The 288,358-nt window shown below is 37.7% G+C and overlaps 1 protein-coding gene and 2 pseudogenes across 4 annotated transcripts; 2 read left to right on the top strand and 1 right to left on the bottom strand.

The window, feature by feature from the left end:
• The first annotated feature begins 69,300 nt into the window (after positions 1-69,300).
• Positions 69,301-208,190, top strand: SNX13 (sorting nexin 13). Of its 4 annotated transcripts, none has more exons than XM_061165028.1 (26): positions 69,301-69,522; positions 115,060-115,172; positions 117,536-117,638; positions 121,264-121,353; positions 122,411-122,532; positions 138,632-138,753; positions 138,847-138,948; positions 140,192-140,280; positions 147,187-147,270; positions 152,057-152,195; positions 152,576-152,664; positions 157,805-157,904; positions 158,789-158,982; positions 165,374-165,478; positions 166,090-166,222; positions 176,004-176,041; positions 180,114-180,183; positions 183,785-183,924; positions 188,517-188,624; positions 190,274-190,384; positions 194,922-195,083; positions 196,544-196,615; positions 199,141-199,286; positions 199,557-199,625; positions 201,238-201,350; positions 204,684-208,190. In XM_061165028.1, exons 1-26 carry the CDS (start codon positions 69,511-69,513, stop codon positions 204,929-204,931), a joined length of 2,874 nt encoding a protein of 957 aa, XP_061021011.1. In that variant the 5' UTR covers positions 69,301-69,510; the 3' UTR covers positions 204,932-208,190. The 4 variants fall into 4 exon arrangements, with proteins under 4 accessions (XP_061021011.1, XP_061021010.1, XP_061021013.1 ...); XM_061165027.1 differs by having other exon boundaries at positions 183,752-183,924; XM_061165029.1 differs by lacking the exon at positions 69,301-69,522 and adding an exon at positions 71,612-71,631 and having other exon boundaries at positions 183,752-183,924.
• LOC133072766 (mesoderm-specific transcript homolog protein-like) lies at positions 110,514-112,177 on the top strand (annotated as a pseudogene).
• LOC133072693 (phosphoglycerate mutase 1-like) lies at positions 123,003-124,540 on the bottom strand (annotated as a pseudogene).
• Positions 208,191-288,358: the final 80,168 nt, after the last annotated feature.

Raw genomic sequence — 288,358 nt, 5'->3', positions numbered from 1 at the left:
AAATCAAAGCAGACAGAGACAGGATAAAATAAGTGCTGTCACTGGGGCTATTATTCAACCCACCACATTGCATATTTTCCCTTCTCTAATTATCTTTTTTGGATCCCCTATTAAAAGGTATGTTCTTTTCTGGATAGATCTTCCCTATCTCCTAACTTCCTCATATTTTTCATCACTTATTCTTCATCAGTGGGTTAATGGTTAATTCTTTAATTTGATCCACTAGTTTAATTCAGTCAGTTCTGTTACTAATTAATTCTATGATTCATCCCATCTATTAATGAGATGGGATGAGATTTCCTTTCACCATCAACAATCATGCTTTTAACTTTCGCATACTTTTTGTTTTTCACAGCAGCCTCTCTTTTTCGTGGTTGATATCATTGATATTTTTCATTTTATGGAATATAGTATCTTAGTTCTACAATTATGTTTAAACTTTAATTCTATTTCCCAATATTAGCTGTTTTATTGAGGATGTACAGTAATGGAGAAAAAGAAAAATAGCAGGCAGCCTATCCTTTGTGGTGGATATTTTGACTTCTGGCTTCAAAGATTTCCTAGCTATTGGGATGACCATAACTTACTTTGGATATTGCGCTTTTCAAGCCTAAAAGTCCTCTGTGAAATTATTCCCTCTTGCTTCTAAGAACCAGACTCACAAATTGTCTCTTGTGGCAAAATGCTGAAGTCCACTGTTATAAAAGTTGGAGACAGTCACTACCATTTCACTGCTCTTTATTTTTTATATATAATTTTATTTATTTATTCAATGTCTGCTCTGAGTCTTCATTGCTTTGCACAGGCTTTCTCTTTCTCGAGCAGGTGCTACTCTTCGTTGCGGTACTGAGTCTTCTCCTTGCGCTGGCTTCTCTTCTTGCAGAGCACAGGCTCTAGGGTGTGAGGGCTTCAGTAGTTGCAGCATACAGGGCTAGTAGTTGGGGCACTTGCACTTCCTTGCTCTTCAGAATGTGGAATAATCCCGGATCGGGGCTAGAACCTATGTCTGCTGCATTGGCAGGTGGATTCCTATCCACTGTGACGCCAGAGAAGTTCTCCACTGCTCTTTAATGTAGTGATGTGTGTTAGTCCCTCAGTTGTGTCAGACTCTTTGCAACCCCATGGACTGTAGCTCGCCAGGCTCCTCTGTCCTTGGAATTCTCCAGGCAAGAATACTGGAGTGGGATGCCATTCCCTTCTCCAGGAGATCTTCCCAACCCAGGGATCAAACCTGGGGCTCCTGCACTGCAGGCAGATTCCTTACTGTCTGAGCCACAAGGGAAGCCCTTTAATGTATTAATTTGATTTAATAAACTGTTCATAGACCCTTCCATTTCTCAGTACCTGATAACTCTTTGAGAATTAATCTAGAAATTTGTTACACAACTTCCTTTTGGGGGATTATTTTATCTTTATGAACATTAATTCTTCTTCTTTTTTTTAATATTTATTTATTTATTTGGCTGTGCCAGTCTTAGTTGTGGCATATGGGATCTAGTTTCCTGACCAGGGATTGAACCTGGACCCCCCAGCATTGGGAGGATGGGGTGTTAGCCACTGGACCACCAGGGAAGTCCCTGAACTTTAATTCTTTAGTTCCATTAGGATTTGTTGGCAGTTGGTTTCCATATACTTTGTATCAACTGGGACTTGTTTATTTTTCTTCTCTTTTGATGACTTCCCTTGAGGCTAAGTATTTATTTATTTTTATTGCCCTTTCTCCTTCTCTTTGATATTTCTAAAAACTATTATAAGATGTATAACTATTTTCTTATCCAGGTGTCTTCTTCACTTCACTTTTTATAACACTATAGTACAGAGACTTTCCTCCCAACTCTTGGTCTTCTCAAACTTCTTCCCTATCATCCCAGTGATACAGCTCATTTCAGCTTCTGTGGGCCAATCTGAAGTGTGGAGGCCTTGTCATAGACTAGTATCTTAGGTAAACACGCTTACCGTAATGTGGTCCTCCACATTCCCTATGTGCTTCTGCCGGACTTAGTCCTAAAATGGTACTTTTGTTACTTTAATCCCATGATCAAATTTTTCATTTTTTTCATTATTTACCCAAAAATCCACCCTTTATTTTGATATATAGCCACCAAAATCTGGCCAACTACTCGCACTATAAACACTCCACTGTGACTTCCCTGGTCGTCCGGTAGTTGAGAATCTTCCCTGCAATGCACGGGAAGTGGGTTTGATCCCTGGTCAGGAAGCCAAGATCCCACATGCTGAGCGCCACATGTGCAGCAACGAAAGATCCCACATGACACAAGGCAGGTCCCACGTGCTGCAGCCAAGACTTGATGCAGCCAAATAAACAAATAAATGTAAAAAATAAACTCTCCAACCCATTCTTAATAGTCTATTCATAGACCCAGAAAATATATGCAAATCTCTGCCATAATTCCTCTGTACCATTCACCTAACTCCAATAGCCTCTCTGTTATCCTCCACTTGACTAAATGTTACTTTCCATTTCTTTTACAAACATCTCAATATTTGATCTCCTTCTGTCTCCCATAAACTCTTACTATTTTCATTATTCTCTACAATGTTGCCTTCTCTTCTGAGATTAATTTGGGTAGTCATTAAGAGTTGCAAATATTTCATATATTTTTTTGTATCTTCAAGATGTTTCATATAATGTTTAATACTAAGCAGTCAGGTATTATGGTTTGGTTGATTTTTTTTTTGTTAAGATATAAACAGTACCTAATGATGGGTAAACCTACAAATATATAAGTAAGTGTTTTAAATAACAACCTAAATATTTTTATTTATTTAAAAAGCAATAGGAAACTATGGTGGCTTTTTAGGTATGTTTTCAGTATATGATTGTTGTACTGAAAATAGTACATTAGGAGAATGTCCTTGCATTGTGCAAAGTGGACTGGACTAGAAAACCTATGCAACTGGGAGAACAAATGTGTCCAGGTGGGTTCCATTTTTAAAAATTAGGCCAACATAATATATTTTTTTTTTTATTTGCAGTAACAAAGAAGCCCTCACTTTCTCAATGCCTAATGCACACATGAGTTGTTTACTGGAATTCAGTCTGAGTATAAATTTCTAAATGTAACACTGACAGTATCTCTTATCAGATGACATGATTAATGATGTTTTCTTCAGAGTGGCTTCAGTTAGTGTTTATTAAGATGCTTCCCAATTCCTAATGCTATTTCAAAGATACAGTCAGATGATTATACTTATGAGCACCCTGAAGAATCGGAAAAGATAAGGCAGTGATTGAATGGTTTTAAATAATACATTTTACCCAGATTTAATTATTATGCAACTAGTGGCTCTCTTCTCTGTTTTTATACTTGTCATTGTTTCCTTGTTCTCTCGGAAAGTCATTACTTTCTTTACCCTGATTTCATTGCAGATGCTATGCAATGATTGGTGTAACTCATTGCTTAGAGCAAAGAAAGAGCCAGGAGCCTCCCTTTTACAAAATGGAAATGATTGGTTGTCAGATAGGCAATGAATCTGCTTCACACATTTAAAATCGTGCTTTTCTTCTTCCTCTTTGCTTACCATTTGGGTTTTTCACTTAACAGCCCTACCACTTGAAAGAGAATTAAGGACACCAGCCCTGTGAGGGTCTCCAGGAATGATATACCATGCAAGGGAACAGCAAAGGCAAAGACTTTGAGGTGAGAACATGTACATGTTAGAACAGAAAAAAGACCAGTTTGGCTGGAGTAGAATGAACAAGAGGAAAACCTCTGCTGAATGAGGTTAAAAGTCAGTAAGCTGAACAAAGCAAGCTGGATAAAGGAAGCTATCACATGCTCTGAATTCCTCTAATCACTAGTCACCATCAAATTGATTTATGGTTTGCCCCTGGCCTATAAATGCTCAAGTCTCTACTGGGAAGATTTTGTCTTAAATTATTACTGCTTAATAAGTTAATGTTTGCCTTCACAGGGACTTTCTGAATGCAAAAGCAATTCAAATATTCCCAAACTTGCCAAATCATAAAATTCCTGACTTCCTACTCTTAGCCTCCTTAATCTCCAGAGAGGAGGCCTGGCAAACAATATTTTTAAACAATTAAACTAGATGATTCTTATAATCAGGCAAACTTAGGAAACACAAACCCCCAAAGTGAGATAAATAGAACTTTGAATGTCAAAGGCAATTTTGAGCAGTAGCATCCCAAATTACATACTGCTTTACAAATATTTGTGGCAGTTCTAGCCAACTCAAGGTACATGAGTTGCCATTTTCCTCTCCCATGACCATGGTCCTCATCTCTGATGAGTCCCAAGGCACTTCCTTGACTCTAGAGATAACTTCAGATTTCTGCTCCATGCAGGAATCCAAAGCCACTACCAAGGGATAAGATCTGACATAGGAAATGAAACTTACATGACATCCCTCTTATAGGGTTATCTCTAGACCAAGCAGATATCTCAGGTGATTTTTATTTTGAGCAATATTGAATTAATACATAAAAAATGTATTTGTGTTTGGGGATTGATCTGTAAGGATAATTTTGTTTTTTTGACTCAGAAATACATTGACACAGACTTTATTGCTTCAGAATCTGAAAAAAAAATGGATTTTGAAATTTCTTTTATAAAAGTTTACACATACAGACATATTTCTGAAGCACGGGGCAATAAAAATAAAAATTAGCTTTAGAATTAGATAAACCTTAATTTCCATTCCTGCGTATACTGCTTACCAACTATATTACCACCCAGTTAATACATGTCTTTGAATCTCTGATTCCTCATCTCCATAATGGAGACAAAATATCTTACACAATCGCTGTGATTCAAGATGAACATGTGTGAAACAGCTAGAACAGTTTTGGTCACATGGTGTGTACATGAAATAAAGCCTAGATTTCCTCCTTTCCTTTGCTTGAAACAGAAATCTCCTTCTATTAATAGACTTGCTTAGGAGACTGTTTCCTGTGTTCCTCTATTTGGTAACAGAATTTGGATAGTATAATGTGGAAATCTTAAGAAATACTCTAAAATGTTATTTATTCAAAGTTTGATAACTTACACATATTCAAACAAGCAAAATCCTCAGTTAACCTTTTTAGTGTATAGGTATATGCCCTAGACTTGTAAGGAAACCATGGAATCACACTCCCTTAGAATTAAATAGGACCCCCAACATCATTAGTAGAATATACTGAATTCCTACAAGCGAATGATAAAAAAGATAAGCTCAAATTGGGGCCTCATTTACAAGAATATGGGCCCTGGAGTTAATAAAGAATTGTCCAAAACTATGCTTTCTGCTTCTTCAGGAAAGAATAATGGCTGAATTCTTTGCAATCTCCAATTTTTAAAGTAATATTATGTTGTGTGTGCTCTACTACCATGAAGAGTCAGAAAAGTTAAATGAACCTAAAAAATATATATATAAGAATAAATATAAAAATAAATATAAATATAAAAATATAATGTAAGAAGAATATAACAAATAAGTATAAGAAGTCCAGAAAAATTTCCTAAATGAATCTAAATGAATCAGAAGAATACAATCTCTGAATATAATAGTTATTCAACATTTTACTGAAGTTGAATGCAAATACCTCTGAAATTTTTCCAACTTCTCTGCTTCCTCTGCCCCTCAAGCATGTATACTTCTTCAAAATATGGATCATTTGGTTAAAATTTCAGAAAGTTAAATGATTGGCTCTTACTACCTGTCTTTCCTATTTGCTTTGTATATTTCATTAGTCCTGGCTAATGAACTTCTCTGATCACTAGAAATTCAGTGAATTTCCTAAGAAATTTGAAAGGATTCTGTGAGAAATGACCATTGTATCCCTTACAGTGCTTAAGACAGTAATAGGAGGCATGAAACAGACTAAAAAGAAAAGACAAGAAGCAAGTTCACTTGGTATAAAAAGTGCCCTCTGGCAGATCCATTTCCACTGAAAACACACCTGTCACTAAGTTGTGATTGAGTTGTGCATGATACAGTGATTCAATCATGTGATCCTTTCCTCTGTCAAAGCCATTTGAGTACCAGGGAAAACATAAGGTGGCTCCGCCTTGGTAAAGAAGAAACAGGTGTTAGAACTGTGGACACCTGTCTGGAAGGGAATGAATATAAAGGTTCTTCTTCTATGAATCAGTGAAGAGTTTAATCCAAAAAGACATGGTAGGAGAGCCATGCCTAGAGACGCTGACCTGGATTATAAACAGTGGGATGCTGGTAAAGGTTTAACAACCAGCTTTCTGGAAAACTTAATGGCTTGGTCCCTGCCTCAGTATTATAAACTGTCTTTTCTTTTTCTTTTGATAGAGGCCCTCGAAGATTCTTATGAGAAGTATTTGGGTTTTTGTTTTTGTTTTTTGTTTTTCCTCAATAGTAATCTGTGTTAATCAGTTTAGGCTGTAAAACAACATACTATAAATTGGGTGGCTTAAACAACAAATGTTTTTCACAGTCCTGGAGGCTAGAGAGTCTAAGATCAAGGTGCTGGCCAACATGATGTCTGATGAACACATCCTTCTTAGCTTGCAGCCTTCTTACCACATCCTCACAACATGGAGAGTTTGTGTCTCCCCCTCTTTTTATCAGGATGTTAATCTCATCATGAAGGTCCCAACCTCACATCCTAATCTAAGCCTAATTACCTCCCAAAGGCCCCACCTTCTACCACCACTGGGGATTAGGACTGGGGGGTTAGTACTTCAACATTTGAGTTTGGGGGAGATGCAAACATTCACTCTACAAGCACAGTTACTTTCATATAACAACAGAAACAGAGGATGAGGGGCTGTGGCCAGAGCTGAGGGCAGGAGGAAGCAGAGGACAGGTAAACTACAGCAGGAAGCCTGATACAGAGTTCGGCTTAACTAAAACAAACAAAAAAATGTTTTCTTCCACTTGGACCAACTGGGACTAAGGTAGGTCCTATAGTAGTTGTAGAGAAGTACAGGAAAGAAGGGCTTCCCTGGTAGCTCAGCTGGTAAAGAATGCACCTGCAATGCAGGAGATCTGGGTTCAATCCCTGGGTTGAAAAGATCCCCTGGAGAAGGGCATGGCAACCCACTCCAGTGTTCTTGCCTGGAGAATCCCATGGACAGAGGAGCCTGGCAGGCTACAGTCCACGGGGTCACAAAGAGTCTGACACAACTGAGCAACTAACCACAGCGCAGGTAAGAAACCGTTTGGAATTAGTTGACCGAAAAGTAAGCAACCTGATCTAGCTAAAAGGTTACAAAAATAAATGGGTATTAGAGTCATCTGTACAAAATAAGTGTGGACAACTTTGATTTATTTAAATGAATAAAAACAAAATGTTAATTTATGGACATAATTCGGTAGGCTAATTAGTCATGCAGTACAGCATTGCCCTTCGACAGTTTATTTCCATCAGCAGAATTAATCACAGCAGAGCAGATGTAGTAGGGACAATCCAAGGTTAAAACAAAATGATACAAAATAATGAACTAGAGTACAAGATGATAACCTGGAGAAAGTAATGATTTATTATTCTGCCAGAGCCTTCTGTGGATTGTGCGACCACTTTATGCAAGCCTGTCTCCCTTTTAACCAGATATCTCTGATTCTAGTGATCTTTTACTTTGCATTAATTTTATCTGCCTTTGAAGGTAATGCAACTGTGATAAGAGCCAATTAGTTTTGCACCAGCGAGAAGAATAATGAAATGTGACTTAAGAAAACAAAGATAAAATTAACTGTCTAAATGAGACTACCCGGCAATCTCATCTTTGCTATTTTCTTATAGGGCTAGAGCACCATACGTTCAGCATCATAAACTGAAGGACAAGTATAAGGATATTTGAGTTGGTTCAAAGACATGCTGTACTGAACACAATGCTCTCAGAGTTACATTAACCAGTAATTTAATGCTAACTTTCCACAGGACTTGATATCTGTATCTACATCTAAGGATTACATTACAGACAAACACAGGCATCAGGGTAGCACTATGGGGAACCAAATTCCTTTTAAGCTCTTCTTGGAATTTTGACTATGAAACAATATGAGCAAGAGAGTCTTCAGTTGAATATCATGTAGCTTCATTATACCATCACTCTTGTTTTCCTATTGCCTCAGTATACCCAGGAATATTTGAAAGTTTCAGTTGCTGAGCTGTTGTGAAAACGGAGCACTTTTTGGAGGTAAACTTTTACATGTCTCTTGTGTTTAGTCACTTATGCTTCTGGTAAGAGATGGATGCAAATAATGGCTGAATAATACAAATCTGTTATATTTTTCAGATCTCATTTATTTATCATATAAAACAATCAATATCAGTTTCAATAAGTTTTTTTCCGAGGGTTAGAAAAATTGTCAATGAAGGACTGTATTTCTTAAGCCAAGAAACTGGCACACATAGATCATGGAACAGACCAGAGAGCCCAGAACTCACACTCACATGGCCAATTAATCTACAACAAAGGAAGCAAAAATATACAATGGAGAAAGGACAGTCTTTTCAATAAAGAGTGCTAGGAAAACTGGACAGTCACATGCAACAGAATTAAACTAGACTATTCTATCATCATACACACAAATTAACCTAAAATAGGTAAAATACTTAAAAGTGAGAGGAAACCATAAAGCTGTTAGAAGAAAATGTAGGTGATAAACTCCTTTATATCAGTCTTAGCAATGTTTTATTGAATCTGACTCTGAAAGCAAAGACAACAAAAACAAAAATAAACAAGTGGGACTGCATTAAAATGAAAAGCTTCTGCACAGCAAAAGAAATCATCAATGAAATTAAAAGGCAACCTACAGAATGAAAGAAAAATTTGCAAATCATACATCTGATAAGGGGTTAATATCCAAAATATATAAAGGACTCATAGACCTCAATATAATAATTTTTATTAAAAAATACACAGAAAATTTGTGTAGGCATTTTTTTAAAGAGAGCATACAGATATCCACTAGGCATATGAAAAAATGCTCAACTTCACTAACCTTCAGGAAAATGCAAATCAAAACCACAGTGAGATGTCACCTCACACCTGTTAGAGTGTATGTGTGTGTGTGTGTGTTTGTGTGCACTTAGTCGCTCAGTCGTGTCCAATGCTTTGCAACCCCATGGACTGTAGCCTGCCAGTATCCTCTGTCCGTAAGGTTATCCAGGCAAGAACACTGGAGTGGGTGTCTACTTCCTTCTCCAGGGGATCTTCCTGACCAAGGGATCGAACCCAGGTCCCTGCATTGCAGGCAGATTCTTTACTGTTTGAGCCACAAGGGAAGCCACTGTTAGAGTGGTTATTAGTCAAAAGACAAGAACCAAGAAGTGTTGGCAAGAATGTGGAGAAATGAGAACCCTTGTGCATTATTGATGGAAATGTAAATTGGAGCATCTGCTAAGGAAAACAGTATGAAAGGTCTTCAAAAAATTAGAAGTGGAACTACCATATGATCCAGCAATTCCACTCTGAGTATTTATCCAAAGAAAATGAAAACACTAATTCAAAAAAATGTATGTACCCCTGTGTTCATTGTAGCATTATTTACAACAACTAAGATACGGAAACAACCTAAGTGTCCATCAGTGGATAAATAAAATGGTGTACACCCACCCACACACACACACACACATACATACACACTGAAATACTATCCAGCCTTTAAAAAGAATGATTTTTTTCCATTTTCAAAAATGTGAACAGACCTTGAGGGCATTATGTTAAGGGAAATAAGTCAGACAGAAAGATAAATACTGTATGATATCATATGATACCATAGTTTTATGTGAAATCTAAAAAGCAAAACAAACTAATAAAGTAAACAAAAACCCAAGCTAACAGATACAGAGAACAGAATGGTGGTAGCCAGACGTGGGCAAAATAGGTGAAGGGAATCAGTACAAAAGGTACAAACTTCAAGTTATAAATAAATGGTATAAAGATGTAGTATACGGCATGGTGCACACGTGCATGCTAAGTCACTTCAGTCATGTCCAATTCTTTGCAACCCTGTGGATACACCAGGCTCCTCTGTCCATGGGATTCTCTAAGCAAGAATACTGCAGTGGGTTATCATGCCCTCCCTCCAGGGAGTCTTCCCCACCCAGGGATTGAACCTACATCTCTTGTCTCCTGCATTTGCAGGCAAGCTCTTTACCACTAGTGCCACCTGGGAAGTCGGTACAGCATGGTAGCTGTACTTAGTAATATCATATTGCATATTTGAAACTTGTTGAGAGAGTGAATCTAAAAAACCTTCATCACAAGAAAAAAAAAAGAAAAAGAAAAAAATTGAAACTATTCAGGTGGTAGTGGTAACTAGATGTCGTGATGATCATTTCACAAAATGTACAAATGTCAAATCGTTGTATTGTGCACCTGAAACCTAATCTAATGTTATATGTCAATTATACCAACACATTAGAAAAGAAACTAGTACTGAAAACAGAAAAATTTTTTAAAAATTGAATTATTTAACCTCATAGAAATCTATATGGCAAAGCAACAATGAAAGCAAACAACAATCTTGAATATATTCATTGTATATATGACAAATGATCTATAGCTTTAATGTGTAAAGAGAAATAAATGAATCCGAGAAATGATGATCATCTCAGAAAAAAATGAACAAAAACAAGTATGAATAATTCACAGAAGGAAAACAAGGGCAAAATAGATTGAGAATGGGATGGAATTTAAGCTTCCTAGTAATGTAAGAAAGAAAATTAAAATAAAAATAGTTTTTTTTTTACTTCCAAATAGAAAAAACTAATAATTAAATACTCAATACTATGTGGGCTTCCCTTATAGTTCAATCGGTAAAGATTCTGCCTGCAATGCAGGAGACCTGGGTTCGATTCCTGGGTCAGTAAGATCCTCTGGAGAAGGAAATGGCAACCCACTACAGAAGTTTCGCCTGGAGAATCCCATGGATAGAGGAGCCTGGCAGGCTACAGTCCATGGGATCCACGACTTAGCAACTAAACCGCCACCACAATATTATTTGGGCTTAGCATGAGTGTGTGCATGCTCAGTCGCTCAGTCCTGTCTGATCCTTTGCAACCCCATGGACTGAAGCCCACCGGGCTGCTCTATGGAATTTTCCAGGTAAGAATACTGGAGTGGGTTGTCATTTCTTCCTCCAGGGGATCTTCCTGACCCAGGGATTGAACCCGCATCTCCTGCATCTTCTGCATTGGCAGGCAGATTATCACTGAGCCACCTGGTTTAGGCAAATATATTAATGCATACGTTGTTTGCAAAAGTATAAATTTGTGGATTTTTTGAGGTCTGTTTTGAATTGTTGATGCCTTTTGATTCAATAATTCCAGTAGTTAAGACTGTGTCCTAGGACAGTAACCACATATGTGCTCAGAAATTTTGCTAAGAGGATATTTTTGTTAGTGTTGCTTAAGGTAGTGAAGACTTAATGACAACCTTAAAATATATCTACTGAGAAAAAGTTTATTAAATAAGTTAAAGTGCATCCACTCAAGGACACTGTGGATCCACAGTTCCTTGGTTCATGAAATTGCCTGCAATTCAGAATCATCTGAAGATACTTTAAAAATTCCAAAGCCTGGGTCACTTTTCAAAAATCATTATTTCTGAGAGTGAGTCTGAGGCATCATTATTTCTTAAGCTCCCAGTTGCAGTGTACAATGTTGTTTGGAAACTACTATATTAAGGTGATATCACAAAAATGTATTTTCATGAAGGAATGTTTACAATATATTGCTTTGTCAAAAAGACAAGACGCAAAATAGTATTACTGAGGATATAGCGGTGTTCTTTAGAGTCCTAACGGGTGTTCTGTGTGCAAGGTGAATCGTTACTGAAGGGGCAGTCTCAAGCCTTTGATGACACCATCCACCTTTACAAAATCAAATTAGGCAGCCAGTCTGTGAGCTGGCCATAAGCTCAGGGTATCTTGGCATCAAAATCTCTGACCAGCTTTACATCCATCCACATGCAGTAGCACTGACATACATACACTACCACGTGTAAAACAGCTAGCTAGCAGGAAGCTTCTGTATTGCACGGGGAGCTCAGCTCAGTGCTCTGTGATGACCTTGAGTGGTGGGATGGGGTGGGAAGGAGACTCAAGAGGGAGGGGATACGTGTATACATGTAGCTGATTCACTTCGCTCTACAGCAGAAATTAACACAACATTGTAAAGCAATTATACTCCAATTAAAAAAAAAAAATCTCTGACCAAGTGGAGTAAGCTGTGTCAATCAGAATCTTGCTCTAAGGAAACTGCAACTGTGAATTTTGAAGGGATCAGGCAGTGAGACTGAAGCTGAAAGGATGTACAAAGAAAAGTCTTAAGGCAGAGAAGGGGCCAGGAAAAAAGTAAAGTAATAAACAAGAAGACAGCATTAGTTAGCGAAAGCTGTGAAACAGTCAGAGACTAATGGGTGAGCAAGAGACTGGTGGGAGAGACAAGTTAGAAAAGACATGCAAAATAGGGAACCACCAAGAGAGTATCTGAAATGTGGTATTAACGCAGATCCACAAACACTTGTTTGGAGTGTTGGAATGTCCTCTTTCTGACTAACCATCTTAAAAACAATTGTGTTTTAATATTAATCACTTGTCAATATATTTAGGCAAATGTTTTAGTTTTAAAGACCTAGCACACCAATGATACTCAACCCAAGGTTTAGTATCTTTGAGGATATTTGAAGACACTCAAATGGAACTTAAGTATTGACAGTATATGTAAGAAAATCAATTTTCAGATCTTTGTTTTTTAAAATGAATTTTTTATGGAATCTCCCTATGGTCAAAATATCATGTCTATTTTCCTTCCTTAGCTTCACTTTCCCTAATGCCTTTGTCTATTTTACTATAAAAATAACCCGCATCTCTCACCCATTCTGAATTTACGAACTGCAATGTATAAAGATTCAGTTCAGTTCAGTCCAGTCACTCCGTCATGTCTAACTCTTTGCGACATCATGGACTGCAGCATGCCAGGCCTCCCTGTCCATCACCAACTCCTGGAGTTTACTCAAACTTAGGTCCATCGAGTTGGTGATGCCATCCAACCATCTCATCCTCTGTCGTCCCCTTCTCCTCCCGCGTTCAATCTTCCCCAGCATCAGGGTCTTTTCCAATGAGTCAGTTCTTCACATCAGGTGGCCAAAGTTTTGTATAAAGTATACAAAGTATTGTATAAAGATTATGAGGCGCCAAACAACAGTTCAAAATTTTGGCGTCTGGAAGCCTTCTTTAATCAAGACACTGTGGGTCTCTGTTATATTTTTTAAAAAAATGATTTCAAGAAGGAGGTAGTGAAATATAATACATATATATAATATATGTTGTATATTTTTTTTTTACTTCTTATGACCATCTCAAGTTTTGGTTAAATAAAAAAAAAAGTGGTGGAGGTAGCTTAATGGGTTTCAGAGTCCTTTTAACATACACTCAGACTCATACAACATATATTTTCAGTAACATTTGCTAAAATATAATAGATACAAATTGTACATTTGTATTTGTCTTTTCTTTGGGTAGGTCTCCTGTTCACCATCACATGTCAACTATTTCTCTATGTATTTTTTTATTCCTGCCACATACTTATTCAAATTTAGGCTAACTTAGAGGAAATGTGCTATGATTTCTTTCATAAACAATCACTTAGAAACAACAATAAAAAAAATTTGTAAGCCATATGGTTACAAGTGGGCTTTACAATGCAGGAGACCTGGGTTCGATCCCTGGGTTGGGAAGATCCCCTGGAGGAGGGCATGGCAACGCACTCCAGTATTCTTGCGTGGAGAATCCCCATGGACAGAGGAGCCTGCAGGCTACAGCCCATGAAGTAGCAAAGAGTTGGACACAATTGAGCAACTAAACACAGTATAGCACATACTTACAAGTGAATGTTCAATTACCAAAATTTGTCTCATTTTGGGAATAGGGCATACTCACCTGTGGATATGACTTTTATTGAAAAAAAAATTATCCATTTTATTAAGAAACATATTTCCAACAAAACCTTACTTTAATATTTAATAATAAATTATAAAAATGCAATTCATTTATCTACCATTGATCATTTAATATTAAATATAATTATAACACAATACAAAAAAGAATTTTCAAAAAATGGTAGTAGATAATAAGTGAATTTTCAAATGTCATTTTATATGTATATTTTGCTTCAGAGTGGTATAAAAATGTAATCAATAAATCTTTTCAAAACATAAATACTTCAAAAGTAAAAATAGATTCTATTAGGACAAGAAAAATCTGTGGGGGTAAATGTAATGGAAATATGATTATAACAAGGAAAAGGGATAATGTATACTGTCTGACAAAAACATCTTGATATATTTTTCAAATGTATGACTGTGGACACCAAATCACTATGACATTAGATTCTATTAGCTATACTTAAGGGCTCTGTAGCAGTTTTAAGCTAAAATGTTAATATTTTAATATTACAGATATGGCACATTTGTTAGCTATTAAACCCATGATTTAAAATGTAAATATTTACTTAAAATGAGCAATTGGGTATCTGAATTTTTCAAAACAGTTTTAGGGAATAATAAAAACAATTGAAGATTCACATATGGGACACTTTATATTTAGTCTATAATATTTTCTTACCATCATAATTGAGTTTTTTGAAGACATGGAAAAACATTAAAAATATATTGCTTATTAAGTGACTGTCATAATGTGATACATTGCAATTTTTTAAATCTAGAATGAAATGTTAAAAATCTAATAGTATTATCAAATTTAGCCTATTATGTCAATTATTTAAAAAGTGTTCATCAGATTATATATAATATTGAATGCTAAAATATTAACAATGATTATCTCTGAGAGGTAAAATTATGTGTGAATTATTTTCATTTTTGTTTATCTCTGTCTTTAATTTGTATTAAAGACATATGCAATATTACTTACATTGTAACAAAAATTTTAAAATAAAACAACAAAGTGTACTCTTTGATCTGGACATCGACAACTTTTCTAAGCAAAAACAATAACAACAACAAAATTTCCTGCAGAATTAGACCTTTTCATAGTAATCCTTAAGGTTTAGCCATGACAAATGCTAAAATAAAACCTTGTTTCTTTATCCTAAATTCAGCTGTCTTTATCTAGGATTCTCAGGACATGTATTCTGAATAAGGAGTGCAGAATCAGAACCCCTAATAGCAACGGTACTATCTCACTAAAAATACGCTGCGACCGTCTTTGTAAAAAGGCCAATCAGCAGAAAACATATTCTACAAAGGCACCTCCTGCGTGGTCCTGAAGTATAACTTGCCTTAACTAAAAAATATAGGAACTAAAGAACACAGAAATAGTAGTCCGCTTACATTCTACATTAAGTGTGAATTATTATTCTTCAAGGAGTTCTGAGGCTGTTCAGTGTGTATTAAATCTTGAACAAGTTACAGGATTTTGGAACTGAACAGTAATTGGTTTGTAAAACTGGCTTCGGCATTTCCATCTGCACACAGAAAACTTTGATTAATTTTCTTTCGTGCAATGTGGTGAGGCATAACAATGTATTTTGACATTGAGATCTTATCCACATTTAGAGGACTGAAAGGTCATTATACTTGCACTCTCTGTAAAGACATTTCTTGATAATAATAGACCGTACAAAAATAGTACCAGGTGATCCTTGGCTCCCAGTCAAATGGAGCTCTGCTTTGTCTGTACCTACAGTTTTCAAAGGACTCAATTCCACAAACATTGGACTGAACACTGACTGTGTTAGTTTCATCCTGCATATTTTGGAAATATCCTGACTAGAGGCTCTCCTGATCATCCTATGTCTGTTTGTGTCTCTTTCTTCTACTCTGTAATTTCCCCTTGACTCAAAATATAGAAAACAAAGTTTGACAGGGAATGTAAATAAATATAATAAGCAATATTAAAACAAAAATAAAATATTCTAATGAGGAAAGATGGAATTTTACTTAATCTAGCTCAGTGGGTTAGTGAAATAGAACTTTGAATGTCAAACAGAACATAAAGGCAAGACCATCATGTTTTGAACCTACAAGTATTTCAAATGTACAGGTTATGGGATTCTGTGGGTTATATCTAAGCACGTAAGGAAGAGAGCACTTGGATTTCATGTGGAGACAGGAGACATTATTCCCCTTAGAAGTGGGACTCTGAAATAGAAGCAGCTTAAAATAAAATACAGTGATGAACAATTCAAATGCCCTTTGATTTGAATGAGGCCTCATAGAGAGGATAAACTGCACCAAGTTCGAACTGCCCTCCAAACGAATCCTCATCCACAAAAAGATTCTATTTTTCATTTTAATATGTGATTTATTGTCCAAAGGTAGCTGGTAAAGGATCCACCTGCAATGCCTGAGACCCTAGTTCGATCCCTGGAGCAGGGATAGGCTAACCCACTCCAGTATTCTTGGGATTCTCTGGTGGCTCAGCCGTAAAGGAATCTGCTTGAAATGTGGGAGAACTGGGTTCAATGCCTCTGTTGGGAAGATGCCTTGGAGGAGTGCATGGCAACCCAATCCAGTATTCTTGCCTGGAGAATCCCCATGGACAGAGGAGCCTGGTGGGCCTCAGTCCATGAGGTCACAAAGAGTCCAAAGAGCCGGACACAATTGAGTGACTAAGCACTGCAGAGCACATTGCTATTATTTATTAACACAAAAAAATCTTCATAAAAGCAGATTTTTGTGCTAGATTTTGCTAGCTCTTCTATGGTTCTCCATCACGATCTCACACTTAAATTGTTCACACATACCCCCCAAAACTTTCTTAGTTTATCTGGAGATTGACAGTGATTATCATAATTCCACAGTTGCTTCTGATGAAGTGTTAGGAACAATAGACTTGAACACCAGAATTTGAACCCCAGTGCTAATACTGACAATGTTTGACATTTGATAAGGTACTTAACATCCAAACCTTTGTTTCATCATCCTTTACGTGGAATTGGTAACATCTGCCTCATGCTGGTGCAAGGGAAAAAATGAGGTAACAGGAAAAGATCTTCCATTGTTTGTAATACATAATAGTTCCTCAAGAAGTGTTCCATGGCACTCTGTCCTTCTGTACCACCTATTTTAATAATTTTAATTAGGCAACCTTATTTTAATAATTTTAATTTTTAAAAATCAGCCATGGGAGAATCTCTGTAGCACCAGTAACTATGTGAAAAGAATACTCCACTCATCCAAAGTTCATTGAATTCAGTCAGAAATCAATCTATATTAGACTGAATTCCAGCTTGTAATTGATTTGTTCATGCTCTGTATTATCCTTAACATGCTCCACTGTACTTACCTTATTGGTGCATTTGTTTAATGAATGTCCTTAATAATTCTGTCAATGTCAATGCTATTTATTCTAAACTTTTTAATTGCCTTTGGACTTCAGTTTGCACAGAGTTGTTACATTAAAAAGTAGAATATAAGCTTAAGAACTTAAATGCTAAACAAATGTGATTTGATTTGGCTAAAAATCCAAAGGCAAATGGTGACAAAAGAATCTGAAGCTATGGATAGGTTTACTTTTAGTGAAGATCAAATTATTGAAGGCTTACTGCAAGGGAAAGTGTATTAATAAAAATCTTCCTGCAAATGTAGGATTAACCACAAAGCAATTAATGAAAAGCTGTGTCACTCATTCATATGTGAATAAAATATTAAATAGTCATTTCCATGCTGTTGTGACCTTTGTTTCCCTGGGCAATGACAACTTTAGAAGCAATCAAAGCTTAGTGAGTGATCACATTAGTGACTGGGTCTAGTTGCTATATAGATTTTTTCTTGGGACTTCAAATTCTCTTTTCCTTGCGGGACTGTTAAAAAAAATATTAAGAGTGCTAGTCAGTTATCCCAAGAAATGCTGCTCTGGAAATTTCCATGGGTATGGTAAAGGGCAAGTTAATTAGAATAAAAAGAAACAATTCCTGGTTTTCTTCATCAGCTTCCATCTGTTGTTTAGAAATCAAAATTACAACATACTTTCACTAATAAAAAGTCAGACACCTAACATAAGGGAGATTTACAATCCCTTCTCTTACTGGAAAAAGGTTCTAGCTCAGTTGCCCTATAACTGGAACATTGAGTAGATAAAAGCTCAGTGTAGTAAAATCTCTACTTTTGCAATTCAGCATCACCATGGAAACATCTCCCCCTCAGTGAAATAATGAGATGGTAATGAAAACAGCTGCCACATAATGAGCCTAGGCACAAGCAGGGGCCGAGTTCTTCATGCCAAAAAGTGAGTGACAGGAGGGTCGACTAGATGGGGGTGGGATGAGCAAGGAGTAAGAAGAAAGCCATCAATGGGTATTGTGGGAAAGGGTAGGAATAACTCCATAAAATTCTAATATCAAAGTGCTCAGGTTTTGATTTTTGCAAATTTTGGTACTGAGTTTGTGGCATTCCCAGGGCAGAGACAAATGTGGTATACAAATTGAGTTTTGATTATCTGAGTTCAACCTAACATTTTACACATTTAACATTTCAAACCATGTAGCTTGACCATTCAGGGTTCTACATTCTGCTGGGTCCTCAGGAACTTGTGTAAAATGGTAACAACATCAGGATGCCAGCAAGATAGTTATAATTGGGGGACATGAAAGGATATCATGTCATCCCTTAGAGCACCCCCAAGTGAATAGAAACTACACCTGCCTCCTCCAATGAACCTGGGCCCTCTGATATGAAGATTATGAGCAGAAATTGGTAGGAACGAAATATATACATTTGTTATTATTTAGTTGCTAAGGTGTATCCAACTCTTTGTGACCCCATAGACTGTAGCCTGTCAGGCTCCTCTGTCCATGGGATTTCCCAGGCAAGAATACTGGAGTGGGTTGTCATTTCCTCCTCCAGGGGATCTTCCCAACCCAGGGATCAGATCGAACCCACATCTCCTGCATATATATACATACACAGACACACATCACATGTATACATATGTGTATGTGTGTGTATCTGAATCACTTTGCTGTACATCTAAAACTAATGCAACATTGTAAATAAAATACTTCAATAAAAAATTAAAAATAATTTAGCAAAATAATTAAAAATAATTTTTTCTAAAAAAAAGAGTAGCCTGTTGAGAAGTGTGCAGAGCTGCATAGTGTTTAAAATGTAGTGTTCTGAAATCAGAGAGGAATTGATTTGAACTCTGGCACTTTCATATACCAATTGTGACCAGGAGCAAATGTCTCTAATTCTAAATTTCTTCACCTGTAAGATGAAGGTCAGTAATATTACTTGCCACGAGTGGTTGTGAAAATCAAATGAGCTAATGCTTGTACAATACCAGTCACAACGAGTGTTCAAATGTTCAGTTTAGTTCAGTGCAGTCGCTCAGTCTCGTCCAACTCTTTTCGACCCCATGGACTGCAGCACGCCAGGCCTCCCTGTCCATCACCAACTCCTGGAGTTTACTCAAACTCATGTCCATTGAGTCAGCGATGCTGACTAACCATGTCATCCTCTGTTGTCCCATTCTCCTCCTGCCCTCAATCGTTCCCAGCATCAGGGTCTTTTCCAATGAGTCAGTTCTTCGAATCAAGTGGCCAAAGTATTGGAGTTTCAGCTTCGGCATCAGTCCTTCCAATGAATATTCAGGACTGATTTCCTTTAGGATGGACTGGTTGGATCTCCTTGCAGTCCAAGGGACTCTCAACAGTCTTCTCCAACACCACAGTTCAAAAGCATCAATTCTTCGGTGCTCAGCTTTCTTTATAGTCCAACTCTCACATCCATACATGACCACTGGAAAAACCATAGCCTTGACTAGACGGACCTTTGTTGGCAAAGTAATGTCTCTGCTCTTTAATATGCTGTCTAAGTTGGTCATAACTTTTCTTCCAAGAAGTAAGCGTCTTTTAATTTCATGGCTGCAATCATCATCTGCAGTGATTTTGGAACCCAAAAACATAAAGACAGCCACTGTTTCCACTATTTCTCCATCTATTTCCAGATGGGACCAGATCCCATAATCTTAGTTTTCTGAATGTTGAGTTTTAAGTCAACTTTTTCATTCTCCTCTTTCACTTTCATCAAGGGGCTCTTTAATTCTTCACTTTCTGCCATGAGGGTGGTGCCATCTGCATATCTGAGGTTATTGATATTTCTCCCGGGAATCTTGATTCCAGCTTGTGCTTCCTCCAGCCCAGCGTTTCTCATGATGTACTCTGCATATAAGTTAAATGAGCAGGGTGACAATATATAGCCTTGACATACTCCTTTTCCTATTTGGAACCAGTCTGTTGTTCCATGTCCAATTCTAACTGTTGTTTCCTCACCTGCATACAGATTTCTCAAGAGGAAGGTCAGGTGGTCTGGTATTCCCATCTCTTGAAGAATTTTCCACAGTTTGTAGTTCAGATATTAATTACTATTTATTTTATTACAAGTAAACAGGCTGACGGATGGCAAGAGCTTTGGGGAGACTGTATACTACATTTTTTAAAAAGATGTTCATATAGTATTAAAAGACCAACTGAGATTGGGTGGCCCATGTTTGGAATTGGCCCCATTCTATATATTAATATTTTATAACCATGTTTCACAGCCTAGATATAACAGAGGGGAAAAAAAGACAAACTATAGAACTTATACAGAGTTAAAATTTCTCAGGAAGGGTTGACCAAAAGGTTTAAGGGTGCTAGTGAGAGATGTCACATTACTGTGAGGTATACTGTCTAAAGAAAATCAAGTGTCATGGCCAGATACAAGGGAGGGCTGTAATAGAATGCAGATATCCTTGAAGTAGAAAAGAAATAGAAAGGAGGCTAGAATGAGGCATCTGAATGTTGAGGAAACAAAAGCAGTTATTCGTGAGAGTTCCATGTCCAAGGGCAGTGTGCCTTCGAGGGCAGGTGGGGCTGGTTGAGAGTACAAAGTACAGTCAACAAAACCCACTTCAAGAGGTCAATATCCCAGCTACCCTGGCCAGGTCAGCTTATTTGTACTACCTGTTTCCTACTCCACTGGATTTGACTGGCTTTCTCAGATGACTCAGAGTACTTCTCCTTCACTATCCAGTAGTGAACCCTATTCTCTCTCCCCATTGTTGGGTTCCCATGCAGTAAGGGGTTCTGCAAGCGTCCTCTTTTGGGATCCTGCCCAAGCCATGACCCTGCTCGCTGGTATTGGCCAAACCCTTCCTTTCAGGTCAATCCTGTAGCCCAGGGTTGTTCTTGATGAATAGCGTCTCAACGTATTAACCTTTCTGCTCTCCCCTCGCTCAATCTGGCTGCTGAAATGCTCCTAGCTGTCTCAAGAGATCACCATCAATGGCTGGTTCAATGTCTTCTCCCTCTGACTGGTTTTAGTTGAGGTAGAAGGAAGAATGCTAAAACTTTCATCTTTACATGTATAATCAGAAAACCTCTGCTGATGACAGAGGGATGATGAGAGACTTTCACCGTTAAATAATATATCACTTTGGCAGTTGTGTTTGGTGATGGTTTAGTCACTAAGTCATGTCTGACTCTTGCTGTAGCCTACAAGGCTCCTCTGTCCGTGGGATTTTTCAGAAAAGAATAATGGAGTGGGTTGCCGTTTCCTTCTCCAAGAGATCTTCCCGACACAGAAATCAAACCTGAATCTCTTGCTTTGCAGGTGGATTCTTTACCGACTGAGCCACCAGGGGAAATGTGCAGTCATTACTCAAATGCACAGAAATGGTGGTGAAAATCTCATATTTTTGTCATTTCAATGTCTTAAACTCGGTATCATTAAAATTTGAAGTCTTTGAGACAAACAGTAAGAAGAAAATTTCCCTTCTCCTTTTCTTCCTCCTGTTCAGTCTTCCTTGTTCTCCCCTAAGTGAACTAAGTTCCGTGGGGATCTATATATCAGCTTGGTGTATCTCTGGGTTGAAGATGAGTGTGGGGGAGAGCTGTAGTCTGGTTAGCTGTCTCTTGTCACACCTGGCCTTCAGGCGTCAAGGCCTGACACCTGCTCTCTATCTGGCTAATTCTAGCCTTTGAAATCATGAGCTGCCATCTGCTGCTGATAGCCAAGATATGGTGCTGGTTTAGTACCTGGTTGGGCTTCCCTGGTGGCTCAGATGGTAAAGAATCTGCCTACAATGTGGGAGACTTGGATTCAATCCCTGGGTTGGGAAGATCCCCTGGAGAAGGTAACGGTTACCCACTCCTGTATTCTGGCCTTGAGAATTCCATGGACTGTATAGTCCACGGGATCTCAAAGAGTCGGACACAACTCAGTGACTTTCACTTCACTTAGAACCTGGTCATGCAATCTCGTGCATTTGGAGCTTTTCTCACCCTAACTTCAGCCGTTTGCTGGTCCTCCAGATTTTCAACTCTTCTATATACATCTTGAGAGTTCCAGAGCACCCAAGTCTGTCCCCGCCTCCCATGCTGGAATGTGTGTTCGCCTCTATGAGACCTTCAGTCTCTGCTGCCCAGACTCTTCCTCCAGACACAGACATCAAAGTCCTACACGTGGAGGTTCTTGCAGAGCTTCTGTAAGGAGTCTTTGTTTTTCTTTCTTTTCCTTGAATTCCCTCTAAATCTATTGGGGTTTTCTAGATTAGGTGGGATCTAAATCTTTGTCATGCGCCTCTCATCTTGACAGCTAGCTGAAATTTTATCATTTTTCTCAGTGGTGAAAAAGATGCCCTAACATTAAATAGTAGATTCTTTCCATTTTGGGATTTGTAATGTAAATCAGATTTTCAAACCATAAAAATAAATGAATTTTTCTTAAAATTAAATAGACTCAAACCAAACAGAAAATACTACTCTATCACATAATAAAAATAATTACTGTTTCATAAAACTTCTGTTTTACTTCTCTGTGTATTGTATGTTGGATATGTATTTGTTTCTGTGAATTACTATCAAAAAAACTTTGAAAGACTTTGGTATCAACTATGCTCAGTTCTCCAAAAGTTGACTTTTGGGAACCTAAATATTTGCCTCTTTCTAGTTGGTTTGACTCTAGCAAATCAAAATGCTTTACTCTATTATTTGTCATTGATCTAAATTTTCAGAAATAACTATCAGTGCTTTATTCCATATTCTATGGGCTGGCCAAAAACTCATTTGGATTTTCCCATAAGATGTTACCAATTTTTTGGTCAACCCAACATCTTGTCTTCTTCCAAGGCAATGAATAGTACTGGATGCTTGGGTAAAGATGCTTATGACAAGAAGACAAGGAAGAAAAAAAGAAACCTGGGACTGAAATCTTCATATATTTTTCTATTAAATGATCTCAGAATGTATACCAACAGTTAACTCCCCAAGAAGGTGAAAATAAAAGGATTTACATAGTTCCATATAAAAGAATCCCTGATCCTTTTATGCAATAACTATATATAACATTTATTGAATAATTAACATATGCCAGAAATAGGAACACATAGATAGATAAGAAATTTCTGTTCACATCCCAACTGGGTAGACACACATAAATAATGAATAATTCAGTAATTGCTAGTAATGTAACTCAGTGCAAAGAGCTAAAGATCCAAAGAAAAAGAATGTCAAATTTTAGAATTTTAGAATGACTACTCTATTCAAATGTTTCCCAGGCAGAGAGTGGGAGGAATGGTACTTCAGGTAGAAAGAATAGCAAACTTGGAAAAAGTACACATATGCACAGTGCGTGTTCAGAGTGTCTAGACAGAAGGTAGAAGGCATGAATGTAGTGAGACAAGGCAAACACAAAGACTGAGGACAGTCTAAAAAATGGGAGGTTCTTAACCTGGTCCTGGCAATCATACACATGATCAATTTTATTGTTATATGCCATGCTTAGGAATTTGTACTTTTGTAGGAGATGAAAGCCAGGAAGTTTTAAACAAATGTGTGATGCTTCAGTGTATTTTAGAAAGATAAGTGCAGTGGAGAAATATTGCTAAGTGAAAAATAAAATTGGCAGAATCAAAAAGAACATGGTGACCAAGCTGAAAGTAGGGATTAAGGGAGCCAAGAACATTCCCAATTCTCCTAGCTTAGGTAAACGTGTAGATGGATAGTTGTACCTGAGAGGTGGCCCATAAAAGAAAGAGCCAACTTGAGAAGTGCAGAATCTTAAGAGCAATTTGGCATAAAAATAGAACTAGGGGAAGAAACTACAATCAAAAGTGTAGGGGAATTTAGTGTGAGCTTCCAGGGAGGGAAGACTGACAAGAAAATGTGTGTCAATCATTAAGACATTCCTTCTCACAGGTTTGATGAGATTTTCTGGCTGCATCAGAATCAGGCAGAGTGAGCTTCTCACCTTCTGAGATGGCCCACACTTGGTCTGAGGAGTGTGTTTCTCCCAAGGCCTTTCTCGTCTTTTGAGATGGACTGCTTTCCAGGTGGCGATAGTGGTAAAGAACCTGCCTGCCAATGCAGGAGACTCAGGAGACGTGGATTCAATCCCTGGGTTGGGAACATTCCCTCGGCCCAGCAACGCACTTCAGTATTCCTGCCTGGAGAATCCTGTGGACAGGGGAGCCTGGCAGGTTACAGTCCATAGGGTTGCAAACAGTTGGACATGACTGAAGGGACCTAGCACAAGCACACTTTCTACCTACAGAATGTGTATCTGTCTAAACACATTCACTGCTTACCTATGGCTTTCTCTCTCACTGAGTTCTTTCTGTGATGAGACTTAAAGAACCTAAGCTTCATTATATTGTTCATACTGTGCATGGGTTTTGGAAGGGCTGATGCTGAAGCTGAAACTCCAATACTTTGGTCACCTGATGCGAAGAGCTGACTCATTTGAAAAGACCCTGATGCTGGGAAAGATTGAACGCGGGAGGAGAAGGGGACAACAGAGGATGAGATGGGATGGCATCACCAACTCAATGGACATGCGTTTGAGTAAACTCTGTGAGTTGGTGATGGACAGGGAGGCTTGGTGTGCTGCAGTCCATGGGATCGCAAAGAGTCGGACACGACTGAGCGACTGAACTGAACTGAACTGAACTGAAGCTTCGTTAAGTCCTGAGACCAGCTAGACTAACTTCCCTCTCATCACTGACACTGTGGGGGACACTGTCTATAACATGCCTTTGTGACAACTTTTTAGGCACTACCACCTGTCTGGGAGACTATCTTGGAAGGGATAGCATCTAAAATCACTAGCTTTAATGACCATATTAGATAGAATATCTAAGATTTGTGACCATGTAGGATCGAAGCTGACGGAGAAGATTCTTCTCAACATTTCTCCTGATTGGCTCAACAGTTACAGCCCCCCCCTCAGGCGTGACCTAAGGCCTAGTCACCACGAACCTGCTCCAGGCCTTGCGCTGGGGCAGCGGGCAACCCTGTGTCCTGAAGGCGCAGGGTCTCTTTGTGTTAGACAAGAATCGTACCGACTACAAGAGGCTTTCTCTCTTCTGGATTTTTACCTTGATGACCAATGTGAAGAACAGACCCCTTGTCCTTCTCTGAGACCAGAGGAAGAAACTGCAGGCACTTCAAGGGAGAACACTGAAATGACTGGATTTCAAAATGAATGACAGGGCTTCTTTTTTTTTTTGCTCAGGGTTTTAAAATAAGTATATTTTATAAAGAGAATTGTGCTAAATATATCAATTAAAGCTTTTTTCCCCTAAAAAAATAATGAGACAGAGTGGGAGAATATATAACCTGAATATAATACCAGGATGGGGCCTGGGGTGACAAATACAGTTGAAGGCTGAGGTAGTCTGTGGCCCCTGGAATGGATAGAGACAGGCAGTAGATGGTGGTAGAGGTAAATCCCCTGTAAGGGGGAAATCTGTTGTGAACTGAGAGGCTTCCCTGGTGGCTCAGAGGTAAAAAATCTGCCTGCAATGCAGGAGACCCGGGTATGATCCCTGGGTCAGGAAGATCCCCTGGAGAAGGAACTGGCTACCCACTCCAGTATTCTTGCCTGGCCTATGTCCATAATCTCGCAAAGAGTTGGACACAGCTGAGCGACTAACACATATATACACACATGTGTACATACACTACACACACATTGTCATCTGAGGAAAGTGTCCAGTGTGCAACAACAATACAGAATTCAGAGAAGGGTATTATTTAGGAATCCCAGCAGGCAAACAACTATCACGGGGTATATCTAGCAAGAGACCTGTTTATTGGGTGGGGTCTTGGGAGAGAATTCTAGTGCCTGAAAGGGAAACAAACAACAACAAAAAAAGGATTTACAGATCTATGGGAAATGGAATACTTTGTGGGTTAAGTAGGGACCTAGGTAGGGAAACTGACAGAGGAGCCTGGTGGGCTACAGTCCATGGGGTCGCAAAGAGTCAACATGACTGAAATGACTTAACACGAACTCACGCACCTGGTAGGTAACCCCTAGATACACGTGGCTATTAAGGCACATGAAATGCTTCTAGTCTGAATCGAGATGTGCTGTAAGTATAAAATACACACTGGAGTTCAAAGACTCACTATTAAAATAATAATGTATAACATTCATTAATAATTTAATACTGGTTATATGTTTCAATGCTAGTATTTTAGATATGTTGGGTTAAATTAAATTTACTCTTTTTACTTTTAAAAATATGGCTACTAGAACATTCTAAATTACATATGTGACTGATTATATTTCCACTGGACATATTGACTCATTATGTTTCCAGCCCCAAGTCCCAGTTGGTCCTAAAGAACTGCAGTAAGCTGAGCCTGGGGTAGACCCAGGAAACAGTTCCAGAGGAGGGAAAATGGCCTGTGGCCAAAATTCTCTGTCCCTTGAACAATCCCTTATTTCTGCCCCTTAAACAACCCCTATTTCGTCATAAAATTGAAGCACAAGGGGGTTAAAGGGAGCATTAAAAGTCATCTTTCATCTTATTATAAGAAATATATATTTTACTTTACTTCATTGTCCTGAATGAAATTCTTCCCATTCGCCATTCTTATTAGGTAACAAGCCTTCTCCTTTAGTAAAGTGAATAACTTGAGACTAAAGAAACTATTACTCACTGACACAGAATTCAAACTAATTCAATCAGCTTGCTTTCCTCATAGTACTTAATGGAAGGCTGTGAGGGAGGAATCTGGACTCCAGGGCTGGAGATGAGATGACTGGGAACAGTGAGTGCTCTGAGAATAGAACGGCCTCAGAGAGGTCTTACAAAAGGCACTCAGGGTAGAAAGAAGACACTGTGAATACGGACCAGGAGGAGATAGTGGGGAGAAAGAAAAGGACACTAAAAGGGAATCAAGAAGCTTTTTCATTTCAACATCTTGCCTGTTTCCAAGGAAACAAGGGAAAGAAAACTAGACTTCCTTTCTAGCAGTTCCCAGAAATCTGACTAATACCAAAGTATTAAAGTTTAGGGATACTGAAAGTTAAAGAGCCTTTCAAGAATTAAGAATTGCCCATGCAGAACACTAATTGCTAAATGGAAAATTCCTCACAAAAGTTAGCTACAAACAGCACCCAAACTTTCTAAATGGTAACACGTGGAGTATATGTGGACAAAACTAAGCATATAATATGCTCAGGGGGTGGTAGCTTTACAACTTGAAGTTTTTTGCACTTTTGATGGCTAATATCCTAGAGATGGATACTTCATACAAGAAAGAAAGTGTTCATTTCCCTTCTGTGTACCAGAGTCTGCCCTAATGGGCAGTTTCAGAGTGAACAACAAGAGACTGGGCCCAGGAGTCTAAATCTGATTGGTAACTTTTTGATAGCCAATAATTACTTTAAAAAGTTATGCTCCATGTTCCTTGAGGAAAGTTTCTGTCTCTCCTAATCACTTCCTCATACGAGTTTGTGTATCATTTCAACCAATTTTCAATGTACAACATGTAGCAAATGCAAGATTCTTCTTTAAGCTGAGGCATTCTGCTCTGGGGTACAAGAGAACTTCAGGACAGCAAGAAGAAGAATCTCTAGCCAAGCAAAGGAAGGCATAAGAAGAAATAATTTTGAATTGACCAGTTAAGTTCAGTTCAGTTGCTCAGGCATGTCCAACTCTTTGAGACCTCATGGACTGCAGCACGCCAGGCCTCCCTGTTCATCACCAACTCCTGGACTTTACTCAAACTCATGTCCATTGAGTCGGTGATGCCATCCAGCCATCTCATCCTCTGTCATCCCATTCTACTCTGGCCTTCAATCTTTCCCAGAATCAGGGTCTTTTCCAGTAAGTCAGTTCTTCGAATCAGGTGGCCAAAGTATTGGAGTTTCAGCTTCAGCATCAGTCCTTCCAATGAACACCTGGGACTGATCTCCTTTAAGATGGACTGGTTGGATCTCCTTGCAGTCCAAGGGACTCTCAACAGTCTTCTCCAACACCACAGTTCAAAAGCATCAATTCTTTTGCACTCAGCTTTCTTTATAGTCCAACTCTCACATCCATACATAACCACTGGAACAACCAGAGCCTTGACTAGACAGACCTTTGTTGGCAAAGTCATGTCTCTGTTCTTTAATTGCTGTCTAGGTTGGTCATAACTTTCCTTCCAAGGAGTAAGTGTCTTTTAATTTCATGGCTGCAATCACCATCTGCAGTGATTTTGGAGCCCAGAAAAATAAAATCAGCTGCTGTTTCCACTGTTTCCCCATCTATTTGCCATGAAGTGATAGGACCGGACGCCATGATCTTAGTTTTCTGAATGTTGAGCTTTAAGCCAACTTTTTCACTCTCCTGTTTCACTTTCATCAAGAGTCTCTTTAGTTCCTCTTCACTTTCTGCCATAAGGGTGGTGTCATCTGCATATCTGAGGTTATTGATATTTCTCCCGGCAATCTTGATTCCAGCTTGTGCTTCCTCCAGCCCAGAGTTTCTCATGATGTACTCTGCTGCTGCTGCTAAGTCACTTCAGTCGTGTCCAACCCTGTGCGACACCATAGACAGCAGACCATCAGGCTCCTCTGTCCCCGGGATTCTCCAGGCAAGAACACTGGAGTGGGTTGCCATTTCCTTCTCCAATTCATGAAAGTGAAAAGTGAAAGTGAAGTCACTCAGTCATGTCCAACTCTTCGCGACCACATGGACTGTAGCCTACCAGGCTCCTCCATCCATGGGATTTTCCAGGCAAGAGTACTGGAGTGGGTTGCCATTTCCTTCTCTAAGAGCGACCTGGGAAGCCCCCAGATGCATTACTGGTTCATAAAAAAAAAAAAGCAAGCAACCAAACAAAAGTCTCACATAATCTTTGTGAGAATGCCCAAATTTGACTGAAAATTTTAACAAGAGAAAATTCTAAGATTTTCTTTGATTACAAGACTACAAGAGCAATGTGTTTGGTCAATAAGCTTATGAATGCTTAGATCCTTACTGTATCCTTACTGTATCTTGAGGGGCTTTATTTTTCCCACTTTATAAACCAAGATCCACTGCCCGGAACTTTGAGCATCAAGCTGTTTGCTGACTGAGTCTCAGAAATATCTCTTCATCTAATGTGGTTCATTTTAAACCCTAAGACTTTATTCATCTATCTTTCTCAACCCGATAGCAAATGGTTCTGATTCGACTGAGTATATAGTTGATACCTCTTTACAAAAAGAGATACTTTATTGCCACCAAATTATAGGTCTGTGAATTTTAACAGATTTTTCTTCTCAAACGTGAACTGATTTCTTTCTTGATTAAAAATCAAGTCTGTGAGTTCTCAGACTTTACTAGGAACTTGAGTTAAAGCATAGAAAAGCAACTGTGAGAGGAGTCAAAGAGGCTCTTGTAGCCACACTAAGCCTCACAAACTCTCTAGGAAAATGTGGCCGTTATGGAATTGGTTGTGTACCAAATTCCTAGCAGGGCTTTTATAGTTCCTTCTTTATAAGACATAATTACTGTTTAAAATTTTTATAACTCATACACATCTAACTTAGAATAACATTGGTCCAAATGGACTAGCATGTCATACTAATCCATAGCATTTCTAAATAGTTTTTGTTAGAACAATATCATTTTTCCTTGTGATTATTAATGGAACTCCTGCTTCTTAACTTAGTACATCATCACCCAGAATAAAGACTACATTTCTCAGCTGCCCAGGTAGCTATGTGTGGGTACTAAATAAGTTCTATTAAATAGGATAGAAGTGGAAGTGACAAGAACAACTTTTAAGAAGCTCTCTTAAAGTGAGAGGAGTTAGTGGGTTAAATCATAACTCGCTGAAAGATATAGCTACCTGAAAACTGTAAATGTGAGCTTAATTGGTAAAAGGGTCTTTGCAGGTGTAATTCAGTGAAGGATCATGAGACAAGATCATCCTGGATTTAGTGTGGGCCCTGAATCCCACGACAGTGTCCTTAGACAAGAAAGGCAGAGGGATATTTGAGACCCTGAGACATCCAAGGCAGATGGCAATGTGAGGACAGAGCAGAACGTGGAGCTATGCAGCCCCAAATCAAGGAATATCTAGAGCAGTCAGATGCTAGAAGAGGCAAAGAAGTGTTCTCTGGTAAGAATTTTGGAGGGAGTACAGCCTTGTCTACACCTTGATTTCAAATTTCTGACCTCCAAAACCGTAAGAGAATATTTTTTTTGTTTTAGACCACCACTTTTGTAACCGTGTATTTCAGCAGCCTTAGGAAGCTAATGCAAAAGCTACGCATTCTTCTTTCCCTTCCCCTTTCCCGCTGACTGGTAATGAAAGATGCAACTCCCAAAGCAGCATGGGACCATGAAGGAGGCTTGGAAATGCAAGGAGGGCACAGCAGAGTAACCCTGCCACCACTGTTTATTGTTGGAATTGACCACCTTGAGAGTTCTTAAAATGGATAAGAAATATATTCTTTAAACCACTGTTGTTTTGAGTTTTCCTATTTCTCACATCTAAACCATGAAATTAAAAGATGCTTACTCCTTGAAGGAAAGTTATGACCGACCTAGATAGCATATTAAAAAGCAGAGACTTCACTTTGCCAACAAAGGTCCGTCTGGTCAAGGCTATGGTTTTTCCAGTGGTCATGTATGGATGTGAGAGTTGGACTGTGAAGAAAGCTGAGAGCCGAAGAATTGATGCTTTTGAACTGTGGTGTTGGAGAAGACTGTTGAGAGTCCCTTGGACTGCAAGGAGATCCAACCAGTCCATCCTAAAGGAGATCAGTCCTGTGTGTTCATTGGAAGGACTGATGTTGAAGCTGAAACTCCAATACTTTGGCCACCTCATGTGAATAGTTGGCTCATTGGAAAAGACCCTGATGCTGGGAGAGATTGGGGGCAGGAGGAGAAGGGGACGACAGAGGATGAGATGGCTGGATGGCGCCACCAACTCGATGAATGTGAGTTTGAGGTAAAGTCCAGGAGTTGGTGATGAACAGGGAGACCTGGCGTGCTGCAATTCATGGGGTCACAAAGAGTCGGACATGACTGAGCGACTGAACTGAACTGAAACCTAATGCTGACCAAAACCTCTTACATGATGCTTACTTTCCATGGTTAGTTTGTCATCTTTCTGAGAGCCAACCTGATATAGGATTCATCTCTGTATTCATTTTAGATGTTGATATTTGCACCTTACATAGTATGGCCACTCAAATACTTGTTGAATGGATGGATGGATTGAATTTTAAATCTTTCTGTCTGCTTACAGAAGATTAAGTTTCTGATCTTAATCAAAACCCAATAAATCCTGAATTTTAACAATAAAGTCTACTCCGTGGTGACAGGCACAAAAAAAGAAGTCAAAGGAAATTAGGAGATTTTAGCTATTTTTAAGAGAATGTAAGACAGAGGTATAAATTATTTTTAAGTTCCTGTAGTTTTTAGTTTCTACGCCCCTATTCTTCCTGTTCTTGCCCAAATGAAAGGTCCTTTTGTCACAATAATGTGTTTGTGTGTTGTTAAGGAAATGTTGTAAAACTTCATGTAAAACATGATGAAGAGTTCCAGAGTCTAATAATGACACATAGAAAAAGAACTAGAAAGTGAACTTCAATAGTCTTCTACCAAAATCATGATCTAAGAAAGAAGCTAGGTACATTAAATTATAAAGTACAGTGTGGGGCGGGGGGGACTTTTATAGGGATATACTTTAACTTCTCCAAAGCCAATATCTTCCACTGATGAAGGTGGGGAGGGGTAAATTTAAGAAAACTTCTTCAAGTCTGAGTAGCTACTAGTGACAGAGTGACACAACTTGTCAATGGCCTCAGAGAAAAAGGAACAAGGGGAGTGAATCACAGTTCTTCTTTTAATGTGTAGTGTGACAATCCCAATGTTTCCAATAATCAGGAAAGGGCCTTGATTTGTCATTTTACCTGTGTTCATGCAGGTAGTTGGAGTAGAGCAATGACAATAGGTTTGCCAATAGTGATATTCACATTTGGTGTTAACACTAGTCTAAGGCACATGATTTCCAGATTCCCATTATACACATGTCCAGAGTGATCTCTTTTCATTTTGCTTCCCTACATTTAAATATCACTTGGTTCTCAATGTCCCATAGTCATGCATGTATATTAAAATAAAATCAACTCCATATATTCAAATTCAGTATTCAATACCACTTGAAGTAATGGAGTCAATAAAAGAATAGATGACTAATATCCCCATGTCTTACTCTTATGTACACATGTATTCATTCAATATTTAGTGTGTGTGTGTGTGTGTGTATATATATATATATATATATAAAGATACTCTTCCTGATTCCAGGATTACAAGGTTAAATCAAATACAGGTCTGTCCTTCAAAAAGTTTATACTTCTCATAGATGAATGAAGCAGAAATTAGTAGCTTTCCCTATATCATCTTCTCTTTTTCATCTAGTAATATAACCTCAACTGAAAAAAAATTAGGAATATGGCCAGTGGAATAAAGACTGCCTTTTCAGCTGACCTGGTTGCTAGATGTGTACGTGTGATTCAATCCCAGATAACAAAATACAGGTATAAGTGGGGTACATAACTTTCAGAAAGAGTTCTTAAAATGCAAACATAATGCTCTTCCTTTATCTTCAGCTGGTTAGATTCCTGACATAGTCAGCCCCAGCCAAGCCCCAGCTTGACCAACCATCTTGGACCAAGCAGCTGGAACCGTGTGCCAGATGAGGGCAGAGCAAAGACAGAAAAGAATCTAGATTGGTGACACTGTGGAGCGCTGCAATGGCTCTCAGCTGCCTCCTTCTGGACTTCAGATGATTGAGAAAACAAAATCATCTGTCTAAGCTCTTATTATTTTGGATTATTAGGGTAATTTTTAGCTACATGGAGCTGAGCTTAATCCTACTGAAAACTAGGGTATATGATGAATATAGAACATGAGAACAGTCATAAAGAGAGCAAAGTAAAATGCCAAGGGTACTTGGAAAATTGAGGGATTAGTTCTAGTTTAAGAAGGCTATGTAGAGACAGTTGAATTTGAATCACATAGGGTTTAGGTATGTGGAAATGAGATGACATTCCAGTGTAAGGTATGGAAAGATATTGATGGGAAACAGACCTGGAAGGGAAGCCAGGAGCCAGACAGTGTAAAGGCTTGAATGCTACCCTAAGAAGTTTGGGTTTTGCTCAATAAGCAATGGGACGTCATTTAAAGCTTTCGTAGATGATTAGTACTCTTTTGGGGGAAGATTATTGAGAGGTCATATAATTGTGGACCATATCCAGCCCTTGATAATGAGAATACCTGATGATGCTAGGATAGTTCTTTCCAATCTTTTCACATAAGAGCATACATAGAAGTAATATTTGTGTAACACCCTGGGTTAAATGGATGAGGTCAACTGGCTCCATGCTGAGCTGTTTCAGGCCCCACCTGGGAGCCCTAACACCTCGGAGGATCAATACGACAGCATTCCTATTATCTATCTCTTTGGGATACTGCAGTTAGGAATGTCTGCCACAGGGATGTTTTAGGTAGACATATTTATGTGAATGATATAGAAATGGAACTTGAGTGAAATAAAAGATTCCATTCTACTATTAGAGTTAATATCTTTGATTTCTATATAAACCCTGAAGAGTATCATTCGATAAAATGAGAGTACAGATGATGATATTACAATGCATATCTCTCCATCCACACATATTATAAATATATGTGTATATATACACATACACACACACACACACACACACACACACCGCTATATAGAGACATATACATATATCAAGGAGAAATGCAGAAACCCAGGTTTACCAAGTATAATTTCAGATTCACTTTTATAAACAATTAGACACATTTTGGAAATTGTTCACCTTCTCACTTCAGTGATTAATATTCTCACCCCCTACACCCATGCCATATGGCTTTTTCCTATGTTCCTTTTAATTGTAGGAGAGCATGGAGACGGTGATGGGCCCTGGGGAGTCAGAGTCACGCAACTGTATAAATAAAAACTTTTCATGAGTTTGTCATATTGACCAGTCTCTTGAGGTTCTAGTTGATACATTTTATTAATTTTTACAAAGAGGTTAGTAAGAATAACTAATATAGAATATTTGTTGCCAGTCACTGTACAAACATAATCTTTTTTTCAAGCTTGCAACAATATAGATATTCAAGTAGATAATAATAAAGTAGATATTATTACTACCCCCACTTTAAAGGAAAACTAATTTGAGGACAATTTAAATCCATATCAATTTTTCTCTTGTTAGAACTAAAAAAATGAAAGAACTCTGAAGTGGCAAGTTATTTGAGTGGTAAATGCGTGGAGTTATTCTGTATAACCCATTTTAGCATCCTTATGAATGTAAGGCAAAACAAAATACCTATGCAGAGTGGCTTAGGGGAAGCATCATTTTTTTTCTGGGCAGTCTGATGAGGATTTTGGTCTTTGATGACCCTAAAAAACATTAGCTTTGGCTATTTCCATCAATGAGATGCAGAGAGAAACTCAGATATGAGTCATTTTCCTTTTGATGTATACTTCTTCTTCAACTAAGTTAATATCATTTTTTTAAAAAAAATTTCAGAAAATTCAATGTCTTGAATTCAACATCCTTGATATTTCTGGAAATTAGTGTTTTCAGGAAAAATTATTCATCCTAAATTCTATTCTGCATGATAGAAACACAACTTTGACACAGAATGGTTGCCATGATTTGAAGATTATATTTCTAAAAAAAAAAAAACGGTTAAAATGTTCATCTTTATTCTTTTTTGCTTCATTTCATCAACTTAATGAAATCAAGAATGACAAGATACATGGAAAACCTGCATCTCAAGCCATGATTTTATTCCTAAAATCAAACCTATTTTTAACAGCAACTGAGAGCCAGAGACTAATTTTTACACAAAATTATGCATTCATGGAAAAACTGTGAATGAAGCTACTGCTTGTTAAATGAACATAAGTAAGTGATGGAGTAAACTGCCACCTAGAGTTGAAATTTTACTTCAGTTCAAAATATAATATAAAAATGATCCTAACAATATGAGATGGTTTAATGCCCCAATATTTACATGAACATAGAAGTCCTTTACTTCTGAAACTTAATGGCTCTATATATTTGAAAGTTCTTCCCTAAAAAACTAATATTTTTATGAGGAAAACAAAAAATTACTAGAAGTAAAATATGTTGATATTTATTGACTATACTTATAAAAACGAGTCTTGGGGAAAACATATTTAATATATTAACATATGTCTGTACTCCAAAAAGATCAAAGTATTTAGGATACCTTATGCTATAAATTCCTAGGACAAAAATATATTCAGGCCGACTCTTGCAATCATAGCCTATTTGTTTTCCTGCTTCTCTTATAGCCTCACTAGGGGGGCCAAAGTCTTTTATTGCCCACCAGGATCACTGTCAAAATCTGGATGAACTATTCAGAGTTAAATATGACAGTTACTTGTTCTAAGGTCTGAAAAGCTGAATTTACACTTCCTTAACTAGGTTGTTCTAAAATCACACCATTGTCAGAAACTCTGAAATTAATATAGTAGCCATAATAGAACCCACTCAGCTGAATACATGGTGAACAGCTCATTCTCTTTATATGTTTGCACCTACATGCAAGCGTGAAAAGGATTGCTACATCTTAGCCACTCACATGCAGCACAAATCAAGCTGTATTCTGTGTGTGTCATACTGTGAATATGGATTTTCTGGGTCAAGCAAAGAAAGCCTATGCGGTGAAGGTTTAGAAGTAAGCCATGTAACGCTGCATCAGCAGAATTCTCTGATTGTATGTTTATCACCTGAATACCCTCACCTTTCAATCCTGACCATGTACCTGATTTATCTTTATGTCTCTCGGTGCGTGGAAAATAAGCTGCAGACTCCTTTCTGCCTCCTATAATGTCCTAATTTCTCCTATTCCAGTATTTCCTCATTCTTATTTTCCCCACCCACTTTTCCAGCCCCAAATCATTATCCTCATTCTTTTACATAAAATTCTCTTTCAACAATCCTTTTCCCCTAATTTCCATTCCTCTCCTTGTGACCGCGGGACCCAAACCCCTGAGGGTGTACTTATGCCTAATCCTGTCTGTTTTTCATAACTTCCTTCTCCTTTGGGTTCTCTGTAGGTATCTTTGCCTCCCTTAATCTAACCAGAGATCAAATAGCCAACATCCGCTGGATCATTGAAAAAGCAAGAGAGTTCCAGAAAAACAATATTTCTGCTTTATTGACTATGCCAAAGCCTTTGACTGTATGGATCACAATAAACTGTGGAAAATTCTGAAAAAGATGGGAATACCAGACCACCTGACCTGCCTCCTGAGAAATCTGTATGCAGGTCAGGAAGCAACAGTTAGAACTGGACATGGAACAACAGATTGATTCCAAATAGGAAAAGGAGTACGTCAAGGCTGTATATTGTCACCCTGCTTATTTAACTTATATGCAGGGTACATCCGGAGAAAGCAATGGCACCCCACTCCAGTGTTCCTGCCTGGAGAATCCCAGGGATGGTGGTGGCTGGTGGGCTGCCGTCTATGGGATCGCACAGAGTTGGACACGACTGAAGTGACTTAGCAGCAGCAGCAGCAGAGTACATCGTGAGAAACGCTGGGCTGGAGGAAGCATAAGCTGGAATCAAGATTGCCGAGAGAAATATCAATAACCTCAGATATGCAGATGACACCACCCTTAGGGCAGAAAGTGAAGAAGAACTAAAGAGCCTCTTGATGAAAGTGAAACAGGAGAGTGAAAAAGCTGGTTTAAATTCAGAAAACAAAGATCCTGGCATCTGGTCCCATCACTTCATGGCAAATAGATGGGGAAACAGTGGAAACAGTGGCTGACTTTATTTTTCTGGGCTCCAAAATTACTGAAGATGGTGATTGCAGCCATGAAATTAAAAGATGCTTACTCCTTGGAAGGAAAGTTATGACCAATCTAGACAGCATATTAAAAAGCAGAGACATTACTTTGCCAACAAAGGTCTGTCTAGTCAAGGCTATGATTGTTCCAGTGGTCATGTATGGATGTGAGAGTTGGACTATAAAGAAAGCTGAGTGCAGAAGAATTGATGCTTTTGAACTGTGGTGTTGGAGAAGACTGTTGAGAGTCCCTTGGACTGCAAGGAGATCCAACCAGTCCATCCTAAAGGAGATCAGTCCTGTGTGTTCATTGGAAGGACTGATGTTGAAGCTGAAACTCCAATACTTTGGCCACCTGATGCCAAATACTCCAATACTTTGGCTACCAGTTCCATCACTCAGTTGTGTCCGACTCTTTGCAACCCCATGAACCACAACACACCAGGCCTCCCTGTCCATCACCAACTCCCGGAGTCTACCGAAACCCATGTCCATCGAGATGGTGATGCCACCCAGCCATCTCATCCTCTGTTGTCCCCTTCTCCTCCTGCCCCCAATCCTTCCCAGCATCAGGGTCTTTTCCAATGAGTCTTCGCATGAGGTGGCCAAAGAATTAGAGTTTCAGCCTCAACATCAGGTTTCCTCCTCAGTCCTTAGCAATTTCTGTATTGTTAAATTGTACTTTACTTCTCAGTATTTGATACTTGCACCCTATTCTTTTGATTCAACTTGCTTAGAAGTCCCTCTGCGCTTTCTCTTTCCTTTCTTCTCCCACTTCCACTAAGCCATTTCTGTCTATTCTAGAGGATTACAATCCTTAGTCTTCATTACCTTCTCGGTTTCTACCTCCATGTCCAACCATAACATTAGTGTCTTGCTGTTTATGTTGAATATCTTGCAACATGCACTGAACACTCCTGTGTGAAATGCATTATTTTCTGTGCTCTGCAATATTTATCACTTCATGCTTTTAAAAAGCCTCCATGAACTGCATACTATTATTGCCTCCAATTTGCAGATAAGGAAACTCATGTATGAACATTTTAAGTAATTGGGCCAAGGAAACACAGGTAGTAAGTAGTAAAGCTGGAATTTGAACACCACAAGATTAGGCTCCAGAGTTCATAGACTAGTCACTAGGCTCCATGGCTTCCATGCTCAGCACGTCTTTAAACTTTTCTTCCTAATTAGTTCTACTGTACATGAGTGTTGAATCTCAAAAGACATCAGACCACCTAGATCTAGGTTTCTTTGAAAAGAGGCTGGGAAAGTCAGCTCACTTAGTCTATTGCAATAAAAAAGGTGGACTTCCCTGGTGGGAAGTCCCAGTGATTAAGACACCACCCTTCCACTGCAAGGGACACAGTTTAATCCCCATCAGGGAACTAAGATCCCACAAGCAGCATGGCAAAGGGGAAATAAAAGGGGCACCAAAGGTACCATGAGTTTAGGAAGCACTACTGTAAACAGAAAAATGGTAGCAATTATTTGGAATCAGACAAACTGGGATTTCATTCCCGGATCTACCACCTGTGTGACTTCGTGTGATTGTTTGATGTTTCTAGTTCCTCTTGTGTGAAATGGAAATTGGTATTTGTCTTTAGCCTATGTTATGATTCTAATGCAAAGTTAATGTTCTAACTTTTTTCTTCCCATTTCTGCTCCCAGTTGTGTCTCTCCCAATCTAATACTGTCTTTTGGCTGCTGCTATCTGAACTGATAAAGAGCTGGAGCCCCAGACCTTATCCTTTCCCCTCTAATCTTCCCTAATTGTTCCCTCTGGTAATTTTTGAGTCTTGTCAACATCTGGAAATGACAGCCTACTTTTTTTTTTTAATCAAACTTTCTAGAAGTAATAAGTAAGCCCCTAGAGAGTAAAGGATATTTTCTATAGAAAATAAGTGACAAACGGGAAAACCATATGTCAATGCAGGGTGATTAGAAGAATTTTCACAGCTGTCATAAAAATCATATCATTTAGATACCTGTTTAGTTTATGTGGGATGGGAAAGTTAGGCATATACATTTACAAGTTAGACAAATTTACACATACATGTATCAATTAGTATACACAGTATATATGATATAAGTCAAGGTTTTTGAGGAGATACTAGATGAGATAATGCACATCAAATTGTTATCAACTCTCTCAAGTTGGGGCTCAACAAGGGTCTTCTTCTCTGGTGTCACTTGCATTAATGGAATGAGACCGAGTTCATTTCAGAAGCAAAGGGAAGGTTTATTCTTTCACTGGAGAATGGAGGGAGGCTCGTGAGCTGGATCTCCAGAGAACATGTTCTCCTAGACAGGCCATGGAGAGAGCTACTTTATAGGGTCTCTGCAGTGAGGCAGGAGGGGGTTTTCTCCTCAGTCTGTTGCAGCAGGGCTGGGCTGGCTCCATATCGCATTGCTGGGCACAGCAGTCTCTCAGCACATGGCCAGCAGCTGCCATCTTGAATCGAGGTGTCCTGGGCAGAGCTACAGCAGGTGACCCGCAGAACTGAGGTGTCAGACAATGCAATTCTGTGGTGAGACCGCTAATCCTACGTGGGACCTCTAATCCTACCACACATCCCCCAGTTGGCAAGTGAAACCTGACTGTGCACAAAAGAAAAAGGAAGACCTTATCGCCTGGATTCCATCTTATTTTTCCAGAAGATTCCCATGGGCTTTGCCAGTAACAAAATGCAGATACACAGTAAGTGCTCAATAAATATTAGTTACTGTTTTATTTGCCACTCTATGAATCTATCACGTGACTATTCAGTTCAGTCTCTCAGTCATGTCCGTCTCTTTGTGACCCAACAGACTGCAGCACACCAGGTTCCCCTGTCCATCACCAACTCCTGGAGCTTGCTCAAACTCACGTCCATAGCGTCGGTGATGCCATCCAACCATCTCATCCTCTGTCACTCCCCTTCTCCTCCTGCCTGCAATCTTTCCCAGCATCAGGGTCTTCTCTAATGAGTCAACTCGTACAGAATGAAAACTATGTGACTATTCAAAATGTGACTAATGTTCCATACAAACAAAAACAACAGAACATGCCCACTTGAGAATAGAACTTTGCTCTCATAATTATATCTTTTCAGATTGATGTAATGAGTTATATTACTCATACATCACCAATTTTAATTTTTATCTGTATTAGGCTTTTTAAAATGCTGTAGAATGAATAGGGCTCTCAGGGATATCCTATAACTGGGAATTTTGTTGTTGTATGTTGCTAAGTTGTGTGCTAAGGTGCTTCAGTTATGTTCAACTCTTTGTGACCCCATGGGCTGTAGCCCACCAGGCTCCCTGTCCACAGGGATTCTCCAGGCAGGAATACTGGTGTGGGTTGCCATGCCCTCCTCCAGGGGATCTTCCCAACCCAGGGATCTAACCTGTGTCTCCACGTCTCCCGCATTGCAAGCGGATACTTTATCACCTGAGCCACAAGGGAAGCCCAATGAAAGTGAAAGTCACTCAGTCGTGTCTGACTCTTTGTGACTCCATGGACTATACAGCCCATGGAATTCTCTAGGCCAGAATACTGGAGTGGGTAGCCTTTCCCTTCTCCAGGGGATCTTCCCAATGCAGGGATCAAACCCAGGTGTCCCACATTGCAGGTGTATTTTTTACCCGGTAAGCTACCAGGGAAGCATATTTTCTTCTTTACATTTAGTCTAGTCCAAAGATTTAAAAATCATGCCTTTTTATCAACACAACTCCCAAAGAAATTGTGCTAGTTCTTTACATTTGAGAAGGGCTTGGTATTTTCAAAGCAACTTCAAATATTATCCAAACAACATCCTTGTGAAGCAGGTCAGTAACCACCTTTATCTTTCAGAGGAGGCAAACAGGATACAGTGAGGTAACATAGTGATTTGCCTTAGGTCATGAACTAGCTCATCATTTGAATTGACTTCCTATCAGTTAACCGGTCTGTGGTTCAATCTGATAGGTTAAACTACAGCAAACAAAATATCAAAATACTAATTTGTGTATCATTGTATTTTGTGAGTCATTGGTGTATCCTGACCCGTGCATCATGAATCTGAGCTTTACATCTAATATTCTCATTACCTGAAGTGACCGTCTTTCCTTAGTCTCTTTGTTTTTCCAGCTAATTTCTACTCATGCTTTATAATTTGTTTGTAACCTCCTCTTAGAAGTCTTCCCTAACTTGCTGTCTGATTTAGAATCTACTATTCATTGTTCATACAGCCGTCTGGATTCCACACTATATCTCTATTATGGTACTGACTATATTCTATTGTGACAAAATGGGCTTTCTGAGTGGGAAAAAAACTATTCTATCTTTATATTCTCGAACACAATACCTAGCAGATGGTATTTGCTTAAAACTATTTTTGAATGAAGAATGCATAAATGATACACATATTAGTCAGGATAGGAGAGGATATGCCATAATAACAAACCCAGCCTAAGTCTATTTTTCACTTAGTAAGTAGAAGTGTCCAGAGAAAATAGCCTCCAGGAAGGAGGCTCTGCTCCAATAACTTGAGGACACAGGCTGACAAGACTGTACCACCTTGTGGTGCTGGATTGCCTGAAGCAGGTAAGCTTCTAAGTTGCCAAGACAAGAGAATAAAATGCTGGAGGACTGCACATTCGAAATTAAATTCACCAGTGATAGTCATTTCCAGTGTTTCCATCATTGGCCAGAAGTACTCATGTAACACTCAAGGTTCACAGACAATGTCTTTCCTTGGTGTATCTTTTTAAATCTCTAGTCTGTGTGCATTCAATGGCCAGCACTGGTCTTCAGCAGCCTGCCTGTGAGCTACTGGGACTCCTTTGTCCAGAGAACCAGGAGGACATATACCCCCTCTTCCCAATGGCTGTTGATTAATGACTGTCTTGTGTGGGAATAGGAGCTCAACTCTCTTTCCTTAACTTTGGACAACCCAGAGGTATCACCTACCCTCCAGAATTCTCTTGTGGGAACATGTTAAAGCCTGCCCTCTGCGGGTGTTTAGCTTATACTCATGCTCGATTTCATTTCATTCTTGTTTTGCTTCTCACTTCCTTATTATTCTGTCTTGTGAACTTTGTCCTAATCCATCACTTGCTCACACATTTTTATTCTAGAGGCTGCATCTGGGGAGCTCAAGCTATGAGAGTGCCACCTAACTAAAGCTTGGGCAGAGCAGTGTAATGCACAGTATTTCCAGGAAGGATAGATATAGGTGAGCATTGTAATGTCTACCATACATAATGAAAAGCAACTTGGTGATTAAGGGGCAAATGACATAGGTTTAGCCAGCTAACTCTGTCAAAGAGGACTGGGCATGGAGGAGGAAGACAGGATTGCACAGGAAAATGGTCGCTGAGAAGAGTGACTTCTCTACTGGTTAAGGTGCTGGGGAAGCCAGGCCAGTAGTTCAAATTGCAAAGTTGAAAGAAGCCCTGGGCTTGGTTCTAACAGGAGTCATTATTTGAGGAGAACAATTAAGGAAGTAATAATGGAGAAGGAAATGGCAACTCACTTCAGTATTCTTGCCAGGGAAATCCCATGGACAGAGGAGCCCAGCTGGCTATAGTCCATGGGGTCGCAAAGAGTAGGCTACGACTGAGCGACTAACAATAATGATCATAGGCCATGCAAGGAGTTCATGCCACAACAAGGTAATAAATATTAACTGTATTTACAGGGAAATGCAAATACTGGAAGAAGTCAGTTTTATGGTTCTGGGTTATTACTTCACACACTTCCCTGGTGGCTCAGATGGTAAAGCGTCTGCCTACAATGCGGGAGACCAGGGTTCAATCCCTGGGTGGGGACGACCTCCTGGAGAAGGAAATGGCAACCCGCTCCAGCATTCTTGCCTGAAAAATCCCATGGACGGAAAAGCCTGGTAGTCTACAGTCCATGGGGTCACAAAGAGTTGGACACGACTGAGTGTCTTCACTTCACTTCACTTCACAACTTGTCCTCAGTCTGTGACTAATGGTATGGGAATTTGGGGACTAGGATGTGGGGAGCTGGTTGTAAATTTTAATGCAGGATCACCAGGTATTAGAGAAGCAGGCTAGAGTCTCCAGTCTTCGTGGAATGTCAGATTGAAAAGCAAAGGCAGAACCCCAGGTGTCTGAAGTGAGCAGTACTGTGAGGGGTAAAGGCAGGCTGCACTGGAGACACATCTGGCCAGGGGACAAACACACGTGAGGATACTGGTCCTTCAGTTGCAGGGTTCAGCCCCAAATCCTCTGACTGGTTTTCCCTGTTCTAGTGAGTATAGGCTCAACTTCCCATTGACTAGGGATTCCGTCAGCAATAAAGGCAGGGAAATCAAATACTTCCTCTTAATGCTTCTAGATTTTGAGTCATATAACCACATCTTAAAATCTCTCTTACTTTCGAAACAGACTCACAGACTTAGAGAATGAACTTGTGGTTACCAGGGGGGAAAGGTAGGGGAGAGAGATAGTCAGGGAGTTAGGGATTGACATGTACACACTGCTAAATTTAAAATTAAAAACCAACCAGGAAAAAAAAGTCCCTTGTTTTGCTTTTGTACTTATATGATTTAATATTTTACATTTAGATCTCCAATGCATTCAGAGTTTTCTCTTTTGAATGGGTGAGGTATGCATCTAATTTTGTCTTTCCAAAATTATATCTAATATTCTCATACAATTATTTGAAGTCTATCATTTCTCCCAGTGAATTAAACTGCCCCCTTTATCATTTACTAAATTCCACACGTGTTTAGTTGGAACTATTTCTGGACACAGTAGTCTATTCCATTGGCTTCTCTATTCTTGCATCCACTCCCCACATTTTTAGTCATAGAGGCTTTGTAGTATGTTTTATATCATCACATAGGTCTAATTTTCCCTCAGATTGTCTTTAGAATTTCCCTATCTATTCTCGTATGTGAACTCTAGAGTAATCCATCTTCATCAAACACACTTCAGGGAATTTTTATTTAGACAACATTAAATTCATATACTAACTTGGAGAGAATTTACATCTTTATAATACTGAGCTTTCCTGTTAAAAAATAAAGAATGTCTTTCTATTTCTTTAGATCTACTTTCTGAGTTTGAGTATTGAAGTTTTCCTTAGGTTAAACACATTTTCTGTTAAAGTTATATCCAAGTATTAATACTTTGGATGCTACTATAAATATTTTTCTTTAATTGTATGTTTTAAGTGGTTAGTTTTCTGTGAAAGTTATTTATTTCATATGTTAATTTAACATTGCTGTTGTTGTTCAGTTGCTAAGTTGTGTCCAACTCTTCGCAACCCCATGGACTGTGGCCCACCAGGCTCCTCTGTCCATGGGATTTCCCAGGCAAGAATACTGGAATGGGTTGCCTTTTCCTTATCCAGGGGATCTTCTCAACCCAGGGATCGAACCGGTGTCTCCTGCTTGGCAGGTGGATTCTTTACCACTGAACCACCAGGGAAGCCCTAATTAGCATCTGCTATTAATACCTTATTAAAACTTTTTTTCTTACTTGTGCTAGTCTTAGCATTGATTCTCTTCTGTGTTCTAGCTATGCAAATGTATTATATATCATTAGATATAGCTTCACTTTTTCTTTTTTGATTCTTATACTTCTGCTTATTCTCACTTGTATGACTGCATTGGCACCTCTGATCCAAGTTTAACACTAGTGGAGCTAAATAGGCATATTTGCTTTTTCCTGACTTTGGCGGGACTGCCTCTAATGGTTCCCTGTATATTCTTCATGTTGTGGGCAGGTGTACAAATTTGTAGAGCTTTTAAAACATCTCTAGGGGACATTCCATGGTGGCCCATTGGTTAGGACTGCATGCTCTCACTGTGAAGGGCATGGGTTGGGCAACTAAGTTTCCACAATCAGTGCTCCACACTCAAAAATAAACTTCATATGTCTTTATTTAAAAAAAAAAAACATATCTAGGACTGTGTATGGATTAGGACTTGAGTATTTGTTTTATAAAAAGCTTTGAAAGTGACTTTAATGTAGTACAAACTTTACTTGAGTATTTTGACTATGTATTCCATAAAGATATGTATCAGTACACAAATTAATCAAACATTTGAGTCACACTTTGTGCAGAAAGATAAAGCCTATCTTTCCTTCAAGGAGCTCAATTTAGTAGAAGAGAAAGACCTACAAACTAATGGTTGTATATAATATAATTATTACATTGTGGAAAGTGTTTCATTATTTGCATCTTTGCAGAAAGTTGGCTTTATGTATGTACCCTTAACTTTTACAAAATTGTGCCCTATGATACTATCTGTTGTTCTCTGCTTTTAAAAATTATTCAAAATTGGCCTTCTTTAACAGTCACTGACTGATAAAGTTATGATGACACCCTACAGAAATTATAGTTTCCTGTCTTAATTCCCCACCCCTTCTTGTTATTTTCAAATTGCAGATGAGTTGATTATGACAGTCTCATTCAAATGTCAGTTCCTGGTGTTTTCATAATTATTTTATCATCAGAGACCAGTTGTCTCTTAAAATTATGAAAATAATTGTTTTTAAAAGCAAAGGAATTCTCTTATTTTTATTAAAAGATTACACTAACATTTTAAATATTGTATACTGATCCCAAATCAACTGAGACCCATGTTTTTTCCTCTCAGAGTCTTTTGATTTCATTCTTTTAAAATTTCACAACCACTTTCAAATTTGGAGAGAGGCAATGGCACCCCACTCCAGTACTCTTGCCTGGAAAATCCCATGGACAGAGGAGCCTGGTAGGCTGCAGTCAGTCCATGGGGTCGCTGAGAGTCGGACACAACTGAGCGACTTCACTTTCACTTTTCACTTTCATGCATTGGAGAAGGAAATGGCAACCCACTCCAGTGTTCTTGCCTGGAGAATCCCAGGGACGGGGGAGCCTGGTGGGCTGCTGTCTATGGGGTCGCACAGAGTCGGACATGACTGAAGTGACTTAGCAGTAGCAGCAGAAAAGATGGTTTAGTGAGAGTTAAAAAAGATGGTCCTGATGCTTGGGGTGGGAGATAGGAATGGAACTTTTGGAAGAAAGGAAATGAAATTTTAAACTTAAAGTGAGCTGTAGGATTTTTAAAATTAGACATGGTGAAGTAAACTTTTGGTTGTCTAGGTACTTCTGCCTGAACTGTTGCACCTTTTGGAAGTTTTTCTCTTCCCTTGTGGGTTTGCGCTCTTTCAGGTCAGAGGTGCTTTCAGTTACTAGTGAATTGAAAGTGAAAGTGAAAGAGTTAGTCCCTCACTCCTGTCTGACTCTTTGCGACCCCATGGACTGGAGCCCACCAGGCTCCTCTGACCATGGAAATTCCCAGGCAAGAACACCGGAGTGGGTTGCCATTCCCTTCTCCAGGGGATCTTCCCTACCAGGGATTGAACCCAGGTCTCCCACAGTGTGGGCAGATTCTTTACCACCTGAGTCACCAGTGAACTAGAAAAGATAAAAAGGTTAGAGTATGGTATAAAAGAGAAGTCACCAAGATGGCTGCTTAGGACTAGTTCTATATGCTATATTTCAGGAGATACTGAGTAAAGAATATTTAAAGATTTGTTTCCCCTAGCTTGCCTGTTTATTAAAGTGAGGGACCTAGGGCAGAGGCTCTTTCTAGAAACAAAGGTTATTATTGATAACTTAGCTAGGCTGTTATCTTAGGAGAACAAGTTTGCAAATGAGAAATAGTAAGAAACCCAGTAGAAGATAATCCACCAAGCCTCTCATTGGAATCCTGTCAGCTGTAAAAGATCACGCTATTTGCCTTTCTTCTAGAAATGTCAATATTAGTGACATCATTGAGTGTTTTATTATCATTTAGTATTATCTGCTTTTTATATGTAGGAGGAAATTTATGTAGATATCTAAGTAACTTGTATGAAATAGAAAATGGTATTTAATTATTCCTCTTCTGAAATAAAATAAATTCCTAAAGGCTTGAAACGCTGTTCATATTTTTTTCTTGATAGTTTCTCTACATTTCATGAGGTAAGTGTATTAAGCATATCAATGAACTATGCGTATCACTGGTTTGTAATTTTCACCCTGATGGTATCAGAGTGAAAATGCCCTAACTCTTAGCGCTATGTGCAGGCGAATGTGTGTTGCTTTTTATACGCCTCAATATCTATAGAGTCTTTATTGTGAAGAGTTGCCACATGGATCTGTTAGTTATATATTTTGCTCTTTTTGGATTCTGTTTGCATGTTACATAGAATAACAACTTAAATATGTGTCAAGCTCAGTTTTACAGTTTATTTTTAGTTGGGGTAGGTTATTTTGATGTCAGTGTAAGGCATCTTATGGAAGAAACAAACAATATCAATTAAGTAGATAATGAAGAGTAAAAGAACCACATATTTCTAGTCCCAAACCGATTTTTTGCATCAAACTTTTTCGTCTTAGAGCTGAACACCCAGAGCTGTGATAACTTGCACTTCTATTATAATGAGCTATCATGAAAATCCGAGTTTTGAAGTCAGAGACATCCAGGCGTCAATGTCTTACTCTTATTGTACCAAGCCTTATTAAAGGATGGCAAAATATTGTTTCTGTTTGGTAATCAGGGCCTTCACAACATTCTGTGTCATGCTTATCTGTGAATCTATTTGTACACATTTGGGTGGACATTATAGCCAACAGCACAAGCACTACTGATGAAGACAATTACAGAATTGTCCAAGATGATTACAGACTGTAGCCTTAGAAGTTGGATTAGCGCAACTACCCATTAAATAGGTTATGACCCACTCTATAGCTTTTGAAATAAGGATAGAATTTTCTTCTATGTGTCTATTAATCTTTCTCAACTTAATGGTTTATATAATTTAGAGAAGCAACACTAAATTTCAACTAAGAGTAAAGTTTAAATGTAGTAATTTTTTTTTTAATGGCCCTGTTAACTTGATAGTGTTACCTCTTAAACTCTCATTACTAGACTTACTAATTAACCTGATGTCTTAGTCTGGTTGTATTCAGTATAAGCCTGAAACTTTGCTTATTCATTGCTGCCTTGATAGGATATTTATAATGTTCTTTATTGGCTTTGATGACAAACTTTTATTATTTTTTTTAGAAATTTGAAGGTATCATATTTTAATTTTCAAACAAAATTTATTTTCAAAGGCATTTTGACTATGTTACTTTATTTGTGTCCACATATATTTTAAATTAGATTTAAATAATTTCTTTTTAGTGCAATAGGTGCAATCAATCAAAATTCTTACAAAAGCTAACAAAATATTGCTTCAGTTAGGTGAGTGGGGCCTGCAGAGCCTTCTATGTCATGCTTATCCAAGCAATAAATTACTTTTTTTTAAGACAAAAATCATCCTCTGAAATTGCTTTCACTTTTTCTGAAGTGAAGATATTGGATACCTGGTATTGGGAATACTTTATTTTGCTTCTTATTGAATACAGTTATTTTCTACTTGAGAGCTAACATCACAAGACAATGAGATGGATTTCTTTTTACTGTTTTCTCATTTATAGTGAGCCCAGCTTTGCCCCAATAAAGATGCTTATTGTCCTATAGTATAATTTCATCAGCCTATTAACCAAGAGGCCTTTCTGAAAGTAATCTTAAAACAACTGTTGCACCTTTATCAAAGTGGGATTTAATGCCTGATATTATTTCCTTGGGCTTCCCAGGTGTCACAGTGGTAAAGAATCCGCCTGCCAATGCAGGAAACACAAGAGATGCTGGTTCAATTCCCAGGTCAGGAAGATCCCCTGGCGTAGGAAATGACAACTGGCTCCAACTTCTTGCTTGAACTATTCCATGAACATAGAAGTCTGGTGGGCTATAGTCCATGGGGTCGCAAAGAGATGGACATGACAGAGCAACTGAGCACACACACACACACACACACACACACACACACACACACACACATTATTTCCTTGAAAGTGGCTTCTAAAGATGGATATAAGTCATTTTTAAAGTTTTGATAGAATATAGATACTGACTTCTCCTAGATGTTCATCTTCCTTAAGTTTTGTAAGTTGAATAAATAACAAGTGCCTCCCATTTTAGTATCTCTTGAGAAATATGCTAACAATATCACACATATAGAAATAGGCTAGTATGTGAAGAAAGTAACAACAAGGGAAGGAATTAAATGAAAAATAAGTGCCTTTGGGATTTAAAACTGTTAGGAAGCCTTAAAAATCTAGGTTAAAACCATCAGGCAAAGACAAACTCAAATTCATATTCAGGTGAATGTAAGTACCTCTAGGTTGGTATAAAACATATGCTGAGCAAATTTTGACATAGAAAGCTATTGACTTAGTTTATTTTGATTCACATTAACTTAAATAAGCATTTGTGGGCTTATAGGTCTTTTTGTGAATCTAAAGGAAGCTATGAACCCTATTCTCAGAGGGGAGGAAATGTACTTACACACAAACACACAAAATCTTGCACACAATTACAGGCAGTTTACAGACTCACTGAAGTCTGTCCATTAAATGCATGGGGGTTTGTATTAGTGCTTTAATACTGCAACTGATAGAAAATCAGCTTATGCTATCTTGAGGCAAAGATAAATGTATATTGGTTCACATAGCTGGGAAGACATTGAAATAAAGAAATGGCTATAGGAAGAACTGGATCTGGAAACTCAACATCACCAGGACATACTCAATCTGCATTCATTTCTATTTGTCTCTACTTCTCTTGGCATATTAATTTCATTTGCTAATGTTGTTCAAAATTCCTTCTTCATATGACTGAGAACATACCTGTCAGCAGATCCGACTTAGCAAACCGAGGGAAAACAGCAATCCTAAGCATCCAGGTCTCAAAACCAGAGAAGGACTTTATCATTCAAGTCATAATCAACTAAACGTGAGACTGGAGGAGTGGGACGTAAGCTGGAAAGTGATAACAAACTGAGGCTGATAAGAAGGAATGAATTTGAGTCAGTAGAACTGGGGTGGATGAACCTAGGACCTGTCATGAAGTGAAGTGAAGTGAAAGTCGCTCAGTCGTGTCCGACTCTTTGTGAGTCCATGGACTGCAGCCTGCCAGGCTCCTCTGTCCATGGGATTCTCCAGGCAAGAATACTAGAGTGGGTAGCCGCTCCTTTCTCCAGGGGATGTTCCCAGCCCAGAGATCGAATCCAGGTCTCCTGCCTTGCAGGCAGATTCTTTACCGTCTGAACCACCGGGGAAGCCCAAGAACCCTGGAGTGGGTACAGAGTGAAATAAGTCAGAAAGAGAAAAACAAATATCATTTATTAATGGCATATATATGGAATCTAAAAAAATGGTACTGATGAACCTATTTGCAAGGCAGGAATAGAGACACAGACATAGAGACATGTGAACACAGTAGGAGAAGGGGAAGGTGGGAGAAATTGAGAGAGTAGCATGGAAACATACACATCACCATGTGTGAAATAGACAGCCAGTGGGAAGTTGCCATATAACACGCGGGGAGCTCAGCCCAGTGCTCAGTGATGACCTAGAGGGGTAGGATGGGGGAGTAGGAAGGAGTCTCAAAAGGGAGGGGATGCTTATGGCTGATTCACATGTTGTATGGCAGAAACCAACACAACATTGTAAAGCAATTATCCTCCAATTAAAAAAAAACTAAGGCTGTGTGAAAGGTGCTGGAGGGTCAGTGACAGACAGTAGTGAGCTGGTAAGCTGACTCTCTGGAAATAAAATGCATGCTGCATATATTTAAAGATGCATATATATTTATTGAATATTTTATTGATATAAAGAATGAATGACACATAGTTTTTCAGTTCAGTTCAGTCACTCAGTTGTCTCTGACTCTTTGCAACCCCATGAACCACAGCATGTCAGGCCTCCCTGTCCATCACCAACTGCCAGAGTTCACCCAAATTCATGTCCATTGAGTCAATGATGCCAACAAACCATCTCATCCTCTGTCATCCCTTTCTCCTCCTGCCCTCAATCTTTCCCAGCATCAGGGTCTTTTCAAATGAGTCAGCTCTTTGCATCAGGTGGCCAAAGTATTGGAGTTTAAGCTTCAGCCTCAGTCCTTTCAATGAACACCCAGTACTGATCTCCTTTAAGATGGACTGATTGGATCTCCTTGCAGCCAAGGGACTCTCAACAGTCTTCTCCAGCACCACAGTTCAAAAGCATCAATTTTTCAGTGCTCAGCTTTCTTTATAGTCCAACTCTCACATCCATACATGACCACTGGAAAAACCATAGCCTTGACTAAATGGACCTTTGTTGACAAAGTAATGTCTCTGCTTTTTAATATGCTGTCTAGGTTGCTCATAAGTTGTCTTCCAAAGAGAAAGAATCTTTTGATTTCATGGCTGCAATCATCATCTGCAGTGATTTTGGAGCCCCCCAAAATAAAGTCAGCCATTGTTTCCGTGGTTTCCCCATCTATTTGCCATGAAGTGATGGGACCAGATGCCAGGATCTTTGTTTTCTGAATGATGAGTTTTAAGCCAACTTTTTCACTCTCCTCTTTCACTTTCATCAAGAGGCTATTTAGTTCTTCTTCACTTTCTGCCTTAAGGGTGGTGTCATCTGCATATCTGAGGTTATTGAAATTTTCCCCAGCAATCTTGATTCCAGCTTGTGCTTCATCCAGCCCATCGTTTCTCAGATGTACTCTGCATATAAGTTAAATAAGCAGTGTGACAGTATACAGCATTGACGTACTCATTTTCCTATTTGGAACCAGTCTGTTGTTCCATGTCCAGTTCTAACTGTTGCTTCCTGACCTGCATACAGGTTTCTCAAGAGGCAGGTCAGGTGGTCTGGTATTCTCATCTCTTTCAGAATTTTCCAGTTTATTGTGATCCACACAGTCAAAGGCTTTGGGATAGTCAATAAAGCAGAAATATTGTTTTTCTGGAACTCTCTTGCTTTTTTGATGATCCAGCAGATGTTGGCAGTTTGATCCCTGGTTCCTCTGCCTTTTCTAACACCAGCTTGAACATCTGGAAGTTCATGGTTCATGTATTGCTGAAGCCTGGCTTGGAGAATTTTGAGCATTACTTTACTAGCGTGTGAGATGAGTGCAATTGTGCGCTAGTCTGAGCATTCTTTGGCATTGCCTTTCTTAGGGACTGGAACGAAAACTGATCTTTTCCAGTCCTGTGGCCACTGCTGAGTTTTTCAAATTTGCTGACATATTGAGTGCAGCACTTTTACAGCATCATCTTTTAGGATTTCAAGTAGCTCTACTGGAATTCCATCACCTCCACTAGCTTTGTTTGTAGTGATGCTTCCTAAGGCCATCGTGATTATCTGGGTTGTAAAGATCTTTTTTATATAGTTCTTCTGTGTATTCTTGCCACCTCTTCTTAATATCTTCAAAAATGATATAATGTTCAATATTTTTATCATTTGAATATAGCCAATTGATTCTCTTTTGATGCTTTTGTTGATTTTTGCTGTTCCTATATCCTGGTTAAACTGTGGTTGCAACTGACAGGTGTTTGATGAGCATGAACCTTGGTTTATATTTTCTTTTTCACTAACAAGTAAAATGTCAGAACTTCATTCATTTGTCAGTGTGGGGAACAATTTCTTTGCTGAATTGGATAATAATTTTTGAATAGCGGAAGGCTCCTCTAATTTTGATGTGTTATCTACAAAGTAACCACTAGTTATGACACTTTCAAAGTTTAATATGCATTATTAACATATTCTTGATCACTTTCCTAATTCTAGAAAATCAACAAAATGATAATTCAAATCATGGTTTGTTATAATTGCCAATTTCCATGATGCAATTATTCTCACCATTGTGATTTTAAATACTAATAGGACTTCAATAAACAAAAAGTTGGGAAGAAATGGGAACTAGCACACTATTCCATAGAATTTTATACTCTAAGCATAAATAACCTCAGTAATAGATAATAAGAAACAGTAGTATAATAATTTGGAAGTGAAGATTTGTTCAAGTTTATTATCTTTGTTTTATATATAATGTGTTTAATGATAAATTTATATACTCTATTTTTTAATAATTACTATATCTAAAATTGACTACTAAATTTCCAAGAATTTTAACAGTTTCCCTAGTTCATGAGTCAGTCCAAACCAGTTCAAGCACACCACTAGTGATGGTTTGCATGAGTCCTATGAAGAAATGGTAGTGAAGAAATAATAACTTGAAGTTATTGTGAAATAGAGAGCTAACATGTGAAATTAAGGTTCTGCCATGACATCTCTGTGATTTATCTAATATACTCAATAAATACAGCAAGGTGGGTATTCTGCAATAGACACACTCAAATTTCAATGGCTTTACTTCATAGTTTGACAAGTTTTAGATTATTCACTATTTTGGATTTTTCAAAACCATTTTCTCTTTTTATTAGTGCTAGTGATTGAGAAGTTATTTTATCACATTTACAAAAAAGTGTAATTTCCATAAGCTTTATATTTTAGTTAGAAAAGGAAGCGAAATCAAGATCTCTGAAAGACTTTTCTGCTCCTTCACTGATGTGTGTGATTAAAATCTGACTTCTATTTCCTCACATTATAAATGCTATCAGAATCTCTTTCACACTCTAGTAATTTTTTTAAAAAACTATACTAGACAAGTAGGGAAATGAACACTGGGAATATGCTACTTATCTCAGATATACTGCTATCTTTTACTGAGTATGCTTTGACCAAGAAATAAGAATAAAGGAAAATAACAGTGAGAAACATTTTTGATATCTAATTTAATACTCTACTTTTATGTATTTAAAATTGAATACAGAGGTGTCGCTTGTTGGCTTTCCAACAACTCAAAGCTTCATGTGCTTTAATCAGTAAAAGAAATGGATAAATGAGGGCAATTGCTGAATAAATTAAGTTAAAAACTGGGTAGTAATTGTGTCATTTAGTAATTATTCTGTCTTTGATGTTGCACATAGACCTATTGCTTTTAAACATTGCATAGTTGTAAAACCTTATTGGTTTTTTCAGTGTATGGTTTACATTTTAGTATCTATTTCTTAAAATGAGCAAAGCAAAGAAAAACATACAATTATGTGAAATACAGCATACCAAGCGTGTTTCTGAGGAATTGGTTAAAAAGAAAAGGGACAATGGATGAGACTAATAAATAAGGAAAAGATAACCTGGAGCTTAGTAGAAAAAATCATTAGAAATGACTGAAAATAAATTTACATTAGTGGCCTGTCATGTCAAAAATAGAAGACTTTGCAAATTAACTGGACTTAACTTCTTAAAAATGTCCATGGGCTGCAGCAAAATAGGACTGCTGGTGAAGTCACAACCTGTATTTTGTGGTTTTGCTGGTTACAGGCCACAGGGTCACCCCTTTCTGCTCCAGTAGAGCTCAGAGAGAGCTTATGACAGTGGTTGTGAAGGATACTTTAGGGACTAGGGATTAGCCTAAGGAGAAAGAAGAGTTCATTAATGACGGATTTGTCAATGTCAGAAGCAGATGAGGAGGGAGAGATCTAATTCATCTGCACAATCACAAAATCATAAGCCTCTGAGGGAAAAAAAGTAAAGGAGAACAGAACTGACACAGCTGAAGTCTGGCACCTCACTTGAAGAGGCAGGACAAATGAAAGAAACAGACCAAATACCCTCTGGTTACGGGACAGGTAAGGCAAGAAGTGCAGGCCAGTAGATCTGGCACAGACACAAGAAAATCATATTATTGTCAATGATAAAGTGGCCTCAAGTGGGCTTTGTGAAATTAGCTGAATATATAATGCATGCCAATCAATCAGAAAAGTTCGATAAATATATGAGATTAGCATTTTACAATCAGGAGAGGTAAAGAGTGTTTACACCAGAGAAGAACTGTGTTTAGACTTGACAAATTAACAGAACAAATCAGAGGCTCATCCCCTTATCTATTCTCATATGAGGTTGGGGGGAAGTGAGTAAACTGGAAAAACATGTCACCACTAGATAAACAATGGTTTATTCCAAGAGATCCTTAAGAGCTCTGGATTGTAAAAAGTGGGAAATATTTGGGGGAAAGAGGTGTTTTATTGGCCATTCAAAGGGTATATTATCTCCTAGATCTGAGGCTGAGCTTAGGGGAGGTATAGTAGGACAAAAAAGAATTAGATTTCAAGTCAGAAACTTGAAATCCATTTGCTATTTATTAGCAGAGGACTCTTAGACAAATTAAATAACCTCTCAGCTTTAATTTCTTCATTTTAAAATGGGGCTAACAGTGCTAACCATAAGGTTTAAAGATGAGATGTACACAATGCACCTGGTACAGAGGAAGCATTTAAAAACATTAGTTTCCTTGTCCCCAAGTGAACTGTTCAGTGTGGGAGAGTCAGAGGAAGGGGTATCTGTAAGATATACCTTACAGGGCAAAACCTTGCAAGTGACCAGGAAGTCATTCTTTGATGAAATTCTTGAGTCAAACATAGTCTGGTCTGAACCCTCTTTAGTTTCTAGTTTGGAAAGGCTCTCAGAATTTTCAGAGCAACTAGTCCTTGATTCTGGTTCATGCCTATCTCTTATTTACATTTTTATATTCTGTTAACTTCCCTGGTTTTCTTCTCTGAGAAGACAGATAGAAACAGTGTCTTCAATCCATTCCTGTCTTCCAGAATCTTTAGGAGCTATCTGTGTGTCTATGTGTGTGTGTGTGCCTGTGTGTGCCTCTGTCTAATCTGTAACACCCAGGCCATGACTTAAAGTGGCTCTCCTTAAAAACATGTGTAGCTATTGAGAATCTACTTAAGTAATATTACTTCAAACAGCACCCTCACTTGGGGAGGAAGGCGTATGAGATGGGGGAGGATTTTTCCGCTTAGACACTTTCTATTGTCAATAAATTGAAGTCACAGAGGGTTTTAACACTGTAACAACAACTCACGATAATAAAAGAATTTGTCACTTGTGCAAAGTTCAAAGTAATTTTAATTTACTTTTTTGGTGTTTTTTTTTTTAATCTGGTGAGCAGATTCTCCTGTGCGGTTCCTTTCCACATCAAGTCTTTGTTATCTCAAGTAGCGTTCAAGGTCACCTTGGGAGGTGGAAAGAGAGGAGCATTGCTGCATTTCATTGAGCTAGCTCATGGGGTCATTACTTGACCCCACCTAGATAGGCAGGATTTGTAATCTCCCTAAATGCTCAGGAGGAAAATGAAATGACTAAGCCAACACAACATCATTATGCCACAGAATGATTTAGAAAGCTACAATGAAATATTCCCCCATCCCCAAAACCAGTGGCTCACAGATTAACAATTTACTTATAAAGAATAAAAAATGAAATTTGGAAGATGGTAACTCAATTACACTTTTCACAGTATAGAGTTTCAGTGTAATCAAAATTTCTGGTATAACTATAAAGTATAAACTTGATGAACTACTCAGAGACAGCTTCAAACAAAAGTTTTTGTTTAGGAAATCAACAGTTTTTCACAGAGTACTACAATATCATTAAGATGGTGATAATACAGAACTTAATTTCAAGTTAAGAAAATTACATTAAAAAAAAAAATAAGATAACTCTTATCTTAAGCTTAGGATTGCCAGAATGGCCATTTTTTTCATTCAGTTTTAAGCATAATATCTACCAAAGTAATATTTTGCTCAGATTTGTTTGCCTGTGATATTTCCCCCTTCAGTTTCCTTCCCTAAACAGTGCAAACAGTGATATACAAAGATGAAGGGCAAGATGCCTTGTATTTTAATTATATGATCATAAGATTTGAAGGGAAAGCCAGGTCTCATCTGTTTCTAATCCTCCTCCCAACTTTGAGGCTAAATTATATCAGCCAAAAATGCAAAGATGATAAATCATCTCTTTGTACCTTCTAACTATTAGAAATTGAGTGATAATGGATATTTTATTAAGAATTCTATAGCCCTGTGATCTTTAAAAACTGAATAATGAGCTCATTTAAGGTTTAGTGAATAAAATAATGTGTAAACAAATGAGCAAATTCCATGATTCTATTAAAGGCTACTCTGGTAAACAGCCAATCATATGCTTTGACCCAGAAGGCAGACATCTCACTTAAACACAGTTTTAACAAAAGGAATTCCTTCATTCATCCTTCTGCCACTCCTACTGATAAAAACAAACATGTCCCATTCACAGCAGAACACTTAGCTCTCTGTTAGCAACAGAAAGAACACTTCCCCAACAACAGGAAAACTTGAAAAGGACATCTATTTTTAAAAATAAAATGTGAAGCCCTCAGCACTTTGCTGATTTAGTGTACAAGATAAATCTTATCCATCCAAATTTGGTGGATTATAGGTTTCAAGAACAATATGCTTTTTATATTTGATTATTTGCTTTGTGTTTTATACACCAGCACTCTTGGCATTTCTGCTGATTTCTCTGTTCATGGATGTGTACATGGTCATTATAAGGTAGGAAGTGTCTCATTTTAAGTGGAAAGGTGATAGATCGTTCAAGGAGTTCACAGCAACAGTTCACAGCAGCCTCTACTCAATAGCAAAGTTTTTGAGAAAGGTAATGATGAACATGCTTGTTGAAGGAAAGGGATAAGACAATGAACTGTAAGAAATACTTACTATCATAAGTAGCACAGTTTTAAAACTGAAAGAAACCTTAGAGCATTTGATCTTGAGCTGCAATGCACTGCCCAATTCTTCAAATGACAACTGACTATTCATGTACACAGTACATTAGTGTTAATATAATTATATGTTTCAACCTCCTAACTTGACAGAAAAAGACACTGAAGCTCAAAAAATGATGAATTTTCACTTTCAAGGTTTACTCCTATTTAATAGTGAAGACAGCAGAACACTTACACAGGACTGGGGAAACAGACTCTTGGAGGGCACAAACAGAACCTTGTGCACACCAGGACCCAGGAGAAAGGAGCAGTGACCCCACAGGAGACTGACCCAGACTTGCCCAGGAGTGTCCAGGAGTCCCAGGCGGAGGCGTAGGTTGGTGGTAGACTGTTGCAGGGTTGGGGACACTGAGTGTAGCAGTGCGTGCATGAGACCTTTTGAAAGGAGGTCAGCATTATCTTCATTACCCCACCACAGTTTGGCCTCAGGTAAGTAACAGGGAGGGAAAACATCAACAGAAAATTGGAATAAAGATTTACTGAGCATGGCCTGGCCCATCAGAATAAGACCCAGTTTCCCTCTCAGTCAGTCTCTCCCATCAGGAAGCTTCCATAATCCTCTTATCCTTCTCCATCACAGGCCAGACAGACTGACAACCACAATCACAGAAAACTAACCAATCTGGTCACACGGACAACAGCCTTGTCTAACTCAATGAAACTATGCAGGGCCACCCAAGACAGATGGGTCATGGTGGAGAGTTATGACAAAACATGGTCCACTGGAGAAGGGAATGGCAAACCACTTCAGTATTGTTGCCTTGAGAACCCTATGAACAGTATGAAAAGGCAAAAAGATAGGACACTGAAAGATGAACTCCCCAGGTCGGTAGGTGCCCAATATGCTACCAGAGATCAGTAGAGATATAATTCCAGAAAGAATGAAGAGACAGAGCCAAAGCCAAAACAACATCCAGTTGTGGATGTGATTGGTGATGGAAGTAAAGTCCAAACTGTAAAGAGCAAAATTGCATAGGAACCTAGAATGTTGGTCCATGAATCAAGGCAAACTGGAAATGGTCTAACAAGAGATGACAAGATTGAACATTGACATTTTAGGAATCAGTGAACTAAAATGGACTGGAATGGGTGAATTTAACTCAGATGACCATTATATCTACTACTGTGGGCAAGAATCCCTTAGAAGAAATCGAGTAGCCATCACAGTCAAGATTCTGAAATGCAGTATTTGGATGCAATCTCAAAAATGACAGAATGATCTCTGTTCGTCTCCAAGGCAAACCATTCAGTATCATGGTAATCCAAATCTATGCCCCAACCAGTAATGCTGAAGAAGCTGAAGTTGAACAGTTCTATGAAGACCTACAAGCCCTTCTAGAGCTACCACCCAAAATAGATGTCCTCTTCATTATAGGGCACTGGAATGCAAAAGTAGGAAGTTAAGAAATACCTGGAGTAACAGGAAAATTTGGCCTTGGACTACAGAATGAAGCAGGGCAAAGGCTAATAGAGTTTTGCCAAGAGAATGCACCGGTCACAGCAAACACCCTCTTCCAACAACACAAGAGAAGACTCTACACGTGGACATCACCAGATGGTCAATACCGAAATCAGACTGACTATATTCTTTGCAGCCAAAGATGGAGAAGCTCTATATAGTCAGCAAAAACAAGACCAGGAGCTGACTGTGGCTCAGAACAAGAACTCCTTATTGCCAAATTCAGACTTAAATTGAAGAAAGTAGGGAAAACCACTAGCCCATTCAGGTATGACCTAAATCAAATCCCATATGATTATACAGTGGGAGTGAGAAATAGATTCAAGGGATTAGACCTGATAGACAGAGTGCCTGAAGAACTATGGACAGAGGTTTGTGACATTGTATAGGAGGCAGGGGTCAAGACCATCCCCATGAAAAAGAAATGCAAAACGGCAAAATGGTTATCTGAGGAGGCCTTTCAAATAGCTGTGTTAAGGAGAGAAGTGAAAGGCAAAGGAGAAAAGTAAAGATATACCCATTTGAATGCAGAGTTTCAAAGAATAGCAAGGAGAGATAAGAAAGCATGCCTCAGTGATCAATGCAAAGAAATAGTGGAAAACAGTAGAATGGGAAAGACTAGAGTTTTCTTCAAGAAAACTAGAGATACCAAGGGAATATTTCATGCAAAGATGGGCCCAATAAATGACAGAAATGCTATGGACCTAACAAAAGCAGAAGATATTAAGAAGAGGTGGCAAGAATACACAGAAGAACTGTGCCAAAAAGATCTTCACGACCCAGATAATCACAATGGTGTGATCACTCACCTAGAACCAGACATCCTGGAATGTGAAGTCAAGTGGGTCTTAGGAATTGTCACTATGAACAAAACTAGTTGACATGATGGAATTCCAGCTGAGCTATTTCAAATCCTAAAAGATGATGCTGTGAAAGTACTGCACTCAATATGTTAGCAAATTTGGAAAACACAATAGTCACCACAGGACTGGAAAAGGTCAGTTTTCATTCCAATCCCAAAAAAAGGCAATGCAAAAGAATGCACAGACTACCGCACAATTGCACTCATCTTACACAGTAGCCAAGTAATTCTCAAAATTCTCCAAGCCAGGCTTCAGCAATACGTGAACCATGAACTTCCAGATGTTCAAGCTGGATTTAGAAAAGATAGAAGAAGCAGAGATCAAATTGCCAACATCCACTGGATCACAGATAAAGCAAGAAAATTCCAGAAAAACATCTACTTCTGCTTCACTGACTACACCGAAGCCTTTGACGGTGTGGATCTTGACAAACTGTGGAAAATTCTTCAAGAGATAGGAATATCAGACCACCTTACCTGCCTCTTGAGAAATCTGTATGCAGGTCAAGAAGGAACAGTTAGATCCAGATATGGATCAACAGACTGGTTCCAAATAGGAAAAGGAGTACATCAAGGCTGTATATTGTCACCCTGCCTATTTAACTTATATGCAGAGTACATCATGAGAAATGCTGGGCTGGAGGAAGCACAAGCTGGAATCAAGATTTCCAGGAGAAATATCAATAACCTCAGATATGCAGATGGCACCACCCTTATGGCAAAAAGCACAGAAGAACTAAAGAGCCTCTTGATGAAAGTGAAAGAGGAAAGTGAAAAAGTTGGCTTAAAACTCAACATTCAGAAAACGAACATCATGGCATTCAGTCCCACCACTTTATGGGAAATAGACGGGGAAACAGTGGAAACAGTGGCTGACTTTATTTTTCTGGGCTCCAAAATTACTGAAGATGGTGATTGCAGCCATGAAATTAAAAGACGCTTACTCCTTGGAAGGAAAGTTACGACCAACCTTGATAGCATATTAAAAAGCAGAGACATTACTTTGTCAGCAAAGGTCCATCTAGTCAAGGCTATGGTTTTTCCAGTGGTCATGTATGGATGTGAAAGTTGGACTATAAAGAGAGCTGAGCACTGAAGAATTGATGCTTTTGAACTGTGGTTGGAGAAGACTGTTGAGAGTCCCTTGGACTGCAAGGAGATCCAACCAGTCCATCCTAAAGGAGATCAGTCCTGTGTGTTCATTGGAAGGACTGATGCTGAAGCTTAAACTCCAATACTTGGCCACGTGATTCAAAGAACTGACTTACTGGAAAAGATCCTGATGCTGGGAACGATTGAAGGTGGGAGGAGAATGGGACAACAGAGGATGAGATGGTTGCTTGGCATCGCCGACCCAATGAACATGAGTTTGAGTAAACTTGGGAGTTGGTGATGGACAGGGAGGCATGTCGTGCTGCAGTCCACGGGGTCTCAAAGAGTCAGACATGACTGAGCGACTGAAGTGAACTGAATAGCGAAGACAGGACCACAGTGCAAATCTTTTCAGGCATCTATTCTCATTCCACTGACAACATTATGTGGCATGTGTCTAATCCCATTCCATTTCATGTACATCTACACACTTAAGGCTTCATTGTTGGTTCAGAGGGTAAAGAACTTGCCTGCCAATGCAGGAGATCCGGCTTGATACCTGAGTTGGGAGATCCCCTGGAGAGGGCAATGGCACCGACTCCAAGATTCTTGCCTGGGAAATCCCATGAACAGAGGAGCCTGGCAGGCTACAGTCTGTGGAGTCACAAGCAAAGCAGTTGGATATGACTTAGTGAGTACTTCCCTGTGGCTCAGATGGTAAAGCTTCAGCCTGCAATGTGGGTGACCTCGGTTTGATCCTTGGGTTGGGAAGAGCCCTTGGAGGAGGGCATGGAAACACACTCCAGTATTCTTGCCTGGAGAATTCCCATGGACAGAGGAGCCTAGCATCCTGCGGTCCATAGGGTCGCAAAGAGTCAGACACGACTGAGCGACTAAGCACACACACACATAGTGACTAAACAACAAAAAACCCCAAAAACTATTACAGTTATTTTCAAATTTAAAATTTTTATTGAAAATAGAAAGATCACCATATATGCAAGGGTGAAGGCAGGTCTTATTAGCTTTGTACTAATTAATGTAATATGTGACGATTTAAAAACACTAGTGAGTCTTAGAACAATTTTATTTTTTACCTTTGTTGGTAAGCTAGTAAATTAGGAAGCGATATAAATGCAGTCTTTGATTTTGCCCTTACTCTGTAAAAATGGAACTAGCTGAGGTAAGCCTTAAATAAGTAGATATATTCGGTTCTGCCTATGAGTACTGATTCCTCTTCTCATTTCCTTCTTTGCCTGAAAGCAGATACAGGAGGTCAAATGTCAATCACTATTCTTAGGATTCATATAAGAAATTGGGGGCAAGATCATTGAAAAATTTTAGTTTTTAAAGTTAACTAACTTTAGTTTTTAAAAAACTGATTCGTTGGAAAAGATCTTGATGCTGGGAAAGATTGAAGGCAAAAGAAGAAGGGAGCGCAGAGGCTGTGATGGTTAGATAGCATCACTGACTCAATGGACATGAATTTGAGCAAATTCTGGGAGATAGTGAAGGACAGGGAAGACTGGCATGTTGCACATATAAATAGATAGATAGATAGATAGATAGGTAGATATCTCTATCTATATCCAAGTGAAGTTTCTTTTATAAAATCATTAGTTTTGGGGTCTGAAAAAAAGTAAAGTGTAAAAGTAATTTCACTATGCATTTCTCTTTATGTTTAGGGCTGTGAAACAATTCTCTATGATATGACATTATACATTTGTCAAAAGTCAGCACAAAGAGTGAAACTTAAGGTGTGAGAACTTAAAAATTCACATTATTGAGGAGGTTGGGAGAATCTCAAGAAAGAAAGTAGACTGCAACAAGAGACTCTAAATGACCTCACTGAAGGGGGTGGAGGAAAAGGTGCTGAACTAAGCAACTTTGGAAATGACTGAAGCTTGTAAGACTAAAGATAAAAGAAACTGCACCTAGACACTGTACTCAATTTCACAAGGGGTTATGGTTAATGATTCTGATACTATTATACATGCATATTGAAATTTAACAATTGAAATGGAAGGCTGATAGTAGGAATCAGGTTTCTCACTGTTGGAGTGAAAATTTATAGATAAGCAAAGAAAGCAGGATAGAATCATCCATTTGGTAATGGGTTAGAGTTGGAGACATTCCTATGAATTCATGCCTAGTTTACTATGGGAATAGATGGTTCTAAACAGAAATACATACAATGGATGTATATCTATGGCTTAATATACATGCATACATTTCCTTGCTTTTTCAGCCACAAGAGCTGAAAAGAAAGGATACCATGAGTAGCAAAGAATACCTCTAGCTTCCAGATGTGTTTCCAGAAACCAAGAAGAGATCTTGGTTTCTAATACAATTCTAATACAATTCTCCAAAAAAAGAACCAGATTTCCTTAGAGAAATGACTGATTCTAGAACTGACGTATGATGAGCCTGGAGAATCTTATAGTATGAGAAATTAAGGAAGTATTTAAAAACAAGAACAAAAAAAATCCTACACTGATGGGATTATATTAAAAGGACATAGGACAAATGAAAGAACTCCCAATGGCCAAAGCTGAGAAAATTTGAGCAAACAAATAAGACAATATTGGATTTATCCCAAAGTATACAATAAATATCTGTGAGTACATACTCATATAAATAAATGATTGAATCAATAAAAAATGGAGGAAACAAGTGTCTTATGCAAAGCAATTTGAAATAATTTATGTAGATCTATACTTAAAGAAGGCCTTCTTCAATGAACAAAGCAAAGAAATGCAGGAAAACAATAGAATGGGAAAGACTAGAGATCTCTTCAAGAAAACTGGAGATACCAAGGGAATAGTTCATGGAAGGATGGGCATGATAAAGGACAGAGACCTTAAGGACCTAACACAAGCCAGAGATTAAGAAGTGGCAAGAATATACAGACCTATACAAAAAGGTCTTAATGACCTGGATAACTATAATGGTGTGGTCACTTACCTACAGCCAGACATCCTAGAGTGGGAAGACAAGTGGGCCTCAAGAAGCATTAGTATGAACAAAGCTAGTGGAGGTGACAGAATTCCAGCTGAGATATTTAAAATCCTAAAAGATGATGCTGTCAAACTGCTGCACTCAACATATCAGCAAATTTGCAAAATTCAGCAATGGCCATGGGATTGAAAAAGATCAGTTTCATACCAATCCCAATCAGTTTCATACCATCCCAAAGAATGTTCAATCTCCTGTACAATTGTGCTCATTTCACATACTTCCCAGTTTATGCTCAAATATCCTTCAAGCCAGGCTTCAGCAATATGTGAACTGAGAACTTCCAGATGTACAAGCTGGGTTTCAAAGAGGCAGAGGAACCAGAGGTCAAATTGCCATTACTCACTGGATCATGGAGAAAGCAAGGGAACTCCAGAAAAACATCTACTTCTGCTTCTTTGACTACACTAAAGCTTTTGACTGTGTGGATTACAATAAACTGGAAAATTCTTACAGAGATGGGAGTGCCAGACCACCTTACCTGCCTCCTGAGAAACCTGTTATGCAGGTCAAGAAGCAACAGTTGGAAAACCAGACATGGAACAACAGTCTGGTTCCAAATTGGGAAAGGAGTACATCAAGGTTATATATTGCCACCCTGATTAACTTCTATGCCGAGTACATCATGTGAAATACTGGGCTGGATGAAGCACAGGCTGGAATCAAGATTGCCAGGAGAAATATCAACAACCTCAGACATGCAGATGATACCACTCTACTGTCAGAAAGCAAAGGGGAACTAAAGAGCCTCTTGATGAAGGTGAAAGAGAGTGAAAAACCTGACTTAAAACTCAACATTCAAAAAACTAAGATCGTGGCATCTGGTCCTACGACTTCATTGCAAATAGAAGGGGGAAATGTGGAAGTAGTGACAGATTTTATTTTCTTGAGCTCCAATATCACTCAGATGGTGACAGCAGCCATGAAATGAAAAGACACTTGCTCCTTGGAAGAAAAGCTATGAAAAACCTAGACAGCGTTTTAAAAAGCAGAGATATCACTTTGCCAAGAAAGTCAAAGCTATGGTTTTTCCAGTAGTCATGTATGGATGTGAGAGTTGAACCATGAAGAAGGCTGAGTGCCGAAGAATTGATGCTTTTGAATTGTGGTGTTGAAGACTCTTGAGAGTCCCTTGGACTGCAAGGAGATCAAACCAGTCAATCCTAAAGGAAATCAGTCCTGAATATTCATTGGAAGGACTGATAATTAAGCTCCAATATTTTGATCACCTGAATGTAAAGAGCTGACTCATTGGAAAAGGCTCTCATGTTGGGGAAGATTTGAAGGCAAAAGGAGAAAGCATAGGATGAGATGGTTAGAAAGCATCACTGACTCAATGGATATGAATTTGAGCAAACAGGAAGATAGTGGAGGAGAGGGCAGCCTGGGGTCCTGCAATCCATGGGGTTGCAAAGACTGGGACATGACTTAGGGACTGAACAACATGCTCAAAGAGGAGGTGGTGGCTGAAGTCAACATCAGGATCATGTTGATAGCATGTATCCTTGATAGGTGATCTGAGTTAAGTTACTAAACCTCTCACAGCCTGGAGGTTATTAAGATCTACTGGGACAGTCATTTTCAGTTGTTAAATGTATGTGAAATGCCACCCTCAGCACCTGGCCCATACACTGAAAAACAGTATCGACAATTGAGGGTAACTCTTTGAAAAGTGCTCAAGGCCTAATTTTTATGGTGTACGAATATTTGTTTTAAAAATTACTGACTGAGGTTGTCAGTGATCTAGCAAAACCTCTGAAATATACTACAGACCTCTACATATTCATAATAAGGTCCTTTCTATCAAGATCTTGGTACCATTGTGGAGCTATTATAGAAGAAACTTGTGAATATTATTATTTTATGGCTCTATCTGATGTTAGAAAAACTTCATATTATATCTGCCTCTCTTAGTCTTGAGTTGCCTCAGTATTTCTTCAAAAATTACCATTTTAAGGAAAAAAAGCACATGCTGAGCTATTTGAACTTAGACTTCAGATCACTCTTAAATACTTTGAAATTTCTGTCTTATTGGTGTCACACTAAAGCTATAAAAAAGAATCAGGATATCCTGCTGTTGTCTGTTTTATAATGTGTCTCTTCTGTTGGCAATGTATTATTTCAATACTGATACACTGACTCTCATACTGGATCTTACTAGTGAACATATGGTACTATTTAACGTTCAGCAGAGGTGACAGGTGACACTGATGACGCTGCATCATGAATAAACTGTAGCTAGTAAAATGGCTTAAGAAACCAAAGGACTAAATGCACCAACAGTTCGATAGATGGAATTTGCTTGGGAGATTGACATTACACTTTCCCAGTTTCTCAAAAAGGATTATAGCTGATATGTGACAATCTGAATATGTAGAATAATTTTTTTTTCTTTGCTTTAAAATTAAGATGACAAACTAGAAATTCTGAATTTTTGCTCTAAGGTTTAGAAATCACCAGCAATGGCCTGTTTAAAAGCATCACACACTTGATTTTTGCCTCTGACCTTTTTGTCATCCTTTCTGTATTAACTGGACAAACTGGCTGCTGAGGAATTAAACCTTTTGCAATAACAACCACAGATGTATCCTTATCATGTTTCTTAAGATGGATTGTTTTGTTTTGTTTTAAATTTCTGATGGATAGCCAAAGAACCTGGCATCTTAGGTCAGCTTGTCCCAAGTTTCCTTTACAAGAGATAGGATGTTTTTAAGACCACATGGAATGAAACTGAAATCTGTGCCAAATTAGATGTTTACTTTTTATGTTTCTCAAAGCTAGCTGCTTCTGTAAGCATTCTCTTTCCCAACTTCCATAAGTCTCTGAAATGGCATACTTTACTCTGTTGCTTCCCTTGCTAACAAAATAATTTTAACTCATGCTCAAGGTACATATACCTAAGAAAAAAAAATTTTTTTAACATATTTTATCTTTTTATCCCCCTTATCCTATTACCACCATTGAAAACACCAGCAGTAACATAAGGCTAAGGGAAAGTCTTAGCTTACAATCCTGTCATAAACTTCTACCCGGCATTCTATTGACAGTAAAAGTAATTCCCCCACTAATAAGAAGATAAGAAAACACAGTTGTCAATAAAAAAAAATTCAACACCAGGGATTTTTAAAAATTCAGTTTTAATTAAGCCTTTTCCTCTCAGGGTCTTTTAGGAGGATGCTGGGGGAGGGGCAACATTTTAAATGTAGGCTTCCTTAGAAAAAAATGACATCTGAGCAAAGATGGGACAGAAGTGAGAGATCTAGCCATGCCGGTATCTGGTGGAAAGATGATTCCAGATAAATAGTCAGTGCAAAGGCCCCAGAGCTAGAAGGATACCATGCTGTTACAGGAGCAATGCTTAGAAGAAATGAGGTCAGAGAGGTGGATGTGGGGTGGGACTGGGAGAGGAGATAGCACAAGGGCTTTTTTAGGTCACAGAAAGAACTCTGGGTAAGAAAACTTGGAGCTAATGATTTTGACTTGCTCTTAGGTCTACAAGCTCCTAAACGTTAAAAGTATACCCATGTCATATTACAGGCTGGTACAAACCTCAAGTAGTGTCTACACTTAATTTACCACCTTTAAAATAAGTGAAAATGCCTTGCGTCTGGAATGGGAAAAATATGTGAAAGAAAATTACTCTGGTGTGGTAATTTCGGTGTAAATTACACCTAAATTACAGTTTTAATTTACTAGTTGGTATCTTAAATATTAATGAGCCTCCTGTTTTATTTATACATTGGAACAGTTGTCTTTTTCCAGGTTCTTCCTTGTCTCTAGTACCTCTTCATTTCCCTTAGTATCTTAGACTAGATAGTATTTTCCAATCTTATGTCCTATTCATGGCTTATGCTGTCAATACCAGTAACACATTTTATTCTGTTGCAGAGGTCGGAATTTTGCTCGCCCTTTAATACAGAAATTATGTATCAGATGTAGATCAAAACAACACAAAATTACTTGCCTCAATTAGTTGAATGGAGTAAAATCAGGATTTATCTTGAATTTCTGACTACCAAAATGAACCATCCTGTTTCCTTGATGAGGAGGACACGAGGTAACAGCCCGTAACGCCTTGAGAATTTAAGAGTAATGTATTGAGTAAATTTCATTTTACACAATAGTACTACCGTTAAGGAAGAGGGGACGGGGCACTCCACTAGAGAGGAACTTCTACTGGTCTTAGTTTTCCGAAATGCCTGTGTATCTCCTTAAGAGATGGAAGGATTCTGCAGGTGAAATTTGAAAACTTGTCAATTTCCTTGGAAACTGGTTTCTTACAACAGGGCAACACACTTTGGGAGCACATTCAGGTAAACTATTTTCATTACAATTCAGGTAGAAGTGACTGCCTTGTTTCCTATATCGTAACTCATCCAGTTGCAGGTTTAGAACCGTGTCTGTCTCAGGGGCTTCTACGCATGCTGGGTTCCAGAGCTCTGACCCATTTAAGTTATGACTATTTACAATGATACCTGCTGAAATTTACTCACTATGATATACACACATACACACATTGCATCAAGAAGCCAGTAGAGCTGTACAGACCTCAGTTAAAAAGCAAAACTGGCTTTGATTTTTTAAAGAAATTTCTCACGAGGGGCAAAACCAAGCCCTCATTGTTATACAGGTGCTGGCCAATCATCGAATCAGCGGCAGTCTTAACTGCTACGATATGGGTAAAGCTGATATGCCTGTATCGCTTCCACTACCCGTTGCGCACCCCAGTAGAGAGGATTGGTAAGGACAAAGGAAAGTTTCTGGCAAAGTTTAGGAGAGGGACTGAGCAGGGAGCAGTTTCAGATCGTATTTAAGCCACAGACAGTGGAGAAAGACGAACATCCCCCGGCTGCTCTTAGATCGCCCCAGGGCCAGAGAAATGCGAGAGAGAAGTTTTTCTCCTGGACATCTGCCTCCTTATCCCCGAGACGCGCGAGGTCCGCCGCGCAATCAGTCGAAGCCTCGGCCTCCGTCGCTCCACCCCAGGGCCGACCGACCCCGGCGTGCGGCCGAAGATAAGCGGTCGCCTCGGGCGCTCGCGCCAGCTCCCGGGCCGGTCCCTCCCTGGGGCCTGTCTGCCCTCCCGACGGTCCCAAGTCAGCCAGTGCGCCCTGCCCCGGGCCCCTGGCCGCTACCGCCGAGCTGGTCTCCGGCCGCCCGCCTCCGTTTCCCCGCGCGCCGGCGCTATGGCGACAGTCACGAGACGCCGGCGGCCCCTGCGCCCGCCAATGGGAGCGCACGTCGCAGGGAGACGCGGACGTCGCTCTTCCAAGATGGCGGCGCGTCCGTCGCGAGCAGCCGGGCCGGGGGGAAGCCAGCGAAGCCGAGTAAAGCCGCCGCCCGGGAGAGGACTGAAGGAGCTGTTGCCGCCGTTGGCGGCGGCTCAGGCAGTTTTCGCTGCTGCTACGGCTGTTGCCATGCGGCGAGGCTAGGGAGGAGCTCACTTCCCCGGGGTGTAATAATGTTAACAGAGGTAAGCGGCGACGGCGGCCAGTGTTTACCTGTGAAGTGGGGAAGGGGCCGGCGCTGGCCGGTCAGATAGCATCATTTCAGCCGCTGGCGGGCCCGACCTTTGGTAGCGGGCCCCCGGGGCCGAGCAGCAGCGGGGATCCTACAAGTGCCCCTTGAATAGGAGCGGTGCTGACTCAACAGTCCCACCACCTCCAGCTTGCCTGTGCCTCTGGTTTCGCGGTTGCCACTTGCCCGTCGCCCCTGGCACTGGTCTCCCTCCTGCTGTCGCTGTGCCTCCTAACGCGCCGCTCCCTTCGTGGCGTCCCCTTACGCGTTGCTGTGTGGCAGCGTCGGTCTCTTTGCTGTTTCTTGTTCCCCTACGGTTTGCCCGAGGTGCCTCCCTTCTCGGGTCCCTGGCCTCTAGGGCCCTCCACTTCCCAACTCGGTCAGCATCCTGGGTTTGTCACTCGGCCAGTCTGGCTTCTTTACCCCCTCCACCTTGACTACTTCGTGAAGAGGACCTCTTTGTCTAAGGGGACACTTGGGTAGCCCGGTTACATTAACCCCCTATCGCTCACCCCTCACCTTTCGCTTAAATCGTGGGAATCGGAAAGTTGAGTTTAGCATCTGTCCTCTTGATTTGCTTAAGGCTCCTGTGGTACTTTCAGTGGAACAGTACCCCCCCCCCCCCCACCCCACCTTGGTCCTGAAATGGAAGTAGGGCAACTGTGACTAGCCAATCAGTTTCCCTTTTCTGTTGTCTGATGTCCATTGCAAAAAGCAGACTTTTTGAAGAAGCAGAGTTTGCCTTCTGTAGCAGTACTTTAAGGGGAAGAACAAAATTGATGTAACTAGGTACATGACCTCACACAGTTAGGTATTGTGGTGTATGCTCTTGGGTGTCATTGAAGATAAATTCTGAGGCGTGTGGATTTGAGGAAGTGTCTTAGAAGCTGCTCACTTGAAGTCCTGTGAAGATTCCAGTGTCAGCTGTCAGGGACTAGTTTGGGCATCTTTGTGGGCTGAACTAAGGATAGGAAGAAATTTTAATGGGCAATGGGAAGTATTCCTACTCGGACTGATAGAAATGTTTGTAGATGAGTGGCTTTTGTTGTGTGAAAACGTGGTAATAGAGTACTTACCTGTCCTACTTTATTGACTCTGAGGAACTTCATACTTTGATATTTGTACTTGATAATGTGTACAGAGCCTGGCATATGATGTGCCTGGTAAATCCTTATTGGTTGATTTTAGCTCATGTACTACTTATTTCTAGTAGTTTGTAGTTCATTCTGTATTTCTATATACTGCAATTTTTTTTTTTTTTCAGTCCAGTAGTTAATTTTATTCCCAGACATTATGGTACATCATAAGCTTCTGTTGTCATTAGCAGTATTAGGTTAGGAAAAAAAGATAAGTATCAGAAGTTTCATTTTTACCTTTAGTGTGATATTTTGTGGGAAAGATTATTAGCCTTATAATTTTTCAGTGCTGTTGATAATATACAGTATTTTATGAGATGATCTTTTGGTTAAATTTGGCTTAGGTTAGCAGCCATTGAAGAGTTGTAATGCTTTCACATGAATTCAGTGCCTACTAGTAAAATAGGGAAGACTGAACGTCCTAAGCGTCTGTGTTGTATTGTTTAAATTATTTTTTGGCCATGCTACATGGCTTGTGGGATCTCAGTTCTCTGACCTGGGATTGAACCTGGTCCGTGGGCAGTGAAAGCCTGAAATCCTAACCACGAGGCCACCTGGGAATTCCCCTTAACTTCTCTATTTTAAAATAATTTCATGTTTCAGTGAGATATTTTCAATAGTAAGTCAGTCATTGGAGTTAGATGTGCTTCAGTGCTGTGTGTGTGTATGTATGTACGTGTGTGTGTGCTGCACTTAGCTTTTAAGAGTCAGAGCCAGGGTTCCAACCTCGGCTATCTCTGCTGAGTCCATTGTTAACAACTACCCTGGATTGCCTGTCCAAAGTAAGGCCCAGATTAAATGCTACTTGGGTCTTATCTATGTTTGTGAGTAATCATTTTATAGATTAGAAATCTGAAGCCCAGATACTTGTCCAGGGCCAAACAACTATTAGTGGCAGAGGCGAAACTGGAATCCCATCTCCTGACTAGGTACAGAACTCTGACTATTTTGCTCCCTCTGAGTAATTTTCAGCTCTCTTCATAGGTTTTAAACCGTACTGCTTCTTTGTCTGAATATTGTAGTAGATAAACTGAAAATTATTATTACTCGAGAAAGACTTTTTTGCTTGACCTAAGGTTTTTTTGGACCACATTCAGAAATAGTCCTGTTTTGAAATATTTTGGATGTAAAATGATATTCAGTATTGATTTACTAAAATTGTAGTGTGGGATTTCTTCTTACTGCTTCTCTTTGTGCTAACTTAGATATCAGCATGTTTGGGGGCTGTGACTTGTTTTATGTGAGATCTCAAAATGTGTAATGATGAGTTCTGTTCAGTGAGCGTATGCTGTGCTCAGAAAGTGGGGAATCGTACAGTCTGCTCAGTTCTTTCATATCACAGCACTGGGGCAGGTGATAGCCCCATTAGCCAGATAAGAAGACTGAGGTTGATAATTAAAATAGCTTGCTTAAAACAACTGGTTGAGTCAGTAATCATACCTAGAAACTCATTCCAAATTGTTTCTTGTTTCTGTGGCTCAGTATGGAATGCATCATTAATCTTTTTTTTGTAGCTCATAATCATCAGTACACTGTTTTGAGTTTGGTTTTTTTTTTTAAACTGAAGTGGGGATGTAAAAAATATACCTACTTAATGTAACATTCATATCAAATGAGAATAATAAACATTCATGTGAAACTTTTCACTTTTGCATTTTGTCAGACTAGGTCTTTGAAACCTTTGCAGAAGTGAGAAACCGTGCAAGTGATCAATTAAGGGCTACATTAAATTAAGCTGAAAGGAAAATTTTCTCCAGTTGAGCAAATTCATTTGTATACACTGAACTTAGAAACCTGTGAGAAGAGGGAGGTGGGAGGGGGGATCGGGATGGGGAACACATGTAAATCCATGGCTGATTCATGTCAATGTATGACAAAAACCACCACAATATTGTAAAGTAATTAGCCTCCAACTTAAAAAATAAATAAAAAAAACAACAACAAAAAGAAACCTGTGAGATATGATAGGTTAGTGTGAATTGAAAGTAGATCATCATGCTGTTTTTTTCTTTTTTTAATGTAAAGAGAAGTTATTAACATAGTTCTCAATTTAAGTTTTTTGACTTTGTTTTGTTTTCATTCTAAATACTATTGAAGTATTTAGAAGACTCACTAGGTGTATTTGTGTATTTGTGTCCTTTGCATTTCCGTATATGGATGAGAGGATTTTTTTTTTTCCCACTTAATGTCCATTTAACCTTTTTTTCAGGACTTCTTAATTTTATTGTTCTTCCTAGAACATTTGTCCAATAATTTGTAAATACTGTATTTGAAAATTATTTGTTTAATGCTCACTTACTTACCCTCTGTGTGCGTGCTAAGTCGCTTCAGTCGTGGCCAACTCTGCGACTCTATGGACTGTAGCCCGTTGGGGTCCTCTGTCCATGGGGATTCTCCAGGCAGGAATCCTGGAGTGGGTTGCCATGCCCTCCTCCAGGGGATCTTCCCTAACCAGGAATTGAACTCCCATCTCTTCTGTCTACCTGCATTGTTAGCACCACCTGGGAAGTGCCACTCTTTTTAAAACAGTGAATTTCAACATATCAGACTTAGGGTACGGGTAAGTGAGTAGTTTACCTGATAATTTTTTTCAGTTAATCTGACTTTTCACAACACTTGAATGAAATATTTATTAGTGAATTTTCATTAAACACACTTTTAAAAGCGATGGGGGATATTATTTCTGAGTATTATTACAGAGAACTAAAGGTATAAAAGATGTAGTAAAATATGCTGAATTTGGTCCAGTGCCATGGCATACTCTGGAGGCTGTCTTTGAATAAGAACCAATCAGCAGTCTGTTGACCTGCATGCTTTTAAAAATAGTGAATAAAAATTGTAGTTATTTAAACTTAGTAGTTGTTTGGGTTGTGTGTAAATATGGGGCATTAGTAAATGTTACTTACAGGTGTGCTAAGTAAGTTCCATACAGATTTATTGATTTTTTTTGGGTATATTAGTGCTAATTTTTGATTTTGTGGTTAACAAATATGTACAAATGGGTACGGCATAAGCTGCTGCTGCCCCTTTAGAAGTCCCAGGTTAATAGTTGTTAAGGGAGTACAATTTTGTGGTTCAAATATATTTGGAAGATTTGCCTACGGGAAATTAAATAGGACTTCTTATAGCTTTTGATAGGTGATTTACTCTCAGAGAAGGTGTTAGAATTTGTGTCATATTGCATACAGACTGTGATAGTTTTATGTGTCGACCAGCCCTGGAGTGTCACATTAAACATTATTTCCGGGTATAGTGGTGAGGGTGTAACTGGATGAGGACAAGATTAGCATTTGTTTGTTTTTTTTTTTCAAGATTAGCATTTGAAGTGGTGGACTCCTTACAGTAGATTGCTCTCCCCAGTGTGGGTGGGCACTGTCCAGTCTGTTGAGGGCCTGAGGAAGACAATGGGAAGAAGGAATTTGCCCCTTTTTTTCTGCTTCATTGTTTGAGTGTCATTTCATCTTCTACCCTTGGGCCATGATTTATACCGTCAGCTTCCCTGATTCTCAGGCCTGTGGGCTGAATTACACCACTGGCTCTCCTGTTCTTCCAGCTTGCAGACGGCAGATGGTGGGACTTCTCAGCTTCTGTAAGATTGTGAGCCAGTCCCTCATAATAAATCTCTTAAAAAAAAAATTTCTGTTGGTTCTGTTTCTCTGGAGAACCCTGACTTAATATAAAGACTTAAAAGAATTTGTTGTATTTTGCTTTGGGAAACCCTGAGATGTGATGAGTTGTGCATCAGGGGAGATCTTTGGACTTTCAGAGCTCTTTTTGAAACACACACACACACACACACACACACACACACACACACACACACACACACACACACACACGCCTGCTCATAGTAAGTGCTTAAGAAAAAATTATGACTTGATTTTGTTGATTAATATATTTGTTCAGAGACATACACTTGGGTTGAATTATTCCTTAAGTGATGTGATCTGTTTATTAATTAATGACATTTTAAAGGCTACTAACCAGAACGAGAACCATAGGCCCATTGACATTCAAAGGATGTTAAGAGGTGGGAAAGAGATTTTACAAGGGAAGTATAAGGACATCACTGTCTAGAATGAGGTCACCTTGTCACTCTACATACGAGTTTGTTTAGGATCTTCTGACAAACCAAGTTGAATATTGTCAGCCATTTCTCAAGAACTCTTGAAGGACCTATGTTTCATTTTTTTGTCCCATTGATTCCAGATTTTCAGAGAGCTTATACATAAATTATTCTTACTTCATATTTATTTCCATTATATTTTATTATTGTAGCACACATATGCCCATTTTTCATCACTTCTGATTAGCAGATAGCTAACTCATTGATAGAACAGCAAACCAAAGCAAATATGTTTGAATTTTTTTAGTTAAACCCTATAACGTTATATTAGGTAAGTTTCGCTTTTCCATTTGGCATTTCAGAATATTAAAAAAGAGGTTTTAGATTTCTATAACCATCCTTGGATGTCCTGGGTTTGGAGATACTAATGTTCAGATGGATTGTTCCAAAGTTTGTTTTGACCACTGTTTCACAAAAATTGGGCTTCCCTGGTGGCTCAAATGGTTAAGAATCTGCCTGCAGTGTGGGAAATCTGGGTTTGATCCCTGGGTTGGAAAGATCCCTTGGAGAAGGGAATGGCAACCCACTCCAGTATTCTTGCCTGGAGAATTCCATGGACAGAGAAGCCTGGCGGGCTATAGTCTGTGGGGTCGCAGAGAGTCGGACACAACTGAGTGACTAACACTTTCACTTTCACAAAAATTGATATAAAATAGTTTCTTAACTAGTCCACTGTGTTTAAAAGTTTTGCACTAATTGCGACAAGTTTATGAAATTATTTTGAGGAAACATGGAATTAAATTTGGAAGAACTGAGTACAAATGTTTGTAGTTTAAAAGATAACAAGGCATTGGTTTGTGAATAGTAAGGCCACTTCAGAAATGGCTCTTCATTTCTGTGTGCAGTAACTAGCAGCACATACATAGAGTTTTGCAGATTGTAAAAGGTGCTTTATCTCTTAATCATCACATTGTTAGATGTGCTTATGTTTATGTTCAGTGTCTTCTCTAGTTTATCTATGGAATAGAGTATGCTTAAAGAGAGGAAAAAAGGCTATGAGAGGATGTTTGAACTAGATTGTTTCAGGTGGGATCACTTAAGCTCTGTTAGCTGACTAATAGTGGAAAAGGAGAGAGCATGAGCTTCTGGAAGAGGAAGAAAATGGGTTCTATCATGGTTGAGAGTTTCTGATGCTGGCCACTCACTAACTAGCTGTTTGATGGCAAAGCTGTGACTTTATGGCATTCCTGTGTGAGGTTCAAGGCTGTAACTTTTTTAACTGTGTTTTGAAATTTTGTGGTTTCAGAGACCAAGTGCCCCCTCAATTGGTGGTACTTTAACATTGATTTAACATTTTTGAATCAAGTGGACAGCTCTGTTTTATCATATTAAAAATGATTAAAATTTGAATAATAGGTTGGAGTCATGGTGTTGCATACTTTGTCTATTAGCTACCTCAGTAAGTGAGGCTACCCAAATATGACCTATATGTTAAGCATTACAGGGATAAGTCTTAACTTCATGATTTATTTATGATGTGACACTGGGGAAGTTGTTTGAACTTTCTGAGTCTTAGTTTCCTTCTGTGTAAAACAGAGATGATACCACCTTCTTAGTTACTCTCATATTGTTGTAAAAATTGAATAAATGGTAGAGTAGAACTCTTTGTAAACTGTCAATTGTTATACAAATATTAGTGGTTAATATATAACTTTTTTTCTCTTTATGCTTTGCACTTACATGAATTCAAACCCTAGGCGCTGTCTAGCTTTATGGCTCACAGGCTTCTCAGTGGGTGGGTGGATCCCAGGAGAAAAGAGGGTGTCCTCTGGCTATTGGTACAATTACAGGGGAGTCAGGGATTGGACTGAAAGAAGGGAAAGAAAAAAAAAATACTGACAGCATGTCTTGGCAGCTAGTGATGAGGATAATTCTTGTGTGGTTTGGTAAACTGATTCCAAAGAATTCTGAAAGGGAAGGTCCGAAAAATATTTTGGAAAAGGTTGCTTATTTGGGGGTTCATAGTCATTTGTGTGTACATATTATGAAATATTTGTGGCAAAAGAAATCTTTTATTTTTAACCAACCCATGGTAAGTTCTAAAGAGGAAAAGCTCTTGTTTAGTACAGGGTTTAAAAAGCTTTGGTAGTATCTTGTACTGAAGATTACTTTTTGTGGGTCACTTTGGTTACCAAACGCACATACCCCTACTGTGTGGTAGGCACATGCTAGTTCTGGTGCTGAAGTTGCATCTGACCTGAAACCTCCCCTCAGAAAATTCACCATCAGAGCTAAATGTTGGCAGTTTGGCCATCATTCAGCTGAAGCCTTGAGTTTGTTTTTTTTTTTTTTTGGTCAGAATAAAACAAATAATATAATTAAAAGGTGAAAAATTAAGAAGAATAATAGTTTGGAGAATTTGTAATTAATAGGTGATTACTTGCCTTTTTTTTTTTTTTTTAATAACTCCAGGTGAAACTACCCGTTTGGATGAGATGGCAGTTCTAAATGAACCGCTTCTTACAAGTGAAGAGTTAGTCTTAGCCCTCTTCCACTGTCTCTGTTTGCGCCAAGCTAATTCACAGAAGTAAAAAAAATCAGTGAATTTGTCTTTTTTTGTTTGCTTTGTTTTTCTGAAAAAAGCTCTTTATTGCTCCGAAAGAGGTCTACCAAATTTTACTGAAAGACCTAGCTGAATTCCATTACCTTTCTAAAAGTAATACTTGTCCCTACCCTCATATATTACATATTCATATAAACTCCCGAATACGCGGTTTACCATTGTGTTCCCAGTGTCTGGAACAGAGCTTAACACTCAGTCCTCCCTAAATAGCTGTCGAATAAAAGAATGTTGAATATTCCCTTCAATAAAATGAAAGTAAATTGAAAAATTACTAGGATAAAAATTGTCTTTGATAGATTTAAACTGTCACATTAATTACCCTTTAAAGACTGGTTGGTATCTAACTCCATAAGGGTTTTTAAAATAGTACACTGTGGTTGAAAATTATGTTTGGGATCACAAAACACACAAAAGTTTGACCCAAAAAAAAGCTAACATTAGGCATTTAGTTAGAATGTAATTCTCTTTTAATTTTTCCTACAGGGAGAAATATGATTAGGTTGGTGTTGCTTTTATGTAATAAATTATAAATGCAAGAACAACTTGGATTGTACTCTGTATCTCTTACTGCTGTGTTTTTATGATTTCATTTGTATCCCAGAACTAGGTAACCTAATAGTAGTACAGTGACGCAGATTTTTCTGTGCTTTGTGGAGTGTGTCATGTTTGTATGACCTTTAATGCTGTCTTGAAATTTGCAGGAGTGAAAATTTGGTCATGAATTTCAAAAATTTGGAAATTTGGGGAGTACATTTTCTAGGAGGGCAGCTGCTACCATGATCTCTTACCTAAAATATTTTTCCGTGTCACTCTTACTGTTTGCTCATTTCACTCATCTCTGTTTCCATTGTGTATTCGGAAATAACATGTACCAGAAAAGTGTAATAAAATAATTCTGCTCTGTTCAGTGGTGAAAATTAAACTGGTTTAATAATCTTTCAGTTAGTACCAGAGGCTCATATACAATCTGGAATAATTCAGCATTGTTAGATTATTGCACTGTTTTCTCCCATTTCCTGAGGGACTTTTAATTCTGATGCAGCTAAGAGACTCCTAAGGTGAATTCTGCTTTGCTTTTGACTTTAGCCCGGCATTATTGGAGAGTCTTTGAGTGTTAACTCCCATTTAAATCTGACTTGCTTTTGCTCCTGGAACCCTGGAGTTATTTTTAGCCTGGCTGTGGTTTGGCACGTGAGAGAGTATGTGATTCTTTGTATTGTGACATCTTTTATTTCCAGGCTGACGTTGTGTGACAACAGGACATGTATGGAGAATGGCCCTTGGGGTCACTGGCATTTGAGGCTTGGAATTTATAAAACTGGTTGAAGTGGTACAGTTTTCATGGAAGAGTTGAAATAAATTTTGTTTGGGAAATTTATTTTGTTGGGAAATAAATTTTGTTGGGAAGAGTTGAAATAAAATTTCACCTCAGTTTAATTTCACCTGTTTGGGGAAATAATGGTCTGATTTTAAGATACTCTGATACTACATATTACCAATGTTTCTCCAAGTCATAATATATCTTAGAATTTGTTGTTGATTTCTCTTCCTGAGATTATTTGAGGTGGCATTTTTTTTTTCCTCAGAATTTTCCTGAGGGTGTTAATTAGATTGCAACTATTAATATAACCAGCTACTTTAATATCCAGTGTTAATTGCTAATATCTGATGCTTTTTTCTTGTGTACTACCTGAGTGCTCAACACTTAAACTGTTGCAATGGTCTAATCCTGGTAAGAGTTAGCAGAATAAGAGGAAATGGGCTAGAGGGAGGTAGGAGACAACTTGAAATGTATAGCACAACAAAAGTATGGAAAAAGAAACTGAAATGATAGGCTGTACAAATAATGGGTATATTAATTATATAAAAATTTTAGAAAAGTTGATTAGGCTTAAGAGTATTTTATATAAAAAATATTTTTTGAACCAAGTTCTACAAGTTAATGTCTGATAGCTCATAATATTCAGTCAAATACTAAGCACTAATGCAAAATTTATAGGACTGCAGAAGTTAGTGAGGTTCTCTCTCTGCTGGAACTCGATTGTTATCATCTATGTCTTTGTCTCTTCTAATCACAGATTGAACATTCTTACATTCTTGGTTTCTGAAGAAGAGTACATGCTTTTGGTTAAGACTGACAGTTGGTGTCAGATTATTTGGATATGAATCTGTAAGTTTTGTCAGTTTGGAGTATTTTGACCTTAGAAAGTTATTAACCTTTATCAACCTCAGTTTTCTCATTGGTGTAACTTTTAAATTAATGATCCTTAGCCCATAGGGTTGTTCTCAGTGTTAAGTGAAATAGCATGTTAAGTACCGCACACAGTATTTCCCACAGTAACACCCAGATAATTTCTAGATTTTATTATTTCCTCAGAAGTAAATAATAAGTGGTTAATTTTTTAAAACCATTTGTTTAATATCTGTTTGCATATCTATTTTTATATTTGAATATCTGTTTAATATCTGTTTTTTGTGTTTTGTCTTTGTTTCATTGGATAAGTTTTAAAATGTCAAATCAAATAAAGTAATTCCTTTTTGACCCAGATGATCTCATTGTTCCCTTACTTTCTCAGTTTTTGTTAACTTTCTAATTTATGTATTGCACTAGGGCTAAATTTAGACTAAATATCAGGAGGACATCAAGAGAGGTGACACTTGTATACCATGACCATAACTAGAACTTTTGACTGACTGATCATTTCTTCTGGCCATTAAAGCTGTTACTATAGATGAAGTGAAAGAAAAAGTTGTAGTATTCTCATGTTATACTTTAAAAAGTGTCAGCATTGTGTAGTTTTCTGCTATGGGAAATACTGTGGTTCTTGTCAGTTTAATCAAGCTTTATGTAGAGTAACTCAGAATTTATATAAGCTTTTCTCTTGAATTGTTCCTTTATAGAGAATAGAAAGATGAGAAATGTTAAAATCCTTTGTTTAAAAGAAAATACGTAGTTAACTTGGTTGGTATTAGTAGTACTGTACAGTAGGTTAAGAAAAGGACTTTCATTTGTAAGTTATTAATTGTACTCTACATGTAAATATGGGTATTAAGAACATAAATAATTGCAGTTCCTTTACTCAGCATCTCCTTATCTGCATTCCTGTAAAAGCAATAAATTGTTATATTCAAGGAGTGGAGTGTTCATGTGATAACAATGTTTACTTAGCTGAAGATTGTGCCATCAGGGTCTTCTGTGGGTGAATCTGTGTCTGTCTCTGTTTTCCTTACTATAGTTGTTTTTGCCTCCTTGTCGTTTTGCTTTGTGGATATGTTGATTTTTTCTCCCTCATCTCTGTCTTTTATTATTCTCTTCTTTCAGTTGCCTCCTTAGCACAGCACAGTCTCATATTATTCTCTTCTGTGTCTGTAGTTCTGCAGGTTCCTTTCTCAGTTTTTTCCCTTGACCTTCACCCTTTTTTCTCCCTCTGAAGTAAATTTAACAGGCCACAATAAAGAGTTTAACTTTTATTTTTTTAAGTTATATTCCACTTAATGGATTTAAAAATATTTTCCATTGCTAATTTAAAAGGCAAATGTATACACAGTTTATGTATATATTTTAAATAATACAACTCAGTATAACTTCCTTTTGTGTTGTATGCCTTCTTGTCTGAATTTATTGATTAAAAAGCCTCATAATATCAGAGTTAATAAATGATGTTGAATTTTATTTTTTATGTGAATCAAGAGTATCTTGTAGTACTTTCAGGATTGTTGTTTTGTTGAGTTGTTACTGTACAGCCTTTAGGAACATGAAGGAAATTTTTCTGAACCTGTATCAACTCTAGAATATACCTTGGAAAGTTATCTGAATAGTAATACCTACAAAATCTACATCAGATTCTTAAGGAGTACCAAGGACTTTAAGATATGTCAGTTTAGTCACTTCGGGTTTTTCTGATAAATAGAATTTTTAAATCTTAATAAATCCCTTTTATTTGATTCCTTAGATACGTGTGCAGAATTTTGCCCATCACCTCCACATCATTAAAAAAAACAAAAACAAAAACCTACTCGAGAGCCAGTGTGAAATCATGGTTCAGGACATGTTTGAATTTTAAACCAAGCTTAGTTCGTGGTCCGCTTCTGTGTCTTAAGCTGTTCTTCGTCTATAGATTAAAGTTAGTAATATAACATGTCATAGAGTTGTTGTGAGAATTAGAAATATATGTAAAGTGGTTAGCAAAGCACGAAGCAGTTAATACTAAGCACTCCTTTAAAATAGGATGCTTCTTTTCATAAGAAGGAAAAGGAGAAGTAGGAGATTGGTGACAGTTCAGTATTAGGCTGTGCTTTGAACATCTAACTACTGGGACTTTCCTTTTGTTATCTATTATGGGGAAAAGCAGAAGTTGAATTGTCGATTTTGGGACTTTTTTTTTTTATTGTTAAAGTCTTATATGAATGAGGCAAAGGGACACTTATGAATGTGGCCTGTTTTATCTTATATTCTAGTTATCTGCCGTGGTAAAAGTTTTGTGTACTTTAGTAGAGAACAGTTTGGCAGTCTTCTGTTGTTTTAGCTAAATTCATTCTTTCTAACTTACTTTTGTAAGAGGAGCTTAAGGTAATTTGCTGTGTGATTGAGTTTATTTTCCCACAAGCCACATGGGAGGATTCTAGTCTCTTTACATTCTTAAGAATATTTATTATTATCTGTATCTCAGTAGTGGTTTTGATTTGCATTTCCCTAACGTCTAATAGAGTTTTCCCGGTGGCTCAGTGGTAAAGAATCCACCTACCAAAGCAGGAGACGTGGGTTTGATCCTTGGGTCAGGAAGATCTCTGGAGAAGGAAATGGCAACCCACTCAAGTGTCCTTGCCTGGAGAATCCCATGGACAGAGGAGCCTTGTGGGCTACAGTCCATGTGGTCACGAAACAGTTTAATACGACTTAGTGACTAAACAACAACAAGCATGTTCTGAGTCTCTGGGTCTTGACTGTGCAGATCCCTAACTAGGCTGGCTTATTCTTTGAGCAGCACTCCATGTCTAGGAGTCACAGATCAGTCATGATTGTCTTGAGGATCGTTTCTAACTGTGGTCCAACTGCCTCTTCACAGTTGCTTGCAGCAATGTGTCTGCCCTAATCACCTCCACCTTGTTACTATTATACTTACTAATGTTTAAAAATTTTTATTTACTACTTAAGTAAACCTTGACAATATACAAATTAGTTCAGTCACTCAGTCGTGTCTGACTCTGTGACCCCACGGACTACAGCACGCTAGCCTTCCCTGTCCTCTGTATCTTCCAGAGCTTGCTCAGATTGATGTCCATTGAGTCAGTGATGCCATCCCACCATCCCATCCTCTGTCATCCCCTTCTTCTCCTGTCTTCTGTCTTTCCCAGCATCAGGGTCTTTTCCAGTGAGTTGGATCTTCCCATCAGGTGGCCAAAGTATTGGAGCTTCAGCTTCAGCATCAATCCTTCCAATGAATATTCAGGACTGATTTCCTTTAGGATGGACTGGTTTGATCTCCTTGCGGTCCAAGGGACTCTCAAGAGTCTTCTCCAACACCATAGTTCAAAAGCATCAATTCTTTGGCACTCAACTTTCTTTATAGTCACATCCATTCATGACTACTGGAAAAATCATAGCCTTGACTAGATGGACCTTTGTTGGCAAAATAATATATCTGTTTTTTTTAATATGCTATCTAGCATATTAAAGGAAGGTCATAGCTTTCCTTTCAAGGAATAAGCGTCTTTTAATTTCATGGCTGCAATTACCATCTGCAATGACTTTGGAGCCCAAGAAAAAAAGTTTGTTCCTGTTTCCACTGTTTCCCCATCTATTTGCCATGAAGTGATGGGACCAGATGCCATGATCTTAGTTTTCTGAATGTTGAGTTTTAAGCCAACTTTTTCACTCTCCTCTTTCACTTTCATCAAGAGACTCTTTAATTCCTCTTTGCTTTCTGCCATAAGAGTGGTGTTATCTGTGTATCTGAGATTATTGACGTTTCTCCCAGCAATCTTGATTCCAGCCTGTGATTCATCCGGCCTGGCATTTCACATGATGTACTCTACATATGAGTTAAATGCCTTGATGTACTCCTTTCCCAGGTTTTTTTTTTTTTTTTCTTTCCCAGTTTTGAAGCAGTCTGTTGCTCCATGTCCAGTTCTAACTGTTGCTTCTTGACCTGCATCCAGACTTCTCAGGAGGCAGGTCAGGTGATCTGCTATTCTCATCTCTTGAAGAATTTTCCATAGCTTGTTGTGATCCTCACAGTCAAAGGCTTTAGCATAGTCAGTGAAGCAGAAGTAGATGTTTTTCTGGAACTCTCTTGCTTTTTCTGTGATCCAGTGGATGTTGGCCAATTGATCTCTGGTTCTTCTGCTTTTCTAAATCCATCTCGAACATCTGGAAGTTCTCGTTTCATGTACTATTGAAGCCTGGCTTGGAGAATTTTGAGCATTACTTTGCTAACGTATGAGATGAGTGCAGTTGTGCAGTAGTTGGAGCATTCTTTGGCATTGCCTTTCTTTGAGATTGGAATGAAAACTGACCTTTTCCAGTTCTGTGGCCACTGCTGAATTTTTCAAATTTGCTGGCATATTGAGGGAAGCACACTTACAGCATCATCTTTTAGAATTTTAAATAGCTCAGCTGGAATTCCATCATCTCCACTATCTTTGTTTATAGTAATGCTTCCTAAGCCCCACTTGACTTAGCAGTCCAGGATGTCTGGCTCTAGGTGAGTGATCATACCGTTGTGGTTATCTAGGTCATTAAGTATCCATTTTTTAAGATTTTTTCCATAGCAAATTCATTTTAAAGGTTATGTATTGAGCTATTCCCTTACTATTACCATAGTTTGACTAACTGTTTCGCCCTGCTTTCTTCAGCAAGGTGTTAGTTTCATGTTTTTCACGTGGTGAAATGCAAGTTTTATGATCATGATCATTGCTTGATAGAAATAAACACCCATGATAGTGTTGTCCCTTAAATATTTAAATGACTGTTGATTGAATGTAAATAAAATGAGTTAAGGATATGGTGTGTCTTTCGTAGGAAAAGTGATATGTGTAGTTTAAAAATAATAAAGTATTATTTGCAATATATATATTAAGGGGCTTCCCTGGTGGTTCAGACGGTAAAAGCGTCTGCCTACAATTCGGAAGACTTGCGTTCAATCCCTGGGTCAGGAAGATCCCCTGGAGAAGGAAATGGCAACCCACTCCAGTACTCTTGCCTGGAGAATCCCATGGACAGAGAGCCTGGTGGACTGCAGTCTGGGGTCGCAAAGAGTCGGACATGACTGAGCGACTTTTATTAAAAAAGTTCATGCAGCTTGGAAAGTAAACCAGTTTAGAAGACTGTTTAGTAAAAAGTGAAAGTGTTATTTGCTTTCTCTGTTTTAAAAACAGTCTGGGTACTTACTTCCATACCTTTCCCTATGTTTAATACACATGAGAGAATATTTTCATTAAATTAAAAATTTACTCTTAAAGGTGGCAATGGAAATTATCTTTTCCTGCTTTTGTAAGCTTCTGAAGTGTTTGTCTGTGTCTCCTTTTTCCGGTAGAGTTTGTTTGTTGTTGCGCTCTGTACTCCTGTCTTCTCTTCCCTCTCCCTGTAGAGAGCTGCTCACTGAATTGATCGGACACAGAAACCAAGGGCAAGTTACGGCTAAGTGTTAAGCTGCCAGTTAATGATAAGAAGGTAGTCTGGTGAAGATTATCACTAGGAAAAAAATACTGATGTGTTATAACACTGATTTAGATGATTGGTGAGAAGATCTGTGTATTCTGGATATACTTATTCAGGGAAGACTGGATGTGCCAGATGTTATTCTTGGCACCAAGAATACATCAGTGAACAAAACATACCCTGTTTATGTCCTCATGAGACTTAGAGCATATGGTATAAACAGGGAAATAAGCAGACAATTCCAACTTAATGTGATAAATGAAGATAGTGGCAAGAGAGTGGTTGAAATGGTGAGCTGTGGAGTCTGATCTGGATAGGGAAATGAATGCAGAAGTAGGCTAAGTAAGGAGAAAGTAGAAGAATTAGGCATCTGCAATTTTGAATAATAATGAAAAATAGATTTAACAGGTTTAAATAGTGGAGAACTGGAAGATTGTGAACAGAGGGTAAGATAGTCACATTTCCCATCCAGAGAAGACAGAGTGTTGAAGTTTGATGTGTGGTCTTACAGTGGGAAAAGTGGACTTGCAGTGAAAGTTGGTGGAGGTGAAATGCTTATGATGTTAACAGCAGAGTTGGGAGTTCCCTGGTGGTCTGCTGGTTAGAGTTTAGCACTTTAACTGCTGTGGCCCGGGTTCAGTCCCTGGTTGGGGAACTGATACCCCACAAGCTCTGCAGCGTGTTCAAAAAAACAAAGCAAAACAAAGAGTGTTGAATGGATATATGTTGAAATAATTCAAGGTTATATAGTACTTAGGATAGAGAAGCTTGTCATGTGCTGCGTGTCAAGAGTTTTGAGTGAATGATTAGGAATGCCTTGGGGATCAGTGGTTTGTACCTGTGACTGCATATTGCAGAATCACCTGGGGAACTGTGCAGACTGCCAACGTTACTTATCCTAGCTTTGCTGCACGTTAGGTCATCCAGTGGCCAATTCCCAGCCTCAGCTGTTCTGATTTAATTTGTATGGGGGTGTAATCTGGCCAGTGGGACTTTAAAAGCTCCTCGGTAATTCTGATGTGCAGCAATTGCACTGTGACAGGTTTGTTTGTGTTTTTTTCCTTTTTAGCGGAGCCTGGCTGAGAGTTATGGTTAGGACTGTGACCCTTCATTGTGAAGTTGGGATACTTGATAAATGAAAGAGTAAGCAACCTTTGAGAGTGCTGCAGGGGAAGCGGCTTTTACGTAAAGCAAACAGTGAAATTGTTGATGATATAGGTGCATTTATTTTTATCGTAGAGCAGAATAAACCCAGAGGGAGATTTTGGGAGGAAGGGAAGCAATGGGAAGTTGGATAAAGGAGGAAGTAACAAGAACAGTACAGGGGGTAGAGTACAGGAGAGGACTGATAACTAATAAATTTATCTTTTGGTAATGACAGGACAACGTCAGCAGGGCATCATGGGTTCAGAATTGGTCTGGAAAATATACTCAGTGGTCCCATGGTCGATGAGAGTTGGGAGTTGAGTGAATGGCTCTCAGGAGTCAGTTTAAGACCTGGATGGGCTGAACTTCATAGGAAGTCCTAGCTCTGTATTCTTCCCTCTGTTAAGGGATGTGGATTGGTTGTGTAAGATCCATGGAGAAGCCCAGCATTTCACACTGCTGTTCCACAAGCTCCTAGGGGAGTGTTGAGAGGACTGGTCTTTTTTGTTACCACAATAGCAGGAGGCAGCTCTGGAGTGTCAGGGTCTGGTTAGTTCTGCCCAGCATAGCTCTTCTCACTCCAGCGTGCTTGCTTGTGTGAGTTGGACCCTCTGCTGTACCTAATAATAGCAAAGCCTTTGCTTTTTCTTTATTTTTACACTTGATGCTTTTCAGGAACAATTTTAATTGCACAACTCCAGATTTTTTTCAGTGTTGAGGAAATGGTGTAGACTTAGAAACTGTGAAAAAAGGGACTTTGTATATTACCTAAGGAAACTTTATTTGTACATTGGAATTTTATGCATAGAGGATTGAGATGAGTTTCATAAAGAAACCATTCAGTCTGATTAACTAAAGTATAAACTGTATATGGAACTAGAAATTTATAATTGTTTCACCGATTCAAATTTGTCAGAATAAATTACTGCAATTCATTTGTTTAATTTGATACATAACTTGACCTTTTTTGCATTGTTAAACTTGAGAGATGTCAACAGAGTGTAGCAAATTTATTTTTCTTTTAAATTAAAACTTTTTAAAGTATAATACTAGTAGACTTCAAGAGCTACTTTAGTTACACAAATGAACTATGGAATTACTTTTGAAAGACGAGTTCATTCAAAAGCATAAAAAATTTTAATGTATTTTTGGTCACAATAGAGTAAGTAGTAAAGTAGTCAGTTTGGTAGTAGCTGGATATATAAATAAGAAAATTGTATGCTAAGTGGAAAATATACTTTTGCATAATTACAGTATATTATATAAGTTAGTAATTAAAACCCATGTGCCCTTACTAAGCAGAACATATGTCCATGATTAAAAGCTGTTATACTTTTTAAAATTAATTGATTTTGTATTCAGTGATCTTATTTCACGTTTGAATTATGAAGGGAAAATTAACTTTTTGATGTTGTGACACCAAGCATACGATGCCTATGATGGGTCATAGGGGTTTAGGTTACATCGAAAAGATGCTTTTAATAGCCGGTTGTGACATGCGTCTTTTTTATATGTATCTTTTGTATTCATGGTTTTCAGATGTGCTTAGCAAGATGACTGAAGAGCAATTATTGGTAAATGATGCTTGTTTTCCTTTTCTCTTTTTTGGTTTGCATTCATTGATTTACCTATGTTTAGGTGGGTATGAATGGTACCCATTTTTCTAAAGCTCAATTGATATTTTTTTAAAAAAAGCTGTACAACTAGTCAGTTGTCTCAGTCATTTGTGGGCACATCTCAAAGTTTAGTTTGCCAGTACAGATTGAGACAATTCATAGGAGTGCTATTAAGATATTTCTTTGGCTGTGGCAGCTGACATCGTTGGCTTAAATTTTCTAGACCAAAATTATTTCTGCTCTACTGTATGGTGGGAGATTCCGGTAAGTCAGGTCAACATTTCTTATGTTAGAATATAGCCAAAGCTGCTTCCTGAGGAAAATTTTGGCTTGCTTATGCGGCTTTAGTCTGCCAACTTATAAGAGTTGTGAGAACAATAGTTAGGCTCTTTAGTATTTATGGTTTACCTCACTTTTAGCTGTATATATTAATAGAGTAAGGCTTCCCTGGTGGCTCAGAAGGTAAAGAATCTGCCTGCAATGCGGGAGATCTGGGTTTGATCCCCAGATTGTGAAGATCTCCTGGAGGAGGAGCTAGCGTGGCAACCCACTCTAGTATTCTTGCTTGCAGAAACAATCCCATGAACCTGGCAGGCTACAGTGCATGGGGTCCCAAAGAGCAGGACACGACTGAGAACTAAGGTCAGCACAGCATGGCACATTAATAGATTAGCTCTGAACCTGAAATACAGACTGCCGGGACTCAGTGACTGCGGTTACATAACACTCAGCACCTCTTAAAGCCCAAAGAATTGATGTTAAGGGAAAGTGCCTGAGAGTTATGTAATCCAGTCTTTCTTCTAGATTTGCAAATTTCATTTATTTATTTATAACTGTGGTTAGATTCTCTAACTTCTGTCCTTGGATATAGCATGACTACTAGAAAATTACAATCTTAGAACACATTAGTTTTACTTCTACAGAATTGCCTTTATTGACTTGCCTTTTAATGTTTATGTCCACCTAATTTAAGAGGCATTATGAGAGGCAGTTTTGTTAAACTTTCTAATGACTTTCATGGAAAACTGTCTGAGAACATTAACCAGTACTTCATGCTTTTTTTTTCCCCAGATAAATTCCTATTTGATACAATTCTTTAAAAATTCAGAGCTGCAGATATAGAGCAACTGTTAATGAGAGGAAGCTTGAATATCATCTCTTCCTAACCTGTTTACAGATGAAGAAATTGAGGCTCAGAGAGGTCAGCTATAAGTGGCTGGCCTAGAACCCGGTTCTAGAAATTGTGTCTTCTAACAGCTGACCCAGTTTTTTTTTTTTTCTTAAAGTTTTCAAAAAATTGAGGTGAAAGTGAAATTGACATGAGATAGTTACCATTTTAAAGTGAACAATTCACTGGCATCTAGTATAATCACAAGAGATGTGTGGTCACCTCTATCTAGTTCTAAAATATTTTCATCACTCCGAAAGGAAGATTGTATCCACTACAGCTGCTTCCCATTTTCTTCTCCCAGCAGTTGGCAGCCATCATTCTACATTCTGTCTTACGGATTTTTCTAGTCTGGGTATTTCATATAAATGGAATCACATAATATCTACCATTTGAGCCTGGCTCCTTTCACTTAGCATAATGTCCTATCCCTCTTGTAGCATTTATCACCACTGCCTCATTCCTTCTAATGGTTGAATAATAAATACTTTTTTTCTAAGGAGAGACCACAATTTTGATTATCCATTTATTCATTAGTGGACATTTAGGGTATTTCCATTTTTTGGCTGTGAACATATTTGTATATGTATTTGAGTTTTCAGTCTAGATATATACCTAGGAGTATAATTTCTCAGTCATATGGTAGTTGTATGTTTAAAGTTTTGAGTAACTGTCAGTCCATTTTACACAATGGCTACATGATTTTATTAATACATACTTGTTAATACATGTGTATTAATACTTATTAATACATATCCCCAGTTTCCCTTCTACTTCTCTTTGTAAAATCGTGGTGACTTGAAAAGGTAAATGAACCAAAGATCAATTTTTTTTTTTAAGGTGTCAACTTTTATTTGGTACATCTTATAAAATAGATTTTTCAAACAGGTTTATGGTTTTTCTAGTGGTTCATTGAATATGATCTTGCTTTGTTCCTTTCATTCAAACTGAAGTGAAGTTGTGCTCCTTCATTTCTTTTCTCTCACTATATTTATGTTGTTAGAATCCATAAGAATGGTTTTAGAGATCTGTGCGTGCATGCTAAGTTGTGTCTGACTCTTGTGACTCCATGGACTATAGGCCGCCAGGCTCCTCTGTCCATGGGATTCTCCAGGCAAGACTACTGGAATGGGTTGCATTTCCTCCTCCAGGGGATCTTCCAGACCCAGGGATCAAACCCGTGTCTCTTATATCTGCATTAGCAGGTGGATTCTTTACGACTAGCGCCACCTGGGAAGCCCTTTAGAGCTCTAGAAAGAAAGAAAAAAGAAAGTGAAGTTGAAGTGAAGTCGCTCAGTCGTGTCCGACTCTTTGTGACCCCGTGGACTGTAGCCTACCAGGCTCCTCTGTCCATGGGATTCTCCAGGCAAGAATACTGGAGTGGGTTACCATTTCCTTCTCCAGGGGATCTTCCCGACCCAGGGATCGAACCCAGGTCTCCCGCATTGGAGGCAGACGCTTTAACCTCTGAGCCACTAGGGAAGCCCAGAGGTCTAAGTAAATGTAAATCTGTTTACTGTACGAAATGAAATGAAAATGATGAAAGAGAAAAAATAGTAGTGAAAATAGTCTTGGGTAACTTGAGGGTTATTTATAGGCTTTGATTGACTTTAGTGCAGGTCAGATTGCTTTGTCTTCTACTTTTGCAAAGAGCTTGGCAGTTTTTTGTCTCTTTACATTGGGACCATCCTGTCACTATAACTTACTTATGAAAACAATGCTTTGTATTATGATTGATAAATGGTAATGTAGAAATTTCAAAGTAAATGGTTTAAGATAGGGTAAATAGTCATTAGATACCTTAGATTTTTGAGTAAGGTTGATTTTAATTTAGTTTGGAGTAAATAATGACCTTCTGACATTATTAAAGTCTGCCTATTTCCTTCAAAATTTCATTTTTTAATTTGATTTTTGTCATAAAATGACTCTAAGTTATATTTACCAGGAAAAAAAAAAGTTAAGATGCTAATGTCAACTCTGAAAGATCTAATTGAGTTTTTCTGTTAATAGAGAATATATTAATAGAATATAAACTTATATCTGTAGTACTGAGGAAAGAATCTGAAGGTCATTGTTTTTATGTCTTAGTTTTAAAGATAGGGACCTACTAAAAAAGTCTTTAGCTTTTTGAAAAGTATTAGCTATGTTAGACTTTTTTTTTTTTTTTTTAAGTATATAAGGCACAGAGATTCTGGAATTATCTTCAGTGATGAGAATTTTATATTATAAGGTACTGGAGAAATTTGTGAAAAAAGAGCCTTGTTAGATAGCCAGACTTCACAGTATACCAGAAATGGTTGCTTTTCCTGATTTCAAATAGGTTGAGATATAGACTGGAGTTGAACACATGTCTGACCACCAGAAGGTCTCACACACACACACACACACACATAAATCAGATGTAGCTGCATGGTTCCCTGTGACCCTCCCTAGCATCGGGCTCTTATCACTGCCCATGCCGGGCTGTGCCCTCGTGATTAACTCTTTTACTCTCTCGCTGCTACTTTTGTTCTCATCACCCTCAGCTGATAGTCGCAAGAGATTTTATTGGCTAGACGACAGTCATCACTTACTGTTGATTACCTATATTATTTGATAGAGCTATTCTGTTTGGCTGTCTCGTAGACCATTAAACCAGCTATAGAAATCTACCCTTGTAACTATGGCCCAGTGGGATGGGGGTCATTCTTGTAATTCAGAGCATGGTGATCTACAGTTAAGGTATCCCTCAGAAAGTGGTTTAAACCATAGTCGGTAGGCATTTTTAAGAAGCCCAAGAAGGGAGGCAGTGTATCAGATAAGTGCTTTGTCCTCAGTGGCAGTTTCATTTTTTCACATAGATAACTATATTTGCTTCAGGTACTGTTTTTTTTTTGGATTTCTGGTAGTCTTAATGATGATCTCAATAGCAAAATAATTTATTACATATAACCCAGTTAAGGGTTTTAGGAAAGAGCCTTTTTATTCTCCCAAGTTTACATTCTCCTTGGATTTACAGAAATTCACAAGAGACTTCTAAGGAGTTGCCTTGAGTATATCTGTAAATTTGTTACGTACACACTTACACACACCCCTCACTATCATATCAAGTTAATTTTTAAGCCATTTAAGTATAAGAAGTATGTAATTCAGTTCCTTTTAGAAGTGAGTAAACAAATGTTGACAGACATTTTGATTGCCCAGGGTCACATGATCTGTGAGCAGAGCTCAGATTAGATAGCATAGCTACTTGTGTATTACAGTGTGAGGTATCTATTTATACTTGAAACAAAAATGACTTTCATACTGTTGGCATTTATCTAATCTTGTGTAGGAATTTTTCCGGTTATGACTTGATTGTCATTGTAAAGAATAGACATACACCCTAGTTATGTCACATAAAACGGAGAATCCAGGGTAGTACAGTGGAATATAGCTGGTCCTGTGGGAACTAAAATGCTGACCTAAAATCTCAGTTCTCTCTCTTTCAGGGAATCAGAGTCTCTTATCTTGTCTTTTTAGAGTGTTACTTGCCTCATTTCCGTCTTTCTCAGTTGGCCTCCTTGCTTAGTGAGTGGCCTGTATGTCCCTTTAAAATGGCTACTCCAGCCCCAGAATATACAGACACCTTTTCCAGGTTCAGTGCCCATCATCGACAGGCAGCAGGTTTTAACTTTTCGGATTACCGAGGAAGACTACCTCAGCTCGCTGATGGAGCCTGGTCTCACCAAGTACATACACTGTCTGCCTTGGGACACAGCCATGGTATTCATTGGCTGTCTTTGCATCAGGTATATATTCCTGGTACAGTCAAGGTTGGAGATGAGGCAGAGAAGGATGGATAGGACAGTGCGATTCTCAGGGCTGTGGATAAGAAGATGGGATTGGCACATGCCTTTTACAGTATGTAAGAATTACTGAGTTCATTTTTAGTTGTTTGTTTAGTAAACTACTAAATAGATCTTATTTTGAATGGCAAAGACTGAATAGACATTCATGGATTATCTCTAGATCCCATACATTTCCTGTATTTTTAAGTTTATTAAATGTAAATAAATCTCAAAAGTAGTAGCTCTCATGGGTGGAGATACATGCTCCTAGGGAATGTTTCTCTTAAGGATCCCCCTCTTTGGTCAGATTATTTATTTTAACGCTTGTTTTTTATATTTTATGGTCCATTTTTGTGTGTGTGTGTGTGAATGAGTGTTTAGTCTAATAGAAAGGGAGATTCCTCCTGAATTCATGCATGCATTCATACATATCATAGAGTCTTTGTATTGTGTTCCAGGAATTTTGCTAGCTGTGGGCACATTGAGTTGAATATGGTATTTGCTCTGCTCTTAAAGAATTCTGTGCTTTGGAAGCTGAACTGTCTCTTAAGGAAAGAAGTCACACTCTCTTTGTACCTTTGATTCTTTCACCTACTGCTCTGTGCGTCATCCCTTATCTCACTTCTGCTTTCTACTGGATCCTTCCCTAGAGCCTGTGTGTGTGCTCAGTCGTGTCCAATTCTTTTGTGACCCCACAGACTGTACCTGCCAGGCTCCTCTGTCCTTGGAATTTACTAGGCAAGAATACTGGAGTGGGTTGCCATTTCTTCCCATCCTAAAACCTGAAATATATTCAGATCTGTGCCCACTTGCCTCGGAACTACTGCAGTCTCTTTTTGTGTTTACTGCTCTTCAGATGTCACTCTCGGTTACCTTCTAGTTGTCAGATCCTCTGGACACTGACTGGCCTTTACCTACTGAGCTCTTTTCCTTTAGACCTGTTGATCAAGCTTTCTAAGATTGTAGGACTCCATCCATTACTGGTTCTTTTTATGAGCTTACCTTCTCAGTCATCTTCATGAGCTTCATTTTTCCTTTTCTGCTTCTTAAAATGTTGATGTTACCAGTATTTCATCCTTGACTTTCTTCTCTCTTCATAATCTGCTTCATTCTCATTTTTTTTTTTTTAGATGACTGTGTGGTGAAAAGTTCTGATTCTGTCAGTCCTGAATATTCCCTTGAAAATAACTTGTAGTACTATATCCATTTGCTTGCTGGCTGTCTTCACTTGAGCTCTGCATATATCTTTACTCTGAAATGTCTCATACTGAACTACACTTCTTCATCCACAAAACAAAACAGCAAGCACACCGTCCCGCAGTCCTCTTTCTTGTGTGTTGTTTAGGGTGACCAGCTGCTCAGCCGGCTTAAGAAGCTGTGATGACGGCTCCTTCTCAAGCACCATGCAGTCTATTGATTTGTTGGTCAGATCTTCTAGATATTTCTCCAGTGTGCAGATTTCTGTTCATCACACCTGCTTCTGCCCTATTTCTGGCTTTTAGGTAACATGACTAAAATTGCTCTTTATAGATTTTCCTGCCTATTTCCAATCTTGCACATAATTGATAGAATGATTTAAACTTGAACATTACATATGCCTCTCACAATCTGTCCTTTAAAAACAACTTCCAATGGCTTCCCTATGGGACACTCTTTTTTGCTTCAGTGCCTACTTCTCTTGTCTTCTCCTGTCAGTTGCCCTCTTCTTCACTTGGCTGTGTCCTGGGAGCCTCTGGGATTCAGCTTACATATCACCTTTCTCAGAATGTGTCCTCTGATTTGTCGCCCCTCCTCCGTTTTAGGCTGGGTTGGAGTACCTGCTCCTTCTTACTAGTGCTGATGCAGGCTTGTCATTTTCTTACTGTATTATTTTATATGTAATTTTCTTCCTCCACAAGATTGTGAGCTTATTGAGACCCAGAACAATCGTGTACTTGCAGAACCTGCCTATAGGGAGCACGTGCTAGACTTTAATAAATGTTTGATCAATGAGTGAAAGACATTTCTGGTCTAGAAAAGGTAGATATAAATAATTGCTATAGAACTTTAAATAGTGCAGTGGAGACAGGGAATGCAAGGACTGAACCTTCTAGCTGGGAAGGGAGAGAGGTGCTTCTAAGGGAAGACTCACTATAGATAGAAGTTTGAGCTGGTTCTTGAAGGGAAGAGGTTTTGCTAGAAAGGGGAGAGAATCCATCCTAGAGAACAAAAGCAAGAGAACAGGTCCTACTCATGAAAAAGCCAGGTATTTTTAATTCAAAGGTCATTTTGGCCTTTGGAAAAAAAGGAGGATATAATAGAGGAGAGGCAGATGGAAGATGGAGTAGAGGAGAAGCAGGAATTGTAGTCTTGCAGGCCTGAGCAAAGGTCTTATCTAAAGCTTTGGTGGTGAGGAGAGGGAGGGCCACGAGAGATACTTAAGCTGTAAAATATAACTAATTAGTTGAGTGTGAGAGTTCTGAAGAGGGCAGTTCAAGGTAACTGTTAAGATTTCTCTTTTCAGTGATTGATTAGGCGCTGGTGTCTCTTTTTAATTTAAATAAGGGGATATAGGAAATTTGGGATATGGTATAAATTTAATTTTAGGCACAATGAGTTTGAGGTACCCATGAGAAATTCAGGCAAAAACATTCAGCATGCTGTTGCATATAAGTGTTAGAAACTCAGGAGGTGTATCTGGATTGGAGACATAGCTTTGGAAGTCACGCTACATATGAGGTAGTTAAAAGTGGTGGCTAAGAAAACAAGATTACCTAAGGATTGCATATATAGCACGACTGTAGGAGAGTGAAAACAGAATCCTGGGACTTGCAGGTTTTCTTCTGCTTAAAGATAATCCGGAATACTTGCAAAGCAGTATCAATCTCCCTTTATTCTTTCCAACTTTAACAGATTTCAGAAACTTCCTCTTTGCAGCCCCTGTTTGTTCCTTTCATTCTTTGTTGTTGTTCAGTTGCTCAGTCGTGTCCAACTCTTTGTGACCCCATGGACTGCAGCACGCCAGATTTCCCTGTCCTTCACCATCTCCTGGAGTTTGCTCAAACTCACGTTCTTTGAGTGATGCCATTCAACCATCTTGACCTCTCTCACCCCCATCTCCTTCTGCCTTCAATCTTTCCCAGCATCAGAATCTCTTCCAATGAGTCAGTTCTTTGCATCACGTGGCCGAAGTATTAGAGCTTCAGCATCAGTCCTTCCAATGAATATTCAGGGTTGATTTCCTTTCGGATTGACTAGTTCGATCTCCTTGCTGTCCAAGGGATCCTCAAGAGTCTTCTCCAGCACCACAGTTCTAAGGCATCGGTTCTTTGATGCTCAGCCTTTTTTATTGTCCAACTCTCACATCACAAAGTTCTAGCCATAACTTTGACTATACAGACCTTTATTGGCAAAGTAATGTCTCTGCTTTTTAGTATGCTGTCTAGGTTTGTCATCGCTTTTCTTCCAAGGAGCAATTGTCTTTTAATTTATGGCTGCGGTCACCGTCTGCAGCAATTTTGGAACCCAAGAAAATAAAGTCTGTCGTTGTTTTCATTGTTTCCCCATCTATTTGCCATGAAGTAATGGGACTGGATCCCGTGAACTTGTTTTTTTGAACGTTGAGTTTTAAGCCACCTTTTTCACTCTCCTCTTTCACCTTCATTAAGAGGCTCTTTAGTTTCTCTTCCCTTTCTGCCATAAGGGTGGTGTCATCTGCATATCTGAGGTACTGATATTTCTCCAGCAGTCTTGATTCTAGCTTGTGCTTCATCCAGCCCGGTATTTCACATGATGTACTCTACATATAAGTTAAATAAGCAGGGTGACAATATACAGCCTTGATGTACTTTCCCAATTTGGAACCAGTCTGTTGTTCCATGTCTGGTTCTAACCGTTGCTTCTTGACCTGCATACAGGTTTCTCAAGAGGCAGGTAAGGTAGTCTGATACTCCCACCTCTTGAAGAGTGTTCCAGTTTGTTGTAATCCACACAGTCAAAGACTGTAGCATAGTCAATGAAGCAGAAGTAGATGCTTTCCTGGAATTCTCTTGCTTTTTCTGTGATCCAGTAGATGCTGGCAATTTGATCTCTGGTTCGTCTACCTTTTCCAAATCCAGCTTGAAGATCTGGAAGTTCTCGGTTCATGTACTGTTGAAGCCTATCTTGAAGGATTTTGAGTATTACCTTGCTAGCATGTGATATGAGCATAATTGTGTGGTAGTTTGAACATTCTTTGGCATTACCTTTCTTTGGGATTAGAATGAAAACTGACCTTTTCCAGTCCGGTGGCCACTGCTGAGTTTTTCAAATTTGCTGGCATAGTGAGTGCAGCACTTTAACAGCGGCATCTTTTAGGATTTGAAATAGCTCAGCTGGAGTTCTGTCACCTCCACTAGCTTTGTTCATAGTAATGCTTCTTGAGGCCCGCTTGTCTTCACACTCTAGCATGTCTGGCTGTAGTTGAGTGATCACACCATTGTGGTTATCCGGGTCATGAAGATCTTTTTTTGTATAGTTTCTGTGTATTCTTGCCATCTCTTAACATCTGCTTTTGTTATGTCCATAATGTCTCTGTCCTTTATTTAGCCCATCTTTGCATGAAGTGTTCTCTTGGTATCTCCAGTTTTCTTGAAGAGATAGCTCTTTCCCATTCTGTTGTTTTCCTCTGTTTCTTTGCTTTGTTCACTTAAAGAGGCTTTCTTATCTCTCCTTACTGTTTTTTGGGAACTCTTGATTTAGATGGGTATATCTTTCCTTTTCTCTTTTGCCTTTCGCTTCTCTTTTTTTTCTCAGCTATTTGTAAGGCCTCCTTAGACAGCCATTTTGCCTTTTTCTATTTCTTTTCCTTGGAGATGGTTTTGATCACCACATCCTGTACAGTATTACGAACCTCTTTCCATACATAGTTCTTTAGGCACTCTATCAGATCTAATCTCTTGAATACATTTGTCACTTCCACCATATAATCATAAGGGATATGATTTCATTTCAATTCATTCTTTATGCAGCTGGATTCTTCTTGAGGCTGTTAGTTTATTCCTCTTTGAAGTGTCTGTTGTCAAACTAAACTAGAGAAAAGGAAATGCTTAAATCATTTATGTGGATTCACATCCCTTCATGAAATGGGCATAGGTATTCTAACTTTACTTCTACTAAGAAACAGACTGCCATTTTTAAAACATACTATGCTCTTGGTATATCTTTTGTTTTCCCTTTTTTGACAGTGATATAGATACAGATAAATATTTTGCTTCTTTCTTTAAAATAACTATAAACTGATAAATCACATCTTGACTCGCATCAGGTACACCTTGTAGCATATGTTGGGACCGTGGCAATCCTGAAGCCTTCGTGGCTCATTTTCGTGGAGATTGTTGCGACACAGCTTTATTCCATTATTGCCTTGCAGAGGTGATTCCCAATTTTTCTGTTTTTCAAGAAAAGTTATCTTATTATTCTTAGGTGATTTTAAAAAATTTTATTCAGAATTTAACAAAATAATGTGCTGTCAATTTTTGATCTCTTTCTTAAACCTTAAATTCTTTGTATCAAAGACCAACCCACATGACCTACTGAAACGTCTGAGATATGTTTGATTCTGTTACTTATTAGGGTAGGAGAGGAAACTTGACTTGAAAGCCTTGGCTGACTAGTGGAAAATCAAATCAAATCCTTTGATTTTTGAAGATTGAGTAATAATGAGCCGTGAAGTCAGATGGTCTGAGACCTGTCCCGTTTTCAGTAAGTATTCTGGTAGTGAATCCTCCCCACCTCAGTTCCTTACTTGCTGAAGTTTTGAACCTGGGTACCATGGTCAGTGACTTGAAACTAGAGTGTTTAGTTAGGGAGGATATTTTCCTGTTATTTTATCATGCATATTTAAGTGCAAAATTAAACACACACACATACAAATGCAACTTTGGTATTTTGCCACCAGAATGTAAACCACATGAATACTAATGTTTCTGTCACTTGATGGTTTTCAAGTTCTGAGCACTTAATGTACTGAATGTACTTAAAGTATAATATGTTAGGGCTTACTGTATTATCTTTATTTGTTTCGGTTGAGTCAAAGTAAAAGCTTTCTATAGAAAAATCTCCTCATTCCGTAGGAAAATTCGGGGGATGTGTTGGAGCTGGCCTTTAGCTTTTCTGTTTGTTCTCCGTGGGAGGGAGAAGGAATGATTCCAGCAAGTGGAACTTTCATAGTTTTGAGTGTACATGTTCCCTTTTAGCAGCAACTCTCCTTTGTAAATAAATCCCATTTGTATAAAAGTTAGATCTCATAATTAAAAATTATATTTAAAAAGCTGTCCCACAAAATGTTAGGATTTGATTGTTGATTTTGATCTAGCTGGCTTTTGACCACACCAGATTACATTATGAGAGGACTTTACACACCAGTTATCCGGAGTAAAGACAGTGTGATTTTCTTTGGGAGGAGTTACGTTTCAGTGGAGCTGGTTGAAGTGTGTGCTAATGTGTTACGTCAACTAAAATTCTGATCGCCTAACAATTTTCTTTAAATATATGACACATATTTTGTGTATGTTCTCTTAGGTTTTCCTGTATCAGAGATGTTGATCTCTTATTTCCTATACTAAGATGAGAGATTATGAAATCTGTGAAATCAATCTCAATAATTGATTTTAATATAATGTAAAATAGGTTTCTTTATATTTTATTTAAAGTTGAATGAATTTTGAGCAGTTTCACAGTTGAGTTTTGTACTTTTGGGCATTGATAAGGCTGGCTATGACTGTTTACCAGTTTTTTATAATTAATAACTGGTAGTGTCTTGTAACCATTGTCTCCTTTTGTAAAACTATCTTGTGCTTTTGATTATTTATATGTAGTTTTTAAAAGACTTTTTAAAAGAGCAGTTTTAGATTTGTAACAAAATTAAAAGGAAGGTACAGAGATTTCACATGTACTCCCTGGTCTCACACGTAGTCTCTTCTCATTATCAACCTCTCTCACCAGAATGGTACTTTTTTTTTTTTTTTTTTTTAAACCAAAGATGAAGCTATATAGACATGATAATCCAAAATTTACTTTGGGGTTCAAAACTCTTGGTATTGTGTGTTCTGTTGGCTTGGATAAAAGTATAATAGTGCATATCTGTCATTATAATAACATGCAGGGTATTTTCACTGTCCTAAAAATTGTCTGTGCTCTGGCAGTTCATCACTCAGTCTTACACTGCCCCCGTCTTTTATTGTCTCCATAATGTCTTTCAGAATGTGCTTGGAACCACACAGTAAGTAGCCTTTTTGCATCAGCTTCTTTCACTCTGCAGTATGCATTTAAAGTTCCTCAGTGTCTTTTCATGGTTTGATAGCTCACTTCTTTTTAGTGCTGAACAATACTCCATTGTCTGGGTGTACCACAGTTTATATACCCATTCATTTACTTTAGGATGTCTTGGTTGCGTCCATGTTTTGACAGTTATGAATAAGTTGATTTAAGTTTTTATGTGGACATGAGTTTTCAGTTCTGTTCGGTAAATACCAAGGAGTATGATTGCTGGACTGTATGGTAAAGAGTGTGTTTAGTTTTGTAAGGAATTGCCAAACTTATCTTCCAATGTGGCTGTATGATTTTGCCTTGCTGCCAGTGAGTTCCTGTTACTCCACATTCTTGCTAGCATTTAGTTATTCTGGATTTTAGCCATTCTGATTGGTGTGTAGTGGTATCTTCTTCTGGTTTTAATTTGTGTCTCCCTGGGACATATGATGTGGAGCATCTTCTCATGTGCTCATTTGCCATCTGTATATCTTTCTTTGGGGCTTCCCTGGTGGCTCAGATGGTGAAGAATCTGCCTCCAGTTTAGGAGACCTGGGTTCAATCCCTGGGTTGGGAAGATCCCCTGGAGAAGGAAATGGCAATCCAGTCTAGTATTCTTGCCTGGAGAATTTCACAGACAGAGAAGCCTGGTGGGCTGCAGTCCGTGGGGTTGCAAAGAGTTGAACACAACTGAGCAGCTTTCACTTTCACTTTCATATCTTCTTTAGTGAGATGTCTGTTAAAATCTAGGGCCCATTTTTTAACCAGAATTTATTTTCTTACTGTTGAGTTTTAAGAGTTATTTGTAGCTTTGGATAAAAAGTCCTTTATTAGATATGTCATTTGCAAATATTTTTCCCTAGTCTGTGGCTTGTCTTTTAATTATCATAATACTGTCTTTTGCAGACCCAGACGGTTTTAATTTTAATGATATCTAGCTTATCAGTTAATTTTTTCATAGATTATGTCTGGTGTTACATCTAAAAAGGCATCACCATACTCAAAGTCATCTATGTTATCTTCTGGAACTTTATAGTTTTATGTCTCACGTTTAGGTATATGGTCCATTTTGAGTTAGTTTTTGTGAAAGGCATACAATCTGTGTCTTAGATTAATTTTTTTTTTGCATGTGGATGTCTGATTTTGATAAAACCATTCGTTGAAAAGACTGTCTTTTGGTTTTGTGTTGTTTTGGAAACTGTTTAATACTGCATTTATCCCTCACAACTTTGTTGCCTTTTATAGATGGAATCTTAAATATATTTAGACATAAAAGTATAAATAGCCTTGAGCATTGGGCTTAAGTTCAGTAAACAAATGATATTCTGTGTTCTACTTTTGAGTCAAAGAGTACTTCCCCTGTGGCACAGTCTTCTGTAGTGCTAGCATTTTTGAATCTTTGTTCACTTGGAATTTTACTAATTAGTTTTCAATAATACCATTTTGATGGAAAGAAGTGGGTAACTGTAAAGAAAAGAGATTGATTTTTCTTGTTCACCTGCAAAACTGCTTTTGGAAGACAAAGTGAATTTGTCACTACTGTTTAAGCTCTGGAGGACTTCTCTTTTTTGTATTCCCAAACATTTTGTTAACTTTTCATTATGGCACTTACTACAACTGTTTATCATTCCATGTGTATATTTTACCTTCCTAGTTTGTGAGCATTTTGAGGGCAGAAACTGCTTGATTCATCTTTGTATGATTAAGGCCCAATACATAGCTATCCAGTTATTAAGGATCAGTGTAACCTCCCGAAACAATTATTTTAGAAGACAGTAGTTCCTATTTAAAATGAATACATAACCCACACATGAGATAGGATGTTAAAACTCATTACTTAAAGTAGTTCCAGATTTAAAAGAATCTTTGTCTTAATTGAATAGCCAAGTGTATATTGCTTTACTGTCAACTAATCAATTTTTTAATCCCAATTTAAGTCTCTGGGCTGTGAACAGTTAGCATGTTTATGGACTGTTTATTTCTGGTATTGATTCCTTAAGAAATACAAGTGCATTTACTATGTAAGTGAATTTTGTGATTACTGTGTATTTTAAAAAATGTTTTTAATGAAAAATTTCAAACCTTAAAAGTAGAAAGATGAGTGTAATGAACTTCCCTTTGTCACACCCAGCTTAAACATTTATCACCTCATGGCTATTTATATTTTGTGTTGATCCTTTTTCACTTTTCCCCTGCTGTCTACTTCCAGGATTATTTTGAAGCATATTCTGGATCATATGATTTCATCTTTAAATATTTCATCATGCATCTCTAAAACATTAAGGGTTCTTTTTGTTAAAGCATAATAGCTGTTACCATTCATTATATCAGCCAAAAAATAAACAGCAACTTGTTAATGTCATTAAAAAATGTTTAGAATTGCCCAGTTTCTTGTCCTTCTTTCCCTCCTCATCCTCCTTCTCTTTCCACTGTATTTTTGTTTTTAATCAAGTTGAATAAGTTTGCATATTGCAGTGTTAACCCACAGATTCTCCTTAACCTTCCTCTCCCCTCCTCTTTTTTCCCCCTTGCCCTGTATTGAAGGAATTGGGTCTTCTGCCCTTTACTGTTTCTCATAGTCTGAATTTTGCTTAGTTCATCTCCCTGATGTATTGTAACATTTTCTCAGTCTTTGTGCCTTTCCTCAATCAGATTCAGGTTTGATTTCCCCCTACCCCACCCCCACAAAACTTTGATTGATGGTGATGTTTAAGCTGAAACTCCAGTACTTTGGCGACCTGATGCGAAGAACTGACTCATTGAAAAAAGACCCTGATGCTGGGAAAGAGTGAAGGCAGGAGAAGGGGATGACAGAAGATGAGATGATTGGATGGCATCACCAACTCAATGGACATAAGTTTGAGTAAACTACGGGAGTTGGTGATGGACAGGGAGGCCTGATGTGCTGCAGTCCATGGGGTCACAAAGAGTTGGACACGACTGAGTGACTGAATTGAATTGATGTGTATTTTTATTTCAAGAGGCATGTATGTTTGGTTCATATTCTCTCTCTCTCTTTCCCATCTTCCTCCCTCCCCCACTCCCATGCCCTACCTAGATTGCTAGATCCCTAATACGTTAGGGATTGCAATATGGCAATATTCTGTCATTCCTTATTATATGAATTTTTCTCCTTAAAGAGAAACTGATTTTTTTTATCAACTCTCTGATCACCCCGTAAATGGCTATTTCTTTAACACTTTTCAAAAACAGTTGGTTTTTTAGAACCCTTCAAAGATGATCAGTGAAATTTAAAAGTATCTACAATTTCATGAACTCAAATATTTGAAGTACTCCAATCCATTGCAGTTGTTATTGTTACTAATTCCATTTTTAGCCAGGTGAAGCCTCTTCAGGTTGTCTGCTGAGTTTGACATTTTTTCAGTAATCTTTGGTAGTTTTCTGGTGTGATAAAGTGTTCGGGCCCATCTTAAACTCATTTCCTGCTCTAGACTTGGAATTAGCCACTCCTCCAATAGCCTGAGTTCATTTTGTTGGAACTGTCAGCACTATTTGTTATTGATGGAATGATTCACAGTAAAATTACTGTATTTTAAAGTCACTTGAAATACTTCCTCTATATGGTTTTTCCACATTGTTAGTATATACAGTTAGACTTTCAAATTTCACTTTGCTTTTTAGAGATTGCTTTTGAAATTCTTTTTATGTGTAAGATGTTTATACCAGAACAAAATTAGATCCGCAGAGCAAAGTAGTTTCGATGTGCCTAGTTCTCATACCTGTCCTCTTTTACCCCATTTTCTCCATTCCTTGTCATTTTAAAAAATTTCTATATAGCCTTACATTTAAAAGAACAAGCAAATGTTTCTATATTTATAACTCTTACCCTCCCTTTCTTGGATGAATGATAGCTATACATATTTTTCTTTCTTGGTATGTAATTGAATTAAAAAAATAATCTGGGTACATATGCTAATACAAAAAAATTTGTTCAAAATGCACAGAATTGGCATTTTCTAATATATTGATGGATTCGATCAGCTTGCATAATTAGATATTCAGCTGTCTTATTCTTTAGTAGCTTTAAAACTTGCTTTGATCAGTTATTTTTAAGGGAATACTTTTCCTTTTTGCATGTCATTTATATGTACATAATACATATATACACACACATACATATTTGTTTAGAATGAAACTGATATATATATAAATTAAAAATAGACATTTATCTGTCAAATGGAAACATAAGGAAAGTAATTTTCTTTTTGATAAAGATTAAAAGTTTATTTAAAAACTTTACTGTTTTTTAAATTATTTATTATTAAGGCACAAAGATATTTTGTGTAGTTAGAAAAATATTGCTTCTAAAAGGCACCTTTGGTTAATTTATTTCAGCTTTGTGTATCTTCTGGGCCTTTTATCAGAAATTCAGGAAACCTTGTTAATGTGGTTTTGCAGTTGGAGGCTTTGAGTCTGCTAGAAGCCTGTCAGGACTGTTCTTTGCTATACTGCTCCATCCACATTTTAAATACTTTTATTATTCTTTCTGTATAAGAGAAAGCATTCAGTAAATACAGTCTTTTGTTTTTTCAATACTGTAGTTTCTTTTAGACTCTAATTCCAGTGATTCCCAATGTATGGGCTGTGGGGGTGGGGAGAGGTTCTGCAGCCTAGCTTAGTTTGTATTCTGAATAAGCAAATGCCTATGAATGTACCTGTTATTTATTCAAACTGTGTATATAGTTATTTTGTAATTGATGGAATCGTGTTTAAAAAACACTGAATTAATTGTATCATTTTTTGTTATCTTGTGTTTTCTTTGTCATTGGATGCTAGGTGTAATAATTATATAACAGTATGTGACCTTTTATAACTACTGCTCTAATAAAAAATTAAAGGGTTTGTTAAAGTAGTTACCTACATATGTGTATATAATTAATTTTTGAAAATATGTAAAAGTTGAACTGTAGACCTCCATTTAAGGGAGAGAGTTCTGTTACTAGAGAACTAAGTACATGGGGCTGGTGTATATGTGTGTATATAACACATATATACATATATATACATATTCTGGGCACCCCTGGTTGGGGTTGGGAGGAGAAAGTCCACAGGTACCCAGTGGCCATAATCTTTGCCAGCTTGGCAGTTGGCTGTCTTAGAGACAAGGTCCTCTGTCCTTCCTGGCCCAGCAGCTGGATTAAAAATATGCACCATATCACGCTGGTGTTTAATCATCCCTACACGGATATACTAGCTGTGAGTGGAAGAGGGTCTTTATTTACACGTCCCCAGAGTATCAAAAGAGGGGTTTGGGACCAACTTAGCTAAATGTACTGATGGTCCCTGTGTGACACCCTCTCAGTGCTGCCTCCCTGAATGGGAAGTCGTGATGTAGGCTGGTGTAGGGTATGTTGAAACCTTTTTTTCAAACTTTTCCTTTTTTATTTTTTTTTCTGAGATTGGGGCCTTGGTGTGGGTTATGCTGGTAAGAATGTGTAACTCTGCATACAGTCCTAAGGTGGGAGTGAGGAGGAGGACTTCAGTTAAGGGTCCTTTTCTTTTTCACTTTCCCTTTCCGTTTTTCCTCCCTTTTGCCCTCCTCCCTTCTCTTTCTGTTGCTTCCCTCATTTTACTTCTCTCGTTAGTAAATGAATTAATTAGTTCCATATTTACTGAGCAGCTTCTTTGTAGCAGGCCTTGGTTAAATTACTGTATATTGTTGAATGAGCCAAAGTTCAGTGTCAGGAGCTCATTCTATTGCAATTACTTACAGATGGAATGAGGTGGAAGGAAAACAGTCTATAGTTTAAATAAGGCCATTCTTCTTGTGGGTACTTATTTTTGTTGTTGAGCTCCTGTATGTAGTTTCTGTGACCCAGGTTGGCACTGAAGTAATATCAGCCTTATGAGTCTCAGCCCTGTCTGGCTGGCTGCCCTATGCCATGTAATGTGTTGAGACATACCAGGTGAATATAACTGAGAGTGGCTGACTCACTCTATTGAAACTCTTCAGTTCAGTTCAGTCACTCAGACGTGTCTAACTCTGGTGTGACCCCATGGACTGCATCACGCCAGGCTTCCCTGTCCATCACCAACTCCCCATAGCTTACTCAAACTCATGTCCATTGAGTCGGTGATACCATCCAACCATCTCATCCTCTGTCGTCCCCTTCTCTTCCTGTCTTCAGTCTTTCCCAGCATCAGGGTCTTTTCCAGTGAGTCAGTTCTTCACATCAGATGGTCAAAGGATTGGAGCTTCAGCTTCAGCATCAGTCCTTCCAATGAATATCCAGGACTGATTTTCTTTAATATGGACTGGTTGGATCTCCTTGCAGTCCAAGGGAATCTCAAGAGTCTTCTCCAACACCACAGTTCAAAAGCATCAATTCTTCGGCACTCAGCTTTCTTCACAGTCCAACTCTCACATCCATACATGACTACTGGAACCACAGCTTTAACTAGACAGACCTTTGTTGGCAAAGTAACGTCTCTGCTTTTTAATATGCTGTCTAGGTTGGTCATAACTTTCCTTCCAAGGAGAAATCATCTTTTAATTTCATGGCTGCAATCACTATCTGCAGTGATTTTGGAGCCCAAAAATATAAAGTCTGTCACTGTTTCATTGTTTCCCCGTCTGTATGCCCTGAGGTAATGGGGCCGGATGCCATGATCTTAGTTTTCTGAATGTTGAGCTTTAAGCCAACTTTTTCACACTCCTCTTTGACTTTCATCAAAAGGCTCTTTAGTTCTTCTTCGCTTTCTGCCGTAAGAGTGGTGTCATCTGCATATCTGAGGTTATTGATATTTCTTCCAGCAATCTTGATTCCAGCTTGTGCTTCCTCCAGCCCAGCGTTTCTCATGATGTACTTTGCATATAAGTTAAATAAGCAGGGTGACAATATACAGCCTTGATGTACTCCTTTCCTGATTTGGAACCAGTCTGTTGTTCCATGTCCAGTTCTAACTGTTGCTTCTTGACCTGTGTACAGGTTTCTCAGGAGACATGTCAGATGGTCTGGTATTCCCACCTCTTGAAGAATTTTCCACAGTTTGTTGTAATCCACAGTCAAAGGTTTTGACATAGTTAATAAAGCAGAAGTAGGTGGTTTTCTGGAACTCTCTTGCTTTTTCGATGATCCAACAGATTTTGGCAATTTGATTTCTGGTTCCTTAGGAGAGTCCAAAGTCCATTCTCTGGAAACTCTGACAGTCTGTTATTCCTGTGATCGAAAATAGCTGTTTCCACTTAGCCCTACTCTCCACATGTAACCAGGAGAGTTTACGCCTGGCTCTACATCAAAGTTACCTAATCAGTGTGCCTTCGATGGACTTGACTTGAGAGATGGTTTCACAGCTCAGCTCCTTGATTGTGCTAGTGTGAATTCTGAATCAGAGAGGTTAGTGATTTTGCAGAGGTTACACAAAACTTTAGTGGCAAACTGGAACCTGTAATTTCTGATTCTGTTTTTAGTACTGTATTATGCTACCTTTCCTATCATAGAAGTCTGTGATGAGGATCAAATGAGATAAATGGTAGTATGAGTTAATAGACATGAAATACTACAATGTAAGTTACTTCCGTATGCTTTCTACTGTCAGGAGGCATATAAGACTTTTTACATTGTCACTTCTTGATTCTTAAGCATCTTGGCAGCAGGGGTCATTTTTTATGTCTTTGTGTGTCTCTCTGCTCAAGGCCAAACTGATATGTATAACTGATGTATGCATGCTAGTAAACTGATACCCTTGAAACCAAAATTATTTCCATTATTTATGTAAGGAATATGTGGATGAACTGATTGTCTAATAAAACTTATACTTTATATTTAGGTACTTTATACTCAAATCAGGAATTTATTGCATTCATTTCAAGTAGTTTTCTGACTGTAATTTCTTGGGAGGCATATTAAGCTGATTAATTAAATAAAAGAAACCGCTCACTTATGATTTTAATTTTTTTTTTTTCTTACTGTGACTTTTAACTTCAGGCAGTTGTCAACTGAAAAATTTAAGGTTCCTTAGGAGTCAGGATTTGAATAGAATCAAATCCCACTCTTACTCTTAATAGCTGTGTGACCTTGGACCATTTTTAAAAAATCTCTGTACTTTAGTTTCTCTGTTGTTAAACTAGAAATAATAATAGTGATTAAGCTAAAATTGACCACTAGACCAGTGGTCTCCAACCTTTTTGGCACCAGGGACCCATTTCATGGATTATGATTTTTCATGGACCAGGGAGAAGGGGGATGGGTTTGGGATGATTCAAGTGCGTTACCTTTATTGTGTATTTTTATTATTGTTACATTAGCTCCATCTCAGATTATTAGGCATTAGATCCCAGAGGTTAGGGATGCCTGCGCTAGAGCATAGACTCATTTACTACCCAGAAAAACCACACAACATAGATGAAGAAATGAAGGCATGGAGTGGTTACACAGTTAATAAATAATGAAAGTTAGATTTTTATTCAGTTTAACTCCAGAGTTCATGTTTTTTGAGCACTGTGCTATATTATCTTCTTGATTACTTCTTAAGTTGTTCTGAGGAGGACATGAAGTACGTAAGTAGAATGCTTGGTACAATTTTGTTTTTCAGAGGTTCTGGAATTGTGAGTAAGGTTTTTGTTCTGAGGAGGACATGACGTACGTAAGTAGAATGCTTGGTACAATTTTGTTTTTCAGAGGTTCTGGAATTGTGAGTGAGGTTTTGTGGACTTAGGGATTAATTTCGGTAGCATTATAAATATATAATTGTTCTTAGTTCTGAACAGTTCTGGTAAATTATTAGAAGTGAAGCTATCACAAACCCCATCCCAGACATAATGGACCAGAATTTGCATTTTAAGAACCTGCATTTTAGATCCTTAAAGTTTGAGAAGTACTGCAGGAGATGATCTTGGATGTTTCTTCCATCTCACAGTTGGTGTGTTGATTATCTTAGGGAAGCAGACATATGGATATTTCAGTGTTGTTATTGTGTTTGGAGAAGAAAATAGTAATTTTAATGAAAAGTATTATTTTAATAAAAATCACTGTTACGTGGATTTATTTCTGTTCTTTGGCTTCCATTCTGAATTTGTAAAAAATTTCTGATGTAGTACAGAACTGTCCTAAATTGTATCATCCTGTGTCATGTAAGAAAATAATCAGAACTCAAAAAATTTTGAATGGTTTTAGATGAAATATTTTTCTTAATCTCGCTGGATAATAAGATTATATTAGCCAAACATATAAATGGGAACCCTAAATATATCATAAAACTTCCTTGAAAAAAAAAAACTTCCTTAATTTTGGACAGTTCTCTGTACTCATGTTTCATTGAATCATATAATAGTTGAAGTTAAATATTATAAGATTAACCACAGACATGTGCACTTGACTTACTTGATTTGAAATGTTTAATTTTATTAGTCCCTGGAATATAGAAACTTCTCTCAAACTTAATTGAGGGAAGGGTCTTCTGTAGATTTTTTTTTTCATGTGACAGTAATGTCTGTTTTGTTTACTGTTAACTCACTAGCGTTTGGCACATTGTAGGTATTCACAAATATTTGTCAAATGAATGAATTAAGAGTTTGTCTTTTGATGACTTTTGCTAACCATTTTCCAATAAGTAGGAAGAGACTTGTAAGATTCTGAAAATTTGAGTTTTTAGACAGTTGAGCATCTCTTTGTGTTAAATAATTGAGTTAGTAATCTTTCCCAGATTATATAATTATGTTTCTTTTTTGAAAATCTCTTTAATTTTTAAACTTCTTGAATTGATATTCAAACAGATGGAAAACATGTTTATACTGTTTAAAGCAAATGCCTCGTTAAAAACCAGAATATTTGAGTACTGTTTGAGAAGCCCCTTGCGTATTGTCCTCCAGTTGCCTGCTGCCTTCCCTTCCGTCATCTCCGGAGACAGCCATTTTGCTTGGTTTCATTTTTAAAACCTCTGAATAGTAAGTTGTTAACTTACTTAAGTTGTGAGTTGTTAATCGGTAAGTTGTTTAGCTTTGAAAACTGGCTAGCAAGCATAAATATAACTTTGTAAAGAAGGAGTAGTATTGCTAATATTGGGTCAAATCTCATTGAAGAAGGTAGATTGGATAAATTATCTGGCTCATGGTCTGGTTTGGCTTTCTTGAGAGTTCATAAGAATTCTTTTCAGGAAAGTCTGTGCAAAGTGACTTATTTGAGTGGATCTGGGTTGAAATAGCATCTTTTTCTTGTAGTTGGCCATCTCGCGTGCTGTAGTATGGATCAGGTAACTGGGTGTTCTGCGGAAGTGTTGTCAGAGGAACTGAAACGCTCTGTACTTCTAAGCCACCATGGTCTACTTTTAGCTCTTAGGTAGAAGTCAGGGGAGGCACAGCCTGGTTCCCCAAACATGGAGTCTTGTAGCCTAGGTCTTACCTGAACCAGGATGAAGTAGTGGTAGGTCCAGTGGGGCTGTTGGCTGTTGGCCCTGCTTGTGGCGTGTCTGCAGTCCCTTCCCTCCGCCCCCAGCTTTCACCTGCTCTTTACTCATGGAAGTCATCAGGCAAATTTCTTACTCTCAAGGGACTTCGAATCTTCTACCATGGGATCTTCTCCATGGGATGTGGTCGGGGGTCCAGAGATAGTCGTGGTTTTACATGGCTTTCCAACATCCAGCTATGATTGGTACAAAATTTCAGAAGGTCTGACCCTCAGGTTTCATTGCGTGATTGCCCTCAATTTCCTAGCCTTTGGCCTCAGCAGCAAACCGAGACCACATCACTGTTCCGTATTCAAGCAGGCCAGCATCGTGAAGGTGCTATGAGGCATCTGGGACTTCAGAACCATCGGATCAACCTGTTGTCTCATGATTGTTAGGGATATTGTTGCTCAGGAGCTGCTGTGTAAGTTCAAGCGGAATTGGTCTGGTCTGCTTACCATCTAGAGTTTCTTTTTTTCAAATGGAGGTTTATTTCCTAAGACTGTCCTCTCCTTCTCCAAAGACTTCTCAGAGATGGAGGCATGCTGTCACCCTTGCTCACGTAGCTGATGAACTACTTCGTATTCTCTTGAGATCTCAGCCAGTCTTCAGGCTGTACACCCACCCCTCTGGGCGTGAGCTTTGGGACATGTGGGCAGGGATATGTGACAATGATGGGACTGTGGTTATTGATAGTCTCTTGGAGTACATCAGTCAGAGGAAGAAAGAAGTTCAGAAGATGCTGGTGGGAGCTCTGTCTGTTTCCATTCCCATGCATTTTATCTATGGGCCATTGGATCCAGTGAATCTCCAGGGTTTTTGGAGCTGTATAGGAAAACACTGCTGTGGTCCACAGTGTCGATTCTGGATGACCACATCAGCCACTGTCCACAGCTAGAGGATCCATGGTCTTCTTGAATGCATATATGGGCTTAATTAACTCATTTTGAGCTGGACAGAGTAGCTTCCATATATTACCTCCCCTGTTCCTTATGCTGTGCTTGCGTCAGTCGTATCTGACTCTTTGCAGCCCTATGTTCTGTAGCCCTCCTGGTTCCTCTGTCTGTGCGATTTTCCAGGCAAGAATACTGGAGTGGATTGCCGTTTCCTCCTCCAGAGGATCTTCCTGACCCAGGGATCGAACCTGTTTCTCTTTTGACTCTTGCTTTGGCAGGTGTGTTCTTTACTACTAGTGTTACCTGAGAATCCCTCTTCCTTATCTGTTGTGTATTCCAGTTAGGAAGAAATGCTCAAAAGAGGTCCTGGCCACCAAACACTTCTCCTGCAGAAGTCCACCTGACTCACACTGGTGAAGAGCATATAGTAAAAAGCCAGCAGAAGCTCTCAGGGTGACCTGAGAGTCCACTTTCCATTCCTTTGACATCTGATCAAGTTGGACTTGCCTTTGTCTTTGAGTTATTAGAAAGTTCTGATGGACACTGCTGCTCACTGATGCAGAAAATTTGGCATCCTTTTGCATAAGAGTCTTTGGAACACTTCTGTGGACTCTTCTGGTCCTGATTGAAATCATCTAAAGGTGCTGCCTTCACCACCCTTGAATGGCTTTGAGTTTTCTAAGCGACACAGCTTCAAGTGAAGGAGTCTCCTTCATCATAACTTTGGTTTTGGTTTCATTAGCTGCTTCTATCTGTAGACATTTTGTTAGACTTTGATTTAAATAATGCAGTATTCTAAGTATACTTTAAGACTATGACTTACCTACATGGATTATGTTTTTATATTCTGTAAGGACACTAAACCAGCAGACACTTACCTAGCAGAGTAGTTTAACCTTATTAAGTGTGTTTCATTTCAGAATAAATTGAACTAAATCCAAGCTATTTATAGAATTTACTAAAATCATAGGATGTTAAAGACAGTAGCCTCTGTGCCAGAGATTTACTATTACTTGCTGTTAAAACTGGTCTTTCCAGCTACTAACGGTGGGGCTCCTCATACCTCAGTGTGTGGAGGCGGGTCCCTCCTGAGCTGGAGTGGAGAGGGTGGGATCTTGTACAGCCCACGTCACCAGGCTGAATGTTTACTGACCACTTAACCTTCTCGTTGGTTGTCCCAGAGAGGGTTCCTCATGTAGCTTAGCAGTTCCTGTACTTTACAGACAGGAAAGTTTCAGAAACTTGAAGAACAAAGTCTGAAAGGCCTATGCTAAATGGTCTGAAAGGCCATTTAGCAAATGGTGCTAAATACTTTTTTTTAAAGCCACAGTTTCATTGTTTTGGTTAAAATAGGATTATTAGCTAGTGATTAAAAATTGTTTATTAGCAACTTTAAGTATAACAGCTGGAATAAGTTTTTATTTTCTATATATAAAAATGAATTTTGACAGAAAAAAAAAGAGGTCAGGGAAGACCCACTTCTATAGGTGCAGTAGTATCCCCAGCTGATTCAAGGAGCTGATCAGGAAGGCAGAGTAGAAACTTCATCAACAGGCATTGTCGTCTGGTTAAAAAGACGAGTGGCCAGGGTGAGGGGAAAAGGTAATAAAAGTATGAATGAAGTAGAGTTGTGTAGGCCTTAAAGTAGAAGAAAAAATAAAAAAGCCCTTTACTGAGGGATATAAAAGAAGATATGGATAAATGGAAAAGTACTATTTGGGGATAGGAAGACTAGTATAAATTCTCCTTAAATCTTATCCAAGATTCTGTTCATGTGTTAGTTGATCATTGAAAGCTTCTTAGACCAGTCATAATTGCTTTATTTTCCTCCATAGCCTTCATCCTCATCTGATACTAATTTTGTTGTTGTTTAGTCATTGAGTTGTGTCTGACTCTTTGCAACCCTATGGACTGCAGTTAACCAGGCTTCCCTGTCCATCACCAACTCCAGAAGCTTGCTCAAACTCATGTCCATTGAGTCAGTGATGCCATCCAACCATCTCGCCCCCTTTTCCTCCTGCCCTCAATCTTTCCCAGCATTGGGGTCTTTTCCTGCGAATCAGCTCTTTGCATCAGGTGACCAAGGTATTGGAGCTTCAGCATCAGTCCTTTCAATGAATATTCAGGGTTGATTTCCTTTAGGGTTGACTGGTTTAGTCTCCTTGAATTCCAAAGGACTCTCAGGAGTCTTCTCCAGCACCAGAATTTGAAAATATCAATTCTTTGGCCCTTAGCCTTCTTTATATTTCAACTCTCATTTGTACACTACTGGAAAAACCATAGCTTTGACTATATAGACCTTTGTCAGCCAAGTGATGTCTCTGCTTTTTAATACGCTGTCTAGGTTTGTCATCGCTTTCCTTCCAGGGAGCAAGCGTCTTTTAATTCCATGGCTGCAGTCACTGTCTGCAGTGATTTTGGAGCCCAAGAAAATAAAATCTATCACTGTTTCCTCTTTTCCCCCTTCTGTTTGCCATAAAGTGATGGGACCGGATGCCATGATCTTAATTTTTTGAATGTTGAGTTTTAAGCTAGCTTTTTCACTCTCCTCTTTCACTAAATGTATTTACTTCTTTGTCTTTTTTTATTCTGGAATGTAAACTTATGAAGGTATGTAAATTCATGAGTGTGTGCTTGTTGTTCTTCCCTTATTAGAATGTCTTATTCCTTGTGATATCCCCAGCACTTTGAACTTAGAGCACAGAGGAAGCAATCAATGACTGGTGAATGAATAAATAAGTAAAACTTTCTTTCATAATCCATAGTACTTATTGTTTGTTCCATAGTTTTTTGGTCATTAATTTTGTTCAGTTTAGCATATTTTCTATTATTTTCTTTGGTTTCTATTGCTATTTATTGTTTTCTTTTGGTTCAGTGTCTAATTGTTTCATTCCTGTAAGACATTCTTCTCTGTGCTCCTTGATGGCAGGAGTGGGACAAATACATCCTTTGTATACCTCACAGTACAAGGCAAATGGATGTAGGAACTTGTTGAACTGAATACATTTATTTTACTCATAATGAATTGCTAGAATCCAGTTTGCCATCAACAAAATGAATGTTTTTAATAGATAATACAGTGTATTTCTAAACGAAATAGGATTTGTTTATAAAGATGGAGAATTTTTAGAGATGATTTGTTGTACTCATGGTAAATTTTGGTAACTGTAAGTTGTGTAATTATAATTTTACAAATCTCTACACACGATTTGAGCAAAAGAAAAATATGATAATTTTCAGTGAGAGATGGATTTCTTACCTTGAGATTTTAATTTTTAAAGTCTCATGCTATATTTTTAAAAAAGAGTATTCTAAACAAGTAAAGTCTGTACCTTTTATACATGCTATTGCATATATAAATATATAAATGTTTTTATTATAAGTACTTTATCACTTCTCATGCAAATATATCATTCAAGAGTTTATGTAACTTTTTCTTTCTCATTTATTTTCCCAGTGGATTTTTAAAAACACTGCGGATATACTGTAAATTTATTTCTACTTATAGATTTGATATATTGTTGGAGATAAATTTCCAGTAATATATTTTCAAAAGTAAATATTTTTAAAATTACTGAAACAGTACTGTGAAATGCTTAAAAGGAAAAAAATATAAACTATGAAAAAGTTTTGTTGGTTCTTTTCTAGTTCCTATGAAAAGTTATTTATTTATTAAAAAGATTTTTTTCCTGCTTTATTTCAGACCAGTCTATCCATATGGGGATGGGGAAGCCTTGGCATTGTCCTTTCTCTAATAACATTTGGACCCTTTGTAATATTTTATTTGGCATTTTATATCCTCTGCTTTGTGGGTGGGTAAGTATTCTCAATGATAATTTTATAGTTATGTCATGTTCAGTTGTTCAGAATGGAAACATGACTGTGAGACCTCAATAAGAAAAGAAGAATGACCATGAGAAATGGCAGTATGCTTTGTGAATGCTTTTTTTTCTAATTATTTTTACCAAAGTTAAAAATAATAAAATTAAGATACCTATAGAAATGAAAGTATTGATAGTTATGATTTGTACCAGCAGTAGGGGTAGTTATAGTCAAAAATAAATTTCAGTTTATGGTGATATAAACTTCTTTGTATAATTTGAGAAGTTAAGAATTTTTAATTCTTTTTGGTGTTCTGTAAAATTTTTAAATACTTTTGTTGAAGTTCTGAAATTTTTTAGATAAGGCGAGATATAGATAGGCTGTGGAAGAACCACTAAAAACTCTGGATTAAACATGAAGGCACATGAAAGGGTCTGAAATTCCAAGTTCATTTAATGTCATAAATTGATCTGTTATTCTGTTCCAAATTATTGATCTCACTGAAACTTGCTGCCACAGTAAGGGGACTTCAATGTATATACTAACAAGCATCCCCAAAGCATCTCAGGATCAGCTAATTGAGCATTCCCAGGTTACTCAGTTACAGTCAATGAGTATTATAATTCCTGAGTCAAAAATCTTTCTTATTTTGGCTCTCATTGTGAAGAACGATGGTCCTTTGTTTAATGTAGCTTTATATAGTTTAATGCCTTATGAATTTCAAAAGCAAAAGCAGGCTTTTGTATATATTAAGTAAAATAATTATTATAGTTTATAAAATAATATAAATAAAAGTATATAAGTAAAATAATATAACTGAAGGTCATCTTAGTTTTAATGTTTTTTTTTCTTATGTAAAGTTAAAAAATATGTTTTTGTTCTTTTGTCTACTTAACATGCAAGTCAGAGGAGAATTAATACATTTTCTTTTGGAAACTGCCAGGTGTTTTTTTTTATTGGGGATGGTTTTGGCTAGTCAAACTTTAAGTTTTTGAGTTCTGCAATTTACCTGTATACAGTGTTGATAATGTATACATTCTGCTTATAGTCAAAGCTAATCACTTATTTTGTAACGTAAAGAAAACCTTTGGAAAGAAAACCACTAGAAGTTTTGATGTTTTTTCTTTTTGCCTTTTGGATTGTTATTTTAGGATACTTTAAATAACAGTGTGGGTTATTTAATAGCATTCCATTATGTTTGGTCATGCAATTTTCTACAGCACCTGTTTTTTCTTAAACCTCAAGGCTGAAGCTATGAATTAGGTTCTAAGATCAGACTGTTCTTAGCTTTCTTTCCTACTGTCACACTGTGGGCAAAGGTGCACATTTTATCAGTCTGGTTTGTGATAATGTTTTTAGAAATACATTGTTAATGTAATATAAGCATTTTATTGTGTCTAGGTAAAACTGAAATACAAGACCAACTTGATTCTTGGTAATAATGTTTGATACAACACAGATATGTGAAATTTACTTATAATTCTGTGGCCAGCCTTTTAGAAAAGAAACAGAATTGAGGCCATAAGTTGACTTGAGTGTATATGTTTCTCCACCCGCCTCCCTATGCTGAAGAGCAGTGATGGAGCAGATAGCCACAAAAAGCAGAGGACCTTGAAAATCTTCCTTTCAGTAGCTGAGGCTGACTATGTTTAATTTTTCACTGTTCTCTTCTTGTCACTATACTCTTTCAATCATTGTAAGATTACTATCAATCATTATAAAATTAAAATTTAATTTTCTTTTATGGATTTCCTGTCTACTCAGTAGTGCTTCTATTTATTTGGTCAATTTTAAATGTAGGAAATACTGATAGCATTTAATCAACACTTAAAGTAGTTCTAAACCAGTATTTATCTTAGTTTGACTCCATAATTGTTTTAAAAATAGCTTTTTGGGATATATTTATGTTTCTTTTTAAATTCCAGACTTACTTCAAATGCATTATAAATTGGATCATCTTTTTCCTGCATAGCCTTTGTTTATTTTCCTAGTGGCAAGTTACCTCTCTCTTTAATTAGTTAACAGATGTATAGAAATAGATCTCATTTGTCTTTATCCTTGGTTATTAGCTTGCCTGCTTAATTAATGAAGGCTTATTATCCTAAAGTTTGAAAATGTTGCCTGAGATTCTCATAAAATAATATTGAATGAAAACTTGTAAAGGCATTATTGTATAAATTCACAAAATGTTTATGGTTTTTTTAAACTTCAAAACTTAACAAAACCCGTCAATTCCTTGCCTTGCCAAAGTCACAAACTGACTTTTTAGTGCATGATCAGCCATCTATTAAATCAGAAAAATGTGTGTTAAATTATAGTGAAATTTTGTTTTGTATCTGTAATTAAATTTCTTTCAGGGGTTTTGTCGTTACTCTCCTGTTTGGAAAAACAAACTCAGAAAAGTACCTAGAGCAGTGTGAACATTCATTTCTCCCTCCAACATCAACTGGGATTCCTAAGGTAAGAAGGGTAAAGGAATGTAAAACCTTGAAGTCCTGCTGTGTGTGATTATGTGATAATGTGATTGCCTTTATATGGCTTGGCACATTTCCCTATAGTTCACTAATGCTCACTATAAATTTATGAGAAATCAGGCTTAGAAAATGCATGTTGGATGTTTAAAAGTGAACATGCAAATTTGAGGAAAAGATAAAAATTTGGAATCTTTTCCTGCTGTCTTAACATAGAATTTTAATGCATTACAGCATCATGTCATTGTCAATTACTGAAATGTCAGTGATTGTACTGTTTTGAATGAAGTAAATGCAAAGGAACCAGAGTGGGGAAAATGGGCACTTTTTCTTAAACTCACTTGAAAAGTAGAGCTTGCAGTTAGGCTGTGCTGTTTCTATAATTTGATTAACTCAAGCTCGATTTTATATCTTTCATGTTGCAATTTTTCTTTTTTTTCAAATATTGTACTATATAAATAAAATTGGAATTCCATACTAGATGTAGGCTTCAGATTCGCATTGCCTTCAGTTGTTATTGTGGGATTGTAATGATTTTTCTTGTATGAAGCGAAGAAAATGGTCTGGAGTCAATGCCAGTAACTAAATTTTATAATTATTAGCATGTCCATTATATGCTAATAAGACTTTCATATTGATAAGTAAACACAGTTTTTCTAATACTTAGTGTAACCTTTAAAATAATCTCTGAAACCTACCTCTACCCCCTTTAAAACTCCTGTTAATGTGTTTTCTCTGAATTTGCTCACAAATCTTTTTGAGGTAATGAATCTTTTCTTTTTTAATTGAAGTATAGTTGTCTTACAGTGTTGTATTAATTTCTGCGGTACAGCGAAGTGACTCAGTTACACACAGACATGCATTCTTTTTTTAAATGTTCTTTTCCATTATGGTTTATCCCAGGTTTGATGCAGTTCCCTGTGCTATACAGTAGGACCTTGTTGTTTATCCATTCTAAGTGTAATAGTTTGCATCGTCTAACCCAAAACTCCCACTCATTCCCTCTCCTTCCCCTCTTCCCTCTTGGCAACCACAGATCTGTTCTCTGTGTCTATCATTCTGGTTCATAGATAGGTTCATTTGTGCCATATATTAGATTCCACATATAAGTGATACCATATGGTATATGTCTTTCTCTTTCTGACTTACTTCATTTAGTATGATAATCTCTAGTCACATCCATGTTGCTGCAAATGGCATTATGTCATTCTTTTTTATGGCTGAGTAGTATTGTTGTATAGAATACTACACACACACACACGTATCTTTTATTTAGCTGTTGATGGGTGTTTAGGATGATAATCTCTAGTCACATCCATGTTGCTGCAAATGTCATTCTTTTCTATGGCTGAGAAGTAGTCTGTACTCTACACACACACACACACACACACCCCTTTTGTTTAGTTGTTGGTGAACATTTAGTTTGTTTCCATGTCTTTGGCTATTGTGAATACACACACACACACACACACACACACACACACCCCTTTTGCTTAGCTGTTGGTGGACATTTAGTTTGTTTCCATGTCTTGGCTATTGTGAATACACACACACACACACACACACACACACACACACCCCTTTTGCTTAGCTGTTGGTGGACATTTAGTTTGTTTCCATGTCTTGGCTATTGTGAACACACACACACACACACACACACACACACACACACACACACACACACCCCTTTTGCTTAGCTGTTGGTGGACATTTAGTTTGTTTCCATGTCTTGGCTATTGTGAACACACACACACACACACACACACACACACACACACACACACCCCTTTTGCTTAGCTGTTGGTGGACATTTAGTTTGTTTCCATGTCTTGGCTATTGTGAACACACACACACACACACACACACACCCCTTTTGCTTAGCTGTTGGTGGACATTTAGTTTGTTTCCATGTCTTGGCTATTGTGAACACACACACACACACACACACACACACACACACACACATCCCTTTTGCTTAGCTGTTGGTGGACATTTAGGTTGTTTCCATGTCTTGGCTGTTGTGAATAGTGCCGCTGTGAACGTAGAGGTGCATGCATCTTCTTGAATTGCAGTTTTGTCCACGTATATGCCCAGGGATGGGATTGCTGGATCATATTGTAGCTCTAATTTTAGTTCTCTGAGGAACCTCCATACTGTTTTCCATAGTGGCAACATCAACTTACATTCCTACTAACAGTGTAGGAGGGTTCCCCTTTCCCCACACCCTCTCCAGGATTTGTTATTTGTAGACTTCAGTGATGGTCATTCTGACCGGTTTAAGGTGGGTAGTACCTCATTGTAGTTTTTATTTGCATTTCTTTGATAATTAGGGATGTTGAGCATCCTTTCATGTGCCTACTGGCCATTTGTATGTCTTCTTGAAGAAATGTCTATTAAGGTCTTCTGTCCATTTTTCATTTGGATTGTTTGATTTTTTTTTGCCTTTTCTTTTTGAATCATTTCTTAGCCATCCATAGTTTCTATTCATTTGAATGGTACATAGAGAGGATGATGCAAAATATTTTAAGAATTGTGATTTTAAACAGCAATAAATAAAAAAAAATAAACAGCAATAAATCATAATCAAAATTGGTTAAATCTTTATGATCTATTTTTTGGTATATGGTACAAATAGTGATTTTGATTTGCTTTTTCTAAAATGATTTATAAGTATATTTTGTGAAAAAATCTTAGAGGTTGCATGGGATAACTTGAAACATATGTTTTTAATATGCATTTGTGCCTTGTAAAAAATTTTGTTATCTCTTTATGACTCTGCTGGCTCTTTGTGCTGCGTAGGCTTTTCTCTAGTTGTGGCACGTGGGGGCTGCTTCCTGGTGGTTGCGTGCGGGCTTCTCAGTGTCCAGCTTCTCTTGTTGCACAGCCCGTGTGCTCTGGAGTGCTTGAGCTTCAGTAATTGCAGCGTTTTGTCTCAGTGGTTGCGGCTCTCCGGCTCCAGAGCACAGGCTCAGCAGTTACGGCGCATGGGCTTAGCTGCTTTGCATCATGTGGAATCCTCCCAGATCAGGGATCAAATCTGTGTCTCCTGCATTGGCAGTTGTATTCTTTACCGCTGAGCCACCAGGGAAGCCCTGGTTTGTATTAATTAAAGAGTATCCTACTACTTTTTACCGTATTTCCAGGTCACTTATCTTTCTGAAAACTACGGACAAAAAGAAATTAAGTTTTTAGTTGCTGAGAACCATCCCTCAGTAAAAATTAATTAAAAATATGTTAATTTGGCAGCTGGTATACTCCTTTGGGCTGGGAGGGAGGAGGAGGAAATGGGGGTGTGTTTAATAAAGACCATTATTAATTTGCTCACCTGAAAAACTCATTTATGGTTTTAAATTTTCATTGAAATATGACAACAGTATACCTGATATTTTCAGTTTCTCACATTATAAATAATGTTTGCTGATTATTGTTTCTGAGGATATCTAGTTTTGTTAATTTGAGACAGTGTTTGCTTGATACCTGAGTCTCAAGAAATAAGGTTATTTATTAGCTTGAAGATAATGACAGGGATGTTACAATGAATATTTAGTTAGAAATAAACTCTAGAGATTTTGAATCAAGAAACTATGCAATAAAACATTATGATTTCCTTTCAGTGCTTAGAAGAAATGAAACGGGAAGCCAGAACTATAAAGATTGATAGAAGATTGACAGGTGCCAATATAATTGATGAACCTCTCCAGCAAGTGAGTTTCAGTATGTGGTATTTGAATTCCATATATTGTGTGCTGGGTGCATTTCTCTTGAAATACTAAGAAATAATTTTGCTGTTTATGTAATATGCTGGAAATTCGTTATAATGCTGTTCTTGGATTCTCTATGTAAACTTGCTGCCTTATTTATGAGCTTATTTATATGTGTTTGCTTTATATTAAAGCCTTTTGGTTGAATTTGCATTGAGAAAAAAAATTTTTACTGACATCTGATAGTGTTCCTAATTGTTTTAAGAGTTAAAATGTTGCTCTTCAAAAATTTTTGCTCTTCAGCTGATGACTAAGCTAGTGGTTTGGTAAGTCGGACGTTTTTCCTACTAATTTTGTTACTTTTTAAAATGGATATTACTGGCTTCATTCAAAAATATTTTAAGAACTGTAATTATTCTCTCCCAAAATATTTTCATTGATGTTCAGTTATATGACTATTGCAAATAATGTGTACCTTAAAATTCTAAATATCATTTTATAGACAAACCCTTATTTAGTTTATCTGATTTGCAGAAAAATTACACATTACATTGTATTATTTGCCATTTAATGGGTAACAATGCTGTTGGCACTATCACTGGTATTAGAATTAAGTGAATTATGTCATTTTTGTCATTTGACTGCAGTGAATCTGATTATACTCTCAAAACATTTTTTTCAAGATTATTAGGATCTCTTGATGTTATTTTGCATCTCATTCCATCAAACTAAAACTTTTCATTGTATTTTAACATTGGAAATTAATGTTTCTGCAAGCTCCGTCTTTAACCTGAATTTGGGTAGGGCCTCACCATTGATAATTCTTTAATTAAAAAAAAAAGTTGGTCAGTGGATGAATTGGGCTACCAAAATAACTTAAAATTTTTTGAAATGCTTTTTAGCATATTGATGCTCTTATAATGAAGACAGTTATTTACTACCATAATTTATTAGGTAGAGAATAAATGAAAATTTCAAATAATCCTTTTAGGTTTTAGTTTGCCACTGTTACTTTTTAAACCCTTAAACACTGTATTTTTTTCCTGTATTTTTGTTTTAGGTTATCCAGTTTTCCTTGAGGGATTATGTCCAGTATTGGTATTATACACTAAGTGATGATGAATCTTTTCTTCTTGAAATTAGGCAGACTCTTCAGAATGCACTCATTCAGTTTGCTACTAGGTAAGGTCACTGCATTGTATTTCTGCAGGAAAATTTAAATATTGTTTGTATCAATAGGGAAAATACCTTTTAAATGGAAGGAGAAAATTGGTTACTCCAAGGTAAGTAGAGCAGTGGATTGTTATTGTGGGATAACTCTTAGTTTATGAAACTAGAGCCCTGAAAAACCTTTACTGTTTTACAACTGCAGAATGTTTATCTCGACTAATCCCTGTTTTCTAAGTCTGTATTTCAGTTTCTTCCTCAGGACCCAATTGTCCAATCATGTGACAGTTCAGAGTCTTTCATCCCATTTATTGATAATACTTTTCCCCCTCTTACCCAGATACTCCTTTTTTTTTTTAAATTGCAATATCATTCTTTATATTGTTCTGGAAATAAGATTTAGTATAGTTAAACTCAAAGTAAATACTGAACCAGGGTGGCAGGGCCAGACTGTTGGAACATGATTCAGAAATCTGGCGGTGAAAGACACTCTTGGACATGATTAGGAGGTGTCTCATTGTCATAAAATAGTAAGGCAGGATCAGGTCCTGTACCTTAGACATTAAGGAGCTTGTCTCAGGTTGGTGTAAGGAATGATTTGTATTCTGATGCCAACCGACCACTAGAAACATCAGAGGGTTTTTGTTATTGTTGGCGTTTTTAATATTAATATGTATATAAATAATACATGAAATACATAAATATGTGCAAATACAGATGCAGTGTATGTGGGGTGTGTGTGTGTTTGTGTATATATATATATATATATTTGTATGTCTCTGTGTGTGGTAAAAGTAAATGTGAACACATAAACAGGATGGATCTCAATATTCTAGAGTCGTTTCCTCTGGAGTAACAGAGGGAATATTTGTTTGAACCCCATGCAGTTTACATTTGTCTTCTATGGAATAACTAGAGTCTCTTTGACAGTTACCTGGCCACAGAATAGTATAGGACTAGCTTCTGGCAACACAAATAAGCTAGCTTGTTCCTTCTTATTGGTCACACCTTAGCATGGTTCCTGCCAATCTCCTACTCAAGCAGGGCTTTAGTAATAAACAAAGCATTAACAAAAAAATCCCAGAGTTACTGCGTTTCCACCCTCTAGAATAAGTCTTTCTTTGGCTTGGACTGAGAACCCATGCCCCATAGGTGCTGTTCTGACTAGACTGTATGAAATGAGTGGGAGCAAGAGACGAAATGGCTAGAGCAAAATTAGGAGCCACTGATCCACATCTGGAGATACAACTTTAGATGCCCACAGACTTGCAGGGAAGAGGTGCAGAGGAATGGAGTGGCAGGGCGCATGTCCTGGGGAAAGCAAGGTGTCCTTGTTTGGCTTCACTTAATCGGCCTTGCTCTGGGCAGCCACAGCCTCCATGATGCCACACATGGGCTCTTCATTTCCCAGGAACTGCATGGGCTTGATGGGCTGCAAGTTCTTGTCCAGTGGGAATACCAGGAGGCAGGTGCAACTCCACGATAGCCTCTTCAGAGAGCCCCTCCAGAGGGCTGACCATGCCCTGAAGCCTGATGCTAAGGGATGTATTCACTACCCTCTCCCCCTCCTCCCTCTGGGGAACTATTTTTTCATTCCAAAGGGGCAGTACTCTGGCAGTAGTGTCCTTCAGACTTTCACAGGAGGGTAGCTGATGGTTATTGAGGTCTGCATACCTGCAGTCTTACTAACGGGTGTTGCTGTTGAAGGGATGGTCAGGCTACACTGAGATGATAGAACATCACAGCACCTCCAGATCTTTACTTGGCTTCATCCTGCTTGGCAGCAACATCTGCCTTGTTGAGGCTAAGTCTGCACTACTGGCAGCCACAGTAGTGGCATCCAGTGTTGTCCAGAGAGTCCCCGTTGCTTGCTTCTGCACGTGGTGAAGCAGATGCCACGCTCGTAACCAGTACCTTGTAGCACCTGCCTGTTGTGCTTCACCTCCTGACGCCCACAGTGCTCATGTTGGCTTCTCACCAGCCAGTGAAGCCGTCCTCCAGGTCCGTGTACCCTTCCTGTGTGGGGTCAGCACCACCTTGTAGCCGTCCGCGGCGGTGGTTCTGGGGGCAGTGTGGACTGGGGCTCCCCGAGGTTCCCGTTACCCACGATAGTCTGCTTTATTCAGTGCTGTGAGAAGAGCTGAGTGCCACCGCCCGCTTATCTTAGGCACACACCTAATGGAGTCCTCTTAGAACTCAGAGGAGCAGTCGGTGGAGAATATTCAGTTTATTTATTTACTTTCAGAAGAGAAGTATATTTTCATGAGATTCCTTTAAGAGACTTTTCTGAGATATACTAAAATTCTCAGTTTACAAACGCCCCCTTATATACTGCCTAAATATTTTGGTCTGTATCCTTGTATTTAAACGACTTGATTTTCAGAGAGGCCATTTCATTTGCAGAAATTATTTACGTTTGAAAGAAAGGATTTTATCTTCGGGTAAGTTTGCTATCTTCTCTTTTTTTTTTAATAAAAGATTTTTCTACCCAGTACATGCAGTGATTTTCCTACAAGCTTGTGGCCTCAAGGCAGGAGGCTACATTGCTGTGTCACAAGTAGGTTCTCAAGTCTGAAGGTGTTATTCTCGAGCCAGCCCGTCTTCTCCCCCACTTAGGTTCTTGAAATGCACTTTTGTGCTTCTGAGAGTCTTGGAGAGTAGGGCTTTGCCCTAGGGCTGTTATTTTGTTTCTGTTTCTGTCTGAATAGATATTTCCAGCTCATGCTGCCCTGTCAAGACTTTTCTTTTATAATTCAGTTGATCCTAAGGTTTAGAGTGGGAGATGAATTCCTCTGCCTCCGGTCACTGAGGCAGGCTGCAGTAGGTTTCATAGTTTGAATTTTAACCTTAGGTAGATTGGAGCCCCTTCTCTTTTATGATTAATAGCAAGCATTTGGAAAGTAGCCAACCATAATTATGAGTGTAGACTCACTGTGGAATATAGAAAATATACTAACATATAATCAAAGAAGTCAGAAATTGGATTTTATGTCCTTATATAGTTCATATATGTAACATTATTGCATGTTAGGTATTGTTTAAGATCATTATTCTGAATCCGTTGGTCACTGCTTTTTATAGTAACACCTTTCTAATGACTTTTTTCCTCTTCTCTGCAAAGATGGGAATAAGAAGAGTTCATTATTCTTTTGTGTGACTGCTTGAGATTATATTAAAATTAAAATATAAAAAATTTTAGACCTAGAAAGAATTTTGAACTAGTAATTGGAAGACTTGAGGGAGTTTGTATCTTCTTCTCTCATTTAGCTGTGGGACTGTGAGCAAGTATTCTAAATTTTTTGGATTTTGGTTTTTCTCATGTGTGAAATAAGCATAATAAATACCTGTCCTATACTGCATTCCTCACAGGGTTTTGGTCTGGAGCAAATTCATGTGTTCTGTTAACTCGTATTTTGTGTCTACTTTGCCTCAGCCAGATGCTGCGGATACAGCAGTGAATGAAGCAAAAATCCCTGGTCGGTAGAGTGTAACGGAAATTGTTCATGTGAAAATGTTTTTAAAATTGTGAAGAAATTTAGAAATTTAAGTTTTTATGTCACCCATCATCCACAATTTCACAGATGAGGAAGCTAAATTCCAGAAAGATTAAACAGTTAGTCCAAGAGTATCTGTTCACTTGGGGGCAGCGTAAGAATTAGAATCGTTCTTAACAGTCACTATTCTGTCCCCCAGTCCCTACCAGGTATATTGTGATCTAGATGATTCATCTTCATTTCTCCCACCTTTCTGTCATATCACTGCAGTGCTTTGCCTGGTCTTTGATCTTCTAACTACCTTTTCTTTAAACTTCCTGTCATAGTTTTTTTTCCCGCTTCTCTAGCATTCTATTATTGTTCAGTTGCTCAGTCATATCCAACTCTTTTGCGACCCCATGGACTGTAGCCCACCAGGCCCCTCTGTCCATGGGACTCTCCAGGCAAGAATACTGGAATGGGTTGCCATTTCCTTCTCTACTAACATTCTGTGCTTTCAAGCTAAATGTTGGGTGATTATAGGAAGAACCAAGTTTCTTCCATCCTAGACTGATCTGAATTATGCCTTTGCTTGGTTGTTGGCCTTAAGTTATGGGGCAAATTAATCAGCCTCTCTAGCTTTCGTTTCCTTATTCATAAAAAGCTGATAATGTTTCTTTTGAGACTGCTTTCAGGCTAAAAAGGATATGATATAAAGTCTGTAGCATATAGTGAAGCTCAGTTAATGTTTGTGCCTTCTCAATGAATGACTTTATTTTTGTCTTTCATTGGCTTTTTCTAGTAAAGCCATACTAAAATATATGTCTTCACAGTGGCTCCTTGAGTATTTCCAATGAGAATATCAAGAAAATTAAGTGCTTATAATCATTACTTGAATACTTCTTAAATTCTTATTCTTGTCAGCTGTGCACTGTAAAGCATATGTTATATCTCTTCTCTCTTTGAAATTTCAATCTTGTATAGAGTTTTTAACCAGAGTCCCATGAAGCCCCAAAATTTTCTGTGCTTTTTTTTTTTTCCTTTTGAGTGGTTCCATAGATTTTATTTTCAAAAAGGGCCTGTGAACCCCAGAAAGATTTAGAACCACCAAATTCTAGTGTTCATATTTATTTGGTGCCTTGAGGAAACAATCACAGAATATCAGCATCAAACAAAATGCTAATTTTGTTAGAACAGGAGGGGAAGGGTATATGTAGAGTCTGAAGTTCTGGTTTTGAGCTTTAGTTCTGTTATTTATTAAGCTCTATGGCATTGGTGGTGCAGCAGTAAAAAATCCACCTGCCAGTGTGGGAGATGGGGGTTTGATCCCTGGGTTGGGAAGATCCTCTGGAGAAGGAAAGGCAACCCATTCTAGTACTCTTGCTTGGGAAATCCCATGGACAGAGGAACCTGGCGACATGGGTCACAAGAACCTGGCGACATGGGTCACAAGAAGTCAGAGGTGACTTAGTAACTAAACAACATGACCTTGAATGGATAAGAAACATAAATTCTTTGCATCTAGTGATAACCTGTGTCTGCTTATCAGGTTGTTGTTAAGATTAAATGGCATCAGATATGAGATTGTAATGATAACACGTCATCCTAACCTTACTTAGTACCTATTTCTAGTAGCAGTTTGGGGAAGGAAACCTTCTCAGGGAACTCTCTAGTTCTCTGTGGAACCTGGGCATTAGGCTGGAGCTTTAGGGGTTGAATCTGTGATATCCCACATATTTTTATTTTTCTTTCTTCAAATAAGATCGCATGACATTGGAGAGAAAGCCCTACAAGATCTGTATTGTAATTCTACCTGCACCATTAAGTTACAGTATACTTAGAAAATTTCCTAACTTATCTGTAAAATAGCGATACTGATACGTGTTTGTCGCAAACTCGTGAGTTGTGAGGGGCAAATGAGATGAGATGCATGAAATATTTCATAAAATATTTGTCAACCAATAAATGATTTTTTGAGCAAGTTATTTAGCTTTCTGTGCCTCAATCTCAGCATCAGTAAAATGAGGTAATTTTCTCATAGGGTTGTTGTAATAATTATATGAGAGAAAAGAACATGTAAAACACCATAGGAATCTGGCACATAATATGTATTCAGTGAATGTTAACTTCTTTCTTGTTGTTTTTGTTATTTCTTACATTCCTGGGAATATATGCACACAGATTCTCTTGTCTTCTTAGCTTCATTGTTTTTTGAGGGGGAAGGGCAGAGGAAACAAAATTAAAACACATGAAATGAAGAGAAAGTGGTTATTTGGGTGGTATTTAAAGGATTTGATCTAGAGATAGAATGGACCAGAGTACCTGATCAAAACCTGATGTGGATTGAGGCCAAAACTGGACTTCAAGAATGGGTGAGTAGAGGTGGAGGTTAGTGGTTAACTGTATATTTTTGTAACTCATGTACCATACTGTTCACCCACTGTAAGTTGTCGGCTCTCAGTGAACTCAGAGCTGTGCAGCCTTTATCACAGTTAGTTTAAGAATGTTTTCATGCCCTTCCAAGAAACCTGGTATCCACTAATCAGTCTCTCCCCGTATCCCCCACAAGGCTTCTACCTCTAGGTAGTCAACTATATATTTTTTCTGTCTTTATTGACATTTTACGTGAATGAAATAATATAATATATGATCTTTTGTGACTAGCTTCTTTCACTTGTAATGTTTTCAAGGTTCATCCTTGTTGTTCAGTTCAGTTCAGTCGCTCAGTTGTGTCCAACCCTTTGCAACCCCATGGACCACAGCACGCCAGGCCTCCCTGTCCATCACCAACTCCTGGAGTTTGCTTAAACTCATCTCCACTGAGTCAGTGATACCATCCAACCATCTCGTCCTCTGTTGTCCCCTTCTCCTCCTGCCCTCAATCTTCATCCTTGTTGTAGCATATATTATTACTCATTCCTTTTCATTGCTGAATAATTTTCCATTGTGTGGACACACCATGTTTTGTTTATCCATTCATCAATTGGTAAACATTGGGGTTGTGTCTATTTTTTGGTTTTTATAAAGCATGCTCCTATGAGCATTCATGTACATGTTTGTGTAGACTTGATGTTTTCGTTTCTCTTAGATGTATACCTTGGAATGAAATTTCTGGGTTGTATGGTAACTCTGTTTAATCTTTTGAGGAACTGCAAACTTTTAAGAGTGGCTGCCCATTCCTGCCAGCAATGTATGAGTGTTCCAGTTTCTCCGCCTCTTTGCCTGTACTTGCTATTGTCTGGCCTTTGATTAAAGTCATTCTCTTTGGTCTGAAGTGGTATTTCATTATGGTTTTGATTTACCTTTTCCTGATGGCTAATGATATTAAACATCTTTTCTTGTGCTAATTAATTATTTGTATATCTTGCACAGAGACTGTCTTTCAGAGCTTTTCCCTGTGTTAAAACTAGGCTATTGTTGACTGTACTGTATTGCTTCCTGGTTTTAAATACAGTTTTATTGGACAGTCATGCTCATTTGTTTGTATTTTGTCCATGGCTGCTTTTGTGCTATAGTGGCAGAACTGACTGAGATGATGTGGCCTGCAAAGCCTGAAACCGTTGCTGTTTGGCTCTTTAGAGAAAGAGTTTGCATCCATTAAAATACTCAGACATATTATTCAAGAAATAGGAAAAATATTGGAATAAAACTCATACAAAGAAGTTGTATGATTTTAGGTGTGTTAAAAGTTGTAAATATGTGAGCATAGCAAATAGTAAGAAAAAAATAGTAAAATATTAACAGTGATCTTTGGATTGTGGATTTATGGCTAATTTATAGCTGATATAGAAAAATCTAAAGAAAGAAATGACATTTTACAAAACAGGCATGCATTATTCTTGTAGCCCAAGACAGGAACATTTGGTGCTCAGCACTAAAAAAAAATATATCTAGGATGACTTTTTTCAACTAAATTTATTTTCCTGTTTTTCTGTTTTTTATATTATTATGAGCACATAAATTTAAAAAATCCTTTTTTTCAGCTATATATGACATGTTTTGTACAGACAACCATTGTATCCTTACTTCCTTGGGAAGTTATCTTGAAATTAGTGCTTAAATATAGTTGTTTTTGTACATAATGGTATAGTCAATACTCAATAGATTGTTAATTGAGTTTCCACTTATGACTTCTTGGTAAATTTTTCCCACAGAATTTAATGTATTTCACTGTTTGTTAGGTCTACGAATGTTTCATTTATCAGATAAATTTTACTGAAAACCTTCTTTGTTAAAATACTTAATAACATGAATTTAATTTTTAGTACTTAACATTATGCTTAAGATGCACACTTAGCCCCAGGTTATTTTTTTTTTTTTCATGTAGTTTAAGGCTCCCAGCTCTGCATTCTTTATGCTCAACCTCTAAAATAGGTGAGTGTGCTTTATGTGTGTTCTTCTCTCTTAAGTTTTTCTTTATATTTGGAGATTGAAGTTCTTTAGAACTTCTGCATTGTTGTCCTCTTTGAAGCATTGGCGCCCAAGATGTAGAACTGGATGGGTTTCTTACGTGGGGTTGGAGTTCACTGAGCACCATTTCCACCCTCTGGCTGTGTAAAACTGCAGGCCCGGGTTTTTCTCCATCTCTACCAATTCGTTTATAACTTTTATGAGTCAGAAGATTTCGTGTAGTTCAAGGTGTAGCAGATAAACTGAATTGAAACTCAGGAATCCTGTTTTTGTTTTAACGAAACCTTTATCTCAGTAACTAATCTGGAATAAGTAATTTACGTTTTTGGCCCTGTGATTATAAGGGTTTGTGGTAATTCTTTCAGATCTCTTTCAGTTCTGAAATACTGAGATTCCCTGATATGGTTGGTACTAATCTTGATTTGTTTGCCTTCACTCATATCTCCTCTTCAAAACACTCACATTCTCTATCACACCCCACATTTTGAATACGATTTGGAGAGTTATTTTTTTAGATTTAATTTACTTTGGGATTAAAGTACTTCTATGGTCTGCTGTTTTACTGGTAGTAAATCTTAGACTAGGATGAAGATAAACTATATTTAAACCTCATTACATTGCTGCGTGGTCAGAAAGGATGCAAGACTTCAAACATTTAGGATATTAACTAGACCAATCTTTTCCCTATAGTCAAGCAGTTTTGTTATCAATGAAACTTGACAGTTTTTTACTTGATTATCTAAACTACTGCTCTTCTCTATAGAATACTAAAAACAGTAAATTTGTAGTTTTGTACTTTAAGTTCCCACCGTGGTTGATTTTAAGCTGTGAGCATAAAGTCACTGCATGTGGGTTAGGAGAGAGATGTGCTTATTTGGCTCTCCCCCTGCAGCACGTGGGGCTTCCCAGGTGGAGCTAGAGGTAAAGAGCCCACCTGCTAATGCAGGAGGTGCCAGAGACATGGATTCGGTCCCTTGGTCAGGAAGATCCTCTAGGGAAGCAAATCCCATGTACAGAAGAGCCTGGCGGGCTGCAGTCCATAGGATAACAAAGAGTCGGACTTGACTGAAGCGACTTAGCACGCACGCCTGCTGCAGCACACGGCGGGAGGAGGTGCAGCTGAGGGAAGGGAGCAGACTAGTAACCACAGAGCAGTGAAACTTGTGTCCTCGTGGTGGCCGATTTAGCTCCTGTGAAAGAGTAATTCTCCATGTATTTTTGAGGATGATGGTAGAGAGTGATCATGAGTTTAATGTAAATTTAGGAATGTTGTGAAAAAATCAGTTTAATTATTTTATACTCAGTCCTTATAACTAAATTCTTGAAGTAGTTTTTAAAAGGGAAGCAAAGATGCTCTAGGGAAGTGGTTATGGTAACTTGAAACATTTATGAGCAAATTGAGACTGGAAGAAGGGAGAGTCTTTAAATGGATTTAGAAGCAAGTTTGCAATTCTTTGCTTTTAAAATATTGCTCAAATTCAATTTTAGGCTGAAGCTTTTGATGCTAACAAAATACTCCCTCAAGAACTCTTAAGGATGGAAACATGTAAAGGTTTATGTATTTTAAAGAGTATATCCTTTATGATAGTGAATTCTGAGGGGGTTAACTGCCTGATTCAGTGACTCAAGGAAGGAATTTTTTTCTTTTACAGATAGGTCACTCACTTTCGGCAAAAGATGGCTGTGAGTCAGGTGATCAAAAAATCTAGTGGAATAGAACTTCTAAAAATGTCTTCAAAGATGCTTGTCAAAATCTACCCAGTAAAACTAGGAATTTTGATAGTGGTTTTTAAAAAAAAAAGTCTGATATTTCTTCTTTAGAAGGTAAAAGACCTCATTTAGGAGATTAATGCATATTATTGTATTTTATGCAGTTGGTTATTATATTACCCTTATTGATGAATATACACTTAAAAAGCCTTTATATGTGATAAGTGTGTATGACTTTTGATATATATTCACACATATACAAACACGAATACTATGCAGTGTATATACTATGCAATATACTGTGTCATTCTTAATGTTTTAAAATAATATCTTAGTAATCATTCCTGTGAAAAAATAATACAGCTTCAGGAATGAAACATTAATCATAGGATTGTTTCTGTGGGAAGATCAATTTTGACTGTTTTCATTTTGATATAAAGGACCTTTTCCAGGACAGTGTTCTGCCAAGTGTGTGAAGATTGCCTCTACTGCCCAGTAGTCACCCACTTCTTTAGTTAGGCAAGTCTATGTGATGACTCTGGGGTTGATCATGCTCATTCCCTTCTTTCGCTTGTTCCTATATCCTTACTTTCCCTGTTAAATGGTACTCATTCATCAATGATAGTCCTCATTCATCAAATTTTTAAAATCTTTTTTGACTTATGACATAGCACTTAACTTCTGCTTATTTCTGTGTGTGTGAGTATTGTCAAAAAATTGTAAACTCTTTTTGGAATGGTACCAGTTCTGGACTACTGTAGTATAAATTCTCTTTAGTTAGCCAGTCTATTCCTTTTGTACGACATACTGACTCAAGCCCGTTGCATTAAAGCTAGGCTAGTAGACTACTTTCTTGTACTTCTGCCCTTTTCTGTTCCCACTTTTTGAGATTTAAACTTATCAAAAGTCACTTGTATTAATAGATTCTTGGGCAAAGAAAGTTTCATATAATAGTTTCATATAAAGTCTGTGGTGTGAGCTGAACATGGATGCTTTAGAGGAGCAAGACAATTGAGTGTGTTAAAAAAGGAAGTTGTATTTGTTTCTGAACCTGTGTACCCTGGTTATACTTTTTATTATAATCATATAATTTAATTTACTCCTACCTATTTTGAAGCAATATGAGTATGACAGGGTAGTTCCTGTGAAAATGAGGTCACTTGCTTTGGAATTTACTCAGAGCAAGTTGCTAAATAGATTGCAATTGAATTAGGTGTGCAAAAGACAACTCCAAAATACTGGTGAAGAGCCTTGAAAGACTCTTACTCTGCGTTCAGATTTGTTTACAAATGTCCTTAGTTGTTATATCATTTAAAAGAAACTGGAAACCATAACTTCTTCCATGTGAGAATGATTTATTCAAGACAGTTCAGTTCAGTTGCTCAGTCGTGTCCAACTCTTTGCGACCCCATGAACCGCAGCACGCCAGGCCTCCCTGTCCATCACCAACTCCTGGAGTCCACCCAAACCCATGTCCATCGAGTCGATGATGCCATCCAGTCATCTCGTCCTCTGTCGTCCCCTTCTCCTCCTGCCCTCAATCTTTCCCAGCATCAGGGTCTTTTCCAGTGAGTCAGCTTTTGCATCAGGTGGCCAAAGTATTGGAGTTTCAGCTTCAACATCAGTCCTTCCAGTGAACACCCAGGACTTGTCTCCTTTAGGATGGACTGGTTGGATCTCCTTGCAGTCCAAGGGACTCTCAACAGTCTTCTCCAACACCACAGTTCAACAGCATCAATTCTTTGGTGCTCAGCTTTCTTTATAGTCCAACTCTCACATCCATACATGACCACTGGAAAACCCTTGACTAGACAGACCTTTGTTGGCAAAGTAATGTCTCTGCTTTTTAATATGCTGTCTAGGTTGGTCATAATTTTCCTTCCAAGGAGTAAGCATCTTTTAGTTTCATGGCTGCAGTCACCATCTGCAGTGATTTTGGAGCCCCCAAAAATAAAGTCAGCCACTGTTTCCACTATTTCCCCATCTATTTGCCATGAAGTGATGGGACCAGATGCCATGATCTTAGTTTTCTGAATGTTGAGCTTTAAGCCAACTTTTTCACTCACCTCTTTCACTTTCATCAAGAGGCTCTTTAGTTCTTCTTCACTTTCTGCCTTAAGGGTGGTGTCATCTGCATATCTGAGGTTATTGTTATTTCTGCCAGCAATCTTGATTTCAGCTTGTGCTTCCTCCAGCCTGGCATTTCTCATACTGTACTCTGCATATAAGTTAAATAAGCAGGGTGACAATATACAGCCTTGACGTACTCCTTTTCCTGTTTGGAACCAGTCTGTTGTTCCATGTCCAGTTCTAACTGTTGCTTCCTAACCTGCATATAGGTTTCTCAAGAATCAGGTCAGGTGGTCTGGTATTCCCATCTCTTTCAGAATTTTCCACAGTTTATTGTGATCCACACAGTCAAAGGCTTTGGCATAGTCATTAAAGCAGAAATAGATGCTTTTCTGGAACTCTCTTGCTTTTTCGATGATCCGGCAGATGTTGGCAATTTGATCTCTGGTTCCTCTGCCTTTTCTAAAACCAGTTTGAACATCTGGAAGTTCACAGTTCACATATTGCTGAAGCCTGGCTTGGAGAATTTTGAGCATTACTTTACTAGCCTGTGAAATGAGTGCAATTGTGTCGTAGTTTGAGCATTCTTTGTTATTGCCTTTCTCTGTAATTGGAATGAAAACTGACCTTTTCCAGTCCTGTTGCCAGGGCTGAGTTTTCCATATTTGCTGACGTATTGAGTGCAGCACTTTCACAGTGTCATCTTTCAGGATTTAAAATAGCTCAATTGGACAAAGCCTACATTAATAACTCTCAGCAAAGCCTTAATCAAAAGGTCTTCCCTTGGTCTTATATTGAATGATTTATATGATTGAAGTTAAAATGACATACATTCATGATTCCTTGCTTTGATCAGATATTTTATTTACCCATTATCACTTTTCCATGTACTCTGTTCCTGTGTGCCTGTGTATGTGTGTGTTGTATTTGGTTAATCATAGAGTCTTAAAGCTGTAAGTGTCCCTAGAGAAAAACCGTGGGATGTGATATGACTTCCTGAATTTCCCAACTAATGAAATGGTGTATCTTTTACTTGAATCAAGGACATGTATGCCAGTTCAGGGCCTCTTTACAGAAGTCTTTAATTGATTTTGATGTGTGTTTTGTATTACAGATGATAAGCTGTTTACTGCTTAGAATAGATGGAACCAGTGAAGAAATTTGTATAATCTCAGTCTCAGCCCCATATTTGGGACATTCATTGCCTTTTTTAGGCTTTAGCATTAAGTAGTTTTAGGTTTTCGAGAGGCAAAAAGAGCTTCTCAATCAATGTGTGTCCTACGTCAGAACTTTAAGGAGTAAAGAAGCAGCTGTTCTAGGTGGTTCATGTGGCCATTCCCCAGGCACCTGTTAACAGTGCTCTGACCCTGGAAGAGAAATCAGTAAATCAGTATGTATTGAGTGCCTCCAGGGTTTAACATATTATTTAGCCGTTGGGAACAACACTGTGAATGAAACAAACACAGTGGAATAAAACAGATGAAACCCCTGATTTATCTCAGCAATTGATAACTGCAGATTCTAAGTGCTGTGGAACTAAACGCTGTAACCAGAGATCTCCAGACCTAGTGTGAAGGAGTAGGGCAGAGGGTGAGGGTCAATGTAGGGTGCTGTGTGTGGAACCAACATTTTAGATAAACTTGAAAGCATACATGGGAATTGTCAGGGGAATGTGGAGGAGAGAAGGTAAATTTGTAGGGAGTAGACAGGGTGAGCAAATTTGGCAGAAGATATAGTCTGTCCAGAGGCACTGAGATAAGAGCAGAACCAAAGAGGAAGGGAGACATAGAAACAGACAATGAGGAAGTAAGCAGGGACCCAGATATGCATGGTCAGGAGTCATTCAAGTATTTTTAAAGCCCTTGTTTTGTATTATCATATTTGTATTTTTATAAAGATCACTCTGGCTGCTCTATGGAAAATAGAATGAAGGGAAAGACAAGAAAGGACGTGGGAGACCAATTAAAAGGCCAGGAATAAGATGCTGGTATTAGAGATGAAGATAAGGCATGCCTAATATATATTCAGAGAGGTACAGTTTATAGTTTGACTGTTGCTTTTGTTCTGTGAGACTTCATTTCTTATTCGCATTCCTAGTTAACCGTTGTAATTCATGCAGTCATTCTATCAAGATATATAAGCTACAGGAACCTACTGTAAATTTTATTTTTGGGGGGTAGGGTTGAATATACTCCTTATTCTCTTGGTCATATAGGAAGTATGCTCTCATTTTTAAATTCAAGAAATGAAAGCTTAGTAGTAATAAAATGAAAGTGTAGATAATAGGACTCATTGTACAATAATCTAGATGTTTTTACTGGAAGACATGTGGGGAAATATTTTAAACAAAGTGAAAAAGAGCCTTGACTGCAATCATGATTTAAGAATAATAGTATTAAGAACTCAAATGGAAAGCTATTTGTAGATCAATAGAAGGAAATGTGGCTATTACATAAATTGAATGATTTTTAAATTTATATTTACATTGCACTTATTATATATTAGTCATAAAGCATAATTTTAGGAAGTACTTCACTGTCAACAAAATGTTTTCAAATTATAAGGTAAATACTACTGATTATTAGTAGATATTTTCCTGATTTATAAGTGGGCAGTCATGTACTACTGTTGTTCCTATCTTCCTTACCTAGAATAGTCCCTTTGAATTGAGATTTACATTAAATTTGCATGTATTCAGTGAAAATGAGTCAAGCAGAGGGAAAATAATTACCTTGGACAGGGAATATGAAATATTCTGTTTCCTGTTTTCCTCACCGCTGTGTATTTTATATTGAAAGTAGAAATCTGTGTTTAATAATTAAAATAATTTTTTATATTTGCATTACTGATTAACTTCCAGTCATGTTAAATATTACTTTTACATCCTTTTATATCCTCTTCAAATGTCTCATTTACATCTTCTAAGATGAATTGAGATAGGTTTTAGAATGCCTTCTAAAATTAATGAATTTATTTTGTTTGAATTTTAGTAAATTCTATAACAGCACTATACGTGAAACAGAACACATACAATTTGAAAGATTCTGCTTCTAAAGTTGTTAGAATGAACCTTTTATGGATTAAATGAATTTATGGTCTACACCAAGTAAATTTTGTTCTTACACAAATTTTCAAGTTTGGCTGATTTTGTACAGATATTCATGTAAGGATTTTTGAAAGATGCTTACACAGATAGTGCTTTTCTCTTTAAAATAAGAAACAAAGATTCTATAGACCTCCAAGTTTAAGTATTTAAGTTTTATTTTGAGACTGAATATTGCTGTTTAGTGTATTCTTATATATATGGCTCATGTAGTTGAACGGTAATGCCTCTGCAAATCTCAGAACTCAGGTTACCTTTATTTTTATTTATTAAGTTGATTTGTATTTCATGTACTTATAATTTACTTTTACTTTCCATTTGTATAATAGATTATAATTGCACATTAAAAAGTATATTAATGTTAATAATTTCTTATTTGAAAACAGCTGTCTGTGATATTCCTCAGTGCTGTTACCACATTTATAAGGTTTTTCTCCAAAAACAGTAATGAAATTAGCTTACTCACTTGCTTTTTTATGTATGGTGAATTAGCATGACGACTTATGGTATAGTTTTTTTTGTTGTTGTTCCTTTATTGCTCAGCATCGTTATGAATAGACTCTTTGTCTTCTATTTGGTATGTTCCTAAAGGGATGAATTAATTTTAGTGTTAATATAAGGAGAACAGCATTGAAAAAAATGCTTGTTTAATAATATCACTTAATCAAAAGAGATGTGTAATCTGTTTTGTATTTATCTATTTGTTACGTTTCACTGGTGGCAGTGTTTGTTGAAGTCTTCTTTTATAAGAGTACTAGGTAGCTTAATAAAATTAGTTACCACCTTTTTCATGGGTAAGTGTGGTATTTTATACATTAGTCTTTAAACCATTTCCAAGTGACTATAGTTATTTTGAATAGTCGAGTTTTTAAGTGTTTATATATGCAAACAGAAACCAATCAGGCTCACACCAAAGGTATTTGGTTCAAAACTTGAACTGTATAACTAAATGGAAGAATGTGGAGAATTCAGAAAGGGTTCAGAAAGAATCAAAAATCCCAAGTGCTCTTTTAAAAACAAGCAAAAGCATTCTCAGTTCTTAATGTGTCGTTATGTCTGGGGTGAGAAATTGCTTGTTGTCTTTCCTTTTTTTTTAATTTTAAGCACTTAGTACTTTTAAGCTTAGACACAAAATACTTCAAAGAATACTGTTCAAGAGTTTAAATAGATTTGATAAACTATGGGTCTTTTGAAAAGGAATGCTAAGGTGTAATACTAATTAAATGAACAAAATCTCAGTATAAATAAATTCAGTCTGTGATGATCATGTTGTTTTTCAATAGTCATTGAATAAATTTATTTTTTGATTTAAAAAAGTCATCCTTCTATGTAATGTGTTTGTTATAAGGTCTAAAGAAATAGACTGGCAACCTTATTTTACTACACGCCTTGTAGATGATTTTGGCACACACCTACGAGTATTCAGGAAGGCCCAACAAAAGATAACAGAGAAGGATGATCAAGTGAAAGGTAATAATATCTTTATCCCATTTGAAAATTAGGATTTTAGAATCTCTTTTTCTTTATTATTCTGTAATCTTGAATTGTTCCTTTTCTGTCCAGGTACAGCAGAAGATCTTGTAGATACCTTCTTTGAAGTTGAAGTTGAAATGGAAAAGGACGTTTGCCGTGACCTAGTGTGCACTTCTCCCAAAGATGAAGAAGGTTTTCTTTTTAATATAACTCTTTGAGCATGTTAACTGTTCACAGAAGTAGAGGCAAGTTAGCAGAACCATTTAACAAATGCCAGGGTAAAATCTAAGAGTGAAGTTATTCTTATGGGGCAGGAAGCTTAGTAAAAACAGTACTGCTCATTTTATCTTTTAACTCTTAAATTTCCAGATTCTTTTTTCTTTTAAAGAGAGCCTTTTCAATTAAAGAGAACTTCTTTTGTCGTCTTTTAAAATGCAGCAAACACAAACATTTTATCCTTATGACTTTACTTTTTTTGATCTGTAGTAATTTTATCTTCACCTTGAGTTTACTATGTCTAACTCAAGGGTACACCTATTATCGTAAATATTTTCTAAGGGAATGATGATAATGTTTCAAATGAAATTTATAGAGTTTAATTGACTTTTCTTTTTGAGATATTAGACCAGATAAGTTTTAGCTGAGGATGTTGTCTTTTCCTAGTTTTACAATGACCTAGTCTGTGCTACTTGGCATATTGTTTTGATTATCAGGATCAGCTATATAATTACCTTCCCAGGAAGTGTCAGCATATGAACAACTCAGAAAAGCATTGCTAGTTGTGGAAATTGTTTTCTTAGATTTTTTAAATGTGCTCAGCTTTTCTATTTCTTTGCCTTCTTTACTCCTTTTTTCCTTTTTTCTTCTTTCCTTTTTATATTTATTATGCAGTTCAGTTTTTAATTGCTACTTCATTAGCAGCAGCAGCATTAATAAAATAACTAAATGTAAGAAATAGTTAGAATGATGTATAGTTCTTTTATGTAAATCAAGCCCTCCTCAATCAGTAAAATAGAAGAGCATATTCTTCTTATTACCTGTGAAGTTAGTGGAGGTTCTTTCTTGAAAAAGAATTGTAAGTATATTTTTAAATGTGCAGATAACTTAAGTATGTAGAGATGTGTGGTAGAAGAGTAGAATACTTGGTGCAACTAAAACTTTTGGGGGAAAACACTTTTGTAACTGAAGTTTCTCAACAACTCAAGATGTAGGGTAGAACTGGGCAAAGTAAAAAAGTGTATATTACTTTGATTAATGAATATTGGCTATTTGGAGAATAACAAAGATTTTTATTGAATACTGATTAATTATTAAGATAACAAGCTTGTATAATCAGCAAACTGCTTAATCCTGCTACTTTATTTGTGTTTTACATCAAGAGTAGGTGGAGATTTTGTATTTTCTATTATTATAGCTCCTTTTTTTTAATTTCTAGGATTCCTAAGGGATTTGTGTGAGGTCTTATTATATTTATTGCTACCTCCTGGAGATTTCCAGAACAAGATCATGCGATACTTTGTCAGGGTAAGCTTAAACTCATACCAGATACATGGCTGTAAAGAAACTTAGAGTTGTAATTACCAAATTTTTGGTCCCAGGACCCTGTTACACACTTAAAAATTAAGGACCCCAGATAGCTTCTGTTTATGTGGGCTTTGTCTATCAATATTTATTGTATTATAAATATTGAAACTAAGGAATTTTGGAACACAGAAATACACAAGCACATTCCGTTAACTGTCATGCTCCATTCTGAAAATACCACTGTTTGCTTCCCTTTCCCTACACCCCAGAGGTTCCTGGACAATACCTCAAGAACTGCCTGAGTTAGAGTTAGGTTATGTTTTAAATTTTCTTTAACATTGTTGTTCAGTCGCTCAGTCGTGTCTGACCCTTTGCTACCCCATGGACTGCAGCACGCCAGACTTCCCTGTCCTTCACCATCTCTCCGAGCTTGCTCAAACTCATGTTCATTGAATCGGTGATGTTATCCAGTCATCTCATCCTCTGTCATCCCCTTCTCCTCCTGCCTTCAATCTTTCCCAGTATCTGGGTCTTTTGTAATGAGTCAGGTCTTTGCATCAGGTGGCCAAAGTATTGGAGCTTTAGCATCAGTCCTTCCAATGAATTCTATAAGTTTACCTAAATTAGGCTAATTAAAATAACACTTCTGGATAGAAACTTTGAAAAAAAAAACCTGGGCAGCTAAGATTCTACTTCTTGGCATTGAAAAATAAATGTCAGATGAAAACAATAATCTTGGACTCATTTATTCCCTGGGTGTAATCCTTTAGAATAAAATTCTGTGTGCAAATGTAAAGGAATAACATTTTGACTTTGGTTACTGGTTATGACTGAGAAATGCTAGCTACATTAGTCCTTATCCTGGCTGAATGGGTAAAATTAAAAGTTTCTGATTATACTGAAAATGAAAGTTTATGATCTTTTTCGTCTGCCATTCTGCAAAACAGATACACCAGTTCCTAAACTGTCTTTTTTGCTTATTATTATTTAAGCAGTATCAATTTAGCAGTATCCAAATAGCTCTCTAACTTTAGTTCAGTGCACTTTCAGGTAGGGTAATAATACTGTGAAATGAATAGAAAATGCTTGATTTTGATGGGGAGAGTCTGATAGATTATATACATTGAAGACTTGGGCTGGTCATTATCAACATCTGGCATGTCTGTGTCTAGATTCACATCTACCACTGAAGGAAGATACTGCTAATCAGTCATCATATTCATTCATGCTGATTATTTGGAGCAGTCTTTGCCTGCCTGATACTCTGCTTAACTTTCAAATATCCAGACTGTGCAATTCTGTGCCTTCTTGCTCATCCATCCCTGTGACTTTAAACACCATCCAAATGCTAATAACTTTCAAATCTATACCTTTCTCTTCTGAACTGTCCACCAGCTGCCTACTAAAATCACTATTTCATTGATGCAAAGCCCTTTTAAACTTTGCATGCACCAGATGGAAGTCTTACTCTTGCCTCTAAATCCTGTCTGCCTTTTATAAGTCTTTTCTTCAACCCAGTAATGACCACCCAGCAAATGTTTTAAGTCTTAAGTCCTTTTAAAAGGCTTACAATAAGACTGTGGGTGACGTGGCTTTGTTTAACCTCTCTGGCCTTCATTCCATGCCGTCACTGTATTCCAACCACACAGGCTTTTCCAAAGTGCCATTTTTCTCCACTATAGGATTATCTCATACTCTTTTTCTCATCTGCTTAGAATGATTTGCCTTATTCTCTTGGCTAAATTATATTTGTCCCTCATCTCTCACTTCCTCAGAAATGCCTTCTTCTCTAAAAGCCCCCTCATAATTCCCTATTAGTGTAGGTAGGTACTGTATTCCTTCTTAACATTTACCGTATTTTAACATGAAAGTTTGATTGTTGGATTAACTTGCTTGATGCCTCTTTCCCCTAATGGAGTCCCAAGTCTTAGAGGACAGGGGCCATTTCTTCATTTCTGTATTCTATATCACTGTGTACTTACTGGTTTTCACAGTGCCTGCCACATAGCATATACCAATCAGATAATCAGTTTTAATGCATAGTTCAGTTGAGTTTAGTCGTTCAGTCGTGTGTGACTCTTTGCGACCTCATGGACTGCAGCATGCCAGGGCTGCCTGTCCATCACCAACTCCTGGGGTTTACTCAGACTCAGTGTCCATTGAGTTGGTGATGCCATCCAGCCATCTTATCCTCTGTCGTCCCCTTTTCCTCCTGCCTTCAATCTTTCCCAGCATTACAGTCTTTTCCAGTGAGTCAGTCCTTCACATCAGGTGGCCAAAAGATTGGAATTTCAGCTTCAGGATCTGTCCTTCCAATGAATATTCAGGACTGATTTCCTTTAGGATGGACTGGTTTGATCTCCTTGCAGTCCAAGGAACTCTCAAGAGTCTTCTCCAACACCACAGTTCAAAAGCATCAATTCTTTTTTTTTTTTTAAAGCATCAATTCTTTAGTGCTCAGCTTTCTTTATAGTCCAACTTTCACATCCATACATGACTACTGGAAAAACCATAGCTTTGAATAGATGGACCTTTGTTGGCAAAGTAATGTCTCTGCTTTTTAATATGCTGTCTAGGTTGGTCATAACTTTTCTTCCAAGGAGTAATTGTCTTTTAATTTCATGACTGCAGTCACCATCTGCAATGATTTTAGAGCCCCCAAAAGTGAAGTCTGCCACTATTTCTACAGTTTCCTCATCTTTTTGCCATGAAGTGATGGGACCAGGTGCCCTGATCTTCGTTTTCTGAATGTTGAGTTTTAAGCCAGCTTTTTCACTCACCTCTTTCACCTTCATCAAGAGGCTCTTTAGTTCTTCTTCACTTTCTGCCACAAGGGTGGTGTCATCTGCATATCTGAGGTTATTGATACTTTTCCCGGCAATCTTGATTCCAGCTTGTGCTTCATCCAGCCCAGTGTTTCTCATGGTGTACTCTGCATATAAGTTAAATAAGCAGGGTGACAATATACAGCCTTGATGTGCTCATTTCCTGATTTGGAACCAGTCTGTTGTTCCATGTCCAGTTCTAACTGTTGCTTCCTGACCTGCATACAGATTTCTCAAGACACAGGTCAGATGGTCTGATATTCCTATCTTTCAGAATTTTCGACAGTTTGTCATGATCCACACAGTCAAATGCTTTGGCTAGTCAATAAAGCAGAAATAGATGTTTTTCTGGAACTCTCTTGCTTTATTGATGGTCCAGCGGATGTTGGCAATTTGATCTCTGATTCCTCTGCCTTTTCTAAATCCAGCCTGAACATCTTGAAGTTCATGGTTCTCATACTGTTGAAGCCTGGCTTGGAGAATTTTAAGCATTACTTGACTAGCATGTAAGATGAGTGCCATTGTGCATTAGTTAGAGCATTCTTTGGCATTGCCTTTTTTTGGGATTGGAAAGGAAAAGTGACCTTTTCCAGTCCTATGGCCACTGCTGAGTTTTCCAAATTTGCTGGCATATTGAGTGCAGCACTTTCACAGCATCATCTTTTAGGATTTGAAATAGCTCAACTGGAATTCCATCACCTCCACTAGCTTTGTTCGTAGGGATGCTTCCTAAGGCCCACTTGAGTTCGCATTTGAGGATGTCTGACTCTAGGTGAGTGATCACACCATCGTGATTATCTGGGTCATGAAGATCTTTTTTGTATAGTTCTTCTGTGTATTCTTGCCACCTCTTCTTAATGTCTTCTGCTTCTGTTAGGTCCCTACCATTTCTGTCCTTTACTATGCCCATCTTTGCATGAAATGTTCCTTGGTATCTCTAATTTTCTTGAAGAGAATTCTAGTCTTTCCTGTTTTGTTTTCCTCTATTTCTTTGCACTGATCACTGAGGAAGGCTTTCTTATCTCTCCTTGCTATTCTTTGGAACTCTGCATTCAAATAGGTATGTCTTTGCTTTTCTCCTTTGCTTTTCACTTGTCTTCTTCTCACAGCTATTTGTAAGGCCTCCTCAGACAGCCATTTTGCTTTTTTACATCTCTTTTTCTTGGGGATAGTCTTGATCCCTGACCCCTATACAATGTCTTAAACCTCCATCCAGATTTCTTCAGACACTCTTTCAGATCTAATCCCTTGAATCTTTTTGTCACTTCCACTGTATAATTGTAAGGGATTTGATTTAGGTCATAGCTGAATGGCCTAGTGGTTTTCCCTACTTCAATTTAAGTCTGATTTTGACAATAAGGAGTTGGTGATCTGAGAGGAAACCTATTTGACCTTCTTGCTGGCTATGGGGCACATGCTACTGCTACTCTTTAAAGATTAAACTGACTTTTAGGAGATGGGAATGACGATCAGTCTTGTTACATGGGTTTAAAATATGTTTAAAATAAGTAGGGTTCTTTAAAGAAAGAACAAATATGTTTTGCCATAGATTGCTCTTTTAGACCAATATTTCATTTCTTTTTGCTTGAGTCTAATTGAGTGAGTGTAATTGTAGAGCTTTGTGGTCAGTTTGTTTTTCTGTTAACTTGATAGTTCTTTATCAGCTTTCCTTTGTTGATGATTAAATCTAGGTTTTCCCAAAAGGCACTTTGTTCAGATTAAATAACAGATTAGAGAGTTCTTAGTTCTTTCCTTTATATGAATCCTTTGTATGAGTTGTACAGATCACAGCGTTTGACTGAGATATTGCTATTTAATTGCCTCTGCTTTCTCCCATTACCATGTTTTATTGATTTAAAGATTCATGGCCTCAGTGACTCTGTAACTTTTAAATCTTCATATTTAACAGCTGATGCTTGTCTTAAAGTATATGAAAATTATGTGAAAATTGCAGCATATTTTATAATATTTGCAGTATTTTGCTCTCACTAAAACTGTATAGGAATTATTGAGTCATATGACTAACTAGGGGCTTCCCTGGTGGTTAAGATGGTAAAGAATCTGCCTGCAATGCAGGAGACCTGGGTTCGATCCCTGGGTTAGGAAGATCCCCTGTAGAAGAACATGGCTGTCCGCTCCAGTGTTCTTGCCTGGAGAATCCCATGGATGGAGGAGCCTGGTGGCTATAGTCATTGAGGTTGCAGAGTCCATGACTGAGCAACTAAACACACAGACACACACACATACACATGACTAACCAAACTCTTTCATGAGGCAAATTAGGAGATCAGAGTAGTTTTCAGAGGCATAATGACTGTTTGCCTTAACTAATATGAAGCAGTAAACTTATTCAAAAAGGTTACCCATATGTTTTTTACTCACTTTGAAAATTACCTTTGAATAAAGCACTTTTTTGTTTGTGAATTTTATCATTACAGAATACATTTAAAAATTTGAGCATGTGTGGTCAGATACATAATTTGAGGGAAGAAATAGATAAATAAATATAATTTTTAAATGGTTAGAGATTAAAGCTAATCCAAAATAAACAATTTTCTAATTTGAGACTGGAGGATGTCTTAAAAGACATTTCAAGAAGTTATTGGAGCCTCTATTAGTGCCTTTTAGAAATATTAATTGATCATGGGGTAAAAGTTGTCAAAGACTTGTAAAACTTATAGAAGTAGAATTTATATAAAATATTTCTCCAAAGGAAAACAGAGTGAAGGCTCTCTTCTGTGAACTTACACCAGAAAACGGCACAGATAAATTAGAAATCTGGAAAGGAATAAATAAATTGGTCCTTTACTTACAGAAGTGAAACATCCTATTAAACTTGTGGCTATTTAGCATTTCTAGTATTCATAAGAAATGCTATTTCATAAATTTAGGCATCACAAGCATAGAGAACTGAAGAGTAAACAGGTAGACTATTGTCTCAGTTTGAAAGTGAAATTGAAGTCAGTCAGTCTTGACCTACTCTTTGCGACCCCATGGACCATAGCCCGCCAGGCTCCTCTGTCCATGGGATTCTCCAGGCAAGAACACTGGGAGTGGGTTGCCATTTCCTTCTCCAGGAGATCTTCCCAACCCAGGGATTGAACCCAGGTCTCCCGCATTGTAGGCAGATGCTTTATCATCTGAGCCACTTAGTTTCTTGATTTGCATCCTTTAATGTTTATCAAAGTCATACCATATTTAAGATAGTGACCTTGAGAAGATAATTTTTGAAGAGAGATAAGTCTTTTATCTCTTTTAACTAATCTCACTCACATACAAAAAGTTCCTAGAGAGCTGTAGTGTATTAAGAGAAGTGGAAGACACAGAATTACTTAAAGAATGGTATGTGATAAATGCCATAAATAGAAAGCATGAGTGTATTTTAAACATATAAGTGAATAGTGTTCATCAGGACAATCAGAGTTTATTTAATTGGAAAATTAATTCTGTAGTCAGTCCTAGGAGGAGAGCCAGAATCTTGATAGAAGTGTAAACAGCTGCAGAGAACGGGAAGGTATAGTCAAAGAATATTAAGTAATTGTATTACCATAAATGTTATTTTATTATCTTGTATTAGACAAATTTCAGACCAACAGGTATAGAGGGTTAATGCGATAGACATTTATGCACCAACACACCAGATTTAAGCAGTGTTAACATTTTGTTGTAGTTGCTCTATCCCTCCCTTGAAAGCAGTCACTGTTCTGATTGGTATCTTATCTTTTTTTGTTTTTATACTTTTAATATAGAAGTAGGAGTCCATAAATACATATAGTGCCATGTTTTGCCCTTTAAAAATGGACATAAATGCTAACTTATTAGAGGTATCCTTTTGCTTTTTTTCACTCAGCTGTACTTACTATTGTGGCCATGTATCTAAGTTGATATAGATGGCTTCATCTTACTCAACTTGTGTATGCTAGCTCATCTTTTTGTAAGTCATGTCATTTACCAAGTTTACTTTTATCTATACCTTACTTTTCTTCAGTAACAGCATTGAGATAGGAAATTTACACTGTGCTATTGATTTGAGAAGTGTATGAGATTAAATTTGTTTTTGTGTTTTAAAATTTTTGTCTAGGAAATCCTTGCACGTGGAGTTCTTCTTCCATTGATAAATCAACTCAGTGATCCTGATTATATTAATCAATATATCATATGGATGGTATGTACTTTCTAAAATGCAGCTCTTGTTTTTAAAACAGTTTTTTAAAAGGTATAAATATGATTTGAAAGTCAGGATGATTAAGCAATAATTTATTAAAGAAATTAAGTAAAAATATATCTCAAGGTAATCTTTTATATTTTCAATATTTCTGTTTGCTTATGTGTTGAATGTACTAGCCAGATTTTCCTTAAGGAAGTAGGTTGATAAGATAATCTTCCTTAACAGTGTTCCTGATGTTTCTACTTATTTAAATTTAAAAAAGGATGTTTTCTTATCTGTGTGTATAGATGATAAGTACTTCTTAAAACTGCTATTTGATTTTAAATTAATCTGAAATACTTAAATAGCATGCAATTTAAATTTTATGCTAAATAGTAGAGAGAAGTATGGAGGAAAGAACATTAGATTGAGAAGAAGATCTAAGTTCCAGATACGTTTCTGTAGGTTGCGTAGTGTGTCAGTGAGTTAGATAACTCATAGTTTTCTCATTCATCAGATATATCAAAGGGTTAGTGGTTATTAAGTTTGCTAGTTCTAATTTTTTTTCTGATTGTATATGCTTTTCCTCAGCAAATTAATGGTTGAGGCAGAGTGTGTAATTGGGCTATTGCTGGGAATTACTTTGATGGTTACCTAAGTCTTTGATTCCTTTTTGTGAATCTGAAATTTCTCTCCCACATTGTCTTCTTTTACTCAGTCTAGCTTTTCTAGGAAGGAAGTATTTGATTGTTCTTTGTTTAATCATATCCATTATCAGACTTGCCATTTTTCATTGTCGTTGCTATTACAATATTTGTCTCTCCCATCAGCTTATGGGTTACCTGTAGGCAGAAATTGTCTTCCTAGCTTTGTGTTCCTAGAATCTTTCATGGAGTTCACAGAACTTAATTTTTCATTTCCTTTGTCAGCTTATTTAGAGTCCTGCTAGGCTGTACCTAGAGCTTTAAAAATTTACATAATCCCCATAGCTAAAAAATAAACCTTTGGTTAGGAATTCTGCTCCTGAAATTTATCCTAAAGTGCTAATAAATAAGGTTATAACAATCTGATTTAAGACTACTAATGGCAATCTTGCTAATAATACTAAAAAAAAGAAAGCAATTTAAGTGTTCAGCATAGAGGCACAGATGCACTCATTTCACATGCTAGCAAGGTAATGCTCAAAATCCTTCAGGCTAGGCCTCAACAGTACATGAACCAAGAACCTCCAGATGTACGAGGAGGATTTAGGACAGGCAGAGGAACCAGAGATCAAATTGCCAACTTCCGTTGGATCATAGAAAAAGCAAGGGAATTCTAGAAAAACATCTACTTCTGCTTCATTGACTATGCCGAAACCTCTGTATGTGGATCACAACAAACTGTTGAAAATTCTTCAAGAGTTGGGAATACCAGACCACCTTACCTGCCTCCTGAGAGACCTGTATGCAGGTCAAGAAGCAATGGTTAGAACCGATCATGGAACAACAGATTGGTTCAAAATTGGGAAAGGAGTGTATCAAGGCTGTACATTGTCACTTGCTTATTTAATGTACATGCAAAGTACATCATGCAAAATGCTGGGCTGGATGAAGCTCAGGCTGGAATCTAGACTGCCTGAAGAAATATCAGTAACCTCAGATATGCAGATGACACCACCCTTACGGCAGAAAGTGAAGAGGAACTGAAGAACCTCTTGATGAAAGTGAAAGAGGAGAGTGCAAAAGCTGGCTTGAAACTCAGCATTCAAAAAACTAAGATCATGGCATCCGGTCCCATCACTTCATGGCAGATAGATGGGGAAACAATGGAAACAGTGACAGACTTTATTTTCTTGGGCTCCAAAAATCACTGTGGATGGTCACTGCAACCATGAAATTAAAAGACACTTGCTTCTTGGAAGAAAAGCTGTGACAAATCTAGACAGCATATTAAAAAGTAGAAATATCAATTTGTTAACAAAAGTCTGTCTACTCAAAGCTGGTTTTTCCGGTAGTCATGTACAGATGTGCGAATTGGACTGTAAAGAAAGCTGAGAGCCAAATAATTCACGCTTTTGAACTGTGGTGTAGGAGAAGACTTTTGAGAGTCCCCTTGGACAGTAAGGAGATCCAACCAGTCAATCCTAAAGGAAATCAGTCCTGAATATTCATTAGAAGGACTGATGCTGAAGCTGAAGCTGAAGCTCCAATACTTGGGCCACCTGCGAAGAGCTGACTCACTGGAAAAGACCCCGATGCTGGGAAAGATTGAGGGCAGGAGGATAAGAGGGTGACAGAGGATGAGATGGTTGGATGACGTCACCAACTCAGTGGACATGAGTTTGAGCAAACTCTGGGAGATAGTAACGGACATGGAAGCCTGTTGTGCTACAGTCCATGGAGTCACAGAGTCAGACAGGACTGAACAACTGAACAACAAAATAGAGGAATAGTTTAGGAATATTGATGCAATAAATACTATTTATACTATGATGATAATATGTCTTTATGAATATGAAAAGATGTGTTTATTTTTTATGTGAAAAGGACATGATGTGTGTGTAGATATCTATTCCTTTAAAAATAAATATATAAGTAATTATATGTTTATGAATGACTGTGATTCTGATAAGTTGTATACTGACTGAAATGTTAATAGAGAGGTCAGTCAGTTCAGTGGCTGAGTCCTGTCTGACTCTTTGCGACCCCATGAACTGCAGCACGCCAGGCTTCCCTGTCCATTACCAACTCGCAGAGCTTGCCCAAACTCATGTACATTGAAATGGTGATGCCATCCAACCATCTCATCCTCTGTTGTAATAGAGGTAGTATCCTGAAAATTTTAAGTTTTCTCTTTTGTTTGTTTCACTTTACTACAAGTATTGGTTATGTCATAAGTGATTTTTTAAGAAGTAGGAAAAAGGTAAAATTTTAAAACGTTTAAGTAGTAAAGTAAGAGTAAATATCTTAAAAAAATTTTTTTTTGTAACACAAAAATGAATATCATATACCAACCTTAAAAATCAGTTTATAGTACTGTATAACCTTACCTATAGTACAGAACAGGATGCAAGTTTATGAGAATATTACCGTTATCTCTCACTCATGGGGTTAGGAATTATTTTTATTTCTATTTTTCTTTAGTTTTCCATTTTTATTTTGCTGAGCTTATATTAATTGTATAATTAGTTACATGGTAAAAACATTTTTGAGGGACTTAACACATATTCAGAACAGAATTCAAGCCACCAGATTTTTACTTGTTCTCTGCATAGTTGGACTGGTACTATTATTATGTATGATGGTTGGGGTTCTTTTTTATTTAAAACAGTGATTGATCACTATTGTGCTTTGCTGTAAAATATCAGAAAATATATTTAAAAGTGAAAAATATATCAATAAAGGATCTTTAGCTTGCTTTGTTGTCTGGTTTATTCTCTTGACATTATTTATGTGGAAAACCCTTTGCACATAGGTATTATAAAATTGGCTCAGTTCTTACTCTTTCTGCCAGGTAAATTTCATATTAATGATATCTAATTGTATAGTTTATTTTTATTTGAAAGGAAAAGTTTAGAGCAGTGTAGTAGTAACATATATCCTCCAAATGAAATGTTCATATTACCTAACAGAAGTTTTAAGTTTTTAAGTTGTTTCTAAAGATAGTATGGGCCAATTTGGATTATTTATCTCAAAATAAATATTTTATATCTTTTGGGGACAAACTAGTTAATGGTAAACTGTTCTCTCTGACTGTGGAATAGTTTACTTAATTGGTTTATATTGTTATCCCCTACTAGAGCAGATTAGTGAGCAGCTGTTTACTTGTTTCTTAATGTATTAGAGAAATCAGGTCTTTAATAACTTACTTCTTTTATTATTGAAGTAAAATTTATACAAAGTGAGAGACATCGCCAAGTAGTTATCTGAAGTTGTGTTATAATTTTGTACTTCTACTTGCACTATTTGAGAATGTGAAGACCAAATTTGGTCTCTGCACATTCTGATAGATATTTGGCATTTTCATTTTGTTATGGTTAACTTGCACATCCTTGCTGACGAATGATTTTGAACATTTTTTCATGTGCTTATTGCCCCCCCACCCCTGCCAACTTCTTTTCGCCACAGTTCTCAACTTTGGCAATCACCAGTACTTGGACTGCTGTTTAGAATGGACAACCAAGTTGGCTACCTTTTCATAGTTCCCTTTACTGTTTTATTTGGCTTAAATTTATTGACAGTCAGAGTCATTAGTTCCTTTACAACATTCTCAACTACCTTTCCTCTCTCTCTCAGTTTATTATTTGCTTGGTGAAACCACATTCTGGTTAAATCCAACTTAATGTTCTACTCCATTCTTAATCTTAAATAGCAAGTGTCTGGAGAAGGATGAAATAACAGTTATTCATGTCGTTACAGTGGTTCTGTTAAATTTATGTCAGAGCATGCCACTCTTAATGTTTAAAATCGAATAACTTTTCATTCCATTCACGGTGAAAGCCAAGCCATTTACTAAACCCTGTCCTGCCTGCTTTTCCATTAGCACTCATCTCCTGTGCTCTTCGGCATTTCTTTGGTTTAGCTCTAGTCACCATGGCTGCCTTGCTGTCATCAGACATTCTGAGTGTGCTCTTTACTTCACAGTGTGCTAAATATCTTACTTACTTTGTTAATAGTCTGTGACCCAGGAGAATGTAAGTACCATGAGGAGAGATTTTCATTTTGTTTGAGGACAGTTGTGCCTGGCCCACGGTAGGTATTCAAGATTATGTTTTCACTTAGGCGAATCTCCCTCCCATCTGTGTTTTAAATTTTATTTTCAGATCCGTGATTCTAATTGCAACTATGAGGCCTTTATGAACATTATTAAATTGAGTGACAATATTGGAGAGCTCGAAGCAGTCAGAGATAAAGCAGCAGAAGAATTACAGTATCTTCGATCTCTAGATACAGCTGGTGATGGTAAGTAATTTATTTAAGAATGTTTTACTTCTTTAACAATTACTGTGTATTCAAACAAAACTTTAATTTACCTAAATGTCATTTTATGTTATTAGTTGTTTTCACCTTAACTGAATCTGACTTTTATTATGCTAATATGTTCTGAGAATAAAGCACAATAGTTTTCTGAATGAGACTCTTATTATTGCAGTTATCGCTAAAGATAATTGACATAGTTTAATTTTAATTAAATAATCTCACTATAAAATTTCCAGTTATTTCTTTTTTAAATAAAATGATTGCTGTATTCATTGGTTATTATGTTAAATTACAGTAAGTGTATGTTTAAAGTATTTCACAAGTAACACTGTCACTTTACCTCATAATCAATTTATTTTTAGATATCAACACCATCAAAAATCAAATAAATAGCTTATTATTTGTGAAGAAAGTATGTGACTCAAGAATACAACGGTTGCAGTCAGGCAAAGTGAGTAAAATACTCTTGAATTAATATTTAACTATAGATAATTTCTTTTCATTCAAATATCCAGAAAATAACAAAAGGTCGAGTATTAACCAGTGTGGCATTTTACAGAAGAACTAAAAATTTAGAGAAAATTTATATTATACAATTTAGTAAGTATTTATTAAAACAAGCTAATGAGATTAAAATACTGCATGAAAAGTAAATTCTTTTTCTTGATTTATGCATTTATCTACTCATGTGTCATTTATTCAAAATTCAGCATTTATTGAATTTTGTACATTGGACACCATTTTAGATGGATCTAACAGATGGAAATCTCTCTCATGAAGCTTACATTTTCGTTGCAGAATCAGAAAATAAACCAATATATAAATTGATATATTATGTAAAAAATGTAAAAGTAAGTGAAATGTGAAAAAATAAAATGTAAAAAAAAAAAACCTAAAATGTGAAAGAAAATAAGTAAAGCAAAGTAGGGTGGTAGAGAATGTCAGAGTGGTTTAGATAGGTGCTGAGAGACCTGGTGACATTTGAGCATAGAGAGATCTGAATAATATGAGAGACTCCTGTGAAAATTTTTTTTTCTTTTTTAAATCTTTCATGCAAAGGTGAGAGCAAATGTGAAGTCCCTGGAATAGGAACGTGCTTGGTCTTCCCTGGTAGCTCAGACGGTAAAGTGTCTGCCTACAATGTGGGAGACCCGGATTCAACCCCTGGGTCGGGAGGATCCCCTGGAGAAGGAAATGGCAACCCACTCCAGTATTCTTGCCTGGAAAATCCCTTGGACTGAGGATCCTGGTAGGCTACAGTCCATGGGGTCCTGAAGAGTCGGACACGACTGAGCGACATCACTCATTGTGACTGGTATGGAATGTATGATAGGATTTGTAGTAGGAATGAATTTAGAGAGGAACCTTAGGGGTTAGATCATACGTGATTTTACCTTCCATAGTAAGATTTTTAAAAATCTGGCTGTGATAGAAATCCATTGGACATTCGCCCTGGCAAGTGACATAATCAGACTTATGAGGTAAAATGATTACTTGGGCTCTTTGTGATGAGTAGATTGTGGTGGAGTGGTGGAGACAAGAATGGAAACTTAACAGATCATTTACACGACTCTTGTTTTTGTTTAGTAAGAGATGTCTGGGGGGGTTCATGTGAGAAGTTAATTGGAGACAGTATTTGCTAATGTGTTAAATGTGGGTTTAGAGAGAAAAAAGAATTCAAGGATGATTCCAAAGTTTTTTGGACTGAGCACCTGCATGAATAGTGTTGTTATTCACTAAAATGAGTAAAACTGAGGGAGGAGGAAGTTTGGAAGAGAGAATCAAGTTTTGAATGTTTTAGCTTGAGATCCCTGTTTGATGTTAAAGTAGACATTCTAATTGGTAAATTCAACTTCAAGGGAAATTTTGTGAATGAAATAAACTTTGAGAATCCTCAGGATTATCAGCTGCTTGTTTAAAGTTGAGAGATTGGATGAGATTACTTAAAAGAATGAGTTTAAGAAAGAAACTATCAAAGACTTTGTCCTGAGGCACTTCAGTTACTAGTGTTTAAGAAGTGAAAGATCTAGTCAAACAAACTGTAAATGACTGTTGAGATTGAAGGAAAGGAGTGTGATATCCTAGAAGCAAAGTATAGAAAATGCTGAAAAAAGTCAGAGATCAGGTGTATCACAGACTACTAATAAGTTGAGTAAAATGAAGATTTAGAATTGACTGTTGGGTTTGCCACAGGGGCATTATTGGTGATCCATGAGAGCATTTTGGTTGAATAGTGGAGAAAAACCCTGATGGGAGTCAGTCAGGAGAAAATGGGAAGAAATGAATTAGAAACAGTGATTATAGGTAGCTGTTTGGATGAGTTTCATTGTAAAAGAAAGCAGAGATTTGGGGCTTTGAAACAAAGTTTTTACTACCTTTAGTTTTTAGTATAATCACCTTTTTTATGCCTGTTTTCTATTGGAAATTGATTTGTGACTCTTTGGTCTTGTAATTTTGCAGTGTACTTAAATTCCTTAAGGAATAGAAGACTTATTTTTAAATTTTGAGTTTAGTTTGCTAGTTTAATTATAACTTACACATTATTTGAGGCCTATATTTGTCATAAATGTGTGTGCAGATGTATGTATGTCTGTCTTTGTTCAGTTAACTATATTTTAAAATGAATTTATATACGCATGTAAATTCAGAATAGAAGAATAATATGGTTTCACTTGTGATCGTTGTTTCTTTATCTAGTTACCCTACCTAGATCTTAAAGTTAGTGATGCTTGTGTTCAACTCTTTGTGAACCTATGGACCGTAGCCTATCAGGCTCCTCTGTCCATGGGATTCTCAAGACAAGAATACTAGAGTAGGTTTCCATGCCCTCCTCCAGGGGATCTTCCCCACCCAGGGAATGAACCCTCCTCTCTTATGTCTCTTGCATTGGCAGGCAGATTCCTTACTGCTGAGCCACCAGGGAAGCCCTTGGTGATCCTTAAGCATCATTATTTAAGTCTGTTTGCCTAAATAATTTTTGATACTGAATTCCTTTTAAAATTTAGAAATCTTGTTTGGAAGCTTGTCAATTCTGATTTGAATATGAAGCTTTACCTTTTTTAATAGCTCAAGACGTAGCATGTATTCCTTTGGATGAAAATTCAGAATCTTCAGAGATAGAGGTTTTTTAACCATACTGCTCATCTTAAAGTCTTAGAGATGCTTTATTCTTTTTATTACAAATAAAGTGATAGTGAATACTCTTCTCCATCCCATATCTATAGAGCTACTGCTGGACAGAACCAAGAAGTGATAAAATCTGAGGAAGGAAGACTGAGATAGGGGAAGTCATGTGCTGGTGCTAGATTGCTTTGTTGTTCAGTCGCTCAGTCGTGTCCAACTCTGTGACCCCATGGCCTGCAGCACGCCAGGTTTCCCTGTCCTTCACCATTTCCTGGAGTTTGCTCAAACTCATGTCCATCGAGTCAGTGATGCCATCCAGCCATCTCATCCTCTGTTGTCCTCTTCTCTTCCTGCCTTCTATCTTTCTCAGCATCAGGATCTTTTCCAGTTAGTTGACTCTTCCCATCAGATGGCCAAAGTATTGGAGCTTCAGCTTCAACATCAGTCCTTCTAATGAATATTCAGGATTGATTTCCTTTAGGATTGACTGATTTGATCTCCTTGTAGTCCAAGGGACTTTCAAGAGTCTTCTCCAACACCATAGTTTGAAAGCATCAGTTTTTTAGTGTTCAGCCTTTTTTATAGTCCAACTTTCACTACTGGAAAAACCATAGCTTTGACAATGTGGACCTTTGTCAACAGGGTGATGTCTCCGCTTTTTAATAGGCTGTCTAGGTTTATCATAGCTTTTCTTTCAAAAAATTAAATTCTTTTAATTTCATGGCTGCAGTTACCTTCCACGGTGATTTTGGAGCACAAGAAAATAGTCTGTCAGTTTCCATTGCTTTCCCTTCTACTTGCCATGAAGTGATAGGATCGGATGCCATGATGTTAGTTTTTTGAATGTTGAGTTTTAAGCCAGTTTTTTTTACTCTCTTTCACCTTCATCAAGAGGCTCTGTAGTTCCTCTTCACTTTCTGCCATTAGGGTGGTGTCATCTGCATGTCTGAGATTACTTATATTTCTCCAGGAAGTCTTGATTTCAGCTTGAGCTTCATCCAGCCTAGCATTTTGCGTGATGTCATCTGCATATAAGTTAAATAAGCAAGGTGACGGTGTACAGCCTTGATATACTCCTTTCCCAATTTTGAACCAGTCTGTTGTCCCATGACTGATGCTCACTGTTACTTCTTGACTACATACAGGTTTCTCAGGAGACAGGTAGGTGGTCTGATATTCCCATCTCTTGAAGAATTTTCCAGTTTGTTGTGATCCACACAGTCAGAGGCTTTAGCATAGTCGGTGAAGCAGAAGTAGATGTTTTTCTGGAATTCGCTCTTTTTCGATGATCCAGTGGATGTTGGCCATTTGATCTGCTTCCTCTGCCTTTTCTAAATCCAGCTTATACATCTGGAAATTCTTGTTTCACATACTGTTGAAGTCCAGCTTGAAGGATTTTAGCATTACTTTGCTAGTATGTGAAATGAGTGCAATTTGCAGTAGATTGCTTTACCCCAATAATTTCAAATCAGTAATCTGTTGTTGTTCTTATGTTCTTATATGAAGAGGAGATACTAATTACAAGAGAAGTTTTTTTCTCCTCTTTTCAAATCATCTTCCTTTTCCTTTATATATCACCTATGCCTAATTTAGTATCTGCCCCTGAATAAGGCAGCCTTATCTAACTTTCAGAAAACCTGTGCATCTTTTTTTGAAAATAGAGGTTTGTGAGTATGGATTTGGAAATGCAGAGAGGCTGGTGGAAATCATTTCCAGAAACATTGTTGGTTTTTGTGGAAAGGGCATCAGACTCTGAGGACACTGATTCATTCTAACCATCTTTGCTATCATAGGCAACTTTTCTGATCATCAATTTTCTTATCTGTTGAGTGGGATTGGTGATGTTTATCCAATAGGATTGCTGTGGAGATTTAATGAAGTAATATGTGTAATGCATCTAGCACAGTGCTGGATGTGTAGATTCTCTAAATTTTGAAACTGTTAAAAACTTTTTTCTCTATATATAGGTAGTTTCCTTGCTTTGAAGTTTATATAATTTACCATTTAGGTAGACTGAAAAGAAACACATTTTCTACAAAGATTCAGAATTTTTACCCAATTAGCAAATCTACTAGTTAGGAATATTTTATTTTTTTCTAGTAGGTAGACTTCATCCTGTACTTGAAAATATTGGGATTTGTTTATTCTTCAACATAATATCCCCTTTAGTCCCTATCATGTTCATTTTTGTTTGGAATGGGTAAAAATAGAGAATACATGAAAATACATTTAGGTTTATTTTTTGTTAGAAGAAATGAGTGCTTACTGTACGTTTAGTGTACGTTTAATAAGCAGCTCTTGAAATAACTCCAGGAAATTCAGTCAGCTGATACTTTTTATTGGTAACCCACCTGTACAAGAAAAGAAGACTTTATTCCATTTTAACTTAATTTTTTACGTCTATGTAAGGATCTTTAATGTAGTGAGTGGATAGATGAGATGTTAATCTGAAAAACTTTCATTTGTAGGAAATAAATACTGTGAAACTGGCAGCAAACTTTGGGAAGCTTTGCACAGTCCCCCTGGACAGCATTCTTGTAGACAATGTCGCACTGCAGTTTTTTATGGGTAGGTAAATCCATTTTATAAAAATAACATAACCCTCAAGTTTTTTATAATTGTATATATTGTTAAATTTTAAATACTTGATATTAGGCATGCCATATGTATCTCTCTTCCACTCCTCATTTTCCGAAATATCCCGCACTTCTTTTAGAAACCATAGGGATAGAGATTTGTTTGGTTTTAAGGAAATAAATACTTACTGTAGTTCCAGTGTGCATTTGCTAATCTGCTTTTAAATAAACCCCAAGAGATTCTAGTATGAATTTTAATTATTTGAGAAAGAGACTTTGTCAGGAAAGCATGGTATATATAACCTGCTTGTATCAATTTTGTGCATGAACAGGGGAAGGGTCTTATTTTTATACCATTTTATATATAAATGTTTACTGATTTTATTAATGTTACATCAGAATTGCTTTTATCTAGGGGATATTTCCAGCAAAGCTCCCTGAGACTTCATATTCATGAACAAAAAGAAATGCATGGCTTATTGAAGAGCCCAATCTTTATTTTTAATACATGTGGTATAATAGTAATATTATGACTAATAATTTTTATTGAGAATGGAAGCTGAATGTTGGTGAAGTAGTTTATTTCAGATGAAGCCTTCCCTGGCAGCTTTATTCCCAAAAGGTGTTTTCATGAAAAATCAGATGTTTTTTAAAATGCACTTCCATTTCTTTTTTCTGCATAATTGGTCTCTTCAGCTTAACCAATTTATGATATGATGTTTTTTTAACCTCCAATATTTTCTAAACATGTTCAAAATGCAGAGTTTTAAGTATTTAAAACTTTCAAATACTATCTTTCTTAACTTGTCTTATAGCTGTATGCACTCAAAACTGTGTGACTTTAATATCTCTGTTGTTGTGGATTTTGTTTGGTAGACTACATGCAGCAAACTGGAGGTCAGGCACATCTCTTCTTTTGGATGACAGTGGAAGGATACCGCGTCACAGCCCAACAGCAGCTAGAAGTTTTATCAAGTCGTCAGAAGGATGGAAAACATCAAACCAACCAAACCAAAGGTCTTTTAAGAGCAGCTGCTGTTGGAATTTATGAACAGTATTTATCAGAAAAGGTGAGGATATACTTTGATTTATTTGAGAATACATTTTGTTTTCTTCCTTGACAGTGTCATTAATAATGGTAGATTATTAATAATTAAAATTAATAATGATACTGCCAAAGAAGATGATAATGATTTGTAGTACTTGTAAATATCCATTGTTCATGCTGCTGTGCACAACTGCCTTACATTGCCTTGTTTTATACTGATAATAGCTTTTGTATATTATTCCTATTGTATAGGTGAAGAAATTGATTAAATTAGAAAATTGAATTAACCTGTCCAGGGTCATGTGGATACTAAATAACAGAGTTAAGATTCAGGGTCACACAAACTTTAGATAATAGGAAGTAAGAGGTAAACCTTGAAAACAGTAAAACAGAGCTGGAGTGGTTGTACTAATATTAGATCATAGATTTTAAGACAGAAAATGTTACTAGAGAAACAAGGGACATTTTATAGTAGAAGGGTCAGTTGATCAGGATGATAAAACAGCAGAGCCCACACATACATGAAGCACAAACTGACAGAACTGAGGGAGAAATAGACAATTCAGCAGTAACAGTTGGAGACTTCAGTACTCACTCTCAAAACTGGTAAAACAGTTAGATAGAAAATGACCAAGGAGGTTCAAGAATTGAACAGTACTTTAGACCAATTAGACCAAATACATTTGTAGAATACTTCTCCTAACAACAGTGTTATTTTCAAGCATACACATGGAGCATTCTCCAGGATAGGTCATGCTGCTGCTTCTGCTAAGTCACTTCAGTCGTGTCTGACTCTGTGCAACCCAGTGGATGGCAGCCCACCAGGCTCCTCTGTCCACAGGATTCTCCAGACAAGAATACTGGAGTGGGTTGCCATTTCCTTTTCCAGGATAGATCATAAGTTAGGCCATAAAACAACTCATTTTAGAGGCATTAAAATTACATATAAATATGTTTGTTTCTCATAGTAGAATTAATTAGAAATCAAGAACAAAAGGGATTTGAGGAAATTTATAAATACTTGAAAATCAAGCAACATATTTCTAAATAGTATCTGTGTCAAAAACTTCAGGAAGAAATTAGAAAATATTTTCAATTGAATGAAAATGAAAAAAACAATGCATCAAAATTTATGGGATGCAGTTAAAGAAGTGTGTAGAGGGAAATGTGTAGCTTTAAATGCCTGATTAGAAAGAAAGATGTCACATCAGCAATATACATTTCCCTCTTAAAAATCTAGAAAAAGAAAAGCACGACAAATCTAAGCAAACAGAAGGAAGGAAATAGTAAAGATCAAAATGGAAATCAGTGAAATAGAAAACAGAAAGACAGTAGTGAAAAATCAGTAGTACAGTCAAAAGTTGTAAAATGAACGATGAAATTTAGAAACCTTTAGCTCAGTTGGCCAATAAAAAAAGATACAGATCACCAGAATCATAAATGAAGGAGGAAGCATCACCACTGACTATAGAAATTAAAAGGACTACAGGGAAATACTATTGTTGCTCAGTCGCTAAGTTGTATCCAACTCTGTTATGACCCCATAGACTGTAGCCGGCCAGGCTCCTCTGTCCATGGGATTTCCCAGGCAAGAATACTGGAATGAGTTGTGATTTCCTTCTCCAGGGGATCTTCCCAACCCAGGTGTCGAACCCTGTATTGACAGGTGGATTCTTCACCACTGAGCCACCCGGGATGCCCCGTAAGGAAGTATTACGAACAACTTTATGACAACAGATTAGACCATTTAGATGAAATGGACACATTTCTGGGGATACACTGATTGTCAGACTGACTCAGGAAGAATAGGAAATAGAGTAAATAAATTTAATTAATAATTAAAAATCATCTTTCAAAGAAAAGCCCAGGCCTAAATGGCTTTACTAGTGAATTCTATCATATATTTCAAGAAGAAATAATACCAGTATTTCACAAACTCTTCCAGAAAACAGAGAAAAAGGAAACACTTTACAACTCATTTTATGAATTTAGTGTTATTCTCACATCAAAGACAAAGACATCGTTTAGAAAACTACAGACTGATGTACCTCATGAATATGGACAAAAGTCCTCAAGATTCATACTCCAGTATTTTTAATGACTATATGCTATAATACCTTTTAATTCATACTTATTAGCACAGAATTGTATTTTAATTTTAAGTATATATATTATTTGGAAACCACTCATTTGTGCATTTGCTTACATTTTTGCCTTATGAAATATATTGTATTTAAAAGAGTACGCAGTTTTAAGAATAATAGTATAACAAATGCCTTTATACGCTCCATTCAGCTTTAGAAGTAGAACGTCCGATATATTTTAAAGTGCTTCCCTTGTGGTGCAGCTGGTAAAGAATCCACCTGCAATGCGGGACACCTGGGTTCATCCCTGGGTTGGGAACATTCCCTGGAGGCTACCCACTCCAGGATTCGGACCTGCAGAACTCCATGGACTGTATAGTCCGTGGGGTCGCAAAGGGTCGGACATGACTGAACTACTTATCTGTATTTTAAAAGATCCCTATGTTATCCTTTGCCTGGCCTTACTTTCTTGCTTTCTGATGAAGCCAGTTTTCTCTAATTATTCACGTACTTTCACATACAGTTTTCCTGTACCTGTATGTTCTAAATAATACTACTGTTTCAGCTTTATGAGATTTTGACATTACAAAAGTGTCAGGAGAGATAGCTTTAGACATTTGCCTTCCAGATGGCTGTCATTGTTGCCAGCAGTAGAAAAGATGCCATTGTTGGCAGTAATCATATTTTTTAAAGCATGGGACAAGAATAATATCCATCTTTCATTTGAAAATATATCAAGAATGTGTGTGACGAAAAGAATTAAGTAAACAAATTTATATGATTTTTCTCTAAAACTATTGAATGATTTTTGAAGGGACTAAAATTAACCTTGAAATAGACGTATGGAACTGAGTACGTGTAGGCTATAGCAAGAACTCATACAATGAAGAAAATAACTCATTTTTTGGAAATAAAGCTATTGAGAACTCAAATATCACCAGAAAGGAACAGCCAGCTTAAACACAGTTTTCTCACTTTCTTTAATAAAACTATAATTTCTTTGGAATACTCCTTTATTCTCACACATTTAAATGATCTATGCGTTTTAGAACCATTTTCCTTGAAAAGGAGAGGTTGTTAACTTATGACATCCATTATGCTTTGAAGTACTTAAAAAATAGGCATTTTAGACATGGGCAACTTGTATGATGAATTCATAGATGCAGAGAACCTGATTGGCAAACAGCTGGTCTACCAAACAAACCTGGAGATACGAAGTTGATAGACGCTTTTTTGGGAAAGCTGGAAACAAATCCCTGTAGATCTAAAATCCCGTTATTCTTTGCCTAAATGATTTTATTGAAAGGATATTTCACCTGGTGTCATGACATTGCAGTGGTAAGAGAAATAAATATGATAAAGGCTCAAGAGCAGAGCCGAAAGTCATAGTGAATTTTATTTTATAGTTGATTGTATTTAGTTATACCACTGTATAAAATAAAGGATTGTCCTGAAAGCTGCAGGCAGATCAGAAAAGTATTGTTTAAAAAGGCACACAAAAATTCCCTACAAGATCATAGAATAAAAGGTAAATGTAATTGTTTATTTTTTATTAAATATAGATGTATCTATTTATTAGTCCTATTATGTGTATAATCTTTTAAAAAGTCTTAGATTTATATATTTTAAGAATAAACAGTGGTACTGCCTACCAATTTTAAATTTAGATTAAAAGTTTAAAAAATGTTAAAATAAGTTTCTGTATCAGAGAACAGGAATATTATTAAGTATATTGTTTTGTTTTCTCAAACATATTTTTTGATCAGTCCTGTTAATTTTCAATTGCCACTGTTAACTAGTCATTTTGTTTAAATAACTACATTTGTGTAATATGGAAGTAAACAATACAGACTAATAGATAATTTTGGAAAAAACATGCAATTTTTGTATTTTTATGTTAAAGTAATAGCATATGTGCAAATATTTCTTCTGTATTACCGTTCTTTTTTTTAAAAGGGACTTGGTTAGTTATGCCCAACGTTAGCTCTCTGAAAGTATTGCTTACCATATTCCAAGGATAAGGCTTAATCTAATTCTTTGTATCTGAGATTATAGAAAAAATTAAGCTAGATAAATTGCAAATGTTATTTTCAAATTTGTCTCTTATTTCCTAGAAACTGAGTGTAGTGAGCTCAGAGGGCACATGAAAGGACAGAAACTACCTTAAATCATGTTCCTCTCTGATCTTTGTCGAATAGTTGAAGCTGTTGAGTTTTTCTGTTGTTACTTCAGGGTGAGAGGGGTGGGGGGGAAGGGAACACCACACCCATACACAAACAAGTAATAGGTAAGTGTCCTTTTCTTCTTCCTCCAAAAACCCCCTCACAAGAACCAAAAAAGTACCACCACACTACCTCCCTGAGTTTACTTCTAAGAGTGTTGAATTAACAAGGGGACATTAGAAGTTGTATAGCCCTTATGCTGCACATTCATACCCTCCTGTTTACTTACTTTAAAAACAATTTTTTTTAATTTTGTTCAAGAATGGTTGGTACGTAGTATTGTGTTAATTTCTGCTGTATAGTGAAGTGATTCATTTACACATGCACACATTCCTTTTTCATATTTTTCTCCATTATGGTTTTTCACAGAGTATTGAGTGTGGTTCCTGGGCTATACAGTAGGACCTCGTTGTTTATCATTGTATATATACTAGTGTGCATCTGTTAATCCCAAGCTTCCATTCCATCCCTCCTGCATCCTCTCTCCCCCTTGGCAGTCTCCGGTCTCTTCTCTGTGTTTATGAGTCTGTTTCTCTTTTGTGAAGTGAGGTCGCTCAGTTGTGTCCAACTCTTTGCAACTCTGTAGCCTACCAGGCTCCTTGATCCATGGGATTTTCCAGGCAAGATTACTGGAGTGGGTTGCCATTTCATTCTCCAGGGGATCTTCCCGACCCACGGATCAAACCCGGACCTCCCGCATTATAGGCAGACGCTTTACCATTTGAGCCACCAGGGAATAAGTTCATTTGTGTCGTGTTTTACATTGTGCGTATAAGTGATACAGTAATTTGTCTTTCTCACTTACTTCGCTTAGTATGATAATCTCTAGTTCTATCCATGCTGCTGCATATGACTTTATTTCATTCCTTTTTATGGCTGAGAAATATTCCATTGTGTATGTACCACGTCTTCTTTATCCTTTCCTCTCTCGTTGAACGTGGGGTTGTTTCTATGCCTTGGGTGTTGTAAATAGTTCTACTTTGAACATGAGAGTGCATTTATCTTTAAATTACAGTTTTGTCTGGATGTATGCCCAGAATACTTACATACTTTTTCTTCTCTTGATTTATATATTTCTGTTCCTTAGATAGTCTAATAGATAGCATAGAGAAATTGCTTAAACAATGCATTCTTTTGGTACTGTCTCTAAAAGTTACCATCATTTAATCACTCATTTATTCTCCATAGCCTTCAGACTTAAAAATAAAAAAGTTAACATGCTGAAGAATGTCTGTAGTATCTGTCACATTATGCACCTTGAGATGAAAGTTATTGAAACAAAATAACTTTTCAAATTTTTTTCTGTCCCTTATCATGCTGATACTTTGCTGCAGTATTATAAAACTGAATTAGGATAAAGATAGTCGCTTTTAAGTGCCATTCAGAAGTATTGTTTCTGGTGTTAAATGATAAGTAGCAATGTGGCATTCTCTTGACATTTTATTAAGTACACATCTAAGACTACTGAGTGCTCAGCACTAATGCGTGGTGACAGTGTTTCCTGTGTGCTGGACACATACGCCTTACGTAACTCTCTTTTCATCCTCACAGTAATCACATGTAGTATTTATCTCCATCTTACAGAGTGAGTAAGTTAAGCCTTGTGACAGGAAACTTGCTCAGCAAAAGTTAAGATTTAAATCCACGTCTAACAAGTCTACTGTGTAGTACCTCATGGCCAGAAAAATACTAGCTCTTATTTCAGCCTTTAGACATCAAGGTGTCATATACAAACCAAGGATTTTTTTTGCAGTTACTTTTAGTACTATGATTCCATTATTTAATTGTCCTACTTCGGCTCCCTGATGCAAAGAGCCAACTCAGCGGATAAGACCCTGATGCTGGGAAAGATTTGAGGGTAGGAGGAGAAGGGAGCGACAGGATGAGATGGTTGGATGGCATCACTGACTCAGTAGACATGACTTTGAGCAAACTCAGGGAGATAGTGAAGGACAGGGAAGCCTACCATGCTGTAGTCCATGGGGTTGCAAATAGTCGGACATGACTGGGTGACTGAACAACAAATTATTTAATTCTCCTACTATGATGGCTTAACTTGTATTTAGAAATTTCAAAGATCAGTGCTACTTGTGTTTTTCTCTGTCAGGCATCTCCAAGAGTTACTGTTGATGATTATTTGGTAGCAAAATTAGCAGATACTTTGAATCATGAAGATCCAACCCCTGAAATCTTTGATGACATTCAAAGGAAGGTATTATGTACAACATTTATCATTATATCTTTTTTGAAAACAATATATATGTCTATATGCTTGTAATTTGTCTGTAAAAGGTTATTGAAATGTTATGAAAGTACAGTGTGATAACTAAAAAGATGTGTTATGGTAATAATATTTCACAAAGTAGCCAGTTTTTCTTTGCTTATTTACTGTAGAAATGCGGAAAATCCCTATGCTGGGTTATTTACTTTGAATCTGGCTAAAGTGACAGATACAGATTCTAGAATTTTATGAATAGATGATGTATAAATAACAGATTCATTATTTTAATATGTGCTTTGAGCCTTTGTGTATTTGGATTTGTTTCTTAGAGGACACGACTTTGTAGAGCACTATATATAACTGCTGTCCTGTGACTTGTTTTGCAGTAGGACCCTTTTCAGTATAATTTAGATTCTAGAGGGGCCAGAAAAATATCTCTAGTTGTGACATAGTCTTATTACTGACATCTTAGAAATATGGAGCCTATAATTCATTGGAGTGATACCTTTGTCTAGCTTTTGTTGAAATCTTTTTTTTTTTTTTGGTGGAGATTACTACATTATTTGTATTAATGATTGAATATCTTGATTTATTTCAATAAGGTGTATGAATTGATGCTTCGAGATGAAAGATTTTATCCTTCCTTCAGACAGAATGCACTTTATGTGCGCATGTTAGCTGAACTGGATATGTTAAAAGATCCTAGTTTCAGAGGATCAGATGATGGTGATGGAGGTAAGGTAGCATACATTGTACATTTATCCGTGTATATATGTATATTCCTGTGTATATTCTGCTTACCAAAGGAAATCCTTTAAAATAGCATGAAAATGTTCTTAAAGCTGAAATATAAATTGTAATATATTTTTAAGTCCATGAATAAATGATGAAGTTTACTTACTATACTAAATTAAAATGTGAAAATCTGATAACAAATTAGAACATAACTGTTGAGCCTAGAATTCCTTTTTTTTTAAATTTATTTATTTTTCAGTCGAAGGATAATTCCTTTATAGAATTTTGTTGTTTTCCACCAGACATCAACAAGAATCAGCTGTAGGTGCACCTGTGTCCCCTCCCTCCCAAACTCCCTCTCATCTCCTTCCTCATCCCACCCTTCCAGATTGTTACAGAGCCCCTGTTTGTGAGTTTTACAGCAAATTCCCATTGGCTCTCTTATTTTACATGTGGTATTGTAAGTTTCCATGTTACTCTCTCCATACGCCTCACCCTCTCTCTCCTCCCCTCCCCCTGTGTTTATAAGTCTGTTCTCTATGTCTGTTTCTCCGTTGCTGCCCTGAAAATAAATTCACTGGTACCATCTTTCTAGATTCCATATATATGTGTTAGTATATGATATTTATATTTCTCTTTCTGACTTACTTGACTCTGTATAATAAGCTCTAGGTTTGTCCACCTCATTAGAACTGACTCATATGCATTCTTTTTCATGTCTGAGTAATATATTGCATTGTATTTATGTACCACAGTGTCTGTATCAGTTCATCTGTCGATGGACATCTAGGTTGCTTCCATCTTCTAGCTATTGTAAATAGTGCTCCAGTGAACCTTGAGTTCCGTGTATCTTTTTCAGTTTTGGTTTCCTCAGGGTGTACGCCTAGTAGTGGGATTGCTGGGTCATATGGTGGTTTTATTCCTAGTTTTTAAAGGAATCTCCATACCGTCTTCCATGCTGGCTGTGTCAGTTTACATTCCCACCAGCAGTACAAGGATTCCCTTTTCTCCACATCCTCTACAACGTTTATTGTTTGTAGACTTTTTGATGATGACCATTCTGACTGGTGTGAGGTGATATCTCATTGTAGTTTTGATTTGCATTTCTCTAATAATGAGTGGAGTTGAGCATCTTCTCATGTGTTTGTTAGCCATCTGTATGTCTTCTTTGGAGAGATGTCTGTTTAGGTCTTTTCCCCACTTTTTGATTGGGTTTTGTGTTTCTGGCATTGAGTTGTATGAACTGCTTGTATATTTTGGAAATTAATCCTTTGTCAGTTGTTTCTTTGCTATTATTTTCTCCCACTCTGAGGGTTGTCTTTTCACCTTGTTTGTCATTTCCTTTGCTGTGCAAAAACTTTTAAGTTTAATTAGGTCTCACTTGTTTATTTTTATTTTGTTTCCATTGCTCTAGGAAGTGGGTCATAGAGGATTTTGCTTTGATTTATGTCATTGAATGTTCTGTTACGTTTTCCTCTAAAAGTTTTGTAGTTTCTGGTCTTACATTTAGGTCTTTAATCCATTTTGAATTTATCTTTGTGTATGGCATTAGGAAGTGTTCTAATTTCACTCTTTTACACGTAGCTGTCCAGTTTTCCCAGCACCACTATTGAAGAGGTTATCTTTGCCCCATTGTATATTCTTGCCTTCTTAGTCAAAAATAAGGTGCCCGTATGTGCATGGGTTTATCTCTGGGCTCTCTGTCATGTTCCATTGGTCTGTATTTCTTTTTGTGCCAACACCATACTGTCTTGATGACTGTAGCTTTGTAGTATAGACTGAAGTCAGGAAGGTTGATTCCTCCAGCTCCATTCTTCTTTCTCAAGACTGCTGTGGCTATTTGGGGTCTTTTATGTTTCCATATTAATTGTGAAATTTTTTGTTTTAATTCTGTGAAAGATGTTGTTGGTAATTTGATAGGGATCTCTGTGAATCGGTAGATTGCATTTGGTAGTATAGTCATTTTCACAATATTTATTCTTCCAACCCAGGAACTTGGTATATCTCTCCTTCTGTTTAATGTTGTCTTTGATTTCTTTCATCATTATAATTTTCCATATACAGTTCTTTTGTCTCCTTAGGTAGGCTTATTCCCAGAAATTTCATTCTTTTTGTTGCAGTGGTAAATGGGATTGATCCCTTAATTTCTCTTTCTAATTTTTCATTATTAGTATATAGAAATGCAAATGATTTCTGTGTATTGACCTTCTTTCCCATGACTTTGCTAAATTCACTGATTAGCTCTAGTAATTTTCTGATAGTTTCTTTTGGGTTTTCTATGTATAGTATCATGTTATCTGCAAGTAGTGAGTTTTATTTCTTCTTTTTCCAATCTGGATTTCTTTATTTCTTTTTCTTCTCTAATTGCCATACCTAGGACTTCCAAACCTATGTTGAATAATAGTGATAAGAGAGGACACAGTTGTCTTGTTCCTGATCATAGAGGGAATGCTTTCAGTTTTTCACCATTGAGAATAATGTTTGCTGTGGGCTTATTATATATTACCTTTACTGTGTTGAGGTAGGTTCCATCTGTGCCCATTTTTTGAAGTGTTTTATCATAGATGGGTGCTGAATTTTGTCAAAGGATTTTTCTGCATCTGTTGAGTTGGTCATGGTTTTTATCTTTCAGTTTTTTAATATGATGTATTCATTGATTGATTTGTGTATATTGAAGAATTCTTGCATCCATGGAATAAACCCAACATGATCATGGTATATGAGCTTTTTAATGTGTTGTTGAATTCCCTTTGCTAGAATTTTGTTGAAAACTTTGGCATCTGTGTTCCTCAGTGATATTGGCCTGTAATTTTCTTTTGTGTGTGTTGTCTTTGCCTGGTTTTGATATCAGAGTGATTGTGGCCTTGTAGAATGAGTTTGGAAGTGTTCCTTCCTCAGAAGGTTTTTTGAAGATTTTCAGAAAAATAAGCATTAACTCTTCTCTAAATGTTTGATAGAATTCCCCTGTGAAGCCATCTGACCCTGGGCTTTTGTTTTTTGGGAAATTTTGGATCACAGTTTTGATTTCATTGTTTCCAGTTGGCTTGTTCATAATTTCTTTTTTTTTTCCCCTGATTCCTTCTTGGGCAGTAGAACTTTTCTAAGAATCTGTCCATTTCCTCTAGGTTGTCCATTTTATTAGCCATATAGTTGCTCATAATCTCATATGATCCTTTATGTTGTCGTCACCTCTACTTTTTCATTTCTAATTTTGTTGATTTTTCTTCCTTTTTTTCTTGATGAGTCTGGCTCTTGGGTTGTCAATTTTATCTTCTCAAAGAACCAGCTTTTAGTTTTATTAATCTTTGCTATTGTTTCCTTCACTTCTTTTTTATTTGTTTCTCCTCTGATCTTTATGATTTCTTTCCTTCAACTGACTTTGGGGTTTTTTGTTCTTTTTCCAGCTGCTCGGGATGTAGACTTAGGTGCTCTCTTCAATGCTTTTCTTTCTTCTTGAGGTAGAATTATATTGCTAAAAACTTGCCTTCTTAGAACTCTTTGCTGATACCCGTAGGTTTTGGGTTGTCGTGTCTTTGTTGTCGTTTGTTTTTAAGAATCTTTGGATTCCTTAAGAATCTTTAAGAAATCTTAATCTTTAAGAATTGTTTCTTCAGTAACCTCTTTGCTGTTTAGTAATGTATTATTTAATCTCCATGAGTTTGTGTTTTTTGCAGTTGTTTTTTTTCCTGTAGTTGATACCTAGTCTCATAACATGGTGGTCAGAGAAGATACTTGATAAAATTTCAGTTTTCTTAAATTTACTGAGGCTTGATTTGTGACCCAAGATGTGGTCTGTCCTGAAGAATGTTCCATGTGCCCTTGAGAAGAAAGTGTATTTTTCTGCATTTGGTGGAAAGTCCTGAAGATATCAGTGAAGTTCATTTGGTCTAATGTTTCATTTAAGGTTTGTGTTTCCTTATTGAGTCTCTGTTTTGATGATCTGTCCATCAGTGTCAGTGGGATGTTCACGTCCCCTACTATTATTGTATTACTGTTGATTTCCCCTCCTATGCTTGTTAGTGTTCTCCTTATGTATTGAGATGCTCCTATGTTGGGTGCATAAATATTTATAATTGTATGTCTTCTTCTTGGATTAATCCCTTGAACATTGTGTAGTGTCTTTCCTTATCTCTTATAATATTCTTTATTTTAAAGTCTATTTTGTCTGAAATAAGGATTGCCACTCTGGCTTTCTTTAGGTTTCCATTTGCATGGACTATCTTTTTCCATCCTTTTACTTTCAGTCTATGTTTCTGTAGGTCTGAAGTGGGTCTCTTGTGTGCAGCATATATATGGGTCTTGTTTTTGTATCCATTTAATCAGTCTATATCTTTTGGTTGGTGCATTTAACCTGTTTACATTTAAAGTAATTATTGAGATATATGTTCCTGTTGGCATTTTCTTAATTGTTTTGGGTTCGTTTTTGTAGGTCTTTCTTTTCTCTTGTGTTTACTGGCTATGTAAGTCCATTTAGTATTTGTTTTAAGACTGGTTTGGTGGTGCTAAATTCTCTTAACTTTTGCTTGTCTGTGAAGCTTTTGATTTCTCCAATTTTGAATGAGTTCTTTGCTGGGTAAAGTAATCTCGGTTATAGATTTTTTTCTTTCAGTACTTTAAATATATCCTGCCATTCCCTTCTGGCCTCCAGAGTTTCTGCTGAAAGATCTGCTGTTAAGCATATGGGTTTTCCCTTGCTCCTTTTAATATTCTTTCTTTGTATTTAATCTCTGCTAGCTTTATTAATATGTGTCTTGATGTGTTTTTCCTTGGGTTTGTCCTGTAAGGGACTCTGTGCTTCTTGAACTTGATTGACTATTTCCTTTCCCATGTTGGGGAAGTTTTCAACTATAATTTCTTCAAAAATTTTCTCAGTGCCTTTCTTTTTTTTCTTACTCCTCTGGGATTCCTTATAACTCCAATGTTGGTGTGTTTAATATTGTCCCAAAGGCCTCTGAGACTATCCTCAATTTTTTTCATTCTTTTTCCTTTATTCTGCTCTTCAGCAGTTATTTTCACCGTTCTCTTTCAGCTCACTTACCTGTTCTTCTGCCTCAGTTAGTCTGCTATTGGTTCCTTCTAGAGTATTTTTAATTTCAGTAATTGTGTTATTTATACCTGTTTGATTATTCTTTATTTCTTCTATGCCCTTGGTGATTGTATTAACTGTGTTAATTATTTCTTGCATCTTTTCCATTCTATTTCAAAGACTTTGGAGTATCTTTACTGTCATTCTGAATTCTCTCTCAGGTAGATTGCTTATTTCATCTTTGTTTATTTGGTCTTATGACTTTCTGTCTTGTTCTTTCATTTGTGCTGTATTTCTCTTTTTTTTTTTTCTTTTTTCTAACTTGCTCCACTTTCCCAGGCTTTAGGATTGTATTCCTTCTTCATTTTGGTTTTGGCCCTTGGAGGGAAAGGCTGTTGGTCTGAGTGGCTTGTATTGACTTCTTATTAGGGGTGACTAGTACCTGTGTTCTAGTGGGAGGAAATCAAGCAGGTAGGTAATTACAGAAATAATGGGACATATACGTTCACTTCCATACATACAGTCGTAACCAAAGTATTCTAAAGAAAAGAGTATAGGAGATAGACTTGGTGAACAAGGGAAACCAAACGTGCTATCGATCAATTAAAAGCAGAGCTAACTAACGCTCAATCTGGAAAACTGAGCCTAAGCAGATTGCCAACTGGGGAATATAGCAAAGAGAGCACAACAATTTAACTTACATAGTGGAAAAAAAAAAAAAAAAACAGTGAAGGAAAAAAGGGAAAAAGAAAAGAAAAACAAAGAGAAGGGAGAGAAAAGAGAATTTTTCTTAAAATTCTTGAAGCATGTTTTCAAAGGGATTGTCACCCCGATATTTTTATGGTAGTTTCTTTTTTGCTTATAAGTAATAATTGTCATGATTAATGATAGGATTATTGAGAAGATTAAATGAGATAACAAGTGATGATTCTGAGAATGTCCCATAAACTATAAAACATTGTAAAAACATTTTTTTTCTGTTTTTAATTGGACTCTGTTCCAAATCCTGTATAATATAAGCCAGAAGAAGCTACAAAGATCATTTATTCCAATCTTTCCATTTTCTTCTGGTCACATTGTATAGTGAAGAAAACAAAAAAAAAGAAAGAAAAAAACAGACTTTAAGAGTGATAACACTTTGATTTTACTCCTTTTCTACTACTTATTACCTATGTGATGTTGGCCAAACATTGAGTTTCTTTAGGCCTTATTTTTCTCAGTTATAAACTGAGATTATAAACTGATATTACTATAATCTTCTTGTAGTAATATCCTACCTCAGAGTTGTCATATCTTAATGGAATTCTGTATGTAAAAATGATATATAAACTAAAACACAAATATCAGGTTTTCTTCACAGTAAATAATTGGCTATTTAAGAATAGTGTGAGAGGCAGGCCTTAGTTTGCAGACTTTAGGCCTGATGACCATTTTTACTGGTAATTCAATGCAGAAGTACTTATTAAATTCTAATGAAGTATCTAGGATTTGGTAAACTTCCTAGCAAATATGCAATGTAAATACAAAGTAAATGGGAAAGACTTTACTAAATATTTAAGAGAGTGCTTTAATTATGCTCATTTACTTATAAATAGAGTTAATGGACAGGACCACTTAAAGTTGGAGATATAATAGATGTATTAAGTGGTTAGCACTGCTCTAGCAAATGCCTCTATTTTGGAAGCTTTCTAGCCTCCCCTCTTTTCTACCCATCCTCCCCACTCCTTATTCTATATTAGTGAGACTTTACTTTTTAAATAATATAAGAAATATAGTTATAAAAATTTGTATGTTACAATAGCTTTTATATTGATTATTGATCTAGTATCTTGGTTATTTGTAAAACTGGGATAGTACTCTGTTAACTGTATTTGATTGCTTAATGGAGGGAGTTTTCTATTTTTAAGAGCACTTCTCTGTGAGCTCAATAGTAAAATTCATTGTATTTAGAGTTTATTATATATTGTATCTGTTTACTATCTCTGTTGAAAAATCTTTTACAGAGCTGATATGAAATTTGTAGTAGAAACTCTCCTTCCTTAAAGGACTATTATAAATGTTTTCATTGTATATTTTAATTTTGTCTACTTTAGAAATTTGCTTAGTGTTATGAAATGGAATTGCTATCTGACCCAGAAAGAAAGAAGATAAATCATAAGCAGCTAATTTATAAGCATCTATGTATTATATAATGATCATAGTAGCAATATATTCTGTGGGAGTAGTTTTTGATCCTATAGTGTAAAAACTCTTCCAGAATCTTCTAAACTGACTTTTAGTTTCCATTTATATTTGTCTTGTATGTAACTGATGGAAGCAAATTATTTACGTGACCTCAAACTTCCCAAAACATCATCCTTATTTAAAACACAAAGTAGATTAAGAGGTTTTTTTTTTTTTTCTGCAGCTGATTTTGATCTGAATCAAATGAACTTCTCTTTTATGTCAGTCATTGAGTAGTCCCTCACATTGGAATCACTGATTTTAGTTTGGAACTAATATATACACATACATCTTTTGTCTGACTGGGACATTGCTTTTTAACATTCCATGTCCTAATTAATGAGCTCTTACATGTTTTATAACTGAGAAATTACCTAATACTTTTTTGAAACCATGTTAAGAAAATGCATGGAATAATGGGTATAATTTGAAACATTTTTATTAAAAATGGGTGTTATGTGTATTTGTCAGTGTTTAGGTTTTAGGCATTTGCTACAACTTTTCAAGTAGTAATGCTTATAATTTTCTTGTTTGTATAGGGTTAATTAAAATAGACTTTATATTTTCTGGTTATAAATTCATTTTCTGACTTTTAAAAATTAAGCTTCCTGATACTTTGTGTATTTTTTAAAGTCCTGAAATTCTGGCTGCTTTTTAGACATTTTGAAATAATCATCCAATCTAGTGTTCAATGTATAGCTGCCCCCCCACCCCCCTTTTCTTTATGTAGGTTAATTGAGCACAAAGTTAGAGGGTAAAGTCTTACCATGTATAATAGTATCCTTGGTAGTTTTTCTTTGTTTTGGAAGAAATTTCATTCCTGTTTAATTAAACTTCATTCTTATTTAACTAAACTTCTGTAGATAGGTAGGTAGCTGGATGGCTTGCTTAGCCATGCTCTCTCTCCTCCGTCATCCTTGTCTTTGTCCGTGAGATTGCCTTCTTTAGTTAGTTTAGCTTTAAGTTATTTTAAGGGTAGATATTTTTTCCTTTATTAAAACAAATTCACAGCCTTTTAAATATTTAAATTATGCTTTCCCTTTTAAATTTTAATTTCAATCACATTTTTCTCATCATGTCAAACAATAGCTTCTTTTGTTTTCTAATATTTTTAAGCAGTTGTTAAAGTCTTGATTAAATATAGATCTCCATTGGCTTTAGACAATCTAAATTTCTGAATCTTATTGTTAAGCAAGAAAGTAAACCATGCCTTGTTTTGCTCCTTTGTTGTTTTTGTTTAGTTGGTAAGTTCTGACTTTTTTGCAACTACATGGGCTGTATCCCATTAGGCTCCTCTGTCCATGGGATTTCCCAAACAAGAATACTGGAGTGGGTTGCCATTTCCTTCTCCAGGGAATCTTCCCAGTCCAGGGATCAAACCCATGTCTCCTGCATTTCCAGGTGGGTTCTTTACCACTGAGCCACCAGGGAAGCCCCTGTTTTGCTACTAGTTTTTCTTTTAATTTGACATGTCTTTGGTGGGAAGACTTCAGAGGTGGGCAGAACAAAGAAGGTAAGAGGCATATAATTGAATATGGAGGATAGAGAACTATTTTTTTATCCACTTTAATTATTCTAGGTGGAATTTCCTATTTTTGTGTGTCCAGAGGTTTGAGGAACTGAGAAATGTTCTTGGGCATTTAGAGGTGTTGAAGTTGGAAGGCAATGCCAGCTGCCTCTGTCAGTAGTAATAGAAATTTCCTTTGAAGATGCATCTAGAGATCCAAACTATAAATAACATCTAATATGCTACAAGCCATATAGTAACTTTAAGCTGTTTATGAATATTGCTTTACCATATATTCTTTTGTGTTTTTAACAGAGTGATAACTTAATTGGTAACTTAATTTGATCAGATATATACTAAAATTCTGAGGGAAAAGGTATTAATTTTAATAATTACTCTCTAACATTTTTAAAAATAATTTCTAGTTGCTTTTTAATTAAATGGCATTACTCATGGAATTTTATGTGTCTTTTGTTCTACTAATTGTATATTGATTTAAGAATCTAGACTTCAGCATTTTTGATACAGATCAACCGTGAATAAGTGGACTTTATAGGTTTAATAAACAACTTTTTATCTTTCATATTAAAGAATAATTTTATTTGTAATATTAATCCAGTGAGGCAGAAGTAACAAAATACCTCTGACATTTCCTGGTGTGAAATGTCATTCATTTCAAAGGACAATTTCAAATGTCATTCTGCAGTGTTTACCTCATGTTTACATTTATACTAGACAACTTAATATGATACTATGAGAATAAAATATGTAAAAATGCTTTTTTTTTGTACATAAATGCCTTTTTGAGGGGGAGGGGAACAACTTAGGTACGTAACTGTTTGCACTGAAATAACCTGGCTTAGAAAACCATGAAAACAGGTGTTTGGGAGTAGTGTACCACAATTTTCTTTATTGTTCTTTCTTGACTTCTGTGGCTTTCATTCTTGGGGTTTGAACCTTAGATAGCTGAAGCACTGTTTGAAGAGTTTTTGACTGTATACTAAATTGAATTTTCCTTCTCACAGAATCTTTTAATGGGTCTCCTACAGGAAGCATAAATTTGGTAAGTACTGTTATGACTACTTCAATTCTTAAACTGGTCTGAGAATAATATGAAAAACTGAGCCTTAACATATGTAAATAAATGCTATATTAGGACCCTCAAATCATCCTTTATAAGAAGCTGTTGCACTTTTATAGAAATATTAAATTCACATATAAGGGATCTGTGGATTAGAACTTAATGAAATGAAGTTTATTTTCTTTTGAAAAAATGGGTTTAAATCAGCTGCCTGATTTAGTTGCAAGTGATAAAAATTATTTCATCATTTTCAACCTCAGTATTTAATATTTCACTCTGATCAGTGCTATGATGGGCAGTAAATTTATGACACATAAATGTTTACATTGGATTTAGTTTTTTCTTCTTGTTAATTAGAAAAGAAATATAACACTGGTTGGGATGCCTGAAAACCTAAAGATATTTCTTAAGGTCCACACTAACAAGTTCAGGTTATTGGAAAAAAAAACCAAACATTTTTTAAGCTTAGAGGGTTTTACAAGAATTAAGCAACTGTATTCTGTGATTACAGGTTTAAGAATGACACATTTTTAGCACATAAACTGTTCACTGGCGTTTCATATGTTCAAGGTGAAATGTGAAATAATGAACATTTCAGTTCTCTTGTATATCCATGCTTGTCGTTGAATACCTTGTTTCATAAAATGCTACTAGAGAGAAATATTAGTGTTGTGTGCAAGTTTCAGTCCAGAATTTGTTGAGGATGGGGAGATTGCTTGCTTTGTTTTTCCTTCTCCTATCTACATGACTTTTTCTTTTGAACTTTTTGTAATAGATAAGTGGTTGAGAGGTCCATTGTCTTGTGTTCCTTAGCATGACATTTATTTCTAAAATGACCTTATTGTATAAATGTTCCATTATTGTACAACGTATAAGCTTTAACAAAACACTAAAGCAAATCAGCCATAATGTTATGTCAGATATTTTGTAATGTTTTAAGTGTTTTCCTAAATTATCTGGTATCATTACCATTTGCTTCTAATTTTCCATAGAGTTATGATAAAAAGAAATACCTCCTAGAGACTGAACAGTGTTAGCAATATAATGCCCATTAGGAAGAAAAAGTTTCCAAATATGATGAAACTTTTCCTTGGATTGAAATTTTTTAGTATTCATATTTGTAGTTCTTGTACAAGTGTTTGAACACTATTAAAAAATATTTTTTTCTTCATTCCCTATCTGGAATAAATGCTTTTTCAAATAAAAGAGATTCTTTTTATCATATAGTGATATAAAGCAGAACAGTCTGTGATTTGAAAAAGGTGACACTTGACATCAGTGACTTACAGTATGTTGGTTTTTCACACAAATCTGTTAAATCCGAGCTTTTAAGTAGCTGGTCTTTTGGATTCTTTTTTTAAAATACATAGACAAATTTGAATAAACAGTTGAATTTTTACAATAGTTTGATTACAAAAAATTGTTCTTAAGACTGTCAAGTTTTTTTCGTATTTAATGAAGATAATATTTATTAATTGTATTAAAATTATAAACTGGATCATTATAGTTTATTCCAGCAAACTAAACAAAGAAAATATTTAATGTGATGGTTTACTCATTTTGTGACTGAGATTAGCACATAGATTATAAGCATTTTCAAGTGCCATTGTAGTTCTGTTTGCTGAATTGATTATCATAGTATTTCAAGTTTTGGTTTTTATCCTAGCATAATGTTACAAAAAACACTTCTTTTTTTTTTTTCAAGAATTTCAAGAATCGTAACCCATGGTCACTTTGCAAACTGTATTTTATTTCAGGACAGCATTAATGTACTTGTTTTGAAATCACAGTTTTCTTTGATTAATCAGTACTTGTACTTCTAAATCACAGTGTAGTTCCCATGGTTATAACGTCATCAGTTGTAACTTTATATAGTCTAGTTGATATTTACACATGCATTATAAGTGTGACTAATGGTTAAGAGACATTTCATTGAATTTTCTTCATCATACTTAATGCAAATATTAATTGCATATTTTACATGCACTAGAAAAGGCATTTATATACAGAGATTTTCAGCAGCTTCTGGCTTGCATAGTGTAAGAGGCTAGCATGGTTAAAGTGGTGAGAAAGCAGCATACAACTTTCTACATGTTTACCTACAAGGGAAGGCTACCAGTAATAATAATGCTTTTTTGAAAAAGGTGATCATTTTATATTCCCTGTGCTAGCTTAAGGTTAGAAGAAGATTACAGTAGATAACAATTTTAAATTCTGTAGAATATTCCACTTCCTTTGGGGTTCTATCTTTCGTGTAAAAATAATTCTAAAACAAAGGTTTTGCTATTTGTCAAAATGTTTTGTTGTAGGTCAGTTAAAAAATTAAGTGCATTCTAATTCTTTTCAAAGTATTTTCATTCACATTATATCCTGTTAGAGTTGTAGAACAGATATTACACCATTACCATTGGGAAAACTGAAATACAGAAAAGACTTACTGATATGGCTAAAGTCTGTTAAGGTTATCAGTGGTGAAGTCTGGACTAAATCTAATTTAATTGAATGGTTCTCCCGCTTGACTTGTGGATCATCTGTATGGAGTTACCAAATTTTGTTTCTTCTGATGATCAGTCTTTAGTAGATAGAATTTTGGCTTTCTTCTTAGGATGCAGTTGCTTAATTTTAAATGGCTTTATGTCATATGCATGGCTGCATTAAGGTCATTTAGATGACTCATTAATAACTGGTAATACCACATTAGGAATCCAAAGTTCATTCAGATCCCATGGTTTTTCAAGTGTAAAATATGTCTGAATCATATACTGTCTGTGTGTTATAGGTCTCTAAGGCCACTTCTGTGTTCACTGATTTACTAAGAGGATTCACAGGCCCCAGCATAGTCATACTCACAGCTAAAATTTATTATAGCGGAAGGATATAAAGCAGAATCAGCAAAGGGAAAAGGTGGATTGGGCAAAGTCCAGATGATACCAGGCCCAAGTTTCCGCAAATCTTCTCCCATGGAAGTCACATGGCACAGACCTAATTGCGCTGGCAGTGAATATGGCAACATGTGTGAAATGCTGCTACCAGGAAAGCTCATCTGAGACTTAAGTGCCCAGGGTTTTTATTGGCGGTAGATCACACAAGGCACCATTTGTCTAGCATACATTAAACTGACTCCCAGAAAGAAAGCCGGTGTTTGGTGTAAACCACATTGTCTATACAGATAGTTTAGGTAGAGTAAGCCACTTTAGCAGTTAGGAATGATGGGAACTTTTTCTAAATCTAACTTCCCAGATATTGTCCCAGGGCGTCCTTTCTAAGGAGAGCAACTTAAGGTCTGTTGTGTTAACTCTTTTCCATACAGTCTCGCCTTCATTATATGCTTATGTTCCCTTCTGTGTACGTGTGGGTGTATGGATATGGAGCAAAAAAGTTTTGAGCCAAAGTTTATAGTTATAAAATTTATTCTGAATCAATTAGTAATACTTTTTGTTTATGGAATTATTTTAAAAAAATAACTCAATCTTAACTGTAGATTCACTTCATTTAGTAAATAATCATAATATTAGCTGACATTTTTTGTGTTAGGCAGTCTTCTAAATGTTTTACATGTCTTTACTTAGTCTTGACATACCCTTTGATGTAGGTACGATTATTCTCACTTTATAGATGAGGAGTCTAACTAAAATTATTTCTAAGTTAACAAAAGTGTTAAGTTAATACAAAGTTGGCTCTAATATATTTCAACATTAAAAAAGTGAAATGTTGATTTTAGAATATGTCTACTTATTTTTATCCACATTTTTTTTCTTGCCATATGTTGAATATAATTGAGGAGAAGCAAATTAAGTATGTGGACAGGTAATGAAGGAAGAAATAATCTGATGTATTTATTAAGTTGATTATTAAAATACTTTGTTTTACAGTTTCTTCATCTTATCTTCTCTTTCTCCTATTAGTATAAACAAAGAGAATTATTGTTTGTGAGAGGGAGGTACAGATAAAGACATAGAGCAAAAATGAGTAATATATATGATACAGAAATCTTTAACATTTTCTTTCCTACAGAATTTAAAATTTTTGTTTTCTGATTTTTTTCTCTCATCAGTCTTTAGATGACCTTTCAAATGTATCTTCTGATGACTCAGTACAACTTCACGCTTACATTTCAGACACTGGTAAGAGACTTTGTGGTTTAATTATTACTTAAAAACTATTGAGTATCATTACCCCTACCTTATCTTCCACATTTATTTTTACAAATCATTTTTCTATTCTTTAGTCATATTTTCATGTTACTTTTTTTCTGTAGCATATTCTTCATTAAATTCTACAATGTTTATTATTATATGTGTATTTCCTTTCTTTAAGGTTGTTACTGTTATCATTTGAAAAAGGGTAAATTCTGAACATTTTGTCATTGCTGATAAACTTTGAAACCAATCTTTTCTTTGAGTCCAGCTGATAATTGTCTGCATAATTGTAATTAAATTGTTTTGGGGCAGATTTTAGTTTAGTATTTGTTTTCATACATGCAGAAGTTAGTAGATTTCTGGATAAATGAAGTTTTTGTAAAGGAGTTTATGAAAATAAGAAATGCTTGGATGAGGTGAGACTCATGACTGAATCAGCATGTGTGCAAAATGGCTAGTGAACTGAGGAAAAAAATAATTTCATCATTGGTATTGAGTTATTAGATAATGTCAGTGATGGTTTTCTTATCTGGCTTCTCATGATTCTTATGTGGATCTCTCTTTTGAGGATTCTGATTTTCTAGCTGTTTTGTCCATTCATTCAAGAAGTATTTATCAGCTTCTTAAAGGATATGGAAGCATAATGCTAAGTGTTTTTAATAAGTTATCATTTCTGTCAGACACAATTACGTATAAACACTAAAGAGGCAGTATACTAGAGTGGTTTAAGAGCACAACCTTTTATCCAAATTGCTTGGGTTTAAACCCCAGCTTTGCCACTTAATAGTTGGGTGAACTTGGATGATTCTTAACTTCTCTGTATCTTAATTTCCTCATCTGTGTAATGGGATAATAGTAATACTTGCCTCATAGAACAAATAAACTAATTGAATTAGTAGTTATGTGGTGGGCATTATGTGTTAGTGTCTGTTTGATAAATATTTACTGGTTGGGCTCCAGAGTCTCTTTGAGTCTGGGTCCCGCGTCCTTAACCTTATGACAGGAAGTAGAACTAGTGCAGTGCGCTTATGGAATGATTCTTGGGCTAGTGGACTGGCCCTTCATTGAAGTATCTTGTTTTAAAAAATAGTGGCTAGGGTAGACAATATGCTTAGTGATGAGATTTATTTATATTCTGGTCCTGGTTCCTTATCTGGTTATAGATTAGTAACAAAGAGGTTGCATAGCACCTGCTATGAGTAGTAACATTGTCCTAATGCAAACACAACCTATTATTTACACTGTAATATCCCGCCATCATCTTAAAATGTATGTAGCCTCATTATCTTTTAAAATCAAATTACCTTTCTATCCTAAGGCTTGTTTTATAATAGCCCCATATTCTTCCTTTTGTGCACCCATCCTAGTCTGGTCTCCCTGCCTATCAAATTTGTAAGAAATCTGACTATTATTTTTTTTTTCTGACTATTATTTTTTAAAAAGCTTTCTGACATCCTTTCTTCTTTCCTTTTCTACTTCTTGCTTGTTTCCTTGTTCTTACTAACTCCTAATTGGTTATGGTTTGCTGCCTAAGTGGCCCCTGATTTCTGTTATCCTTTCCCAAACCTTTCTTGAACACAGTATGTAAAGCCATTCCTTTGTTGGCATGCTGACACTGTTGAGTGATGGTGGTTTTTTAATGTGATGAAAGTGTTGTACAGTTTGTTCTGCATAGGTCTCCGAGTAAAGGATAATTGAAAGAGGTGAACAGTGAATAATAAAGTCTCTGACAGCAAGATGACCAGGTCTATCCCCAGTCTTATATTTTGTCAAATCAGGAACACTGATTGATATTAGATGGAAAGGGAATGAAGGACAATTCTGAATACAAAGTGCAAATCTTAGAAAAACTTTCATGAAAACCTGGGAAAGATTTCTGTCGAACTGCTTTTGCCAGTATAGATTTGTAGCTGTTTTGTGATTAAAATAATTTACTAAGAAGCTGCTCAAACCTTTCTTTGCCTAAGTATACACAAAATACAAAATATTTAGTCAACTCCAAAGCTTGGCCACTTTTTTTTTACAATCATGGATCAGTATCATCTACTATTAGAAGAGTAATTTATACTTCTGGTCAACATGATAGTCTAAACTGCTATGCAATATTTTGCTTCCTACACATAGAAAAACTGAAAGCAGTAGAATAAAAATACCTAAAAGGGGAAATCTACAGGTGGAATAGACTATGAGTAAAAGCAAATATAGGGAGATGAAGAGGAGTTGAAGCCAAAGAGCTTATAGGAGTGCAAAGACTGCTCTTTTGATTTTGATAGCATTTTCATGCCCTCAGATTTAAAAGAGGCACAGTGGGCTAAGGCAGAGGAAAGCCTGGAACCACAGGCCTTTGCATAAAGCCGATCCACAGAGGGTGACTTGATGTGGAAGAGGAACTAGAAGAACTTAGCTACTGTCGGGGAAGTGCAGAGAATGTCAAGGTCATGACTGGGAATGGCATCGCTCATATGAAACTGAAGGACTGTCTTATATCACATGTGGGTGATACAAGATTCAGCCTTCCTCAAGTGGTTGTGTACCACAGGGAGTATGATAAAAATAATCGTAGAGATAAAACGAGGCAAGAATACCACATTGTAAAAAAGAACCACATCTGGTTATAGAAATCAAAAAGTAGTTACTGAAATTAAGGTGAGTGAATGAATTAAAAAGCAGACCAGGTACAGATGAGTGGAGACTTAGTAAACTGTTGGAGACCTGAAAAGGTGATCTTGAGTAGAATACAACATGGCTTCAGAGTGGGAAAATGGAAAATGAGAAAGAATTATTCAACGTACATCTCTTCACTTAAGATCTATACAAAATAGGAATAGGTTTTGATTTTCAAGACTGCCTGACTTGGATGGTTTGTGTCAATTCAATAGAAAAAAATGACTTCTTAGAAAAGTCTTCAGAATAAATTACATTTGTAAATTGCTGTATATTTTGAATGAGAAAGATTTGCCAAAAGATGATAGATCTTGTTTGTTTTAGTCGCTCAGTCTTGTCATTGGCTGTAGCCCACCAGGCTCATCCGTCCATGGGATTCTCCATTCAAGAATACTGGAATGGGTTGCCATTTCCTCCTGTAGGGGATCTTCCCAACCCAGAGATCAAACCTGCGTCTCCTTCATTGGCAGGCGGATTCTTTACCACAGAGCCACCTGGGAAGTCCAGATAGATCTTACCCTGTAGCTTTTGCTTGCAGGTTAGTTTCAGAGCTATCAATATTGAGTTATAGCTGAACAGTGACGGCTAATACAGAAGGTATTATTTTGTTTCTGTTAAAAGCTCTTTGGAAAGAGAATCCAAAGCGGACTTCACTGTGTAGTTGGTAGTATCATGATAGCCTTGTAGGTCATTTTGTAATGTAACCAACACATATAACACCTTATGGATGTGAGTACAAATGATAGGAATCTATTTTATCCTGGTGATATCCTTTTGTCTTAGTCTGTCATTTCAAATTCTCCATTTCATGTTGTCCTTTTTGTTTTCGTTCTTCATCTTCCTCCTTTTTGTGTCTTTTGTTCCTCTTCATTTTGTCTTAAATGACTAGTATATGCTCACTGTGACCCATATGCTGTGGCAGGCGTTTGTAATGATCATGGAAAGACATACGCATTGTATGCCATCACTGTACACCGGCGCAGTGTGAACACTGAGGAGATGTGGAAAACCTACCGTCGTTATAGTGACTTCCATGACTTCCACATGAGGATCACTGAACAGGTAGTGAGGTTTTTAACGTTTGTGTACTTGATATTGTTTCCTGATTCCATGTTTGATTCTAAATGGTTGTGAGTGACGCTAAGGTACTGACCAAAGCTAAGAAAATAAGGTAACAAGTTTTTATAATCAACAATGAATGTTAGAATGATTTTGTCCATTTAACTAATAAATTTTAAACAGTCCTAGTCATTGTGGACTGGTGACAAAATACCAATGATATACCTTGGAAAATTAGAATAAATGTGTATGTCTGAATTTAAGAGAGTGTATATATGTCTTGTCCTTTGCAGAGGTATTCAGGTTTATTTAACATATAGATAGAGATCATTGTAAGACATTTTGTGGTTATGTGTTTGGTAATATAATTTAAAGCTGTGGCTATTTTAAATGTCATCCTTTCCCAAATTCTTGATCCACTAAGTTGTATGAAGAACCGAAACCTAAATTATATTTAAAATTAACCACATAATGGTTTTAATTCTTAGCAAATATAGCTCTCTTGTTTCATAGAAGTGTGAGGACTCTTAAATGTAACAAATGTAAACAGATTTTTATTTTCCTCTGTTCTTTTATTAAATATTTTTTCTTCTTTTTGCTTAGAACAAAATAAATTACCAGTGGATAAATTGGAATAGGTAATCTATGAAATTTTAAGTCATGATACTCTTTCATGCAGTGTTTTAAAATATACAATTATTATTAAGCCAATAAAATAATAATAATGGTGACATTTGATTGGGTGAACTAAAGCTTTGAAATGACATTTTACTACATAAATAATCAGAAAATATATCTTTCACTTAGGATATAGAAAATGTATGGTTGGCACCATAATTATCTCATTAAAATATTTTGTAAATAGAGTGAGATAACCTACTAATAAAGCTTAAAAGTGTTTAGAAACCAGGTTATTGTTGACTCCACAAGCCTATATTAAAAGGATTGTTTTTAATTATATTCCTAAGGAAATTAATAACTCTGAGCATATCTCTTCTGTTGTTCTTGTTAAATAGATCTCCATGTTTAGCTTGATTTGTTTGCAGAGGTGAAAGAATTTTCTGCCCCCAAAAATTCCTGTTTGATATTTTTTTAAAATCACATAGTTCATATCTCTCTTCCTTTTTATCCCCACACTTTGCCCTAACAAGGCAAATTTTATGACAAGTAATGTGAATTACTGAGAGTAGTTTTAGTTACTTGCAAATTTATGGGAATTTGGTATAATATGAAATTTTCTTTGTGTGAATAGTTATAATTTTTTCGTACTGTTCAGAGGAATAATCATTGCTTAAAGATTCTAGGATAGGACTGTAAATACTGTGTTTACAGATTGACAAATATAGATAAAGAATATACTTTTAAAAAACTCTATTAACAGAACAATTCATGTAGAAAATTTACTTTTCAGGACAGCAACAAAATTAAATGCAACTAACTGATAAAGCGCAGTTCAGGTTTGGAAGTGCTCAGTGCAGACGGGAGAAGTGGATGTGTTAAAGCTCACAGTAGTGTGTGTTTGCTAAAGCATGTGGGTTGATTTTGAAGCTTAAGAAATTAAAACCTAAGCTTGTTAAGTGAAAATTTAGGTTTAAGGAAAGTACTAAGCACTTGTAAATAAGAGCCATACTGTTTGCCTTTTAGCTTTGCTTTAGTTATATTTTTAGTTTTATTTTATATTTATATTTTTAAAAGAAATCCCATAAGAAAATGCAGTGAGCTTTTAGTTCACTGGTGGCAACAGTACAACCAGCGGACGTAAACAAATTTTAACTCCATAGAGCTCTTTAACTGTTAAAATTATTTTAGAACAGATTTCATTTTGTTTCTTTAATTTTGTGACATAAAATTTTTTCCCCATTCTAAACATATGAACTTATTATTTTTTAATGTTTTATAATTTTTATAGTCTTAATTTGATGCTTTATGGATAAAGATTTATAGGATTAAAAGAAAATAATTGAGGGATGGGATGGAGAGGGAAGTAGGAGGGGTTTCAGGATGAAAAGGTTTTAAGTTAAAAAAAAAAAGAAAATAATTGAAATGTTAAATGTCAAATTATTTTAGAAATGATACCAACTCTACCAATTCATTATTCAACATATGACCATGAACAAGACAGACCAAGTCCTTGCCTCTAGGAGCTTGCATTCCAGTGGATAACTGTGTGCCTTTCAGTTTTATTGGATGAATTATTCCTAAATATGCAGCTTATATTTATAAATAAAATACCAATGATTTAAAAATATTAAGTATGCATTAAGATAACTGGGTAAAATGTATTTATGTGTTTGGATATAAATGAACTTTGAATCTTTCTAATAAAAAATTCTAAATGTTTTTCACATTTTCTAGACCTGACATATTCAGTGTGGAAAGATAAAATCTTTGGGTTTGGAATGTCTGTGATTTATGTATAGTATTTGAGTTCTTTGTGAATATTGAAATACATTTTAATTTATGTTAGTTCTTTAGATAGGTTTCTTTTTTTTTATTTTTGCATTCATTTAAAAATAGTTTTGTGACTTTTTGGCAGAGGAAATTCTATTACTTTGCAGGGAATGGACTACTTTGTACTTGTAAATACTCTCTTAAATATCAAACTAATTATAAATTAATATAGAGTATTAAATTTTTTCCATTTTTCTCCCTTTAAAAATAACAGTATTTGAGAAAAACTGTTAGTCATGGTGCTTCTGGTACAGACAGATAATTTTAAAATCAGCTTGATAATTTAGACTTTAAGAAAATAACTGTTACCTTTAATTTTTTTTATTAATAAGGTTTAATGTTTCAAAATTTTGGAAATTGTTGTTTTGAGGAGTGCTGTTATATTCCCTTGGTTTATTAGAACGGCCATAACAAAATACCCAGCTTAAACCACAGAAATCCGTTTTCTCATAGTTCTGGAAGCTAGAAGTCCGAGATCAAGGTGTTGGCAAGTTTGATTTCTCTTGAGTCAGCTCTCCTTGGCTTTCAGATGGTGCTGAATATGGCCTCACAAGACTTTTTCATTGTATGCTCCCATTCCTGATGGCTCTTTGTATCCCTCTGATAAAGGCTTTGTTTTTATTTTATTCCCTCTCTGAAGGCCTTGTCTCCAAATACAGCCACTTCTGAAGTACTGGAGGTTAAGGTTTCAACATGTGATGTGAGAGAATAAAATATATTGGTAATGCCTAAATAAACTATGCATTCTGTAAAATTCAATCAATAGTTTAAGATACCACTGACAAGTCATATTCCAGGAAACTAAGTATCTTTTAGGACACCTTGAAAAATGTAGATTTACTTCTATAAAATGTGGTTAAAAAAATTAAAACCAGGATATTATACATTCATGTTCAATAATGACCAATTCTTACACTTTTGTGAACCACCAATTTTGTGACTACAGCATAACGTTTTCCCTGAAAATTACTGCCCCCACTTTTTTTTCCTTGGCTAGGGCAAAAGAACTACTTTTAACTTTCATGCATAACATGTGATGAATTTGTCACATTATAGCTCCAAGCAACCATCTGATTTGCCATTCCATTTAATAATTTATCAGATCTTCCAGTTTCGGGATGAAAATTATCCTACACCTTTTCATTTCCTCTTTTCTTTAATCTCTGCACCAGGAATGAGTTTTCTTTACAGACTCATTGTTGTCTGTTGTTATTTAAACCAAGAATGGTTTTAGAAAGCTTGTTGCATCCTGGATATGTATCGCACAGGAAAAGCAATGAAGCTCCTCATTGAAGTTTTAAATACTAGATATTGTTGGCCAAGCACAATAACTTGCTGAATGACGTTGTTCTTCCACTTTGTTAGCAGCTAGTATGGTTAAAATCTGTGCTTTAACAAGGCATGGTGGATTGCTACCTATCTGGACTTTTGAAAGTGAAGTCTATAGATGCTAAACTTCAGATATGTACACTTGTTTTTGTTATTGGCTTTACAAATATAAGATATATGCTATATAGCTCTTTTATTTTCTTAGTTATTATGAATTTATTTTTCATGTAGTTTCATGCAGGGGAAAAGTATCAGTGTTATACTGTATGTCATTATGCAGAGAGAGTCATAGCTATAATCTACATTTTGAAGTTTGCCTCTTCTGCTTTTAATAGTTAGCTATTACAGTGATTAACTGATTTGCAGTTGTCAATATAAAAATATTTCTTTGAGTTTTTTTCAAGAAATCAGAAACTCAAAACTTTGATTATTAATAGTTAAAAGTTAAAAGTATTATTTGCTAATACTTTATTCTGGTCAAAAGGTTTTTAAACAAAATGTTTTTTAAAACCTTTTGTTATGAAAATTTTGAATGATCTTAAAATCAGAGAGATTATTAAAATGAAAAACCATGTGGTTCATCAGTTATCCATGTTTGTCATTCTTCAAAAATAACTTCTTTGTAATAACATTAGAACTGTGGTTTGAATATATTTGCATGGTACTTTATATTTTCTGATTTTGGCTTAATAAGATAAAATATATTGCAAAATCTGTTTAAGATACTTCTGATACACAGAGAAATTGTCAGTTGGAAAATACTTTTCTCTTTTTGTAAAAAAACCTAAGATTATTGAATGTATTTTGTTTTGTAGTTTGAAAATCTGTCAAGCATATTAAAGCTTCCTGGTAAGAAGACTTTTAATAATATGGATAGAGATTTTTTAGAAAAGAGAAAAAAAGATCTAAATGCATATTTGCAGGTAAGTTCAAGTTTATTATTACTCGTAGGTTTTCATTTTAATAGAGCACACAAATACAGCTGATTTCTTTGGTAGAGAATGTTTTTACTGTAATAGTGAGATAGCAGCCACTTTCGAGGTGCTGAGATGTGACTTGCAATCTGATCAGTAATTTATGAATATTATTTCTCTCTTTATTAATTTAGAAGTTTTCTGGACACTCAGTGCTAGAAATTTTACCTTCAGGTTTGACTGAATACATAGCCACACCCACACCCACACCCCCCACACACCTACACAGCCACACCTGTACACGCACACACACACACACACACTCAGTGCTAGAAATCTTTACCTTCAGATTTGGGTGAGTGCATACCCACACACACACACACACCTACACACACACACAGATACATACACACACCCGGCAGATTTCTCTTCTGAAATAATAAAATGTGTCTCATAAGTTATTTCCTGCATAAGGACTGTCAGAAATAACTTTGTTTTAGAAAGTATTACCCAAATACCAGATTTTAATAATACCACTTTATGGTTTTTTATACTAATGAGTAATTTATAAAGATGTCTCATCTGTTAATATTAGCTCCCCACTTCACTCTTTAGGAGTCAGCAAATTCCAGCCTGCAGACCATATCCAGCCTGCCACCTGTTTTATTAGAGTTTATTATATTATTAGAACACAGCCACCCATTTCTACTACATTGGAGTTGAATAGTTGCAGCAGACTATGGATCACAGAACATAAAATAATTATTATATGAACTGTACATAAAAAATTTGCTGACCGTGTCCTAGAATTTAGTGAAACTTAGCCAATACTATACTTGATATTTTGGGGGAAGTTTTCTCTCTCTTAAACATTTATAAGTTTAATTGAGTTTGCTTATAACTATTCCATAGCACTACAGTTTACGGAAAGGATAGGAAAAACATATAAATCTGCTGTTATTCACCTTCGTCTTCTGGCTTAAGGCTAAATGATATTATTTATATGACTTGTCAAACATTTTGATTTTTTAGAATGTATTTACTTTAGTTGCATTAAAATCTGTATCAGCTATTTATAAAATTTAGAAAATAAGCACCTTTTTCAAAATCTGGTGCCATAAATGTATGTTTTAGTTGTGGCTGTACTGTCTGTGTCTTAGCTAATGATCTCAATATGTCAAAACATATTTCATTGAAGGAATTAAGCTAGAATATTAGACTATATCATGTTGTAAAGGCAACATTTTGTTTTGGGCTCTCTTTATAATGCTTAAAAGTTTTAACTTTAATTGTTTTATGTACTTTCCATTAATGGTAACTTTAAAATTAGAATGTGAATAACATAGCAGTTTACTACTCTGGATCTTATTAGTTGTAAGCTATAAAACCTGAAAATGGAATAGTAAATAACATTTTGGGAAATTCCCTGGTAATCCAGTGGTTAGGACTTCACACTTCCACTGCAGGGGGATCTAAGAGCCCACATGCTACGTGGAGAGGCTAAAGTAGATAGATAGATAATAGATAAATGTGTTAATATTTTAAAAAATAGCAACATTTTTTACTATAGATTCTTACCTTTCTAGCAGATGACATTGTAAGCAGTAGCTATTTCCAGTACCCTATCAGTATAAGCTGCCTCTTATTTCTCCTGTTAGTTACTGCTGACTCCTGAAATGATGAAGGCATCCCCAGCCCTGGCTCACTGTGTGTGTGATTTCCTTGAGAACAAAGCCTACAGTAAAGGGAAGGGGGACTTCGCTCGCAAGGTGAGCAGACCATCGCGCTGGCTTTCCTCATGGGTCTGGTTTCTTCCTTTGTTCTCAGTAAAAGAAGATGATTTATACCTATGTGTATGTTTTAAAAGTATAAATTTTGTTAAATGTTCTTTGGCATCTTCTGTGCTTTATCAAAGAATCAGACATGTCTGAGTGACTGAGCTGATGCTTTATCAAACCTACTATATCTAGGCATATCTAATAAACTCCTGTATTTACATGTAGGTTAAAATCCAGCAGTAGCTGGAAAGGGGAGGGGGAAAAAAAAAAGCTTTGTTTCTGAAATGATGCTTTAAGGAAAGTTGGCCTAAGACAAGCCACAGGCTTTCATTAGTTTAAGAAGGAGCTGTTAATACTTCTTATTGGGAGGAAAGGTCTTTTAATTGCAGTAAGGATAGTAAAAATGTTAAGTAGAGTCTGTCCCTGAAAGTATTTATGCCTTTTGAGTGAACTAGTTATTAATTAAATTTATAAGGACACAGGCCTATTCTGGAAATAATATGCTAGGTTAAGACAATAAATTGGTTTGAGTAATAAATTGGTCAAGTTGGGTGAGAAAGCTCACTGGGTGAGAAGGCAAACAGTGGAATCAGGCAGCCTCTGGTTCAAATTCCTGTTCTGCCATTTACTAGTTGTGGCCTGCAAAATGTTACTTGGCCTCTGGGCCTTTAGTTTCCTCAAGATTGAAGGTGTTAATCCTCAATTTAGAGCATGTGTGAATCAAACGAAATAATCTATATATGACAGTGCCTGTCTGAATCAGTGTTGGCTCTTAGAAGTAGTAACAATAGTAACAGGAGCTGCAGCATTAGTTGGGGAAACTGTATGTAGGAATTCTGTTTATTATTTTTGCAACTTTTTAAAAGTCTGAAGTTTTTTCAAAATGAAAATTAAAAGACTTCCCCACCTCTCATGCCCTATAAAAAGACTAACTTGTTTAAAAAAGATTAAGGAATTGGTACAACTAAGTAAGAATTAACAACTGTAAGAACTTCAGATGATCTCTCAAGGATACCATGGTTTAATATCCAAGTGAATGTTAACATTTCTAAATGGAATGTTTTATTTTAATAAGAAATTCTAGGTTATGTATTTTATAATGGTGGGGGGGAAATATGGTGACCTTATCTTTGTATTTCATGATTGAAGTGATTGAGTTTTAATTCCAACTCTAGAATGGCTTTATTGTCAATAGAGATGCATGGCAATATTCCATCTTTTTTATGTTTGCCTTAGTTTATCTCTTAAGATTGCATCTATTTGAGATAAATTATAAATTAATAATAGCCTTTTGAGATAAAAGAAGCATTAAGAAGTCACTAAGTTTTGTCCAACTCTGTGACTCCATGGACTGTAGCATGCCAGGCTTCCCTGTCCTTCACTATCTCCCGGAGTTTGCTCAAACTCATGTCCATTGAGTCAATGATACCAACCAACCATTTCATTCTCTGTAGCCCTTTTTTTCCTCCTGCCCTCAATGTTTCCCAGCATCAGGGTCTTTTCCAGTCAGTCAGTTCTTCCCATCAGGTGGCCAAAGTATTGGAGCTTCGGCTTTAGCATCAGTCCTTCCAGTGATATTCAGGGTTGATTTCCTCCAGGATTGACTGGTTTGAGCATTATATTACACTTAGGCAATTTCTTTTTTACCACCCTACAGTAGCGTGTGTATGTGTTTGTATGTATGTGTTTATCTCCAAATAGTTATATGTCACTCTTTAAAAAAATTACTACTAGAATCTAAAAATCCTTTTGAGTCACTTCTGGGAATCCAAAGTAACATACATTTTCATAATTAATATGATTAATAATCAGAGCTTGAGAAATAATACTTTATAACACATTATCTTGGTCACACAATTTGCCTAGCTTTGCAAAATTTATGGGCCTAGTTCCTAGGAGTAATAGACAAGTAGTCTTCCTCTATGCACACAGTATCTTTCCAGTTTTTTTTTTTTTTTTTATCATAGTGTGATGGCATTTTTAAGTTGTAAGTAGGAACCTAAATTTAAATTAAAATTCCCTTGTTTGTGTTTTTAACCGATACAAATAACTGAGGTGACAATTGAATGAATAGCTAACATCTATTTAAGTCTGGCTAAGTGTACACTTTTGCAGGCAATCAATAATTTACTCGTCTGCTTGGCAATTTGCAATTGTCTTTTTTTTTTTTTTTTTACTTTAAACATCTGTTTTTAGACAAATCTTGCTTCTGGAAATGTTATCTAGTGATAGACTGATTTTATGCTTCTAAAATTCTACTTTTTTCAGGGTTGAGAGACATAATCCTGTGTAGAGGTTTTTCCATGCTCCTTTGCTCCCTCTGCTCTCCACCACCAATACAGATGTTTAAGCTTTACCCTCAGAAATTGGAGGGTGAAAAAACAGGAATGAAAAGGGAAATGGATTCTGAAGGTCTAGAATTGGTGTTCAGATAACTGTTTTTAATTATTATGTAACTCATGGTATAGATTTAAGTTCTCTTGTTTTGAAAGAGTATTGGTGGTAGTTAGCCTCATGCCTGGGCTTCCCAGGAGGCGCTAGTGGTAAAGAACCTGCCTGCCAATGTAGCAGGCATAAGAAATGTGGATTCGATCCCTGGTGGGGGAAGATCCCCTGAAGGAGGGCATGGCAACCCACCCCAGTATTCTTGCCTGGAGAATTCCATGGACAGAGAAGGCTGGTGGGCCACTGTCCATGGGGTCACAGAGTCGGACAGGACTGAAGCAAATTAGCGTAGCATAGCCTCAGGCCTGGATAGCAGTTGAGGTTGTATTCATTTAACCAACTTAAGGTTGTACTAGCTGAACCCATGTCTCCACTGTGAAGTGTGAGATATATAAAATTCTAAAACACTTTTGATGGTGTTCAAACAATTTTTAATGTACGTTATAGATTCAAGTGAAATTCATGCCTATTTTGCTTCTGAAATTCTACCTTATCTGTGAACATTAAAACTTAGTAGAATGGTGGCCACTTTTCCTAAAGTTGTACATTTTAAGTGTGGTATTCTCATGTTTATCTCTCTTAAGAATTCTTGTGTTCTAAAACACGTGGCAGTGGTGTCAGTATAGAAGTAATGTCCTGACTAATTTGAACACACTATTCTGGTTAACTGAAAATTACTATTGTATATAGAATTAGAATTACACACATACATATATATTATAATTTTACACCCAAATATGTATATATAATTTTACACACAAGCGCACATGCACACATGATGGTTAACTTCTTCTTTTTATCCTTTTTAATCTCTGTATCTCTTCATCAGTGGTAGCTGTTTTCAAGCCTTTCTTCCTCATTTCTCACCTTTGGTTCTACTGTGAATTTGTGGTACTGTGACAGTGTCCCTCCTAAAGGTTGTATTTTCCAGCAAGCAAATCTATAAGACTGTTGTCCCTGCTTAAGCCAAGGAATTATTAAAACTTTTACATTTATCTTGAAATTCACTTTTTGTTGTTATTGTTTATTACAGTACCTATTTCACCTCTTCTGGTTTTCTTGTTCGAAATCATGAAAGCATATTAAATAATTTTATTAATATCTATTAACATGTTTCTTAAACAGTGGGGTTCTGTGTTTTTTGCTATGATTGCTATTATGTTTCTTTTCTTCTTGCATGGAACATAATTTGTTTCTGTGGTAGTTTTTATAAGATTCAACACTTTATGGAAAATATTCTTAGGGTTGTTTGACTTTGGTTTTGTGTCTGGTTTTTATTTTCTCTTTTCCTTCCTTTCCTCCTCCTCTCCCTCCCTCCTTCTCTATTTCTTTCATTTGTTTTGTTTGTTTTTATCTGTTAAAAATCAAGATCCATATGCATCTACTTTGGGTTCTCTATTAGATGGCTCTCCCTTTCTTAATTGAAACTATCTGGCATCTATTACAGTCAGATTGTCAATTTTAAAGCTTCCTACCCCTCTGAGATTATTTCTTTATATATCTTTTAGCATATTTTCTTTATGGTTTTTCTATTCTGCCTTAATAAAATATGGCTTGCATGTCTGATTTGCAGCTTCTCTTTTTCCTAATAGATTCCAGATTCCTTCCATAGATTCTAATTGAGCATGAAACCTATCCTAAAAATTACTTTGTTAAATAAATCTTAGTTATTTGAGCTTTCTGTTTGTTTATTATATCTGCTCATTTACTTTTCAGTATTGCTCAGAATATCTATGTGATTGTTGCCTTGAATCATGGCAGAAGTATGTTGTGGCTGTTTATACTTGGTTAAGTTTCTGTTTGGGAAAACTCTTCAATTTTTTCAAAGCTTTTCTTAGTAAGAAGGCAACCCAAGGTTTATATTCATTTTCTTCCAGTAAATATATCACTTGTATATTTGTGTCTGAAAATACGTTTTAATGACACTGAAGACAACAGTGCGGTACTTTTAAAAGGCAAAGAGTTATTATAGACTGGAAAGTTATTACACCTTTCATGTGTTGCACTTGGTTTTCTGAGGCTTCTGAGTTGAATAATAAACCTGATACAGTGAAGTCATGATATAATATCTTTTTCCCTTTAGATGGACACATTTGTAAATCCACTTCGAAATTCTATGAGGAATGTTTCAAATGCAGTCAAATCCCTTCCTGATAGCTTGGCGGAGGGAATGACTAAAATGTCAGACAACATGGGCAAAATGTCAGAAAGATTAGGTCAAGATATAAGGCAATCATTTTTCAAGGTAAGAAGATGTTTTCTGTAACGTCTGAAAGAAATGATTTTTACGTCAACTAAGATTTACTGAGCTCCTGCTTAGGTTTACCTTATTTCTCTTTGTAAGTCCAAAGCTCTCTAGACACATAGTCTCATAAAGAATTAAAAAGCTGAAGAGAATTAATTATCAGAACTGGATACTGTAAAATGCGCTCACTTTTCAGTCTCTAATGCAATACAATTTAAAAATTCATTTAAAGCACATTTAAAGTTAGTGAAATTAACATCCTTTGTACTGTTTTATTCCATTATACCATATTCATTCTATAATGTTAAAATTTATAGCAAAACAGGTACGTGCTATTGTGTAAATCATACTAGTATTCATCAGCAAACATAAAATTTCTCCTGAGTCACACGATTAAGATTCACGAGATGAAAGGCAGGAAGAGTCTTTCAACATCATCAGTCCTTAGTGTGTAGATACCTGTGAGAGGAACAGAGGAGTTTGCTTGGAAGCATTTTCATTACGCTAGTAGTAGATCCTGGTGAATCAAGTAGTTTTTTGCTTCCTAATGTACATTTTTAAAAATAATTTCAACCTAGTTGTTCAAAGTTGTAATCAAGACTATGAAAGAAATCATGTAGGTATTACAACTTTCTATTTGTTAGATCATGTTTCAGTGAATAGGAAATATATATAAACACAGATAGAATTTATTTATTGTAAGAGACAATTCCTAAAATATACTGTGTGTAAATCATACTCTGCCATCAACTCTCATGTCTTCTCTGATGCTCCATCTGAATTTCTAATCGTGGGGCAGTGCCCCAACACTGAAGTGAGGGTTGTCTGGTGCCGCTTCTGCCGGTAACTACCCGTATGACTTCGTACAGAAGTCACTGAACTGTTGCAGGCTTCTTTTTTCCTGACCAGTGATGTGCAGGGGTATAACAGGTGATCTTGGTGTCCTTCCTATACTGAGAAATGATTACCAGCTGGCACTGGTCTTTCTGTCCCTTTTCTCAATAACTTACATTATGTGACAATTACTTACTTAGTTTCTTTCAGCCTGTTAACATACATACTTCTATCTTTATGATAGAAGAAAAAAGTTTGTAGTTCTGTTCTCTGACTGTGCTATTCACTTTTGTCTTGAAATCATTTAACGTTTCTTAGCTTTAAATTCTAAAAAGTATGGAGGTTTGAATGAGTAATATCTCCTTCCAACTCAAAATGAATCCTTTTTCTTTTTAAAGGAAAAAAAATCTGTTGATAATGAAATAATTACTCTTTTATATTTGGTCTTTAATTTTGGATTGTTAATACCTTGTTACTGCTCTATAAATTTTGTTTATATATTGTCCCCAGAATCAAATCTAGTGTTCTCTTTTATATTTGACACTCGTTTCAGTTTATTATCTTGTGTTCTTTTATTTTCTGCGTTAGTGTGTTTACTTTGTTCTTCTTTTTTTTTTTAATACTAGGTTCCTCCTTTAATTCCAAAGACTGATTCAGATCCTGAACATTGTCGAGTTTCAGCTCAACTTGATGATACTGTGAGTTAATTTTTGTTTTGGTAGCAGTCAATTGGAATTCCAGTCATACTTTGCAGATCTTTTTAACTTTCTAATGAAGTATAGTATGTATATGTCATTAATGTACTCATATTTTACACATTAAGTTTGATGAATTCTTACCAACTGAACATCCGCAGTACCCAGCACTATAAACAGGAAGCAGAAGGTCGCCAGTACCCCAGGGAGCCCCTGATGCTCTCCTGCTGCCACTGTCCTCTCCCCTGCCAAGGCTAGCCACTACCCCGACTTCTGCCCTGCTTTCATACTTTATGTAGATGAAACTGTAAGCCGTGTACTCCTTTCAGTCTGGCTTTTTGTTCAACATTGTGGTAGTCTTCCATGTTCTGTGTGATTGTGGTTTCTTCATTCTTGTGGCCTTACAGTACCACATTTTGTAAATATAATACAATTTATTTGCTATGTTATGAACAGTACTCCTATAAACATTTGGGTACGTATCTTTTGATAAAATAAATATGTACACATTTCTCTCTGTACTCAGAAATGGAATTGCTTGGTCAGAGGTTATAAATATATTCAGTTTTAATAGATACTCTCAAGTAGTTTTCCACACTGTTTACCACTTACATTACCATCAGCAATGCATGAGAATTTCAATGGTTCACAGCCTGCCAAAATTCAATATGTTTATGTTATGCCTTTTTAATTTTAGCCATTCTGGTTGTCATATCTCATATGGATTTACATTTCTCTGATGACTGTTAAAATTGTGAACCTCTTTTCGTAAGTCTGTTGTCCACTTGAGTGTCCTGTCTTATATGTCTAGTCCTTTCCCCCATTTTTCTGTTGGCTTGGCTGTCTGTCTTTGTCTTTGATTAGTAAGAGTATGTTGTATAATCTGAGTATCGGTTATTTGTCAGATACAAGCATTTGTATATTGTAAATATCTTCCACTTTGTGTGCTTTTATTCTCTGTGTATAATCTGTGTCTACTGCAAGGTCACATAGATGTTCTCCTATGCTTTTCTTCAAGCATCATTTTTCTTTACCATGCCAAAACTTAGGTTTGCCATTCATCTAGAATTGATTGTTGCGTGTAGAACGATGTACGAGTCCAGCTAACCTAAGCACTATTCACTGAGAAGGCCTGCTTTCCCAGTGTGTGTTTCTCCCTTGTTACAAGTTAGATTATTTTATGTATTTGAGCGTATGCTTTATATTCTGTCCTATTATGCAGATTTATTTTAAAGTTATAATTATCCCCCTTCAGTTTCTCATTGGATTTCTTTACAGTAAACTGTCTTAAACAAAGATGATATTTTTGTTTTTTCAAGAACATTTTAGGATGTTTATTATGTGTTGTACTGTTATAATATCATAACATTATACCTTTCATTAAGTGTTTATAATTTATTAGAATTGTTATGTGGCACTAAACTCATAAATATATTTGATCAGAAAATAAAGCAGTATTGAGAGTAGATAAGCCATGAACTTTTGATATGTAAAGAGAAGGCACACTTGATGCATGAGACAAGTGCTCGGGGCTGGTGCACTGGGAAGACCCAGAGGGATGGTATGGGGAGGGAGGGGGGAGGGGGGATCGGGATGGGGAACACATGTAAATCCATGGCTGATTCATGTCAGTGTATGGCAAAAACCACTACAATATTGTAAAGTAACTAGCCTCCGACTAATAAAAATAAATGGAAAAAAAAAATGTTTACAACACAGTGAAAAATGAATGACTCATACTCATACTGTTTTCTCAGTATTCAAATTACAACATTGATGAGGAAATAGAAAAGAGTAGCTTAGTGATCAAAGAATTATACAATTACTAGCAGTTTTGTTACAGTTCTACATCTGCACCTTTCTTGTTTTATCTATATATTTCCCCATCAAAGCATTCTCATTGTCTTTCTTGACTTTTTATATCTTTAATTGAATATGCCAATGATAAAAGTGTACAAATTTTTACTTGTTAAAAATTAAAAGAAAATTCTAGTAATTTAGCCGCCTTTTGTAATGTTAGCTGTGTACTGGATTTTATTTCAGGATCTTTATTGTGAGAATACCTAATATGTACAACTCACTAACCAAGCAAAGCAAAATGTGCTGTGTAGATTTTATTTTGTTCCACTGAATAAAAAGAAATGTTGAGAATATCTTGTCCTTTTGAAAAAGCTGCTCCAGAGAATAGGCAGAGGGGCTAGCTAGCGTGTATTATAAACTAACAGAGAGTCTACTAAAAGATCCCAAACCCTAAGGTCATCATGAATCCACTTTGAGAAGTTTTTTCAGTGCAGCTTTGGAGTTTACTCATCATTGTAGATTGGTCAAATTCTGTTTTCTGTCAAAACAGATGTTAAAAGTATTTTTTGCTAAATTAGAATAAAAAGTCAGTTATAAAGGCTATAGTATAACTTGCTCTCCAGCCTGTAAATAGTAGTAATCATTTGGTAAAAGCAACAAAATTAGCCATTCACAAGAGATAGATAACTCAAATAAATGTATCTTATTTCTTCCCATTATTTTCTCAGGTGGATGATAATATTCCTCTTAGGGTAATGCTGCTTCTCATGGATGAAGTGTTCGACTTAAAAGAGAGAAATCAGTGGTTGCGAAGGAATATCAAAAACCTACTTCAACAACTTATAAGAGCTACATATGGTGATACTATTAATAGGTACCACTTTTTAAAACAAAAAACAAAAAACTACTTAGAGCTGATCTTACTTAGCTTTTAAAGTTTTACTTTCAGAAGTAGACTGCCCAAACTTTTGTAGCAGAATTTCTTTCTGTGGGCCTTTGGAAAAGGTTATTGAAGCATTCTATTGCTCTCAGAGATAATCTACACACAAATTAAGTTGCTTACTCCATGAAAGAAGTAATGTTTCTTTATTTGATTCACCTTCTAAAATCTTGACCTTACTCGTTTAAATTTCTTTACTTTCAGAAAAATAGTTGACCATGTTGATTGGATGACCTCACCGGAGCAAGTAGCCGACTTAGTGAAACGTTTCAGGTATATCTTAAGACACAATCACTTCCTGCAGGTAGCAGAGAGTTGAGCATTGTTATCACTAACTTTTATCATGTTCCTTTTCTTTCTGGCCATCACATTGGTTTTAGTCATCACTGATGAGCAAAAAGACTTGTAAAAATTATAATAAACACTTATCCCTTGGACCTATTAATCTTTGTTTTCTTTAGAACCAGAATAGAAAAAAATTGTAAATGAAAAAGCTTTTAGATCTTAGGCTACATTTTATCACAGTAATGTGGCTTTAAAATAATTGAAATATTAGTATAGACATGCCATGGTCATATAATCAGATTACCTGGTTTTGGAGATTAATTTTTCTCAGTTGTATTTGCTAACTTTGATTTTAAGTGAGATATTTTAGAAATTTGTCTCTGACCATGGTCTAAATTTTTATTTAGACCCTTTTATTTATTTTATTTTTATTTAGAACCTCTGAAAAGGTTAAAATTAAGAGCAGTGATACTCCAGTTCATATGTCAATTCTCCAAGAATATTCTCAGCCCCTTCTCTGTGTCTAGCCCTCTTAACTGGGGACTGAGAGGTAAGATTCAGTCCCTTCAAGGAATGCATGGCACGGCAGAGAAATAAACATCTTTTCTAACAGTGAGAGATAAGCAGAACACAAATATACCTGGCATCATGTCCTTTGAAGTAACAGAAACAAGAAGGCAACTGTTGATATTGTACAATATTTATTTGGCACTGTCCAACTACTTTACTATGGCCACTTTCTGATTTTCTCCTCCTTTATGAGATAGGGATTTTGGTTTCCATTTTGTTACAAGGAAACTGAGAATTTGAGAAGTTCAGCAGCTTGCCCAAAGGCTCACGTGCTAGAAAGTTGGGGAAACAAATTTCCCTAATCTGAAGCTGAGTTTCTCATCACTGTACCATTATTGTTTCTAAAAGCTGGACTGCCTTCCCAGGCATGTTCTTTCTGTTTCAGGGTGGGTAAATGTTGTTCCTCTGGAGCACTGATTCTCAACCTTGCCTTGCACTTTGGAATCACTTGAACAGCTTTAAAAAGTACTGATCCTTAGGTCCTATTTGCAAAGAGTCTGACTTAATGCATCTGGTGGAGGGCCTGGACATTGAGTGTTTAAAGCTCCCAGGTGTTCCTAATGTGCAGTCAGTTAAGAACTGTTCTGCACAGGCTCTCTCTGAGACCAGATCCCCAGGTAGAAGCTTAGTTATTGTGCTTTAATTCCTCTCTTTGGCTTGAAGAACTAGGGAACAGTGATCAGCACACTGTAAAGTAAAAAAGAATGGATTATATAGGTGAATTATATGGATTATATGGATTAATAGATTATATAGGTGTGTTGTTGTAATCAACACAGCTATAAGATGTGGGTGCAGTTACTCCAGGGCATACTTTTGTTATTTTTCTCTTGTGTATATCCTTTTACACATAAAATTAAACCCTGCAGTTAGTTACTATCTGTTGAATATCACACCTATATAGAATTTCAGAAATGTTTCCTTTTTCTGTTTGCATTTGTGTTTTCTGTAGAAAATTGGAATAATTTTACCAACTTGTATCATTAGAAAATGAAAATGTTTACAAAATTTATTTAATCTTCTTAAATAGAGATGCCTTTTGGCCAAATGGCATTTTAGCCGAGACTATCCCATGCAGAGATAAAGGTATTCGAATGAGAACAAGAGTTGCAGGAAAAACTAAATTACTTTCAATTATGCCAGGTAAGTGAACATTTTTAGCATAAATCGCAATTTGTACTTCCGAATTTATGGCATGCATTGAGCATGCCAAATTTAGCTGCCTTTTGACTATAATTTACCATTTGATGGCTTATATACTAGGAGGCATTGTGCTAGTCATTTCTCATATATGTTTAACTAATCCTCATAACAATATTGGAGAAGAAAATGGCAACCCACTCCAGTACTCTTGCCTGGAAAATTCCATGGATGGAGGAGCCTGGTAGGCTACAGTCCATGGGGTCACAAAGAGTCAGACACAACTGAGTGACTTCACTTTCTTTCTTTCTGTAGTTCCTTTTCGAGAAGGAAATGGCAACCCACTCCAGTGTTCTTGCCTGGAGAATCCCATGGACAGAGGGGCCTGCTGTGCTGCGGTCTGTGGGGTTGCAAAGAGTCAGACACGACTAGGCAACTAACACACACACACACACAATATTATAAAGTTAGGAAGCTGTTAACATCACAGCTTTAAATATGAGGGAAAAAATCAGCTCAAAGGGGTTAAGTGTAAATACCAAATAGATGGTAAAGAATCTGCCTGCAATGCAGGAGACTGGGGTTCGATCCCTGGATCGGGCAGATCCCTTGGAGAAGGCAGTGGCCACCTACTCCAGTATTCTTGCCTGGAGAATTCCATAGACAGAGGAGCCTGGTGGGCTACAGTCCACAGGGTCACAAAGAGTTGGACACGGCTGAGCAACTAAAACACACACACTGAGGTTTAAAGAGTGAGTATTGGAGCTCTGACTTAGCTTTGAGTTCCTTGAAAACACTGTATTCAATAAAAATTATACTTTTAACCACTTTACTTTGCTGTCTTGAAACATTTTAAGAATAAAGTTGATGATAAAATCTGTGACAGATGAAAATGAAAGTCACTCAATCGTGTCTGATTCTTTGTGACCCTGTAGACTATACAGTCCCTGGAATTCTCCAGGCCAGAACACTGGAATGGGTAGCCTTTCCATTCTCCAGGGGATGTCCGCAACCCAGGGATCGAATCCAGCTCTCCTGCATTGCAGGCAGATTCTTTACCAGCTGAGCCACAAGGGAAGCCCAAGAATTACGGGAGTGGGTAGCCTCTCCCTTCTCCAGGGGATCTCGGCAACCCAGGAATCAAACAAGGGTCTCCTGAATTGCAGGCAGATTCTTTACCAACTGAGCTATCAGGGAAGCCCATGACAGATGAAAGGGCTAATAATAAGGTATAATGAAGTATGAGGTTTTCAGAAAGAATATTTGTTCTGTTTAGGAGAACAAACATTTCTTCAAAGAATCCCTTTGAAACAACTGATTGGTCCATGCTTAATCTCTGCCAAAATGTGATCCTAAAGAAAGTATACATAGTGGCATTCTTTTGGTGTAATTTGAATTATTTTAGAACTCTGCTGTCTCACTAACTTAGATATTTACTTTGTCCATTTGTCGTCTCTCAGTAAGAGAAGTTTTGTTTGGTTGGGTGGTTGATTTCTCCTATGGTGATAAATGTCTTTTAAAATACCTAGATATCTCTTCTCCACGTTTTAATTATGGATGTAGGAAATACAAAAATATTTAAGTTCTCAATATCTATTTCTTTTCCTATAATTTTGTTTTTCTTTAAACCTAATTTTCATTATAGATTTTAATCAACTTTCTCTTCTGTCCATTAAATTGGATATTTGCCACATGGATATTTATTTCACCCCATAGACTATACTGTTGCATTTGGAGATAAAAAGCAAGTTATAGAAATAACATTTTAGAAAAATAAAGAGAAACAGTAGCCTAGGATATTAATATACTTTTAGAATAAACCAGATGGTGCTTTAGGTGGACTCAGTTATGGAGTAGAAAGAAATCTTAATGCATTTATACAATAAATATTGAGAGCATTTCATGAGCCAGACACTATTCTTCACACTGATCTTTGCCTCCTTAGAGTTTACATTCTACTAGGGGGACACAGGTGACATACAAAAGAAATAGATGAAGCACAGTATATTGGGTAGTGCTAAGGAGCCGAGGAGACAGACAGTGCAGGAAAATGGAAGTGGCAGGTGAATTGCAGTTGTGAGTGAATGACACTTACATGAAGACTTGAAGGAAGTGAGGAAAGATATAAAAGTAGGTATTTTTATATATACAGAATTCTTCACCTGTTTTTTAGTGAATTTAAAAACTAATTACTTAAAATTATATTGTACCCTAGTTAGAAACATACTTTTTAGGAGTTGCATGTTTCTTTTGAAAGCAATAAAGTATTGTTTTGGGGGCCCTGTTTATAAATTAATTAAGAATGATCCTACTTAATTATAAATAATTAAGAATGATGGTCCCATACTGAAGTGTCTCTAGTAACTTCATGTTGCCTGTGAGTAAACTCCAAACGTGCTCACCCTGCCAGTTGCAGCACTGTCAGTTTTCCATTCTTTTCACCACTTTCTCTTACAGGAATCCTAAAATTGAGCCAAACTGTACTACCCCATTTCTCGAGCCTGTCTTGTTTGTTTGTTTGTTTTCCCCACTTAGTGCTCATTTCCTTATTCATGTTCTTAAATCCTTTATCTGTTTGTACCAATCAGATCCTGCCAATGCACTGTTAGTGTGTTGTGAGTTTTTTTAAATCAGAGATCAAGTTTCCACATTTCTTTGTAGTATTTCTCGTTGTGCATTAGATGGAGAATATTTGTATAGTGTTTTAGAGTTTATAGATCACTTTTCACTTTATCTCATCAAAGCTTTTAAATTCTCACAATAATAATGATATTGGTTATTATAAATTCCCGTTTTACAGACGAGGAAAGAAACTCAGGGTGGGTGAGTTATATAGGTATTAAGGGACAGGGCTTCCCAGATGGCTCAGTGGTAAATAATCCGCCTGCCAACGCAGGAGACGCAGGAGACGTGGGTTCCATCCCTGTATCAGGAATATCCCATAGAGGTGGAAATGGCAACCCACTCAAGTATTCTTGCCTGGAAAATCCCACAGACAGTGGAGCCTGGTGGTCTGCCGTCCATGGGGTCATGAAGAGTCGGACACAGCTGAGTGACATTAAGGGACAAGATTATAACACTTAATTTTGGGTTTCTGAGTCTGGGTCCTGCTTTCTCTATTGTTGTATTGTCTCCCAATACCACACAAGTGCGTGCATACTTGTGACGTATATAAGTTTTAAGTCAGTTATTAAACTTATATTAAGGTCATTCACTGAATACTGGCTATTTGTCAGTTACTCACATGTGTACTTTACATGTTTTAACTTGGAATACTTTTGGTCTTGTACTTCCTTTGAATAATAAATTGTGTTTATTTCCCCTCCGCTTATTTAGATGAACTGAAGCACATTATTGGAGCTGAGACAACTCGGAAAGGTATTCTTCGTGTTTTTGAAATGTTTCAGCACAACCAGTTAAATAGGAGAATGGTTTATGTCTTTTTGGAAGGCTTTTTGGAAACCTTATTTCCACAGTATAAATTCCGTGAACTTTTCAACAAACTGCATTCACGGTCAAAGCAGATGCAAAAATATAAACAGAAACTTCAAACTACTCAAGCGCCTTCTTTACAGAAAAGGTGACACTCCAATCTCTGAAACTGGTGTTCATTTTGTCCAGGACTAATGGTATGGACGGATCTTCTGGGGCTTAGCTCATATACTGTGTGTCTGCACCAGTCTCTTAGTGTCTCAGAATAGATTATTAATACATCCATGTGACTGCCATTCTCCTCCTCATTGTCTGTACTCCAGCCACTTGTACCAAGAGAGATTTCTGTGTCTTAAATGATTTGGTGCATATTTTTGCAACACTGAGAGGATACTGCCTACAGCTCAAGCAAGAATGACGTTGGTTTCTTCCGTTTCAAAGTAATCAGCATTCTCCAGCAATGACAAAGTGCCAGAGTGTATATATAAGAGCTAAGGAAAGCACAAAACAATGGTTCACAGATAAATTGGCTAATTTGTTTAACAGTGGGAAACTGTGCAATGTACTGTTTGGAGGGGTTTGTTTTGCATAATGGTTTTGTATATCTTTGTCGGAATTTTGATATAGTGTAGATTAGCCAGGTGAATGATCTTTGAAACATCTGTTTCAGGTCTAGGGAAAATGACAGAATGCCCTTAAAGTATGAAGTGACATTATATCCAAATTACACTTTTGTTTTCATGACATAGAAACCTAGTGTAAAATAAAACCAATCACAACCAAAGTTTGATTGGATTTGTTATTCATTGGCAGAAAACAGATTTTAAGTAATTCTTCTATGTCTTAAGGGCTCTATTTTGCTCTTATGGTACTCATAATTAAGTTTTATTTTGGCATTCTGTGTGCAAAAAGAAGCATATGGTTGCTCTTAAGTTTTGAAGTTATTACAGCTTTCTTTAAGAGATTACTGATTATATAATAGGGGCTAGAATTTGTTGAAAGAACTGCCAAATACTTCTTAAAATACAGAAATTTAAAAAATAAAAAGTACTCTGTTGAAAGTTACTCTGTGATAATTTTAAATTGTGTGATCTAGACATACGTTAGGTGATTGCAAAAGTAGCAAATCAAAGGATTAAATGAGCTTATAAGTCATATGTAAACGTACAAATTCCTAACTCTATTACAGTGTACATATATGAAAATAAATAATGAAAACAGAACTATAATATTTTTTAAAATATGCTTTTATTTATATTTTGCATAATGTAAAATTCTACTAAATAAAGCAAGTTGGCAAAACCCCTTGGTGTATACATTTAAGTCCCTAAAATAATTTTATACCAACAACAAAATACCTTTTCCAGTTTTGGAGCTTCTGCATTTCCTATAGTTTTCTCAGTCTCCATTTGTCCATCTTGGAAGTCTTCATATGTTTTATATGCAGGATTTCTGCATAGTTTAACTTCCACTGGCTAAGTGTTTGGGTATCTCAGCATTTTTTGTTTTAAAAATATTTAACACTAAAACCTTATAATAGTGAAGCTATTTATCAGACCACTGAGCCAAGATGCTGGTGTTAAAAGAACTTCTGGGTGCTTAAGATAAAGGGACAGAGTATTGGTATCCCAGTTGTTTGGGAGTTTTAAGATTGGAACAAGGTATTATTGTCTTGTTCTTGCTGAGATCCTACTTACGAAGCAAAGCCTGATAGAATAAAGCCTTCCTTTAAAGCTTTATGATAATAATCATATTTATTAATAATGCTGTTATGCATACTTACAGTTTGCATATATTCAGCCTGTGTTGCATGTCTTCAGGATTACATACATTAAATCCCTTTCATTTAAACTTCCAAATGAGAAAAGATCTTTATTGACTCTGGTGGAAGAAATAATATTTCTTCTCAATGTATCTTCCTGCCCCAGGCTTTAGAAGAAACATGTGAAACATGTCTGTAGGAAGCATCAGCATGGCCGTAAGTGCAATGATTTTCAGATACACCCCTGCCCATTCCCAGTCTATTTTTGACATAAGTAAATATTAAGAATGAACAGAAGGATTCATGTAAGAGTCTACTGTGTACGTGTGAAAAAGCATTTCTAGATAATGTGAGGAGCACTGGCCACCAACCAGGGAAAGGTCATGCAGGATCGCAGATTTTCATGAAGCCCTGCAAGATAACTGCAGTCATACCAAAAACTATTAGAGTAAATGGGTTTTTAAAATAACTTTTGTTTAAAAGAGTTTATATTTCAAAAGCAGAAATGTCAAATGGTAGTCTATGTAAACGGTTGTGCATCTTCTCTTTGCACATCTATGTTTTACATCAGAGAAAGCCGTGGTCATGCTAAAATTAGAGATACTTTTTGAGTGATTTGGTCGAGCTGTGTGTAAAATATTTAACCCATAAGTCAAGTACAGTGTCCTATGTTTAATAAAGTTACTACATTTAATGCATTTATTGCATATATGAATATATACAGGAAGAGGCTTTATGTCTTCTGATATTTGATTTTTAAATGTGTTTTTAAGTCAGTGGTGCCTTTAGGCAAGAACCTTCAAAATTAATCATTATTTGAGTTTTTCTGATTTTTCAGGTAACATAAACTATTTAGAAACCTTCACTACTAACGTACAGTTCATTCCTCTAAAAAACTGATTGTATGATTTAAATATAATACTTAGATGGGCATTTCCTGTGATTAGGGTTTTCTGAATAGTTGCTGAAAACAATTGTGCCATTGACCAATGGATGCACTTGGTTAGCCTTAATTTTTATTTTAAGAAACATTTAAAACTTTCTTGAATATAGTAGTTCCTTCATTTTAAGTTTGTGCTGCAAGTGTTTGGAAAAAAATCAAACAGTTAAGCGCTACTAGAAAGTGTACCAATTTTTAAAAAATTAAGAACAATATAAAATTTCACAATCTAAAATTTTAATTTGTGCAATATTTTCATTTAATGCATGTGTATTTGAGTAATTGTAAAATAAATGAATTTTTAATGTTTTGAGATCTAGTTAAACTGTCTTCTTAACCCAACAACTTACATTCCGTTGTTGCTGCATCCTTTTATTTAAGGACTTGTTTTAAAAGTCGTTTTGTCACTCCTTGTAAAATTATTTTGTTATTAGTAAATTTTGCTTATAGGAGCATGGCTCCTGTATTACAAGGGAAAAATACAAAGAGCACATTTTAGGATTACAATTGTTTAAAGATAACTTGTGCATATCATTGTACAATAAGTGTCAACTGTGTGCCTAACTATTCTATCAATACTTCTTTAACAAAGAAGAAACAGCAATCAGAATGTCAGTTATTTTTATTGAACTAAAAAGACTTAAAATTTTATTTGGTTTGCATTATGTTTTGTCCATTAGAAAATACTAATAAAGTATTAACAAACCTTTTTGTTGAATTTTATTTCATAGTGATGTATTTTTATTACTTTTAAAAAGTGTTTGTTCAGTTGTCTTACCTTTAGTATCTGTGTGTATTTTCCTTTCTTTTCAATTTGGAAATCAAGCAACTCAAGTTCCAGGTTGATGGATAAACTACTGGGTGATTACTGACTTACTACAACAAACTAAATTTACTTTTTCCTTTCATGGGGCAAGTAATTTACTACCTCAACGTTAAAGAAACTTCATTCTTCCCTACATACAAAATTATAATTTTCCCATAAAGGGAAAGATCTATAAGTAATCCATTAACAATTTTTGTTTGAGCTCATATTAAATTCATAATATGCCTGCTATTATGAGGTTTCAGTTTTAAAGGCAATAGATTCAGTACTGTGCAATGTAGCTCAGCCTCATGGGTCCTAGTATTTGCAGCCATCTTGGATCTAGATCCACAGACTTCTCAGACATCAGTGTGATTACTCCTCTTCTAACAGGGGCAGTCATATTGTTTTTTGAAATACTTACTGTAAAATATTGACCCCTTTAAGATGTTCCTAAAGAAATAGTTTTATACTTCTATGTAACTTATGCAAATCTATATATTATCCAAAACCCTGAAATCTTCCTTCACAATTCAAATGATTGTATCAAAGGTTCTAAAAAGTTATATAATAAAGAACCCTGTTTAACTTTGTTTTTCAAACTTCCCAAACTTAGTTAACTATAGAATCTTTTCTTATAACTGTCTATGAATGGGTTTCCAGGTGGCTCAGATGGTAAAGAATCTGCCTGCAATGCAGGAGACCCGGGTTCGATCCTTGGGTTGGGAAGATCCCTGGGGAAGGGAATAGCTACCCACTCCAGTATTCTTGCCTGGAGAATTCCATGGACAGAGAAGCCTGGTGGGCTATAGTCCATGGGGTTTCAGAGAGTCGGACATGACTGGGCAACTAAGACTTCCACTTCACTTCAAGGGAGAAGAAAGCAAAGTGAAGCCTTTTTAAATTAGGAAATAGAAAGGAGACAAGAAAACCAATGGATTTAGGACACAGTGTTGTGGGGGGTTTTGTTTTCGTTTTTCTGGCTTTTTTAAAATTTATTCCAATGCAGAGTTCAGTGTTTGAAAGAAAGGAGAATTTGAAAAATTAACGGCACATAATGAAGTTGAATTTGCCTCTGGATACCAGAATAATGAATTCAGTGAGGGATAATAGAGTATTGTCTCATGAGGAGGAGGAAAGGTACTTGCCAAGGATCTTCCTGATATGATCAAAAAGTGAAGTGTTAGTTGTTGAGTCACATCCAACTCTTTGCAACCCAGTGGACTCTTTATAAGCTGTCCAGGCTCCTCTGTCCGTGGAATTGTCCAGGCAAGGACATTGGAGTGGGCAGCCAGAGGATCTTCCCAACCCAGGGGTTGAACCCAGGTTTCCTGCATTGCCGGCAGATTCTTTACCATTTGAGCCACCTGGGAAGCCTGATCAAGGAGTTGTTCAGTCGTGTCTGACTCTGCAACCCCATGGACTGCAGCATGCCAGGCTTCCCTGTCCTTTAGCATCTCCCAGAACTTGCTCAAACTCTCATGCATCGAGTCGGTGATGCCATCCAACCATCTCATCCTCTGCTTCCAACCTTCTCCTCCTGCTTTCAATCTTTCCCAGCATTAGGGTCTTTTCAAATGACCTTTTTGCATGAGGTGGCCAAAGTATTGGAGCTTCAGCATCAGTCCTTTCGATGAATATTCAGGATTGATTTCCTTTAGGATTGACAGGTTTGATCTTGCAGTCCAAAGTAATAGGAAATGCAAAGGAGAGAGAAATGTAATACAGGTCGGCTTTTTTTTTTTTTTTTTTTTTTTTTATTAGTTGGAGGCTAATTACTTCACAACATTTCAGTGGGTTTTGTCATACATTGATATGAGTCAGCCATGGATTTACACGTATTCCCCATCCCCATCCCCATCCCCACTCCCACCTCCCTCTCCACCCGATTCCTCTGGGTCTTCCCAGTGCACCAGGCCGGAGCACTTGTCTCATGCATCCCACCTGGGCTGGTGATCTGTTTCACCATGCATAGTATACATGCTGTTCTTTTGAAATATCCCACCCTCACATTCTCCCACAGAGTTCAAAAGTCTGTTCTGTATTTCTGTGTCTCTTTTTCTGTTCTGCATATAGGGTTATCGTTACCATCTTTCTAAATTCCATATATATGTGTTAGTATGCTATAATGTTCTTTATCTTTCTGGCTTACTTCACTCTGTATAAGTGGCTCCAGCTTCATCCATCTCATTAGGACTGGTTCAAATGAATTCTTTTTAACGGCTGAGTAATATTCCATGGTGTATATGTACCACAGCTTCCTTATCCATTCATCTGCTGATGGGCATCTAGGTTGCTTCCATGTCCTGGCTATTATAAACAGTGCTACGATGAACATTGGGGTGCACGTGTCTCTTTCAGATCTGGTTTCCTCAGTGTGTATGCCCAGAAGTGGGATTGCTGGGTCATATGGCAGTTCTCTTTCCAGTTTTTTAAGAAATCTCCACACTGTTTTCCATAGCGGCTGTACTAGTTTGCATTCCCACCAACAGTGTAAGAGGGTTCCCTTTTCTCCACACCCTCTCCAGCATTTATTGCTTGTAGACTTTTGGATAGCAGCCATCCTGACTGGCGTGTAATGGTACCTCATTGTGGTTTTGATTTGCATTTCTCTAATAATGAGTGATGTTGAGCATCTTTTCATGTGTTTGTTAGCCATCTGTATGTCTTCTTTGGAGAAATGTCTGTTTAGTTCTTTGGCCCATTTTTTGATTGGGTCATTTATTTTTCTGGAATTGAGCTGCAGGAGTTGCTTGTATATTTTTGAGATTAATCCTTTGTCTGTTTCTTCATTTGCTATTATTTTCTCCCAATCTGAGGGCTGTCTTTTCACCGTACTTATAGTTTCCTTTGTAGTGCAAAAGCTTTTAAGTTTCATTAGGTCCCATTTGTTTAGTTTTGCTTTTATTTCCAATATTCTGGGAGGTGGGTCATAGAGGATCTTACTGTGATTTATGTCGGAGAGTGTTTTGCCTATGTTCTCCTCTAGGAGTTTTATAGTTTCTGGTCTTACATTTAGATCTTTAATCCATTTTGAGTTTATTTTTGTGTATGGTGTTAGAAAGTGTTCTAGTTTCATTCTTTTACAAGTGGTTGACCAGTTTTCCCAGCACCACTTGTTAAAGAGGTTGTCTTTTTTCCATTGTATATCCTTGCCTCCTTTGTCAAAGATAAGGTGTCCATAGGTTCGTGGATTTATCTCTGGGCTTTCTATTCTGTTCCATTGATCTATATTTCTGTCTTTGTGCCAGTACCATACTGTCTTGATGACTGTGGCTTTGTAGTAGAGTCTGAAGTCAGGCAGGTTGATTCCTCCAGTTCCATTCGGAATCCAGATAGGAAAAGAAGAAGTGAAACTCTCACTGTTTGCAGATGACATGATCCTCTACATAGAAAACCCTAAAGACTCTACCAGAAAATTACTAGAGCTAATCAATGAATATAGTAAAGTTGCAGGATATAAAATTAACACACAGAAATCCCTTGCATTCCTATATACTAACAATGAAAAAACAAAGAGAAATTAAGGAAACAATACCATTCACCATTGCAACAAAAAGAATAAAATACTTAGGAGTATATCTACCTAAAGAAACGAAAGACCTATACATAGAAAACTATAAAACACTGATGAAAGAAATCAAAGAGGACACAAACAGATGGAGAAACATACCGTGTTCATGGATTGGAAGAATCAATATTGTCAAAATGGCTATTCTACCCAAAGCAATCTATAGATTCAATGCAATCCCTATCAAGCTACCAACGGTATTTTTCACAGAACTAGACCAAAGAATTTCACAATTTGTATGGAAATACAAAAAACCTCGAGTAGCCAAAATAATCTTGAGAAAGAAGAATGGAACTGGAGGTCGGCTTTTAAAATGTGTGTGAGACATTGATCCATGTATAATAGGGAGATGCTATGTTTGATCTAGGGACAAAGGCAGCAGCCAACAACTTGGTATTTCACATACACGAAAAGTTAATGGAATGAAAATTATACTTACTTTATCTGTTTGCCAGTGCACAGTGTATGAGAATTGTATGAAATGTGACATTTTAATTAAGATGGTAAACATGAACTATTACATGTCATTGAGTGGAATAAAACAATAGGTCTACTTGTTTGTTGGAAAGCTCCAAGACCACCCCTTGATGATTCACTAGGAGGGCTCACAGGACTGTGCCTTTAGTCATAGAGTAAAGACTTCTTGCAGCAGAGCGATACAGAAAAAGACCAACAGGAAAGGATGCACATGGCTAAGTCTGAGGGAAGCTGGCCACGAGCTTACAAAGTTCTCTCCCAATGCAGTCTTGCAGGATATACTTAATTTCCCCCTAGCAATGACTTGTGACAATAGGTGTGAAACGTGGTTGGTCAAGGAAGCTCATTCAAGACTGCCTGACACATACCAAAATGCTGGAAAGCGCATGTTCCACACACAAACTATGTGTTATGTACAAACAGGTTGCACATGGTGAGCCACTTGTATCAGTTTTGGGAATGGTAGGAATAGCCCTAAAATCTATGTTCTCAAATACCTGAGAACAAAGGCCAGCGTCACAAGCAGACCTTTCAAAGGACGACAGTCATACCTGCTATGTTGACTCTCTTCTGCACAGCCGTATACCATGATCCAAAGAGGTGGCTAGTAGAATGTGATGAGTTGCACTGAAGATCTTTACGATTTATCCTTGTGTAGAAGCCTAGAAGTGAAAACATGGCAGGATTTAGATTCAGGTGAAAGGGTTATGCCAGTCTAATCACAAACTAGCCAATCTAATCACACAGACCACAGTCTTGTCTAACTCATTGAAACTAAGCCATGCCATGTGGGGCCACCCAAGATGGACGGGTCATGGTGGAGAGGTCACACAGAATGGTCCACTGGAGAAGGGAATGGCAAACCACTTCAGTCTTCTTGCCTTGAGAACCCCATGAACAGTATGAAAAGGCAAAATGATAGGATACTGAAAGAGGAACTCCCCAGGTCGGTAGGTGCCCAATATGCTACTGGAGATCAGTGGAGAAATAACTCCAGAAAGAATGAAGGGATGGAGCCAAAGCAAAAACAATACCCAGTTGTGGATGTGACTGGTGATAGAAGCAAGGTCTGATGCTGTAAAAAGCAATTTTGCATAGGAACCTGGAATGTTAGGTCCATGAATCAAGGCAAATTGGAAGTGGTCAAGCAGGAGATGGCAAGAGTGAATGTTGACATCTAGGAATCAGCGAACTAAAATGGACTAGAATGGGTGAGTTTAACTCAGATGACCATTATATCTACTACTCTGGGCAGGAATCCCATACAAGAAATGGAGTAGCCATCATGGTCAACAAAAGAGTCTGAAATGCAGTACTTGCATGCAGTCTCAAAAATGACAGAATGATCTCTGTTCGTTTCCAAGGCAAACCATTCAGTATCACGGTAATCCAAATCTATGCCCCGACCAGTAATGCTGAAGAAGCTGAAGTTGAACGGTTCTATGAAGACCTACAAGACCTTTTAGAACTAACACCAAAAAAAAAGACGTCCTTTTCATTATAGGGGACTGGAATGCAAAAGTAGGAAGTCAAGAAACACCTGGAGTAACAGGCAAATTTGGCCTTGGAGTACAGAATGAAGCAGGGCAAAGGCTAATAGAGTTTTGCCAAGAGAAGGCACTGGTCATAGCAAACACCCTCTTCCAACAACACAAGAGAAGACTCTGCACATGGACATCACCAGATGGTCAACGCTGAAATCAAATTGGTTATATTCTTTGCAGCCAAAGATGGAGAAGCTCAATACAGTCAGCAAAACAAGACCAGGAGCTGACTGTGGCTCAGATCATGAATTCCTTACTGCCAAATTCAGATGTAAATTGAAGAAAGTAGGGAAAACCACTAGACTCTTCAGGTATGACCTAAATCAAATCCCTTATGACTATACAGTGGAAGTAAGACATAGATTTAAGGGACTAGATCTGATAGAGTGCCTGATGAACTATGGACGGAGCTTCATGACATTGTACAGGAGGCAGAAATCAAGACCATCCCCATGGAGAAGAAATGCAAAAAGGCAAAATGGTTGTCTGAGGAGGCCTTACAAATAGCTGTGAAAAAAAGAGGAGCGAAAAGCAAAGGAGAAAAGGAAAGTTATTCCCATTTGAATGCAGAGTTCCAAAGAATAGCAAGGAGAGATAAGAAAGCCTTCCTCAGCAATCAATGCAAAGAAATAGAGGAAAACAACAGAATGGGAAAGACTAGAGATCTCTCCAAGAAAATTAGAGATACCAAGGGAACATTTCATGCAAAGATGGGCACAATAAATGACAGAAATGGTATGGACCTAACAGAAGCAGAAGATATTAAGAAGAGGTGGCAAGAATACACAAAAGAACTGTACAAAAAAGATCTACATGACCCAGATAATCATGATGGTGTGATCACTCAACTAGAGCCAGACATCCTGGAATGTGAAGTCAGGTGGGCCTTAGAAAGCATCACTATGAACAAAGCAAGTGGAGGTGATGGAATTCCATTGAGCTATTTCAAATCCTGAAAGATGATGCTGTGAAAGTGCTGCACTCAACATGCCAGCAAATTTGGAAAACTCAGCAGTGGCCACAGGACTGGAAAACGTCAGTTTTCATTCCAATCCCAAAGAAAGGCAATCCCAAAAAATGCTCAAACCACACAATTGCACTCATCTCACACACTAGTAAAATAATGCTCAAAATTTTCCAAGCCAGGCTTCAGCAATATGTGAACTCTGAACTTCCAGATGTTCAAGCTGGTTTTAGAAAAGGCAGAGGAACCAGAGATCAAATTGCCAACATTCACTGGGTCATCGAAAAAATGAGAAAGTTCCAGAAAAACATCTATTTCTGCTTTATTGACTATGCCAAAGCCTTTGACTGTGTGGATCACAATAAACTGTGGAAAATTCTGAAAGAGATGGGAATACCAGACCACCTGACCTGTTTCTTGAGAAACCTATATGCAGGTCAGGAAGCAACAGTTAGAACTGGACATGGACAAACAGACTGGTTCCAAATAGGAAAAGGAGCACATCAAGGCTGTATATTGTCACCCTGCTTATTTAACTTATATGCAGAGTACATCATGAGAAACGCTGGGCTGGAAGAAGCACAAGCTGGAATCAAGATTGCCGGGAGAAATATCAATAACCTCAGATATGCAGATGACACCACCCTTATGGCAGAAAGTGAAGAGCAACTAAATAGCCTCTTGATGGAAGTGAAAGAAGAGAGTGAAAACGTTGGCTTAAAGCTCAACTTTCAGAAAACTAAGATCATGGCATCTGGTCCCATCACTTCATGGGAAATAGATGGGGAAACAGTGGCTGACTTTATTTTTGGGGGGCCTCCAAAATCACTGCAGATGGTGATTGCAGCCATGAAATTAAAAGACGCTTACTCCTTGGAAGGAAAGTTATGACCAACCTAAACTGCATATTAAAAAGCAGAGACATTACTTTGCCAACAAAGGTCCGTCTAGTCAAGGCTATGGTTTTTCCAGTGGTCATGTATGGATGTGAGAGTTGGACTATAAAGAAAGCTGAGTGCCAAAAAATTGATGCTTTTTGAGCTGTGGTGTTGGAGAAGACTCTTGAGAGTCCCCTGGACTGCAAGGAGATCCAACTAGTCCATCCTAAAGGAGATCAGTCCCAGGTGTTCACTGGAAGGACTGATGTTGAAGCTGAAACTCCAATACTTTGGCCACCTCATGTGAAGAGTTCACTCATTGGAAAAGACCCTGATGCTGTGAGGGATTGGGGGCAGGAGGAGAAGGGGACAACAGAGGATGAGATGGCTGGATGGCATCACGGACTCTATGGACATGAGTTTGAGTAATCTCTGAGAGTTAGTGATGGACAGGGAGGTCTGGTGTGCTGTGATTCATGGTTCGCAAAGATTCGGACACGACTGGGCGACTGAACTATACTGAAAGGGTTATGCAGGTGAAATAAAATGACTGTGATAATGTTACATATTCCAATCCTAGAAGCTGCAGGAACGTATTTGTGTATTTCCAATAAGATTCCAACAGCAAACAGTTTTATAGCACTTACTAATCACAGTTTTTTGAGTTGTAGATACTAATGATACTTTTCAGTTTATAGATCAGGAAGCTGAAACATACCAAAGTTTTAGACCTTACAAGTGATCAGGCTGAAATTTCAACTCAGGTGATCTAGTCTTTAACAGCATCATCTTTTGAATCTGAAATTGGCTCAACTGGAATTCCATCACCTCCACTAGCTTTGTTTGTAGTGATGCTTCATAAGGTCCACTTGACTTCACATTCCAGGATGTCTGGCTCTAGGTGAGTGATCACACCTTCGTGGTTGTCTGGGTCATGAAGATCTTTTTTGTATAGTTCTGTGTATTCTTGCCACCTCTTCTTAATATCTTTTGCTTCTATTGTTAGGCCCATACCATTTCTGTCCTTTATTGTGCCCATCTTTGTATGAAATGTCTCTTATTTTTTGAGATCTCCAGTCTTTCCCATTCTATTATTTTCCTCTATTTCTTTGCATTGATCACTGAGGAATGCTTTTTTTAAAAAATTTTTTTATTGAAGAATAATTGCTTTACAGAATTTTGTTGTTTTCTTTCAAACCTCAACATGAATCAGCCATAGGTATACATATATCCCCTCCCCTTTGAACCTCTCCCCCATCTCCCTCCCCATCCCACCCCTCTAGGTTGATACAGAGCCCCTGTTTGAGTTTCCTCAGCCACACAGCAAATTCCCACTGGCTATCTATTTTACACATGGTAATGTAAGTTTTCATGTTACTCTTTCCATACATCTCATCCTCTCCTCCCCTCTCCCCATGTCAGTAAGTCTACTCTGTGTCTGTTTCTCCATTGCTGCCCTGTAAATAAATTCTTAAGAACCATTTTTCTATATTCTGTATATGTGCATTAGAATATGATATTTATCTTTCTCTTTCTGACTCACTTCCCTCTGTATTATAGGTTCTAGGTTCGTCCACCTCATCAGAACTGACTCAAATGCATTCCTTTTTATGGCTGAGTAATATTCCATTGTGTATATGTACCACTACTTCTTTATCCATTCATCTGTCAAAAGGCATCTCCGTTGCTTCCATGTTCTAACTATTGTAAATATGCTGCAATGAACAATGGGATACATGTCTTTTTCAATTTTGGTTTCCTTTGGGTATATGTGTAGGTGTGGGATTGCTGGGTCATATGGTGGTTTTACTCCTAGATTTTTAAGGAATCACCATACTGTCTTCCATAGTTGCTGTATCAATTTACATTCCCACCAACAGTGCAAGAGCATTCTCTTTTCTCCACACTCTCTCCAGCATTTATTGTTTTAGACTTCTTGATGGTGGCCATTCTGACCTGTCTGAGGTGATATCTTATTGTGGTTTTGATGTGCATTTCTCTAATGAGCAATGTTGAGCATCTTTTCATGTGTTTGTTAGACATCTTTATGTCTTCTTGGAGAAATGTCTGTTTAGGTCTTTTTCCCACTTTTTGATTGGGTTGTTTGTTTTCCTGGTATTGAGTTGTATGAGCTGTTTGTATATTTTGAAAATTAATCCTTTGTCAGTTGTTTCATTTGCTATTATTTTCCCCCTTTCCAAGGGTTGTCTTTTTACCTTGCTTATAGTTTCCTTTGCTGTGCAAAAACTTTTAAGTTTAATCAGATCCCACTTGTTTACTTTTGTTTTTATTTCCTTACTCTAGGAGGTGGGTCATGGAGGATCTTGCTTTGACTTATGTCATTGACTGTTCTGCCTATGTTTTTCTCTAAAAGTTTTATAGTTGCTGGTCTTACATTTAGGTCTTTAATCCATTTTGAATTTATCTTTGTGTATCGTGTTAGGAGGTGTTCTAATTTCATTCTTTTACATGTAGCTGTCCAGTTTTCCCAGCATCATTTATTGAAGAGGCTGTCTTTGCCTCATTGTATATTCTTGCTTCCTTTGTCAGAAATAAGTTACCCATAGGTACATGGGTTTATTTCTGAGGTTTCCATCTTGTTTCATTGGTCTATATTTCTGTTTTTATGCCAGTACCATACTGTCTTGATGACTGTAGCTTTGTAGTATAATCTCAAGTCAGGAAGGTTGATTCCTCCAGCTCCATTCTTCTTTCTCAAGACTGCTTTGGCTATTTGGGGTCTTTTATGTTTCCATATGAATTGTGAAAATTTTTGTTCTAGTTCTGTGAAAAAATGCCATTGGTGATTTGATAAGGATCACAATGAATCTGTAGATTATGAGGAATGCTTTCTTAACTCTTCTTGCTATTCTTTGGAACTCTGCATTCAAATGAGTATGTCTTTCCTTTCCTCCTTTGCCTTTAGCTTCTCTTCTTTTCTCAGATATTTGTAAGGCCTCCTCAGACATCCATTTATTCTTCTTGGGGATGGTCTTGATCACTGCCTCCTGTACAGTGTCACGAACCTCTGTCCATAGTTCTTCAGACACTCTGTCCATCAAATCTAATCCCTTGAATCTATTTGTCACTTCTACTACTGTTAAAGTGCTGCACTTAATATACCAGAAAATTTAGAAAACTCAGCAGTGGCCACAAAACTGGAAAAGGTCCATTTTCATTCCAATCCCAAAAAGGCAATGCCAAAAAATGTTCAAACTACCACACCTTTGCACTCATCTCACATGCTAGCAAAGTTATGCTCAAAATTCTCCAAGCCAGGCTTCAATCATAGGTGAACTGTGAACATCCAGATGTTCAAGCTGGATCTATAAATGGTAGAGAAACCAGAGATCAAATGGCCAACATCCATTGGATCATTGAAAAAGCAAGAGAGTTCCAGAAAAACATTTGCTTTATTGACTACACCAAAACTTTGACTGTGTGGATCACAACAAACTGTGGAAAATTCTTCAAGAGATGGGAATATCAGACCACCTTACCTGCCTCCTGAGAAATCTGTATGCAGGTCAAGAAGCAACAGTTAGAACTGGGTGTGGAACAACAGACTGGTTCCAAGTCAGGAAAGGAGTATGTCAAGGTTGTATATGTCACCCTGCTTATGTAATTTATATGCAGCATACATCATGCGAAATGCTAGCATGATGAAGCACAAGCTGGAATCAAGATTGCTGGGAGAAATATCAATAACATCAGATATGCAGATGACACCACCCTTATGGCAGAAAGTGAAGAAGGACTAAAGAACCTCTTGATGAAAGTGAAAGAGGAGAGTGAAAAAGTTGGCTTAAAATTCAACATTCATAAAAGTAAGATCATGGCATCTGGTCCCATAACTTCATGGCAAATAGATGGGGAAACAGTGGAAACAGTGACAGACTTAATTTTTTCAGGTTGCAGATGGGGACTGCAGCTGTGAAATTAAAAGACGCCTGCTCCTTGGAGGAAAAGTTATGACCAACCTAGACAGCATATTAAAAAGCAGAGACATTACCTTGCCAACAAAGGTCCATGTAGTCAAAGCTATGGTTTTTCCAGTAGTTATGCATGGATATTAGAGTTGGACTATAAAGAAACCTGGGCACTGAAGAATGAATGCTTTTGAACTGTGGTGTTGGAGAAGACTCTTGAGAGTCCCTTGAACTGCAAGGCAATCCAACCTGTCCATCCTAAAGGAAATCAGTCCTGAATATTCATTGGAAGGACTGATGCTGAAGGTCCAATACTTTGGTCACCTGATAGGAAGAGCCAACTCATTTAAAAAGCCCTTGATGCTGGGAAAGATTGAAGGTGGGAGGAGAAGGGGACAACAGAGGATGAGATGGTAGGATGGCATCACAGACTTGATAGACATGAGTTTGAGTAAGCTTTGGGAGTTGGTGATGGACAGGGAAACCCAGCGTGCTGCAGTCCTTGGGGTTGCAAAGAGTTGGACACGACTGAGCGACTGAATGAACTGATCTGAGTCTAGAGTCTGTGCCACAGTTTCTCAACAGTAGTGTTATTGATAGTAATACTTTGGGCCACCTAATCCTTTTGGAACTGTCCTGTGCATTAAAGATGTTCAATAGCTAGATAGTACCAATAGCACCTCCCCCACTCTGAGTTTTGACAAACAAAGATGTCTCCAGACCTTGCCAAATGATGTCTGGGGGCAAAATTGCCACCAGTTGAGAACTACTGATCTGTGCTCTCATGTACAAAATGTAGTAGGAACTGAAGACTTTGATTCTGGGTATTGTCTTTTCTCTGCAAGCAACACCTGGTAAATTTGTGTCTGGTCGTGTAGGGAGAATGTAAGTGGGCCCCTAACCCTACTTTAAGAGGAGACAGCTGGAGGCAGCAAAACCAAATATTCTCACTTGTCTTGATGTAAGTAGGCATAGTTTTCCTAGCTGCAAAGAAAGAGACTTTGCAACTGAGATAAACAAGAAAAACCTGGTTTTTCTTGGTGTTTAAAGATGCGAGATGAAAGATTACATAAGAAAATTGCTGTTTCACTCCCATGCCCAGGCTATTAACTCAGTAACATTGATGCTTCTGGAATATTTTTTCTCTCAAATAACTGTTGTTCTTTTTATTTTGTGAGCCAGTCCTTCTAGAGTCTAAAAATTCCCTCACAGTCTTCTTTACAAGCAATAGCCTTTCCTAAAATCCCCTTGTGTCTGTTTTCCTTTGACAATTAAAGGGCTCGGAGATGCACAGGTGACTCGCCTTCTGCCCTGAGTTTGCCTCTTCAGATGAACCTCGGTCAACAATTAGAGCTTTCACCCTTGCTGACTGTTTGCTGCTTTGCCCCTCTGGTTCTTTCTCTGAGCCTTGGTCATTCTGGTTCTGATTTTGATTAGTGCATAGCTGTTTCATTTCTCGATTGGTGGAAGCAATGTTGAGAAGCTGATTTTCCAGTGGTCTGACCTTCTGATTCTCTCTCAAGCAGCCATCTGTGTTTTGGTTTGCCTGCCTTGAGGCATGTTAAGAATCCTTACTGGCATTTCAGAGCTGGGTTTACTCAAGCCAATACCTGGTCTTGCCTTGAGATTAAGAAGTTCACATTGCCGCCTACACCCACTAATGGTGTTTCTTCTGCCAGAGGTAGAATCCTCCGTGTTGTTTTATTTACACAACGTTTAAATAAGCTAAAAAAGACATTCAAGGAAAAAGGTTTTTGTGTCTGCTTGAAAGATAGTGGCTCCCTTCCATCCTTTGTGTTCTGACCGCTCTCCTTCCAAAGCTGCTACGACAAATTGGTGAGTTTTGTTCTTTATTTTTGATTCATGGATGAACTTGTATAAGTGAGCCTGCTTCTTGTGTGTGTGTGTGTGTGTGTGTGTGTGTGTGTGTGTAAGTGCATAAATGGGGAAACTTTTCTGTCCTTGTAATAGAAGTAAATAGCCTTTTATAAATAGTCTGTATATAATTGTAATACTATATTTGTGGCTGGCATTCACCCACGTTATTCTCTCTCAACTTCTGGGAATTATATGCAGTACTAAGGATATCTAATTCAGATATACAGATTAACCATCAAGTAGAATTCATGCAAAACTTTTTTTTAAAAATTGAAATTGGTTTCATATGGTTGTAGAGTAGGAGTGATTGAAATTAAGAACTGTCCTTGGTTCTTATAACAGTTTTATAGAAGAGTCTGTATGTATGGTGGAATGGAACTGCAGATTAAATAGAAAAGATTCCTCCTGGTTTGTCACAAACTTCTTGACTTCCTATGCAATCTGAAAGGTGCTGAGTAGCCCGATTTTTCTTTCTCATTTCTTAAAAACAAAACTCCATGGTAAGGCAGGTGAAAATAGGAAAAGGAGCTTTAGGTTAAAGACAAAATATAAATACTGAAATAGCAAGAAATCCAAAACTCAACTCCTCCAGGGTTCCTTTACACTGGTCAGGATTTGGGTAAAATTCTTTTATCAAAGTATGAAGTATTTTCTAAATGCATTTATTGATAGACATATGCCTTTGCTTATGTCCCTACAAAATTAATAAGTTAGATTACAAAGACTAAGTAGGACTTAAATACATTTAAAATGAAAGGACAAAATAATTTCCAGAGAGAAAGTTAAAATAAGTCCAGTGGATTAGTTCATTTGCTCTTTAGTGAAACTCAAACACTTGCTGAAAGAGGCGGGTGAAAAAATTAGTCATTCTTTAAATTAATGGCCTGATTACCTGGGATATAACATAAGAAACAAAGGTTGTATGTGTACAACAAGAAGAAATAACAAAAAATGCTAGTCCTTGTTTTAATAATTAGATGTGTAAATGCAGAAAAATCTAGATATTATTACTAAACAAAGGGAATACTTGGACAAATGACAGCTTTAATAATTTTGGTTTAAAACAACTATCCATTTCTACCTGATATGAAAAGTAATAATACTCTAAAGTTTCTAACTCATACAAAAATTTGGATGAACTTTCCTATGGAAAGCATAATTTGAATGCTGCAAATTTCCTGCACTGATTTAAGTAATGTTTGTCTCCACAACATAGTTAATATTATGAAAACTGTAAAAATTGTGTTTGACTGCATTAGCAATTTTAGACTGGGGATAAGTTACCTCTCTCAGAACATTTGAGAATGTCTGGACATTTTTGACTGTCAGGACTGGAGAAATTGCTGCCAGCATCTTAATGAGTAGGGCCAGGGATTCTGCTAAATACCCTATATATAAGATAGAATATATATCTTATGCTATAATATATATATATAGCATAATAATAGTATAATATAGTATAATATTATATATGACACATATATAGCACCCCACAACAAAGAATTGTTTGCTCCAGAATGTCAGTAGCACTGAGGTTGCAAAACCCTGAACTAAATGTAATTATAAAAAAAGGATTTATTCCTCTGATGCTACAGATCATAAGCCAATGCTATGTAGATAATTATTGCATTTACAATGCTTATGTAAAAAAAAACCTGCCATAATTGTTTTTGAACTTCATGTATGTTGTTACGTATATCAGTAACTCATCCTTTTTATCTTTAACACTAATCCAGGGTATGAATATACTACAATTACTTTATCCGCTCAACAGCTGAAAGGACATTTGGGTTGTTTCAAGATTTTGGTAATGAAGAATAAAGCTGCTATAAACATTGTTGTATAATAAAGAATTTGGTTCCTAGGAGGTAGACTTTAAATCCATGGACTTGTGTGAGCATTAGGATTGTCTTTGCTCTTAATGAGTTCCTTCAATCATTTTTTGAGTTTTTACTAAGGAGGTAGTTGACTTAGGTTGGGGTTTGTCACCCCAGAAATCAATCTGTATGATTAAAGGTTTGGGGCTTTGAGCCTGCTGGCCTCTGGGGAGAGGAGGAGGGCTGGAGCTTGAATTCAGCCAATGGCCATGATTTCAGTCATGTCTCTCTGTGCTGAAAGCTCAGTAAGAACTCTAGACCTCGAAGCTCCGTGGAGCATCCTGGCTGGAGAGCTCTGCCACTGTGCGGCAGTAAGTGTGACCACCCGCCCCGATTCCAAGGGCAGGGAAGGGAGCATGGAAGCTCCGTGTTGTGGGACCTCCCAGACCTTACTCTGTGTCTCATTGCTTGACTGGCCCTGATTTTTATCTTTTATAGTTAAGCCATAATCATGATTTATTGCTTTCCTGAATTCTGTGAGCATATTCAGTGAATTACCAATCCTGAGAGAACCGTGGTGACTCCTAGTTAATCACAAGTGCCAGTGGCCTGGGCACCCCCAAGTGTGGCTGGCATCAGGGGTAAGGGCAGTCTTGCTGGAGACTGTGCCTTTAAACCTGTGCGTTGTGATATTAACTCCTAGTGGTTTACATCAAAATTGTATTTCAGTACACGGGCTGGTGTCAGAGTAAGCTCTCAGTACAGGTCTGTGTGCAGACATATGCTTTCATCATCTCGGCTGAACTTCTCTGAGAGGGACGGGTAGGTTATATAATAAGTATGTATTTTATTGAATCTTTCAGTCCATGAATTGGTACGCCTTCTCAGTTGTCTAGTTTAATTGAACAAGTTTTTTACATTTTTTTAGATTTAATAGTGTTTCATTTTTTATATTATTGCAAAGGTACTATCATTTAACTTCCAAATGTTCACTGCTGATATGGAGAAATGCAATGTTTTATATTGACCATCTACTCTCTGACCTTGCTAAACCCACTTAAAGATTCCTTGAGTTTTTCTATATAGATAATCATGTCATCTGTTAATAGAGGCAGTTTTAAATCTTCATTTCCAGTATGAATGCCCCCCTCCCCATCTCCCTCCCTCACCCCTCCACTCCTGGTTTACTTCATTGACAAAGAATTCTAGTCTCTTGTGGAATAGGAATGATGAAAGTGGTATCCCTGCCTTGTTCTTTCACCATTAAGTTTGGAGGTGGACTGTAGGCTTTTTGTAAATACCCTTCATCAGACAGGGAGTTCCCCTCACTCCCATTTACTGACAGCTTTGATCACAAATGGAAGTTGAGGGTTTTCAAATACTTTGCCTGCATCATTTTCAGTGATCATATGGTTGTTATTTTTCAGTCTGTTGATGTGGTGATGTGGTGAAATGCATTAATGATTTTTCAATATTGAGTATACTTTGCATTTCTGAAATTAATCCCAGTTGCTCATGATTTATTATCCTTTTTATAAATTGTTGGATTTGAACCACTATTATTTTTTTAAGCCTGTAATCATGAAAGATATTAGACATTAGTTTTCCTGTAATGTCTGGCTTTGATAACAGGGTAATGGTTCCATAAAATGAGTTGGGAAGTGTTCTCTCTTCTATATTCTGAAAGAATGTATAAAAAATTGGTATTGTTTCTTCCAAATTGTTAGAGTTCACCTGTGAGGCCACAAGGGCCTAGAGTTTTCTGGGGTTCTTTTGGTTTTTTGGGTGGAAAATATTGAACTGTGAATTCAGTGTCTTTCATAGAATTATTCAGGTTATTCATCTCTTGAGAAAACTCTGTTACTAGATGTCTTCCAAGGAATTTGTCCATTTCATTTAAGTGAGGGTTTCTCAACCAAGGTGATGTTTGGGCAGGATGATTCTTTGTTGTGGGAGAGTATCCCATGCATGATGGATGTTTAGCTGCATCCCAGACCTCTACTCACTAGACACCAGGGGCAGGTCCCCCACTTGTGTCTTCAGATATTTTGCCAAGGGTGTGCTATTGGTTGGGAACTGCAGATGTACATTATCAAGTCCATTGGCATAGTTTCTCATAGTACTCCCCTCCTATCTTTCGATGTATGTAAGATCCATGTGATCCATTTCCTCTTTTATCTATGATATTGTTAATCCGTGTCTTTTCCTTTTCTCCATCCTCCTCTGATCTGCCTCTTCTCTCTTTCACCAGATTAGCTAGAGTTTAATTAATTTTATTAATATTTGCAAAGAACTACTTTTTATTTCATTGATTTTCATTCATTTTATGCTTTTAGTTTGGTTTATTTCTGCCCTAATCTTTCTTTTTTTGTGCTTGAATTTGCTTTTTTCATAGTTATTTAAGGTGAAAACTTGGATTACTAACTTGAGAACTTTGTTTCCAAATATATTTATTTAAAACTATAAATTTCTAAGTATGATTTAGTTACATCCCATAAATTTGTAATTGTTTTTTATTCATTTTCATGTAATTAGGAAGATATTTCTGCCTGACTCCTTCTTTGACCTGTGAGTTATTTAACAGTATGTTTAGTTTCTAAACATTTTTGGATATTTCCATATATCTGCTATTGGTTTCTCGTTTATTGATGTTTTGATTAGAGAACATACTTGCTATTCTTTTAACTTTGGTGAGGTTTGTTTTGTGACCCAGAACGTGATCTATCTTGGTGAATCTTTGATGTGCACTTGAAAAGAATGTGTATTTGGGTAGAGTGTTCAATGATTATTGGCTAGGTCAAATTGTGTGGTTGTAAAGTTCAGGCCTATATCTTTACCTTCCCCCTCTGCCCCCTGCTTTTATCTTTCAGTTACTGGAAGAGGAGTGTTGATACCGAAGTCTCGATTGCAATTGTGATTCTATATTTTGTTTTAGTTCTGTCAGGTTGCTTCAATAAAGGCCTTAAAAAAATAGCTCAGGCTAGACTTACCCATGGGCTGTCATGTGTTGACCCCTGTGTTAAGAAGTTTCTCACTGATAAGCCACAGTTGACAGTTTTTGTTGTTATTGGTTTGTTTGTTTTGTATTCTTATCTCTGGCTTTTGAGTATTTAAACCATCTTTATTTAATTATTAAATGGTTGAATTTATATAGCCCATGGGTAAGTCTAGCCTGAAGTATTTTTTTAAGGACTTTATTAATATTAGACAAAGTAGACATAAGAACAAAGAATATTAACAGGGATAAAGAGGAACATTAAGCAATGATAAATACATCATTATGCAGACATAAAAATCTTAAATATGGGTATGAACAAAGGCTCCCAAATGAAGCAACCTGACAATAAAAACTTGCTATAGTTTCTATCTTTCCCTTTTGTTCTTTATTCCCTTTCCCTCTTCTTTCAGAATGAGTATTTTTTATTAATCCATTTTATCTTTTCTTGTGGCTTTTAGCTTTACTTCTTTAAAGAAAATTAATGATTCCTCTAAGGTTTAAAATGTACAACTGTAACTTATCACAGCTTCCTTAAAATAATATTATACTGCTTTATATGTGATGTGAGAATTATACAACAGTATATTTTCAATTCCTCCTGCCTTTATTATTGTTTTATTGTTGTTGTACATTTTACTTTCACATATAAGCCCTACAGTAGACTGCTAACTATTTTATGTTAGTCAAATATTTGTTAAAGTAATTGAGAAGAAGAAAATGTTTTTATTTACCATTGATGGTATGTTTCAATTCTTTGTGCAAATTCAAGTTTCCACTTGGTAGCAATACTCTTGCCTGAAAATTTTTAATTAACACTGCTGTGGTACATATTGGCTATCACTGAGTTGTCTATGAAAGTCTTTCCTTCATCTTAATTTTTGGACAATATTTTCACTGTGCATAAAATTCTGGCTTGATCATATTTTTTCCCCATTAGTAGTTTAAATATGCCACTCTGTGACTGTTGAAAGATCAGTGGTTGCCAGGAGTTTGGGAGGAGGGAAGGGAGAGATAAAGTAGAGGGGTGATTTTTGGGTTGGGAAACTATGTTTTGTAAATCAAATGGTGATACATGTTATTAAGCATGTGTCAAAACCCACAGAACTACAAGTAAGGGTAAAACTTAGTATAAACCATAGTTAATGTAGTCCATAGTTTCCATTGTTAAAATTGTACATTAATAATGTACATTACACAATTACTTTAACTACATTATTATATTGCAATAAGGAATTGTAATGAGTATACAGTACTAATGTAAGATGTTAATAGTAGGGAAAAGTATGTGCAGAGTTGGAGGGTAAAGCAGGTGAGGGACTGGGTCTATGGAACTCTATGTACAATCTCTTGCATTTGTAAATCTAAAACTACTAACAAAGATAAAGTCTATTCATGTTTCTTTAAAACGTCACTTTATTGTCGGTCTTGCATGGTTTAGGATGAGAAGTGTAATGTGATTCTTGTTTGTTTCTTAAGTACATTGTATCCTTTTTTAAAAAAAATGCTATCAGCTTTCAGGATTATTTTCTTTATCTTTGCTTCATAGCATTTGACTATGATGTATCTAGATTTCTGTGTGTTTCTGCATGTGTCTATGTCCACATGTGTTCTTTTCATCGTGCTGGGAATGATTACTTGAGCTTCTTGTGATTTTGTGTATTTCATTATTTTTATAAAATTAGTGAAAGTGAAAAGTGAACATTGCTCAATCGTGTCCGACTCTGTGACCCCATGAATCGCAGCATGCCAGGCCTCCCTGTCCATCACTAACTCTCAGAGATTACTCAAACTCATGTCCATAGAGTCCGTGATGCCATCCAGCCATCTCATCCTCTGCATCCCCTTCTCCTCCTGCTCTCAATCTTTCCCAGCATCAGAGTCTTTTCCAATGAGTCAACTCTTCCCATGAGGTGGCCAAAGTATTGGAGTTTCAGCTTCAACATCAGTCCTTCCAGTGAATACCCAGGACTGGTCTCCTTTAGGATGGACTAGTTGGATCTCCTTGCAGTCCAAGGGACTCTCAAGAGTCTTCTCCAACACCACAGTTCAAAAGCATCAATTCTTTGGCCTTCAGCTTTCTTTATAGTCCAACTCTCACATCCATACATGACCACTGGAAAAACCATAGCCTTGACTAGACGGACCTTTGTTGGCAAAGTAATGTCTCTGCTTTTTAATATGCAGTTTAGGTTGGTCATAACTTTCCTTCCAAGGAGTAAGCATCTTTTAATTTCATGGCTGCAATCACCATCTGCAGTGATTTTGGAGCCCAAATAAATAGAGTCTGCCACTGTTTCCACTGTTTCCCCATCTATTTCCCAGAAAGAGATGGGACCAGTTGCCATGATCTTAGTTTTCTGAAAGTTGAGCTTTAAGCCAACGTTTTCACTCTCCTCTTTCACTTTCATCAAGAGGCTCTTTAGTTTCTCTTCACTTTCTGCCATAAGGGTGGTGTCATCTGCATATCTGAGGTTATTGATATTTCTCCCGGCAATCTTGATTCCAGCTTGTGCTTCTTGCAGCTCAGCGTTTCTCATGATGTACTCTGCATATAAGTTAAATAAGCAGGGTGACAATATACAGCCTTGATGTGCTCCTTTTCCTATTTGGAACCAGTCTGTTTGTCCATGTCCAGTTCTAACTGTTGCTTCCTGACCTGCATACAGGTTTCTCAAGAAACAGGTCAGGTGGTCTGGTATGCCCATCTCTTTCAGAATTTTCCACAGTTTATTGTGATCCACACAGTCAAAGGCTTTGGCATAGTCAATAAAGCAGAAATAGATGTTTTTCTGGAACTCTTTCGCTTTTTTGATGATCCAGCGGATATTGGCAATTTGATCTCTGGTTCCTCTGCCTTTTCTAAAACCAGCTTGAACATCTGGAAGTTCATGGTTCGCATATTGCTGAAGCCTGGCTTGGAGAATTTTGAGCATTACTTTACTAGCATGTGAGATGAGTGCCATTGTGCAGTAGTTAGAGCATTCTTTGGCATTGCCTTTCTTAGGGATTGGAATGAAAACTGACCCTTTCCAGTCCTGTGGCCACTGCTGAGTTTTCCAAATTTGCTGGCATACTGAGTGCAGCACTTTCACAGCATCATCTTTCAGGATTTGAAATAGCTCAACTGGAATTCCATCACCTGCACTTGCTTTGGTTGTAGTTATATAGTCAGGCCCACCTGACCTCACATTCCAGGATGTCTAGCTCTAGGTGAGTGATCACACCATCGTGATTATCTGCGTCGTGAAGATCTTTTTTGTATAGTCCTTCTGTGTATTCTTGCCACCTCTTCTTAATATCTTCTGCTTCTGTTAGGTCCATACCATTTCTGTCCTTTATTGAGTCCATCTTTGCATGAAATGTTCCCTTGGTATCTCTAATTTTCTTGAAGAGATCTCTAGTCTTTCCAATTCTGTTGTTTTCCTCTATTTCTTTGCATTGATTGCTGAGGAAGGCTTTCTTATCTCTCCTTGCTATTCTTTGGAACTCTGCATTCAAATGGGAATAACTTTCCTTTTCTCCTTTGCTTTTCACTTCTCTTCTCTTCACAGCTATTTGTAAGGCCTCCTCAGACAACCATTTTGCCTTTTTGCATTTCTTTTCTTTATAGTCAATGGAATTCTCCAGGCCAGAATACTGGAGTGGTTAGCCTTTCTCTTCTCCAGGGGATCTTCCCAACCCAGGGATTGAACCCAGGTCTCCTGCATTGCAGGCAGATTCTTTACCAGCTGAGCCACAAGGGAAGCCCCCCAGATTATCTTCATTCATTTCTTATTTCTTCTTCTCTTACTTTTTCTGGGATTCCACCTATTCATTTGTTAGTTCTGTGGAGGGCATCACTACATTTTTGTGATTTGTTTCCATTTTTTTGTCTCTTTGTGTTCAGTTCAGAAGAGAGGATTTGATTGATTCATCCAATCAGCATCCAGTTTAGGGCATTCCTGTTGGGTGGAGATTTCATGATGGACCACCTCAGAAGTCCACCTTGGATCAGGAGCCATTCTCTGTCTGGTTGTCTACGGCAGTGCATTATGGCATAGAGCATGGTTGCCTACAGCTGATTCTCTCAGCAGGCACTGCAGGCAAGGAGATTTCTGATAGAAGTCATGGACATGGCCAGCATCCCAAGTATGGCAAATTTCTATCCAGTAAAGTTTACAAGGGAGAGAAAGTAGGAAAAGCAAGTCACTTTTTGGGAGAGGAAAATCAAGATCATTTTCATACTCCTGTTCTGTGCTTTTTCATGGAGTGAGGCAGCCTACAGTGAGGGAGAATAGAGAAAGGACACTAGGATAAGATTCTCAGTTATCGTTCTGTGACCCACTGGCTCTGTACCCTGGTCACTGACAAAATCCTTCTGGGTCTGGGGAGAGCTTGAGCCTCAGCTATGCTCGTCTGACACTTGAAGAGAATAACTGCTAGACACTTGGGCTGCACACAGGATATGTGGAACATATTTAATGCTGTGTATCAGCTAGTGGTCCTGTTTCTGTGTAGTGAAAGTCATGGTTGCAGACCATTTCTTTTGAGTTACCGACTCTTGCTGCTGTCCGGTGATTTGGAAGGAAATAAAACTATTGTTCTGAATCCATAAGGTTATATATTCAGATTGCCAATTCCAAGAAGAAATAGCATTTTAACCAAGAAGAAATAACATTTTCAAAGTTGTATCATGTTGGTATTGCTTTTAATCCCATAGCAGAAGGTCTGTCCAGGGACTTGGACATGTCTGAAGGAATGGGAGCAGGCTGGCTAGGGATCCCTTGGCATGAAGGACTGAGAAGACTTTTGAGATTGAAGAAGCTTCTTAGAACCTCTTCTAAGGGCAGAGTTCAAGAATAGTAGGCCTCAAGGGAAGAGTAGGATGTCTATTACTCATTTAAATGGCCCTCAAGTCCTATTTCCACTTTGAGTCTGAAAGATAAAAGTATAAGGGAAGATTGGTCAAAAATGAATAAAGCTAGGATCCTGAGGGCGTGAAGTGTCAGGAACTTGGATGTCAGCACCAAGAGATAATCCCTCAGTATGGAACTCATTGGTCTGCATCTGGACACAGAAGTGACAATGAGGACCTCGGTAGCCATGGTGATGCCCTCTACAGGTGTTAATTAGCACAACACAGTGACCCCAAGTGGAAAGGTTTAAGAAAAGGCTGAAAGCCAAAGAGTAGCCAAGAAGACCAGGAGAAGGAACACCGAGATGCCTCCTAGGGCAATTTGAGGGAAACTTCAAGTAAGTGCAGGGTCCCCAGCAAGGATGAGTGGAGCCAGAGACTCACAAGTGGCTATCTCACAACCCCGTGTTTACTTGCAGGCTGTGCTGGCAAAGCTCATTGGCCAATGTCTAGACATGTTGCACTTTGGGTCTCCTGCATGGAGTTCATGAAGCATCAGGGGCACATGAGGGCTGCTTTGGACTATGACAAACCCATCAGTTGTCTTGTGATATAAGCTTGAAACTTTCTGAAGTCTTTCCAATAAAAAGTTCAGGCTTAAGAAAAGGTAATCCTTAGAATGTCAAAGAATGCTCAAACTATCACAAAATTGCACTCATCTCACACACTAGTAAAGTAATGCTTTAAATTCTCCAAACAAGGCTTCAACAATATGTGAACCATGAACTTCCAGATGGTCAAGCTGGTTGTATCAAAGGCAGAGGAACCAGAGATCAAATTGCCAACATTCACTGGGTCATTGGAAAAGCAAGAGAATTCCAAAAATACATCTACTTCTGCTTTATTGACTATGCCAAAGCCTTTGACTGTGTGGATCACAATAAACTGTGGAAAATTCTGAAAGAGATGGGCATACCAGACCACCTGACCTGTTTCTTGAGAAACCTGTATGCAGGTCAGGAAGCAACAGTTAGAACTGGACATGGAACAACAGACTGGTTCCAAATAGGAAAAGGAGTATGTCAAGGTTGTATATTGTCACCCTGCTTATTTAACTTATATGCAGAGTACATCATGAGAAACACTGGGCTGGAAGAAGCACAAGCTGGAATCAAGATTGCCGGGAGAAATGTCAATAACCTCAGATATGCAGATGACACCACCCTTATGGCAGAAAGTGAAGAGAAACTAAAGAGCCTCTTGCTGAAAGTGAAAGAGGAGAGTGAAAACATTGGCTTAAAGCTCAACATTCAGAAAACTAAGATCATGGCATCTGGTCCCATCTCTTTATGGGAAATATCTGGGGAAACAATGGAAACAGTGGCAGACTTTATTTTTGGGGGCTCCAAAATCACTGCAGATGGTGATTGCAGCCATGAAATTAAAAGATGCTTACTCCTTGGAAGAAAAGTTATGACCAACCTAGATAGCATATTATAAAGCAGAGACATTACTTTGCCAACAAAGGTCCATCTAGTTAAGGCTGTGGTTTTTCCAGTAGTCATGTATGGATGTGAGAGTTGGACTGTGAAGAAAGCTGAAGGCCAAAGAATTGATGCTTTTGAACTGTGGTGTTGGAGAAGATTTTTGAGAGTCCCTTGGACTGCAAGGAGATCCAACCAGTCCATCCTAAAGGAAATCAGTCCTGAATATTCACTGGAAGGACTGATGTTGAAGCTGAAACTCTAATACTTTGGCTACCTAATAATGAGAGCTGATTCATTTGAAAAACCCTGATGCTGGGAAAGATTGAAGGCGGGAGGAGAATGGGATGACAGGATGAGATGGTTCAGTGGCATCACTGACTCAATGGACATGAGTTTGGGTAAACTCCGGGAGTTGGTGATGGACAGGGAGGCCTGGCGTGCTGCAGTCCATGGGATCGCAAAGAGTTGGACATGACTGAGCAACTGAACTGAACTGAATCCTTAGACTATTGAAAAATTGTAATAAAGGGACAGTTGTACTGTTCAGCTAGTGCTTGAAAAGGTTGGTTTCTAAAAGACACCTCTTTATTTTTTAGTTTTTAAATGGAGGATAATTGTTTTACAACATTGTGTTGGTTTCTTCTACACAACAACATGAATCAACTGTAAGTATACATATATCCCCTACTTCTTGAGCCTCCCTACCACCCACACCCCCAAACTCACCCTTCCAGGTCATCACAGAGTGCTAGACTGAACCCCTGTGCTATACAGCCACTTCCCACCAGCTGTCATACACATGGTAAATATGTGTGTACATATACACATACATAGTGTACACAAATATATGCGCACATATATGGTATACACATATATACACACACACACACATTTATGTGTATGTGTGTGTGTGTTTAGTCGCTCAGTCGTCTGACTCTTTGTGACCCCATTGACTGTAGCCCATCTGGCTCCTCTGTCCATGGGATTTCCCAGGCAAGAATACTGGAGTAGGTTGCCATTTTCTTCTCCAAATATATGTGTATACATATATACAAATATATACATCTATGTGATAGTGTATATATTTCAATGCCTCTCTCGCAATTGTGGTACCGTCTCCTTCCCCACTGTGTCCACACGTCTGTTCTCTACAGATGTAAAAGACACATCTTTAAATTCATATGCAATGTGAAATAATTGAGCACTTGAGATTGCTGGGGAACAGAGTCTACTACTGAGCAACAGGTGTTATTTCTTTTTCTCTTCGGTAAATCAAAAGGTCAAAGAAGCATGAAATTTTCTGTAACGCAGCTTAGCTGCTTATCATACACAAAGAAATGAAGTTCTGATGAAATTGTGAAAAGATGCCCTTTGGCACCTGTTTCTGCCGTCTTGGTTTGTTTTTCTTCCCACGGCATTTTACACCTCCTAACTTAATTTGTGACTGACCCCCTTCTTCCCAGCTGTTTGGGTGTAAAGAGTACACCCACATTCATCTGGGGTCATTGGAACTTAACACGGGGCAGGGGTTGAACCAAGAGCATTGGCCCCATCACACGCAGGTCTTGTGGCTCCGCACTTTCACTGCCTTATCCCACTATCCGTGGGTAACTTGAGACTCATGGGTCTGATATGGGGTCTGCAGAGTTTAAAAACTGTTTGAAAGTCTGTCCCATTCAAACAGGCTTTCCAGGGGATTAAAGGGACTTTGGGTCACAAAGTGGCCCATGCTGGAGCTTTGTGATATGAAAAGCGACTTTAGTTAGAGCAGCCCCTGTGGCATTCTCTCCACATTCTTGAGTCAAGCTGCCATTTTCTTGTGGTTTGAGGGGAATATGGGCAGATCCCAAAAGCCAGACACACATTCCAAATTAAGAGTCTGGAAAGTTGAAAGGTTTGATTTTGTTTCTGCACTTTCACACAATGCCAAGGGCATGTGAATGGACAGAGGTAGTATGTTTTCTCTTCAGGGTCACAGACAATGCGAAATTAATCCCAATCCCCAATGGCTGCTATTTTCCTAAAGATACCTGCAGAGTTGAGTGGACAATCTCATCTGAATTAGAAAGTCTCATCGGGGGATTGGCACAATAATCTTCACCAACCAGGACAGTGTTTCCCTAGATCTGTTTGCTTCTGAAGCCGCCACTGTGCAACCAGTGTTCCTTACTTCCGTAGCTTCCCCAGGGGATATTCGCCATAACATGGTACATTTCATAGGCCATAAATGTATCTGCAGGACTGAAATAATATTTGGGTATAATGGCAAAAATATACACTATCATGTGTAACATAGATAGACAGTGGGAATTTTCTGTATGACACAGGATGGGTGGAAGAGAGGTTCAAGAAGGAGGGGACATATGTATACCTATGACTGATCTGATTCATGTTGATGTATAACAGAAACCCAACACAATATTGTAAAGCTCCCTTCTCCAGGGGATCTTCCCAACCCAGGGATCAAACCCACATCTCCCACATTGCAGGTGGATTCTTTACCAGCTGAGCCGCAAGGGAAGCAAAAGAATACTGCATTGGGTAGCCTATCTCTTCTCCAGTGGATCTCCCCAACCCAGGAATCGAACCAGGGTCTCCTGCATTGAAGGTGGATTCTTTACCAACTGAGCTACCAGGGAAGCCCTAATATTGTAAAGCAATTATCCTCCAATTAAATATAAGTTAATTTTTTAAAAAACCACACACAACATAAGGCAAAGGCTTCTGACTGCCTTGTAAATCAAAAACATGGTCCCCAAAGGAACAAAATAAATCCACAAAAAATCCGAAATACATGAGAGAATTTGCTTTATGATAAGCAGGGCATCACATATCAGTGGGGCAAAGAAGGCGATTTAATAGTGTTGTGAAAACATCTTGTTCATTCCTCACCTGTATATCATGATAAACTTAAAATACATTAAAAATCCCAGATGTAAAAAGAAACCATAAAAAAAAAAAAAAAAGAAACCATAAAAGTATCAAGGAGATATTGAGAGGATTTCATTGTATCCTTGAAGTGAGGAAGGTCTTTCTGGTGATGACTCAAATCCAGAAGAATTGAAAGGAAAAAGTAATTCAAGTACATAAAAGAAAAATAACTTTTCATGGCAAATTACACCATAACCATATCAAAAATCAAATGATCAACTGGGAAGAAAATTGTTACAACAAAGGGTGAATGCCCAGCACACAAGATCCTTCAAAAGTCATTTTGAAAAATGTTTATTCTACACATAAAGGCAGTACAGTATACACAGGCTTTTAGCTCAGTGATAGCTTCTTCATATTTTTTCATCTGTTCTTCATTATTTGGGGAATATGTGATTTCTTAACCCAGTCCCCTATTGATAGACATATGGATTTGTGTTTTCTAATCTTTTGCTTTAAATCATTTTTAAAAGAAAAACAATTGTGATGTTCAAGAGCTTAAACTGCCTGTGGGTTCCAATTTGGGCTATTTTCAATTTTAAGCTGCTTAACCTTGACCTTGGGCCTCTCTGTTCCTGTACCAGCATTGTGGGTTGTAAGGTAACAGTATCAATAAGATGAGATGTTTGTGAGGATTCTGTGTGTTAATATCTAGGTGAAGGACTTAGAATAGTTCCTGGCCAATGATCCTTTCTATTAGTTATTACTTGTTATTACTATTATTCTCACTATGTGTCAAACAGTATATGCTTTGTGAGTGTGTGCACGCACGCACTCACTCACTTGTGTCCAACTCTTTGCAACCCCATGGACTGTATGTAGCACACCAGGCTCCTACATCCATGGGATTTCCCCGGCAAGAAAACTGGAGTGGGTTACCATTTCCTTCTTGAGGGCATCTTCCTGACCCAGGGATCAAACCTGGGTCTCCTGTATTGCTCCAATATGCTTTTTATTGGCTTTAAATAAACCTGTGTTTTTATAATGTTTAGAACCCATAGTAAAAGAGAACTTCAGGGGGAGATGCTATTTCTTAAAGGCAAAAAGTGGGATTCAGCAATGAGGAAGTAACTCTCTTACTTGCTGTTTCTGGCTTTTTAGTGAAGAGCTGCTTAGAAATGCAGCCTGACACACAGGAGGCTGTTAGTCAGAAAATGTGGGGACCAGCTCTGGAATCTGCATGTTAATAGGCATCCCAAGGGATTCTGCCGCAGGTGGTCCCAGAGAAAAATGTGAGAAAGTACTGCTCACTGTCCCCTGGGTGGGTATTTGAATTGTAAGCATAGTAACTTAGAGAAATTGGTCAGGTTCAAGTTTCTTAAAAGTTAAGTCAGTGTTTTAACTATAGCAAACATCCTAAACCAGTCCAGAAGAGAAAATGTTGAGTTTATTGAGGCAGGATGCTTTCGTAACTGCCTTCAGGGTAAGCTGCTTGTTTGTGTTTTGTATTCTAATTTATATTGAAGGTCCTTGAGTTCCATAAAGTTGGTTTCCAGTTTCTTCAATGCCCTCCAAGTCCAGAACATAGTCTCTGAGGTTATTCTTGTTTATATTTTAATACATTTTAGAGCTTTTAAAGAAAGAAGTTCTAATGCTGCTTCAAGACTTCTTGCTACTCTGTAACAGCAAGTCTTGATGGCATACAAGAAAGACCACAGGCTTCATATTCAGTCAAACCTCAGGGCATCAATTCCTAAGAAATGTTGGGAAATTTATTACACTTCCCTGGAAATCAACTGGCTCGTTGATAGCATTGAAGTGATAATTCTTAAAGGCTACAGTTATTCCAGTGAGTTAATATTTGTAAAGAGTATGCCATACAGCAAGTGTCCAGTGAATAGTAGGTGTTACTTGATTAGAGCTGATTTTTCCAGGTGATTCTCTTCTGGCTGTCTGATGCCCCCTCCTGGACCGTCCAGAGCCTGGATTAAGCAAGGGTCAGCTCACCTGCTTCAAATTAAAAGTCATGCAGTTTCCAGAGGCAGTGTATCAGCAAGGGTCTGAAATCAAAGCTAGATAGTCAGTCCAACCAAGAAGAAATTCCTAGAGAAAAGCACTGGGTGGAAACCAAAGAAACCAGATAAGGATGGAAGGCAGAACCCAGAGTTATCTGAAAAATAATATTAAATGTGATAATTACTTTGTATTTGCTTGTATTTACAGGTCTAGAATTCACATACATTATCCCAGTTAATCTGAACCAAAATTCTACAGGACAGCTGCTGCTGTTTAATTGCTAAGTTGTATCCGAATCTTTGTGACCCCGTGGACTGTAGCCCAGTGGACTCCTCTGTCCATGGGATTTCCCAGGCAAGAATACTGGAGTGGGTTGCCATTTCCTTCTCCAGGGGATCTTCCCAACCCAGGGATCAAACCCGCATCTCTTGCTTGGCAAGCATCTCCTGTTTGGTAGGCAGATTCTTTACCACTGAGCCACCTGGGAAGCCAGAAACAGAGGAGTAAATAAATCTTCATTACTTTGGATTAGGCAACAGTACCAAAAACACAAACCAAAGGAAAACATAGATAAACTGAGCTTCATCCATCTGACAGTTTTATTTCAAAGAGCACTATCAAGAAAGTGAAAAGGCCACCCACAAGGAGAAAATACTTGCAAATCATGTACTTGATAAGAGACTTGTGTACAACTCACTGAACAAAAGGACAAATTACCCAATTAAAAAATGGGCAGAGGATCTGAGCAGACCTTTTTCTGAAGAAGATACACAAATAGCTGGTAGCATGTGAAAAGATGGCAACATCATTAGTCTTCGTAAATCAAAATCACAAGGAGATATCGCTTCATATTCACTTGTAACATGGCTTTAATCAAAAATACAACAAAGATGTGGAGATAATAGAAACCTCACACAATGCTGGTGAGAATATAAAATAGTGCAACCACTTTGGACTACAGTTTCTTAGTTCCTCAAATTGTTTAACACAGAGTTACCATATGACCCAGGAGTTCTACTCCTAACCATATTCTCAAGAGAAATGAAAATGAATGTCCACACAGAATCTTACATGAATGTTCATAGCAGCATTTTTCCTAATAGCCCAAAGTAGGAAACAGCACAGATGTCCATCAACTGATGAATGGATACACAAAATGTGGTGGCAATAATAAGGGATACGTATTGTATGTGCTACAACATGGATAAAACTTGAAAACATACAAAAGAAAGTAGTCACAAAAGGCCACATAGTGTGTGATTCCATTTATATGAAATGCCCCAAATAGGGAAATGCCCCAAATAGGGAAATCTATAGAGATAGAAAGTAGATTATTGGTTACCGGGAGCTGGAGGAGGAAAGGATGATGTAGGATGACTGCTCATTAGGGTATGCAGTTCCTTTTTAGGTGATGAAAATGTTCTGGAATTAGTGCTGGTAGTTGTATGACTGTGAATTGACTTAAATCAACAACAACAACAATGAATTGTTTTCTTTAAATGTGTGAATTCTGTGGCATGCAAATTACATCTCAGTAAAGCTGTTAATAAATGAAAATTCAAAACATCTTATGAAGTAAATATTACTTTCATTACTTTCATCTTTCATTACTGAATAGATACAGTAACAGCTCCTTCTTGAAGGCCAAACGAACTAATGATGGAGCCAGAATTCAAAACCAGTCTGTCATATCCAAAGTCTGGATTCTTGATCAGAATGGACTAATGCTAGAAGGCCTTCCTGAGCTAGAGAGAGAAGCTGAGGTAACCTTCACTAGACACCTGTGGTCGTAGACCTGCTAAAGAGGGAGCTCTTTCTTAGTGATCAGGCCTGGCTGCTAAGCCAGATTTGTTCTGACACTGCTTTGGTTCACCACGTCACTGAGGAGTCACCTCAGGAGTCATTCACTGGTGGCTAAGACTTTGACCAAATGGGTTAATGTGGGAGCACAAAAGACTCTGTCCCATGGCAAAGAATGTTCAATGGGAAACACTGAGTCCAAATGCTCCAGACTTTGCTGTGTTTCAGCATCACCTGCTAATCTTGTTGAAAAAATACAGATATCCAGGTCCCATTCCAGACAGACTGGGTTAAAAGCTGAACGTCCTTGCCTGGGGAGTGTTGTCAGCTGAGTGGGATAAGGGCAGAGAATGTGGTGATAACTGATAGGTTCCTGCAAATAGGTATTGCTAATAACTAAGAAGCTCCCGGGAAGTTATTCCAGTTCCAGCCCTGGTGGTGCTCTTAGAGAGCTTCTGTCTGCAAGAAGCTTCCCCCTACCTGTGGTCTGAGGAGGCCAGAAGGCCTTGCTTCCAGCTGGAAACCACAACAATGGCCCAAGGAACAAAACTTTCATTTGGGGGCATCCAATACATGATTTCATGGTTCATGTATGCTGAGCACCTGAAAAATTGATGCTTTTGAACTGTGGTGTTGGAGAAGACTCTTGAGAGTCCCTTGGACTGCAAGGAGATCCAACCAGTCCATCCTAAAGGAGATCAGGCCTGGGTGTTCATTGGAAGGACTGATGCCGAAGCTGAAACTCCAATACTTTGGCCATCTCATGTGAAGAGTTGACTCATTGGAAAAGACCCTGATGCTGGGAGGGATTGGGGGCAGGAGGAGAAGGGTACGACAGAGGATGAGCTGGCTGGATGGCATCAGCGACTCGATGGGCATGAGCTTGAGTAAACTCCGGGAGCTGGTGATGGACCGGGGGGCCTGGCGTGCTGCGATTCATGGGGTCACAGAGTCAGACACGACTGAACAACTGAACTGAATACATGATTTGACCATACCCATAAAAATCATGTCTTCTTTTGAAAACTAATCAAATAATCAAGAAAAATATGAAATTTTAAGTAGAATTCATCTTAAATCTTTCCATCAGAGAAAAATATTGTTTTATACTTTGGTGAATGCACCCCCAGGTATGCCTCTGAGCCCATGTACGTGTAGAGAAAATCTTATACAAATTTACATACATGAGAAAATGCAACCCATACAGGATACCTTGTAAACTTGCTATCAGTATCTTCAAGATCCCCATGTTTTAGGGAGAAAGTACTTTTTTTGTTTGTTTGTTTTGGTTGTGTGGGGTCTTTGTTGCTGCATGCGGGCTTTTTCTAGTTGCAGAAAGAGGGAGTCACTTTGTTGAGGCTCCTGGGCTTCTCACTGCAGTGGTTCCTCTTGCTGTGGAGAACAGGCTGTGGGCACACGGCTTCAGTAACTGCGGCCGGCGGGCTCCAGCGTGCTGGCTCGGTAGTTGGGTGCGAGGCGTGGGCTTCGTTGCCCCACAGTATGTGGTGTCTTCCCAGACCAGGGGTCGCATGTGCGTCCCCTGCATTAGCAGCAGATTCTTATCCACTGTACCACCAGGGAAGTCCAGAAATCCTTCATTTTTAATGAAAGAAAAACAACTAAGGTTGAAGTTTTCTGTGGTTTCATAACAGGCACCATTATATTAGTATATGAAGCATGAAAACAATTATAGTCAGTGTACATATCCCAAACCAACAGATCCCCAAATTTTCATGGATATTTGTGTCATTGGTCTTTTCTCCTGTGTTACAAAGCTAATAAAAAGTAGATTAAGGTAAACAGCTAATTTTTACCATAATTTTTAGCAGTGCAGAGAATAATTTGGTTGGCAAAAATTTTGAGTGCTCTTTAAATGCATGAATGTGTGAAAGCTCTTAGACATAAGTATCATGGTGTTTGAGAGTTTATAAATTTTAGGTTAATTTTTTCTAGGTAGGATAGAATATTAGGGATTGTTTTTTCATTCTGAATTTCTCTGCAATTCTAAATTTCTACTGGGGCAAGAATGATTTACAAGCTATACTATAAACCTCACTGTACTTTGTAATAAGTATACATTAAAATGTCCCAATAAACTGTAAATTTCTGTTCACTGACAGAAATTCTAGAATTTTTTGAAGCCAGGCATTATGTCCCAATAATCATTCTTCTTATCTTCAGGGAATTCAACAGAATACTTTCCACTTTTACACTGAGGGATGCACTTGAGATTGGAGTTCTTGATTCTAATCGAGAGTGAGAGGTAAATTCATACAGAAAAAAAATTAGGTGGAAGAAACTTTGTTTTGAAACATACTGTTTTTTATTTCCCGTGAAGTGAGAGCTGGTCCTAACAACATTGAGTTGTTGCTCAAGAGAAGTGGTCAACTTGATCTGCGGAACTAATGAGAAAGAGCAAATCCTTTTTATTCACAGATAAATGAACTACTAGTGAGGTTTAAGGAAACATCTGGAACAAACTGACAGAAATCTCTCATGCTACATCGTAGCACATTTAAATATAAAGAAATGAATTTGACACTTTTTTCTCCATATATAACTGCCTTTTCCCACTGTTGGTATGAATCCATTTTCTTTTTTTAGAGGTTAAGTTCTTCCCTCTAGAAAGTACTAAAATTCTCTTGGGATATCCATAAATAAGCAAAAGAAAATTAATTTTTTAATTTCAAGGGATTTTGCATATATATAACTTTTCTGCTTGTTATCACCTCCATCCTTATAACTGGGCAACTTGACAAAAGTGAAAATTAAACTTTCTTAAAAAAGCATAGAAATACCAGCCACTTATTGAACATTTTCCTTTTTATACGTCCCAAGGGACCATGCAGGCTCACAGAGTCTGCTAATCCAGACCATATAGGATCCATTTTTTTTTTTTTTTTTCCTATCTGAACCTGATGGCAGTGCCTGGGGGTGCAAATAAATAAAAACAGTTCCTGGCTTTTGAAGGGTTAATGTTAGAGTTCAACTCTGTATTTGATCATTTGCTTTTAGCAGTTCTAGTCACTGACTAACCAAATATCATCACATGGTGGTGATGATAGAGCCAAGAAACCAAACAGAAAATATTAAAAAAGAAAATTATCAGTTGGTATTAACAGTACTGGGTATATCCAACTTTCCTTCCAAAGAACAGTATTAGAATGAACTTGATATGTTCACACTGCTGTATTTAAAATGAATGATCAACAAGGACCGACTGTGTAGCACAGGGAACTCTGCTCAATATTCAGTAATAATCCAGATGGGAAAAGAACTTAAAAAAGAATAGATACATGTATATGTATAACTGAATCACTTTGCTATATGCCTGTTAATCAGCTATACTCCCATATAAAATAAACAATTTTTAAAAAGATCCTTAAAAAGAACGAACTTGAGGCCCTTTTCATACACGTGGACACCCCAATTGGACAGAAAGTCCCGCTTATGCAGAAAAGGTTCTGAAGATAATCCTTTGAATGTTGTACCTCTGTGTCACCAAACACCAAACCTAGGTTGAGAGCTCACAGCTTGATTACTCTTTGCGTAGATGTGAATGTTGGGGCTGCTGAACTGGAAGCCCCAGTTGGAGTGTTCAGTCCTAATGAATGCTCACTTGTTTAGACAGAGATTGTTATTTTTCAGGAAAATGCCAGGCTAAGTTTATAGGATCGTGGAAGTGAGGCAAGGGTGTCAGCTTGGGCCACTGAAAGGCATTCAGGAGGAGCAGGGAACACAAAGCCTGGTTCATATGGCCCTGCTGGGATTTTGCTGCTATTTTGAGGTCATGAGCAAGGTAGAGAAATTACTCAAGGAAGTGTGGGGCACTATTGAGACAACCAGAAAACCTTCGGAGACAGCATGAGAGATTGAAACTGCGTAGAGGGGATTCACCGCTCTGCACTGCTGGGACAGCAAGAACATCGGAGCTGCAGAAGCTAACCAGGAGGCCTGGGAGAAATTACAAAGGGAAGGGATGCTCAAGTCTGCGAAGCACCAGATCACTGTGTAGACGAGGCCTCCTGCAGCGACCACCATTTAGATAACAAACATCACAGTCCTTTCACACAGATTTACTGAATAGAAGCAGAAAAAAAAATAGAGTGTAGTCGAATATGGTAAAAATAGTCTATATATTAAAATAAATAGATTGCAGTCTTAGCTAGTCTTGGGATCAGAAAATTTAAGCCTTGTGTGTCTCATTTACTTTATAAGAAATTAATGTAGAAGTAGATGAGAAGGTAATTTCAAACTATAAATACAGTATCATTAACATCATGACTGTTCTGTGAATCTGAGAGAGTAGAATCTTTGCTAGTCTTCAGGCTTATTCCACAGTATGATTTATTATTAAATCTTTATATAAAGTGGCATGATGTGATCTTGAATTAGGCCCTGAAAGGAAACACCTTTATACCATGAAAAGTTTGGCTTACTGAGCATCAGTCCAAAAGATGAGAGTCAAAAAGATGCTCTAGGCACTGAGATAAACAGACAAAGCTGAGGAAATTCCTGCCTGGTGCATGTTATTGTTGGACGTGGTAGACAAATCACGACTCTAGCCTGAAGCTTTTGAAGTGAAACAATAGTGTCCAAAGCAGCAGGACTGATCTTTGGCTCCTGGCAATAACAGAGTAGTTAATTGAAGACAAACTCTCCAGCTGAGCACATCTAGAAACCCTCAGTTCAGTTGCTTAGTCGTCTCTTAGTCTTTGCAACCCCATGGACTGTAGCATTCCAGGCTTCCCTGTCCATCACCAACTCCCAGAGCTTGCTCAAACTCATGTCCATTGAGTCAGTGATGCCATCCAACCATCTCATCCTCTGTTGTCCCCTTCTCCTTCCTGCCTTCAATCTTTCCCAGCATCAGGATCTTTTTTAATGAGTCAGCTTTTCACATCAGGTGACAAAAGTATTGGAGCTTCAGCTTCAGCATCAGTCCTTCCAATGAGTATTCAGGACTTATTTCCTTTAGGATTGAATGGTTTGCTCTCCTTGCTGTCTAAGTGACTCTCAAGAGTCTTCTCCAACAAAAGCATCAGCTCTCTGGTACTCAGCTTTCGTTATGGTCCAACTCTCACATCCATACATGACTACTGGAAAAACCATAGCCTTGACTAGATGGACCTTCATTGGCAAAGTAATATCTCTGCTTTTTAATATGCTGTTTAGGTTTGTCATAGCTTTTCTTCCAAGGAGCAAGTGTCTTTTAAGCATCTTTTAAACCTAGACAAAGGAAACAAGCATTGTTTTTTTTTTTTTTCTTTCAGAATATAAATACTTTAATCATTCAAATAGCAAGCTCAATATGTTTCAAATTCTTTATTATACATCATGGTTGCACAATTTGAGACTGGTTAAATACTGTTGGTTTTCAATTTTTCTTTGAATGTTTTCCAGATTACTACATGCAAATGACCATGAAAATATTTGGCATTTAAAAAATTTGAAGCTCTGAACAGACACTTACATGAAGGAAAACATCATTCACGGATATCCACATTTGCAACTGGTGCTCCAGCACATAGTACATGGAACTTTTTGCCAGTTAAAAAGTTGGTTACTCACCATTTTTCAAAGAGCCACCGTAGTAAAATAGGCTTAAAGAAATGTAATTTGGGTTACTTAGCTTACTCTTAAAGTAAGGTTAACTGACAAGACTCAGGCACTGGTTTTAAGACATTTGATCACCTACCAAGGCAATCAGAAATAGAAGCACCAAGATCCCTAGGAGAAGGGAAGTGCCCTGAGGGGTGTGCCTTACCCCTCAAAACATTAGTGCATTTGTAAGTGACACCAAACCAAGATGCTTAGAAACCAATCAGCTGCTGCTAAGAGGCTAGAAAACTGAGTAGAGCTTTGAGCTATCTCACAAGGGTGCAGAGATGAAAAGGAGGATTTCAGAGTCCACCATGAGTAGCAAAACTGGAAACACCCACACTTCCAGTAAGGACGTTAAAAGGGACTACACCCAGGAGTAAAGGTATTTGGAAAAATACCAGCACTCATAAAGACTGAAACCCACCTTTGAAATGATTAAAGCCCATATTGGATTAAGATGATCTGCCAATGGTGAAATGGTGAAAAGTCCCTCACTCGTGTCCGACTCTTTGCGACCCCATGGACTGTAGCCTACCAGGCTCTTACTCCATGGGATTTTCCAGGCAAGAATACTGGAGTGGGGAAAAAAAAAATACTGGAGTGGGTTGCCATTTCCTTCTCTAGGAGATCTTCCCAACCCAGGGATTGAACCCAGGTCTCCCACATTGCAGGCTTTACCGCTTTACCACCTGAGCCACCAGGGAAGTTGATCTGCCAATACTATTGTCTATCTCCATGCGCTCTCCTCCAAAAAATAAAATAGATCTTCTCTGAAAGAATATAACATCAACCAGAGACTCAAATTATCTCTGGGATTCATCATCACATTCGTTCATTTTATTGTGCAAGAAAATATAAATGGCTAAAAACACACAGGGACTTCGCTGGTCGCTCAGTGGTAAAGAATCCGCCTGCCAAAGCAGGAGATGCAGGTTCAATCCCTGGGTCAGGAAGATGCCCTGGTGGAGGAAATGGCAACCCACTCCAGTATTCTTGCCTGTAAAGTTCCATGGACAGAAGAGACTGGTTGGTTACAGTCTATGGGGTCACAAAAGAGTCAGCTATGACTTAGTGACTAAACAATAACAAAAAACAGACAAGAAAAATATATTAGAAATCAATAGGTAATTCAATTATTGGAGTTTTCCAACACAGATTTTAAAATGACTTTAAGTAGTATTTCAACAAAGTAAATATGAGTATTTCATCAAAAACTGAAATTTATACAAAGTAAAATAGAATTCAAGTACTGAAAAATAATTTTATAGCTGAGTTTAAAGAATGAAATATCTTAGGATTAGTGAACAGAAAGATAAATTATGAGAAAACATACAGATGAGGAGCAAAAAGAAGATACAAAGCACTGAAAAGTTCTGAAATACAGACTCTTAACAGTAGTCTCTAAAACAGACAACAAAATGGGACAAAAGCAGTATTTGAAAAGATACTGAGAATTCTCTGAAACAGATGCAAGATACCAAGCTACAGATTGAAAAAGCTCTGTTAACCTCAAGTAGAATAAATACAAAGACAGTGCACTTCAGCATATCCTAGTAAACCTGTTAAATACCAAAGACTAAGAGAAAATATTAAGGGAAGCCAAAAGAAAAAAAAAAAATTACCTTTGCAGAAGAAACAACAAGCTGGGTTCTCCACAAAAATGGTAAAAACCAGGACTTCCTGATGGTCCAGTAATGGAGACTTCATGCTTTCACTGCAGGGAATGCGGTTTCCACCCCTGCCTGGGAAACTAAGATCCCACAAGTCACGTGGAATGGCCAAAAAATAAATGAAAAAAAAAAGCCAGAAACAATGTAATAACACCTTTTAAAGTCCTAAAAGAAGTAGATGCCAATCTAGACTAATATATTCAACGAAGAGGTCTTTCAAAAATGAAGCAAAATAAATATATTTGCAAATAAAGAGAATTTTGCCATTACCACTAGACTCACATTAAAAGAAACATCTAAAGTGAGTTTTCAGAGAGAGGTGAGAGGATGGAACTACAAAAGGAATCAAAGAGTAATGAAAAGGCTAAATCCATGGGTAAATCTAAATAGTTTGTTACAACATTTAAGAATAATGCTTTATGTGCTTAAAATTGGAAGAATGGAAATATGTGATAATTATAGCACAGAAGACAGGAACATGAATAATAGAATCACAGGGTTATAAGAGTCTTGAACTATCTGGGAATGGGAACTGACAAAAGTTAAGAAGTCAGAGATGCCTGTTATAATCTCTAATAACTAAAATAACATATAGCTAGCAAGCTAACACAGGAGGGATAATGATAAATGATAAAAATAGTTGAGGGATAGAAACAAAGGCAAAAAAGGGAAGAAAAGGTAACATGAAACAGGTGAGCCAAATAGAAACAAAAAGATAAGGTGTTCGACTCAAACCCAAATACACATATTATATAATACATTAAATATAAATGGAATTCAATAAAAAGTCAAGGATTATCAAACTAGATTAAAACATAAAAATGACATTCAAGAAATACAACTTATATACGAAAAAATGAATGAAAATAAATGGATGAAAAGATATGCATGCAAATTTTAACCAAAAATAGAGAGGGGTTAGTGTAGCTATACTTGCATCAGATAAGCTTATCTTCTGAAGCTTCTTTACTTTTAGTAAAGAGATAGAGAGGGACACCTCCTAATGATAAAAGGATCAGTAGATCAGGAAGTTGTTTATTTTTTTGTTTGTATGCATCTACTAAGATAGTCTCAGCTTCAAAATATATAAAACCAACTTGACAGGATAAATGAAAAAGTAGACAAATCTATAGTTATGGTGGGAGAATGTAACACACCTCTCTTAGTAACTAATAGAACAAATGTACAAAATAAACCCTTAGTCACAGGATATCTCAGGAATGAAATTTTCAAATTTGACCAAATAATATATGGTCATAGTTTTAGATGTGATAATGGAATGTTGATTGTATTGTATTTTTAAAAATGCATTTGTCAGTAAGAGAAACATACTGAAATATTTAAAAGTGAAAAAAGAAAAAGGTGCGAGGACCATAATCTTAGAAAAGTGAGGGGAACAGAAACTGGACTGGAAAAGTAAATGGAAGCACAAATAGAAAAGTTGTCTGGTCTGAACTCTGTCCACAATATTGGAGCAACACTGGAAAAGAATATGTCACACAAATAATTTCAAAATATAATTTTTACAACTTAGGTGGCTTATCATTATGCTCCAAAAAATAAAATTTATTGAAGTATAATTGATTTACAATGTTGTGTTAAATACTAGTATACAGAAAACTGACTCAGTTCTATAAATATATGTATGTACATATGCTCAGTCTCTAAGGCATATCTGACTCTTTGCGACCCCATGGATTGCAGGACGCCAGGCTTCCCTGTCCTTCACCATCTTTTTGAGTTTGCTCAAACTCATGTCTACTGAGTCAGTGATGTCATCCAACCATCTGATCCTCTGTTGCCCCCTTCTCTTCCTGTCCTTAATTTTCCCCAGCATCAGGGTATATTTATGGGTATTTGGTGACTCAGGAGTAAAGACTGCACCTGTCAATGCAGAAGACTTGGGTTCAATCCCTGGGTCGAGAAAGACCATCTGGAAGATGGCACGGCAACCCGCTCTAGTATTTTTGCCTGGGGGATCCCATGTAGCCTTGAGGGCTACAGTCCATGGTGTCACAAAGAGTCAGACACAACTTAGAGACTAAACAACAACAAAATCTATCTAACGATATACATTCTTTGTAATATTCTGTTCTATTATGGTTTATCACAGGATATTGAATTTAGTTCCATGTGTTATACAGTAGGACTAAGTTGTTTATCCTTTCTATATGTACTAGTTTGCATCTGCGAATCCAAAACTACCAATTTATCCCTCCCCCTTCCACACCCCACCCCACTGGCAACCACAGTCTGTTCTCTATGCTGTGAGTCTGTTTCTGTTTCATAGGTAAGCTCATCTGTGTCATGTTTTAGATTCCACATACAAGTGATATTTTATGGTATTTGTTTTTCTCTTTCTGATTTACTTCACTTAGTGTGATAATCTCTAGGTATATCTATGTTACTGCAAACAGCATTATTTCATTCTTTTTTATGGCTGAGTAACATTCCATATATATATACATATATATGTGTATATATATAAATATAGACACACCACATCTTCTTTATCCATTCATCTGTTTATGGACATAAGGTGTTTCCATGTCTTCAATATTATGAATAGCGCTGCTATGAAAACAGGGGTGCAGGTATCTTTTTGCATTATAGTCTTGTCTGTATGTATGCCTAGGAGTGGGATTGCTGGATCATATGGTAGCTCTGCTTTAAGTTTTTTTTGAGGAACCTCCGTACTGTTCTCCATAGTGGCTGTACCAATTTATATTCCTGCCAACAGTGTAAAGAGGGTTCCCCTTTCTCCACACCCTGTTTGCCTCAAAAAATTTCTAAGTGTGACAATGATGTGAAATATTTAAAAAGCATTCTTACCAATATAACTCAATGATTTAGCAGAATTTTATGTATATATGCTAACTGGATAATATTTTGTTTTAAATCTGTAAAAAGGAGTCTCTTATCTCTTCTGTCACAATGTGCTCTTTATTTGACATTTTGCAACAATTTCACTTTTTCAGTGAAATTGTTTCAACAAAATGCATGAATAGAAATGCTACAATAAATAACAGATTCTTCCAAAGAAGAATACAGAAGTCCTAATGGATGCACTCATCTCACAGGCTAGTAAAGTAATGCTCAAAATTCTCCAAGCAGGCTTCAACAGTATGTGAACTGTGAACTTCCAGATGTTCAAGCTGGTTTTAGAAAAGGCAGAGAGGAACCAGAGATCAAATCGCCAACAACTGCTGGATCATCAAAAAAGCCAAAGAGTTCCAGAAAAACATCTATTTCTGCTTTATTGACTATGTTAAAGCCTTTGACTGTGTGGATCACCACGAACTGTGGAAAATTCTTCAAGAGATGGGAATACCAGACCACCTGACCTGCCTCTTGAGAAATCTGTATGCAGGTCAGGAAGCAACAGTTAGAACTGGACATGGAACAACAGACTGGTTCCAAATAGGGAAAGGAGTACATCAAGGCTGTATATTGTCACCCTGCTTATTTAACTTATATGCAGAGCACATCATGACAAACGCTGGGCTGGAAGAAGCACAAGCTGGAATCAAGATTCCCGGGAGAAATATCAATAACCTCAGATATGCAGATGACACCACCCTTGTGGCAGAAGGTGAAGAACTAAAGAGCCTCTTGATGAAAGTGAAAGAAGAGAGTGAAAAAGTTGGCTTAAAGCTTAACATTCAGAAAACTAAGATCATGGCATCTGGTCCCATCAGTTCGTGGGAAATAGATGGGGAAACAGAAACAGTGGCTGACTTCACTTTTTGGGGGCTCCAAAATCACTGCAGATGGTGACTGCAGCCATGAAATTAAAAGACACTTACTCCTTGGAAGGAAAGTTATGACCACCTAGACAGCATATTAAAAAGCTTTGCCAACAAAGTCCATCTAGTCTAAGCTATGGTTTTTCCAGTAATCATGTATGGATGTGAGAGTTGGACTATACAGAAAGCTGAGTGCCAAAGAATTGATGCTTTTGAACTGTGGTGTTGGAGAAGACTCTTGAGAGTCCCTTGGACTGCAAGGAGATCCAACCAGTCCATCCTAAAGGAGATCAGTCTTTAATGTTCATTGGAAGGACTGATGTTGAAGCTGAAACTCCAATACTTTGGTCACCTGATGCGAAGAACTGACTCATTAGAAAAGACTCTGATGGTGGGAAAGATTGAAGGTGAGAGGAGAATGGCACAACAGAGGATGAGATGGTTAGATGGCATCACCTACTCAATTGGCGTGAGTTTGAGTAAAGTCTAGGAGTTGGTGATGGGCAGGGAGGCCTGGTGTGCTGCTGTCCATTGGGTTGCAAAGAGTAGGACATGACTGAGCAACTGAACTGAACTGAACTGAATGGATCCACTTCTTTTTTACCCTAGTCAAATTATGATTTACTCATAAAGTCAATTTTCTTTTTAGTTAAATCTTCCTAGAAATACTAGCTAATATATTCTATTTCTTTTTAAAAATGGATAAATCACAGAAAATGGTATCATAAAGGACACATGAATCTTTAAATGTTATCATCAAATGCTTTAAAGAGCTTTTAATTGGATTGTATTTTCAAATTAATAGTTTAAGCTAATCATTTTCTAATTACTGCAAAAACAGAAGATCTGGAAATTCTGTGGGCAAGTTTATTTTAAAATTATGTAAAGCTGTCTAATAGCTTTCATTAAGCTTTCTTTTACTTTAGTAAACTCATTTCTTTACAGCTTAAGAAGGATTTCACTTAAATTTTAAAATACATTTTAGAGGAGTTCATGTAATTTAACAATATTTAAATTTTTCCTTAATTTTTCATTTGATATATAAAAAATCAGCAGTAGTATTCAACATAGTATCAAGCATGAAAACAAGCTCAAATAATTTCCTTTGCATGGTCAACTTACTTCTTTTTTGAAGGATAAGATACACAAACTCTTCTCATATCTTTGTGCATTTTACAAAATCATCTATCATTTAAGAAATTACTCTTAATTTTATGAATAGAACTAACAGCATCTGTTGATTTATTGAGTTTCTCACCACAATTCTTAGCAATGAATTGTCAAGGAATAATTAGTTACTAAAGTTCTTGATTCTACTTTTAAAAGCTGCTGTAAACCATGTGGATAAACAGAGTTGCAACTTTAACCTGTTGCTTAAATGACAACTTTGGCAAAGGTGATATTAATACTTCCCCTGTTAACTAATTATAAGTGTTTCAGACATTGATAGCTCTTTTATGTTTTAAGACATTACTTTTTCTTCCTAAAACTGTTATATGTCCTGGTTGTTACACAGTAGACTTGTTCATTTCACTGCTATTAATTAGACAGCTGATTGCCATCTTTCACCAACTTATTGGTTATTCTTGTTGTTCAGTTTCTCAGCTGTGTCTGACTCTTTGTGACCTCATGGACTGCAGCACGCTAGGCTTCTCTGTCCTTCACTATCTCCTGGAGTTTACTCAAATTCAGGTCTGGTGAGTTAATGATGCCATCCAACCATCTCATCCTCTGTCACCACCTTTCCTCCTGCCCTCAATATTTCATTAATGGAAGACAATACATTATTTCATTTAGATTCGTTTTCCTTCCTTACACTGAGAAGCCTGTCATACAGGCTGTAAGATCACCTTTTCTCCAACATTGGATGCCATATTCCATCTCTGATTATTTGTACTATTCGATGAGCCTTCTGGTTAGAAGACTTTTTAAAACTTTCAATGGCAGTATTTATAGTTTTAAAACTTTATAGTCTTACAAAGATTGATAACTCCTTTTTGCCAACTTTATTAATATATTTATTGTGAAATGTCCAGTTCACCTAGGCAGGTTCATTTCTTCAGTTAAAAAAAAAACACTAACACATTTGCCAGGCTGAGAGCTGGTTTATTCCAATATGGACAGAAAGTGAAAGTGAAAGTCACTCCATCACCTATGACTCTTTGTGACCCCATGGACTAGAGTCCATGGAATTCTCCAGGCACGAATACTGGAGTGAGTAGCCTTTCTCTTCTCCAGGGGATCTTCCCAACCCAGGGATCGGACCCAGGTCTCCCACATTGCAGGTGGATTCTTTACCAGCTGAGGCACCAGGGAGGCCCAGAGGAGTTGTTAAATATTGAAATATTTCCATTCCAGTTGGTAAATAACCTCCTTTCGGGGTCTCAGAGTTTTTAAAGCAGTGTGTACAGATATACTTTGTGTTTATATATAAAACAGCAATAGAGTCTAGGCTCAGATGTTTTTGGACAGGTATCATGTATTTTTTTTTTTTTTTTCTTATCCAGATGACTCTCTGGGAAAATATATGAACACTCATAGGAATGTGGGATAATTTTTTGTAGTGCTGGACTATCTGGTCTCACATGAACATCAACCGTGTTTCTCAGGCATTGGGACAGTAAAAAGTGTGCCTAGAAGTTTCCAAAACTTTCTGTGAGAAGCAACTGTTCCTGTTGAGAAACCTTGGATTAACTTTTATTATATGTTGTTCAGTCATTCATTTGTGTCTGAATCTTTGTGAACCTATGGACTACAGCACACCAGCCTCCCTTGACCTCCACAATCTCCTGGACGTTTGTTCAAACTCATGTCCACTGAGTCGTTGATGCTATCCAACCATCTCTTCCTCTGCCCCTCATATAAGAGGGGCATCTTTTTGCCAACGCTGGGTGCCTTATTCTGACTGTTATCATTTGTGCTACTTCATGATCCTTCTGATTTTTAAAAACTTCAGTGGCAATATTTATTGTTTTCAATACTAGTATATCTCCCTGCTTTGGCCCATAAAGAAACTTGAGTCAAAACACTGAGCTTTAGTTGTTCTCTTTGAAAAGCCAGAATAGAATGATCTGTTTTATTTCCATATCAACCGAGAATATAGGGCAAATGAGACCAAAACTGCAGGGAAGAGGATTTAGCAATAAGGACATTATTTGAAATAAGAAACATCCTGAGCACATGTGATTTTCCCATAGGCTTAACAATAATAAAATAATTGCAGTTTAGTGAAGAATTGCTTTGTGCCGGGCTCTGTGATTATTGCTTTACATTTTAAAATTATACTTGATACTCTCAACAGCCTAATCAGGAATGGGTATTGCTATCTATCCTTGGTGGCTCAGACAGTAAAGAATCTGCTTGCAGTGCAGGAGACCTGGTTCCATCCCTGGGTCAGGAAGATCCCCTGGAGGAGGACAAGGTAACCCGCTCCAGTACTCTTGCCTGGAGAATTCCACGGACAGAGGAGCCTGGCAGGCTACAGTCCATGGGGTTGCAAAGAGTTGGACACGACTGAGTGGCTAACACGTTTACTTAGAGGAAAGGTATATTCTCAGGAAAACTGCCAGCAGTGTGCTCTTAGCCTCATGACTGGTTTCCAAGCAGGCAGGCTCGCTGAGGATGGGGGTTTGGATCTGATTGTTGCGTCCCAGGGCGTATAAAATGTGAGTGGTTGAGAGTACAGCCAATGTTATCTATTGTGGTTTTCTGAGCCATTATATCCTAGGACCTTGATTTTTTTTTTTTTTTTAAAGATTTTATGTGTATTTTCTGTTTTATAAGAGTCTCTTCCCCTCAATTTCCAAAACTGAGCTATTAACTTGAGCCAACCATTTATTATCTTTTAGCAATTTGTCATGCCACTCCTTGAATTCTTGGACTGATTACCAGAGTTTTGTTTTTATATAGGAGTAATTAAGCTCTTTCAGTATCTGATTATTTCTGTAAATAGATACAAATTGCTATTTGGAGATAAATGATTTCTAGCAGAAACTTGGAGCATCAATGTGATAGAAAGAAGCCATTTAGTCTAAATATTTGTTGGAGAAAACAATGTCTTTGTTAATCTCTGTCATTTGGAAGTGAAATGTTGATTCTTGCTTGAGATTCTGACCTGTTGATATGTTATTGATGGTGATATTTGGACTCAGAAAGAAGTGAGATGAGGCAAAAAGAGAAGGCTATTTGGACTTCAGGCAAATGTATTATAATTGTGTAATGACATTAGAAAATAACTACAGAAGTACTGTTACTGCCCCAGTAAAGGAAGTTTTGGTGAGGATAGCCAGGCCCACATTAAATGGTATAGAAATATGAAGCAGTTTTTAGCTTACCTCTAACTTTACCTCGCCTACGACAGTAGAAGTGCATGCTCAAGTGTGTCCAACTCTGTGACCCCATGGACTGTAGCCTGCCAGCTTCCTCTGTTCACAGAATTTTCAGACAAGAATGCTGGAGTAAGTTGCCATTTACTTCTTCAGGGAATCTTCCCAACACAGGGATCAAACACATGTCTCTTTTATCTCCTGCTCTGGCAGGTGGATTCTTTACCACCAGCTCCACCTGTGACAGGAGGTGTTCATACAAATTTAGTCATTTTATTATTTCTTACCAGTATTCTCAGGAAAACAGAAGTTAATGAAAAGAGGAAGTGCAGGCGTTACATGTACTCACAGATTTGTTTTCTGAACTGTTGGAAAATATTAAGAGGTTGTGTCATCATCGTGTCTTCTGGTGATGAAATCTCTTACTCTAAACCCAGTTCAGACTAATATTTAATGAATAAAGACAAGATGGTCAGGATGTGGGTTTCAAAGTTAATGTAATTCCGGAGGTCAGAGTCTGCCTCTGAGGGGTAGGGAGCTGTCAGGAACCCTGAGAAGAATTAGTCGAAATACACATGTGTGCAAGACTAGAGAGTGTTCTGTATAGTAACGAGTGTTCCAAGAATTGGGAACATGTATACAAAAGCTGTGTGTGGAGTGTGTGGCACAGTCTGACCATGGAGATAAATAACCCAGGACGGTAGATGGGTAGTGTTGGCACCATCTTGTGACCTCTTTTGGGATCTGGTCTCAAAAAATACCACTTTGGTTCCCAGCATGCATGAGTGCTTAGTCATGTCCAATTCTTTTGTGACCTCATGGATTGTAGCCCACCAGGCTCCTCTGTCCATGGAATTTTCCAGGCAAGAATACTGGAGTGGGTTGCCATTTCCTTCTCCAGGGGATCCTCCCAACCCAGGGATCGAACCCATGCATCCTGCATTGGCAGGCAGATTCTTTACCAACTCTGCCACTTGGGAAGTTTCCCAGACTGTGGCCTAAATTATTTGACAACAACAATAAAGAATCTGCCTGCAATGCAGGAGAATCAGATTCGATCCCTGGGTTGGGATCCCCTGGAGGAGGAAATGGCAACCCACTCCAGTATTCTTACCTGGGAAATCCCACGGACAGAGGAGCCTGGCAGGCTTCGGTCCATGGGGTCACAAAGAGTTGGAGATGACTGAGTGACTAACACACATACTTCATTTGATAATATAAGGCTGACAAATCCAACTTGATTGTATATTTTCAACTACAGGGGCAAATTAGGTGCTAAGACTGAGACTTTATACCATGAGTGGAGATATGCAACCTATTTTTAAATATCTGGGGGGTATTTTGGTAGAAAACAGAGTAAGCAAAAGCTTTTATGTTTAGATACAAGCTGTCCCTCACTATTGGCAGGGCACTGGCTCGAGGACCCCTGTGGATACCCAGCTCTGGGGATGCTCAAGTCTCTTCTATGAAATGGCCACTCCCAGTTGGTCCTCTGCATCTCCCATGGGTCCTGCACCCACAAAACAGTGGGCTAGTGGGCTGACTACTCATCCTTAGTGCAATTCCATGGAAGAAGGAGAGAGGGAAATAGAAAATGAAGCAGAGGAGTGGAGAGGGCAAGTGCCAGGAAGTGCTTTGCGGAGCTGGTCACGTTTGCTACCAAGAGCAACATACTGCTTTACCTCGCAGGGGCATTTTCTGAGAAGCTACATGAACAGCTGTCGTTTAGAAAAGAGTTTATCTGATAAGCCCCACTTCCCACTGGTCAGAGATTTACCCCATAGGGTATTAGCCCTTCACAGAGTATTAGCTCCACACACACCTCCAGGGTGTACACACTTAATCATTTTTTTGTTTTGGAGTATAATTACTTCACAATGTTACATTAGTTTCTGCTGATACAATGAAGTGAATCAGCTATATGTATACGTATATCCTCTCCCTCCTCCTTGCCCCCATCCCACCCATCAAAGTGCTCCCTGCACTGTAAAGCAGCCTCCCACTAGCTGTCTATTTTATGCATGGTAGTGTATATATGTCAATCTAATCTCGCAGTGTGTACCCCCCACCCCCATGTCTACATGTCCATTCTCTACGTCTCCATTTTTATTCCTGTCAGGCAGAGAGTTTCATCTGTCCTATTTTTCTAGATTCCACATATATGTGTTACATACAACATTTGTTTTTCTCTTTCTGACCGATTTCACTCTGTATGACAGATTCTGGGTCCATCCACATCTCTACAAATGACCCAGTTTCACTCCTTTTAGTGGCTGAGTAATATTCCTTTGTATATATGTACCACATCTTTATCCATTCAGCTGTTGATGGGCATTTTGGTTGCTTCCATGTCCTGGCCATTTTACACACCTGACCTTTAAGAGAGCCCCTGGCTTCTCAGGATTCAGCAGCAATGGCGAAGATGGAGAGAGGGAAGAGGCATGCTGCTGCTGCTGCTGCTGCTAGGTTGCTTCAGTCATATCCGACTCTGCGACCCCATAGACGGCAGCCCACCAGGCTCCACTGTCCCTGGGATTCTCCAGGCAAGAGTCCTGGAGTGGGTTGCCATTGCCTTCTCCAGGAAGAGGCATGGGCTGTAGGCATAAGGCAATGCTTTTGGGCCTGTGGTAGGGATCCTCAAGCAATGCAAGTGGCCACGAGGCCTGGAGGTAGGTGCTGCCCAGAGGCCCAGAGGTAGCAATGAATCCCGATGACTTGTTCCGGGCAGTCCCGCCCTTGATATCTGGCCCTCAACATGAGTCAAGACAAAATTCAATTAACCCTCTGTATCCAGAGAGACCCATAATGAGAGAGGCTCTCTTTGGTCCCACTACAGGCAACAGGACACACAGCAGCTGGTCCTCAATCTTCTACTGAGGAGACGAGAACTCAGTTTTTTTTAGTACGCATTTAAGATAGATGATGGAAAATAGCTGAAAACATAAGCTGGTATAATGTTAAGGACGAGTGTTAGCTCAGGTAAGAGCAAGTCCAGAAGTTGGTGGATTTAGCAGCTGAATCATGTTCAAGCCCTCTGCTTTCAAATAGGTTACCATCTGCACAGATTCCTTCCTTCCTTTTAATTTTTTTCTTTGAGAAATAGTCATATGTTCCAACATCACAAAATTTTCCCATTTCCCTTTGTACAGCAGCCTCATCACTCCAAGAAACAAAATTCAACTGTTTTGTCAGCTGTGTCACAACTTCATAAGAAAAGTTGCAAGTTTCTCAGCTAGAAAAATTAGTTGGGTTCTCATTTCTTTCTTCCTTATATTTTCCACTCAAGTAAATTCACATCCTGCATTCCTTTATTCACCATATCTCCTCTCCCTATAGCATATTTTGTACATGTAAGATTCTTTGTTTGCAAACAGTGGGAAAAATGTGGCTAACTTATGCAAAAATTGAATTTATTAAAACTTTATCTATGCTGGTAGAATCTACAGGAATCAACTCAGGAAAAAAACATGACAGGTTAATCACAGCCAAAATTCTGCCATTGAATGGTCTACCTAGGATATTACTGCTGGTAGCTTTGTCACCTTATTAAACCTGTCCGCAGCCAAATGGATCCACTGTCCCTGCCAAGCCCCTCCCACGTCTAACTGCTTCACCCTTCCATTGGAGAATGATTTCTCATCGTTATGCTTTGTTGAAAATCATGAAAGGTTAATAATACATGTATTACAAGAGTGGAGACATTTATAATTGAATTGATTTTTTTCAGTCCCTGTTTGTCTCCAAAGACCTGAACTTTCAAACAATGAATCTTAAACATTATCCATTAGCAAACTTAATTATTATGTGAGCTGTTTTCCCATTGGGGTTTCACTATGAACGACTGATGTTGTCTCCCCATTGATTTTACTTCAGTTTTAATAAAATATAATCAGATAATTTAAATTTTCTGCCAAAGTATTTGGCATGTTTTCTGGCAACTAAGTGAATACATTTATTGAGTGTTCATAGCTTGAAATTTTCTATTGATAGTGTTTATTGGTTTGCTCTTTTGTAATTAAATCAAATAAGCTAACATTCCTAGGTACCCAAGCAGAGAGAACATGACTTAAACGTTTATTAGACTGGAGTTGTTATTTTGTGAAATTGTGCTGATGGACACACTGAACCATGCAAGATGAGATATGAAATGTAATAAACTCCACATATTAGCCACAGAGCAAAGTCTACTTTTATCTACGTTGTCCAGAGTTTTCAGCACCAGCTGAGGAGGAAAAGGCCTGGGTAATGCTGGCTTATATTACTCGTCCAAGTGTGATTACAGCTAGGAAAAAAAAAATGGATTTTTTTTTTCAACCAAAGGGGTTTTTCTCCAAGGAACCTCAAGACTGTGACTACATTTTGCAGATGTTTTCAATGTATTTAGTTAAAGAAAACAGTAGAAGTCAATCAAAAAATTTAATTTTAGAAATGGGATCTACAAGGCATACATGAATAAAATGTTGCACTGACTCTTTAATCCTTAAGTTAGCATTTAAGATGCTATGTTGAACTAGGCAAAATGTTTCAAGGCTTTCAAAAGGAAGAAACCAGAACACAGAGGGCTATGAAGAATTCCTTCTATTTATAAAGTTAATTAACAACATCAATGACTAGATTATTTTGTTTTTCATACTGTACAAGAAAACAGTCCCATTCAGGCCCTTTGCTGTAACCACAGACTGGCATGAGATGGGCTGTTCATGGATCTGATTCTGCTAAAATTGCATACGGGAAATTCTATCTACATAAACCTAGAGACATAGTGTCTTTTTTTTTTTTCCTAGCCAACAAAAAAGATCAGTGTTTAAAAGAGTAGTATATTGACATCAGATGTCACTTATACAGGAAATATTTATAAGTGGCCTCACTGCACGATCAGTGACCTTGTTTTAGGGCAAACCGGCAGGAAGCTGTTCTCTTTCTACCTGGATGACAGTACTGGATGAGCAAAATGGGGCCAACTGGGAGAGCATCCATCACTCTTTACGAGCACGGCCTTCTGGAAAGGCTGTTTAGCTCCTGGAGATACTGCAAAAGAGCCCTTGGAAGCCTGTGGAATGCAGGTTTCCTCCACGAACTTTAAAAGGCTTCGGGAACTACCTGATTTCTCAGGCCAGAATGGATTCTGTACTTGGCAGAAATGAAACGCGCTGAATCAGATCCATTACAGACTCAACCAGAGTCTGTGGCTCTTGACCTTGTAAAGATCAGGCACTCCCTTTCAAATTCCTGACACTGTAATCCTAGTTGAGAGGTACAGATTGGGGCTGACCTGTGATTTTCAGGTTTCCTTTTGATCTTCCAGCCCTCCTCATTTGCTGCCTGGCCACATGTGCGTTCCTGTGCATAACTGTCCCTGCACCCTCCCCAGACAGCCGCCCACCTGCTCTCTGCCAGCCGCCCCTTTGAAGTGATGAGCTTCATTTCACAGGGCGCCCCATCCCTCCCCTGCCCCTCCTCCAACCCCTCCCTGTCCCCTAAAACATACACACGTCCCCCAAACTGGGCTCCTAGTTCAAACCAGAGGTGCTGATGTGGTCTCTTTACATCTTGACTTCCCAGGGAAATTTATACCACGATCTTCAGTGATTTTACAACCAATAAGACTGACACCAGTATGCAAACATTACTCAGTGTCCTTATTAAATTGGGCCTCTTTCTGTGGGTAACTAACAATTTCCACATTATAATCCAGCACAGAAATATCTTGGCACTCTCCTTTAAGTTTTATGCCGTAAGAACACAGCTGTGAAGTTCATATGGACTCACTCATAATTTTCAAGTTATTTTAATCATTTATCAAACCATTTAATCATTTATCAAATGGCAAGCAGTGCACCTATTATTCTGAGTCTTTTTAGCACAATGATTAACAACAAACAGTTGTTTGATCTATGTATTATTCATTAGCAATTATTTAGAGGCAAAACAAACAAAATCTTGATTTTTCTACTTCTTAGAGGCAACTGGAAAATAAGATCAGCTTCTTCTTCTTTTATTTTTTTCTTTTTTAACTGTGCCATGTGGCTTGTGGGATCTTGGTTCATCAACCAGGGACTAAACCCAGGCCCACAGCAGTGAAAGCAACAAGTCCTAACCAATAGATGGCCAGGGAATTCCCAAGATCAACTTTTTTAAAAAGAAACATCTTCTTAATTTAATCAGTATCATTACAGAATGCAGAGCCTAGAATAATGCTCATGATCTTCTCATCTTGGAGCTTTCAATATTACATTTTAAAGGATATTCTGATCCAGGGGATGACGGGATAGAGTTCTGCTTCGTTTTGTTAGCTTAGGATGGGCTTCTTAAGTTCTAGGAGGCTCGAGTTCCTCATCTATAAAGTGAGGGTAATAATATTCCCTCACAGGTTCAATGAGAATATGCGTGTGTGTGCTCTGTCATGTCCGGCTCTTTGAGACCCCGTGGACTGTAGTCCTCCAGGCTCCTCTGTCCATAGGATTCTCCAGCCAGAATACTGGAGTGGGTTACCATGCTCTACTCCAGGGGATCTTCCTGACCCCGGGATTGAACCCATGTCTCTTGTGTCTCCTGCATTGCAGGTGGATTCCTTACCACTGCACCACCTGGGAACTGTGCTGGAAAAGTACTGCCACCTGCCTCACAAGCAGGCTGCCTGACCCTGTATGTGGGAGAACTGATTGAACCCACTTCCTTCTCCTGGGGGACTAAGTGGGCGTCTGCAACTCAGGTCTTTTTCTCTAGCTCTTTCAGGTGAGACACATGCTCTTGGTCCCCTCTGCCTTCTTCCAAGTTGATTTCTTACTCATTACCAACCTCATTACCTAGTGGCCTCATCTAGAAATTCTGGTTCCTGAGGGGCCGGTTTTTAAAAGGTAGCGTGTGCTACCTTCCCAGGGCAAGTCTACAGGCTTCCCAGGTGGTGCTACGGTAAAGAAGCCACTTGCCAATGCAGAAGACCTAAGAGCTGTGGGTTTGATCCCTGGGTTGGGAAGATGCCTTGGAGGAGGGCCTTGAAACTCACTCCAGCATTCTTGCCTGGGGAATCCCACCGACAGAGGAGCCAGGCGGGCTACAGTTAGTTCACAGGGTTGCAAAAAGTCGGATACCACTGAAGCGACTTAGCATGCAGCATGCAGGGCAAATTTATAATATTTTTTCCTACCGGCTATTTTAATCAAAGTCATACACACTCATGTTTTGAGCCCCTCAGTTTGACAATGAAAAAGTTTTAAGAAGTGGTTGATGAATTGTTTTAAATGGAAATGTACTGACATTGAAGACTTCATAAACTTCTTTAACTCAGTGTAATTACTTGGTCAAATTTTTATATAGCTAACTTAAACCTGTTTCTATTTTTATTACTGTTTTAAAAAAATATATTTTACAGAATCTTCTTCTATGGCAAGTTTACAACAAAAATTGGTTTATTGATTTTTTTACTCATTGTCATTATAGGACTTTTAGGGGGCATTATTTAATTTTTTAATTTATAAAACTGTTCTAACCCTCAGAAAAATTGAATGAAGAGTAAAACAATGTTCCTATGCTCCATTCATAAATTTATTAAATCTTGCCACAAATGCTCCAGCTCTTTCACAAACTTCTCTTTCCCAAAATCATTGAGAATAGGATGCAGAATCATGGTACTTTACCCCTGAACACTTTAGCATGTCTATCCCAAGAACAAGTAAACCGTACTTCCACAATCAGCTTCTTCATTGTCTTGGGTTCATAGTCAAGAAGGGGAAAAGGATTTAAAGCACACTGGTAGAATTAATTAACACAAAGTCCATATTGAGTTGTCTCAGATTGTCCCCAAACTATCCTTGGTAGTTTTTTGTTTGTTTTTCTTTTTTGATCTAAGGTCCAATCAGCTTCATGCCTTACCAGTGTGCGTACTAAGTCGCTTCCATTGTGTCTGACTCTTTTCGACCCTATAGACTGTAGCCTGCCAGGCTCCTCTGTCCATGGGATTCTCCTGGCAAGAATACTGGAGTGGGTTGCCATGCCCTCCTCCAGGGGATCTTCCTGACCCAGGGATTGAACCTGTGTCTCTTACATCTCCTGCATTGGCAGATGTATTCTTTACCACTAGTGACACCTGAGAAGCCCTTCATGCCTTACATAGGCTCTTAATTCTCCTGTGGGAGCCAAACTGATGCTTTCTCATTGTTATGATTATATAGGCCATCACTATCAAGAGAAAAAGCACTTTACACTTTGAGACAGGAAAAAGTAACTAGGTCACTCTAAAAGTTTTGATCCTAAAATGCACACACATACAAGGTAAACTTGAAAACTTACCATAAATCTGTAGTCCCTAGCAAAAGCAAACATATCCTGAAGTTTTACAGTACTAATACTGGAATATATTTCACAATCTTTGTTGGTATGTTAATCATAAGAGAAAGTTGCCATATTTCCACTACGAGCAGGCTAATATGAACTTGGTAACCTTGAGAAATTTTGAGTTTTTTCCTCTAAATGCATGTATGATTTTTTATGATAGGTGACCACATGGCTCGCTAAGCAAAGAATAGTGGCAAGATTAAAACTGGCTGAAGTTCCATGGTTTAAAATGGCCAAGTTAAACAGTGGGGGCCAAGTTAAACTGATCTGACTTTCCTTCAGTTCAGCTGCAGGGAGAGTCTGTTTGGCTTCATGAAACAGATTATTCTTTTCTGATCTGTAGTGTAGAAGATGCACCCAAGGTGGCTTTTGACATTTTATTGAATGTAAGAGCCTCTATTTTCACTGCAAATCGGTATTTTCTAGTAAATTGTCAGAAAGAGAAAACCGTCAGAAGAACTTGGTGACATGGTAGCTGTGTTGCTCAAACCTAAACATGTCAAAACCAGTCCCATTGACGATGTTGTTTGTGTTTGTGCCAGTTACAATGTGGGCCTGTACCTGCCAGTTGGTTTAAGTCTAAAATAAGCTGTTCTTAGGCAATGAGGTCTAACCTGCCAGATGCTAGTGGTTTCTTAAGGAAAACGCATACCTTTGTTGCTGTCTTTTTCTGTGATACTCATACCTTCAGTCTCGCTTCTATAAATCTCAGTTGGTCCAAACTTAAGAATTGTTGAGAATGGGTGGGAAATGAATGGAGAGATTGATAAAATAATTTGGGGTCAATTTTCCTGTCTTTAAGTTTCACATTGAGGCATTACCATATGTTTTTACAGAGGTTAAGAGATTGCCATTCTCCTAGATCAGCTGCTAATCAGCTATTTTATGTTTGATTCTTTTGCACAACAGCTCTTCACCTGTAAAATGGAAGCAATGATATTTCCCCTCTCTAGTTGACAAGGGTGCTGTAAGCATCTAAATTAAACTGTGCCTATCCATAGACAAGCCAGAGTGGTACTTTAAAAGCTAAAAAAATAAATGTAAGGCATTTCTGTTATTTCTGTAGCTATAGAACAGTATGAAACAATTGTACATTTTCTGTATCTACTCCATCATACTATTTTTACTTTAGTGACTATGGGAATAACACTTAAGGAATGAGTGTGAGCTTCTGCCTTTGAGATGATATAATATGGTGACTCTTTCAAGTCATTGTATATTTAAAAACTGGAAAATGTCCAAGGACTTGCTGTCTTTCTTCCCGTAGCAAGTAAGTTATTATGAATATCAATCTGTGTTGACAATGGGCTTTTAATATAAAAGGACTGCTGGAAGCACACATCTCTGGGTCAGCAGCCACTAGCCTGCAGGAGGTGAGCAGACTGGAGATCAGCTTGGAGCCTAGGTGGGCTCCCCTGGTTCCGAAATGTCCAGCAATGCCCAGGCTGTGGCAGCAGCTTCTGAAGTGAGGAGAGGTTGCAGGAGAGGAAAGGAGCTCAGCCTGAGTAATGAGATTCTTAGAGGACACAGACCTGTTCTAGTAAGAAGGTTCTGGTTGGGGAGTGGAGGGTGGAACTGAGAATAACATGACATCTGTCATTTGGGGTCTCTTCTGACCCAGCAGTGGCTCAGATGGTAAAGAATCTGTTTGCAATGCAGGATACCTGGGTTCGATCCCTGAGTCAGGAAGATCCCCCAGAGAAGGGAATGGCAACCTACTCTAGTATTCTTGCCTGGAGAATCCCATGGAGAGAGGAGCCTGGTGGGCTACAGCCCATGGGGTCACAGAGAGCTGGACATGACTAACACACACACTGACCCAACCCATAAAATAGATTTCACAGGAAAAGACTGTGAGCAGAGCAGAAAGAGAGAGGTTCACAGAGAAGTTTGCTGAGCCATTAGGGGCCTGAGAGTCTGTGTTTGGGGTGCTGTGTCATCAGGAGAGATTGGCCGCCTTGCATTGGCAGATGGGGAACTCTGTTGCCAGTAGCTCTGAAAGTGACAGAACCAGGACAAGTGGCATCCCCATCATCTGATACTCCCCTGGACTCTAGGAATCATTATGCAGTAGGGTGTGTGTGTGTGTGTGTGTGTGTGTGTGTGTGTGTTGGGGAGGGTCTCTGGGAGAAGTCACTTAAAATTGTCTATAATCAAAGTGGAGACAGAGCCTGAGACACCATTTCACACTGTTATTGGTGGTGGTGATTTAGTCGCTATGTCATGTCCAACTCTTGTGACCCCATGGACTGTAGCCCGCCAGCCCTCTGACCATGAGAATTCTCCAGGCAAGAATACTGGTGTGGGTTGCCATTTCCTGCTCCAGGGGATCTTCCTGACCCAGGAATCAAACCTGGGTCTCCTGCATTGCAGGCAGATTCTTCACCAACTGAGCTGCAAGGGAAGCCCTCCAACTATTTTTGGAACCCTCTATTTAGTCCTAGCTCAGTGCAGCAGTTGGTTTAATAATTTAAAAATAAATGGTGGAGGGCGAGGTACAGTAATGTGACTGCACTCAAGGCCTGTGAACTGCACACTTAACAATGGTTAAGATGGTGAATTTTACATTATGTGTATTTAACCACAATTAAAAATAATTGGAGGGGGGTTGGTTACAGGTGACTTTTCCTTTTCAGGAAAAAAAGAAGAAACTTAATTTAATAAATGGAACAATGTGGAACACAGGATAGCCTCACAGGGACTTCTGCCAGCCAGGCTGAATAATCACCCACTCTGGTTGGGTCATTCGCTCTCCTATCTGCTCATTAATCCCTGTGCCTTGAACAGAGATGGACGCCAACTGCAATCCTTCAATCCGCTTTCCAATAGGATATCCGAATTACATTCCCTGCACTGAACTTTTCCAGAGCAGATGTTTGAAGACTTCTCAGTCCTCTGGATAAAAATTGTCCTTTATCTTCTTGATTGATGGCAGCCTTTCGTTTGATGATCAAACGAAGCCACTCATAATTCTGTTAGAGATGTCTTAGGCGGTCCTTCGGAGAATATTTATACCCCGGGGGCTCTTGGCCTTCAGTCCTGCTTCGCTTTGTCAGCAGCACGGCTGTTAGTGCGCGGCGTATGCACTTTCTTCCACTATTTAAATTGTCGTGCTTTTCCCTTAGCGCTTTTAAGATCAGGCCTCTGTTGGGTGATGCTTGAAATGGCAGTCACTCGAGGGAAAAGCCTCAAGTACTCGACAAGCCACTCGTGAAACCTGATCCTGTCAAGTTCTGAAATTCTCCTATTGTCACACTCACTGCGGCTATTAAGAAAGGTTTTGTCTGATCCACTCAACCTAGTAAGGGGGTTGGGGAAATGTAACTCTTGTGTGGTGAGAAAGAAAATAACTCTATATTATTTTAAAATCTGTATTTTCTTTTAGAAACTAGAAAATGAAAGGAACATCTTTTCTTTAGAATGAGGAAAACTGTTAGAGGACTCAATAACAAAATTGGAAGTGGCTGAAACATTCAGAGAAATACACATTTGGACATGTAATTTGCTCTGCCTACTGGAGTTCCCTTCTGGCTGTAAGAATAGCTCCTCACAAAGCAAGTGAGAGATTCATTTATTTGAGTTTTCTTAGACACTAAATCACATAACCAGCACAGAGATGGATTGGCGAACACTGACCAGTGACTGCGTATTCTTGGCTATAAGATAAAACAGTGGTAACAGTGCTGATGAGCATAAATAAAAGAATCTTCAGTTCTGAGGGCATAAGGAAGCCTATACTCTCCCCAGAAAAGTGCGCTTTCTTTTTTTAAAAATCAGAATATAATTGCTTTACAATGTTGGGTTATTTTCCACCGTACAACAACATGAACCAGCTGTGTGTGTGCTATACACAGTTGTGTTCGACTCTTTGTGACCCCATGGACTGCAGCCTGCCATGCTTCTCTGTCCATGGAATTTTCCAGGCAAGAATACTGGGGCAGGTTGCCATTTCCTTCTTCAGGGGATCTTCCCAACCCAGGGATCGAACCAGCATCTGTTGCATTGGCAGGCAGATTCTTTACCACTAGCGCCACCTGGAATGTGAATCAGCTATAAGTATACATATATATTCCTTGCCTCTCAGACCTCCCTCCCACCTCACCCCTCATCCCATCCTTCCAGGTCATCATAGAACATTGAGCTGAGCTTCCTGTGCAGAAAAACATGCTTATTCATTGTCAGGTGTCTGAAATGATGTTATTACTTTTCTATAGTTTAAGGTCTTATGTATACATGTACCTGGGAAGAGGTAAGCCACTTTATCGAAGTGAGGGACTAGCTATTTTAAAATCACCTGGGATACTTGTTAAAATAAAGATTTGGTACCAAAACCCTCTGAACAAGAAATTTGGAAATCTACATTTTAACAAGGCCCCAGGTGAGTTTTTCCCTAGCAAGATCAATATCACTGCTTTAATCCTTTAGTAGTCATTTTGCATTATTCAGCTACTATAATGGGGTGAAAGTTGGGTGGAGATGAGATCTAGAGAGCATTCAGGAGAGAGCAGGGAGGATAGGGCAGCACCCAAAGAGAGGAAAAAAGGGAGGGAAAAACTGACTGGTTATAGTCTGGTTGGAGAGAATTTGACGTTGGAATTTGATATTTGGGGGGATCTTGAGGGTGTTTCAGAACATGCAGCATGTGAGGATCAAAGAAGATAAAAATTCAAACCACAGACAGACTGGAAGGAATGGAGCAGAAATACTATTCTATGGTGGAGGAATGCTCGCTTGTAACTCTTAGAAACAACAGAAGAAGTCACACAGTGAAAGATGACTTGCAATTTTATAAAAACATGACATTTTAACATCCCTAAACAGAAGAACAGGAATGCATATGACAAAAGGATCAAAGTATAAACACAAATTTACCAAAAATACAACTAAAAAATTATGGAAGTATTCTAATATGTATTATACATGTATATATGAAAATGACATGTATGTACATGTGTGTAATATATATATGCATGTGTACTATAGGCCGGGAACTTGCACATATTTATCTAATTGAATCCTTAACAATTGCCCTGTGTGCATGCATGTATGCTAAGTTGTTTCAGTCATGTCCAACTCTGCAGTCCCATGAATTGCAGCCTGCCAGGCTCCTCGCCACGGGATTCTCCAGGCAAAAGTACTAGAATGGGGTGCTATGCCCTCCTCCAGGGGATTTTCCTGACTCAGGGTTTGAACCCGAGTCTCTTATGCCTCCTGCATTGGCAGGCAGGTTCTTTACCACTAGTGCTACCTGAGAGGCCCTACAGTTGTCCTTGTTTGGCCTTGTAGTTGTCCTACAAGGTCCCTATTTTTATGGCCCAATTGGAAAAATAACTCAGGACCCCAAAGTTTAAGTTTCGGTTGATACGATAGTCAGATGGGTGTATCTGACTGCAGAGTTCACATTCTTACCACTGAGCGCAGAGGCTCCACACTGTGGTTCCGACCGTCAGCTGCTCACAGGGCCACGTTGTCCTCTTCTTCTAAGGATGCAGGTGGACTGTGTTGCCCAGAACCTCTGTATGACGGAGTGAATTGAATGGATTTATAGCAGAAAGAAATGTTCCATATGCAGGCCTGGCCTAATCCTATGAACGCTCATCTTTTTCCTTTCCCTTTTCCGGCCAACTGGAATGGAGATGCATTGCAAGGCAACTTTGGAGCTGAGAGTTTAAGATGGTACAGCCTTCACTTCCTGGGGTCCCGGTCATTACACAGAGGGTGACCTGCATAAGCAGAGGACAAATTTCTTGTGTGCTTGAACCATGACACACTTAGACCTATTGCTTACAAGGATTATTCTGTTGTAGCTAATGTTCCTGTGAAGAAATCGTAGAACCTCTAAAACTCCAGGGACAAATGACCAAATGATAAGTAAACAAGCATTTATATAATAGGAAACATACCCAATAAGTACATGCTCAGAGCCATTTTCTACCTAGAGAACACATAAAGAATTGTAAACTAAAATAGGAAAGGTGCTGACAAGACTGTGGGGAACAACATACATTCACCCAACAATGAGACATTATATGTTGGTGCAATCTTTTTTGGAGGGAAATTAGGGAATATTTATTAAGAGGCACTGTAGTATTTATCCTTTTAAAATTGAAACCTATTCCTAAATTATTACTTGAGATAAAATCACCAGTATAAAATTGTACTTACGTTAGCAAACCAATCGACCAACCAACCTAAAATATAAAAACTAGCGTATTAATCAGGGTTCTGCAGAGAAACAGAACCAACCAGATGTGTGTGTGTGTATACACATACACATACATATATATGAGGGAGAGATATTAATTGATTGATTTTAGGAAATTGGCCCTTGTGATTATGGAAGCTTAGCAAGTCCAAAATCTGCAGGGTCGTTCATCAAGCGAGAGACCCAGGGAAGACTTGCAATTTGAGTTCCAAGAGAGTCTGCTGGCAGAATTCCCTCCTTTTGTGAAGAAGTTAGTTTTTTTCTATTAAGGCCTTCCACTTACTGGGGGAGGCCCACCACACATGGAGAGTAATATCCTTTCCTCAGGGACTGGTGGTCCACTGGTTGACCCTGCACATCTCCAATGCAGGAGGATGGGTTTTATCCCTGGTTGGGGAACTAAGATCCCACATGTTGTGTGATGCAGTCAAAAAAAGTCTTTAAAAAAAGATTAAATATACTTTCCTCAAAGTTTATTAAGTGCTTGGCCTGGCGTACTGCGATTCATGGGGTCACAAAGAGTCGGATACGACTGAGCGACTGAACTGAACTGAACTGGATCTTACATAAAAAATATCTTCACAGAAATGCCTATAATAATATGTGACCAAATATCTGGGTACTGTGACCTAGCCATGTTAATACTTAATCATCACAGCTAGTATAACTAAATATCCCAAAACTGAGAAATGATTTATCAATTTGTGGCCACTGATTTAGTGAAATATCATAGTTATTTGAAATTATGAATAGGAAAATGAGATATTAATAGAAACAGGGAAAAGGACATTTTTTCTCACTTCATGGACGCTTACTGATGCCCTGACTGCCGAGCTGTGTGTGTGCTGACCCTCATCTCAAGAAGTCCATAGCCCAGGGAGACAGCAGTCGCGGAAGATGCTGTGTGGTGGGGTGGGCAGGCTGCGCTGGTGGAAGGTGGGGATTAGTGACTTATAAAGCTGAAGGAGTGGGCCAAGTTCAGCCCATGGGACCCTGGAAGATGAATGTGACAGAAGATTTGGGTTTTGCCCTATAGCCATGGGGATACTCTGGGGTATTTTAAAGAGAATAGCTTTGTTCTTGTAGGACATAGTTTTGTGTTAAAATAGGGGTTGGTGTATTGTGAGGCCTAAGGCCAAGAGACCAGTTAAATAGGCCTGGTGAGAAATGACTTGTGCCTTAATTAAACTGATGACAACAGAAATGAACAGAGGGAAGAGAGTCCAGGGAAATACACAAGAGGCAGAATCAATGGCATCTGACGACACTGGGTATAGAGACTGGAGGGGAGGAAAAACGTGAGGAAAAACTCCCAGATTTTTGGCTTGAACGCTTCCCAACAGAGATACATAACAGAGCAGGAGAAGTAATTAGGAGGGAGAGGAAAATGAGATTTTGAGTCCACTTCTGAATATGCTTCACTTCGTTTCATGTACTTCATAGACAACTGCAGTGAGGGCCCAGTTAGGAAACAAGAAGCAAAGCAATTATTTGAAGAGAAAGAAATTAATAGAAGGGATTGGTCAAGGAGAAACTAATAGGGGACACTTATGTGACACAGAGGGCTTCCCTGGTGGTGCTAGTGGTAAAGAACCCGCCTGCCAATGCAGGAGATGTAAGAGATGTGGGTTTGATCCCTGAGTTAGGAAGATCCCTTGAAGTAGGGCATGGCAACCCACTCCAGTATTCTTGCCTGGAGAATGCCCATGGGCAGAGGAGCCTGGCTGGCTACAGTCCATAGCATCACAAAGAGTCGGACGTGACTCAAGAGACTCAGCACGCATGCTGGTGACACAGAGTTAGCTATGGCAGGGAGCATTGCCAGTCCCAGGGCTGGGGAAACAAAGGGAAGAAATCAGAGACTTTAGATCAAAGAAGAGATGCTGTACTGAGTCAGGATAGATGGCTGAGGAAAGATCATGAGGCTGGACCAGGAGGACTGAAAATAAGCAGGTGACTAGAACCAATAGCTGCTGGGGGATGGGAGGTCATTGTTGTCAATGAGGCTCACACGGTAGGAAGGGGACTGACCAGAAGGACTGATATTCTATCTTCCTCCATCTCCCCTTGTATGCAGAGTGTAACCCACTGGGGGAAGGGAAATGTCATTTGCATAGTACAAGTTTCAGTATCACAGAGAACAGTTAGAAGACGGAAAAAAAAAAACAAACCCAAATTTAATTTAGAAAACTTAATATTAGAAACAAGAAAGTCTGAGAAATCAGTGATCTCCATCATTCCTAACTTTTGAGTTTCCATCTCAAAAGTTAGGAAAGACACCAAATTAAAGAAAGAAGAAAACGTATTAAAGATAAGAGCATTAATCAAGGACAATGGAAATCATTGTATCATAGAGAAAATCAACAGAAGCAAAAGTTGTTTCCAAAAAAATAGTAGAATTGATAACCTATTAGTAAGACTGATCATGATAAATTAGAGAAGGCAAAATTAACCAATTCACAAATTCTTAGCCGAAGAGAGGATATTACTACATAGGTGTTAAACAGAGAGAGAGAGGATATTAAGAACAACTTGACTCAATGCATTTGAAATCCTTTGAAACTAAAAAATGAAAGGAAATGTTTCTTTGATATTCCAGCCCTGGAGGCCCAAACCTGCTAAATCAGGGCTGCTCTGTCATTACAGAAGAAACCCTCTGATTTTAGAAAATCTAGGATGGCAGCACCTTTGGTTCTTCTGAGATGAGCAAATGCTTGTCGACAGGACTAGGAAGATATTCACTGTGGTTTATTCACACAATGACCAGACTTGCCACACACTCGCATTACGTCAAGAAAGAAGCCTGACACAGAAGACTGCCCTGTGTATTTGAAGTTCAAAGGAAGGTGAAACTGATTAATGATGGTGGAAACCAGAAACATGGTTGTCTTTGCAGGAGGATGAGAGACTGGGATGAGACATGAAAGAGGCATCTGAAGAGCTAGATTACAGACGGTCATGGTGAATATTTGAGAAAATTCATTAAGTTGTCCTGGTATCATTTATATAATTTTCTATACGCATGTTTTCTGTCTGCGTATTTCACTTAATGAAAATTATACTTTAAAAACTCCACTGGTATGACTCGGGGGCTCAAATGGGGCCCTCGGTGACAACCTAGAGGGGTGGGATTGGGTGAGAGATGGGGGGAGGCTTGGAGGGGGGGACATGTGTACACCTATGACTGAACCATGTTGATGTATAGCAGAAACCAACACAATATTGTAATGATCCTTAAATTAAAAATAAATAAAAAAATTCCACCGGGCCAGAGACTGAGACAGGGATTCTATCGCGTTAGTCTCATTTCTCTCCTCCTCTTTCTTGACCCTGTTGTCTTCTAATCTGCGTCCATCCTTCCCTTGCAACCAGGTCAGCAAGCTCTTTAATCGGAAAGGACTGGAGGTCTGGTTCCTAATTGCTGGAGATGTTGAAATACCTTTTGGTTTTCATTAGGGAGACATCATCGGCCGGATTTCATCTGTGCTGGCTGTTTGCGCTGATGGTGGTTACTCTGCAAAGCTGTCAACAGGAGCCGGAGGGAAGAGGGGCTGTTCCCTAATGCCACTCTCCTCAACTGAGGCCTTGGAGAAAAATGCTGGTTCAAAATGCTGGGCGGATGGAAATCTTATAAATCACTCTAGCTTTACACAAGGAAAAGGATACCTCTGGGAGTTTTTTCCGCAGTGATTGTCTTGTCACTAACAAATATGGCCCTGACCGTCAAGGCTATTGGCTTGCTATTACCCTGGTATTTTCGCTGTTTAACTTTTTCGTGGCTACTCGCTTCTAGGTGGCTATTTACATAGTAATAGCTGGAATGGATTGAATTTAAAAAGTATACATTACAGAATAGTCATACAGAAATAGTAAAAAAAGATACACATTAACATTCACAAGAGACATGCACAGACACACATTAATACTTTTGTATACATCCCCAAGTACTTAAATTTGTTCAATTTGGAGAAAAAAAAAATCATGTGAGCAGTTAGGTAAACTGTCATAGAAGCTAAGATGGTAGACCCCTGGCTTTTTTTGTGTGTGTGTCAATTTTGTGAACTGGTTTCATGTAGCCAGTTTGTGCACACATGGCTTTCATATATTTGCAGACACTTAGATTAACAACAATCTTTTCATCACTTGATTGAAGGTTTGAATGCTTTCTGGCTCAGTCCTCTAAGTAGCTGCAGACAGGTGTGGGGCTGAGTGAGCTGCGGAAGTCAGACATGGCCCCAGAGGACTGGAGCGAATCCTGTCACAGGCAGGAGATCTGACTACGGCCTTGATGATCTTGGGGTACCAGCTCTTTATCGGTTGTCATACACTAAGAAGTATTTTCTGCAGATGACAGTGGAAACAGAACCCTTGACAGCCTACCTCTTAGTTTCTTGCTTTCATTTTAAAAAATATTTTAAAGCTTTACTACTTGCCCCTGGACAATTGCTAAGTATTTCTGAGATGCTCTTAGTGCTTCCTCTCTGTAGTACAATGGCTGTGATTTTAAGGCAAGCAATAAAGTCCTTATGATAATTATTTGAATTAAAAAAAGTTTAAATGTTTATTCTACAAAGTTTCTGACAGACCCAAAACATAAGGAATTAAAGAATATACACTCACGTGCCTTCAACAGATTAAGGAAAGCAATATTATTGATGAGCTTGAAATGGTCCTGTGTGTGCTACTCCTTTTTCTCATAATCCTCCTCTACCCTCCAAGAGCATTCATTTCTTCAGTCAGATGCTTATCACTGCACAAACTCCTTAATGCTTTTTATATATTTCTAATGTTTAACATTTATTATGTATTATATACAATCCTTAATACACATGAATCAGCCATAGGCACACATGTGTCCCCTACCTCCTGAATCCCCCTTCCATCTCCCTGCCCACACCATCCCTCCAGGTTGTCACAGAGCACTGGCTTTGGGTACCCTGCATCATACATCAAACTCCCACTGGCCATCTATTTTATGTATGGTTATGTATATGTTTCAATGCTATTTTCTCAAGTCATCCCACCCTCTCCTTCCCCCTCTGCGTTCAAAAATCTGTTCTTTATGTCTGTGTCTCCTTTGGTGCCCTGAATGTAGGGTCATTGGCACTCTTTCTAGATTCCATACATGTGTGTTAATATATGATACTTCTTTTTCTCTTTCTGATTTACTTCACTCTGTATAATAGGCTCTAGGTTCATCTACCTCATTAGAACTGACTCAAATATATTCCTTTTCATGGCCGAGTAATATTCCATTGTGTATAGACACCGCAACTTCCTTATCCATTCATTTGTCGATGGACACTAGATTGCTGCCATGTCCTAGTTATTGTAAATACTGCTGCAATAAACATTAGGGTACACGTATTTATTTTAAATTCTGGTTTCCTCAGGACATATGCCCAGCAGTGGGTTTGCTGGGTTGTACAATAGTTTTATTTCTGGTTTTTAAAGGAATCTCCATACTTTTCTCCATTGTGGTTGTATCAGTTTGCATTCCCACCAACAGTGTAAGGGGGATCCCCTTTTGTCCACACTCTCTCCAGCATTTATTATTTGCAGGCTTTTTGATGATGCCCATTCTGACTGGTGAACACTTCATACTTTTTTTTTTTTTTTTTTTTTTAAAGATGATGTAACAAATTTATTTGAAAGCTCCATGGATGAATACTATTCCATTGTATGAGTATACATACTATATTTAGCTATTTGTCCAGTTGACAGACTTTTGGGTTATTTTCACCTTTTGGCCACTATAAATAGTGCTGCCATGAACATTTGCATACAAGTGTTAGATTTTCAATTATCTTGGGTATACACCTAGGAAATGGGATTGCTGGGTTCACATTTTGAGGACTTGTCAAACTATTAATATTTTTTAAAGTGTCTGTACCATTTTACATTCCCATCAGCAATATGAGGGTTCCAATTTTCCCTGTTGTTGTCTACATTTGTTATTATCTTCTTAAAAATTATTATTATAGCCATTCTAGTGGGTGTGAAGTAGTATTTCACTGTGCTATTATTTTTAATTTCCCTCATAACAAGTAGTGATGTTGGGTATCTTATTGTGTACTTATGGGTCATTTGCATACCTTCTTTGGAGGAATCTCTAGTCAAAATTTTTTCCTATTTTAAAATTGGGTTGTGTGTCCTTTAACTGTTGAGGTCTAGAAGTGCTTTATATATTCGGGACATTAGATCCTCATCAGATATATGATTTGTGATTATTTTCTCTCACACTCTGGCTTGTCTTTTCACTTTCTGGATAGTGTCCTTTTGAAGTACTAATCTTTTTAATTTTGATGAAGTCAATTTATGTACTTTTTTCTTTATGTATCTTGTACTTTGATGTCCTATCTTAGAAATCATTGCCAAATTCAAGGTCACAAAAATTCATACTATGTTTTCTTCTAAGAATTTTACAGTTCTAGCTCTTACATTTTGATCAATTCTAAGTTAATTTTTGTACATGGTGTGAAATAGGGTCCAAATTTATTCTTTGCATGTGGATAACAGTTTTCTCAGCACCATTTGTTGGAAACACTTTTCTTCCCTCACTGAACTATCTTGGCACCCTTGTCAAAATCAATTGACTGTAGATGTATGAGTTTATTTCTGGATTCTCAATTCTATACCATTAATCTATGTTTGGGCTTCCCAGGTGACACTAGTGGTAAAAAATCTGCCTGCCATTGCAGGAGACATAAGAGACATAGGTTCAATCCCTGTGTTGGGAAGCTTCCCTGGAGGAGGCCATGGTAACCCACTCCATGGGATATTGCTTGGAATATCCCATGGACAGAGGAGCCTGGCAGGCTATAGTTCATAGAGTAGCAAAGAGTTAGACACAACTGAAGTGACTTAGCATGCACTCGCACAACTGTGTTTACACTTATATCAATACACAGTCTTGACTATGACAGTTTTGTAGTAAGTTTTAAAATCAAGAAGGGGGACCTCCAGCTGTGTTCTTTTTCAAGCTTGCTTTGGCTATTCTGGATCCCTTGAGTGTCTGTATGGATTTTAGGAACAGTTTGTCTTGCGAAAAATGCAGCTAAATTTTTTTCTAGGAATTGTGTTGAATCTGTTTTGTGAAGTATTACCATCTGAAGAAGTTTGGAAGATCTTAACAATATCTTGTAGTCCATGAACTTGGGGGTATTTTTCTATTTAGTAAGGTCTTCAATGTTACAATGGTATTTTCTAGTTTTCAGTATTCAAGTCTAGCAATTCTTTTGTTAAATTTATTTCTAAATTTCTAAACTTTATTGTTTTTGATTCCATTATAAATGGACTAGTTTTCTTAATTTTTGGATTGTTCATTGCTAGCGAACACATTGTATTTTGCACAAGAATGACCTTTACAAATAGCCGTTAGAAATGGCTTAACAGAAAACATGACTATTGTGACATGAAGAATTTAGAGGGAACATTAAGGCCACATATGTAATTTTTAGTAACTGCTCACAGTTTATACTTATAAATTTGAGTTTAGTCTCCTAAGAGAAGATTCAGATTATATATTCATCCTTGTAACAAATAAGTTGTCAGTGAGTTATTCACGGCTAGTGCACATTAAGAGAGGCACACAAAAAGCATTCACTTCTAAAAGGAGTATTTGGGAAATTCTCTTTTTCTTTTGACTTCAGGCACTGTAATTCTGAAGTTTGATTAGTAACTTTCCTTTTGTTCACATAGTCAGAATGTTATAAAGTTTATAGTGTTCTATAAAATAGACTTCGGTAAAACGTATTTAGCTATCCCCTGAGGATAGAATCAAGTCTCAGAGATACTGTACGAAGCACTATTGTGTCTCTCCTGAATTTTTACAGTCTCCAAAAGTGCCTATAAAGTGCATTAGATCATCAAAAAGGATTTTGGTAACTCAGCTTATCCTGTCGCTAACCAAATGACACTCTTTCAATTCCCTTCATTTCCAGGGTTGAAGCAAGAGAATATGCAGCTATTTATGAAGCCAGGATCACTCTGTCAATTTCTGAGCAGACAAAAGGTAACCTTTGTTAAGATTTTCCTTTTCAACATGACCATGGACAAAAGTCTTCAGTTTTACTGAGTTATTGGCTCAGTCGAGTTGGACCCTTTGCGACCCCATAGATTATGTTGGCCTAAAGAGCTGAGGGACCCTGGGGAGCCAGCCCAACTGTTACATAGCACTGCCCTCTTGTGGGAAAACTCAAAAAATGATCGACTTAAAAAGTACCCTCAGAGCAACTGCTGCCCGTCTGTTTATAATAAAACTGTATAATCTAACAGGAACCTAAATTTTGTAAATCACCTGTTTTTACCACAGATTTCTGTCACAGGTTCACAAAACCTCAAATATTAAATTTTTATCTTAAAAGAACATTTACAGTGTTTTAATAATCCTGACCTGCCTTGCCCCTGCCTCCCCACCCCCAAGTTAATTTCAAGTTTCTCGGATTTCTAAAACCTCAAAGCATTTCAACCACTGAGTGTCGTGAAACGACATCAAGTGAGGTTGTTCCTCGGTAGTGAGTGCCTCATTCAGAACAGCAGGAAATGGGCTAGATGGAGGAAAGCCGGAAAATCACAGCAGGTTGTCAGCTCATTTTCAGAGCTACTGCCCCTCCTTTTTTTGCTGAGGAGAAACCAGACCAGAGAAACGCGGGAATTTCCAAAGCACAGGATTCGGAGGCTGCGTCTCCTGTGTTTTGGTTTAGCCCTGTTACTGCTACAGGACGAGATAGGATGTAATTCCTTCAAGGAAGCAGCCACTTATGTAGCATTTCTGTCAAACTGATCGGCAGGCATCGTGGTGATCACGGAACAGGGAGAGGGTCACACCCATCAAAGTTCATTCTCGTTTTCAGTCTTTGTTCCCTGATCCTTGTCCTTCTCTCCCTTGAAAAATGTTGATTTTTGAAAGAATGAAGATGTGGAAAGGCAGGAAGAGTTCAGCAAGGAATTAGTGAGGGGGGCATTCTGTGGTGGTTTGTGCCTTGCTAAGTCACCTCAGTCGTGTCTGACTCTGTGATCTGATGGACCGTAGCCCACCAGGCTCCTCTGTCCGTTGGATTCTCCAGGCAAGAATACTGGAGTGTGTTGCCTTGCCCTTCTCTAGGGGATCTTCCTGACCCAGGGATAGAACCTGTGCCTCTTACATCCCCAGCATTGGCAGGCAGGTTCTTTACCACTAGCGCCACCTGGTTTGTGCCTTACTCAAGTGGAAAAAGGGGATTAAAACTATGAACAGAGAGAAGTGCTTCTCCTTCTTGCTTTCCTGCGCCGTCTTTTTCCATCCCTCACACCTCACAACTCACCTGTCTGTTTTAAGTAGCTGACTGAAGTGTGCTTTAAAAATTACCAATTGACATAATTGCATTGCTTTCCCCCCAAACTGATTCTCTCTCTTTATACACACCACACACACACATTTTTTTTTTTGCTTTACCCCACTTTCCCACTCTATCACCCAGTGCTCAGGTCTGGTCAAAAGACACACTTCACAAGCCCTGGTTGAAAATGTGTATGTCTCAATCAGAAATTGAAGGTTGCTTCCTTGATCTCCTACGAGTAGTTAAAGCTTTGACACTGGGTTCTCTCCTGAATTTCCTTTTACTTATTTATTCACTCAGTGCTATGTATTAAGAATAATTTCTATGACTGCTGCTCAGGGTCATGTGGGTTTCACACTGCACAATGCTTTTTGGCAGCCCAGTGTAGAGTCCCCAAGCTCTATGAGAGCCTCTTGTTCTTGCAGAGCATGCAGTCTAGTGAGAAGAGACCATATCTGATGGTCAGTGTGGATGTCTCAGTCACCTTCAGGGTCACTCAAGTCCAGCCTCATCAGCCTTGCTAACCCAGAAACCCAAGCTGTGGACTCGGTTGGCAGTCATTCCAGGCATCTCTGTTCTCCCTCCATGCTTCAGCGACTCCATCATCTCCCTGTGAGCCACACAACTGTGTGTAGACTGTGTGTGTACTGTGTAAGGGCACCTGGGTGACTAGTGAGTGGGGCTGAAAGCAGTGACCCAGCCTTGCCCCTGGCAGCAGTCTGCCTCGGGGGGATGGCGCGCAAAGGGGCTCTTTTCCTAGCTATATGCCAATGGGGCTCCAAGAAGATGCTTTCCTCTAATCCATCTGCCCACAGAGGGTGACTTGGTGGCTTTTTCTAATTGGTACAAAGGTTTCTTCGAGAGTAGCAGCCAACTCTCTACTAGGTTAATTCAATCACATTCTACCAATCCACCTTCACATGCTTCTGGTCAGGGTGATTTTTATAAAACTCAAAACCCACCATTGTATGCCGTGCCTAAAATTCTTCTGTATCCCATTGTTCTCAGAAAAACCTGCTTTGAAAGCCTACAAGATAATTCCTAATATGGTGCCAGCCCCATTGTCATCAGAGCTCCCTTTTTATACCCTGCTGTTGAGTTTCATGGAGTCTCAGTCCCTCAAAGCTCCATATTGTCTTTGCCTCTGTCCCTGTATAGACTTATGTGTGTTTCCCCTCTCCCCCAAATTCATATTTTGAAGTCCTAGCCACCCTCAATGTGATGGTTTTAGGAGGTGTGGCCTTTGGAAGGTAATTAGATTTAGCTGAGGTCATGAGGGTTGAACAGGTATGATGAGATTGTGTGTGTGTGTGTGTGTGTGTGTGTGTATGTGTGTATGTGTGTGTTAAGTTGCTTCAGTTCTGTCCAACTCTTTGCGACGCTATGGACTATAGCCTGCCAGGCTTCTCTGTCCATGGGATTTTCTAGGCAAGAATACTAGAGTGGATTGCCATGCCCTCCTCCTGGGGTTTGTCTCAACCCAAGGAATGAACCTGCATCTCTTATGTCTCCTACATTGGCAGGCTGGTCCTTTTCCATTAGGTGGTCTTGGGAGCCCATGATGAGATTAGTGCCCTTAGAATAAGAGATATGAGATCTCACTCTCTCTCCTGTTCCTTACCATGTGAGGATCCAGCAAGGAGACAGCCATCCATAAGCCAGGAAAGGACTTTCACCAGGAACTGTACTGGCCTTTGTCTTCATCTTTGACTTATGGTCCTCAAGAAATGTGAGAAAAAATGTTTATTGTTTAAGTCACCCAGACTGTAGTATTTTGTTATAGCAGCTCAAGCAGACTTATACAATTCCTTTCAGGTGCTTTTCCCTACACTGAGGAGAGTCATATGCTTTTTACACTTATCTCGTTTCTCATCTTTTAAGATCTTTGTTCACATGTGGCTTTGCCTCTGGCATTATCTTTGCAATGTAATTGATTTCCTGTGTCCTCCTTGGAACATCATGGGTGCTCAAGAAGTATGTATTAAATAAATACATCAAATCTATGTTTAAAATGTCAGAAAAATCTACTCCTACTTCTTTGGAGTTCCTTCTAGAAAGAGATGGTCATGTGAAGGATGAGTGTTCCAGTGGAGAAACTTGTGGTACAAATAACCAAACCAAACAAATGAAAGATCTTTGGGGACTTCCCTGGCAGTCCAGTGGTTAGGTCTTTGCCTTCCAATGCAGTGGAAATGCATTCAATTCCTAGTCAGGTAGCTAAGATCCCACATGCCTTGCAACCAAAAAGCAAAACATAAAATGGAAGCAGTATTGTAACAAATTCAATAAAGACTTTAAAAAGGATTCTGCATCAAATAGAAGAGTTAAAAAAAAAAGACATTTGGTAAGTGTGTGCAGGGGATAGAGGAAGGAATAGAATTCCCAGTAGATGCTTAAAGTACATGCTTCAAGGGCTTCACATGTGGTGCTAGTGGCAAAGAACCCATCTGCCAATGCAGGAGACATAAAAGACGTGGGTTCAATCCCTGGGTTGGGAAGATCCCATGGAGGAAGGCATGGCAACCCACTCCAGTATTCTTGCCTGGAGAATCCTGTGGACAGAGGAGCCTGGTGGGTTACAGTCCATGTAACATACAGTTGGGGTCACATAGAGTTGGACACGACTGAACCAACTTAGCATGCACATACATGCTTAGATCACCAGTAGATAGGGACCCAAAAACACATGGAGAAAGATTGAAAGAAAAATGGGTATTTTAGAGAAGGGATTGCATTAACATAAGAGTCTAACCTTTGTTGAAATTCTTTTTACTTACCTCAGGGTTTAGATCTTTGAAAATATATGATATAACTATGGTAGGTGGTGGTGGAGTGAGTGGGGAGCCTCACCTCTCAGGCTCAGGACTTCTGAAGATCTCCATCCAGTCTTGGGAGGGGGTTGAATAAAAATCTTGGTCAGAGTTTAACTTTTTGGCTTCCAGTAAATCTTCTCTCAGCTTTTGAGCTCATGTGGCAGGGCACAATTTCATGATTCTAGAATGAAACTTGAGGGGGTTGGAGCTTGAAAGGACAGGCAATCCATATTTTTATATTAAGGCACAAGATTCACTTCAAACACTAGGCTTTGCTGGAGATTGGTGAGCATTCAGGGACAAAGGCCCAATGGAAAGGTGGCCAAGGGGGTCCCCCACTGGCCACCTCCATTCAGCTCCTCTGCGGCACTCCCAGCCACACACCCGCCCACCCCCCACCCCAACACACACACACACCCACACACCCCGAAGGCAGCAGACTGCCCTTCTGGACTTACAGTCTTCATTTCAGATGGCTCTGGAGACCCATTCTAACCTGACTTTACCTTTGTAGAGAAGTTAATGGGAAACCCTACTGTAAGATTTATTAAGGCCCAGAAATCTCTGAAGACGGCCTTCATCGAAAAGATTTCTGTATCTGGAGGAAGGAAAAAAAAAAGGCCAGAATTAAGATGAGGAGTGAGATGTGAGATCAGAAAAAAATAACAGGGAGAGTTAAGAGACTCAGTCATGACATAAATCAAAGATGGGAATGTTTAACTTCAAGAACAGAAAGAATTTAACCACCCGGACAGAAAGAAAACACGGACAGACAGCTTGTTAAGCTGAATTTCTGCTGTTTATGAACTCGAGTATCTTCATCTCCCCTTTTATTGACAGAGATTTCTCTCTGGTGAAATCACTTCAGTGACTAAGAAAGGCTTCCTCCATTGGCCTCAGCCACGATGAGGGCCCCCGGGACATGCATCATTGTTTGCAGGGCTTTGCTTTGAGTGACGCAAGACCCAGGGCGGCAACCTGCAACTGCTCTGGCCTCCCCAAACGCTTCAGGCCTTGTTCTAGACAATATTTCTTTTTAGGCTAAGGGGGTGGCAGGCTGCCCACACCGCTTTCTTCCCAGGACCAAATGAAACCTTCTTTAAGTGTTACTACATGTTAATAAACATAGTCAGTGAAATCCACTTAAAAAGAATGACCTGTTTATGAAAGAAACCTTTTGAAAGACAGAATATTTTTCCCCGTGGGCCAGAGCTTAGGAAGAAAAACAAAGAGCTCTTTCAAAGGCTTAAAGCATGATGGAGGATGGATTCTGACTTTCTAACTACAAAAATAATGATACTTTTAACTCCAACCTGCTTTGCTCCAGGGAGCTGTAAATATTCTTTACAGGGACAGATTGAGTCTTTTCAACTTTGTACTCACAGGCTTTTGGAGCTCGTTAAGGGAGAGGGATGTTAGCCTGAACTTATATACCAAGAAACTGAGGCAGCAGAACTTGAAGTGATGAGTTTGGCACCCCCAAATAGCTTATAGGTCATAGCGAGGATAGAACAAGCAGAGACTGAATGTATCTATAACATGTGAATATCTCCTGACATCAAGATGTGCTGCCCTCTCTTTCTCTTGTTATCTTATTCTATTCCCTTTCCTCCCTGTCTTCAAAGTTACATTTCATTGATTCTTTGTTTTATGTTAATGCCTGCATTTAATTTATTTATTTATTTTTAATTTAAAAAACCTGTCTTATTGAAGTATAGTTGCTTTACTATTTTGTGTACGTTTCTGCTGTACGGCAAAGTGGATCAGCTATATGTATACATAAAATGAAAGTGAAAGTGTTAAGAACTCAGTCGTGTCTGACTCTTTACAACTCCATGGACTGTAGCCTGCCAGGATCCTCTGAATGCTATCTTCCATAGCATTCTCCAGGCAAGAATACTGGAGTGGGTTGCCATTCCCTTCTCCAGGGGATCTTCCCAGCCCAGGGATCAAATCCAGGTCTCCTGCATTGCAGGCAGATTCTTTACTGTCCCGGAGAAGGCAATGGCTGAGCCATAAATGAAGGCTATACGTATGCACATATTCCCTCTTTTTTAGATTTTCTTCCCATTTAGGTTCCCACAGAGCTTTGAGTGGAGTTCTTTGTGCTATACTGCAGGTTCTGCATTAGCTTGAGCGACTAACACTTATTTTATACATAGTAATGTGTATATGTTTATCCCGATCTCCCAGTTCATCCCACTCTCCCGTGGCATCCATAAGTTTGCTCTCTACATCTGTGTCTCTATTTCTACTTTGTGGATAAGTTCATCTGTACCATTTTTCTGGAATCCACATCTAAGTGATACTGTACAATATTTGTTTTTCTCTGTCTGACTTACTTCGCTCAGTATGACAATCTCTAGGCCCACCCATTTTGCTGCAAATGGCATTATTTTGTTCTTTTTTATGGCTGAGTAATATTCCATTGTATTTGTGTACCACACCTTCTTTACCCACTCCTCTGTTGATGGACATTTAGGTTGCTTCCAAGTCCTGGCTATTGTACATAGTGCTGCAATGAACATTGAAGTGCATGTGTCTTTTTGAATTACAATTTTCCCTGGGTATATACCCAAGAATAGGATTGCTGTGTGGTTCTATTTTTAGTTTTTTGAGGAACCTCCATACTGTTCTCCACAGGGGCTGTATCAATTTTTAATCCCACCAATAGTGCAGGTGGTTTCCTTTTTCTCCACATCCTCTCCAGCATTTATTGTTTGTAGATTTTTTGATGATGGCCATTCTGTTTCATTAGTTTCAAGAGACAGACATCAGGTAGAACTTTCTTCCTTAAGGTTTTTTATTTTATATTCAAAAACATTAATTAATATCAGACATTGACCATGCTGTTTTCTCATCCTTCTGTGGTGGATTTTCTCCACCTCAGTTCACATGGTGGAATAGTGAAAATCTTCCCCCACCTGCCAGTCTTGGGAGGCACACATGGACAGAATCATCCACGTCCAGCTTCAGGTACCTAGTCTGTCCAGTCCATCTTCCCAGGGTAAGGTGACTATGTCCTTCCTTTGTACTCAAGTCGATACACAGTGATGTTATCCTGTTACGAACATGTCCCTTTTTCATTTGGGTCTCTGAGACATAAGCTTGGAAAAACTTTTATGACACAAGGCAAAACAAAGACTGCAGTGGTTACGTACTTTCCATTCCTCCCTTTTTTATTTTATATAAATTATGGGTTGTAAACAGAAAGGCCCAAGCCTTGGGGCATTATGCATTCTGATGACGTCAAGTTCATCCTTTTCCTTCTCAAAGGAGAGGATTGTCACATGGCAAATATATGCCTACAAGGATATATACATACAAAGATTTTATGACAGATGATTTTACAGACAGCAGTGTTACGGGCTGTTGTCAGGATCACAGTGTGGTTGTATGTATGTGAGGCACTTGGTACAATCAAGCCCTGTGTATGTGTGTTTCATTACTGTTGCTTTGGACAGAAGGTGACTTGACAAAATATTTCTTCTCTTGAGACATTGGACTCGTCTGGAATAAAAATGCTTGGAGAAGTGACTAGAGGTCAGGTAATGAAGGGAGATGGAGCAGATTAAGAGGGAGTGGCATGGGAGAGACATGCCCCTCCCCTTGTGCACTATAACTTTCCCCCACTGAACCCAGAGGACAGAGGTGGTTTTAGATCACAACAAGGAACTTGTTTTCTACCTAAAAATGGTTTCCTCTTTTGAGGACTGCTTGAGCAGGATGGTCACCTTAATGAAAAGTAATGTTATCACAGTGCAATGTCAGTGGCCTTAGATGACCCATCTCAGACTTGTCTAGGTGCTCAGCATGAGGAAAACCATATACATTCAGCTCTGAATGCCCATCACATTAGTGGTGCTTCAAGCCAAGAATAATTCCAGGAATGACCACATTTCCTATGCTATTCTTCTAGCCCATGAATGCTTTCATCAACTATAGAAACTTACAGTAGCCTCGAGGAGATGGAGGCTTCCCTGATGGCTCAGTGGTAAAGAACCTGCATGCCAATGAAGGAGATGCAGGAGATGCAAATTTAATTCCTGGGTCAGGAAAATCCTTGGAGAAGAAAATGGCTACCCACTCCAGTATTCTTGCCTGGGAAATACCAGGGACAGAAGAGCCTGGTGGGCTATAGTCCATGGGGTGGCAAAAGAGTCAGACAGGTTTTAGCAAATAAATAACAAAATAACAGGGAAGATAGGGTTGGGAGCTGGGGAAAACGTCCTTCAATGGAGCCAAATGAAAGTTTGCCAAAATGTGGGTATTTAAGGTTAAAGTCTTGGAATCAGGTACTGACAGAGATCACCTTAAAACATGCCAATATGTCTTACTGCATAAAGGATTTATTCTAACTTACACATGTGGCCTCCAAATTATCCAGGAGGTAAGTCTGTGGTCATTATTTCATTGAGATCAAATGATAACAATGATAGTCCTAGCAACTCAGTAAAGACTTTTTTCATATCAAATATCTTTTCTGACAACAATTGTTATGAAACTGGAAATTAATGACAAGAAAAAAACTGGAAAACTTGCTGGAACATATATAGAGATTAAACAACAATCAATGAAGAAATAAGAACAACCAATGGGTCACTGGAGAGACCAGTGAAGCCCTCAACACCTTCCTGATCTGGAGATAAAACCATCAAAACCTTATGCCACCTTCTCAAGTGCTTACATCCTCAAGTCCAAGCCCGTTCTTCCATCCCCTTTACCCCTCAGACTATCTGATTTAATTCTCCCAAATGAGTTAAGTTTTTCCATAAATTAAGATCCAAGGCCAGTAGGAGTGAGGTAGGATGGTGGTGAGTTGTGGATTTTGGGGCAACGGACAATGCCTTGCCTGTTCCGTGTAACACAAAATCTCTGAAGTAAGGAAAGATAAGCCTTGACTACCCTCGTAGAATAAGAAAGAGAAGACTCCTGTAATGAAAACAAAACAAGTTAGCCTGTCAGCTCACCTGGCATAATCGTAAATGTCACATTGCTCCACATTCACCCAGAGCAGAAACTCAACTTGATTGAGGGACATAAACTAGAAGAACATGTGTAGTCCCTGTTAACACACCAGGAGCCGGGACATCCTCGTGCTTTGCATTTCATTTAATCCTCATAGTGATCCCACAAAGGTACTATTATTCTCCCCTTTAGAGAAGGGCAGAAAGGCCCAGAAAGATTAGGTATCTTGCTGTGATTGACATTGCGTTGCTGAGTCGCTTCAGTCATGTCCAACTCTTTCTGATCCCATGGACTGTAGCCCGCCAGAATGCTCTGTCCATGGAATTCTCCAGGCAAGAATACTGGAGTGGATTGCCGTTCCCTTCTCCAGGGAATCTTCCCAACCCAGGGATCGAACCCACATCTCCTGTCTCTCCTGCATTGGCAGGCAGGTTCTTTACCACTAGAGCCACCTACGAGGCCCAGCTAAGGTCAAATGAGGTCATAAAGGTGGGATCCTAATTCTAGTGGTCTGGTGACCTTATAAGAAGAGGGAAAGAGAGAAATCTTTCTTCATATGCACACCAAGGAAAGGTCATTTGAGGACACAGTGAGAAAGTGGCCTTCTGCAAGGGAGAAGCAGAGCCCTCACTAGAACCCAAGTTTGGACTTAGAGCTTCCAAACTGTAAGAAAAAATTTATGTTAATTCACCCAGTCTGTGATATTTTATTATGGCAGCCCAGGTCAACTAACACATAGGGTTTTGTCATAAGAGGACCAATGGAGGATTTTAATTTTGAAGAATTCACAGGGGGGCACCATAGACTGTTGATATTATATAGCAGCATTTCCTTATGAAAAAAAAAAAAACCATGTTAATTATTATTATTATTTTTTTTATTGACTGATTTGTTTATCTGTTATCCTGGGAGTAACTGGTCAAGAGAAAAAGCAATTTCAACTTTAAGGGGCTTTAGGATGTATTTTCACACTCAGGTGGCTTTGCATTTTCTTCCCCTCCATCAAATCAGGCTCAAAAGATGATACTAAAAGAACTTTAAGGCCATTCCCCCTTCACAGCCCTTAAGTGGAAATTCTGTTTTCAGTGGTCTGTATATTGGCATGAGGTAAAATGATCATTTCTAACTCTTGACTTTAGGGCCATTTGATATCCCCAGAAGTGTCAAAGATGTGATAAAACAGGTCTGGAACAGTAGGCATTTGATACGAATATACAGTTATACACAATATTTTCTAAAGGTTGACTCATCCTTTAAAATTATATATATTAAAAAATAATATCTATGAGCTAGTAGGCATGATGGGTTACTTATATTTTTCATCATATGCTAAAATAAATAAATACATATTAAAATAAAAATATAGTTAATCCTTGTCACCTATACTGATTTTGTTGTTGTCCCTGTTTAGTTGCTAAGTCATGTCTCTTTTGTGACGCCCATGGATTGCAGCATGCCAGGCTCCTCTGTCCATGGGATTCTCCAGGCAAGAATACTGGAGTGGGTTACCATTCCCTTCTTCGGGGGATCTTCCCAACCCAGGGATCCAACCTGGGTCTCCTGCATTGGCAGGTGGATTCTTTACCACCAGGGAAACACAAACTGATTTCATTTTGCTACCAGAGATGCTCAGGGAAATACTGTGAAAGCTCTGAGGAGTTTTAGTTCTGAACTCAGAGGTGTGGAGCTTCCGTTTACAGGATGACTGTGCCGTCACCATGAGAAAGTCACAACCAGTTCGTTTGACTTAATGCTAAAAAAAATTCATTACATACATGATTTTCTCTAAGATTCAAGGTGGTTTTTAACTTCTGGTATGTTGTCTTCTTCCATTATATTAGCCCTGAACAAGGGCTTCCCAGGTGTCACTAGTGGTAAAGAACCAGCCTGCCAATGCAGCAGACCCAGATTCGATCCCTGGGTTGGGAAGATCCCCTGGAGAGGGAAATGGCTATCCACTCCACTGTTCTTGCATGGAGAATCCCATGGACAGAGAGACCTGGGCACACTATAGTGTAGGGGT

The sequence above is a fragment of the Dama dama genome, chromosome 18, assembly GCF_033118175.1.
Source record: "Dama dama isolate Ldn47 chromosome 18, ASM3311817v1, whole genome shotgun sequence".
Lineage (NCBI taxonomy): Eukaryota > Metazoa > Chordata > Mammalia > Artiodactyla > Cervidae > Dama > Dama dama.
This window is presented reverse-complemented; position numbering and strand designations above follow the sequence as displayed.

Coding starts and splice junctions, on each gene's coding strand:
- SNX13 (XM_061165027.1), top strand. Junction 115,173..117,535: donor ATCCTCTGCTTTGTGGGTGG/GTAAGTATTCTC, acceptor AATTTCTTTCAG/GGGTTTTGTCGTTACTCTCC. Junction 188,625..190,273: donor ATCTAAATGCATATTTGCAG/GTAAGTTCAAGT, acceptor TTCTCCTGTTAG/TTACTGCTGACTCCTGAAAT.